The sequence below is a fragment of the Macaca mulatta genome, chromosome 10, assembly GCF_049350105.2.
Source record: "Macaca mulatta isolate MMU2019108-1 chromosome 10, T2T-MMU8v2.0, whole genome shotgun sequence".
NCBI classification, from domain to species: domain Eukaryota; kingdom Metazoa; phylum Chordata; class Mammalia; order Primates; family Cercopithecidae; genus Macaca; species Macaca mulatta.
Window position 1 is genome coordinate 78,091,926 of NC_133415.1, and position 278,234 is coordinate 78,370,159.

At 44.0% G+C, this 278,234-nt stretch overlaps 1 protein-coding gene, 1 long non-coding RNA gene and 1 other non-coding gene across 3 annotated transcripts; 1 reads left to right on the plus strand and 2 right to left on the minus strand.

Annotated features, from left to right (window-relative positions):
* Nucleotides 1-13,814: 13,814 nt before the first annotated feature.
* On the plus strand, nucleotides 13,815-126,022 carry LOC144332042 (uncharacterized). Its single transcript, XR_013399747.1, has 2 exons — nucleotides 13,815-14,133; nucleotides 124,749-126,022. It is a non-coding gene; the product is annotated as an uncharacterized LOC144332042 (long non-coding RNA).
* LOC114670698 (U1 spliceosomal RNA) lies at nucleotides 13,980-14,141 on the minus strand. The gene has a single exon (XR_003720393.2). It is a non-coding gene; the product is annotated as a U1 spliceosomal RNA (small nuclear RNA).
* Nucleotides 39,777-152,047, minus strand: SHLD1 (shieldin complex subunit 1; the record flags this gene model as incomplete). Its single annotated transcript, NM_001260687.1, is given in 3 exon segments — nucleotides 39,777-40,445; nucleotides 131,905-132,086; nucleotides 151,997-152,047. Coding segments are annotated over 2 exon segments (618 nt in total). The 3' UTR covers nucleotides 39,777-40,005.
* Between the last annotated feature and the right edge of the window lie 126,187 nt (nucleotides 152,048-278,234).

Here is a 278,234-nt window from a genome sequence, read left to right on the forward strand (position 1 = left end):
GCACCAAGCCAGACATGGTGGCCATGACCCTGAAATCACACCACTTTTAGGCCAGAAAGGCTGATATTGAGAACCCAGAAACAGTCCTGTGCTGTGTTTTGAGCTCTCCCTCCCCTTCTCTGCCTGCTGCATCTCCCTGGCCCTTCTCTCTGTGCTGATCCTCAGGAGTCATGAAATGTAAGTTGGTTCTGCTTCTGCGATTCTGAGAGATTTGGCTGACTTTGCTCTGAGAGGAGGCACTGTTCTGCAGATGCTGAATTTTTAATTATTTATGGTGAATATTAGAGTGTACCAACTCCCAGGCAGACCTCTCCTCAACAAAAATGTGTTCTATAGATGTAGCCTCCAGGAAAACTTTATGTAGGTTAATTTCAGTTTTACAACGATGAATATTTTATTTTTCAGCAATTCATAATGACCCTTGAGGAGCCATTATTTTTATATAAATATGCGTATTCTAAAACCTCCCAAGATGTCATTGCCCATATTTTTGGTCTGGGTAACAAAGATATAACTCTATAGTGAACTACTTCTCATAAGTCCTATTAAAGGATTGTTCTCCCTCTCTTTTTCTTTCTGGTTTAATTAAATTATTTTAGAGACAGGGTCTTACTCCATTGCCCAGGCCAGAGTGCAGTGGTGTGATCATGGCTCACTATAGCACTGACCTCCTGGGCTCAAGCCATCCTCCCACTCAGCCTCTTGAGTAGCTGGGACTACAAGTGTGTGCCCCCATGCCCAGCTAATTTTTAAAATTTTCTGTAGGGATGGAGTCTCACTGTGTTGCTCAGGCTGATCTCAAACTCCTAGCCTCAAGCAATCCTCTGGCCTCGGCCTCTCAAAGTGCTGGGATTATAGGTGTGAGCCACTGTGCCCGGCTCTGCTCTCCCTCTCTTTCTCCCGCTCCTCCAGCTGATTTTCCTTCCATTTATATTCACTCAATAACTCAGAAAGAGCACCAAATAATTTTATATTGCCATATAAACATGGTACTGTCTGAAACTGTAGACTACTAATGGATGAGCCAGTCTCACCTTAATCTTTTTGTCTTTTAGAAGGCATTTTATCCTACCAGGTATGAAAATAAATATTAGAAAACTTACTGGATTTGGTCTCACCCCTCGAAGTACAGTGGAGGCAGAATACACAGTTAATTTTGGAAAAGACAAAGAACCTTTGCAGAAATATGACCCAAGGGGCAACGGGGTATTCCAGGTCCTACAGACAAAAGTAGAAACCTCAGGTACTATTAGGCCCCAGTCTACTGGACCATGGACCAGTTTCCAGCCTCGAGGTAAAAGAGGAAGTAAAGAGGCATCCAGAAGATCTACCCAATTACAGCCCAATGAGAGAGTGAAGAATGGTCAGGTTGGCTGGGCACGTGGCTCATGCCTGTAATCCCAGCACTTTGGGAGGTGGGTAGATCACATGAGGCCAAGAGTTCAAGACTAGCCTGGCCAACATGGCGAAACCCCATCTCTACTAAAAATACAAAAATTAGCCGGGCATGGTGGTGCACATCTGTAATACCAGCTACTAGGGAGGCTGAGGCAGGAGAATCGCTTGAACCTGGGAGGCAGAGGTTGCAGTGAGCCGAGATCACCCCACTTCACTCCAGCCTGGGTGACAGAATGAGACTCTATCTTAGGAAAAAAAAAAAGAATGGTTAGGGCATCATGAAGGATGGGAGCTGCCTCCAGAGAAACAGCTTAGTCATTGCAAAGTGAAGCTGAACCCTTTGATTCTTGAATTTACCCAAGGACTTCATGAAATTGATAGACAGCATTCTTCAAAAGCTAGAGTGGTGGTTTGTTTACATAATAATGTAGTGTTTTTATTGAAATGCTTAAACACAGTTTTGGCAGTGGGGCTGTGGAAGGAGAAAGAAACAGGGAGAGTATGTAAGAGGCAGAGTGTAACATGCAAGTTCCTGCCCTCTGCTCAGGGTAAACCCACATAGTGGTATTCATGGATGCTGCTGCTTCTTGCTTTGAGGAAAAAGGGTACATAGATGGTCATGCAAAGCTCAAAGCAGGCATTGAAATACCAAGTCAGACAGTGGTCCCCAGTGCTTTCCTTTCCATAACCTCTTTTATACTTCTCCTGGTCCCTCTGGATGAAAGGAAGACACGAAAAAAACTTTGGGAGATAAGGAAGAAATAACTCAGAGACCATGTTCTGTCTCCTTGTCATCCTGCTGCAAGCATCCAAATGACCCAGATTACATAATCTGCCTGCCCCATGAGTACCTAATTAACATCCTACCATACCAGATCCAAAAGTGAAAAGGTAGTTTGCACAAAATGTGCTATTACAATGTGCTAATGATGCTAGGAGGCTCCAAACCAATATTATTCCTGGAACCATTTCATAACTACTTGTTCCTGAAGACATCCAAGGGAACAGAGTCCATGATTAGAATTTCAGACCGAGTGCAGAGGTTCACCCAGGGACACTGTTTAATTAAGAACCTTCTCAAGATTCCTCAGTTTATAACCTGTGGGTTGTGGCCCCTAGTGGGTCAGTTCTGCTCTGGCTCCATCTGGAAACAACACCTCTCATGATAATATTGAAGTGTGCATTTCTGTGAGCACTGCCAATTGGGGGTGGAGGGGGTGGAAGGCCTTCCAGAGGCCCTGGGAGGGGTCTTGTTTATCTCTGGACCCTGACAACATCTTGCCCAACCTCCATGATGATTCCCTGCATCAGGATGTCTGCATTTCAGCTGGTTAAGGATCTTGTGGCATCATTTGACTGCCTCTACAGTTCTCATCTGTCCAAAACTAACACGTTTTACCTCATTCCCATGGGCTCAGCCTTTGCCTGAGTCTCAGAACCTCCCTTTGGCTCTGTTAAGGGAGATACACAGAGTTCAGCATCAGGTCACATTTGTAGGTGGTCTGGCCGAGTCTGGAGTCTGAGTTCTTGTAACTAGTCTTGTTTCTGATTCATTTCTGACTTGCCCCCAGCCACCTCCACTGTAGTCCAAGATTATATAATGTATGGTGAAGAGTTTAGACCTCAGATCAAATCCCATTTAGGCCACTTACCAACCGTGTGATTGTGGAACAAGTGACTTAACTATGAAACTTGCCTTCCTCATCTATAAAAGAAGGATAACAACATCATCCTCAGAGGCCTGGCCTGTGCAGCAAATGAGCTAGTTTTTGTAACCCCCTACAACTGTGCCTGGCACGCAGTGGCATTCAAGACATGGCAGCTGCTATTGCAATTTCAAAAAATAGCAGCTTTATTTAGACATAATTTATACACAATGAAATTCTTCCCTTTAAAATGTAAAATTCAGTACTTTAGTATCTACATAGAGTTATACAACCATAGTCACTGTCTAATTTCAAAAAGTTTTTCATCACCCCAACAAGAAACTCCATATTTACTAGTAGTTACTCCCAATTCCTCCTCCCTCAGCCCCTGACAACTGCTGATGAATTTCTGTCTCTATTGATTTGCCAATTCTGGATATTTTATATAAATAGAATCATATAATATGTGACTGTTTGTGTCTGGCTTCTTTCACTTAAAACAGTGTTTTCAATGTTCATGCCAGTCGTAGCCTGTGTCAGTACTTTATCATTTCTTTTCATAGCTGAGTACTATTTCATTATGTGGATATACCACATTTTATTTACCCATTCATCTGTTGATGGACATTTGGGTTGTTTCTACTTTTGGGCTATTTTGAATGATGCTGCTAAAAATGTTTGTGTACAACTTTTGGGGCAACACATGTTTTCATTTCTCTTGAGTGTATACTTGGGAGTGGAATTGCCAGGTCATATGCTAACTTATATGTTTCTCTTGAGTGTATACTTGCGAGTGGAATTGCCAGGTCATATGCTAACTTGTATGTTTAACTTTTTAAGGGACTGCCAAGTGTTTATTACAGTGGTTACACCATTTTACAGTCCCATTGGCAACATATGAGGGTTCCAATTTCATTGTATCCTCACTAATTATTCTTGTCTGACTTTTTGATTATAGCCATTCTAATGGATATGAAATTATACCTCATGGTGATTTGTAATTCCCTAATAACTAATAAATTTGGCATCTTTTCACATGCTTATTGGCCATTAGTATATCTTCTCTAAAAAAAAAATTCAAATCCTTTCCTCATTTTTAAATTGAGTTATTTGTCTTTTTATTGCTAAGTTGTAAATTTTTTATATCTTTTGTATATGTCTCTAATCTGATATATGATTTGCAAATATTTTCTCCCATTTTCTGGTTGTCTTTTCAATTTTTTGATGGTGTACTTTGAAGCACAAAGGTTTTAAATTTTGATGCCATCCAATTTATCTGCTTTTTCTTTGGTTGCTTTTGCTTTAGGTATTATATCTAAGAAATCATTTCTTAGTCTAAGGCCCAAGATTTTCTCCTATGTTTCCTTCTAAGGTTTTATACTTTGAGGTCTTACACTTATGCCTATGATCCATTTTGAGTTCGTTTTTTATGTGATGTCAGGTAGGAATACAACTTCATTCTCTTGCATATGGATATCCAGGTGAGTCAGCATTATTGTTGAAAAGAATATTCTTTCCTCCTTGAATTGTCTTGGCACCTTTGTGCCAATTTTACATAAATATATGTTTTTATTTTTAGATTCCAATTCTATTCTATTGACCTACATGTCTATTCTTATGCCAGTACCACACAATCTTAATTACAGTAGCTTTGTAGTAAGTTTTGAAATCAAGAAGTGTGAGTCATTCAACTTTGTTCTTTTTTTTTTAAGACTGTTTTGGCTATTCTGGGCCCCTTGAATCTCCATAAAAATTTTAGAATCAGTTTGCATGTTACTGAAAAAAAAAGGCAGCTGGGATTTTAATACTGATTGCATCGGAACTGTAGATCAGTTTGGGGAAGACTGTCATCTAAACAATATTAAGTCCTATGATCCATGGACACAGGATGTCTTTCCATTTATTTAGGTGTCATCTAATTTAACAATGTTTTGTAGTTTCCAGCGTAGAAGTCTTGCACTTCTTTTGTTAAATTTATTTTTAAGATTTTTTTTGATGTTATTGTAAATGAAGTTGTTTTCTTAATTTCCTTTCATTGCTAGTATGTAGAAATGCAATTGACTTTTGTGTATTCTTCTTGTATCTTGCAACCTTTCTGAACTGGAACTTGTTTATCAGTTCTGATAGTTGCATGTGTGTGTCTGTGTGTGTGTTTGCATTTCTTAGGATTTTCTATATACACAATTGTGTCATATGCAAATAGGTATATTTTTACTTCTTTCTTTCCAACCTGGATGCCTTTCATTTATTTTTCTGGTCTAATTAGCCTACCTAGTACTGCCAGTAAAATGCTTAATAAAAATGGCGAGAGTGGATATTTTTCTCTTATTTTTGTTTTGTTCCTGATCTTAGGGGGAAAACTTTCAGTCTTTTACCATAAAGTATTATGTTAGCCATGGGCTTTTTATAGACGTCCTTTGTCAGGTCAAGAAAATATCCTTAGATTTCTTGTTTGTTGACTTTTTGCTTTAATCACAAAAGACTGTTAGATTTTGTCAAATGCTTTTTCAGTATCTATGAGATGACCATGTGGTAGTTTTTTTCCTTTTATTCTCTTAATAAGGTATATTATGCTGATAGATTTTTAAATAGTGAATGAGCCCTGCATACCTTGGATAAATTCCACTTGTTAGTGACATTTAATGCCTTTTATATATTGTTGGCTTCAGTTTGCTAGTACTTTGCTTAAGATTTTTGCGTGTGTCTCATAAGGTACACTGGCATTGTCTGGTTTGGTATTAGGTTATCACTGGCCTGCCAGGGTTGGGAAGCGTTCCTCTTCCTCTTCGCTGCTTCGTCTTCTTCTTCTTTTTTTTTTTGAAAGAGTTTGTAAAGGATTCATCTTAATTTTACTTTAAATGTTTGATAGAATTCACCAATGAAGCTATCTGAAACTAGGCTTTTCTTTGGGGAAAGTTTTAAAATTACTAATTGAGTATTCTTTAATTGGTATAGATCTGTTCAGATTTTCTATTTCTTCTTCTTTCTTTTTTCCCAAGACGGAGTCTCGCTCTGTTTGTTGCCCAGGCTATAGTGCAGTGGCGCAGTCTCAGCTCACTGCAAGCTCCGCCTCCCAGGTTCACGCCATTCTCCTGCCTCAGCCTCCTGAGTAGCTGGGACTACAGGTGCCTGCCACTACACCCGGCTAGCTTTTTGTTTTTTTTGGTAGAGACGGGGTTTCACTGTGTTAGCCAGGATGATCTCGATCTCCTGACCTCGTGATCTGCCGGCCTCGGCCTCCCAAAGTGCTGGGATTACAGGCTTGAGCCACCACGCCCTGCCCCTCTGCCCTTTTTTTTGTTTGTTTTTTGAGACAGGGTCTCACTCTGTCACCCAGGTTGGAGTACAGTGGTGTGATCATGGCTCACTGTGGTCTCAACCTCCTGGCCTCAAGTGATTCTCTCATCTCAACATCCCAAGTAGCTGGGACCACAGGCATGCACCACCATGCCCGGCTAATGTTTACTTTTTTTTTTTTTTTTTTTTTTTTTTATAGAGACATGGTTTTGCTTCTTGTCCAGGCTGATCTCGAACTATTCAGCTCAAGGGATCTGCCCGCCTCAGCCTCCCAAAGTGCTAATATTACAGGCATGAGCCATCATGCACGGCCTAGGTTTTCTATTTCTTCTTGAGTCCAGTTAAGTAGTTTGTGTTTTTCTTTGAATTTGTCCATTTCATCTATGTTTTCTTATTTGTTGGCATACATTTGCTCAAAATATTGCCCTGTAGTCATCTCGCTTGACCTATTAGTAGCCTATGATACAGCTGAACATTCTCTCCACCTTGAAATCCTTTTCTTACCTAGTTCCTGAAACACTGCACTCACCTGTGTCTCCGAGCTCTTCATCTCAGGTTCTTTTGTTGGCTCCTCATTCCCCCAATCTCTAAACATCAGAGTGTCCCAAGCCTCAGCACTGGACTTCTTCTCTTCTCTATCCATTCTTCCTTCTTGGTGCTCTCATCCAATCTCTTGATTTTAAGTGTCATCATTAATTGGGTGACATCTTCAAGATTTATAACTCCAATTCCAATTTATCTTCTGAATTCTGGCTCAACTATGCAATTGCCTATCTGACACCTATAATTAGATGTTGCATATCCATTTCAGACCTCACCTGTCCAACACTAAACTTTTGATATTTCCATGTGAATGTGCTGCTCCCTTAGGCTTCCTCATCCCAGTAAATGGTGTCTCCATAATTTCAGGCACTTAGCCACAAACCTTGGAGTCATTCTTAACTCCTCTGTCCTCTCATATCCAATAGCTAATCTTTTTAAGAATCTTGTAGACTCAGCCTTTAAAATATGCCCAGAATCTGACCACTAATTTCCACCTCCATTGACTACCACCACCACCACTGCCACAAGTCATCATCGACCCTCACCTACACAATGAATGGCCTCCTCATTGGTCTCCCTACTTCTGTCCTTGTCTCTTTACAACCCATCCTCCATATGATATCTAAACAGAGTACACTAACATCTTTAGTCATGTCATTCCTCTACTGAAAATGTCCTCAACAGCTCTCGTGTCACTCATGAGACAGAGTCCTTACAGTGGCTACCGACCCTTTACAATTTGGCTCTCAGTATGTCTCTCATGTCTCTTGCTTTCCCCCTCATGCACTCTTCTCCAGCAACACTGGCCTCTGTGCTGCTCCTCAGACATGCAAAGCATTCTTCTGCCTCAGGTCCTTTGCACTTACTGTGACCTCATACAGGGCCAGAGAGTCTCATGCTCCCTCCCTCCCTCTCTACTTCAGGAATTTGCTTCAATTCCACTTTTCAGTGTGGTCTTCTGGGATTTTCTCCCTCTCCCTTTGCCAGCATGCTCTATCCTTTCTTCTGTTCCATTGTTCTCCAAAGTACTTACCACAACCAGTAGAACACCACGTATGTTTTGCTTGTTTGTTTCCTATCTCTCCCACTAGAATCTAAGCTCCATGAGGGGAGGAGTCTTCACCTGCTTCATTGTGTACTCTATTCCAAGCACCTAGAACAGTACCTGGCTCATAGTGGCTGTTATGATGGTTCCCATATCTGGTTGTGCTTCTTTCATTCATTCAACAGTATGCATATTGCATGTGCATGAATGAATAATGCACAACCAGGTATGGAAACCACTATTAGGGAGGGCATTCAAACAGCATGAGAGTGGGAGATCTACTCTTGGGGCCAAAATTATGATATTGTGTGATTTGGGGAAAGGTGTACTGAATGTCTACTATGTGCATGACACTGTGGGAGACAAAACAAAACATTGACTGGACCCTGATCCTTTCGATCAATTCAATTTGACAAGTGAGCTCCTGCAGAGAGTCTGACATTGTGCAAGTTGTTGGGATTCAGGGACAATTAGGACACACAGTAACTGCCCTCAGTGAGCCTGTCAAGAATTCAAAGAAGTGAACACATTATTATAATACAGGATTATGAGTGCTTCTTTGGAGGAAAATAGAAAATACAAAATTGGGCCACTGAAGATTTCAAAGGTTGGCAGGGGCCCTCAAGGCTTCCACTGGAGATGATTTTGAGCTGGGTCTTAAGTAAATATATGTCAGAGAAACTTATTATTTCATAGGATGATGAGTAACATTAGAGACAAAACAGTAGTTACAAGGCAGTGTGCCACCCATCTTTGAGTTACCTCATACCAGCTTGAGAGAGCTGATTGCTAAATTTTCAGAAATTTCAAAAGTTGATTAACAGCATGTTGATAGCTTGAACTTGGCTGTGGTGGGAGAATACAGCACATAAACCAGCTGCATATATATCAGGATTTCCCTGCCTGCACCTACCCGATGGGGCTGTTTGCTAAACATTTACCAGCGCACCCCTGGGCACAGGACAGATGTGTTCCCATGGTTTATGCCATGGGATGGTCATAGGAGCTGTCAGTTAGGGACAATACACCTAGGCGATGGAATCTGAGCTGGGCCTTCCTGGTGGGCAAGACTTGAACATCCCAAAGTGAAGATACTGGGTGGAATAGCATCCCCCCCAAATTCATGTTAATCTGGACCCTCAGAATGTGATCTCATGTTAGAAATAGAGTCTTTGCAGAGATGACTAGTTAAGGTGAGGTTATATTGAATCAGGACCTTAAATTCAACAACTGGTGTTTTTATACGAAGAGGGAGATTTGGATACAGAGACACAGAGGAAACCCAGGAAAGAATGTCATGGGAAGAGGGACACATGGAGAGATGTAGCGATTAGCTTGGTACAAAACCAATTGCCACTACTTTTAATGGCAACAACCGCAATTGGTTTTGCACCAACCTAATACAAGCCAAGGAATGCAGAGGATTGCTGTCAACCATCCAAAACTGGGAAGAAGCGAGGAAGGATGCTTCCCTGTAGGATTCAGAGGGAACACAGTCCTGCTGAAACTTCGATTCTTGATTTCAGACTTCTAGCTTCAGAACTGTGAGAGAATAAGTTTTAAGCCACCAAGTTTGTGGTAGTTTGTTACTGCAGCCCAAGGAAACCGACACAGAATTGGATGAATAAGGAAAAAGAGGTGGGGATATAGAAGGGATGCCTAAAGCATGGGGAAGAATAAGAACCGATGCCTTGTATTGAGGGCTTCTATAAGCCTCCTCTGTTCTAAGATGTGCTTCCTGCATCTTAAACGTCATTTCTGTGAATCCTTAAAATACTCCTATGAGGCAGATAAAAACAGCAAAATTAAGAGAATTTAAGCAGACTGGGCATGGTGGCTCATACCTGTAATCCCAGCACTTTGGGAGCCGAGACGGGTAGATAACCTGAGGTCAGGAGTTTGAGACCAACCTGGCCAACATGGTGGAACCCTGTCTCTGCAAAAAAAAAAAAAAAAAAAAAAAAAAAAAAAAAAAAAAAGTAGCTGGGTATGGCAGTGGGTGCCTGTAATCCCAGCTACTTGGGAGGCTGAACTTGAACTTGGGAGGCAGAGGTTGCAGTGAGCTGAGATTGTGCCATTGCACTTCAGCCTGGGCAACAAGAGCAACACTCCATCTAAAAAAAAAAAAAAAACAGAGAGAGAAGTCCAGCAATTTGCTCAAGGTAACGCAGCTATTTATGACAGAACTCTGATTTGAAACAGCCTTGTTGGCTTTTAATGCTCACATTCCTTCCTCTATGAGCTGGCTGATGTTCTCTCCCAGGTGGGCAAGAACCTGGCTGATGTTCTCTGCCTGGCTGATGTTCTCTCCCAGGTGGGCAAGAACCATCTCAACAATCTCAAGTGATGGAGATGAAAATGAGATATTAAAATCTTCAATATCTACATCAAGGAAGAAGGACAATGAGATTTTAGGGCCCAAGTAGAGTTCAGTATCTTTCACATTGCAAAGATCACCTCAGCCTGGTAGAAAGATTCGGAAGTCATTAAAGAATAACACTTCAAGTAATCACAGACATGCTAAGAAAAATTCTACAGGGGAACTGAGACCCTTTGTATTGGAGGAAACCCACCATCCTGTTAAGAAGACATAGAGCAGCTGAAGCATATGTTGATTAAAATCTTTTTTCCCCCCAAATGGTGCCTTTTATGCGGCATCGCAGTCAAACATCAGTTAAGGGAATAAAGATCTGGCTACTAGAACAGCAGGCCACAGTGAGACAACATTGTGCACATTTGTACACGTAAGACAAACTTCGACTGTGAAAATGTTTCCAACAGAGTTAAAAGGGAAGAATCACATCAAGCAACTGTGGTGAGTGTTGCACTGCATTCAGGATATATTTAATGGATAAAAAGCCAATGGCTAGCCAGGCGAAGTGGTGCATGCCTATATATAGTACCAGCTACTCAGGAGGCTGAGGCAGAATGATGGCTTGGCCCAGGAGTTCAAGGTTGTAGCGCAGTAAGCTATGATCTCTTTTAACCGTTAGGATTGCATTTGAATTTGTATATGGATAAAGGTGATCAATCAATTATGTGATATAAGGGAACATTCCTAACATAGGTGCACTGGTTAAATGGAAGGAGCATGTAGTTATAAGTTTCCGAATTCCTCACCTTACCTTCTTTGCAAATACGTAGTCTACATATGGGATACGATTTTTCTCATCTGACTACTAAATTTATTGAAAGTCTAACATTAAAAATAATGACATTTTACCTATTTTTTTAACCATGGTGGTTAGAATGTTTTAATGTTTTAATGTTTTAATCTGTGATTCTAACTCTCTGGGGTGTGAAGTTGGCTTAGCAACAAGAATTGGCCCATATCTCACTGGAGTGTTCAACAGAGAGATCAAAAACACATAGCCTGAGTGGCCGTCACTGAAGTGAGTTACGTTTGGCTCTTACTGGTTGGTTGTTTTAAACATTTGAATTCAAATGCCTTTAGTTGAAGTTTGACCACACTCTGTCTCCACCACTCTTTATGGTCTCACGTCCAGCCCAGTACCCATAGTTTATCATCTAGGTGGCCCTCGAAAGCATTTTCTTCTGCTATCGTTGAAGGGAATGTTGTGTCGGACTATTTTTCCCACACTTGCAAAAATATTTCTGTTATTTTAATTCCTACAGAAGGCGAATTAGTTATTCATACTTCAGGGTGAAACAGTTTAGTCGGATTGCTGTTCTCTTCAAGTCTGAAGTCCAGCTGGGAGAACCCTGGAGTTTTTCTGGTAGGGAGTGTGTATCCTTGAAGCTTAAATGACCAAGGGAAAAGGGTAAGCTGAGAGGGACCAGGTAGAAGGAAACTTCGGGCAGTCAGAGCACCAGGCCAGGGAAGAGGGAGTCCCCACTGATGACCTGATGAGTATCATGGCCATGAGAAAATTCCTTCCCAGCATTTCATAGACAATTTATATACTTTTCCACATCCCCAATTCTGAGACAGATTAGTTGAGAAAATGGAAGAAAGGTATTGCAATTCTGTGAGAATTAAAGCTTAAAAATCAGCAGAGGCCTCAGTGGTATGAGGGATTCATTGAGGGATCCATTGAAGGCAAGATCAGCTGACGCAGCAGTTGAAGGTTGAGGTCAGCATTTCTGAGAGCAAGGAGGGGAGCACATGTAGAGCAGGTGCCATGGGCTGATCAGTCTGCCTTGCTTATAATTAATACCATGTTACTAGTGTGTGTTCCTGGCCCTATCTGCTGCTAATTGGGAGGCATTCTTGCAAATAAAATAAATATTAAGAACTTTACACTTTTTAGGTCAGGTGTGGTGGCTCACGCCCATATTCCAAGCACTTTGGGAGGCTGAGGCAGGTGGAGCACCTGAGGCCGGGAGTTTGAGACCAGCCTGGCCAATATGGTGAAACCCCGTCTCTACTAAAAGTATAAAAATTAGCTGGGCATGATGGCGGGTGCCTGTAGTCCCAGCCACTCAGGAGGCCAAGGCAGGAGAATCACTTGAATACGGGAGGCAGAGGTTGCAGTAGGCCAAGATTGTGCCACTGCACTCCAGCCTGGGTGACAGAAAAAGACTCCATCTCAAAAAACAAAAAAAGAGAGAAAGTTTTAAAAATAAAATTAAAAAAAGAACTTTGCACTTTTTATAGCACACTTTACACAGACCCGAAGAGTGATGTTCCAAGAAATAACAACTTTTGGAAGCAAAAAAATCTATAAATTGTTGATTTTGAATTGTGATTTCTATGTAATTCTGTTAACTTTGCTGGGCTAGATTTGAATGTTAGATTACTCAAAAACTATTTAGTAATGTTTGCTAGCCTTTGACAAGGTTTGGATATTTGCTTATAGTTCCTTCTAAATACTACTAGACAGAATATTTCTTATTTATTAAAATATGTTAAATCTAGCAGGCACGGTGGCTCATGCCTGTAATCTCAGCACTTTGGGAGGGCAAGGCAAGTGGATCACTGGAGGTCAGGAGTTCGAGACCAGCCTGGTCAACATGGTGAAACCCTGTCTCTACTAAAAATACAAAAATTAGCCGGGTGTGGTAGGGGGCATCTGTAATCCCAGCTACTTGGGAGGCTGAGGCATGAGAATCGCTTGAATCTGGGAGGTGGAGGTTGCAGTGAGCCGAGATCATGCCACTGCACTACAGCCTGGGCTATAGAGCCAGACTCAGTCTCAAAACAAACAAACAAACAAAAATGTTAAATCCATAATAATGAGTAAATAACTTCTGATTTCTCATTTCCAAGTTCTAAGTATTAATATTTATTGAGAATTTGAAAACACTACAAAGAATGAGAATATAAAAAGGTGAGAAAGAGTCTGTTTTGAAACTTTGCCTCAGGCCAATCTTGTTCCTGGAGGAAAAATATTGGTCTCCAGGAGGCAAGGGTTTCTACCAGGAAGCAAAGTTATTGAGTAAATGTCACAGGCTAAAGAAGCCACAGGGATTTGCTCTTGTTTGTCTATCCCCCGTGTTCTCAATTTCATCTAGAAACATCACTTGACTTTTGCCTTGGCTGACAAATCAGCTCATGTACCTAAGGAAGCTTAACTGAACGTGGCAACCCGAGCTGCTGTTTTGGTCATGGAATCAGATGTCTTTTGCTATTCTGAGACCCAAAGAGCCCAGCCTGAAATAACAGTATCTGCGGCTTCCCATGTGTCAACTGCATGTTTTCCAGCCCAGACCAGTTCCGGTGGAACAAGATGTGATCAACCATATCAGGTTCTCCAAGTGCAGTGATTGCTCTTTTGAGAAGAAACTATTCCTTATCACCATTGTGATGAATTGTGAGACAAGTGTCTCTGCATCTGATGCCCTCTCATCCTGAGAGGCTGGCAAGCAAAGACAGAGCAGGAATGAAATTTATCAGACACATGTTTCACTTCTCACTTCAACCCAGATCAAAATGGAAGCCTCCTTGGTTGCTTATCAAAGCCCATAAGCCAACAATATTGAGGTGTTTGCAAGCAATAACAGAGTCGGAAAAGAGCTCGTGCTTCTTATACTTCAGGGAGTATAGTAGACAATGATTGGCCTCTGTTCTACTCCCTTTTTAAAAAAAACAGGGAATAGTGAGAACATAGTTCCCACTGCCACAAATTATGCAATTGAGTTTCCCACATTTGGGGAAATCACAGGGTCAGCACGTCTGGAGTGCAATGGATAAACCTCACCCTGGGAAAACCGCCTTCATGATCATGGTATCTCCCCTGCCAGGTAAGGATCCGTTCCACTTACGTTTTATGTGTGAGGCCAGGGGAGGGAAAAATTAAAATTAAAATTTCCTTCTAGTCTAAAAGGACCACTCATTTTGATATAACAAACATGTGTTGATTGTCATATCATGTATATAATTAGATATAGATGTGCATGCAAAGTTTAGATCCTGTAGATGCGGATGATGTAGGTGGAGTGAATGATGTCAATGTAGTTGACATAGATATTGTAGATGCTGTCGAGGTAGCCGTCAATTACGTAGATGCCAATGTAGAGTGGATGGTGTAGATATATACACAGATATAGATAGAGTAGATGCAAATATAGATGCAGATGTGCATGGTATAACTGTAAATATAGATGCAGATGAGGAAGGTGATGTAGATTAGGGTTTCTCAACCTCAGCACTATTGATATTTTAGGCTGAATATATCTTTGTTGTCAAAGACTATCCTGTGCATTGCAGGATTTAGCAGCATCCCTGGGATTTAGCAGCATCCCTGGCCTAGATGCTGAGGGCATTTCTCCCCCCAACCCTGAGCTGTAACAATAAGAAGTCTTTCTGGAAGTTGCCAAATGTCCCTGGGCAAAGCTGCCCCAGTTGAGAACCACTGGTACAGATGGTGTGGATCAAAATGTTGGTGTAGATATTGATGTAATGTAAGCATAGGTATAGGTGATGCAGATAGTAAAGATGAAAATGGGGCTGGAGATGATAAAGTTGTGAACACAGATGTAGGTGGAGTATGTGTAAATATAGAGGCAAATGATGTTATAAGATATAGCCTATAGATAAATGATATAGCTGTAAACATAGACGTAGATGACATATTTGATATAAATAAGATAGATGCTGTAAACTTTATGATCTGGGCAGAAAAATACAGGTGCTAATAATGCAAATGGCATTTCTTTGACCGCTCTTTTGTTTTGTTTTGTTTTGAGATGAAGTCTCGCTCTGTCACCCAGGCTTGAGTGCAGTGGCGCGATCTCAGCTCACTGCAACCGCTGCCTCCCGGGTTCAAGCAATTCTCCTGCCTCAGCCTCCCGAGTAGCTGGGATTACAGGTGTGTGCCACCATGCCTGGCTAATTTTTGTATTTTTAGTAGAGATAGGGTTTCACCATGTTGGCCAGGCTGGTCTGGCGTGAGCCACTGCACCCAGCCTGACCCCACTTTTGGAAAAATGTCCAGACTGTGGATAAGCAGTGTCCTGTTAGAAATAGTTTAAGCATGGTGTACCCTGGAGACTGAGTGGCTACCCAGGTGACCTATTAAGGTCCTTTTTGATGAAACCACCTGATCCTGAGCTATCACAATTTCTATTAAAGACTGATACTCAGGGTGAAAAAGAAAAAAAAATGAATGATGAAAACCAGCAAGACATGAGACTCAAATATATCCCTTCATTAATATAAGATCACATGGCAAACCCCAGATGGTCTTTCAATTCCTTCAATAAATCTTAGTAGGATGTTCATACACCAGACAAAACTAAGTAAGTGTTTCTGCTTTCACCAACGACCCAGCCTCTCACAGACACCCCCAAGTTGCAACTCACAGCTAGCTGACCCACAGTTTAAGCAAATTCTATCCATAGTGCTGAAGGAACCCGACCTATGTCCCAGAGAAGAGAAACGTTCTATTCTCCCAAAGTCATGGTTCTCTACCAATCCCAGACTCGACACATTTAGCAAATTGTAAACCTCTCCAAATCATTTTTTAGGACCTGTTGAAAGTGCATTGGCTGTGAACTGTGGCATTTCCAAATATCCAGGACATTTACTGAATGGAAGGACATGAGAGTGAGTCAATCGGTCAGCATTTGTTCAGTTATGCCAGGGCTGTGGTCAGGGTCTGTGGGCTGCTGATGAGTTTTCTGGTAGGGCTGAAAGAAGATTAAACCCGAGTGACTCTGTAACACGGGTGGAGAGTTACTGAGCAGCAAATAGTGAGATAAGCAACCTGTACCAATTAGAAATCTGGTTTTGTGGATACTGGAGGATGTGCACCTCCCGATTGATTCTGGGAAGAGTTTTTTTTTTTTTTTTTTTTTGAGACAGAGTTTGTTGCCCAGGCTGAAGTGCGATGGTACGATATTGGCTTACTGTAACATCCGCCTCCCAAGTTCAAGCGATTCTCCTGCCTCAGCCTCCAGAGTAGCTGGGATCAGGCATGCACCACCAAGCCAGGCTAATTTTGTGTTTTTAGTAGAGACAGATTTTCTTCATGTTGATCAGGCTGGTCTCGAACTCCTGACCTCAGGTGATCCATCCACCTCAGCCTCCCAACGTGCTGGGATTACAGGTGTGAGCTACCATGCCTGGATGATTCTGGGAAGATTTATGCTGCACTTTGAATGAGTGATGAACAGGAAGTTTGTCCACAGTCTGGAGGATGAGAGTGGACACAGTACAGCAGATGCTTTGGGTGCCCTGCCCATGCCCCCTCGGGCCTTAGCATTTTGTGGCACAGCACCTGACTTATAACAGCCGGCATCTGCCTCTTTGCCCGAGGGCTTTGTCTGGTGACCAGAGCTTGCTTTGCCCATTCACACAGCAAGCTGGAAGCGCTGGGAAATTAGTGCCCTCCCAGTCTCAGCCTTCAACCAAAGACGGATGGGGACCGGTGTTTAAATACCCCAGCTGCCTTACTCCTTGTACAGGATAACCTTGAGGCTTCCAGTCTGCGCTGGCTCCAGTAGGATTAAGTTCCAGGTGCCCACAGTGGTAAGTTGCTTGATAACGTACCTTTTACTGCTTTTTTTTCCCCTCTCCTGTCTCAGTTCCTTGCTTTCCCACTCAAATAAACTCCTTGCACTTGAATTTGTGCCTGAGAGTCTATTTCTGGGGAGAACCTAAGACACACAGGCCGTGGATAGATTCTCTGAAGGTCCTTCTGGCTCCTTATTTTCTATCTTGTAATCCATTAAGGCAATCAGAAAGCAGAGAAGGCAGGATCTGCCAAACTTTCTTACCTCAGCCCAGAAAATTCAAGGGCATCTTTTCCTGGCAACAAAGAAAACTCTGTGCCTTTGGGAGCAGCTGCCACAGTGTCAGCTCTGGCTTCATGTTACTTAACCACACACATCAACACCTCCTCTTGTGGAATTTGAGAGGCATCAGAAGTACACTGAAAGAACAATGGCAGAATCCTGGCTGTCACCTCAACACATCTCTCATGTTCCAGTTCATCTCTGTCCCAGTCTGATACGTGGCAGCATGACATACTTTAAAGTGCGCGTCTAATCACTAATGGAACCCTTGGAGAAGAAGTTTCAATGCCCCTGGAAGCTAATGTGCTGCACACTAAGCATCTGAGCAAAAGTCAAGTGGACAGATGGATCTTTAGTTTTCCCCCAGATATTGGGCCAGAAGGAGGCAATCAGTGAACTAGTGAGACAGAAGAAATTCTTTCCCCTGGTCGGGCGCGGTGGCTCACGCCTGTAATCCCAGCACTTTGGGAGGCCGAGGCGGGCGGATCACAAGGTCAGGAGATCGAGACCACGGTGAAACCCCGTCTCTACTAAAAATACAAAAAATTAGCCGGGCGCGGTTGTGGGCGCCTGTAGTCCCAGCTACTCGGGAGGCTGAGGCAGGAGAATGGCGTGAACCCGGGAGGCGGAGCTTGCAGTGAGCCGAGATCGCGCCACTGCACTCCAGCCTGGGCGACAGAGCGAGACTCCGTCTCAAAAAAAAAAAAAAAAAAAAAAAAAGAAATTCTTTCCCCTTCAGTGAGGTGAAAGCCTTTGCAAACTCAGCACTTAGAACAGTGCTTTTTGTGGGGGGTGTAACTCATTTGAGGAGTGACAGGAAATGCCTCCATATTTTGTAGAAATAAAGTAACTGCCCTGCACAGTGGCTCATGCCTCTAATCCTAGAATTTTGGGAGGCCGAGGTAGGAGAATTGCTTGAGCCCAGGAGTCCAAGACCAGGCTGGGCAACATCACAAGAGCTCGTCTCTACGGGAAATTAAAAAAATAAAAAACTAGCCAAGCATAATGGCTCATGCCTGTAGTCCCAGGTACTCAGGAGGCTGAGGCTGGAGGATTGCTTGTTCCCAGGAGGCCAGAGGCTGCAGTGAGCCATGATAATGCCACTGCACTCCAGCCTGGGTGACAGAGTGAGACCCTGTCTCAAGAAAAACAAAGCAAAGACAAAACTGTTGGTGATGTCTATATGCTCACAGAAGTCCAAATGGGGAGGTGAAATAGTCATTTGCGGTTGTGGGGGTTACTTAGCATCCTAATGCCCTTCCCTCTGTGATGTGATCATGAAGGCCGGCAGGATCTACTTCTTACTATAGAAAGGAGCCAAGCCAGATGCCCTTTCCCTGGTCCCTGGTCACTAGAGGACAGTCATATTATCTAGCCTTGGCCAATCAAATGCTCCCACCCAGGATGAAGGGGTGGCCGGCCTGCCCCTCCTCACCTGTGGGTGTATCTCGTCAGGTGGGACAAGAGACGGAGAAAAGAAATAAGACACAGAGCCAAAGTATACAGAAAGGACAGTGGGCCCAGGGGACTGGTGCTCAGCATATGGAGGACCTGCACCGGCACTGGTCTCTGAGTTCCCTCAGGTTTTATTGATTACTCTTTCCACTATCTCAGCAAGAGGAATGTGATAGGAGAGCAGGGTGATAATAGGGAGAAGGTCAGCAAGAAAACATGTGAGCAAAGGAATCTGTCACAAATAAGTTCAAGGGGAGGTCCTATGCCTGGATGTGCATGTAAGCCAGATTTATGCTTTTCTCCCCGCAAACATCTCAGTGGAGTAAAGAATAACAGCAGCATTGCTGCCAACATGTCTCGCCTCCCGCCACAGGGCGGCTTTTCTCCTATCTCAGAACAGAACAAATGTACAATCGGGTTTTATACCGAGACATTCAGTTTCCAGGGGCAGGCAGGAGACTGTGGCCTTCCTCTATCTCAACTGCAAGAGGCTTTCCTCTTTCACTAATCCTTCTCAGCACAGACCCTTCACGGGTGTCAGGCTGGGGGACAGTCAGGTCTTTCCCATCCCACGAGGCCATATTTCAGACTATCACATGGGGGGAAACCTTGGACAATATCTGGCTTTCCAGGGCAGAGGTCCCTGCGGCTTTCCGCAGTGCATTGTACCCCTGGTTTACTGAGACTGGAGAATGGCAATGACTTTTACCAAGCATACTGCCTGTAAACATGTTGTTAACAAGGCACATCCTGCACAGCCCTAGATCCCTTAAACCTTGATTCCATACAACACATGTTCCTGTGAGCTCAAGGTTGGGGCAAAGTTACAGATTAACAGCATCTCAGGGCAAAACAATTATTCAGGGTACAGGTCAGAATGCAGTTTCTTATGTCTTCCCTTTCTACATAGACACAGTAACAGTCTGATCTCTCTTTCTTTTCCGTACACCAGGAGTTTTAATTTAGACTCAGGGACAGTTTAGAATTTCAAGCAGCAGTGGCATCTGACTCTGGTGTTCAGCTGTGTTGATGTCCAGCAGCCAGAGTGGCAGCAGAGCCACAGTTAGGGACACCCTACCCAGACTGCCCCTGAAACATGGCCTAGGCTGTGTCCTTGCTGCCCAGCCTCCCTCAGAGCCTGCCCAATTTCAAAACCTGGTTACCCATCCTGTCAATTCTGCTAGCCACCTACTATCCTCCTATTAAAGTCAGCCAGAATCGTTTTCTGTTATGTGCAACTGAGAACCCTGAGTGGCATAGAAATTGATATCCCATATACACAGAGCCTCCTCTGGAAGCCAGAGACCAGGGCTCTTGTCCAGGAGGCATCTAGATAGCTGTGGGGGCCTTTGTCTCCATCCCTTCAGGGGGCTTGACTGCATAGTTGCTCAGATTATTTTTCTGTTCTATGATTTTTCTATGATTCTTCCTGAAGTGTTGGCCAATGAAGACCCAAAGCTACCTGAGCTTCTGTAGCCTTAGTGGTGAGGGGTATGGAAAAAGATGTCATTGTGTGACAGCCACAGATGGATCTGGTCCAAATCAAATCACTTGAGTATCTCAAGTCATATTAAGCTCCTCACTTTCCCACTAGGCCCACTATATGTCTGCATAGGTCCCCAAAGAAATGAATGTACCTGGTAAACACTGCTTTGGCACATCAAGGGCAAGAATACCCATGGTTCATTTAATAACATTCACAGTATCTGCTGTATGAATGGACCCATTGGAGACAAAGAGAACCAGAGATGATAAGACAGCGAGAGTGACTGGCACTTTTTTAATATATGGTAATCTAAATCATTCTGGTGCCCTGGCGAAAAGTCTGGGGAATGTGAATGTGCCTCTAATAGGCATAGATAATGGGTATCTTTAGGGGGAGGAAGTAATTTGTTTTTAAGCCACAGCAAATGCATGGAAAACCACCGGAAGCATGATGGGTCAGGAAATTTTTATAGTTAATGGTAAACCAATCTATTTGGAGAATGGCTTAAAAACAGCTTTTAAAGGAGAGAGAGACTACTATAGTTTGGCTTAAAAGGTATGTCAACCAAATGCAAAGTCCTTGTTTGAATCCTGATTCCAACAAACCAACTGTAAGAAGGCATTTTTGAGATAATTGGGGAAAATTGAACATGGACTAAATATTAGGTGATGTTCAGGAATTATTGATTGTTTTCTTGGGAGTATTATATTCTGGTTGTTTTTAAAAAGTGCAAGGCCGGGCACCGTGGCTCATGCCTATAATCCCAGCACTTTGGGAGGCCGAGGCAGGCAGATCACTTGAGCTCATGAGTTCAAGACCAGCTTGGGTAACAAGGTGAAATGCTTTCTCCACCAAAAATACAAAAAATTAGCTGGGCATGGTGTTGCATAACCTATAGTCTCAGCTACTCGGGAGGCTGAGGTGGGAGGATCACTTGAGCCCGGGAGGCAGAGGTTACAGTGAGCCAAGATCGCACCACTGCACTCCAGCCTGGGTGACACAGCAACAACAACAAAAACGTACTTATCCATTAGAGATACATGCTGAATTTACAGATGCAATAAAATAATGCCTTAGATTTGATTTTAAAATACTCTAGTGCAGTACTACTCAAAGTCTGAGGATCGGGGCTAGTTTGCAAATTGTGTGCTCCTGGTCTAATAAATGCAGAAATTGACAACAAGTATTTAGAAATGGCTATAGTACATTGACATTGCCAGGGCATCCAAGTAGTGATCAGTGGACTCTAATGAGAATAGAACTTAGTTTGGGTGTTGTCGAACCTGCTTGGTGTGTTATGTGTGGCTTGGGTGTGAGCTGTGTGCTGGTATTGGTCCATGGTAGAATGGAGATCTAACAAAAAGTCCTTAGCTTGAGGAGCAGTGTCTTGGCACACACATACACACACACACACATACACACACACACACACATACACACACACACACACATACACACACGCACACACACACAGGGAGGTGATGCTGGGATCTGCTGAAAAAGAATGGCAGAAAGCTGGTGGCTGTTGAAGGTATGTGATCAGTACATGGAGTTCATAATACAATTCTCTCTTTTTGTGTATATTTGAAAATTTACATTATTTGATATATTGAAAAGTTTTAAAAATCAGCCTGTTGATGGAGATATTTAAAATATATACATTTGAAATGCATATATTTACATTGAAACATACCGTGTGTGTGTATTTCAAATAAAATAACATTGAAACGACACATAGAACACACAGCTCCCGGGGGATTATACGTATGATTCAAGTAAAACTTTCTTATTTTACAAAAGAAGCCTTAGGTAAACAAACAATGCCATTTGCTGGATCATGAGCTTGGTGAGCTTTTATTATATAATAAACTCTAATTACATAATAAACTTTTTGAAGCTATGGATCCGGTGAGATACAACTTCTGTGTCTCCATAGCACTCCACCCGTGATACTGCAGAATAAATAGTGCCTATTAAACATTGGTTGATAAACAAACTCAGGAAATGAACTGTTGTGGACAGCAGTTTAATTCTCCATGCAATAACTCCACACTGCTCAATTAATTTGAAAATTAGTTTCCCAAATCCACCCTCTTAGAGATTTGTCACAGAATGTTTAAGCCTGAGGAGGACTGGGAGCTTTGTTAATGTCCTCATTTGCAGACACGGAAATGAGATTCAGAGGAGGTAGATGAGCCTCACTGTACATCCTGCTTGTTAATGGAGGTGCTTTAGCCTCTCACACCTGCAACTGGACTCTTCCTTCCACCATGATGTCTTTCAGAAGGTACAATCTCATCTCCCACACTGGCCCCTTGCTCTTGGTTTTACAATTATAGTTTCAGTTGTAGGAAAGAGAAAGATGTTGTCAAGCTGGCTCCACCGGGAAGCTGAAAAGGAAGTGTGAATACAGGAAAACATTACGTCTTGGTTAGTATTTACCCAGCACTAGTCTGTGCCTGGTATGGGTGGTATAAGCTCTCCAGCCTTCAAGAACTTTCTGTCTATTCAAGGAAGACAGATGTATACATGTTAACAGTTAAAGGGCAGTCCTGCTGTGCAGCAGTTAAAGTGCAAATGAGCAGTTGGGTAAAGCTGTGGGAGCTAGAGAAGGAATGGAATGGTTTGGCGGGTCCAGTCTCAGAAATGTGGAGAGGGCAGAACATCTGGGTTTGATCAGTGTGGACCTGTGGTGGGGCTTCCTTTTGTTGGCATTAAGGAGCTTTCTGTGGGGGATGAGATAGGATCCCCGCAGTGATTTGGGGAAATCAACGTGGTAGCAACAATGTGTGGAAGAGGCTGAAAAGGGGAGAACCGGCAGCAGGGAGAACCTTGAGGAGGTCCTTAAGGAGATGAAAATGATACAGGTGATGGTGTTGGGAAGAAAAAGAAAAGCCAGGTGTAAGAGGTTGTGAATCATGACTCACTGCACCCTCTATCTCCCAGGTTCAGGTGATTCTCCTACCTCAGCCTCCCAAATAGCTTGAACTATAGGCACTCACCTCCATGCCCAGCTAATTTTTGTAGTAGGATTCAAACCGGCTGGGTGGGGTGGCTCACACCTGTAATCCCAGAACTTTGGGAGGCTGAGGTGGGCAGATCACCTGAGGTCAGGAGTTCAAGACCAGCCTGACCAACATGGAGAAACCCCGTTACTACTTAAAATACAAAATTAGATGGGCATGCTGGCGCATGCCTGTAATCCCAGCTACTCGGGAGGCTGAGACAGGAGAATCGCTTGAACCCGGGAGGCGGAGGTTGCAGTGAGCCGAGATTGTGCCATTGCACTCCAGCCTGGGCAATAAGAGCAAAACTTCATCTCAAAACAAACAAACCAATTTAAAAAAAAACACTATATGCTAGGTGCTGTTCTGAATACTATGTAGATGTTCCTTGATTTAACATGAGGTTATATCCTGATAAACCCATCATAAATTGAAAATGTCTTAAGTCATTTGATTTAGAATATTTTCAATTTATGATAGGTTTATGAAGTTGTAATCCCATCAACGTTAAGGAGTATACTGAATGATTTTATGCCATTGTTAAGATAAAAAACCTTAAGTTGAGCCATACGTCAGGAACTGTCTGTAGAAATCTGAACTCATTTATGCCTCCTGAACTAAGCATTATTGACACTCCTGTTTTACAGTTGAGGAAACTGAGACACAGTAAGGTTAAATAACAGGCCCAAGAACATCTCTAATAAATGTCCAAGTCAAAATTCACACCCAGGCAGGCTGCCTCCTGTGTCTCAGCTCTTAACCACCACTTCTTGCTGCATACAGTGAGACATTTCGAAGTAAAAGTCATAATGAATCCACACTTCGTCAAGCCTGAGTGACTTAGAAAATGTTAGTGCCGTGGATAGATTAGAGACATCAAATGAGAATGTTAACTTGTGGGAAAGAGGATACATTTGATTTTCTATACATTTTCTTTAAAGTGACAAGGACACATATGAGTAGAATGTTCCATGGGAAATTATATAGGATAGAGACTTGGTAAAGACTTGAAAATTGGCAGATGGATAAAGTTGAAGTTTTGAGAAAAGATGAATTCAAAAGAATGATGATATGGTTTGGCTGTGTCCCCACCCAAATCTCGTCTTGAATTGTAGCTCCCACAATTCCCATGTGTAGTGAGAGGGACCAGGTCGAGATAATTTATTAATAGGGGCAGTTTCCCCCTTACTGTTCTCATGGTAGTGAATAAATCTCTTGAGATCTGATGGTTTTACAAATGGGAGTTCCCATGCACAAGCTCTCTTGCCTATCACCATGTAAGATGTGACTTTGCTCCTCATTTGCCTTCTGCCATGATTGTGAGGTCTCACCAACCATGTGGAACTGTGAGTCAATTAAGCCTCTTTTCTTTATAAATTACCCAGTCTCAGGTATGTCTTCATTAGCAGATTGAGAACAGACTAATACAAATGGCAAGTGTGAAGTTGAAGACTATGGAATTGCTAGTTTTTGGCTATTTTGACCAACAAAAATAGTGGTTTCATATGGATCAAGCAGGGCTCAAGATTGCGCTTCAGGGAAAAATGAGAGGTTGAGGTCAGGAGAGAGAGGGACTGCTTGAGAGACAGACATTAAACAGGGATTGGGAAAGATTCAGATCACACCCTTTTACATTATTCGTTTTTAAATTACATTTTTGTTTATTTTGAATAGGCAAGACTGACATATAACTGATAATTCAAAAAGAGATTTTTATCCACCAGCATTACCACCTGCAGACAACAGAATCCACTGTAAGGGTGAAGGGAATTTTTCTTCCCCCTGCTTCTGAAGGTTCAATAATTTGGGTCTATAAAACAAATGGACAATAGACAGATTAATAGGAGAAAAAGCATATAAATTTATTTACATGCCAATGCACAGAAGCCATACAAAGTATGATACTCAAAGAAGAGCCAGATGACTGAAGTTCTTATACCATATGGAAAGAAATAGGAGTTTGGGGCTCCTGGGGGTAGGTGGTAACAGGCTATAGGAGGGTGAGGGGAAGAAAGGCAAGTCAAGCAAAGCCTGTCTTACTATGCAGATGAAATCTCTCAGGTAGCAGTCCTGAGAACAAAATAGATGGCAGCCTGTGGTAAAGGTTTCTCTGTCAGACCTTTAAAAGTATCAGGCTGGGCATGGGGGCTCACACCTGTAATCCCAGTGCTTTGAGAGACTGAGGTGGGAGGATTGCTTGGGGCCAGATGTTCAAGACCAGCCTGGGCAACATAGCAAGACTCCATCTCTAAAATATTTAAAAGAAAATTAGCTGGGTTTGGTGCTGTGTGCCTATGATCCAAGCTTCTCAGGAGGCTGAGGTGGAAGGATCACTTGAGCCTAGGAGTTCAAGGTTGCAGGGAGCCATGATCATGCCACCGCACCCTAGCCTGGATGAGAAAGTGAGACCCTAATTAAATAAATAAATAAACAAAAATAAAAGTGTCAGACCATCAGTCTCATTTTCCTGTGAGTTACTCTTTCCTACATATGGATAAGAGAACCTCAAAGAAAGCCTGTGCCTGCATCTCCTGTTTGCTTTACTAATGTAGATAGATGTAAATTTCTTTTATAAGAGAATAGCTTTTTCAGAGCTATTCCCATCTGCAGCTTTTCAGAAAAACCAACCTGAAGTATGCCAAAGAAGTATATTTTGGGATGGCATATTTTGGTTTCCCACACCACTCCAGATAATTTAAGGAAGAGGGATTTGCTAGAAATGCACCAAAATGTTGAAAGGGCTAGAAGAAAAAGCTGTAGGCTGGGATTATAGCAACAACTTTCCAGCTCACACCACAGAACTAGAATGGCAAGGGAGATATGGCTGCTTTTGACTTCTGTACGAGGCTTCCTTCACCCTGGTCAGGAAACCACCCTCGCCCTCACTGAGCCCTGAATCACACTGCCTCTGCCACAGTCAAGAAGCTGTTGTTGCCACCCGTCCAGAAATATGCTATTTCCAATGCTTCAGCTTCAACAAAATGGATGCCCAGATGCCCTGCCTGTTTCTTCACAGGTCATCTCTGAGCCTCACCCTTGTGTCTGGTTGGCAGAGCCAAGTCCTGTGTGTGCAGCACTTTGACAAGGGAAGCTGGGAAAGGTGTATTCCCAAGGTTGGGCAATATCTAAATGTGGAAAGGTGTTTAAAAATATATGAGCAGGCTGGGCGCAATGGCCTGTAATCCCAGCACTTTGGGAGGCCGAGGCCGGCAGATCACCTGTGGTCGGGAGTTCAAGACCAGTCTGGCCAACGTGGCGAAACCCTGTCTCTACTAAAAAATACAAAAATTAGCTGGGCGTGGTGGTGGGCACCTGCAATCCCAGCTATTCAGGAGGCTAAGGTAGGGAGAATTGCTTGAACCTGGGAGGTGGAGGTTGCAGTGAGCCGAGATTGCGCCACTGCACTCCAGCCTGGGTGACAGAACAAGACTTCGTCTCAAAAAAAAAAAAAAGAAAAGAAAAAGAAAAAAGAAAAATATGTGACAGATCCAAGTGATAGATATCCATGAAGAAATATGATTGAAAAATATTCTTGGCCAGGCATGGTGGCTCATGTCTGTAATCCCAGCACTTTGGGACGCCGAGATGGGCAGATCACCTGAGGTCAGAAGGGAGGCCGAGGTGGGCAGATCACCTGAGGTCAGAAGTTCAAGACCAGCCTGACCAACATGGAGAAACCCCGTCTCTACTAAACATACAAAATTAGCTGGGAGTGCTGGTGCATGGCTGTAATCCCAGCTACTCGGGAGGCTGAGGCAGGAGAATCGCTTGAACCGGGAGGTGGAGGTTGCAGTGAGCCGAGATTGAGCCATTGTGCTCCAGCCTGGGCAACAAGACCAAAACTCTGTTAAAAAAAAAAAAAAAAAAAAGAAAAGAAAAAAGAAAGAAAGAAAAACATTCTCACCCTTTGTGGGAGATCATGTTAGAAATGGCTGCCGATGAATCATGTCTCTTGTGTTACGTGCCTGTGTGTAGTGATTTCCCATAATGACTCTGAGTATGGCCATGTGACTTGCTTTGGCCAATGGGGCATGTGATGTAAGTAGAGTCTTGAAGAGTGCTTGTGTGGTGGGATGTGCCCTCTAGGAACTCTACCTCCATGTAATGCCCTAGTCAACACCAGCCCTAACTACCAGAAATGCAAACAAGGCCATCTTGGAGCATTCAGCACAAGGTGATATACCAGATGACTGAAGCTACATGAGTGACCCCAACTGCTCAGATGAAACTGGCCCAACTTGTTGACCCTCAACATTTTAAAATTAAACTTTTTATTTTGAGACAAATGTTGATAAATGTGCAGTTGTAAAAACTGGCAGAGATCCTCTTTATCCTTTACTCAGTTTCCTTCAATGATATCATTATGCCAAACTGTAGTATAATGTCTACAACCATGATATTGCCGTTGATACTGATAGATCTTATGCCAGTTTCTCCATTTTGACTTGTACTCATTTGTGCATATTTAGTTCTATGCAATTTTGTCACATTCATTCACTATCATACAGAATAGTGATATTGGTGATTTTTAGTTTCTCTGTTTTTGAAGAACCACCTTTTGGTTTCATTGACTTTCTTCTTCTTCCTCTTCCTCTTCCTCCTCCTCCTCCTCCTCCTCCTTCTTCTTCTTCCTCTTCCTCTTCCTCTTCCTCTTCTTCTTTTTGAGACAGAGTCTCACACTGTCAGCCAGGCTGGAGTATAGTGGTGCACATGTGGCTCACTGTAGCCTTGACCTCCTGAGTTCAAGCAATCCTCCCTCCTCCGCCTCTTACAGTGCGGAGATTACAGGTGTGAGCCATTTTGCCCTGCCTGATTTCCTGTATTGTTTTCTTTTCCTCACATTTGTTGATTTCTGCTCTTATTTTTATTATTTCCTACTTTCTGCTTACTTTGGATCTATTTTGCTCTGCTTTTTCTAATTTCTTGAACTAAGAACTTAAATTTGAATTTGTTTTCCTAATTTCTAATACAAGCATTTAGTGTTATGAATTTCCCACTCAGCACTACTTTAGCTGCGCCCTTCTTTAACATGATGCATTTTTTCATTTTAATTCATTTCTGTGTGTCTCCCCTACAACCCTTTCAGACTTCACCTTTGACTCTTGGGTTTAGAAGTTTGTGCATTTGTTTAGAAGTGTGTTATTTAATTTCCAAGTGTTTGAAGACATTCCTGTTATATTCTGTCATTGATTTCTATTTTGATTCCATTATGGTTGGAGAAAATCTCTGTATGATTTCAACTATTTTAAATTTATTGAGCTTTGTTTTATCATTCAGGTTATTGTCTGTCTTGCTGAATGCTTTTTGGAGACTTGTACAGAATGTATATTCTGCTACTGCTGGATAGAATATTCTATAAATATCAGTTAAATCTTGTTGATTGATGGTGTTGTTCATTTCTTCTATATATTTGCTAATTTTATGTCAAGGAGTTATATTAATTGCTGAGAGTGGGGTGCTAAAGTTCCCAAACTATAATTGTGGAGTGCTGTTGTTTGGCACATATACATTTAAGATTGCTTTGTCAGATTGATTGTTTCTTAATTGTATAATATGTTTTCTTTGCTTTGAAGTTCAATGTATATGATATCAATATAGCCACTCCTGCTTTTTAATTAATTATTTATTTATTTAGAAATAGGGTCTCACTCTGCCACTCAGGCTGGATTGCGGTGGTGCAATCATAGCTCACTGTAGCCTTGAACTCCTGGGCCCAAACAACCTTTCACCTCAGCCTCCCTAGTAGCTAGGACTAACAGGCATATGCCACTATGCCCAGCTGATTAAAAAAAAATATTTTTTAAGAGACAGAGTCTGGCTTTGTTGCCCAGGCTAGTGTCAAACTCTTGGCTTCAAGCGATTCTCTCATCTTGGCCCCCCAAAGCACTGGGGTTACAGGCACCACTCCCACTTTTTTACAGTGAACCATTACTCCCATTTTTTTTTTACAATTAATTAATGTTAGTATAATATATATTTTTCCATTCCCTTAATTTAAACCATCCTGTTGTTATATTTGAAGTTAGTTTCTTTGAGACAGTATATAGTAGGGTGGTGGTTTTTTGTTTTTTGCGGGAGGGGAGTATTCTGACAATATCTATACCGTAATTTACGTATTTGGACTGTATACATTTAATGTGATTATTGATATGTCAGGGCTTAAGTCTGCCATTTTAGTATTTCTTCAATCTGTTTTCTTTATTTGCCTTTCTAGGAGTCACTTGAACATTTTTAAGGGTGTCACCTTGGTGTTTTATTTATACGTGTTTGAATAAATCATTTTGTATAGTTTTTTTTTTTAAGTTGTTGCTCTAGGTGTTAAAATATACACACATATCTTACTGCAGCCTACTATTTGACATTTTATCACTCAGTGACATACTGAAACACTACTTCCATTTAGGTCCCTTTACCTGTGTGTTTGGGAGGAAAAAATAAACTGACTGCTTTCTCTTACTCTACTCTCATACTCAACACACTACACACTTCTGTGATCAGATACGAGAATGTTTTTCCTCATACCAAGCAATTCTCCAGCAGACACCGAGTATGCTACAATTTAACTCAATTCTGACACTATTTACCTAGAGATAGCATCAGATCCCATAGGTTAAGTGCCCAGTCACGCAACACTGACCCCCACTTCAGACACCGATCTCATGCCCCATGTTGTCACCTATACTTCTGGCTATGAATTGGGATTTCCAAAACCCCCTCTCTAGGTTTGATAATTTGGCAGCATGGCTCACAGAACTCAAGGAAACACTTTTATCTACTGGTTTATTATAAAGTATATGATAGACCAGGTGCAGTGGCTCATGCCTGTAAGTCCCAGCACTTTGGGAGGCCGAGGTGGGTGGATCACTTGAGGTCAGGAGTTTGAGACCAGCCTGGCCAACATGGTGAAACGCTGTCTTTACTAAAAATACAAAAATTGGCCAGGCGTGGTGGTGCGTGCCTGTAATCCCAGTGACTTGAGAGGCTGAGGCAGGACAAAATCGCTTGAATCCAGGAGGCAGAGGCTGCAGTGAGCTGGGATCATGCCACTGCACTCCAGCCTGAGCAACAGAGCGATACTCCATCTCAAAAAATAAAACAAAATAATATTAAAGTAAATGAAAATAAAGTATATGATAAAGAATATAGATCAGCAGCCAGATAAGAGAATAATAGGGCGAAGTCTGTGAAAAGGGGTGTAGAGCTTCCCTGCCCGCTCTGGGTACATCGTTTTCCTTGCACCACCATGTGTTCAGCAGCCCAGAAACTCTCTGAACCCTGTAGTTCAGGGATTTTTATGGAAGCTGCATCATGTCTACATGATCTATTATTAACCCAATCTCCAGTTCCCCTCTCCTTCCCTGAGAATGGGAGGTGGGACTGAAAGTTTCAAGCTTCTGCTTATAGCTTTGTCTTGCTGGTCACCAGCCTCCATCTAGGAATCCACCAAGAGTTGCCTCAATAGAACAAAGGACCCTCCCATCCCCCAGGAAACTCCAAGGTATTAGGAGATCTGTGTCAGGACCTGGGTTTAAAGACCAAATATTAGAACAAAAGACGCACTTAGCATCCCTTTTGCTCAGGACTTTACAATGGTTTTAGCAGCTCCGTGCAAGAAACTAGAGCCAGAGACAAAATACGTATTTTTTATTACATCTCCATATCATAACCTGCCTCTCATTTTAAGTATAATTGCCTCGAGTATTTCCTCTGCATCTATTAAGCACCACAATTGATGTTATAATTTTTGCCTCAACTGTTAAATATGAGTTAAGAAACTCATAAGGAAAAGAATAGTTTATTATATATTCTTTTGTGCCTTGTGTTGTTCTTTCTTTTCTGAACTTCCAACCTTCTTTTAGCATTTCTTTTCTGTTTGGAGAGCTTCCTTTAGGCATTCTTTAAGCGTAGGACTGCTGGCCACACATTCTCTTATTTCTCCTTCATTCTTAAAATACGGTTTCACTGTATGTAGAATTCATGGTTGACAGTTCTTCTCTTCCAGCACTTGAAAAATGTTGAACCACTTCATTCTGGCCTCCCTGGTTTCAGATGAAAAATCTGTTCTCATTCAAATTGGTGTTTGCCTATAGATAATGTATTCCTCCTTGGTTGCTCTTAAGATTTTTTTCTTTCAGCTTCAGAAGTTTAATTATAATGTGTTTTGGTGAGGATTTCTTTTGATCGGTCCTATTTTGGGTTCACTCAGCTTTGTGAATCTGTAGGTTTCTGTCTTTCACCAAATTTGGGAAGTTTTCAGGCCTTATATTTTGAATACCTGTTTAGCCCTCAAATCTTTCTGGAGTCTTTCTGGGGCTCTGAATGTTAGGTCTTCTGTTATTGTCTCCGTAGTTCCTTTCTTCTCCCCCTCCCCCTCATCTCTCTTCTCCCTGTTGATCAAATTGAATAAAATTCAATGAAATTGTCCTCAAGGTCAGTGACTTTATCTTTTATCATCTCCACGCTACCATTGAGCCCGCCCAGTGAGTTTTTAAATTTTGTTGCTGCACGTTTCAATTCTGTGATTCCCATTTGGTTTTTTTTTGTAACTTCTATTTCTTTGCTGAGGTTTTCTATTTTTTCATATGTTTCAAAGGATTTTATAATTACTTACTGAAACTATGTTATGGTAGTTGTTTTAAAATCTTTGCCAAATAGTTCCACCATCTGATTCATCTCACTGTCAATGTCAGCTGATTGCCTTTTCTCACTCCAGTTGTGATTTTCCTGGTTCTTGGTATGACAAGTCATTTTCAGTTGTATCCTGGACATTTTGCACGTTATGTTACAAGACTCTTGATTCTATATAAAGCTTCTATTTTAGCAGGTAGCCGCCCTGTTTAGGTTTATTGTGTCAGTTTTGCCTCGTTTTGTGGGCTATAGTTTTAATGTCAGTTGCGTTTTCTGAGCCTTCGCAATGCTATTCTGGTCTGCCTTGTTCTTGTGGCTCTGCTTAAGCTCCTACTGGGTTGCTACATATGGTGCCTACAGAGACAGGAGGCACGACTGGTGTCATCATGTGGGTGTGGGGGATGCCCTAGGTCACCTTCTGCCTCTGCATGAACGGCTGAAAGATACCAGACCTGCTGGCACCGCTTGTGCAAGTGAAGGAGCCTACTGCTGTCACCTGGTGTGGAGCAGTAGATCACCTGGCCTGCATGCGTTTCACTGTTACCACTGATACGCGCAGATTGAGCTCACTGCTGCTGGTGGGGATGGGATGTGAAGTGGGTTGGCCCGTTTGGATTCTTCTGTTGCCACTGCTGCAGGCATACTGGCCTGCTGCTGTCTGTGGCTGTGGAGTAGGGGAGTGGTTGGAAACTCATTTCTGCTGGTGCTAGTGCTGTGAGCAGATTGGGTCCACCATGCCACTGGGTGTGGATCTCCCCACTGAGTTCTCCCTTCCTGGTCCCTTAGCCAAAGAGAGGAGATCTCTCTCTCTCTCTCTCTCTCCCCTCTCTCTCTCCGTGTGTGTGTGCGCACGCGTGCGTGTCTGTCTCTCTCTCCCCCCTCTCTCTCTCCCTCTGTGTGTGTGTGCGCACGCGTGCGTGTCTCTCTCTCCCCCTCTCTCTCTCCCTCTGTGTGTGTGTGCGCACGCGTGCGTGTCTGTCTCTCTCTCTTGCCTGCCTGCCTTCCTCCCTTCCTTCCTTCTTTCTTTCCCCCTTCTTCCTCTCCTCTCCCCTCCCCTCCCCTCCCCTCCTCTCCTCTCCTCTCTTTCTCTCTCCTGTACCTGTCTGTGGTTTCAAGCTGGCTGGTGCCCAGGATATGTGGAAGATAAAGAAAATCCAGAAAACCAACTGTTGTGTTATTCTTCGAGTCCTGAGTCCCTAGTCCGTCCATCTTCTTTGTGCTGTTCAGAGTCGTTTTATGATTGCTGAATTCTTTCCATAGTACTTGGTTGTGTTTAAAGGGAAGAAGCCAGCAAAAATGAGTCTATATCATCTTCTCCTGAAACTGGAAGTTGCCTCACATTTTTACCAAATGCTTGTTGGTTTAAGCCAGAGATTCCCAACCTAGGTCTTCCCTGTCTCCAAATTCCAGCAGCTTCTTGTGTCTTAGCTGTGGGCCTAGAAGATGGGACCAAAGGGGACAGGAGAAGCTGAACAGAAGTAAACCATGATTAAATCAAGTTTTTGTAAGTGCATGGATGTGTGTGTGTGTGTGTGTGTGTACAATTTTTTTTTTTTTTTTTTAATAATAGGCCGGGCGCGGTGGCTCAAGCCTGTAATCCCAGCACTTTGGGAGGCCGAGACGGGCGGATCACGAGGTCAGGAGATCGAGACCATCCTGGCTAACACGGTGAAACCCCGTCTCTACTAAAAAGTACAAAAAACTAGCCGGGCGAGGTGGCGGGCGCCTGTAGTCACAGCTACTCGGGAGGCTGAGGCAGGAGAATGGTGTGAACCCGGGAGGTGGAGCTTGCAGTGAGCTGAGATCCGGCCACTGCACTCCAGCCTGGGTGACAGAGCGAGACTCCGTCTCAAAAAAATAAATAAATAAAATAAAATAAAATAAAATAATGAAGACCTTTAGATATATGGTGAAAAAGAGAGAGGAAAAAGGAGAGGGTTTGAGGATATAAGACAGTGGGAAAATAATGTGAAAATCAGGACAGGGTTAGGCATTTTTCCATCCAGGGATTCTAACCAGAGCAACTGACAGTTGCACACCTGACATCCTAATGGTCCTCACACCTTCTGGAGAAACAATGTGACAATAATTAATCAGGATCCCAGGAGGAGCTTGTAAGGGCAACCAGAAAAGTCCCACAGTTTGAATACACATGAATTACCTTCTCATGAAATAATAATGTGTGCTTAAGGCATCTGACATTCAGCTGCAAATGCTGAAGGAAGAAGAGGAGAAAATAACAGAGGGCAGGAATGCTAAACCGTGTGCCTTCGTCAATGCACTGCCTACTGAGACAGCAGATGGAAAGGATTCACTTGGGAGGATTTGGAGAACTCTTGGTTCAGTTGCTGGTAAAACTGCTATCTCTGATGCACAGCTTTCAGGGATTTAAGAAAAAGGCAATGAGAGAATAAGGCCTTTGGGTGTTAAACAAGCAAACGGGCCTGGTCTGGTCCACAAGCACATTTGCAGATAGAGTCATCTATCCCAAAGGGGCCATCATTCAGATGGCCTTAATATGTTCTTTCTCTGACTGTGACCTAGCTCATGAGGACTGAGTTCTCAGATACACAGGGAGGGCGATTTTCCACTAGAGAAAGAAAGCAAAGTGAGAGAGAGCCATGCACTGTGAATTGACCTGAGAGAATGGAAATGGAGAGGGGAAAAGGAATAAACAAGTATTTTGAGACAAAAGGCACATGCCTATAATCCCAGCACTGTGGGAGACCAAAGCAGGATGATCACTTGAGGCCAGGGGTTCAAGATGAGCCAAGGCAACAAAGCTAGACCCTGTCTCTATTTAAAAAAAAAAAAAAAAAATTAAAAAATTAGCAGGGTATGGTCGCATGCAGTTGTGGTCCCAGCTACTTGGGAGGCTGAGGCAGGAGGATTGCTTGGACCTGAGATCAAGGCTATAGTGAGCTGTGATCATGCCACTGCATTCCAGTCTGGGCAACAGAGTGAGACCTTGTCTCTAAATAAATAGTTTGAAAATTTCATACGTAGAAAAGTGGAAAGAATAGTGACCCTTCATATACTCGCCATCTGGATGTGATAACTTGTTAACATTTTGTCCTGTCTGCTTTGTCTTGTTTCTGTTGAAATATATTTAAAGTAATTTACAGATGTTAAGATATTTTGCTCTAAATATTTCAGTATACATTTCTAAGAAATAAGGATATCTTCTCACAAAACCACAATGCTATTATCACATATTTATGATATCTTTCACTCTAAATTTCAAATTTGGCCAGGTGCAGTGGCTCAGACCTATAATCCCAACACTTGGGAGGCTGAGGCAGGAGAATCACTTGAGCCCAGGAGTTCAAGACCAGCCTGAGCAACACAGTGAAACCCTGATCTATTTAAAAAAATAAGTCTAAAATTTTTATGTAGTTAAAACTGTTGGCCGGGCATAGTGGCTCACGCTTGTGCAACCCCAGCATGTTGGGAGGTCGAGGCGGGTGAATCACCTGAGGTCAGGAGTTCAAGACCAGCCTGACCAATATGAGGAAACCCTGTCTCTACTAAAAAAAAAAAAAAAAAAAAAAAGCAAAAATTAGCCAGATGTGATGGTATGCGCCTGTAATCCCGACTACTCAGGAGGCTGAGACAGGAGAATCAATTGAACCTGGGGAGGCAGAGGTTGCAGTGAGCTGAGATCTCACCACTGCACTCCAGCCGGGGCAGCAAGAGCGAAACTCCTTCTCAAAAAACAAAAAACTGTCAATCTTTTATTATTTTGAATTGCCATCTGTTTTAGGAAGGCCTTTCTCATGCAGGGCTATAAAAACACTTAGGTATATTGTCATCTGTAACTTTTATGGTGTTTTTTACTTTTACATATATATTCTTAACCACCTGTTCATGTCCTTTGTCAATGTTTCCATTAGTTGTTTTTCTAATAATTTGTACAACTTGTTTCTTGAAAAAGTTCTCTCTGTTAGATGTATTCTAAGTATTTTTCCTAGTTTTGATCTTGCATATGGCTAGGCAGTCATTTTCATCAAATTTGTCCTTTATGATTTTTAGGTTTTGTGTGAGTCTTAGAAAAATCTTCCCTGTTCCAATATATCTATACATAAATATCTCCATTTATATATCCATATCACCTGTGTTTTATTCTAGCATTTTTGTGATTTTTATCTTATTTTGAGTCTTTAATCCATCTAATATTCATTTTGATATGAAAAATAAGGTGGGGAATCCAGCCTTTTTCACTCTCCCTCCCCCAATGTGGGGAGCCAGTGTCTAACAGCAATTGCTAAAACCTCTACCTTTTCCTTATGGGTTTGCAATGTCACCTTCACCATATACTCAATTTCCATAGGCATTTATATCTATTTATGGACTATACGCTTTTCTTTTGATTTGTCTATGCCTTTTTTCCTGCTTTAATTACTATAGAAATAAAAATGTTTTCACATTTGAGAAGGCTACTTCCTTCTTTTAAATTTTTTGGCTATTCATGCATGTTTAGTTTTTTAAAAGAATTTGCTTTATGGTTCCAGGGTAAAGGGAGGCAAAAGTAGATATGGATTGACCAGAAGGAAGTTTCTTGCAGTATTCCAGGAGAGCAATGGTGGAGACTAATGGGGTATGATGGATCACCTATCCCACTTGATGTGGTTTGGCTGTGTATCCACTCACATCTCATCTTGAATTGTGGCTCTCATAATTCCCATGTGTCATGGGAGGATCCATGTGGGAGGTAATTGAATCACAGGGATGGGTCTTTCTCATGCTGTTCTCATGATAGTGAATAAGTCTCGCAAGATCTGATGGTTTTGTAAAGGTGAGTTCCTACACAAGCTCTCTTGCCTGCCACCATGTAAGACGTGACTTTGCTTCTCATTTGTTTTCAGTCATGATTATGAGGCCTCCCAGTCATGTGGAACTGTGAGTCAATTAAACATCTTTCCTTTATAAATTGCCCAGTCTCGGGTATGTCTTTATAAGCAACATGAGAACAGATTAATACACCACTTAATTCCAAACCTCAGTCATTTTCAGGTATACCACTTTTATACATTTGGACATATATGTTACCTGCACTATTATTAATTTTTAAATTAATTCAGTCCAGTTTTAAATTTCAAATACTTGTATTAGATTTGTTCTATGCAATACATCTGAAAGCATGGACCAGATGTAGTAGTTCTATTTTTCCAACATTTTAAACTGAATAGATCACCAATTAAAATAAACATTGTTTTTCCTTGTAGTATCTAAAACTATTTGTGCTACCAGCAGTTTGAGAAACACTGGTCAGAGCAAACTGTTCTCATCAGTTCTCTACTTAAAAGGGGTTCTGGGCTGGTTGGTAATGTCTGTTGCTTGATCAGGATGCTGGCTACACAGGTCGGTTGTTTGTGAAAATCATCAAGGTGTTCACTTGTATGATATATGCATGTTTCTGTGTAATTATTATTATCCAATAAAAAGTTTTAAAAGCTTTAAAAAGTTAAAAAAACTGGCCAGGCACAGTGGCTTACACCTGTAATCCTAGCACTTCGGGAGGCCGATGTGGGAGGACTGCTTGAGGTCAAGAACTCAAGATCAACCTGGCCACCATAGCAAGATCCCATCTCTATTTTTTAAAATAAATTATTTAAAAATAAAAAAAGTATAGCTCTATTGTTTTGTGCTAATTACTGGTAATAAGATTTGTTACATGGGCTCTTACATAGGTTATGCAAAGAAATAGGCTAATGAAATGAGAAATAGCACACTAATTTAAGACATTGGTAGCAGTTCTCTTCTTTAGGGTTCTGATGTTTCTGCACTCTTAGTTCTGATGTCTCACAAAGACCTGAAAAGGGCCCCAGGTCTGAAACAGACCACAGATGATATCACAGGCCAGTCATGACATTCATGAGATGTTATAATGTTGGTGAATTTATCTGTAGGGCGGAATTAGACAATAATGCCAAAGGCCAAAGCCTCAATATCCTTATCTGTTAGTCTTTATTAAAGGTTCACAGAAACAAATGGAAAATGCCATCCTAACCTCACAGAGATCAAATTAAGCAGTGAGTTTGCAGGGAATCAAATATCTTGTATTGACCTGTCACAAACACTTATTCAGATGCAAGTAAACACATACCACACTCTTTTTAAACCTAAGGTGATTCTGGCTTTGAGACTTCTAAATTCTCTACTTTTGGGGTTAACCTCTCACTGGGCACCCTTGGCACACATATTAATAAAGGTTACGAAATGTTTGACACTAAAATCTCATTGCCAAATAGAAGTTGCTGCTTCCCAACATGAAGATTCAAACGGCTTGTATTTTTTGTCCTTTTAAAAACAACATAAAATAATCCAGTTTCCTCCTGCAGGTAGCCATGGAGACTAAGTGCAAACATTGCAGTGACTGAGTCATACTAAAAGTGATAGCATTCATCAAGGACATCTATTAATATGCTTCTCATTAAAAAACAATAAAGCTAACTACCTTAAAATTTAATTGTCAGGTTTTCAAGTATAAGTCCCCTTGGCTTCATGATTATTTGAGGGCCAGTTCAATAGGAAATGCCCACGGAGAAAGAAGCAGATGATTGCTTGTCAGAGGAAAACCTGAAGTCTTGTTTCCTCCAGTGTTTCTCAAAGACCTATTCATTTCCTGTTTCTACCATTTGGGTCTCCTTCCGGGGGATGCCCCTACACTTCAATCTGGAGCACTGTTTCTTACACTGAATCTCCCCAGCACTGGAAGTCTGAGTGTGAGTGTGTCATTCCTAACCTTTAAAAGGCTTCTCTCTCCATTCAGGAGTCCCCGGGAGACCTTCCTGAGATGGCACACTCACTCTCAATTTTAGGCCAACCCATTCGCATAATCTGCTTTCTGGAAAGCTTTTGGAATCTTAGGCCAATTAAATTGCACCTCAAGTGTCTCAAAATCTAATTGCTCAGGGCTGCCAGCTTCTTTTGTTGTTTCCCCCCACCCAAAAGCAATATAACCCTTTCTACCAATGCAATTTGCTGAAAGCACTGCTGAGGTAGGGATTAGCATGAGGCTTCCAATTGCAGCTTCAGAGATCCCGGTGCCAGGTGATGTAATTCTACCAACTGAGTCTCAAATGGGGGTTCAGGACATGACCCGCAGAGTGGAGCATCTGCCAGTGCAAACCTGCACTGGCTATTTAAAGAGCTCCCTGGTGAGGAAGGGCTCAGGCCTGGAGGACAGGGACAAGGTGGCCAAGAAGTCCTGCTCTGGACAAGCCTTTGCAAATGGAGCTCAGGGTATTGGAGGCAAGGACAGGGCAAGGGTGAGGGGCCAATCGTTCACAAGGTGACAGAGGGTGCAGGCAGGCAGAATACAAGAGGAAGTAGGGCCCCACCTGGGCAAAGGATTATTTATTCTCTTCAACTACAACTTGACAAGGCCACATGGCATCAGCCTAGCGTATCATAATAGTGCTTACATATACTGTGGTGGGTGGTGCACGTTTGTTATCTTCTCACCTTTCACATTTGCAATCTAAAGACAATGAGATTTTTTTTTAAATTGTGAATTTTAGCTGTTATTTTAGATTGTCCAAATGTTCCCTCCACACTCAGTTAGTATGATAAAATACGGATTTCTAGTTTTGGAGAGGAGGCAAGGGTGTGATCAAGATGTGATATGCTTTTCTAAACTGTATTTCAATCTTTATATTATTTTAGGACATGTATTCTCACTTACATGGTCTCAGTTTTACAACTTGATATAATTCCTTATACCTGATTCAGTGTAGAGCTTTGTATCCTTCTAAAACCTCATCTCACAGAAGTATGTTCTCTCAGGTTGAATTCTCCCAGAAGTAGACTCTGAGTCAAGGATTCAGATATAAGAGGTTTATTCAGGAAAGGCTCCCAGAGACACCAGTAAATAAATGGGAGGAGGATAGGGAAAGGGATTAAGCCCAGCAAGGGCGTGATTTCATGTAACGTCCCAGCCTCAGGCTGATCTCAAGGAAAGGGAGCTCTAGAGCATAAATTACGCCTCAGAGAATGTCCTTCTCCTTGAGGCAAGGGAGCTGGGTTTTTGACTCATAGCCCAGTCAGTCAGTGGCCTTGGCCAAGGGGAGTGGTGGGTGGGGTGACCATGGGGACAGAGAACTCTCAGACCTTGCTGGCTCTCCATATGGGCTGACTGGCTCCAATACCAGGTCACAGGTGCCAGCCTTTAACCACAAAGCACTTAATTGGGATTGGGCACACAGAGCTGGCCAGAGACCCTAAGGGGATCTGGGTGGCCACCAACAGTGCTGGCCATGGCGCAGCACCTCCATTACTAGCCTGCACACCGCCCGGCACCAGTTACAGGTCTTTCATTACATTCTGCTGCAAGAGGAAACGAATAATATCTTTTGACAGTCCTGGGTTTGGCTTTTCATCATTCAAAGATGTACTTCCTTCCTCCAGTGGATAGAAGTGGGTGTCCTTGGAATGCCTCTGTAAGACTGAGCAGCCATCCCGGTTGAAGATGACCCGGGCCATTTGAAAACTGCGGAGAGCATACTTTTGGCTCTCCTGGCCTCTTAGTTGAGTGATTTTCTCAGACAGGCACTTGCAGACAGATGCAGAGAGTGGGTTCGCAGAGCCTGGCTGTGGATGGCCAAACATTTCATAGAATCTATCCAGGGATTTCCGAAGCTCATCATCCTCTTCCTTCTCTGACTGGCCTTTCACAGCCGGGTCAAGCCAGAAGTTCTCAGAAGCCCAGGAGTTACTGTGTTCTGTATTTAGGTTACTGGTATCTGCAAGACAAAACATATTCCAATATTCAAACACACAATCAAAAATATCAGAAAGCAAGCCAGGAGCAGATGATGTCTATTTTCAGTTCCACATGCTTACTGCTCCTGAGTAACTGGCAATGGGAAGAATCAGCTGATTTCAAAACCTGTTCTCACCATCCGGAGGTTATGCCATTTGCTTGCTCGTAACAAGAACATATTACTTGTGTGGACCAAGGATTCTTAGCCCGATGTCCCTGTATAGAAATTCAGGGTGCCTGTGAACTTGGATGGAAAAAATATACACATGTATGTAGTTACTTTCACTAACCACAACCTGAAATGAAGCATTTCCTCCCACGATGAATGTAGGCCGCAAATAACAGTATTAATAGTAGTACCTGTAACTTTGTCACCAATAGATCTCAGCTGTTACAGGAAAAACTTGGGACTGTAGTGCCCACCCCCAAACTGGGAAGGTGTTGAAAGACCAAAGAATAACATGGACAAGTCCAGCTTGATGAGTAGATGAGTTTATTAGGACTTATAAACAGGGCACTCCTGGATGGCAGCAGGATAGCTCCAGAGATCCGTGCGTGTGCACGATGGGACTGTTTTCCTTGGTAGGTTCTCAGATTCTCTCCGGGATATGAGTTTTCAAGGACACCTACTCCTCAGCTGGGCACCATGGCCTTGGCTCACTGCCCAGTCTTCAGGGTTCAAGCAGCAGACATAGACCCTTAAGTAACCTGGTGGGGGACCCGTCACACTACAAAAACTATTTTCATATTATATAGTATGTCGAAGGCGTTTAAAAATATTTACACTATCACTATGCTATGGACTGAATTGTGTCCCCACAAAATTCACATGTTGAAGCTGTAACCCCTACCATGACTATATTTGGAGAGAGGGCTTTTTAGGAGGTAATTAAGGTTAAATGAGGTCTATAGGTAGGATCCTAATCTGATAGGATTGGTAACCTTATAAAAGGAGAAAGAGAGAAGGAGATTTCTTTTTTATTTCTATTTGCAAGCACTAAGGAAGAGCCATGTGAGCACACAGGTGGCTGTCTGCAAGCCAGGAAAGGAGCCCTCACCAGAAGCTGACCATGACAGACCCTGATATAAGCTTTTGGACCTCCTGCTCTTGGACCTCCATGACAGACCCTGATATAAGCTTTTATGCATCACTAGCTTTGACATTTCCCTGCCCCTACGAACTCAATCAGTAGCTATAATACACATATCTGTACTTGCCAATGCTGAAGGAAGGTGCATGGTGCAGTGGGTGGAGCTTTAGGAAAGTAGGTAGGATTTTGGTTTGGGTGCTAATTTTGCTACTAGCTGGAAATGACACCTTGGACAAGTCATACAACCTTTCTGGGCTCCAACTTTCTGAACTTTAAAATGAGGATTTCACTAAACAATCTTTCTTCTAGAATGTCTATGGTAATATAAAGATCAGAGAAATGGATTATCCGAAAGTATCAGCACATTCTAAAAGAATATGGACAGCCGGGCGCGGTGGCTCACGCCTGTAATCCCAGCACTTTGGGAGGCCGAGGCGGGCGGATCACAAGGTCAGGAGATCGAGACCACGGTGAAACCCCGTCTCTACTAAAAATTACAAAAAATTAGCCGGGCGCGGTTGTGGGCGCCTGTAGCCCCAGCTACTCGGGAGGCTGAGGCAGGAGAATGGCGTGAACCCGGGAGGCGGAGCTTGCAGTGAGCCGAGATCGCGCCACTGCACTCCAGCCTGGGCTGGGCGACAGAGCGAGACTCCGTCTCAAAAAAAAAAAAAAAAAAAAAAAGAATATGGACATGTATTCTTTGAGTCACATGCAGGCCTACACATGGACAAGCACTCAGCCATTCAACACATATTTACAGAAAGCTGATATTAACGCAACTCATTACAAGTTGTTGAAGATATACAGATGGATGCCGAAGACCATGTCCCTCATCTAAGGTACTTGGAACCTAAGTAGGAAGAAGAGACATTGTTACAGACATTACACAACTGAAATATAGTCACAGCATGTACATAGATATGAAATGATGTAGTGACATTAACTGGGACACTGTGGACTCAGTGGAGACGTGCAGTGCAAGGGTACCAGAATGAGTGCATGCTCCCTGTTCGGAGGAGGTGTCCTGCAATCTTATTCTGAAAGGACCATGGCCATAGAGAAGCAGGGTTGATGAACAAAGGCCAAGTGGCAAGAAGAAATAGAAACTAAATTTCTCCATGGCTGGTTCCGGTTCTCCTCCTCTGCCAGCTGGCCTTTCTTCAGTAGCCTGAGACCCAGCCTAGAGGCTCAAGGAGAGAGAGAACTCAGAGTGGCCAGGGGGGACCCAAAACAGAGACCACACTTTGTAAAGAATTCGATAGCAGGGGCAGTATTTCCACTACACTAGTTTCCAGAAAGCTTAAGGCTATGTCCCAGGCCCCTCCTTTTTTTTTTTTTTTTTTTAAAGGAATAGTAAAGAAACTTTTCTTGACCTTGCTATGCCCAGAGCTTCTGCCCAAGTTCTTCCCAACAACCCTATCACTAGACTGAAGCCTCCAGGATGGGTGGAAGGGGAGGGAGGCAGATGCTGGTCTCTTTCTGGTCCTGATGGCATAGAAGCAGCAGGAGAGGAGTTCTTGGCCTGTTCTCTTTAGAACTGCCAAGTTTGTGAAAACCAAGGAAGGACTGAGCTACTGTCCCAGACTGAAGTAGGCTAAAAACAGCCATGACAGCCAAACACAAAAAAATTTTTTTTAAACTGCGTCTTTTCATTGTAAAGCACATTACTGGGGCAACTGGAGAGCTGTGAATGGGGTCCAAGGATTAGACAGTAGTAACGCATCACTGTTAATTTCTTGGTTTTGATGATTTTATTGTATTTTAGAAGAGAATGTCCTTGTTTGTAGAAAAATCAGGAGTGGTGGCCTTCAGGTGAGCAAATCTCAAAGAATTCATGAAAAGGGGCTCTTTGTTTTAAAAAATTGTTGTAAAAAAATTAAAACAAACCTCTGCGGGGACAGATGTTAAAACTTCCTTTGGTGGCCTACTTTAATATCAAGCAACCAAATAGGAAGCCTTAGCTCGGGTAGTTGCCTAACAAATCATGTTGCTGTTAGAAAGCTGAAGGGAGAAGGAGAGGGAATGGGGTCCCGTGATGGCAGGATGACGGGTCCCTTCCTCCCTTCTTCCCCGCAGATGACCTTGTCCTGGGTAGGGGTTGGGGGGTAGTGGCTGGAAGATAGAAACTGGGAAGGGCCAATGGGGTGGGTGGGAGAGAGCAGGGGATCCCCAGAAGCAACGCTGGGAAAGTTGAACCCCCGAAACTGTCCACGTATACAGAAAACGCCAAGCAACATGGCACGTACTTGTTAAGTAAATGGTCTTAAGTAAGTCCATTACTTACTTAATGACTTACTAAGTAAGCCATTACTTAAATGACCATTAAGTAAATGGTCAGTGTACTTTGATATGCAGGATTTTAAATTTTCATCTGTGTTTCATTTAATTTTAAAATTTTGAAATCCAGTGTCCACAAAAGAGCCTAAAAGCTACCTGTCTCCTATATTTTTCATGCATATGTCAGGCAGTCTGCCAGAGAAACAACCCTTCCCCTTCAGAAGACCAATGACATACAGGTTGAGTCATTTACTATGTCAGCTCTTTTGAACACTGACTGAAGTCCATTTCAGTCTTTGATTTCCTTTTAAAATTTGCTTTACTACCAACTATAAAGCCTCCTCTCTAATCATAAGGCTGTTGTAGCTTTTTGGATGTCACCTTTTCTTTGCCAGCAAATAGAGCTAATTGCTCTTCCTTTCCTGATGTGCCCATGTGTGGAAAGATGGGTACTAGTCAGTTCCTGCTCAGTGATGCATCCTCACAGCTACATTCAAACCCCACCTTCTTCTCTCTGTTGGTGCATTCCAACCTTGCAGAGCTGTCAAAGGGGGATAGCAATGTCTTCAGGGAGAGTCTAGGGATGCTTTTGTGTCAGGGATTGCAAAGTGCTACTTGCATTTAGTGAGTGGGGTCAAGGATGTAAACATTCCACAGTGCACAGGACAAAGAATGGTCCTTCTCCCAAATACCAATAATGTCCCCCCACCCCTCTTCCCTCCCCTGGCTCAAAGGATGGATCTTGAAAGGAGTGGGAACTCAATGTTGAATCCTGCTGCACTATAATATTTGATTTGCCTTGAGCTCCCTAAGAGATTTTGCTGTTCCCATTCCCTGCACAGCACCCTTCTTGCTGGTACCTATTCGAGTTACGCATTTACCCTTCTCAAACCTTGAGATGGCTTTTTTACCCCACAATGGTTGAGGGGAAAAACCACTGGCCCTGGTCCTAATGATTCCGGTATTATTTAAATTGAATGGAACTTCCCTTTTTATTTCAATATATTTTCCATCATGAGTAGGATTTCTTTAGAAATTAGAAGAAGAAAAAGAGGAGGGCAGGGCTTGATATTACAATGCTTTTGCATGCATCCAATTGTTAAATTTTCTCTTTGCCAACAAGAAAATAGATAACATATACACACTTCAGATTCCTTTTGAGGTGAAGTCTTATTCTGTTACCCAAGATGGAGTGCAGTGGCATGATCTCAACTCACTGCAGCCTCCACCTCCTGGGCTCAAATGATCCTGTCACCTCAGCCTCCTGAGTAGCTGGGACCACAGGTGCATGCCACTATGCCTGGCTAATTTTTTGTATTTTTGGTAGAGATGGGGTTTTGCCATGTTGGTCAGGCTGGTCTCGAACTCCTGGCCTCCAGTGATTTGCCCACCTTGGCCTCCCAAAGTGCTAGGATTATAGGCATGAGCCACCATGCTCAGCCTGATACTTGAGATTGTTATACACCTAAAAATATTTTTACATCTTTAAGAGTTGTAGGTGCTTATTTGAATTCAGAAGACAGTCAACTGGCATGGAGCACTTGAGATTAATGATTGTGTTCTGCGAGAGATGCCATTAGCCTTTGGAAACCCAGATATCTAATGAGGGATTCTTCCAGAGAACTTTCCATGGCTATTTCTGTGGTTCATAAATGCACAGCAGGGTTTCATCTCTGTGAAACATTTTTGCTTTCAACTGTAACAGGTTTCTACTAAATAGATTTGATACTTAGAATTCTGCCTTCTGCATGCATCTGAATCAATAGCCACCCACCCACGCTGCTTGATTTGTCCAGAGTTTCTTTTACTAGCAACTGCTCATTAAGAGGCCATATGTATGGTTTTAAGGATATTACAGAGCTGAAAGAAATCCAAGACTTTGTTTTGTTTTGTTTTGTTTTGAGACGGAATCTCACTCTGTCGCCTAGGCTGGAGTGCAATGGTGCGATCTTGGCTCACTGCAACCTCTGCCTCCGGGGTTCAAGCGATTCTCCTGCCTCAGCCTCCTGGCTAGCTGGGACTACAGGCGCCTGCCACCAAGCCTGGCTAATTTTTTGTATTTTCAGTAGAGACAGGGTTTCACTGTGTTAGCCAGGATGGTCTTGATCTCATGACCTTGTGATCCACCTGCCTTGGCCTCCCAAAATGTTAGAATTACAGGCGTGAGCCAGGGCACCTGGATTTTTTTTTTATTTTTTATTTTTTTTTAGATAGGGTTTTGCTCGTTGCCCCCAGGTTGGAGTGCCATGGCGCAACCAGAACTCATCGCCTGAGCCCGCTTCCTGGGCTCAGGCGGTCCTCCCACCTCAGTCTAGAGTAGCTGGGTCTACAGGCGCACGCCACCACATCCGGCTAACTTTTTTGTATTTTTTGTGGAGAGGGTTTCGCCACGTTGCCCAGGCTGGTCTGGTCTCAAACTCCTTAGCTCAAGTAATCTGCCGGCCTCAGCCTCCTGAAGTGCTGGGATTATAGGTGTGAGACACAGCACCTGGCCGAGACTTAAGTTTTTAAAAATGAAAAAGTATCAGGATTTAAGGAAAGAAGGAGTATGTGGCTTATTCGGTTTCCTTCTATGCTGCTTGGATGGGAAGCTGTCCCTTTTTCAGGGCCCTGCATGACACAATCCTAAATTCCCAGGCCCCGCTTCCTTGGTGGGTCTGTTGGAGGCTCCCTGGGCTTGTGTGGCTCTAAAAATAGTCATGAGTCCCCTTTAAACTAATGTTCATAATTGACTTATATGTTTAAAACATTTTAATTTGGCCGGGTGTGGTGGCTCAGCACTTTGGGAGGCCAAAGCAGGTGGATCACCTGAGGTCAGGAGTTAAGAGACCAGCCTGGCCAACATGGCGAAACCCTGTCTCTACTAAAAATACAAAAATCAGCTGGGTGTGGTGGTGGGCGCCTGTAGTCCCAGCTACTTGGTAGGCAGGAGAATCACTTGAACCCAGGAGGCAGAGGTTGCAGTGAGCCAAGATTGCACCACTGCACTCCAGCCTGGGTGACAGATGTCTCAAAAGAAACAAAACAAAAACAAAAAAACAAAACAAAACAAAACAAACAAAAACAAAAACAAAAAAAGCAAAAACAAACAAAACTTTAATTTACAAATTAAATTGCAAATGGGAACATAAGATTTGGTTTACACTTAGGTGAGTAGCAATACCAGTAAACTTAAATTACGTAACTTTTTGCAACCACAAATCCTGTAATACACTCTACTGGCATTATCAGTTGACTGTAAATATAAAATGCTTTTTCCAATTAAAAAATAAAATTAAAAGAAAAATTTTCTTTAAAGTCCCAGGCATTTGAAAAGAACAAGGTGAACAGGAAGTAGCAGGGGATGTCCTGGTCATCAATGATCACTTATCAGCAACTCTTGATGCACTATTCATCTTATGACAGAAGTCAGACTTCAGAAGCCTCACCATGCCCTGGATAAGGTGGCTTCATGGGGGACACTACCATTTTAAGTATACGAGGGGCCACGGGCCATGGATCTGGGCTAGGCTGCATCTTCCTGCTCCACACCTCACTTTTTTCTCCTTCATTCCTTCTTCTACCCCCTCACTACAGCCACCCATTTCACTCTCCATGGAGGAAAGGAGGAGGGAACAGAATCATTGGGTGAACAAAATTCAGTCCCACCTCCAGCCCAGCCCTAAGGGCTGCATGAAAGTCTGACTAGCACCTACCACTCTTGTCTGTTTCACTGCCTCCTTCATAAATCTGGCTTCTTTCCTGAGCCTTGAAACAAACTTCTCTTTAGAATCTTTGCACTTGCTGTTGCTCTGCCATCGAACATGCTTGCTCCACATATCACCTCCTCTAGGTCTCTGCTCAGATGTTACTTTCTCAGTGAGGGCTTCTCAGTCAGAATGGGCCAGGTTATGCTGCCTAACAAGTAAGCCCCAAATCTCAAGGGCATTAAACAGCAAAGGGTTACTTCTCAATACCCAGAGATCTGTGTCATACTACAAGTATACACATATATAAGTAGATCTGTTCATCCTCACCCTCACTCCAGAACCCAGACCAACAGAGCAGCTACTATCTCAACATTGCCTAGTGACTGTAGCAGAGGAAAGAGTATGGGGAAGCCAGCAGTGACTGGGAAAGCTCTATTACTTCTGTTCATATTTCACTGGCTAACGTGAAGTCATATGGCCAAGCCTGATTTCAAAAGGATGAGGATGAAAGATTATCCTGTAGGGAGAGGCAGAGAATATTGGGGAACAATAATTCAGTCTACCACACCTTTCCTGGGCACACTGTTTCAAATTGCATTTCTCATATTCACACTAGCCAAGAGTTAGAAGCAACCCAGCTATCAACAGATAAATGGATAAATAAAATGCGGTTGGCAGGCCAGGTGCGGCGGCTCATGTCTATAATCTCAGCACTTTGAGGGGCCAAGGAAAGTGGATCTCTTGAGCCCAGGAGTTCAAGACCAGCCTGGGCAACATGGTGAAACCCTGTATCTACTAAAAATATAAAAATTAGCCAGGTGTGGTGACATGCACCTGTAGTCCCAGTTACTCAGGTGGCTGAGGCACAAGAATCTCTTGAATGTGGGAGGTGGAGGTTGCTGTGAGCCAAGATCATCCCCCTGTACTCCAGCCTAGGTGACAGAGCGAGACTCTGTCTCAAAAATAAAATAAAATGTGTAGGTATGTGCACACAATGAAGTATTATTCAGCCTTAAAAAGAAAGGATACTCTGACACATGCTACAACATGAATGAACCCTGAGGACATTATGCTAAGTGAAATAAGTCAGTCACAATAGGAAAATACTGTATGATTCCACTTAGATGAGATACCTAAAGTGGTCAGATTCATAGAGACAGGGTTGGGTGCTATGGCTCACACCTGTAATCCCAGCACTTTAGGAGGCCAAGGCAGGAGGATCACTTGAAGCCAGGAGTTTGAGACCAACCTGGGCAACATAGCAAGATCCTGCCTCTATAAAAAAAATAAAAAATTTAGCTGCCATGGTGGTGAATGCCTGTAGTCCTAGCTACTTGGGAGGCTGAGCTGGGAGGATCACTTGAGTCCAGGAAATCAAGGCAGCAATGGACTGTGATCACGCCACTGCCACTGGACTCCAGCCTGGGTGGCTGCACAAGACCTGTCTCTTAAAAAGAAAAAAAAAAAGTCATAGAGACAGAAAGTAAAATGGTGGTTACCAGAAGCTGGGGAGAGGGGAAAAGGTGAAAATGCAGATTTAGTGTTTAATGGGTATAGAGTTTCAGTTTTACATGATGAGTTCTGGAGACTGGCTGACAACAATACAAATGAACTTAGTACTACAGAACTATGTGCTTCAAAATGATTAAGACTTCACGTTATGTGCATTTCATCACAATTTTTAAAAATTACCTTTCTCCCACTCCCCTGAGTCTTGGCTATCGCTCTCTCCCTTCCCTGCCCTATATTTCTCACAAAGCTAATATCTAGAGTCCCACTCATAGCTTGATTGCCTTTCTTGGGTTTCTGTATTATGCTAGTTTAAGGCCTTAGTAACTTAAGGAGGAATGCTTCTACCAAGGAACGCAATTTTATCATAGCAGAAGTGGAGGCTGGGCACTGTGGCTCACACCCGTAATCCCAGAACTTTGGGAGGCCAAGGTGGACAATCACTTGAGCTCAGGAGTTTGAGACCAGCTTGGGCAACATGGTAAAACCCTGTCTCTATCAAAAAAATACCAAAAAATATAAGGCCGGGCACGGTGACTTGTGCCTGTAATCCCCACACTTTGGGAGGCCGAGGTGGGCAGATCACTGGAAGTCAGCAGTTTGACACAAGCCTGACCAACATGGTGAAACCCCGTCTCTACTAAAAATACAAAAATTAGCCGGGTGTGTTGGAATATGCCTGTAATCTCAGTTTCTTGGGAGGCTGAGGCAGGAGAATCGCTTGAACCCGGGAGGCAGAGGTTGCAGTGAGCTGAGATCACGCCATTGCAATACAGACTGGGCGACAGAGCCAGACCTTATCTCAAAAAAAAAAAAAAAAAAAAAAAAAAAAAAGGAAGTAGAAGTGAAGACTTTGCTACTATGAACAGGCAAATAAAAGGAAATAAAAGGTGGTTGCAGTGCCGTGCCAGCTAGGGTGTTTATCAAAGATCACCCTGAGCAACAGAGGCAGGGGACATAGTCCAGGGAATCCCCAGGCAAACTTTCTGACGCTAAGGGGCAGGTTAGTAGATGACAGCAGCCCAACCCTGGCCACACTACTGAGGGTATACTTTACATGAGTAATAAAAGTTTGGATCACTCTGCCACCTAAACAACCCAATCAGTCAAAGCTTTAGATTAAGGAAAAAACAGATAACCGTGGCCTTGTGACTATTCTAATAAAAGGTCTTGAATGAAAAACAACAAACCTAATACCACCTAAATACACACACACACACACGATTTGTTTATTATTTATTTATTTAGTTTTGAGATGGAGTCTTGCTCTGTTGCTTAGGCTGGAGTGCAGTGGCTTGATCTCAGCTTGCTGCAAGCTCCGCCTCCCAGGTTCACGCCATTCTCCTGCCTCAGCCTCCTGAGTAGCTGGGATTACAGGCGCCCAGCACCACACCTGGCTAATTTTTTGTATTTTTAGTAAAGACAGGGTTTCGTCATGTTGGCCAGGCTGGTCTCGAACTCCTGACCTCAAGTGATCCACCTGCCTCGGCCTCCCAAAGTGCTGGGATTACAGGCATGAGCCACTGTGCCCGGCCAATTTGTTTATTTTCTAACTTCTCCTACTCAAGGATTTTTGTCTCTCTTGTTACCTGCTGTTTCCCCAGGGCCTAACATAGTGTCTGGTATATTTGGCCTAACACAGATACCCAGCATATTTAAAAATTTGGATGTTTTTATTTGATGAGTTTTATTTTCACAGGCATAATAAACCTTTAATACACAATAGACCTCTTTCCTGTATGTTTAATAATTCCGGAGCCCAGGAACTTGGTACATTTGCGGAATGAATAAACAAATGAATGAATGAAACAAAGGTTAACCACTTCCAAATGAGAAACATAAGCAACAAAAGTTAAAAGTATGAGTAGCCAAACTCCTCTCTAGTCCCAACACACATACTACTCGGGGATATTTCCTAAAGACTGACATAGTTCAAGGATTAAAAAAAAGAACTTTATAATAGCAATAAAAGTAAGGAAGTCTACACAGTCTAACGAAAGTGATTTGAGGCCAGATGCAATGGTTCACGCCTATAATCCCAGCACTTTGGGAGGCTGAGGCACACAGATCACTTGAGGTCAGGAGTTAGAGACAAGCCTGGCCAACGTGGAAAAACCCCATCTCTACTAAAAATACAAAAGTTAGCTGGGAGTGGTGGCATATACCTGTAATCCCAGCTACTCAGGAGGCTGAGGCAGGATACTCTCTTGAACCCAGGAGGTGGAGCTTGCAGATCACACCACTGCACTCCAGCCTGGGTGACAGGGCAATACTCTGTCTCAAAAACAAAAGAAAGAAAGAAAGAAGGAAGGAAGGAAGGAAGGAAGGAAGGAAGGAAGGAAGGAAGGAAGGAAGGGAGGGAGGGAGGGAGGGAGGGAGGGAGGAAGGAGAGAGAGAGAGAGAAAGAGAAAGAAGAAAGAAAAAAGAAAGAAAGAAAAAGAAAGAAAGAAAGAAAGAAAAGAAAGAAAGAAAGAGTGATTTGAGCAACATAATGCATCTAGTGCATCTAGATCTGTACTCTCCACTACAGCAGTCAGCCACTAGCCATGTGTAGCATTGGGCACTTGGAATGTAGCCAGTCTGAATGGATCCATAAGCAGAAAATCACACCAGATTTCAAAAACTTAGGATGAAAAAATAATATTGTATTAGTCTGTTCTTGTGTTGCTATAAATAAATACCCGAGATTGAGTAATTTATACAGAAAAGAGGTTTAATTGGCTCATAGTTTTGCAGGCTGTACAAGTATGGCGCTGGCATCTGCTAGGCTTCTAAGAAGGCCTCAGGGAGCTTTTATGAATGGTGGAAGGTGAAGCTGGAGCAGGCATGTCACACAGCCAAAGTAGGAGCAGGAGAGAGAGTTCTACACACTTAAACAGCCAGATCTCGTGAGAACTCACTCCCTATTTCGAGGACAGCACCAAACCATGAGGCATCCACCCTCATGGCCCAAGCACAATACTACTCAGGGATATTTCCTAAAGACTGACATAGTTTAAGGATTTTTAAAAAAACTTTACAATAGCAATAAAAGTAACAAAGTCTACACAGTCAAATGAAAGTGATTTGAGGCTGGATGCGGTCCCAAATTAATTAATTTAATTTTAATTAAATTTAAAACGCCCCCCCCCCCCCACCAGGCCCCACCTTCCAACACTGGGGATTACATTTCAACATGAGATTTAGGGGGGACAGACATCCAAATGATATCAAATATTTATCTCAATAATTTAAAAATATCAATTACATGCTAAAATGAAAATATGTTGGATATATTGAGTTAGATAAAACATATTATTAAAATTAATAGTTTAGGTTTTTATTTTTTCTTCTTTGTTTTATGTTTTAAACTGTAGCTTCTAGAACATTTAAAATGACCTGTGTAACTCACATAATATTTTTATTGGACAATGGCTGGTATAGACTTCTCTTTTCTTTCTTTTTTTTTTTTAAGAAGACAGGGGTCTCACTCTATTACCTAAGCTACAGTGCAGTGGCATGATCATAGCTCACTGTAGCCTCGAAGTCCTAGGTTCAAGGGATCCTCCCACCTGAGCCTCCTGAGTAGCTAGAACTATAGGCATGCACCACCATGGTGCCCGGCTAATATTTAAATTTTTTGTGTAGAGATGGGGTCTCACTGTGTTGGTCAGGCTGCCCTCAAATTCCTGGGCTTAAGTGATCCTCTGGCCTCAGGCTCCCAAGCAGCTGAGATTACAAGTGTGAGCCACCATGCCTGGCTAGACATTCTTTATAGTCGTGGTTTAAGAAAGCTTTGGTTTCAATAATCTTTCCTGAAGGTTTATGTTGAAGCTCTCAGAAATCAGGTGGCATTTGGATGGCAGCCATGTTGATTTATGCTGTGCTACGATGTCCCTCACTGTTAGAGAAGCACGAGATGTCCATACTGGTTGGTCTGTGTGCTGTATTGTCCTCCTTGGCCAGCTGCCCCTGGAGACCATGCCTGCGAAGAAGCAAGGACCAGTCTTCCAAAGTGGCCCAGTTGTCCCTCCCTTTCATACTCAATAATTACGGAGCATCCACCAGCCAAGGCACAGGTTCAGCTCAGTGAAGGATGCCAAGTTCCGGGAGGCAATGCAGAGTAAAGCCGAATGAGAGGTAAAGCTGGGACTGGGCTCCGGGCGCAGTGGCTCATGCCTGTAATCCCAGCACTTTGGGAGGCCCAGGCAAGCAGATCATGAGGTCAGCAGTTTGAGACCAGTCTGACCAACATGGTGAAACCCGTCTCTACTAAAAATACAAAAATTAGCTGGGTGTGGTGGTGCACGCCTGTAATCCCAGCTACTTGGGAGGCTGAGGCAGGAGAATTGCTTGAACCCAGGAGGTGGAGGTTGCAGTGAGCCGAGATCTCGCCACTGCATTCCAACTTGGGCAACAGAGCAAGACTCCAACTCAAAAAAAAAAAAAAAAAAAATTAAAATTAAAAAAAGCTGGGAGTGGGAAGGCAAGTCATCCTTAGACAGACCAGGCCGAGGAAGAAAGCTACTTCAGGGAGGGGAAGCCCAGTGCTAGATGCAGACATGAGAATGCCCAAGAGCCTAGTGAGAGGTGGTCTGGAAGGTGCAGAGAATCCTTACAAGAGAGGAAGAAATGGGGTAGGCTCTGGAGGGCTTGGGGGCTAGGCTAAGAAGCCAGGTAAACAATTCTGCTAACCTTTTAACTTCAGGCATTCCTTTCTATAAAAGTGTGCTCTTACTAGAGGGACTGGTACTCACTAGAGTGACTGGAAAGTTTGCCCAGGACAGTCCTGGTTTAGGCCTGTTGTCTCAGTTAATTATTATTATTATTACTATGATTATAGAGGCGGGGTCTCACTACGTTGCCCAGGCGGGTCTTGAATTCCTGGGCTCAAGTGATCCTTCTGCTCCGGCCTCCTAAAGTGCTGGGATTACAGGCATGAGCCATCACCCCACCCTCAATGAATTATTAATAGCACCACTTTTCACTTTCTAGAGGGCCCTTGATCACACAATTCATTACATGTATACATGCATGATGACACATTATGCAACCTGGTGCTGGAGGAGTGGGGCTGATATACCTGGGTTAACAGTGGAAAGTTCCTACCACACAGTTATGTCCTGGAGGGCTGAGATTTGATGCTGGAAATCATCCCAGTCCATGTTATAAACAATAAGGTGTCTACAGACTTTTGTTTTTGGCTAAACTTCCATGGATTTGTCCTATGACGCTCCAAGCCAATCCTCCTTTCCTTTTCCCTGTTTTCACTACTGGCATTTCTCCCACTTCCTAGCTGTACAAACCTTTTGGTTACTGTTCAGCAAGTGAGCTGGCCCTGATTCACTCCGACCCATCGGCACCTCGCTTGAGTTCTCTTTCTGGTCTAGTCTGGCTTTTCCCTACTGCGTAATAACACCAGAGTTGGAGTTCTAGGGCACCTTACATCCTACCTTATTAATCCCATAAAATTAGTGACAGAAAAACAATAAGCTTAAGCTTCCTTTTTCCTGATAGCAATCCTGCCATCCACGGTTCATATATTTTAGTATTTGTAACTGTTCCTCCAAAGGACAAAACCACATCCTCACAAAGTGAGAGTGTGTGGATATCACGATATTTAATCCAAATTAACATTTCAAAGGGATGGATGGTTTGGTCAGGTGCTTTTGAAACCACAGTTTCTGTGCTTGTTTATATCTGAAAGTTCAAACTGGATGAATCACCCAGAGGGCAAGTGGCATACGCTATCACCCTTCATCCTAATGACAAACAGATGCCATGAGCAGAGGACGGGGTCCTCTAAGAGGCCACCACGGAGGAATAAAATGAATGCCGGAAAAAAAAACAAAGACAGGTATGATTAGTAAATAGTTCTAAAAGTAGGTGCCAGGGCAATTTAATAAAACCAATGTTCTGATTTGTAAGCAATCTTCTACTTTGGCATTTTAAATTTTTCTTGAAAAATTCAAATGTTCTAAATACAGAGAACTATAACATCCAAGCTCACACCACCTCAAATTGGCAACTAACACATTGTCCTATTTGCTTCAAAACTTTCTTTTTATTAAACATTTAAATTAAAGTTGACTGCTTTTTCACAGATATTATAGGTTAGTGCAAAAGTAATTGTGGTTTTGACATTGACCCAAAACTACAATTACTTTTGCATCAACCTAATAATTTGATTGCTTCTAGCCCCTCCCCCGCTTTTAAAAAATTAATCTCAGCTCATTGCAATCTCCGCCTCCCAAGTTCAAGTGATTCTTGTGCTTCAGCCACCTGAGTAGCTGGCACCCAGCTAATTTTTGTATTCTTAGTAGAGAGGGGGTTTTGCCATGTTGGCCAGGCTGTTCTCAAGCTCCTGGCCTCAAGTGATCTGCCTGCCTCAGCCTCCCAAAGTGCTGGGGTTATAGGCTTGAACCACCGTGCCCAGCCCCCAGCCCATTTTTCGTCATATAAATATATACACACATACACGCACATATATATGTATCCATATGCAAGAGTGTTGCTTTGTGTGTGGTAGTCATTTTAACTTTCAATATGCAAAGTTTTGCATTTTGTTTTCAAAATACAAAGTTTTGCATGCTACTTTATGATTTTTTTACTTTTAGCCCTTGTTGATTATGTCAAACTATAGTATTCTAATATAGGAACATGCTACATTATTTTTCATCCATTCTCTTCCTGATAGATAGGTAGGCTGTATGTAATTTTTCACTATCACAAATAAGGCCTCAGTGAGCCTCCTGATACATACCGCCTTGTGCATATGTACCAGGAGGAGACTTTCTCCGGAAATACATCCAAAAGTAGAATTATGGAATCGAAGGGAATGGGCATTTTCAACATGACTAGATCCTGCCAAATTGCTCTCCAAAGTGGTTGTACAATAACAATTACACCCCCACCAGCAGTGTTCGGGTTTTCCTGTTTCTCCACATCTTTGCCAAATTCTGATATTGTCAGACATTAAAGTTGTATCTCCAATTTGGGTTTGCATTTCCCTGGCACCTCGTACGGCGGGGATGCTTTTCATACAGTTACGGGCCACTTGCGTTTCCTTTTCTGTGAACTGCTTATTCATATTCTTCACCACTTTTCTACTTTGTTTTCTCACTATCTCTTTTTATCTTATTTCTTTTTTAATGGCATACAAAACGAATTACAAAGAAAACATTTTTGTCTGATTTCTCTTTGATTAATCTCACAATGAGATTATTCCCGTCTTTTTAATGACATACAAAATGAATTACAAAGAAAACATTTCTGTCTGATTTCTCTTTGATTAATGTCACAATTGGATTATTCCCATCTCTTACATGGAAAACGATAAAAAGAAGGTGAGAGTGGAACAAGGACCTCCTGAGAAGCCACAGGGTTTGTTTTGTTTTCTCAAGCAAAACAACCCTCACAGCGTCGGCTTACCGTTACCAAAAGGTGATACTGTTTTTCTATTCTATTTAATAAAGAATTCACGTACCAAGCTGGATCCAAGAGCACGGAAAATATCCGGCTCTACTGTGTCTTATTTTCCAGATAAGAAAATTGAGACCAAGACTAAGTCTCCAGAATCACTGGGTGAGGGGGTTGGCAATTAGAACACAGAAAAGGTTTATCTGCTCATTAATTTTCTTCATTAATATGATCTTCATACCAAAATATGCAATAATTAACAAAAAAGAAAAAAACCCTCTAATATGATCTTCATACGGCTATCATTTGACATCACTAGAACCAGTGCTAGTGATGATGGGCCAAGCAGGGGAGCTCGAGGGCTTCCCTAAAGGATTCAGATAGTACAAATTTAGGAACTACTGGCTTACAGCATAAAAATGATTAATAATCCTCTGTCTTCTTTTCCATGAAATTGAGGCTTGCCCTGAGGCTTGTTTTAAAACAGTGTGGTTTTGTATTTTGCTTAGGAAAAACCAAGTTAAAGGATCACTTTATAGCTAGAATAAGCCAGGGAGGATTATCTGGGTCAACTTTCCCACTTCCTGGACCTTGCAGCTTGATTAGGAATAAAACTATGATTCCCCTGATCCCGTCCACGTGTGGGGAACAGCTCTCAGGAGGCAAAGCTGTCAGACAAGAGAACCGGGGAGACAATTTCCTTCAGGAGTCATTTGGAGCCAGGAGCGTCACTGAAACACTTAAAACAATCATTCAAGAATGTTTTTCCCCAGCGGTTTTTAACTTTCATTTCACACAGGAGGTTTCAGCAGATTTGTTTCATATCCTTGCCTAGATGGTAAGCAGCACTTGTGAGCAGAGAGGAAAAGAAATTGAGTTGGATCTTGGTTGCTACGGCAACATCGCTATTTTGATTATGACTGTTTACTGTGGCCCAGTTACATTAAATGTGAGCAGCTAATTAAGATGATGCTTCAAACGTCAACCTTACCTGTAAGAAAAATATAAGCACTTTAAAAATGACACCAGAGTGTTGCTTGATGCATATTCAGCAGAGAGATAATTTCCCGTTTCCTGGGGAAGCAGAAACCTGATCCTTTTTCCTTCAAGAGGAGGCTGTGGGGCCTCCCACAATCTGTCCAAATCAACAAGTCAGTATTTGGTAGTTTTACGATTTAAAGAGAAACAGAACAAGATTCCTATCAAAACAGAGCCAGTTTTAGTGTTGACATTTGCAATAAGCCTTTCCCAGAGAAGGCAACATCTGTAACAGATGAGGAAAGTCTGGCGCTTTTCTATATGCCATAGAATTTTTGTTAGATGTGGATTTTTGTAAACAGATTTCACTCCATATCAAGTCGACGTTTCAAGTCGACGTTAAGTATACCTATGAAGTCAGAGAATGGAGTGTATTTGTGTAAACAAATACACTAGAATATACTGATACAGCCGAGCGCTTCCCCTTTAAAGTGATCACTTCAAGGGCTGAGCTCTTATTTGTAAAATGACTTCGCTCAGAACCTGTTGGAGCCCCTCAGGAATCATCTTCACTCCCTCTGGAAGCTCCTTCTGAATGTCCTCATTGCTGACAAATCTCCATCCTCAGGGGACAGAATTTTCTTTTTAGAAACTGTCAAGAGGCATGAGGAGTGAAATCTGTAAATAAGGTAGGTGATCAAGCTGGATAACACAGCCTGGGGTGAAAAGCAAGGTTTGTCTACAAAATAAAATTGATTTCCTTATATTACACATGCTGGTTCTCAAAGCAGTTCTGGCAAAGGTATTCTAACATCAGTTCTGTGCAATGCAGGCAACATAGTTTTACTTTCAAATATGTTACCTTGTAAGGTAGGTTTAAGTTCTGGCCTTTGCAAAAATTCATTGCCATAGATCAGAAATCTGGTTTTATCCTAAGAGAAGAGATATCTGTGAGCATGGACTTGGGAAGAAGCCTTGAGTTTGAGTCCTAGCAAGCCCTTTACTGGCTATGTGATCCTGGGCAAGTTACTTTACATCTCTGAATCTCCATGTCCTCATCTATAAGATGGGGATAATAACAGCTCCTACCTCATAGGACTCTTGTAAGGATTAAATGATTTATTAGCATAAAGCCCAGCACATAGTAAGTGCTCCATAAATAAAAGATACTTTATAATTATTACCTTAGTAACAAGAATAGTACCCACAGCAGAGTTGTTACAGTATTCAAGTACTTGTTCTTTAACATCTGGGATTTTTCAAAGTGAATAGTGAATGCTTCTATTAATATGTCTGGCCGGGCGCGGCAGCTCACACCTGAAGCTCACCACTTTGGGAGGCCGAGGCAGGCAGATCTCCTGAGGTCAGGAGTTCGAGATCAGCCTGGCCAACATGGTGAAACCCCATCTCTACTAAAAATACAAAAAAAATTAGCCAGGCATGGTGGCGTGCATCTGTAGTCCCAGCTACTTGGGAGGCTGAGGCATGAGAATTGTTTGAACCCAGGAGGCGGAGGTTGCAGTGAGCTGAGATCGCACCACTACACTTCAGCTTAGGTGACAGAGTAAGACTCCATCTCAAATATATATATATATATATATGTATGTCTACTACACAGTGATAGACATTGTATTAAAAGGAAACTCCAGACAAACAAGCGTTTATTTGTAACTGGAAGGAACATCAGCCTTACCAACAGCTACTGCCCCATCCTGGCATTAGAGCTGAAGGGATGAATCATAGTGAACATTACCCATCTCAAAGCAGGAGGACTATGACTATACAGAGGTCCCTGGTGCACCCTCTGCAAAGTAAATATGATCCTAGTGTGGGCCGAAACAGCAGGTGCCTCAGTGTGTGGGAGTGTCAAACACAGAAGCCCAGGCTGGTGGAGCCCTCCAGCCATCCCCAAACACATCCCTCCAAGGGGGACCAGCACCAGGATGTGGGTGGGACTGAAATGACTCAACCTCCAGAGAGCCTGATGGTGGTGGTGGTTTTTGTAAGTTGATTACAGCTATAAATCAAGCAAAGAGCTTCAGGAAAAGTTTGAGTTAGTAAATACACCGAAGAAGGAGAAACAGGCAGCATTAAATATAAAACAAGACTGTGAAAATAGGTGGAGAAGATCTAGGGTTCACAGAATGACTGCTAGTTGAGTCAGAATCGCAGTGCTGAATCAAACAGGCAAGACGAGAAGGAAACACAATGAAATCAGTTATAGGAGATCATTCTCAACACCCATACCTCCCATTTACACTTGAGTTTAAGGAGAGCAAAGCTTTGAGCCTTCTCTCCTGAAGCACATAACATTGGAGAACACAGAAAACTCACAGAAACTGGAAAAAAGCCACAAAATTTAAAATTTTCATAATACAACTTATGCAGAAAAGGAATATAGACAGAAGAGAGTGAAAACTGAGGCTAAGTGACAGAGAAAGGCGGGTTTGGGATGCATTTGTGTTGGGAGATTTTCCAACATGAGTTATTAAGGGCTAGAAGTGAGGCACACAGGAATTGAATTTCCACCTTCGCGAGGATACCTCTAGTGTGGTCACGGAAATAGTTACTTATTTTTGACAAAATAATATGGTGGACAAGATATTCTGAAAATCTTTCCTGTTACCAAACATGTAAAAATGCTGGATAAAATATTTTTGAAAAATCTTTTAAAATGAATGACTGAGCTGGTAACAAAGCAAGGAAAGCCCATAGAGACCAAAAGCAAAATGAGAATAGAAGTTCTGAGAGGTCAGCAAACCCTGAGCTGGTGTCTAGACCCAGCATGTCAGCTTCAATGTCCACATAGGTTCAGGACACAGAGCCTAGGGCCATGGCATGGTGGGGGTGCTTAACAAGAAAACACCCCATAAAGCCGAGAGCCCTGAAGTTACGCCCCCAGAGAAAAAGTGAACTAGAAAAAAAAAAAAAAAAAAACACTTTGTAAAAGGTTATAGTAAAACAAAACAAAAAAAACTTGTCTTGGCCTTGGCTCTGGGTAGAGAGAGAGAAAAAAAGAAATATCTGCCCCAAGATTTAACCTGATAAAAGAAAATAAAAGGAAAAAAAGAAAAAGACAATTTATCATGAGCCAGAACTCACATGTGTTTGTGCTCAAATTGGAACTATTTTTGTGGTCTAAAAACCTCCAAGCCAGGTTATTTATTTTAATATGGTTCCAGACTGACACGCCCTCATATGTCTAGTAAAAGCAAGTGTAAACCTTAGAGGGATGTACTTTCAACCAAACAACAAAAGAAACCCTCCACACAGGGTTCCATTGAACATGAGCTCAAAATGCATAGGAGAAAAAAAAAACCTACCGTTACTGAATGGGAGTAAGCAAACAAGACCCATAGAGGCTTCAGATATCGGCGTTAACGCAATCAGGATATAAGGCAAATATGCTTAATATGTTAAGGAAATAAAATAGGAAGTTGAAAGTTTGAGTAAGGAACAAGAGACTACAAGAAATGAACAGGTAAATGAGAAAAACAAACAAAAAGCACAATGGAAAAATGTTAAATTACAGGAAAAGAAAAATTATAGTAATAGGCATTTATACCTCAGCAAACAGGTAAAACAAGACTAGAGTCCAGTGGAAAGATAATTAGAAAATGAAATCAGAGTTGAAGATATTACTTATAATTTAGCATAGAGAGAGAGATGGAGAAAAAAAATAAGAGATATGGAAGTCAAAGTGAGATGGTCCAACATGCATGCAATTGGAATTTCAGAAAGAGCTAACAGAGAGAACGAAGGAAAGACAATGCACAATGAGACAATGAGTTAATGGGTGGAATTTCTCCGAACTGATAAAGCACAAACCCTCAAATTTATTAATCACAATGTTCTGTAAGCAAGAAGGCAATGAAACAAGACCTTCAAATTTCCAAGAAAATAATTACCAACTTGGGGACATGCAGTGCAGGCAATGGTGAGGGAGTTAAGACATCAGTCTGGCCAGATCAACCAAAATAATAAATGTCATAGCCAGATTGCCCTTATATCTAAAGCTCATTTTCTAAAAGTGCTTTAAATAGACAATATTCATAGCACTTAGGCTGATGTACAGTAATTTTATCTGAAGGTAGAGGAAGGAGCTACATAAAATTTCAAGGTTTTCTATTCCTTTGGTGACACGTCTGTTTAATTCACCAAGGTAGTCCAGCTGTCCTTGAAATAGTATTCCAATGCTAGACTTTGATCTCAAATCACATGTGATCATCTTAATAGTACAGTTCACCTCGGTCGGGCGTGGTGGCTCACGCCTGTAATTCCAGAACTTTGGGAGGCCGAGGCGGGCGGATCACGAGGTCAGGAAATCGAGACCATCCTGGCTAACACGGTGAAACCCCGTCTCTACTAAAAATACAAAATATAAGCTGGGCGTAGTGGCAGGCACCTGTGGTCTCAGCACTCAGGAGGCTGAGGCAGGAGAATGGCATGAACCCAGGAGGTGGAGCTTGCAGTGAGCCGAGATGGTGCCACTGCACTCCAGCCTGGGCTACAGAGCGAGACTCCATCTCAAAAAACAAAAAAAGTACAGTTCATTTCCATTCTACATTTTGTTTCTGAAAGTTTCATTCCATAATAAGCTAATTATGCAAAGTCATTCAACTTCAAAGTTGTTCTAGGTTGGTTTTATAAAAATTGTAAAGGCTATTAATGTTTTGTAGACAATGTTCTCTTTCTCCAGTCAACTATTTATTTCCATTTGCTTTTTAAGTAACTTTATCTTCCTAACTCAGCTCATGCGTGCTGCTCTAATAGCCTCTGCACTGCAATACTGAGTGTTCTGCCACTGGCCCACAAATGAAGATGTCTATCTCTTTTGGAAAAAAGGGAAAATAATTATTTCTACTCTTTCATGATATTCACTCTTTGAAGAGATCATGAGGAAGAAGCTGTTTAAGCTTAAAGCAGTTAAATGTTCTTTTAGTCAATAAATTATGCCAATCATAAGATAAACAGAGGCAGAAATTATGAGTCATGGAGTTATTACTGATAACATTTACTGCCTTATTAACATTTTAGAATTTTCTGTTATCTAAGGTTCTCCTTAAATTTCATTTCACATATAAATGCATAAACCTAAAGAGGAATACAAATTTGAAGGATGCTATGAAGAAGAAAAAGAAACAGAAAAATAACCTAATTACACTGGTCTTTCTGGATGACTAAATTTTTTTGACGTCTAAGTGGCAAAACCTCAAATGTATTTGAAACTTTAGCTCCTAATGGGGCCCCCAAAACACCCATGCACACAATAAATCTTTCACGCAAATTTCTGTTTTTCTATATCTTGATCTAGGTAGCGGTTATGTGGGTATACACTCACATATGTGAAAATTCACCAAACTGTAACACATAAGATTTATGTACTTTACGTAAATTGTATTCCAATTAAAAATATGTGTATGCACATGCACGTGCACACACACACACACATTCCCTGTTTTCAATAAGTTATGGATGTGGCATAGAAATTAAGTTTTTTCAAAAAGATTTCTAGATGGTTCTCAAGTCCAGCTAGGTTGGTATCCACTATCCTAAGGCCACTGAAGCACGCCTTGAATAGACATTCAGTAAATATTTGTTTCAGTTAATGGATAAATGAATGAATGAATGAATGAACAAACTAATAAATATTTTTTATTTATGGTTGTACGTCTTCCATTGACTAAAGCCAGAACAATCCCTAAGAATATTAAAAAAAAAAAAAAAAAAGAATAGCAATCCCGATAATGTTCTAAGCACTTTAAATGCCTTACCTTAATACATCTCACAAAAACCCTATTAGGTAAGTTGATTCTTCTGGGTTTTTAGTTACAAACAACATAAATCACTTTGGCTGCTTCAAGCAAAAAGACATACTAGGAAACATACAGTTGACATCATTGTTAGGAGGCTAAGAAGCGGACTTTAGGCCTAGCTTTTAGGAATTACTCCTCAGGCTGGACGCGGTGGCTCACATCTGTAATCTCAGCACTTTGGGAGGCCTAGGCGGGCGGATTGCCTGAGGTTAGGAGTTTCAGACCACCCTGACCAATATGGTGAAACCGCCATCTCCACTAAAAATACAAAAATTAGCCAGGCATGGTGGCGTGCATCTGTAGTCCCAGCTACTTAAGAGGCTGAGGCAGGAGAATTACTTGAACCTGGGGGGCGGAGGTTGCTGTGAGCTGAGATTGTAGCCTGGGCAACAGAGTGACACTCCGACTCAGGGAAAAAAAAAAAAAAAAAAAAGAGGAATTACTCCTCAAACCACTCAGCAGAACTGAATGGCCAAAGGCGCTGTTGCCTTGATCACTATTAATAACCTAAAGAATTAGGAAGCTGCTGGTTCAGATATTGCTCCAAACTAACAATCTGGAAGCTTCCCAATAAAAAAGCTGACTGTTAAATCAGGACACTATCACTACAGTGACTAGTTCCAGAACCATGCTGCCTCTGCCACTATCCATACCAGCAAAAAATGAAGGTCCTATGTCCCATCTCTCATTCCACGCAATCTGGTCTGAATTCAAAGGTTTATGGAAATGCATTTGGTTAACAAACCCTGAACACTAGCTTCAACGGATTCTGGAAATGGAAAATTTCTACTCTCTGTAAGATTAAAAAAAAAAAAAAAAAAAAAAAAAGTCATGCTAAAAGGGAATTGGAATAGGTATTGAGTGGACTAATCGATAGATTCACAAATTATGAAACTGAGGCACACAGATTAAGAAACTTGTTCAAAGACATGCAGCTAGCTAGTTAAGTGGCAGAACCAGGATTCAAACTCAAGAAGTATGGCTCCAAAGACTAATAAAGCATGTAAGAAAATAACAATATGGTGAACGGGCAAGCTCATGGGGATGAAGTCTCTAGTCATGCATACTTTTGCTCATAAATAGCAACTTCTAATTTAATGTACTCAATTATCCTGCTATCACCTCTAGGAATTAAAAGTCTCACAGTTTCTCATTTCAAAATGCAAACAGATGTCATTAATTTACTTGAGCATTTTATTCTGGTCTAGAAAGTGTTCTCAAGTATTGTGGGGGTACAGGGGCAACCTGAAAAAGGTTCTTCCACCAAACAGTGACTGGAGACATCCATTCCCAGGCTTCGATAACCACCTCCAGCTCCCAGCTCCTCACATTAGTTCCATGGCACAAATGAAAAGAATACTTAAAAGTATCCTGAAGTTATTTTAGGACATCTTACTGGAACATCTTAATGGAACATCTTACTAATCCTACATCAACAAAGTTTGGGAAGCTATGTTGGATGCAATAGAATGACAGTTATGTAGCCTCTGCTTTCGAAAGCTGACCATTCTATAAGCTTTTATAGTCTAGGGGGCTTGAGACTAAAGCCTGTAGTGTATTCTGTGTTATCTGAACCTGTACTTCCACACATCTGTGGTATACTTTGGTCTGCTTTTCTATCTCTCTTTCTCTCTCTCTCTCTCATCTATCTAATTTATCCATTCATCCATTTCTCCATTTACCCATTCATCTCTCTATGACCCAGATATCAGAATAAAAACACTAAACTGTATCCAAAATAAATATATCAATATGTATAGGCTAAAGCTGGTGAGGAGTGAGAAGGGTCAGTTTCAATCACAGGATAGAAATGTTGAATGTTCCTCACAAAGGAGAATGTGACAGCTATTTTTTAAAAGATAATAATTTTCAGCAGAGATCCTTCTAGGGGCGAAGAAAAGAGAAGATGTTTCATCTGACATGACAAGTTATAAAATGCAAATCTGCCAGTTTTGGAAGGGTAAATATTTGCTGAAGATTAAGTACATGACAAAGGTACGTCATTAAATCTAAAGAAATTAAAAAGCTCAATTTAATATCACATGCATCTACTCCATTTTTAATAAGCATACAACCTCAACAAGCAGGAGCCACAGTCCAATCTATCTCCATGGTGTAGGAGGAAATGATAAATATCTTCAGCATGACTTCCAACAAGGTGAGTCTGAGTTAATTACTCCAGGAGCAAGTTAAAAGGGATTTAGTTAAACAAATGAGCCTGACAAGGACGTCAGCCACACGCTGGACAAAATTTAATATTAATCAAATGTACATCAAACTATCAGTGACATGTACACAGAAGCAGGGCTGCTTAAAATTTATCTTATTTATTTATTTAGATGGAGTCTCACTCTGTTGCCCAGGCTGGAGTGCGGTGGCACCATCTCGGCTCACTGTAAGCTCTGTCTCACTGCAACCTCCACCTCACAGGTTCAAGCAATTCTCCTGCCTCAGCCTCCCAAGTAGCTGGGATTATAGGCCTCTGCCACCACGCCCAGCTAATTTTTGTATTTTTAGTAGAGATGGGGTTTTGCCATGTTGGCCAGGCTGGTCTTGAACTCCTGACCTCAGGTGATCCGCCTGCCTCGGCCTCCCAAAGTGTTGGGATTATAGGCATGAGCCACTGCACCCTGCCAAAATTTATCTTTTAATTCATAACTAATTTTTACTTTTATCTACGTAATATATACTCACAGCTTTTAAAAGTCAGATGAGACTAAAAGTCTTACAGTGAAAAAAGAATAGTTTTCTATTCCTCCCATTCTCCTTTCCATTCCCCAGAATCTACCACTCCAACGTACTATTCCTTTTGGCTTTTAAAATCTTTATATGTCTAATTAATATGCTCATATATGATAATGTATCAGCTTTAGACATTATGTGTTGACATCCTATTACAACAGGTAAGAATTTAAGTCTCAGGCACACACATGCACACAAACTCATATACACACAGATACACAGGTGCTTCCCTTGTCCCATTCTCTAAATATGCTCATATCCAATTTTCATCAGAGCAATATTCAGTGTTTATACTATTATAACGATACAAAGATTGATCACTACTAAATGTACTATGTTTCATTTATTGTACGACGTTATTGTTTCTGTGGTAAATAGGTATTTCTGTTCAGCCTTTGCCTGCTTTGTTTTGTAACTACAGCTGATCCTTGAACAACGTGGGTTTGAACTGTGCAGGTCCACTTATATGAGAATTCTTTTCAATAAATATATTGAAAAATGTTTGGAGATTTGCAACAATTTGAAAAAACTTGCAGACAAACTGCCTAAAAATATCAAAAAAATTAAGAAAAATTAGGTATGTCATGAATGTGTAAAATATATGTAGATACTACTCTTTATGTTGTTAATCCACTGTCATATTAGCTGTAAGGCCTCTGGTAAACAGTAGGCTATTAGTAGTTAAGGTTTCGGGGAGTCTATACAGCCATAAAAAGGAACGAGGTCATGTCCTTTGCAGGGACATGGATAGAACTGGAAGCCATTATCCTCAGCGAACTAACGCAGGAACAGAAAACCAAACACCGCATGTTCTCACTTACAAGTGGGAGCTGAATGATGAGAACACATGGGCACATGGAGGGGAGCAACACACAGCGGGGCCTGTCGGAGGTAGCGGGTGGGTTGGGGGAGGGAGAACATCAGGAAGAATAGCTAATGGATGCTGGGCTTAATTCCTGGGTGATGGGATGACCTGTGCAGCAAATCACCATGACATACGTTTACCTATGTAACAAACTTGTACATCCTGCACATGTAACCCTGAGCTTACAATAAAAGTTAAAGACAAAAAAAGGTTTTGAGGAGTCAAAAATTATTGCAGGTGGTGGGTGGAGGGGAGGCCAATACTCCTAACCCCTGTGTTGTTCAAGAGTCAACTGTATCCTAATTTTACCCATATCCTTCAATAGCCTCTCAATACAAATTTCTGCATGTCAGCCTGTTGGGGTAGTTCCTCAGGACCCCAGCCCTCCTGGTAATGTCCCCCTGAGAATCTTGTCCTATTGCTTCAGTTGGCCTGGCTGCCCTCCAGGCCTGCTCCATAGCTGCTGACTTGGGCCCCACTCGGTTCCACTCCTACATTTCTTGTATGATTTCTAGGATGCCTTCCTCTGCCCCATTGCCCCATTTTCCATTTTTTTGTTTTTTTTATTTTTTATTTTTTTATTTTTGCAGATTTCTCCTGCTCCATCCTTGTCTCTGTTTCTTTCAAGTGCTTTACTTATTAGTCTTGGTCTTTATATTTTTTAATAGAGGATTTCCTCAAATAGCTGGTGATTTTTGGCTGTGAGTTCAGATCTAACGGTGAGGCATTAAAATGCTCATTGGAAGCTCTTGCTATGGGTAGGGCTTATGGTCTGGGGAGTTTCATATAGGATAACTGAAGTGTTTTTCCAGAGAGGGATCCTCTCACATCCTGACTGGCCAGTGACAAGTAAGGATGGTGTTTTAGACAGGAAGGTCCAGGAGGAGAAAGTACATTGAATCAGAGACATAAATGCAAGGAGGGAGCAGGCAATACGAATATCTGGGGCAGGCAGGTTCCAGGCAGAGGAAATGGCAAAGGCCATGAGATGGGAACAGCTTTGCAAGGATGAGAGACCACTGTGGCTAGAACCATGGGAGCAAGGGGAAGTGCAGGAGGGAGGACGTGCACTTCTGGTATATGGAAACAACTTTCACACAGACCTTGTCAGGGACATTAAAAAGCAAAATATTAAAATATTCCATGATATTTTGTAAAAATGAATTGGAATCATTTTTTACAGTATTTGACATCAGACATGGAAAATCACTGCTGATTTGCCTTGGTTTGGTTAATCAGGCAGGCTAACAGTTTTGTGCAATTATCTACTCTGCTCAACACTGAAGATGCTGAAAAATAAAAAATCGGTATCTCATAAACATTTATACTAGAGACTCTCTGAATAAGACGTAAATCCATACACACGTCTCGGTTCAACCAAAGGAAGCAGCTCATGTTGTTGAGAAAAATCAAAAGCTTAAAAAAAAAAAAAAAAAGTTGTCAAGGCAATGAGAAAAAAAAGACAGAAAATAGTTTCTATCTCAACTACTGTAACATAGAGAAGCTGAATAACTCCTGGCTCTGCTTTGGAAGTTTTATTTAACCTCTGATCATTTTAGTAGATGAGGCATGAATGGAGAATCCAGGGGCCACTTGGTAGCGTGAAGCCACTTAGGAAAATGTGAGCTCTATGGTTTACAGGTGAAGACAGGAGAATGATTTTCTTTCTCTAACAATTTTTCTGCAACTTTTCCTGTATGACACAATTTTGCAGAGAATTTCCATTTATCAGCTAGATACCAAATGGTTATTGAGAGACCAGAAGGTCAAATAACTTGTTGGAGGATTTCCAGATCCTTCTCTTTGAATTTCTGTAATTTCAGAGAGTGACTCAGAGTTGACTTTAAAGGCCATCTGTGCTCCTCCACCAGCCCCCCTGCTGAAAGCCCTGGCACTCACATGCTGCCAAACACATTCTCAACTCTCCGTTTCCCTGTTTTCTTCACCTGGAAGACTCCACTGCTCCCTGGGGACACTGTGCCCATCCCCTCCCCTAGGAAGCCTTCCCCAGTTCCCCAGGTAGAGCTGGCCAGCCCCCACCCCAGCTCCTGTAGTGCTCAGTAGATGGTACTTGGCAGGTCTTACCTCCCATTGAATATCTGTGTTTGTCTGGTTTCCTATGGCTGGGACTTCCCAGAGGCAGGGACCCTGTTCTAGCTATGGTCTCCTGGCACAGTGTGATGGTAGGTATTTTTTAGTGATTGAGAATGAATGAATTAGTGTATAGCCCTAGCTTTGAATGGGAAAGAACAAGCCCAAATCACCATCAACACAACTAGTGGGAAGAATCTGGAAAGCTAGATAGTACAAAGGGGAGGCAAATGTGTCTGTTCCCGCCTCAACCCCTAGCCAGCAGTGTAGAGCTAGACTTCTCTTATTTCCCAAACTGTGTCTGCAGAATACCACCTATGTCCTCAGAGACGGTTGTGGGGGTTCCATGAAAAAAAGGGATTCCATTTTCTAATAAGCTTGAGAAGAGTGGCCTGCTATCATCTGAATGTGTTCCCCCATTCATATGTTGAAATCCTAACCGCCAAGGTGATGGTATTAAGAGGTAGGGCCACTGGGAGATGATTAGGTCACGACGGAGGAGCCCTCATGAATGGAACTCATAAAGGAGACCCCAGAAAGCCACCCTGCCCCTTCCACCATGTAAAGGCACAACTAGAAGGTGCCCTCTGTGAACCAGGAAGTGGTCTTCACCAGATGCTGAATCTGTTAGCACCTTGATCTTGGGTTTTCCAGCCTCTAGAACTGTAAGAAATAATATTCTATTGCTTATAAGCCACGTCGTCTACAGTATTTTGTTATGGAAGCCCAAATAGACTAAGACACAGGGTGAAAAACATGGAACAGATCTTTATCAAAGACCTTTGCACAACAGTATCTAGCCCACAGAACTGTAAGAGGATGGGATGAAGCAATGCAGGCAAAGTGCTACTAAGCTTGAGTAATACTAACTACTGTTTTCATTACCATTACTCTTCTCCAACATCTATACTTTTGAAGACTGTTTTTTCACATTGAGGACAGAGTACTTTTAATTAAAAAAAAAACAAAAAAAGAATGTTACTTGACTCAGCTCATTCGTCAAATTAGAATGCAACCCAGCTGGATGAGTTTGTAACATTTTTTGCCTATATTATTACACGAATAATCTCTTTCCTAAGTTCCTCAGCATAAAAGTCACACATGCTAATTTCTCTATTGAAAAAATTAACTTGGAAAAGTTATACTGGAAGAGAAGGACTCACAGGATAGGAGAACCCACTCCCGGAGGCAGGAAGCCTCTCCCACAAACCTTTCTCCTGGAGGCAGGGAGCTCTGTTTCCGGCTGCGTCCTGACACCCTCCCGGCCTCCAGGAGAAGGCTCAGACAGGAAAGGTAGCTCCTAGTCTGCTTTCCCCAAAATTAAGCACTGTTCACTGACAATCAGCAGAACATAAATATCACATTTACAAACTAGGCAGGTATCTGGATCCTAAGGGTCACAAAGCTGAAGGGAATTAAATGTAAATACCACTTGAAGTTTCGTCTCCTCAGTGCCAATGACAGAAGTATTATCTGAGATGAATGGGGTTCCAGGAGAGAGGGTTATAGGACCACTTTAGGTAACTGAATGTAGGCCAAGCGTTAGACCAAACGGAAATGACAAAGATGTGAATGTAAATTATGTTTCTTTTCTCTTTTCTGGACAACTATTTCACCCCTCGCCTGCCCCCTCCCTCTTTCTCTCTCTTTTTCTCCCTATCTCTGTCTAGACGTGAATCCAAATTATGTTTCTTTTCTCTTTTCTAGACAACTATTCTCTCTGTCTCTCTCTACTTCTTCCTGTCTCTGTCTCTCTGTCTCTCCCTCTCTCTGATTCTCCCTGTCTCTGTCTCTCTCTATCTCCCTCTTCCTACAGGCAGCAGGACACTAAGTTAGATGGACTCTGTTCAGGACAGACAGTAATTTATAGCAACATAATTAAGCAGAGGCCTAGAGAGATAATGCAAATGTCACATTGCCCTCAACCAGAGCAGAGCAGAACAAACAAAACAATGTACCCATTAAGGTCTTTTAAAGGTCAGGAGAAACAGTCTGTCGGGGTTGCAGGAGTGATTTTTCTTCTTACCAATGAACAACCTCATCTAAATGAGTATTACTTCAATATTTCGGAAGTCCGAAATAATCTGTACACCAAACCCCTGAGTCATGAGTTTACCTATGTAACAAACCTGCACGTGTACCCCTCAACCTAAAATACAAGTTAAGATATTAAAAAACGAATAAATATTTCAGGAGTCTAAAGCAAAACTGGGGACAAGCTCAGAGGAGGCTAGAGGAAAAAAAAAGTCAAAAAGGAGAGAAGCCGAGGAGTCTATTTTAGGACTGTTTCAGGAGTCTATTTTTAGGAGGAAAGAACAAGAGTACTAGCACTGTATGGTGTCTGCACCAGGAGCAGAGGACATGTCAGCCATGCAACACTGGCCAGGCACCACATGGTTCCAGAAACGTAAGCAACAGCAGAGCCTTGCACAACTGCTCAGATACCCTCTACCTGGAAAAGCAAATCTGTTATAATCTCAGGAGAGGACTAGGATTAATGGGATTTTTAGGTCTAAAATATGTTGGATACCTGCTTTTCCCCCCATTGTTTATTTATTATTTTGATTTCCAACTTCTAAGTTCAGGGGTACACATGCAGGGTGAGCAGGTTTGTACGATCCCTGCTTTCATGATGAGACTGAGGATGATTATGTGAGTAAACTGCATGGTTTTACCCCAGAAGAATACTACTTTTCGTGATTTGGAGCATAATGTATATACCAGCCAAACTAATCTTAAAAATTTAAGCAGTAGCTGGGTGTGATGACACATGTCTACAGTCCCAGCTATTCAGGAGACTGAGGCAGGTGGATCACTTGAGCCCAGGAGTTTGAGACCAACCTGGGCGACAGAGCAAGATCCTGTCTCTAAAAAAGAAAATTAAATAAATAAAATTTAAGTGGTGAATAAGAGGAGCTGAGTTACAAATTATGGCATACTAGTTTTCAGCAAGACATGAAAGCCCCGATCTTAATCCAAGTTACACCTTTGTATTTGGAGTAAAGAAAACCAAGGGGGCAACACGTGCAGTTCCACTCTGCACGAAGAGCTTTTAACAATGTGGAGAAGTTTGTCTCCTGGATTCACTTCCATTGTTCTCAAGAAATGAAGAGAGGCCTGGCGCGGAGGCTCGTGCCTGTAATCCCAGCACTTTGGGAAGCCAAGGCGGGCAGATCACTTGAGGCCAGGAGTTTGAGACCAGCCTGGCCAATATGGTGAAACCCTGTCTCTATTGAAAATACAAAAATTTGCTGGGCGTGGTGGTACACGCTTGTAATCCCAACTACTTGGGAGGCTGAGGTGGGAGGATCACTTGAACCAGGTAGGCGGAGGTTGCCAAGATAGCTCCACTGCATTCCAGCCTGGGCAAAAGAGCAAGGCTCCGTCTCCAAGAAAGAAATGAAAAGAAAGGGTGGGGAACAGGGGGCAGAGAGCATGAAAGCACATGTATTATAGGAAAAGCCAAAGAAGAAGAAGAAAAAATAATACAACAAAATAGTAAGACCTTCCCTCTGTAGAAGGATTATGAGTGTTTATCTTTTTCTTCTTTGTGCTTTTTTCACATTTCCTAATCTTCTACAATGAACTTGTAAACAAGAAAATTGAGAGAGAGAGATCAAAGGGATTTGAAAAGTTGAATGGAGACAACTCCAGGGAAACAACACAACTACTGTCACTTAAAAGCAAATCTTTGCTGCTGCCTCAGGTAGGGCCTCTGTTCATTTTCCTATTTCTTCAAGGCCACAGTCCATCACTTGTCCAGTATTTATTAAATGTTTTCCGAATGCTGGACCCTGAATGGAGACGTGAAAGGTGGGCTGTTGGCTTCAACAAACTTGCGGTCAAGGAATATTCAAAAGAAATACAATACCTGGAGGGCTATTAACTGCTAAACTATGTACTTTTGATGATGGCTGTAAATCAGAGCTTACAGAGAACAGAAGCTAGAGGTGCTATGAAGACTTCACTGAGCCAGGAAACCAGGTGACCCCCAAAGGAGGTGGGGAGTTGGATAAATGCTTACGGTTCTTCACAAAAAGACCATGGCTAGGCTGAAGTATCTCAATAGTTTCTTTTGGTAGGTAGTAAAGTTCTGCTTAAAGACAATTAAATAGTGGTGTGACCTTTAACCTTGGATCACTGTCATTTTAAATGGTGTGCACTGCTATGGTGTTCTTTTTCTCATAAGTCAGCACAAAACACCCACCTAGGGGTGAAGCACAGAAGGATGGTGACCAACTCTTCCTTAAATTATCGCAATGCCTTATTTTCAAACTGATTTTTTTTTTACTTTTTATTAAATTATAACATGCATACATCAAAGTGCCTAATACATAAGGTAGTCTCTAAAAAATTCAATAAATAAAATTTAAGCAGTAATAAGAGGAGCTGAGTTACAAATCACGGTATATACTATTCATGGTATACTAAATCATAAGCTCTATCAATTTTCACAAACTGAGTATACCCAGTATAATCAGCACTGAGATCAAGAAACAGAATAGCACAGAACCCTAGAAGACCTCCTTGTGCCACCTTTCAACTATTACCTTCTAAGAGTTACCACCATTCTAACACCTACATTGCTTTGCCCTTTTTTTTTTTTTGAGACGGAGTTTTGCTCTTGTTACCCAGGCTGGAGTGCAGAGGCACGATCTCAGCTCACTGCAACCTCCGCCTCCCGGGTTCAAGCGATTCTCCTGCCTCAGTCTCCCGAGTAGCTGGGATTACAGGCATGCGCCACCATGCCCAGCTAATTTTTTTGTATTTTTACTAGAGACGGGGTTGGTCATATTGGTCCATGTTGGTCAGGCTGGTCTAGAACTCCCAACCTTAGGTGATCTGCCCGCCTTGGCCTCCCAAAGTGCTGGGATTACAGGCGTGAGCCACCGCGCCTGGCCACATTGCTTTGTCTTCTATATTTTATATAGATGGAATCATGCAGTATGTACTCTTTGCTATCTGGTTTCTTTCACTCAACCTTATATGCATACAGTGGCAGTCTGTTCATTTTCAGTGATGAATAATATTCCATGATGTGAACACACCACCATTTATTTATCTGATGTTGGGTATGTATATAGTTTCTAGTTAGGGCCGTTATAATGAGTGTTGCTGTGACTATTTCAGTGCATGTCTCTCCATGAACATACGGATGCATCTGAGGTACTTACCTGGGAGTAGAACTGCTGGGTTGCAGGGTATATATATGTTCGCCTTTGAAGATACTGCAAATAGGTATAACAGCTTATCCGAGAACTGAGGGCCCAGTTCTGCTTTTGCCTGCTTTTTGTCCTAATGATGGGGTTCTATACCATATCTGCACCAAATCTGATCTTCTATCACCCAGATGGAAAGACCCCCAAACCATTCTATTGCATCTACCTTAAAAATATTATCTTCACAGATATTGTCGATTTTTTTTTTTCCTAAAGAAGAGGCTGTTAACCAGGAAGGGTAGAATAAATTATACTGTAGTTCAAGGCAAATTCTATTATAAAGGACAAGCTCCCTAGCAAAACACAACTTATAATTACATTTAACTTCAAAATAAATCAAATTATTCATACAAACCCAAGCACTCACTGGTAAATTAATGAAAAACATGAGAGTACTGAGCTTTTAATTGCTTTTATACAAACCTCCAAACTTAAATTTAGGTTATTAAGGCCGAAAAGAGGCAATTAATTTGCAACAAATGCATCTGCAAAAACCTATTACGACATGGCTACAGAGTATATCTTTTCCAAGTTTATAAAGACCATCTGCCCAATTTTTTGCAGGTTTTCCTTTAGATAATCCTATTTAGACAGTCCCTCCAAACTAATTGCTTTTTTGCTTTTTGAGGGGAGAGGGAGATTAGTATCTTTTTCCAATATCTCCAGTATATAAGCTTCATAAGAGCTCTGTTATCTCAAATTCTGAGTTTAATTTCCTTTCCAGAACATATTTGTCAGAATATTAAACCTCAAATAAAAAGATTAGTGAGCAGTAGGTAGGGCTTAAATAAACTAAGGCTTGTAGGCTATGTTGCTACTTTCTGTTTCCAAAAGATAATCTTTTTCATGCTATTAAACATCATTTGTGACCTTTAAAAATAACTCCCTGAACTCATTAATTAATAATAAAATCTGGCCGGGCATGATGGCTCACACCTGTAATCCCAGCACTTTGGGAGGCCAAGGCGGGCAGACAGATTGAGCCCAGGAGTTGAGACCAGCCTGGGCAACATAGTGAGTCCCTGTCTCTACAAAAATAATTCAAAAAATGAGCCAGGCATGGTGGTGCATGCCTGTAGTCCCGGCAACTCGGGAGGCTGAGGTGGGAGAATCACCTGAGCCTGGGGATGTTGAGGCTGCAGTGAGCCAACATTGCACCGCTGCACTCCAGTCAGGGTAACAAAGCGAGACCCTGTCTCAAAATAATAATAATAATAATAATAGAATCTGGCTAGACTATCACATTAGTGAAATGATATAAAATGACATAAAATCATGCCAATTTTCAATTTTAAGACCTGATAATGCCTATTACACATTTTCAAAATTACTAAATCGATTTGAAATGGTACAAACTACAATCAAATATATTTTACTTGGCACCATCAATTTAAGAAACTGCAGATCAGCACAATAAGGACAGTGAAATGGGAAGCAAAATAATTGCAGAAAAAGAATAATTCCTCCAATATTACTATATTCCCTATGGTGACAGAAGGAAAAGGAAATTTGTTCTTCTTGGTGCAAGACCTACTTCCACACAAGTGGAAAGGCTGGCTGCTCTAATGATGGGGGAATGGGGTCCTCAAGAAATGACTCCTCCCAGCAGTAGGAAATGGTTTGAGAGGCATGGAAAGGAACGTCATAGGCCCTTCCATGGCACCTAGAGTCCCCACTCTACAGGCCTCTAAGGTTACAATATGTTGTAACATATTATGACCGACATATTTATTCATTCAACAAACAGCTATGAAAGACCTATTACGTACTATACACTGTTCTAAGTTCTGGAGACTCTGTGATGACTAACACAGATATGGCCCCTGCCCTTATGGAGTTAAAGATCTAGAAGAGGAGGTAGAACCCAGGATAAATAATTATAGAGATAAATTCTAGTAAGTGACACAAAGGGTGTCCCCAGAGGAGACAACAGTGACTAAATCCAGATGTATGTTGGGCGAGGCATGTCAGGGAGTGACTTGGTTACACCACCTTTAACCAAGTAAATTATATTCATCGTATCCTTGCATCAGTCATTTCAATGCAACTAATTTTTTCAGCACTTGTTTTTATTTCAGCTACTTGGAGGTACCACAAAGGAATGCAGAGATGACCATGGTGTAGTTTCTGCCCACAAAGAGTGAATGCTCTGGTCTATAGAGGAAGCAGTCCACAAATAACTGGCAAGACCACGGCATGAAGTGCACCCTAGTGAAGTATGCACTGTAATGAAGTATGTGTCGAATCAGCCGTAAGGGAAGCTAACTGGAGGCAAGGAAAATCTGCAGAGAGCAAGGGGATTGGGCTGGATCCTAGGACTCTGTAGCATTTCTCCAGGCCTAGGAGGGAAGGGCACTCCTGGGAAAGGGAAGAGGCGTGAAAAGTCGAAAAGAAGTGCAAAGGTCATTGTGTATTTGGTGAGCAGGCTGCAGACTGGCAGAATGGCAGGGGAGGAGGGTGTGGGGACAGAGATGGGGGGCCTGCGGGTGAAGGCAGGTGGGCCAGACTCCAGGCGGCCATGACTCCAGGCGGCTGCAGACCAGGGGTGCCATAGGGAACTGTGCAGCGCTCTTCCACTTGACCTCCGGTCTACATCCGCTCTCCCGGTTTCCACCCTGCTCTGCCCTTGGGAGGTGGACTACGTGGACTACGCTGATGGCTGCCCTTTCCCTCTGGCTTCAGGTTGGGAGCCAAGAGGAAGCCTGGCAGGAGGTGGAAGGAGGGAGGAAGGCAAGGTTGGACTATTTACGTCCCTGGCTCCCTTCCTGGGCTGGCGGCATCCCTCCAGCAGGCCCACAGTTCCCGTCAGGCAGCCCCTCCACACAGCTGCTGCCAGCACACACTCTCATGGTGGCGGGCTCCAGGCTCTGTGCTTTCCCTGTGGGTGCCCACACCCGCTCACACCTTCGTACAGAAGCTCTTCATTAAGCTCTCTTCGCTTTACCTGGTTGGACTGTTTTATCTCTTCTCTACCAGGACTTGAGCTGATACAGTCAGGCAGCAAGGAAATGGGGTGGGAGGGGGACTACTGAAGGCATTAGGGGCAAATGCAGAGAGGGAGGGTGTGGGAGAAGGAGGGGATTGGGGGATGGTAGGTGGTGATGTGGTGAAGCTGAGGATATGAGGGAGGGGCGATGACGGACTAGACACAGACCACAGCACTTATGTGAAACCTATGTGTGTCAGGCACTCTTCCCCAGGCTTTCACAGAACTCATTTAACCCATACAGATTCTGTATGAGACATCCTGTTTAACAGATGAGAAAACTGAGACACAGAGAGGCCAAGTGACTTGGTCAACATCCCAAACTAGTAAGTGATGAAGCTCAGATTGAAACCGAGGCGAGTCCGGTACCAGAGTCATATTCTCAACTACTGCACTGAACTGACTACTCTGCTTGAGGTCAAGGAGGAGGAGGACTTCAGAGCTGGGGATGTTGGGGGAGGCAAGGGACTGTGATGGCAACTCCCAGGAGAGCCATCTGTGTGGACCGTCAAAAGAAAGCCACCTGGAGAAGATCTTGCTATCCTATACAAACTGCCCCAATGACAAGGCATAATCTTTTTCTTTTTTTTGACAGTGCATAATTTTGTACAGGTATCAGAATGGCAGTAATCCTCAACAATTTGGATCCTTGTATTCAAATACATTACAATTAGCTCTGCTATAATAACTATGTTCCTAAGAACCTCACATTTATTTAACAAATCATATAAATAGCTATTTCAATATGGGAAAAGGAGGGCTGTGGCTACAGAGTTGATAAAACTAGATAATTTTTTCCTACAGGAGCTTGAACAACAAACAACTTAATTATATTTGTTACCATCGGCAAATAATAAACGGCTTGATCAGACCAACAAAAGAGAACTAAAAGCAAAACCTGAACAGCACAGAAAAACAACCTGCAGTCACATTCACACCCACTGATGGTAGAGAACAGTGCTTGACGCCAGCTGGCCTCCCACCACTCATACAGTACCTCAGTGTGGCCCTGCACCCATGCGCAGCCCTTCCTTCCCGTGTGCCCAGGGACTCTCTGATGGCACTCACATCCCCACCCTGAGTGGTCCAGAAAATCCAAGCCCCACTCCTCATGTAGTCAGTTGCATAATACTCAGTTCTGAGAATGAAAACTTACACTGTCAGGAAAACATTGATCCATATCGTTTAAGGTCTCTTGCAGCAGATAAGATCATAAAAACAACCATGCTCTGGAAAATAAGGAGTGGTTTATACATGTAACCATAGCACAGCACACTCTGTTACTCTTTTCTTTTAGAGACAGGGTCCTGTTCTGTCACCCAGGCAGGAGCACAATGGCACAGTCATAGCTCACTACAGTCTTGATCTCCTGGGCTTAAGCCCAGCCTCCCGCCTTGGCCTCCCAAAGCATTGGGTTTACAGGCATGAGCCACCGTGCCGGCCTTGTTATTTTAAGTAGGATATCACCATCTTAACTCAGGTTGTCTTACAGCCACATGCCAGCATGCCTATTAATGTCAGAAACTTCCACAGCAATCGCTTTCCTCTCTTTATGGAAAAAGACAGGAAGGGAAAATGCTCCCTAGTCAGACCTACGTATTTTTCATTTGCACTGCGGGCTGTTAAATGTGCTAGCTTAACCAAGACTGTAATGAGGACTCCATTAACCAGCTCTTAGAAACGTGGTCAGCTAGGAGCCTGCAGCTACCCAGTGGGCGTTCAATAACAGCTACCTACTGTATTGACTGGCCTCGACCTGATTCTGCTGTTTCTAAATAACCTCATGCTGGGTCCCACATATGTAAAGACAGGATGAGACAGAATGGTCCATTTCTGCAGCTGTTCACTCCACGGCAAAGGCAGGTTGCCGCGATTATATGTATGCTCATTTTTTACGTGCAAGAGGCAGTCGGCTGACGACACTTGTTAATCAATGATGTTCCATACCTTCAAAGTCATGGGAGCCAACAAAGGCTGACCCTATTTTGAATTATTGATTCTTTCAGGTTCCAACTGCTAATAAAGGAGTACACCTTCTCTTTGGGGTATAACAGGAGGGATTCAGTAAAGTAGTTTGGAAAGGACATGGTTTAGCTAAGCTATCCTGTGGTTTTGAAAAGGAAGCTTCTAGTGACCATAGCAGTCAAAGTACGTACAGAAGTCACAAGAATTCATCCACAACTTTAGATCTGAAAAACAATCTAAATGTTAGGATTTGGAAAAAGCAGTATGAATTTTAGGATCTTTGAATAAAACTGGGAAGACACAAACTTCAACCCACGTTGTAGAAAATTGGTTATTTTATCATAAAATTGTTCCTTGGGTACATTTTTTTTCCTTAAAAATGTAACCTTCATCACCTAAAGTTGAGGTTGGGAACCAGCTTTGTCTCAAAAAACAAACAAACAAACAAACAACAACCACAAAAAACATAGCTCTTCAATGATCATAGAAGAGAAATAATAGTTAATTATTCATCATTTTGCACAAATTTCCTGAGCAGCTACTGTGTGCCAGGTTTATTCTAGATGCTGGAGATACAGGAGTGAACAAGAGAGATAAGTTACTTGCTCTGTGGAGCTTATATTCCAGTGGTGAAACAGACAATAAACAAATAAATAAGGAATTTAACCACAGGCAGTGATAAATGCCATAATGAAAGATAAAATAGAGGAAGGGGATAGAGAGTGAGATGAATGGAGACCCAGGTTGGATGGGGAGGGCAAGAAGCTTTCTTGGAAGTCACATCTGAGCAGAGATCTGAAAGAAGTGAGGGAACAGGTCATGCTGTAGTGGAAGAACATTCCAGACTAAGGGACCAGCAAGTGCAAAATCCCGGAGGTGGGAGTAAGCTTGTATGTGAGGGCCAGAAGGAAGGCCAGTGTGGCTGGGAAGAGGTGGGAGGAGCGGTCATAGCTAGGCAGGGAGGAGCCAGATCCCGTGGGACCCAGAGAGCTGATGGAGCAGCTTTGATTATGTCCTAAGTGCACTGAAAGATTTTAAGCAGGTGGAAGTGACATTCTAGTGCTGCTGCTGGAAAGGAGACCAAGGAGGGCAAGCATGGGACTGGAGCCCAGGTACAAGGCTACTGCAGGAGTTGCGGAAGACGGTGGCTGGGGTTTGGGTGGAGTGGAGGAGGTGGTGAGACATTACTCTATTTGGAACACATTCTGGAGGTGGCCTATGGGGACAGATGCAGGCGGTGGAGCAAGCTTGCCCATGCAGCCCAGGATGGCTTTGAATGCAGCCCAACACAAATGTGTAAACTTTCTTAGAACATTATGAGATTTTTGGCTGGGCGCGGTGGCTCTTGCCCGTAATCCCAACAGTTTGGGAGGCTGAGTTGGGCAGATCACTTGAGGAGAGGAGTTCGAGACCAGCCTGGCCAACATGGTGAAACCCTGTCTCTACTAAAAATACAAAAATTAACTGGGTGTGGTGGTGGGCGCCTGTAATCCCAGCTACTAGGGAGGATGAGGCAGGAGAATCGCTTGAACCCGGGAAGCAGAGGTTGCAGTGAGTCAAGATCTGGCCACTGCACTCCAGCCTGAGTGGCAGAGTGAGACTCTGTCTCAAAAAAAAAAAAAAAAAAAAAAATCATTGAGATTTTTTTGTGATTTTTTTTTTTTTTTTTTTTTTTTTAGCTTACCAGCTGTCATCAGTGTTAGTGTATTCTATGTGTGGCCCAAGACAATTCTTCTTCCAATGTGGGCCATGGAAGCCAAAAGGACTGGACACCTCTGTGGTAGAGCGATGAGAAAGTTGTTTCGATTTCCACAGTAAAATAAGAAGCAGAAAGCCGGGTTATGAGCTCATAGGCTCAGGCTCTATGAGTTTAGAAAAGACAGAAACAACTGGCTCCTTCTAGACCCAGACAACAATGAACCCAGACTGGACGAGTGGGGGCGCTGGAGTCCACCGGCAGCCCAGCTCCCAGCGTGAGGCCTGCCACGCCCGTTTTTACAGAGAGTTGGGAGAAACTCTAGTTGGGAGAAACCTAGCACCAGAAGGACGCAAAACAAGGCAATCTCCCAAGAATCAGGACCAGGCAGAAAAATCTACTTACCTTTTCACAACACTTAAAAAACTAAAAATCCTAATCCCTTTGCTCTCAATTTACCGAGTAAATGCTTCCTACTCAATGAAAAAAATACTAATGTCCCAAAAGGAAAAATAGGCTAAGCATATTTACAGAGAACTCACAGGTAAAGAAATGTGAATAGCCAATACATATTTAAAAAAAAGTACTGCAGCTGGGCATGGTGGCTCATACGTGTAATCCCAGCACTTTGGGAGGTTGAGGCGGGAGGATCACTTGAGCCTAGAAGTTTGAGCCCAGCCCGGGCAACATAGCGAGGCCTCGTCTCTACAAAAAATACAAAAACTAGCCAGATGTGGTTGTGCGTGCCTGTAGTCCCAGCTACTTGGATGGCTGAGAATCACTTGAGCCTGAGAGACAGAGGTTGCAGTGAGCCAAGATCATGCCACTGCACTCCAGCCTGGGCAACACAGTGAGACTCTGTCTCAAAAAAAAAAAAAAAAGTGCAGCATTTCATCCAGAGAGACACAAGGTAGAATGGCTGTTGCCAGGGGCTGGGGGATGGGGAATGGAGAATTAGTATTTAATGGGTACAAACAGAGTTTTAATCTGAGAAGGTGCAAAAGTTCTGGAGATGGATTATGGTGATGGCTACACAGCAACATGAACGTACTTAACACCACTGAACTGTATAGGTAAAATGGTTAATATAGTCAATTTTATGCAATGTATATTTTACCACAAATTTTTTAAATATTGCATTTCATTGGCAAAGAAATGCAAATTAAAACAATGAGGCTGGTTCAAAGATAATGACTTATCTCAACTGATTGTTCATAGCTACAGATCGAACTCCTTGTTCGACGCTTTCCTCCTTTCTCACTACTGCACTTGATTAGTCTAAAAAAAGTATAAAAGAAAATTTTAAAAATAATAAAATGAGATGACACTTTATTCATACTGTATCCTCAATGAGGGCACACAGTGGACTTCCATATCTGTGGAATGAGTGCATGTTACTCAGGGTGTGGGGAGATGAGCCCCCGCCCAGCCCGCTGAGTGGAGGCTAAGCCGGTGTCATCTTCCCAGAACCATAAGACTCAAATACTTTGACTCTATAATTAACTGTCAAGAGTCTATGTTAGGCTGGGTACGGTGGCTCATTCCTGTAATCCCAGCACTTTGGGAGGCTGAGGCGGGTGGATCACCTAAGGTCAGGAGTTTGAGACCAGCCTGGTCAACATGGTGAAACCCTGTCTCTACCAAAAATACAAAAATTAGCCAGGTGTGGTGGCGGGCGCCTGTAATCCCAGCTACTAGGAAGGCTAAGGCAGGAGAATCGCTTAAACCTGGGAGGCAGAGGTTACAGTGAGCCGAGGTCGCGCCATTGTATTCCAGCCTGGGTGACAACAGCAAAACTCCATCTCAAAAAACAACAAAAAAAAAGTCTGTGCACAGACCAGGCACTATGACTCATGCCTTTGGGAAGCCAAGTCAGGTGGATCACTTGAGGTCAGGAGTTTGAGACCACCATGGCAATACACCAAAATCCTGTCTCTACAAAAAAATACAAAAGGGACTGAAGGCAGAGGGGTGGAGGGAAGAGGCCTGAGGCCTGAGGTCAGTAAGAAGTGCCTTGAAGAGCCAGCACAGGAGGATGAGAAAGAGCAGCCAGCGAGGGCAGGAGGAGAAGCTGAGGGAGGGGTCCCAGGAGCCAAGGGAAGAACAGGTGTCTGGGAAGGGAGGGATCAACGGTATAAAACGCTGCTGCTTGGTCAAATACAAAGGACTGGGAAGTGACCACTGGATTTGGAAAGACAAAAGACACCACAGTTCCATAACAATAGCAGTGGTGGAGTATATATGGGGGTGGGGGGGTGGGGGAGGAAAAGCAAAAGCGTGACTGGAGTGGGTTGGAGATAAATCGGGAAGGGAAGAGGTGGAGAGAGTGAGTATAGACAAATAAGACACATCTTTCACCGCCTTCTGCTATAAAAAGGAACAGAGAAACAGGGCAGGATCTAAAGAGGAATCTGGGGTCATGGATTTTTTTTTAAGATGGGAAATATTACATCATCTTTGTATGTGGCCAAGAATGAGCCAGTCAAGAGAGAAAGATCAATAATGCAGGAGTGAGGGGTTAATGGTGGGTGTGATGTCCATGACTAGGAGAGAGGAGATGAAGATTAAGTGGAGAGGCTGGCCTTAAGCAGGGCATAAACAATTCACCCATTCTAACAGTCCTCTTGGTGGCTGCTCCCTGCTTCTCAGGTACGATAAGGAACCACACAATTGTCTCACTGCTGGGACTTAGGGACACACACACACACACACACACTCACACACATGCACACACAAAGCAAGATAGCTCTGAGCACTCACTTTATTCGTTTATTTATTTTTAATTAATTATTATTTTTTTTCTTTTGAGATGGAGTCTCACTCTCTCACCCAGGCTGGAGTGTAATGGTGCGATCTTGGTTCACTGCAACCTTGCCTCCCAGGTTCAAGTGATTCTCCTGCCTCAGCCTCCCGAGTAGCTGGCACTACAGGCACCCGCCACCGCGCCCGGCTAATTTTTTGTATTTTTAGTAGAGATGGGGTTTCACCATGTTGGCTGGGCTGGTGTCAAACTCCTGACCTCAGGTGATCTGCCAGCCTTGGGCTCCCCAAGTGCTGAGATTACAGGCATGAGCCACCGTGCCTGGCCCTAAGCACTTACTTTAAATCTCTCAAGAAAATGACAACTGAACCAGTAAATGTTAGTTCACCTGAGTCAACACAAAGAACTTTTAGTTAACGAACTTTGCCTGACCAATTGCCCATGAGGTAGCCAGCATCCAGGATGGCTGCCCACCTCCTGGCACTCACACCCTTGGGTGGCCCCTTGCATGTGGTCCCAGGGTTGGTCGGTGTGACTGTCGAGTGCAGCAGAGGTGATGGCCCATCATGTCTGAGATCAGATCATGAAACACCCCAGGGCTTCTGTTTGGCTGTCTCCCTCTCCCACGACTCACTGTGGGGAAGTTGACTGCCACAGTTCAAGGACACTCAGCAGCCCTGGGAGACCCCCATGTGGAGAACAACTGAAGACTCCAGCCAAGCGTCCGGCGGCAGTCTTCTCCGAAGAAGAAGGCTTGGTGGCCACCTCGTAACAGACCCTGAGCCAGAACTACCCTATTAAGCCCCTCCTGGATTTCTGACCCTCAGAAACTCTGAGACGATCGATGTTTGTTGTTTCAAGCCATTGAGTTTTCCAGAAATTTGTTATTACTCCCAGCTGATAACTAAACTCCCTATCCCTCAATATTCAGTATACTATAATGAAGTTTTTTGTTTTGTTTTGAGACAGAGTCATGCTCTGTCACCCAGGCTGGAGTACAGTGGTGCGATCTCGGCTCACTGCAACCTCCGCCTCCTGGTTCAAGTGATTCTCCTGCCTCAACCTCACGAGTAGTTGGGATTATAGGCGCACACCACCCCGCCCGGCTGATTTTTGTTTTTAGTAGAGACAGGGTTTCACCATGTTGGCCAGGCTGGTCTCGAACTCCTGACCTCAGGTGATCTGCCCACCTCAGCCTCCCAAAGTGCTGGGATTATAGGCATGAGCCACCACACCCAGCCTTAATAAGTTTTAACAAACTATATTTTATAGGCTAAAAAAATGTTGGTCACAGACTTCCAGGCAATTTTTCAAGTCTGTGTTTAATATATTTATCACGGATGGATCTGTAAAGTTTTATTTTCTCAGTTGATTAAGTACAGATATTAAAAGATTTTCCATGGGACTAGAAGGTGCCGCCCTAACATGCAATACTTAAGTAAACCGTGGATATCAAAGAAGGACGGGGAAGCTCTTTATTTTATGGGACTTTAGGGGAACTGCCTTCCCAGCAGGCTCTTCCTGAGCAGTCTGCTGGAAATTCTTTGTGTAGCTCTAAGACAGTCCAGATCTAGGACAATATGTCAGGTTTTTAGGTAACAGCCTGATTGGCTTTGTCATTCCTGGTCTCTTTCTTCAGAACACTGTAAATCAAAGGCCCAAGCTAAAGCTTGTACATCAAACCTAGAGACGAAAAGGAGAAAAGATCAAAGGAGACATAAATAAAACTTTTCCCTGCGAGACAGTATGGCAGCGGGCTAAGCCATCATTTAATATCAGTCTGAAATAACATTTTCCCTTCTTTACTTTGTGAACTTTGCCTGGTCTTTCACAACTATCCTTTTTTAAACCTTCTCATGTCAAGTAACTCTGAGTTTGCCTGGTGAAAATGTCACTGTGGAAGAATTTCTTTTAACCTGAACCTCTTGGAGGCTGGTTTCTTGGGTGTTCTATCACTGGGTGGTGAACTTCAAGAGGGCAGACACTGCCTTTAATTCACACTTCATCCCCAGGGGCTAGCACAGTGCCTAGCACATAGCAGCTGCTCATTGAATTTTTGCTAAATAAATGCACTGCATTTGCTTTCCGTCTCTGAAGGTCTACCAGTCAGTCAATCAAAGAGTATCTGTTGAGTGTTGATTAGTGTAGCATGGTGCTAGGCGCCATCAGGAACATGAAGCTGAATGTGACATATATTTGAAGCACTTAAAAAGACTGGCTGGGCGTGGTGGCTCACACCTGTAATCCCAGCACTTTGGGAGGCCGAGGTGGGCAGATCACCTGAGGTCAGGAGACAAGCCTGGACGACCAACATGGTGAAACCTTGTCTCTACTAAGAACAGAAAAATCAGCCAGGCATGGTGGCTGTAATCCCAGCTCCTGGGGAGGCTGAGGTGGGAGAATCACTTGAACCCGGGAGGTGGAGGTTGCAGTGAGCTGAGATCGCACCACTGCACGCCAGCCTTCCTGGGCGACAGAGCAATACTCCTTCTCAAAAAAATAAAGAAAGAAAAGAAAAAAAGACTGTCAAGTCCTCATTATGTATCCACCAGAACTCAGTAACTTTTTAGGCATCAACACAAAGGTGTGGCTGCCTTAGCAAGTTATATGATGATTTCATTGTTGTTGTTTTTAAGAGACGGGGTCTCACTCTGTCACTCGGGCTAGAGTGCAGTTGCACCATCATGACCCACACTGCAGCCTTGGCTTCCTGGGCTCAAGCGCTCCTCCTGCCTCAACCTCCTGAGTAGCTAGGACTAAAGGTGTACTCCACCATGCCTGATTATTTTTTTTTAAATTTTTTGTAGAAACAGGGTCTTGCTGTGTTGTCCAGGCTGGTCTTGAACTCCTGGCCTCAAAGGATCCTCCTGCCTCAGCCTCCCAAAGTGTTGGGATTACAGATGTGAACCACCATGACTGGCCTACTTGACATTTTAATATGACAATAGCCAACATGACAATAGTAGATATTGTTCCTGCAGTGCATGAAACCAGTAAGCATTCACTGAGTACTTCCTATATGTGATGAAAGTGAAGCAATTACAAAGGCAAACATTACAGTTAATAAGCAAAGTTTGGAATCAGAAATAACAGATAAGGGTAAGAGTGTGGCCACAGCAGATCAATCTGGTTCAACTTTCATGTCACAAAGTTGTGAGTTGTTTTTCAGTTGCCACGGACTCACAGGTCTCATAACCTGAGCAAGCCCAGAAGAACCAAGCGTGCAACCATGCTTAGTTCCACTAGGGGGAACCTAAGTGCTCAGACTGAGGAGTGGGACTGAATTAAGAAGTGGACATTGGCCAGGTGTGGTGGCTCACACCTGTAATCCTAGCACTTTGGGAGGCCGAGGGGGCAGATCACTTGAGGTCAGGGGTTCAAGACCAGCCTGGCCAACATGGAGAAACCTGTTTCTACTAAAAACACAAAAGTTAGCTGGGTGTAATGGCACACACCTGTAGCCCCAGCTACTTGGGAGGCTGAGACCCGAGAATCGCTTGAACCCAGGAGGCAGACATTGCAGTGAGCTGAGATCACAACACTGCACTCCAGCCTAGACGATGGAGGAAGACTCCATCTCAAAAAAACAAAACAAAACAAAACAAAAAAGAAGTGGACACTGCATGGCAGGATCCAGGATCCAGTCAGATTGAGCCCTGGAGTCACCCCATGGCGGAATCCAGTCAGATCATGACCCCCAACATCATCACCTTATTACAAGATCCAATCAATCACCTCATTCCAAGATCAATCCAGTCACTTCATTCACACCTCATTACCCTATGCTTATAAACCCCAACCCAGGCCCCCATTTGGGGAGACAAATTTGAGCATTTCCTCCTATCTCCTTGCAAGGACCAAGAGTTCCTGGATCATACGACCTACCTACCAACCAACCCAGCATGTGATTCCAAGCCTCTTATTTCTTGGCAACTCTGCATTATCTAACCTATAAAATGGGGACAGGATCCCTGCCTTTACTTACTACAGAAAAATGTTAGAAGACAAATCTAAGTAAACAGACTCTGGCAATGGCAAAGTTAACTATACCAAATTTGCCCTTCTGCTATAAATGGCTAGAAAACTGGACAAAATGGCCAGGTGCAGTGGCTCATGCCTGTAATCCCAGCACTTTGGGAGGCTGTGATGGGCGGACCACTTGAGGTCAGGTGTTCTAGAGCAGCCTGGCCAACATGGTGAAACCCCATCTCTACTAAAAATACAAAAATGAGCCAGGCATGGTGGCGGGTGCCTGTAATCCCAGCTACTTGGGAGGCTGAGGCAGGAGAATCGCTTGAACCTGGGAGGCAGAGGTTGCAGTGAACTGAGATAGCTCTACTGCACTCCAACAGAGCAAGGTTGTGTCTCAAAAAAAAAAAAAAAAAAAAAAAAAAGAAAAGAAAACTGGATAAAAAACAACTGCTTTCAGATCCTGGTCACAGTTAGTATAGGACTTTGATCACTGAGAGAAGGGACTCAAGATGTGCCTACAATTGCCCCCAGTGTTCTGCTGGAGGCACTTTCTAGACCACAGTGCAGGGAAGGGGAATCCAAACAGAGCACAGCAATCTCACTGCCTCACAGCAGTTTCCTCAGCAAAGAGACAGAGATCAGAGTTTCAGGTGCCTGGAATTTGTGAAGCAGGGTCCTGGAGATGAGGGAGCTAAACAGAGAAGGAGCTCCAGAAATCAGCATAGGGATTCTTTTGAGTCTTTCACAGTGAACACTAAGTCATAATGCCAGGCACAGCCAGGGGAGCTGTGAGCTGAACAACTTCCAGAACTCACACAGGGCTGGGAGACATGCATGTTCTGACAGCCAGAGTGAGATGACTGTTGAATGCCTGGGATATTCAGTACAGACCCAGAAAAGTTAAACCTTGGTAGCAAGCTAAACTAGCTATAGAGTACAGGCTATTCAAAAAATCTCCCTAGTGAGTTTAGGCTGGATGCAGTGGCTCATGCCTGTAATCCCAACAATTTGGGAGGCCAAGGTGGGAGGATCACTTGAGCCCAGAAGTTTGAGACCAGCCTGGGCAACATAGTGAGACCTCGTCTCTAACATTTAAAAAAAAAAATTAGAGAGAGAGAGAGAGAGAGAGAGAGGAAAATATCCCCAGTGAGCTTAAAACAAGTCTTGAAAGGATCAAGTTGATCAGCGAGTAATTTAACTGCCTGCCACAACAAACTTTGATGCTTTTTATAAAAAGGCAGCAAAATACAGATACTGATACAAAATACAGATACAAAAACAAATACTCTACAATGTAATATCCCTAAGTCCAGCATCTCATAATTAGTAGACATGGGAAGAAGCAGGAAAATGTTGTCTATAATCAGGAGAAAAATAGTCAACAGAAACAGATCTTGAAATGATAAAGATGATGGAATTAACGAACAAGGACATGAAAGCAGCTAATGTTATAAATATCCTCAAGGTTTTATTTTTATTTTAATTATTTTTTGACATAGGGTCTCACTTTGTCACCCAGGCTGGAGTGCAGTGGCACAATCTTGGCTCACTGTAGCCTTGATCGCCTGGGCTCCAGTGATCCTCTTGCCTTAGCCCCCAAAATAGCTGGGGCTATAGGCATGCACCACCATGCCCAGCTATTTATTGGTATTTTTTGTAGAGACAGGGTTGCCATGTTGCCCAGGCTGGCCTCAAACTCCTGAGCTCAAGTGAACCACCCACCTTGGCCTCTGAAAGTGCTGAGATTACAGGTGTGAGCCACTGCACCCAGCCTGTCCTCAGGGTTTTAAAGGAAAACATAAATATAATGTATGACAAATAGGAATATCTGTGATAGTTTTTAAACTGGTCCTTTTATACTGTCAGGCATTTTAATAATAATATTAGTTCTTGAGTAGAATGCAGTATCACAGAAAAAATATGAACCAGAACCAAATCAGGAGAACAACTTCCAGTTCTCGTTCTGCCACTATTTTGCTATGGTCCTCAGATTTTCACTTGCATTTTCCAAAGTTCAGTTTCCTCATCTGTGAAATGTAGATATTGACCTCAACAATTTTCCTCTTTTAAGACTCACACTGCCCCTTGTTTACCCACAAACAGTGAATCTCTCATGCACCAGAATTTATTCATTCAGCCTTTCGGTAGAAAGCAACCTTTTATTTTTCAAATTATTGTTGGCAAACCCTGAATATGCACAGTAGAACTTTACTATTTCTGAAGGGCAGTCTTCAGTGACTCTTGATTCTCTCTGTCCTGGCAATCTTTACTTAAAATAAAAATTAAAAAAAAACTGTCATTCAAGGAAAATGGGTCTTTTTGGAACTACATTTATAATAAAACCACAAAATAATTAAAAAAAAATAGAGTTGAAATTCTAAAATATTTATATTTGCAGTTAATTTTATGACCAACAACTCATGGGCTGTGTATTCTACCAGTTTATGCCATTTCTTTTTCTTTCTTTCTTTCTTTTTTTTTTTCATTTTTTGAGGCAGAGTCTCATTCTATCACCCAGATTGGAGTGCAGTGGTACGATCTCAGCTCACTGCAACCTCGGCCTCCCACGTTCAAGTGATTCTCATGCCTCAGCCTCCAGAGTAGCTGGAATTACAGGCACACACCACCACACCTGGAAACTGTTTGTATTTTCTGTAGAGACAGGATTTGGCCACGTTGGCCAGGCTGCTTTCAAACTCCTGGCCTCAAGCAATCGGCTCATCATGGCTTCCCAAAGTGCTGGGATTATAGGCATGAGCCACTACACCCAAACCTCATTTCTTTTATATAAAAACAAATTCCTAAGTACGAGAATTCCTAAGACAAGGGGCTATAGGATCCAATAAAGTGGGATAATACTGAGAAGAGACTTTCAGTGGTTGTGGGGTACCTTATGAAGATAGATCATGGGTTAGCAAACTTTTTCTGTACAGGGCCACATAGTAAATACTTTAGACTTTGTGGACCTTCAATGTCCAGTTACATCTTCTTCTTTTTAAAAATAATCATTTTAAAATGTGAAAGCCATTATTAACTTGCAGGCTGTACAAAAACCGGCACAGGGTCAGAATTGGTCCACAAGCCAGAGGCTGCTGACTCCTGCTCTATGGTCTTACTTACACATCATTGGCCTCCACTTCACACTTCACTGAATTAGAATCTGTATTTGAATAGGATCCCTGGGTGGTTAATAGTCACATTACATTTTGAGAAGCACTGCTCTAAGGCAGTGGTTTTTCAGCATGGCTGCATATTAGAAGCACTTGAGCTTTTACAAAATCCTAATTCCCAGGCTGCCCTCTATACCAATTAAATCAGAGCTTCTGAAGATGAGTCCTGGGCATCAAGATCATTAAAGCTCGCAGGTGATGCTGATGTGCAGCCAAGGTTGAGCACAGTGGTTCAAGGGGCTCATTTAATGCAGTCCAACAAGCTCATCTGCTAAGGAGAGAAAGCAGCCCAATTCCCCACCAGGGCCGCTCTCTCTCAGGCATGAATGTCTCCTGGAACCACAGCAACCCCCAAGGAACATAAGTGATGAAAAAGAACACTGGATCAAATTCTGGATGTTTCCTTCCAATCCTCTGGTGGTGTGTGTCATTAGAAAAAGTAATTCTGGGGCCGGGCGGAGTGGTTCATGACTGTGATCCCAGCAATTTGGGAGGCTAAGGTGGGCAGATCTCTTGAGCCCAGGAGTTTAAGACCAGCCTGGGCAACATGATGAAACCCGTCTCTACAAAAATTACAAAAGATTAGTGGGCGTGGTGGCATGCGCCTGTGGTCCCAGCTACTCAGGAGGCTGAGATGAGAGGATCACTTGAGCCTGGGAGGCAGAGGTTGCAGTGAGCCGAGGAAATTGCACCACTGCACTGCAGCCTGGGTGACAGAGTGAGACCCTATCTCAAAAAAAAAAAAAAAAAAAAAAGAAGAAGAAGAAGAAGAAAAAGAAAAAAAGTAATTCTGGAACTAAAGCTGTAATCTCAGCACTTTGGGAGGCCAAGGTGGGTGGATCGCTTGAGCTCAGGAGTTCAAGACCAGCCCTGGCAACATGGAGAAACCCGTCTCTACAAAAAAGTACAAAATTAGCCGGGCATGGTGGCACACACCAGTAGTCCCAGCTACTCTAGAGGCTGAGGTAGGAGAATCGCTTGAATCAGGGAGGCGGAGGTTGCAGTAAACTGAGATTGTGCCACTACACTCCAGCCTGGGAGACAGTGAGACCCTGTCTCAAAAAAAAAAAAAAAAAAAAAAAAAAAAAAGGCCAGGCGCGGTGGCTCAAACCTGTAATCCCAGCACTTTGGGAGGCCGAGATGGGCGGATCACGAGGTCAGGAGATCGAGACCATCCTGGCTAACACGTTGAAATCCCGTCTCTACTAAAAAAAATACAAAAAACTAGCCAGGCGACGTGGCGGGCGCCTGTAGTCCCAGCTACTCGGGAGGCCGAGGCAGGAGAATGGTGTAAACCCGGGAGGTGGAGCTTGCAGTGAGCTGAGATCCAGCCACTGCACTCCAGCCTGGGCGACAGAGCCAGACTCCGTCTCAAAAAAAAAAAAATAATAAAATAAAATAATAGGAAAAAAAAGAAAAAGAAAAAGGTGTTTGAGAAAAGCAGGCTCATGTGTTGGTTTAAAAGCCCAAACAAGCACTTAATTCAGTTTTTTGTTTGTTTCATTTTTGCTCTGTAAATGGAGGAAATAGTGCCATAAGTATGTTACTATTTCTCTTGCTCTTTTCCAATATTTGCATTTTCTCCTCTTCCACAGAAAGGTAATAGAAGAGGCACTTCATCAGATAATTAACTTTACAAGCAAAAGAAAAATGTATTAATTTACTCCTTTAATACCAAAATTCTTCCAGACTCTACACACACATCGCCTTATCAGAGAGGCCTATTCAGGCCACCATATTTTAATTACACCCTTCATCTCTAACACTGCTTTCCCTTCTTCACAGCACCAGCTGATACAGATTTCTTTTAGTGCCTATCTACCCCTTCTGCCCCTTCCAACCATGATCCTAAGAACTAGAATTATTTATTTATTTAGAGACATAATCTCACTCTGTCACCCAAGCTGGAGTGCAGTGGCACAGTCTCGGCTCACCGCAACCTCCACCTCCCAGGTTCAAACAATTCTCCTGCCTCAGCCTCCTGAGTAGCTGGGACTACGGGTGCCTGCCACCATGCCTGGCTAATTATTTTGTATTTTTAGTAGAGACAGGGTTTCACCATGTTGGTCAGGCTGGTTTTGAACTCCTTAGCTCAGGTGATTCACCTCCCTCGGCCTCCCAAAATGCTGAGATTATAGACGTGAGCCACAGCACCCAGCCGAAGAACTAGAATTTAAAAAGCTCTTTAAAGACCAGGCATGGTGACTCACGCCTGTAATCCCAGCACTTTGGAAGGCCGAGGCGAGTGGATTACTTGAGCCCAGAAGTTTGAGACCAGCCAGGGCAACATGGTGAAACCCCATCTCTACTAAAAATAGAAAAAAATAGCCAGGCATGGTGGCACACATCTGTGGTCCCAGCTACTCAGGAGGCTGAGGTAGGAGTGTCACCTGAGCCTGGGAAGTTGAGGCTGCAGTAAGCCATGATTGTATCACTGCACTTCAGCCTGGGTGACAGAGTGAGACCCTGTCTCAACAAAAAAATAAAAACAAAAAGCCCCTTAAAGAAAGGTAGAGCCTATGTCTATTTTGTTCACTGTGTATCCCCAACCCTAGGAACAGGGCCTGCAGCATAGTACACACACAATAAGCATTTCGCTAATGACTGAATGGACAACATTCACAACCTTGCAAAGAAGCTAGTCATCAGGGGTTCAGGTAAACAATCCAACATAATACGGAGGAAACAGAAAAGAACTCTGCATTTGGTGAGGCATAATACCCGATGAAAGTAATACACATGGCAAAGCTACTTCTCATTCATGATGATTTATTTTATAAAGCAAAGACATAATTCTACTGAGGTCCTGAGGACTTGTGGCTCTGTCATCTTACAAGAGGCCACTCGTTCACTTGTTCAAAAATGGTTGGAATTTTTAGAAATGGAAAGAAGGACTCTAAAGTTTCATATATCAAAACCTCTAAGTGTCTGTTATTAATAATAGTTCTTACCATTTTCTGGTTGCCTGTTAAGCACTGAGCACAATAATCAGTGCATTGTATACTAGACACATAAAAGTTTTCCAAGCAGTGGCCTATGGATTCATGCTAGGCCGTGATGAAACTCTTACTAGTTCATGGATATGTGAGAAAAAAACACTAGGGACTACAGACAACTGATCTTTATTTTGGGATTAGGTCCTTCTTTCATTTTGGATGTTAAAATATCCTTTCGTTTATGAAATGATAATAATTTGTGGAGATAGTGGTAGAGGTTGTTTTTAAGATTTTTTCCTGGCAAAATAAAAGACTGGGTCCTCAAAAAAAAAAAAAAAAAAAAAAAAAAAAGAAGAAGAAGAAAAAGAAGTTCCTGGACTAGGACTCACAGATACATATTATCCCACTTACCCTTCATAGCAATCCCACGAACTAAGTATTAGTAATCCCCATTTTACGGATGAGAAAATTAAGGCTTAAGAGAAAGTAACTCACCTTAGGTCATACAGCAGGCAGTAGTGGAGATGAAATTTAGTGCAGGTCTTCAACTTCACTTTTTTTTTTTTTTTTTGAGACACGGTTTCACCTTTTGCCACACGGTGGCACAATCATGGCTCACCGCAGCCTTGACCTCCTGGGCTCAAGTGCTCCTCCCACCTTAGTCTCCCAAATAGCTAGGACCAAAGGTGTGCACCATTGCACTTGTCTAATTTTTAAAATTTTTTTGTAGAGACACAGTCTCACTATGTTCCCCAGGCTGGTCTTGAACTCCTGGGCTCAAGCCATCCTCCCTCCTCAGTCTCCCAAACTGCGGGTTTTACAGGCGTGAGCCACCACGCCCAGCCTCAGGTCTCCAGCTTCAAAACACATGTTCTTTTGTCTACCATTCTATTGCCAGAAGAGACCAGTCTGGTCCTAATGCACTTAATGCCAGAGATACATTATTTAGAGAACTGGAAGAGAAGGGAATTAAAAAGCTGCCCTTTTTAGTTAAAACTCCTGAGGTTTGTGTCTATTTTGTGAGATTTCACCTTTCTGGGGGCATGTGTTTTCTAATCTGATAAGTAAAGTTTCCACTCTCAGTTGCTGGCTGTGGCTCCCCTATCCTGACTTGGCAAGATCACAGAAGGAAGGTGCTCTCTCCAAGAATTAAGGGAGTCCTGGAAACATCTGCGCTGGGACTGTCACTTATGGAGTCATATGACCAGGGACACCTCTCTGAGCTGTGGTTTCTGGTATGTAATTTGGAGAGAATAAGCCTTTTCCTGCCTGGCTTCAGGATTACTATATGGATCAAATACTTGGCAGCGATCAGCCCTCACTAAATGTCTAATCAAAAGTAGATGTATGAATGAACTAATGCTGTATATTACTGCTGCTGGAAAAGGAAGTGTCACATGTGATATGTTATTATTAGGTCATCAGCACTTCTCAGCATTGGATGATCATACAGGATGATCTTAAAGCCAGGACATCTGCAGAGTTAACCAAGGATTATATAACAGAATTATGTCTTTTTTTTTTTGAGACAGAGTCTCGCTCTGGAGTGCAGTGGCATGATACCTGCTCATCGCAACCTCCACCTCCTGGGTTCAAGCCATTCTCCTGCCTCAGCTGCCCAAGTAGGTGGGATTACAGGCATGCACCACCATGCCTGGCTAATCTTGGCATTTTTTATGGAGACATGGTTTCACCACGTTGGCCAGTCTGGTCTCAAACTCTTAATCTCAAGTGATCTGACGACCTCAGCTTCCCAAAGTGCTGGGATTGTAGGTGTGAGCCACCGTGCCTGGCCTGCAGAAATACATCTATTGGTATGGGAAACAGAAAGAATCAATGGAACACCTGTATGTACCTGCTGTTCATCCTTATCCCACTTAAAAAATATATGTGCAATGGCAGAGTAACGGGATATTTTAAGACTTAGAGAGACTCTCGATAACTTAGGCAAATACTCTCATTTCACCAAAAGATAATTAAATGGCTCGGAAGGTCCCATAGCTGATTAGAGGCAATAATGAGATTAGAACACCTATCTCCTAATTGCCACCTAGCCTAATGCTAACATCACTCTACCACAGTATCAGTCCCCTTAGTTACTCGATGTCTAAGGTGGTCTATTCTTGAACAATATAATTTTTTTTTTTTTCTCCCTGAGACAGAGTCTTGCTTTGTCACCCAGGCTGAAGTGCAGTGGCACAATCTTGGCTCACTGCAACCTCCACCACCCAGGTTCAAGCAATTCTCCTCCCTCAGCCCCCTGAGTAGCTGGGATTACAGGCGCGCACCACCATGCCTGGCTAATTTTTGTATTTTTAGTAGAGATGGGGTCTCACCATGTTGGCCAGGCTGGTCTCGAACTCCTGAATTCATGATCTGCCCACCTCGGCCTCCCAAAGTGCTGGGATTACAGGCGTGAGCCACCGCTTCTGGCCGAACAATCCAATTTTTGACAAAGGTGCAGTATGTGATAAACTAGATATGCCAGAAAACTGAAATAACAATGAGACCTCAGTATGTGACATCACTGTGTACATTAGGGTTTCATACCCTCAGCACTAGATAATTCTTTGTTGGGTGGGGGAACTATTCTGTGCATTGCAGGATATTCAGAAGCATCCCTGGCCTCTCCCAACTAGATGCCAGTAGCATCCTATGGCTGTAACAACCAAAAATGTCTCCAAACTCCGCCAAATGTCCCCTGGTGGTGGCCGCACGGGGCAGTTGCCGCTGGTTGAGAACCAATGGTGTGGCCGGGCGCGGTGGCTCAAGCCTGTAATCCCAGCACTTTGGGAGGCCGAGACGGGTGGATCATGAGGTCAGGAGATTGAGACCATTCTGGCTAACATGGTGAAACCCCGTCTCTACTTTAAAAATACAAAAAACTAGCCGGGCGAGGTGGCGGGCGCCTATAGTCCCAGCTACTCGGGAGGCTGAGGCAGGAGCATGGCGTAAACCCGGGAGGCGGAGCTTGCAGTGAGCTGAGATTCAGCCACTGTACTCCAGCCTGGGCGACAGAGCGAGACTCCGTCTCAAAAAAAAAAAAAAAAAAAAAAAGAGAGAACCAATGGTGTAGAGGAAATATTTAAGTTGTCTATACAACTGAGGAAGGATGGATGCAGTTGTACAATGTGGGGTAACAGTGGTTAGAAGAAAATTCATCCAGCTGGAGCTGGAGCTGCTGAGCTTTGACTGTATTGGGTTGTTTTTGGTGGCAGAGTGACAGTAACCTCCAGAGCAAGCTGGACTGCGGAACTGGGGGCCCACTTCATGGGAGACAGCCGGCATTTCCTTTCAGGATGCTGCTAATCAGACACTTGGCAGTAGAGGTGTGACACAAGGGGAAATGAGGATTTAACTGTAAGCTCAGAGCAAATACATCTAATTCTAAGAGTCTATTTAGGGAGAGCCATATCTATGAATGCTATCAAAATTCACTCTAAACCACAGTTAGTATTTGTTTCATGGAATTAAAATGAGTTTCTTATTTTTGTGCAAACATGTGCGTTAAGATCCTTTCCACTATTTAGTCATACATTTAGTTCTTTGGTGATTTTTAAAAGCTGTCCTTTTCATCACTTAATGAGCATGGTTTTAGAAAGAAAATCCACCCCCAACATTTCTCACCTCCTCTTATGAGAAATTATTCTTTTTTAGTTCTACCTCTGGAAGTACATTCTCATGATGTATGTGCCACAACTCTGTATCTGCCACTATGGCAACTCATAAAAAATGCCACCCCCTTAAATTCCTTCATGGCATATTAATTTGATGTTCTAAAACAAACATTTTACTGTGAATTAACTCTTAACTGATAATACTAACCCAACTAAACTGGCTTCTATAACACTTTCACCATCCATAAATATGTCTCTTGTACAAATAAAGGTGATCTTTTGTTACTTAGCCATTCAATTTCATTAAAAATATTTTCTGCTAAAATCTACTAAATCACTAATATTCAAAATACAATATAGTTACCAAGTTTGACTGCATGAATGAGAATATTCATTCACCAAAGGCATTAGGTAAGCTATGTAAGAGGAGATTCCCCGCAAGATTGTTTATGAGTAAAAACATGGGTCAATCTAAACATCCATAAACAGACATCTCATTAAATAAATTATGATCCAACCGTACAATGGGATATTATGCAGACATTAAAAATATGAGAGCGCTACATGTACCAACACGGCAAACTGCCTTATTATAGCAGTGAGTGAAAAAACGGCAAGATACAAGATGATATTATGGTAAAATTCCATTGATATTTAGAAAAAAAGATATACGTGCTGTTTGTGTGTGTACAATACACACATGTATATGCATATGTGTGTCTATGTATATTTATGTATATAGGTATGTATATGGAAGGATATGCAAAGCATATCTACAATAATTACCTCTGGGGAGAAGCATGAAGACCTAGGACTTTTACTTTTTTCTTTTTGAGATAGAGTCTTGTTCTGTCACCCAGGCTGGAGTGCAGTGGCGTGTTGACTCACTGCAACCTCCGCGTCCCAGGTTCAAAGGATTCTCCTACCTCAGCCTCCCGAGTAGCTGGGATTACAGGTGTGCATCACCACATCCATCTAATTTTTGTATTTGTTGGGAAAACCTGAGTGCTGGGAGAAGCTGAGGCACGGCTTGCTTGTCTGATATAATGTAAGTCTTGGAACATGCCTGGGGTCCAGGGTCTAAAAACCCCTTGTGGCCTTTGGAACATGGTGCTAAGAGGTGGAAGGCTACCCTGATACACCATGATCTAAGCCCAGGGCATAAAATCCCTCGTGGCTTGGATAGAATTCAGGGCTCGTGGCTCTGGAATGTGTCTAGACTTGCTGGCTCCTTGCTCTCCCAGGATCGACTGTATCTTGAGTTAGAAGAACCTGCTCTGCATTATCTCAAGTAGTAGAACATGTTCCTTATAAATGCTAAACCATCACAGCTGTAGACCATGCACCTGCCCTTTCGACCTCCACATTCTTACCACCTGTTTCTTTGTTGGATTACCAATAAATAGCGTGGGCTCCCAGAGCTCAGGGCCTTCACAGCCTCCATATACTAGTGATGGCCTCCTGGTCCCAGCTTTTCTCTCTCAAACTGTCTTTTTCTCAATCCTTTGACTCCATCGGACTTTGTCACCCCCACAACCTGGTGTTAGGTCTGATCACCCCAACAGTATTTTTAGTAGAGACAGGGTTTCACCATGTTGGCCAGGCTGGTCTCGAACTCCTAGCCTCGCGATCCACCCACCCTGGCCTCCAAAGTTCTGGGATTACAGGTATGAGCCACCGAGCCTGGCCTTACATTTCATTTTATACTCATTTGTACTATTTATTTTTATAATTTTAAAAGAAAAGAATGACTAGTGCTTTATCATTAAAAATAGACTAACCTTATCAGAAGTGTCACAACTATGATACATATACCCAACTGGGGACCTTCATCCAAAGACTAGTAGCAGTAAGTCTACAAAAAGAAGAGAGATTTCCTCTTTCTAGCTCATTGCTTGAAATCACTTCTTGTTTCTAGGGAGCATACATTCTGAGGCTATATTCTCCAAAAGGAAGAAGGGTACCACTTTTCCAACAGTGTTAAAGGCATTCTAGCGTTAATGTCTTGCCAAATTGGGAGATTCCACGGAAATATGTCCCAGTGACTCAGGAGGCTGAGGTGGGAGATCACTTTAGCCTGGAAGTTTGCAACCAGCCTGGGAAACACGGCAAGACCTCATCTCTACAAAAACATTAAAAAACTTAGCCAAGCATGGTGGAACACACCTACAGTCCCAGCTACGCAGGAGGCTGAGGCAGGAGGATGGCCTGAGCCCAGGAGTTCAAGGCTGCAGTGAGCTATGATCACATTACCAAAAGAGAGCAACATCCCCAATTCAAAAAAAAAAAGGGAAAAAAGAGAAAAAGAAAGAAAGAAAGAAAAGAAGGAAAGAAGGAAGGAAAGGAAGGAAGGAAGAAGGAAGGAATGAGAAGAAAAGAAGGGAAAAATAAATATGGTTGGTAACTTACGAAACTGCTTTGAAAACTGGGATGGGTACTATGAGAAATTTTCAGAAGTTAGGAATTTATACTACATTTTCAGGTTTTTAAAAAATTAGGATATAATTGTGACAATTTTGAATCACAATTCGAGCATAATCATACATGGCCAAGAGCTGCCCTCAGCCCAGCACAAGAGAGGCGTACCAGGCAAAGGTCACCCAGGAGGGCACAGCCCTGCAAGGCTCCAGCTGAAAGCAGTGGGCAAGGGCCTGGCTCACAGCTACCAGCCAGCTGATTTCTAAGCCATTGCATTGAGGAATAAAATGAGAATTCAAGGCCAAGATTGCAGGTACAGGTTACAAGACCACTCACTCAGTCTTCAGTGCTAAAATCAAGTCCTTCAGTGGAAATACATAATACATGGCATTCTAATGGAGAGGGTGGTGACAGAGGGCTGGCAACCATCACTGCCACCACTCTGCACCATCCCCCACCCCAGATTACTCTGTTCACATCCCTTGGGTGCACAGAAACAACAACACAGGATGTAAATAAGAAATGTTGGTATCTTAACTGATCAGCACATCACAGGCAGCCAGGGTGATTAACAAAGCCAACTCTCCCTTTATTCTGCAATGACATGGTGATGCTGAATCTCTATGTCCATGGCCAGAAGCAGGCGCCACTGCCGTCAACAGGTCCTGGGACAACACTGTAGGCCTCTGCTCCACTTCTATCAAAATTCTATTGTTTGGTTTATTTTAGGTTAAGCCTAATTTATTCAGAACTTGGGAGGTAGTTTATCAAAACGGCATGCCTGACTGGTAGGAGAGGAAATGAACACAAAGCATTGATTGCAGATAATCCACTTCCCCACAGTAGTATAGGAAAATGATCAGTGCTTCAAACCATCACAAAGGATGGCGTAAGTGACAGAGGGAAAGGAGACAAGCAAATGTTCTAGTTTTCAAATGGAAGGAAGAAGACACAATCCACAAATCCATATACTGTGGACCATTAGCATGATGCTTAAGCAACAGTTTTAAAGTTTGGGGGTGGAGATTCTCACTTATGTCACCAACTATGTGTCCACTCGTCAGGTAGATATTATTGTCCCCATAAAACAGATAAAGAAACACCAAGTAAAAAATTATAAAGCAGCCAGGTGTGGTGGCTCACACCTATTATCCCAACATTCTGGGAGGCTGACGCAGGAGAATCACTTGAGCCTAGGAGTTCAAAACTAGCCTGGGTAACACAGCAAGGCCCCATTTCTAAAAAATATTTTAAAATTTAAATTAAACAAAATTTTTAAAGTGATAATGCCCTTCAAACCCCAAAGGCCGTGCTTTCTCCCCATTCAATAGAGAAATGGAGGTCACCAGATCCAGCCATCACTCCTGCCATATTAAACACAAATTTAGGCTGGGCACAGTGGCTCATAACTATGATTCCAGCACTTTGGGAGGCCAAGGAGAGCAGATCACCTGAGGCTGGGTGTTTGAGACTAGCCTGGCCAAAATGGTGAAACCCTGTCTCTACCAAAAATACAAAAATTAGCTGGGTGTGGTGGCGCATGCGTATAATCCCAGCTACTTAGGAGGCTGAGGCATGAGAATCACTTGAACCCAGGAGGCAGAGGTTGCAGTGAGCCGAGATCATGTCACTGCACTCCAGCCTGGGAGACAGGGTGAGACTCTGGCTCAAAAAGCAAAGCAAAGCAAAACAAAACAAAACAACACACAAATATAGTCAACAGTTGAAGCATTTACATTCCTATTTTGTTGTCTGCCCCAAATAATTTACCTTTCTCTTTTTTAAGAAATTGAAAAATGTACCACTTATAGAATGGCCTAATTTCATAATTTAAACAAACAAACAAAAAGGGTTAGGGGCCTTTTTAGGAGCACAGTGGCTCACACCTGTAATCCCAGCACTTTGGGAGGCCGAGGTGGGCGGATCACCTGAGATTGGGAGTTCAAGAGCAGCCTGACCAACATGGAGAAACCCCATCTCTACTAAAAATACAAAATTAGCCGGGCATGGTGGTACATGCCTGTAATCCCAGCTACTCAGGAGGCTGAGGCAGGAGAATCGCTTGAACCCAGAAGGCGGATGTTGCGGTGAGCCAAGATCACGCCATTGCCCTCCAGCCTGGACAACAAGAGCAAAACTCCATCTCAAAAAAACAAAACAAAACAAAACAAATGAACAAACAACAACACCCAAAGGATTAAGGCATTGATTGATAAAGAAGATTAAGGAGAGGAACACAGCATGTTACCGCAGCTTCATGACTGTTAGACCAAGAGTTGAGCATGAAGGTACAACCCTCCTAGGCCAAGATAGTATTATTCTTCTGGGAGACAAAAAGGGCATTTGGGGTTAGTATTGTAAATTCTTGTTTTTCCGTCAGCTGGTCACCGTGGAATGCTGCCAGGCCTCCTGTTGCCTGGACTCCAAGATTTCCTGTTCAGGGCAAAGGCTTTATTTTGCCACCAGCACACAGTTCTGTGTTCGGTAAACAAACTGCTGGAGTCTTTGAATATGTAGAATCTCTTGGGTTGATTTGCTTTCTCCCTTGCCTTCAAACACTTCAAGTTTTCCAAGTCAACAGGAAACATCTCATGCAAAATTGAACAAGAGGCTCCTTCTTCACGTAAATTTCTGTTTGATGCACAGGCATAACTTTCCATGCCAGTCCTGAAATGGAAAGTGGCACTGGCATTCATGATTAGGTGACAAAAATGAATGATGGCCACCTTTATCAAGTACGATTTCTGCAATGGAATTTCTGGAGTACATATTATGTACATATTATGTTAGGCCATAGCTGAAATGTTCTTGTACGGTCACATATCCAGTCAAAGATAATGAAAGATCACAGGATGTGGCAAACCCTGTACAAATAAAATTAGCCTTCAGGTGCCACAAGGTCATGTAAAAAACACATGGGAGCTAGATTTTCTTTTTTGTGTTTTTTCTAGATTTTTTTTACAGTATACTAATGTCTTATAGTAACTGTATATATATAGTTTTTTTGCAATATATAAATGTCTTACAGTAACTATATATACATATATAGATCTATAGTAAGTTACTATATATAGTAAGTTATTCTCTCTATATAGTAAGTCACCCTATATATAGTAACTTACTATATATAGTAAGTTATATATAGTATAGTGTATAGTTATATATCATATATAGAGTATATAGAGTATATATACTATGTAGTATATAGAGTATATATGTATATATAGTAACATATATAGTAACTATATATAGTAACTTATATAGTAACTTACTATATATACTATATACTATATATACACTATATATACTATATATACAGTATCTATACTATATATAGTATATATACTATATAACAGATTACTCTGTTCTATATACTGTATATACTATAGTGTATATATAGTATATATAGTATGTATAGTATATGTGTATATATAGTAACTATGTATACACTATATATGTACACTACATACAGTATATATAGTATATATACGATATACAGTATATATAGCATATATATAGCATAGTATATATAGTATATATGGTATACTATATAGTATATATAGTGTACATATATAGTGTATATAGTTACTATATACAGTATATATACTATGGTGTATATATAGTAGATATCGTGTATATATAGTAACTTACTATATAAGTAAGTTACTCTATATATAGAGAGAGAAAGTCCAGCTCATTGCAACCTCTGCCTCCTGGGTTCAAATGATTCTCATACCTCAGCCTCCCAAGTAGCTAGGATTACAGGCATATGCCACCATGCCCAGCTAATTTTTTTTTGTATTTTTAGTAGAGACGAGGTTTTGTTGTGTTGGCCAGGCTGGTCTCAAACTCCTGGCCTCAAGTGATCTGCCCGCCTCGGCATCTCAAAGTGCTAGGATTACAGGTGTGAGCCACCACGTCCAGCCATACAGTAATGATATTGATCTAGCCATAAGACTGAATAACTTCCTTAATGACCAAAGGGGCAGAAGACAGGCCCTCAACCTCCAAATAGCAAGCCCACACCACCTGCTCTTTCCTCATTCTTGGTTGTTTTTTTTTGTTTTTTGTTTTTTATCTTTTTTATTTTTTTGAAGCAGTCTCGCTCTGTGGCTGGGCTGGAGTGCAGTGACACGATCTCGGCTCACTGCAACCTCCACCTCCCGGGTTCAAGCAATTCTCCTGCCTCAGCCTCCTGAGTAGCTGGGACTACAGGTGTGTGCCACCACGCCCAGCTAATTTTTTTTTTTTTTTAATTTTAGTAGAGACGGGTTTTCACCATGTTGGCCAGGATGGTCTCGATCTCTTGACCTTGTGATCCGCCCCTTCAGCCTCCCGAAGTGCTGGGATTACAGGTGTGCGCCACCACAACTGGCCCTTGTTTTTTTTTAAATGTTAAATCTAATGCCTAGAATTCTGGAGACTCCCCTGAAGCCACAGGCTCCCACATTTGGGAAAGCTTTCATTCTTTCTATCAGATTTTCAAAAGGATCTACAAACTGGGCTTGGTGGCTCATGCCTATAATCCCAATGCTTCAGGAGGCTGAGACGGAAGGATCACTTGAGGCCAGGAGTTCAAGACCAGCCTGTGCAACATAGTGAGCCCTTGTCTCTACAAAAGAAATTTTCTAAAAAATTAGCCAGGCATGGTGGTATTCATCTGAAGTCCCGACTACTTGGGAGGCTAAGGTAGGTCAGATAGAGCCCAGGAGTTCAAAGCTGCAGTGAGTTATGATCACGCCACTACACTCTAACCTGGGTAACAGAGCAAAACTTTGTCTCAAAAAAAGAAAAGAAAAAGAAAAAAGATCTGCAATCAAATAAGGTGAAGAACAAATGTGTTCACAAGGCCCCCTGGTCTTCAGGAATGCTGGATTGAAATACGGCCCCTCTTGAGTTGCTTATTGACTGTATATTAAAGGCAAGCATAAGCCCAGGACAGCGAGAAGGTAAGGCCGGGACTGGTAATCAAGCCAGATGGAAGCCAGAGCAAGATGGAATCCATTTAACACTTTGTCTTGGTCCTGGCCCTGCAGTGAGTGACAGAGAATTCTTGGTATAATCATTAAAAGAAAGCTCAAGAGGCCGGGCACAGTAGCTCATGCCAGTAATCTCAGCACTTTAGGAGACCGAGGTGGACAAATTTCTTGAGACACTGGGCAATGTGGCAAAACCCTGTCTCTACAAAATATACAAAAATTAGCCAGGCAGGATGGTGCACGCCTGTAGTCCCAGCTACCCAGGAGGCTGAGGTGGGAGGATCACCTGAGCCCAGAGGTCTAGGCTGCAGTGAGCCATGATCATGCCACTGCACTCCGGCCTGGGCAACAGAGACCCTGTCCAAAAAAAAAAAGGAAAAGAAAAAGAAAAATAGAAAGGAAGAAAGGAAGAGAGGAAGGAAAGAAGAAAAGAAAGAAGGAAAGAAAAAAGAAAAGAAAACCTTAAGAACCTTAAGTTCTCTTTTTGCCTCTATAAGGCAGTAGCAACATTCAAGATTGGTGGCTGGGCCAGGCGCGGTGGCTCATGCCTCTAATCCCAGCACTTTGGGAGGCCGAGGTGGGTGGAGCACTTGAGGTAAGGGGTTTGAGACCAGTCTGACCAACATGGTGAAACTCCATCTCTACCAAAAATACAAAATTAGCTGGCCTGGTGGCACACACCTGTAATCCCAGCTATTTGGGAGGCTGAGGCAGGAAAATCGCTTGAACCTGGGAGGTGGAGGTTGCAGTGAGCCAAGATTGCACCACTGCACTCCAGCCTGGGTGACAAGAGTGAAACTCTGTCTCAAAAAAAAAAAAAAAAAAAGACGGTGGCTGTTAGGTCCCTAAACAACTAGCCCTCTGACAGCCCAAATAATGAATGAGAAATAGACTATAGTTTTTTTAAACAACTTCAATTTGGGAGTTGTTTGTTACCATAGCATAATTCAGCCTTCCCTGACGCACAGTCTTTCAACGATGCTCAAAATTTCTGATCCATAGTGATCACCTCTTCTTCTTTTTCAGGAGATATAGACACAGACACAGACACACACACAGACACAGACACACACACACACACACACACACAGGTATAGATACAGATAAAGATGGATTTATACACAGATGTAACTTTTTTCTTGTCATTTCTTAGAGTTTGAGGTAGGAGAAAAACGATGGAACTGGTGTGCCCTACAAGTCACCTTGATCCAATCTCTGTATATAAATTCTTTTTTTTTTTTTTTCAAGATGGAGTCTCAGTCTGTCGCCCAGGCTGGAGTGCAGTGGCGCAGTCTCGGCTCACTGCAACCTCCACCCCAGGTTCAAGCGATTCTCCTGTCTCAGCCTCCCGAATAGTTGGAATTACAGGTGTCTGCCACCATACCCAGCTAATTTTTGTATTTTTAGTAGAGGGTGGGTTTCACCATGTTGGCCAGGTTGGTCTCGAGCTCCTTACCTCAAGTGATCCACCCACCTCGGCCTCCCAAAGTGCTGGGATTGCAGGCGTGAGCCACTGTGCCCGGCCCTATAAATTATTTAAATACAAAAAATAAATAGAAGTTGTAAAGAGCCTTTAGAGAAATCTCACAATTTGAATTTGGAAATATACAGAGAGAAAAGGTTTTTGTAGGAAAAGAGGCACAAATGATGTATTGGAGTATAAAAAGCAATGTGCTTTGTATGAACTTCCAAGACAGCATGGGAAGAATCTTCGCAGTCGCTCAGGGTTTCTCAGCCTTGAAACGATTGACATGTTTGGGCTGGAATTCTGTGTTGTGGGAGAGGGCTGTGCCGTGCATTGTATCATGCTTAGCTTCATCTCTGGCCTTTATGCACTACATGCCAGTAACACTGCCCCCTACCCAGTTGCAACAACCAAAAATGTCTCCAGACATTGCCAAATACCCCCTGAAGGACAAAATCCCTTTCATTTGAGAACTACTGCTCTAGCAATAATCACGTATGGACTTAAACCCTCTCTTACAGAATTGGGTCACATTTTTCATTCATAAGAGATTAGCTGTTTCATGTTTATGTACTGACACAAGTTTTGTTCCAATGCCATACAACTGTGTCCAAGACAAATCAGTCCAGGTTCTAATGTTTAGGTCAATGATATCTTACCACCTTTTCCAGAATTACTTCTAGGGCATGAATCTTGAGTTTGTAAGTATCCTTTTAAAAGACTTACACTTCGTGAAGGCAAATTGAAAGGAATATGGTACTGACCCTATAGTAAGAAGGCCATTCTCTATATGAACATGTCAATCTCTCATCCAGACCTGAGTTAATTCCTTCCCTCTTTGAATTTGAGCTGGCCTATAACAGAAGGCTGGGCGCGGTGGCTCACACCTGTAATCCCAGCACTTTGGGAGGTCAAGGTGAGCAGATTGCTTGAGCTCAGGAGTTTTAAGACCCGCCTGGGCAACATGGCAAAACCTTGTCTCTACAAAAAAAAAAAAAAAAAAAAAAAAAAAAAAAAAAAGAGCCAGGCATGGTGGTGCATGTCTGTAGTCTCAGCTACTTGGGGGCCCAAGATAGGATTGCTTGAACCTGAAAGGTTGAGGCTGCAGTGAGCCAAGAGGTGCCAATGCACTACAGCCTGAGGGACAAAGTGAGACCTTGGCTCAAAAAGAAAGACAGAAAAAAAAAAAGAATACAACAGACGTGAGGCTAGCCTTTGATTTTTTATTTATTTATTTAATTAATTAATTTATTTTCTGAGACAGAGTCTCGCTCAGTCATCCAGGCTGGAGTGCAGTGGTGTGATCACGACTCACTGCAACCTCCGCCTCCCAGGCTCAGGTGATCCTCCCACCTCAGCCTTCTGAGTAGCTGGGACTACAGGTGCACACCACCATGCCTGGCTAATTTTTGTATTTGTATTTTTTTGTAGAGACGGGGTTTCCCCATGTTGCCCAGGCTGGTCTCAAACTCCTGGGCTCAAGCGATCCACCCACCTTGGCCTTCCAAAGTGTGGGGATTACAGGCAGGAGCCCCCACAACCGGCTGAGGCTAGCCTTTAAGAGAACTGAGAGTTTCTACTTTTCTTCTCTTGGAAGGCTCACCCTTGCGACTTTCCCTCTCAGAACTCAGCCACCATGTTGTCAGAAGCCTGAGCCACATGGGCATGGAGAGACCATAGGTGGCCACTTCAGCTGACAGCCCAGCTGGGCTCCCAGCTGATGACTAGCATCAACTATCAGCCACGTGAAGGAGCAGCCTTGAACATTCCAGACCATTCAAGCCCCCAAGTGACTGCAGCCCCAGTCAACATCACATGGACCATAAGAACCACTCAGCTGAAGCACATCAACCCACAAAATTGTGAGAGATAACATAATGGTTGTTGTTCCACACCACTAAATTTTGTAGTTAGGCAGTAAGAGATAACCAAAACAAGGCCTCTGATTCAACCTCTGTTGATGACAGAGAACAGAGGGTCATATCTATATGTGTAACAGGCATACAGCCTAAGCAGTAGCCCAGGAAATAGTGAACAAAGAAGCCTGGGACACTGGCAAGCCTAGGACTGCAGATATCAGTGACACCAAGTGACTGGATGTTCATGAGTAGCAAAGGCATTATAATGTGACTTGTTAAACAAGTTAGACATGTCTCCAGTCAAATATGATTCCCTAAAACATACAATTTTACATGCCCATCACTGTGGCAGATATTATAATACTGTGTCTAATAGGTAAGGGACAGTGTGCTGGGACTGGGACTGTATGGGACTTCACATGTATTCTTCTTCTTCTTTTTTGAGATGGCGTCTAGCTCTGTCACTCAGACTGGAGTACAGTGGTGTGTTGATAGCTTACTTGCAGCCTTGACCTCCAGGACTCAAGCAATCCTCCCACCTCAGCCTCCTGAGTAGCTGGGACCACAGGCATGTGTCACCACGCCCAGCTAATTTTGTTTATATTTTGCAGAGACGGGGTCTCACTATGTTGCCCAGGCTGATCTTGAACTCCAGAGCTCAAGCCATCCTCCTACCTCAGCCTCCCAAAGTGCTGGGATTACAGGCATGAGCCACTGTGCCCGGCCCACATACATTATTCTTAACCCTCACGAGAGTATAAAATGTAAGCATACTAGTCACTCCCTCGTTCCCCTCTCCCTCTTTCCTTTCCTAGCTCCTTTCCTTCCCCCTTCTTTCCTTTTTGATTTTCTTTATTTTATGAAGAAGGGTAGTTTTAAATTTTTTAAATCACAGCATACATTGTTAGATGAATAAAGCTTCCTATCATTACTTTGGAGCAAAAAATAGAATCCAGGGCTCTGTGTCTGTTTTTCTTCCAATTCTTCCTAATATGCTGAGAGATATTCAATAATACTTCTCATTTTCCTGGCTAGTTACAAACAACTTCAGCTTCTCGTGCCTGTTGAAGGTTGAGTTAATGTTTGAAAAGTGATATGCTGATTTACAGTCTAAAACTGTAGACTGTAAAACTGCAGCCAATTATCCTTTAACTCACCCTCTCCACCTTTTTTTTTTTGTTTTTTTTTTTTGAGACAGGGTCTTGTCCTGTTGTCCAGGCTGGAGTGCAGTGGCGCAATTATGGCTCACTGCAACCTCTGCCTCTTGGGCTCAAGCAATCCTTCTACCTCCCTCCAGAGTAGCTGGCACTACATGCACACGCCACTCTGCCTGGCTAATTTTTCGTATTTTTTTTGTAGAGACAGGGTTTCTCCATGTTTCCCAGGCTGGTCTCAAACTCCCAGACTCAAGTGATCCACCCGCCTTAGCCTCCCAAAGAGCTGGGATTACAGGTGTGAGCCACTGCGCCTGGCCTCGTCTCCCCCTTTCTAGCTCACCCTGAAAATGTTCCAAATTCAAAGTTAGGGAATTAGCTATGGGTTTTAAAGCAAAGAAAAGTCAATGGAAAATCATAGGGTGCCCTTCATATATACCACAAAAGAAAAAACTCTAGAGGGGCAACGCAAATCATACTTTGGCAATGATCTGTTTCTTATTATGATTTCTCTCTGCCTTTTTATAATAATATATTAATAATATTAATAACTATGACCAATAGTTCAATTAAAAATACTTTAATTTTGAGAGTGCTCACAGTAAGAAAACTCTGAGGTCTTGTAATAAACAGCTATAAAAATGTTTCCTCTAAGATCTGATTAAAATTTGGATTATTGCTTTTGCTTTGGTAAATATATAACAACATTCTAATTTCTCTTCCTTCAGTAATGATTTCTAGCACCACCCAGAATGTAATAGCTTCAACAGCTAATCTTTACATAGAGAATTCTGACATGGAGAAATAAGTAGATATCTGCTCTTCCCTGAATAGATGATATTTTCTTTCTTTCTTTTTTTTTTTTGTGACAAAATCTTGTTCTGTCACCCAGGCTGGAGTACAGTGGTGCAATCTCGGCTCACTGCAAGCTCTGCCTCCTGGGTTCATGCCATTCTCCTGCCTCAGCCTCCCGAGTAGCTGGGACTACAGGCGCCCGCCACCATGCCTGACTAATTATTTTGTATTTTTAGTGGAGACAGGGTTTCACCATATTGGCCAGACTGGTCTCGAACTCCTGACCTCAGGTGATCTGCCTGCCTTGGCTTCCCAAGGTGCTGGGATTACAGGTGTGAGACACCAAGCTCGGCCATCACTTTGTATTTTAAGTTTACATATCGTATTTTCCCAAATAGACCATCAACTCCATGAGCACAGGAATCCTGTGTTCTCACTGATTTATATCACCCTCAATCTGTAGCATGGTACAGAGAAGACAATTTTAAAAATAGTCTCATTCGTTTAACTGATTAGACGTCTAATAAACATGATATCTAATACAGTCTCACAAACATGGCTTTGCTTAAAGACATCCCAGATTAACAGGGATCCTTCATCATAACATTAATTGTAAAAGACAACATAGGAACACCTTTCAAATACAAATCAAAGCACTTTGCAAATAAGAAGGCATCTGTTGACAAATATACATGACATTCACAATGAAGAGATTATGTAAGAACAGGTTTCAATAATTTGCCTAAAATTATATCCAAAGTTAGCAGAAAACACATATTTTCATAGCAAATGCTAAGAAGTAATTCCATAGATACTTTTGGTCAGTGTTAATATGAATAACTTCTCTGTAAGAGGCCTGTCCCAGGAAAGGTCACTTTTTTGCCTCGTACTGAGCAACATAAAGAAGTGGAAGTCTTAGACTCCTGAAAAGAACTCAAGAAAGTGAATCCAGAAACCAACCCCAGTAGCAGCACTAGTTGTAACAGCAATGGTTATAATGACAGCTAGCCTTTGCTAAGTATACTCAGCTCCAGGTGTCTCACTCAATCCTCATGACAGCCTACGAAGCAGAGAGTGTTATTGTGCTCATCTTATAGATGAGGAAACTAAGTAAGAGTGCAGTGCAGTCACTTGCTCACGGTCAGAAAGCTAGCAGGTTTAGCTAGCTATAGAATCAACATCAAAACTCAGATCAGTCAGACTCCAAAACAAACAAACGAACAAACAGAAAATGCAGAATGTAATTTTTTTTTTTTTTTTAAGTGAGGGAACATCTAAAACCAGAGAGAGAGGGGCCTGGCATGGTGGCTCACCCCTGTAATTCCAGCACTTTGGGAGGCCAGTGTGGGCAGATCACCTGAAGTCAGGAGTTTAAGACCAGCCTGGCCAACATGGTGAAACCTTGTCTCTACTAAAAATACAAAAAAATTAGCCAGGCATGGTGGTGTGTACTTATAATCCCATCTACTCAGGAAGATGAAGCAGAGAATCACTTGAACCTGGGACGAAGGCTGCAGTGAGCCGAGATCGTGTCATTGAACTCCAGCCTGGGCAATAAGAGCAAAAGAGAAAAGAAAAACAAAATACCGGAGAGAAAGGAACACAATGATCAAATAAATAACACTGAGACAACTGGCTTCCATTTGGAAAACAATAAAGCGATCATCTTGTTTCATACTTTACCCTAAAATAAAGACTTCAAAGTTGAAAATTAAACTTTTAAAAATACTAAGAGGTAGAGGTGCCTATTTATATAATCTTGGCAAGCAAGAATGATTTTCCTAATATTATGCTAAAGCAGAAGCATTGATTGATAAACCTGACTATATAGGAATCTAAAATCTCTATACATCAAAAAAACCTACAATGTAAGCCACTGTGCCTGGCCTAATGTGGAATTTTAAAAGGCAAGTTGCAGAACAGCATGTTTTTATTACAGGTTTTTTGTTGTTAAAATCTATGCATAAACAAATGTACTGAAATACATAAATTTACATGCACATATTTATCCACACTAAAATATATTTATGGGTACATCAAAAAAGAATACACACAGACCTCCAAACAGCAAAAACAATTCCGAGGAAAAAAAAAGTTGGAGGACTAACACTTCCTGATTTCAAAACATAGCTACAGTAATCAAAACAGTGTGGCACTGTCATAAAGACAGACGTGTGGACCAGTGGAACAGGACAAAGACCCAGAAATAAACCCTCATGTGTATGCTCAAATGATCTTTGACAAGGACGCCAAGACTACTCAGTAGGGAAAAGAGGGTCTCTCCAACAAATGGTGAGGGGAAAACTGCATATCCACATGCAAAAGAACAAAGTCAAGGCCAGGCGTGGTGGCTCACGCCTGTAATCTCAGCACTTTGGGAGGCCGAGGCGGGCAGATCACTTGACATCGGGAGTTCGAGACCAGTCTGGCCAACATGGTGAAACCCCATCTCTACTAAAAATACAAAAAATCAGCCAGGTATGTTGGTGCACGCTAGTAGTCCCAGCTACTTGGGAGCCAGAGGCTACAGTGAACCGAGATCATGCCACTGCACTCTAGCCTGGGCAACAGACCGAGACTCTTTAATTAAAAAAAAAAAAAAAGATAAAAAGAACAAAGTCAAAACCTTATCTTACACAATATACAAAAATTAATTCAAAAATGGATTAAAGACCTAAACATAAGCCCTAAAACTATAAAACTCCTAGAAGAAAGCACAGAGGAAAATCTTCATGACATTGGACTTGGCAATGATTTCTTGGATATGACACCAAAAGTACAGGAAACAAAAGCAAAAATGGGCAAATAGTACAATAATCAAACTCAAAAACTTTTGCGCATCAAAGGACACAATCAACAGAGTGAAAAGGCAATCTACAAAAAGGGAGAAAATATTTGCAAATCACCTATCTGATAAGAAGTTAATATCTAGAATACATAAAGAACTCCTACAAGTCAGTAACAAAAAAAATCAACCCAATTTTAAAAATAGGCAAAAGATTTCAATAGACATTTCTTCAAAGATGGTATGCAAATGGCCAATGAACATGTGGAAAATATGTTCAATGTTACTAACCATCAGAAAAATGCAAGTCAAAACCACAGTGAGATATCACCTCACACCCATTAGGATGGTCACTATCAAAAAAGTAGAAAATAAGTGTTGGCAAGGACGTGGAGAAACTGAATTGTGTATTGACTTCTAAAAGTGAACTGTATCTTTTTTTTTGAGAGTCGAGTTTTGAGAGTTCTTTACATATTGTAGAAACTAGTTCTTTGTCAGGTATGGGATTTGCAAATATTTTCTCCCAGTCTGTGGCCTGTCTTTTCATTCTCTTCACATGGGCTTTTGCAAAGCAAAAGTTTTTAATTTTTATGAGGTCCAATTTATCAATGTTTGGCTATTTTTCGATTCTATCATTTATATTTCCTTTTGCTTTTTTTTTTTTTTTTGAGACAAGGTCTTGCTCTGTGGTCCAGGCTGGAGTGCAGTGGTGCAATTATGGCTCACTGCAGCCTCGACCTCCAGGACAATAGTGATTCCCCCAGCTCAGTCCCCCAAGTAGCTGGGACTACATTAGCACACCACCACATCCAGCTAATTTTTATATTTTTTGTAGAGACAAGGTTTTGCCATGTTACCCAGGCTTGTCTTGAATTCCTGGGCTCAAGTGATCTACCTGCCTCGGCCTCCCAGACCGCTAGGATTACCGGTGGGAGCCACTGCGCCCAGCGGACTTGCTTCTTTTTATAACTTTTATTTATTTGCTAAGATTTTCTGTTTTTTCATTGTTTCAAGAGAACTTATAATTGATTGTTAAGGCATCTTTATAATGGCTGCTTTAAAATTCTTGTCAAATAAGGTATTTCTCTGTTGCCCAAGATGGAGTATAGTGGCACAATCATAGCCCACTGCAACTTTGAACTCCTGGGCTCAGGCGATCCTCTTGCCTCAGCCTCCCAAGTAGCTAGGACTAAAAGTGCGTGCCACCCTGCCTGGCAAATTTTTTTTTATTTTTTGTAGAGACAGGGTCTTACTATATCTTCTAACGTGGTCTCAAACTCCTGGCCTCAAAGTGCTAGGAGTACAGGCGCGAGCCACTGCACCCAGCTGTGACTGTCTTTTTTTCATTCAAGTTGTAATATTTTGGTTCTTAGTATGACAAGTGATCTTTGGTTGTATCTAAACATTTTGTCTATTACATTTAGAGAATTTTGGTCCTATTGAAATCCTTTATTTTGGCCAGGTGTGGTGGCTCACGCCTGTAATCCCAGCACTTTGGGAGGCCGAGGTGGGTGAATCCCCTGAGGTCAGGAGTTCAAGACCAGCCTGGCCAACAGGGTGAAACCTCATCTCTACTAAAAATACAAAAAATAGCCAGGCATGGTGGCAGTGCCTGTAATCCCAGCTTCTTGGGAGGCTGAGGCAGGAGAATAGCTTGAACCCAGGAGGCGGAGTTTGCAGCGAGAGAGATCGCGCCATTGCACTCCAGCCTTGGCGACAGAGCGAGACTCCATCTCAAAAAAAAAAAAAAGAAAGAAATCATTTATTTTAGCATGCAGGTCCTGGCCTACTGTTTCAATTGTGGTTTCAATGAAAGTTTAATTTTCAGTGTTTTTGCTGCTTTTTTTGGTCTGTTTCATTTATCTGGAACTGCTGAGGTTTCCACAGGCCCCTGCTGGTGCTGCCTGAAGGAATGGAAGATGTTTCCCCAGGCCTCATCCTCAGGGTATGGGAATCTCTTGAGGAAGAAGGAAGTTTCAGGCTCCCTGGGAGGAGGAAGGTCCCTGGGTTGGGCTGTCTGATGTAGTGGGATCCCCTCTGCCAGTGCCCCCACAGCTCCCCAGTGAATATAGGCAGGCGAGGGGGGCTCTGGCCCAGGGGCACCAAGAGGCTTCCCGGGCCAGATCATTTGTTGAACTGGCAGAATCCTCCTACATGTGCGTGCTTGCCACAGAGCTATCACTCAGCAGGGGAAGGAAGTCCCAGGCCCTCTGAAGGTGAGCACTTCCTCTGGCTACTTAGTGGTCTCCTATTAATCTCCCCCTCCCGGGGGCTGGGCTTTCCTGGTCATGTTGGATAGATAACCTGTCAGTCCTGGGGAGAAGGTACTGGGCCACCTTCTTGTTGCTAGGTTGCAGGTTAGGATGCACCGGGTCTGGGTCACCTTCTTCAGTTGTGTAGGAGGACAGAAGACACTCAGACACCATATTGTTCCTCCAGTCCTAGGACCCCAAACCAATTCACCTTCTTACTAAATCTCCAAGTTCTCCTTTGGTTGCCTCTCGCATTTCCAGGGTTCATAGTTGCTTGGCATGGAAGAACAAGGAGAAATAGTTCCATGCCATCTTGTTAGATTACAAGTTTTTTTTTCAATTTTGTGATTACCCTTTATTTTTCTTCTTTTTTCTTTTCTTTTTTTTTTTTTGAGATCAAGTTTTGCTCTTGTTGCCCAGGCTGGAGTGCAATGGTACAATCTCAGCTCACTGCAACCTCCACCTCCTGGGTTCAAGCGATTCTCCTGCCTCAGCGTCCCTAGTAGCTGGGATTATAGGTGCCCACCACCACGCCCAGATAGTTTTTGTATTTTTAGTAGAGATGGGGTTTCACCATGTTGGACAGGCTGGTCTAGAACTCTTGACCTTCGGTGATCTGCCCAGCTTGGCCTCCCAAAGTCTTGAGATAACAGGTATGAGCCACTGCACCTGGTCAATTATCCTTAAATGGTACTATAATTTCATCAAAAAAAGTAAAATTTAAATCCTTTGGTCTTTGCCAAAAAAAAAAAAAGCACAACGTTTATTGGCAAATGTATAAAGAAAAATCAGACATCACTTTTGTTTTTCTTTTTCTTTTTTTTGGAAACAGTCTCACTCTGTCTCCCAGGCTGGAGGGCAGTGCCTCAATCTCAGCTCACTGCAACATTCGCCTCCCGAGTTCAAGTGAATCTCAAGCCTCAGCCTCCCAAGTAGCTGGGATTACAGGTGCGTGCCACTATGCCCCGCTCTTTTTTTTTTTTTGTATTTTTAGTAGAGACAGGGTTTTTACCATGTTGGCCAATCTGGTCTCAAACTCCTGATCTCAAGTGATCCACCTGCCTCAGCCTCCCAAAGTGCTGGGATTACAGGCGTGAGCCACTGAGCCTAGCCAAAAAATTAGACATCACTATTCACGTGTGTATTTTAGCCTGAAATCAACCCAGCTGGATAAATGAAAAAAGATCTCAAATTATATAATGCATGTGCAGTGAATACACCCAACAGTGGTGACCTTAAGAGAAATTACCTTCTTGGATTTCAGTTGAGTAAAATAATCTCTGAGAACTTTTAATTCTAGCTCAAGTAGGCACAGAACTCTGCAAAGAATAAATGAGAAAGGTTTAACACACATCTGGTACGTTTAAATTCTTTTTCTCAGTAAGGCGCAGGAAAGTATAAAAGGTAGCCACCAGAGGGCAGTAGACTCAAACACTGCCTGATTCAAGAAATTGCCAGGCACCACCTCCAGGCCTAGGCTCAGAGCAGCTCTCTGTGTGTTATTGGCTAAAAACATGCAATATTATTTTAACCAATTTTTCCTCAAACTCTACTTCTAAAATGGTGTTGGTCCGTGGGTCATTTCCTCATCTTATTTATACTGCACTTAACAATCCCTAATATTTTCCAAGAGTTCTTTGTAAAAGAAAATTCTGGACAAAACAACTACTGAATATATTACGAAGAAATAGGGGTATATCCATTTGCTTGTTTTTTATAATTTATTTATTTAAAGTATTTAATTTATTAAATATTATTTTTAATTTATTAAATGAATTATTTTATAATTATAAATAATAATTTATTAAGTAAATTATTATTATTATTAATTTAAATTTGCCCCTCAATTGTATTATTTTTAAGAAGGAAAAAATCTCACATGCTTAAAATACAGAATACAGTTTTCTTTTTTTTTTTTTTTTTTTTTTTTTTTGAGACGGAGTCTCGCTCTGTCGCCCAAGCTGGAGTGCAGTGGCCGGATCTCAGCTCACTGCAAGCTCCGCCGCCCAAGTTTACGCCATTCTCCTGCCTCAGCCTCCCGAGTAGCTGGGACTACAGGCGCCTGCCACCTCGCCCGGCTAGTTTTTTGTATTTTTTTAGTAGAGACGGGGTTTCACCGTGTTAGCCAGGATGGTCTTGATCTCCTGACCTCGTGATCCGCCCGTCTCGGCCTCCCAAAGTGCTGGGATTACAGGCTTGAGCCACCGCGCCCGGCCCAGAATACAGTTTTCTTAAGAAAATAGCTTTGAAACCAATTTAGGGGTATTCTTAAAGCCGTAATTCCATGCATGGTCATTACAGAAATATTTGCTAGAAAAAGAAACAACTTCACTAGGAACATGCTTTCTTCCTGATGGGGAAACGTAGGAATAGTATTCTATTCTCAGTACCATTATATCTCCTTACAGTTGTTCTTTTCTCTACTGTTTTCTTTTCAAGGAAAAAAAGCCAGGGGCTTTTAAGAGAGACTAGTTGACTTTCCAATCAAGAGTTACACAAATCTGCAGCGCTTATATAATAATACATGCTTTTAAACTTAGAAATGTTATCATATTATCCTACACAGATCACACACGGCTTTAAATTTTATGATAATGTTACAAATGGATGAGCAAGGCGCTGTGATAAATACTTGATCTCCATTTTTAAACCGTATCTAGTTTCACTTATATGTGTTTTTCATGTATTCATCCACCAGCCTTTACTGAGCACCTACCATATGCTAGGCACTGACTGATCCTTATTCTCTACTCACACCAGGGTCTATGTGTAGCAGGCAGCTGCTGCAGGCAGAGGGCAAAACATGAACCTGGCCAGTCAAACATGGGGGACCCAGGAATCCACATAAAAGCCTTTATCCTTAAAAGTTATGTTCTAATAAGCTGGGTGTTTGTAACTTCAAGCACGTTACCAAAAACCAACTATCAAAAACTCCAGGGAGCTAAAAGGTTGGCCAAGGGCAGCCACTCAGCTGACAAACAGCAACTTCAGGGCAAAGAGCCAAGAATAAGAAGAGTTCTGGCACCAGATGAGAAAACTTCTTCTGGGTAGAAAAGGTGATCAAGGGCTTCATTTATTCCAGCAAACAGAGTTAAAATTCCTGACTTGTTTTCTTCCCTGGGTTTTCACATAAGAAGTTGTATCCTACCTGGTGTGAGAAATTTAACTGAGAAGGCAATGCCTTTGTAGGGACCAAGGCCCTTGGCCCCTGGAGGTTTGTTGAAAATCACTGACATGAGGCAGATTGATTGATGGGAGAAAGGCATACAAATTTATTTAATGTGTATACACCGAAGGCTTCAGACTGAAAACTCAAAGACATAGGGGAAATTGTCCATTTTTATGCTTAGGTTCAATAAACGATGGACTTTGTTGTAGAAATATGATTTTCATATTTCTGCAACATATGTAGAAATATGACTTTCATATTTCTATAACAGCAGAAATAGCAGTGTGGCCAGCAGGCACACACGAGAGGATCCTGCCAATTCAACAAATGATCTGGCCTAAGAAGCCTCTTTGTCTTCCCGGGCCAGAGATTCCCTTCCCCTGCCCACATTCACTGGGGCAGCTGCGGGACGCTGGCAAAGGCAACCCCACTACATCAAAATGTAGAAATATGATTGAACACAAAAGGAAAGATCTGATGTTAATAGATTCAGTGGGGAGCCCAGCAAGGCCTGCTCTCTGAGCAGCACTCCTTCCTTCCGGGTGTGGGTCAGGACCTTCTCTGAAATGGGGGTCTTATGGCCTAGAGTCAAACAAGGCAGGTCAGATAATTTTTCTTTCATTTTTTTTTTTAATTTAAAAGAGATGAGGTCTCATTCTGTCACCCAGGTTAAAGTGCAGTGGCACGACTATAGCTTACTGTAGCCCCAACCTCCTGGGCTCAAGCAATCCTCCCACCTCAGCCTCCTAAGTACCTGGGATTGCAGGTGCCTACTACCATGCCCAGTTAATTTATTTTATTTGTAGAGATGGGGTCTTGCTATGTTGGCGAGGCTGGTTTCGAACTCCTGGCTTCAAGCAAACCTCCTGTCTCGGCTTCCCAAAGTGCTGGGATCACAAGGGTGAGCCACTGCACCCAGCCAGACAATTTCTTTATGGCCAAGTTTTACCCAGAAAGGCAGAGGAAAAATTAGAGTAATATTTTTAGGTTCTATGGCTAGCTTTGGAGAAAGGGGGTTCTGGTTTCTATGACCCGCCTTGGGGAAGAGGAATTCTAGCTTCTATGTCTGGCCCTGGGGGGAGAATGAGACTGAGATACAAGAGGGCAGATAAAGGTCAAAGGAAAACTTTTGCTTCTGAGGCTGCTGCAGAGACCTTTGTTTTGGGATATTGCTTTCTGAGCCCCAACACCTTCTCTCCAATTAGTGCACAGGTAGTTCGAGCTTCTTCCACAACAGGAAGATGGGAAAAATGGAAGGGACAGCTCAGTGGACAGTGGACACAACGGTGGTCCAGGGGACCAGGAGTCACAGTCATCCCGACAGGGTACTGACATCGGCTGGCTTGAAGATACTGAGTTAGTAGAAAGATGCTAGCGCAGACTTAAAGAAGTAACTGCAAATATTTAAAGCTTAATTCCTTTTTTTTTTGAGACGGAGTCTCGCTCTGTTGCCCAGGCTGGAGTGCAGTGGCACGATCTTGGCTCACTGCAACCTCTGTCTGCCAGGTCTAAGCAATTCTCCTCTCTTAGCCTCCCGAGTAGCTGAGACTATTGGTATGCACCACCACGTCCAGCTAATTTTTGTATTTTTAGTAGAGATGGTGTTTCACAGAGTTGGCCAGGCTGGTCTCAAACTCCTGACCTCAGGTGATCCGCCCACTTCAGCCTCCCAAAGTGCTGGGATTACAGGTGTGAGACACTGCGCCTGGCCTAAAGCTTAATTCTTAATGCATAGTATGGAATCATACCTAGATGTTAGCATTTCTTTAAAGTTCTGCCTTTGCAATCAACCTGACGCACGTTTGAGTCTCAGCTTTCCACCAATCTGTGGGTAACATTAATATGAAACAAGCCTCTCTGAAGCTCTGTTTCCTCATGGGTAACAAAGAGATCATAACAGGATTTACTTATTGGGTGTGGCTGTGAGAATCAAAAGAACAACATACGTAAAATGCACAGCACAGTGCCTGAAATGTAAGTCCACAACAAATGGAAAAACCATCCATCTTTTGGTCTTCCCTTGTGTATAGTCTTTATCTTATAAATATACAACAGTGAATGAAACTAGAGACGGTGTCTGTTTGAAATGGGGGTCTTATGACCTACAGTCTTTGGGATTGACTATTGTAATCGAGTTGTTTCCTTGTATTTTAAAAAGACACAGCTGAGTAAAAAGTCAGATGAACGCTTACATGAAAAAGCCCTTGAGGGGAGTTACCAGGCCAGAACATGAGGTCACACCTCTGTGCACCCGGACTTGGCAGATAAGTGCCCTGGAGGTGTGGCTTGACACAGTAACATGGCCAGTTTTTCAACTCAGTTGGGATTTCTGTTTAAAACTGTGACTGCAGGCAAAGTACACAGAAGTAAATAAGCCTTGTCCCCCATAGCACGTGCCCTTGAAACTTAAAAGTGAGGAACAACGAGAGATGTCACAGGTGGCAGATAACATTCTTGAGCTTTTAAAAATAATTCTATTATCATCCTCTCCAATGACTAATGTGATACATAATTTAGCAGTATGTATTGAAAGTTATAGAGAACTATACTTTTTTAGTTTTAAAGAAGGGATAGAGAAGTTACAGTTAGAAAAGTCTGCACAGAGGGTCACCCAGAAAATAGGAGTTGCCAGGTTACTACACGACCTTGGGTGATTTTCTTCATTATGCTGGGATTCGACTTCCCCATGTGGAAAATGAGAGTATTAGCTGAGCTCAGTGGTTTTCTTTCTTTCTTTTTTTTTTCTACTTTTTTTTTTTTTTTTTGGACAGTCTCGCTTTGTTGCCCGGGCTGGAGTGCCCCTGGCGCCATCTCGGCTCACTGCAACCTCCGCCTCCTGGGTTCAAGCGATTCTCCTGCCTCAGCCTCCTGAGTAGCTGGAATTACAGGCTCATAACACCACATCTGGCCATTTTTTTGTATTTTTAGTACAGATGGGGTTTTGCCATGTTAACCAGGCTGGTCTCGAACTCCTGGCCTCAAGTGATCCACATGCCTCAGCCTCCCAAAGTGCTGGGATTACAGGTTTGAGCTACCGCACCCGGCCACTCAGTGGTTTTCGAACTCCTCCTGGTCCTGGCACCCTTTCTTTGGATGAATGCTTGCCTGGATGCATAAGGTAGAGCATCCAGGGCCCCACAAGCTCATGACCCCACTCAATCTCAAACTTGTAGTTCCTAAAGAGCTGTGTGGAACCACCAGCTCAGAGACTGTAACCTTCTCTAACTCTATGAGCCTTTGTCATATATGCTTATGGTTTATCCTTCACACCCCAGGCCATACAATTAAAATTCACTGCTGCCTTCTAACAGCAGCATGCAAAGAGCTCAAAATCCGATTTTGGAGCTGAAAATTCAGTCTAGATAGCTGAATCTACATAACTCAATCTAGGAGGCTGGGCTTGGTGGCTCTCGCCTATAATCCCAGCACTTTGGGAGGCCAAGGCAGGTGGATCAACTGGGGTCAGGGGTTTGAGACCAGCCTGGCCAACATGGCAAAACTTTGCCTCTATTAAAAATACAAAAATTAGCCGGGTGTGGTGGCAGGCTCCTGTAGTCCCGGCTACTCAGGGGGCTGAGGCAGGAGAATCCCTTGAAACTGAGAGGTGGAGGTTGCAGTGAGCCGAGATCTCACCACTGCACTCCAGCCTGGGTGACGGAGAGAGACTCTGTCTCAAAAAAAAACAAAAACAACAACAAAAAAAAAACCCCACATCTAGGAAGAGGCAACAAAAGCAGAGAAGCACTGCCACACAGAACACCCAAACCTTCCAAAGAAAGCCCATCCAGTTAGTATCTGCTAAAATGTACCCCACTGTGTCCTCAGTTATTTCTCAGGGAATTGGCTCAATAACCATTGTTCCCTTCTTTCCTTTCCTCTCCGAATCTTAGGTCCAGTCTAGTGACTGGGTATTAGCCACTAGGTTGGATATCACTTAATGCACCTATAAAATGTCTTTCACATTATATATATATCTAAAATACACCCTGACTCCTATTTTAAAACTATAACCACAACACATCAGGAATTCAACAACCAGTATATAAATTTTATTTTGAGTTTTTTTAATCTAAGAGCTTATAATTCATTCCTTTTGGAAATAAAATTTTATAGAATTACAAAGGAATATGAATTATAGAGAGGAAGACAACAAACTTTTTTTTACTCTTAAAGATTAAATTCCTTGGATGAAATGCCTAAATACACAAGTTATAAAATGAGCTTTGAAGACTGGGATGTTGACAGATTCCCAGAATAAGACTAAAGGTGCATTAAATCACTATTTACTTTAAACTTATAGCTGCCTGCCAGCTATGGCCTTTAATCATCACAGACTTATTGTGTTTAACATTCAATTTGCTGTATACATGCAACCAATTTCCCCGACACTGCTCTTGGGCAGAAGTTCAAGTTTGAGGAAAGGGCTGATATTTCCTACATCTGTATTGTTAATGTCTAACAACGACTTCAGAGAAACTCCTTGTCCTATTTTAGAAAGTACCTTGGATGCTCTCCAGGACAAAGGTTCCAGAGGGCGCAGGTGAGATATGCCACATGAGCTACCCAGAGTTTATCAAGCTCCAGCAGTACACACTGGGCCTTCGAGTGACCTTTGTGATCTTGCTTTTGAGAGGTTTAACCAAGATCATGTTTCTCAACTCAGCTCTTCCATTCTGCATACCCTATGCTTCCCTTGAGCCAATCAGCAAAGGAGAAAGAAAACAAGTATCTAACAGGCGGCGTGTTCAAGTCCAGCAACAAGTCTGTACCTGGGACTAATTAATGGATTCAATTCAGCCATCTCTGGAGTGGACTGGAGTTGACCAGGGAGGAGGGGGCACATTCCAGAGAGGGGAACAATGCAGCTAAGACATTAACAGTTGGCTCAGCCTAAAAGCAAGCCCGACAGGACTGGCAGGCCTGTGTTAATGTGCAGTTGGACAGCAGCAGGGGCCTCTATTCAGCTCGTGTGCACCTGTACAGCCGTGCCAGTTGCTGAAATATTGCAATACTGCTGTATGGTTGTTAAATATTTTGAACAAATATCCCAGGCAGCAGATTACACAGAGTCCCGAAAACAAGGCAGAGGAGCTTTTTGATTGGAGCTGGCAGGAAAGAAGTAGTGTAAGATTGGCCAGGTGTGGTAGCTCACGCCTGTAGTCCCAACACTTCGGGAGGCCAAGGTGGATGGATGACTTGAGGTCAGGAGTTCAAGACCAGCCTGGCCAACATGGTGAAACCCTGTCTCTACTAAAAATACAAAACATAGCTGGGCGTGGTGGTGGGTGCCTGTAATCCCAGCTACTCTGGAGGCTGAGGCAGGAGAATCGCTTGAACCCAGGAGGCGGAGGTTACAGTGAGCCAAGATTGCACCACTGTACTCCAGCCTGGACAACAGAGCGAGACTCAGAGGCCGAGACGGGCGGATCACAAGGTCAGGAGATCAAGACCATGCTGGTTAACACGGTGAAACCCCGTCTCTACTAAAAAATACAAAAAATTAGCCGGGTGAGGTGGCGGGCGCCTGTAGTCCCAGCTACTCGGGAGGCGGAGGCAGGAGAATGGCGTGAACCCGGGAGGCGGAGCTTGCAGTGAGCTGAGATCCGGCCACTGCACTCCAGCCTGGGTGACAGCGCGAGACTCCGTCTCAAAAAAAAAAAAAACAGAAGTAGTATAATACGACATCTCAAAGGGGCCTAAACAGAAGAATGTTATGGAAAAGGTGTTCCAGGAACACTCTATATTTTTCTTTCTTTAGAAAGAGGGTCTCACTCTGTCCCCCAGGCTAGAGTGCAGTGGTACGATCATAGCTCACTGTAGTCTCGAACTCCTGGGCTCAAGTAATCCTTCCACCTTTACCTCCCAAAGTGCTGGGATTATAGGCATAAGCCTCTGCACCTGCCCTCCAGAAGACCTGTTTGGCAGCAGCAGGTCTTCTGCCATAGCTCACTAGGAAGGGCTGAGGGGAGGATTTCATAATCCCACACCTCTCTTAAGTGAAAAGTTGTTAATTTTACAGGCATTTCATGAGGAGTGGCTGGGTGGGAACTTCAGGCCAGATGGACTCTGTCTTTATTAGATATATATAGCCTCGTTTTACCCATTTTTGCATACTCAGACTGGAATGACTAAGGCTTTTGAGGTTTTTCTAACACTCTCAGATTCTTATCAACCCAACAGTTTTCTGGAAAGTGCTCTTAAGTCTCATGTCCTTGCTACTAATTCGCTCCTCCAGGGCATGAACAGTGATGCGGCAGTTGGGCACATAGCATAAGGACAGAGAAGCGTCCATCCAGTTTGGCTCCTCCTCGGGACGATCACTGGCATCTGAGTAAGGGCAGGCTTAGACCAGAGGGGAATGGAGGTAGAGGCCACGTGCCTGGGAATGAGGAACAATCCTGAAATGAAGAAGTGAGAAGGAGGAAGGCAGGCAGCCCCTTCGAAACGCCTGGCTGGGAAAAGTGGGGCAGGGATAGGCCCAGAGTCAGAGGCAGCTGCAAGGTGAAATGGGGAATCCTGTACCCAGGTTAAGCTTAAGCTGGGCCCATGTTCTTGTAACTGGGTTTTGCAGTGGTCCTTGTTGCATCCTAAATCTAAGGTCACCCTTCCTTGGCCTACTACTCTTCCAGGGCTTAGAATTGTGACGCTGACTCCAGCCTGGAAGCTGGGACCTTGCTACCCACCGAGAAGCCACCTGCACACTGCCTGCCAACTGCCTGGATTTCTGGGTATTCTCTCCAGCGTGCCTGTTGCTGGGCTGGGCTGTGCCACCAGAAGACTACACCACTCCTCCATTGTGAACCCCAATGCCTTGCCAACTGTGTGTCTGGATTTTGACTGAAGAGTTTGACAACAGATGATATGACTGAACTCTTACGGTCAAGCCAGGTGCAGTGGCTCGCACCTGTAATTCAGCACTTTGGGAGGCTGAGGTGGGCAGATCATTTGAGGCCAGGAGTTTGAGACCAGCCTGGCCAACATGGCAAAATCTTGTCTCCACTAAAAATACAAAAATTAGCTGGGCATAGTGGTGCACACCTGTAATCCCAGCTACTAGGGAGGCTGAGGCATGAGTATCGCTTGAGCCTGGGAAGCAGAGGTTGCAGTGAGCTGAGATTGCACCACTGTACTCCAGCCTGGGTGACAGAGCAAGACTCTGTCTCAAAAAAAAAAACAACAAACAAACAAAAAAAACCATAAATTGTAAAAACTATACCAAGTTAATGAATCCTAATGATCAAAGCTTGGCTCTATTTCACCCAGTAGCTGGGGAAGCCAGGTCCCAAGTTCACCCTTAGATCCCCATTCAGCTGTAAGCAACCTGCCATACTCTGCCAGTTCTTGAGATAGTCAACTCTATTTTGAGCCGAGCACAAGCTACATGAAGGTAGCCAACAGTGTGTGCCTCACTGAGTAAATACCAGGATGGGCAGAGACCAATGCTGAGTCACCCTGAATGACCCTCCAGCTGGAAACCTTGGCTATATTTACCTATCCGTGGAAGATCAACTTCCTTACGACACATAACAGCAAGTAAGCAAACCAAGAACATCAGACTGGCTTGGGAACTGGAGGTGTTAAGAATCCGAGTGAGAATGGTGGCCAGCAGTACCCCAGTAGAGATTAGTGTAAAGGTGGGCATGTCTCTGAGCAAGCAATAAATCCAGAGTTATCAGAATTAGATTAAAATGTCGGCAAGAGCCTGCTGAAGGGCCATGGGGAGAGAACCCGTAACTATAGCTACCTATGAACAAGAGGCATGGCTGGGAGGCCGAGGTGGGCGGATCACGAGGTCAGGAGATCGAGACCATCCTGGCTAATATGGTGAAACCCCGTCTCTACTAAAAATACAAAAAACTAGCCGGGCATGGTGGCGGGCACCTGTAGTCCCAGCTACTTGGGAGGCTGAGGCAGGAGAATGGCACGAACCCGGGAGGCGGAGCTTGCAGTGAGCTGAGATTGTACCACTGCACTCCAGCCTGGGGGACAGAGCAAGACTCTGCCTCAAAAAGAAAAAAAAAGGGGATCCTCCTGCCTCAGCCTCATAACATGCCAGACAACAGGTGTGAGTCACACCGCTCACAGCCCTGGTCCTTTTTAAAAACAAACCTAGTGGTTATTGTGACATAACATATAAAAGTACTATAGAATGACAGAGTACACAGCAAAACAAAAATTGTTTTAAAATGTTTAAGTTTCAATAAAATAGTATCAAAAAGTTAATATTTCTCTGTAAAACTCCCTCCAACTCTCCAAAATGTTTGTTCTAGCAAGCTAACAAAACTAACCTAAATTTATTTGCAGCAGTTCCTTTTCTCAGTGGTATCATCCTCTTGGTCACTTCCCAGGTTAGAAGAAGCTTTCTTTTTTTCCAATAAAATGTGATTTTAGCTAGGTATGGTGGCTCATGCCTGTAATACCAACACTGAGAGGTTGAGGCGGGAGGATCACTTGAGGCCCAGGAGTTCAAGACCAGCCTGGGCAACATAGTCAGACCCCATCTCTAAACAAAAAAACAAAAAAATTGTTTTTAAATTACTTAGGCAGGATCATGCACACCTATAGTCTTAACTACTTCAGACGCTGAGAAGGCAAGATTGCTTGAGCCCAGGGGTCCACAATACTGCACTTCAGCCTGGGCAACAAAGCAAGATCATACCTTGAAAAAGAAACAACAAAAAAAAATGAGATGAAACATTTCCTTTGGATTCAGCCAGCTCTGTCATTTGCTAAGTGACACTGGGAAAATTTCCTAACTTTTCCAAGTTTATTTCCTCACTTATAAAATGGGAATGATTTCCACTTCTCAGGTTTGTGATAAGAATTAAAAGTGATGTTTAGGCAAGGTGTGGTGGCTCACGGCTGTAATCCCAGCACTTCGGGAGGCTGAGGCAGGTGGATCACTTGAGGTCAGGAGTTCAAGATCAGCCTGGCCAACATGGTGAAACTCCATCTCTACTAAAAATATAAAAATTAGCCGGGCATGGTGGTGCATGCCTGTAATCCCAGCTACTCGGGAGGCTGAGGCAGGAGAATTGCTTGAACCAGGAGGTGGAGGTTGTAGTGAGCCGAGATCATGCCACTGCACTCCAGCCTGGGCGACAGAGTGAGACTCCGTGTCGAAATGAAAAAAAAAAAAAAAAAAAATGATAATGTTTGTGAAGTATTTAGCATGGAGCCTGACAATATAAAACCTGACAAGTAGTAAATGCTCAGTAAATGGGAGTGATCACTATTAATGTGCCCTAAAACACTGCAGTGTGGAGTATACAGAGAACAATAATCACATCCAGAGCCTTCCATGGGGTAGGATGAGTAAACCAATGTGTTTTTTTATGTTTATTTATTTATTATTATTGTTATTATTTTTGAGACGGCATTGTGCTCTGTTGCCCAGGCTGGAGTACAATGGCGCCATCTTGGCTCACTACAACCTCTGCCTCCTGGGTTCAAGTGATTCTCTTGCCTCAGCCCTCCGAGTAGCTGGGATTATAGGCACCCACCACCACACCCAGCTAATTTTTGTAATTTTATTAGAGGCAGGGTTTTACCATGCTGGCCAGGCTGGTCTCGAACTCCTGACCTCAGGTGATCCATCTGCCTTGGCCTCCCAAAGTGCTGGGATTACAGGCATGAGCCACTTCACCCAGCCAATTATTATTGTTTTTTGAGACAGGGTCTCACTCTGTCACCAGGCTTGAGTGCAGTGGTGCAATCTCAGCTCACTGCAACCTCCGCTTCCTGGGTTCAAGAAATTCTCATGTCTCAGCCTCCCTAGTAACTGGGATTACAGGCACATGCCACCACGCCCAGCTAATTTTTGTGGGGTTTGTTTGTTTGTTTGTTTATTGAGAGAAAGTCTCACTCTTGTCCCCCAGGCTGGAGTGCAATGGCGCGATCTTGGCTCACTGCAACCTCTGCCTCCTGGGTTCAAGCAATTCTCCTGCCTCATTCCCCTGAGTAGCTGGGATTATAAGCACCTGCTACCACGCCCAGCTAATTTTTGTATTTGTGTTACAGACGTGGTTTTACCATGTTGGCCAGGCTGGTCTAGAACTCCTGACCTCAGGTGATCCACCCACCTCGGCCTCCCAAAGTGCTGGGATTACAGGCGTGAGCCACTGTGCCCGGCCAGAGGTAATTAAGTTTTGAGGGTGGAAGCTTCATGATGGCATTAGTGCCCTTATAAGACACCTGAGAAAGAGGATCTCTCTCTAGGCCATGTGAGGAACACAGGAAGACGGTGGCTGTCTACAAATCACGAATGGGGGCAGCACCGGACACCAAATCTGCTGGCACCTTGACCTTAGACTTTCCAGCCTCTGGAGCTGTGAGAAGTCACCCAGTGTATGGTATTTGTGATAAAAGCCTGAGTTGGCTGGGCGCAGTGGCTCATGCCTGTAATCCCAGAGCAGTGGCTCATGCCTGTAATCCCAGCACTTTGGAAGGCCACGGCAGGTGGATCACTTTAGGTCAGGAGTTCGAGACCAGCCTGGCCAACATGGTGAAACCCCAGCTCTACTAAAACCACAAAAATTAGCCAGGTGTGGTTGTGCTCACCTATAATTCCAGCTACTTGGGAGGCTGAGGCAGGAGAATTGCCTGAACCTGGGAGGCAGAGGTTGCAGTGAGCCGAGATCATGCCAATGTGCTCTAGCCTGGGTGACAGAGAGAGACTCCATCTCAAAAAAAAAAAAAAAAAAAAAAGCCTGAGCTGACCAGACAGTACTGCAGTATGCTGAGCACCCCAGCTGATAAGGAATTGGATCTCATCCGTCCACTCCGTGCCACACACTATGCCTCGTGCACTGAATTGTACAGCCTTATGACCTTATGACCTCCCCAACAAGGAGGTGCTGTTATCATCTCCATTTTACAAATAAGGAGATAGGTACAGAGAGGCTAAGTGGCTCGTCCAAAGTCAAACCAGGGGAAGAAGCAGAACCAGAATTCCAACCAGACTGTATAACCCAGCACGACCGCCACTAATACCATGTAAAATGGCTGTCTTAGCGTTTGAGTACCCCTTCTCATGTTTAGAGGGTTCCCCAAACAACTATTTTGGCATAGAATATCCATATTTTTAACAAACACCCCTACATAAATATTTCAACATGCTCCTTATTTTCAGAGCTGTCAACCAATTCCAATTAATAACAGTTGCTTTTCTACAGATTAGTCAACTAACAGGAAATAAAAAAATAAAAACCGAGTCCACACTGAATTCCCTAAGGGAACAGAGCCATTGCCTCAAAGTATTTCAACGTGCTAATACTTCTAAAGTTCTGTTCAAACTGGGTATGGTGGCTCACTCCCATTATCCCAGCACTTTGGGAGGCCATGGTGGGAGGATCACTTGAGGCCAAGAGTTTGAGACTTGCGTGGGCAACAAAGTGAGACCCTGTCACTACAAAATATTTAAAAAAAAAAAAAAAAAAAAAAAAAAAGCCAGGTATGGTGATGTGAGCCTGTAATCCCAACTACTTGAGAGGCTGAGGCAGGAGGATAGCTTCAGCTCAGGAGTTCAAGGCTGCAGTGAGCTGTGATGGTGCCACGGTACTCCAGCCTAGGCACAGAGCAAGATCCTGTCTCTAAATAAATAAATAAATAAATAAATAAATACACAAACAAAGTTCTGTTCAACTGCCTCCATTCACTCATTCTAAGAAATGCTGTTGCTACCCAGGGATGATGAAAAAATCCATTTTAGGGACAGAAAATCATGTAGAGGCAGCAGGATGGCAGGGAAAAAAGGGAAGGTCAAAGGAACTAAGATGTTAAGTCTAGAAAGGAAAAGGATAAAGAATTATCTAATTCTTGGTCAGTGATATGGTTTGGATTTGTGTCCCTGCCCAAATGTCATGTGGAATTGTCATCCCCAGTGTTGGAGGTGGGGCCTGGTGGGAGGTGATTGGTTCATGGGGCAGTTCCTCCTAAATGATTTATAGCACCATCCCCTTGGTGCTGGGGTCTCATGAGATCTGGTTGTTTAAAAGTGTGTAGCACCTTCCCCCACTTTCTTCCTCCCGCTCCAGCCATGTGAAGTGCCAGCTTCCCCTTCACCTTCCACCCTGATTGATGCCCAGTAGGTGCTGCTATGCTTCCTGTACAGCCTGCAGAACTGTGAGTCAATTAAACCTCTTTTCTCTATAAATTACCCAGTCTCAGGCATCTCTTTATAGCAGTGTGAGAACAAACTAACACAGTCAGGTACTAAATTAAACAGGAGACTTACTGATCCTGATTACTCTATGTCCTGAAAATCAGAAGAGAATCCCAAAAGAGTTTAAACATATTTCTCCATAGAATTCTTGAAGGCAATGACAGTTACACATCCTACCTATAGTCATCACTGAACTCATCATCATTAAAGGCTACATTTCCTTAGTACCCACAATGAGTTCTTTCTAAAAATATATATTTGGATTTTGTTGTTGTTGTTGTTTGTTTTTTGTTTTGAGACAGGGTTTTGCTCTTTCACCCAGACTGGAGTGAAGTGGCGCGATCTCAGCTCACTGCAACCTCTGCCTCCCGGGTTCAAGTGATTCTCTTGCTTCAGCCTCCTGAGTAGCTGGGATTACAGGCGCCCACCACCACACCTGGCTAATTTTTGTATTTTCAGTAGAGACAGGGTTTCGCCATGTTGGCCAAGGTGGTCTTGAACTCCTGACCTTAGGTGATCCACCCGTCTAGCCTTCCAAAGTATTAGGATTACAGGCATGAGACACCATGCCTGGCCATATGGATTTCTTAATATTAACAACAACAGCATCGACTGAGCACCCATCGATGGCAGAAAAACCATGCTAAGTACCTTGCAGGTTTACCTTAAGTTAAACCTGACTAGGTGGAGCAAGCATTCTGATCGCCATTTTGTAGCTGACTCTGGAGCTCAGAGGGGTTAAGGAGCATGCCCCAAGTCACACAGCCAGTAAGTGGCAGAGCTGAACTTCAAATCCAGGTCTGTGTGATAAACCCAGGGGATTAACCAAAACTAACGAGAAATAAATGAATAAATAAATAAATCCAGGTCTGTGGACCTCCAGACTCAGATCAGGTAATTAATATGAAAGAGAGGGCTTTACAGTTACTAAAGACAGTCACTACCTACGTCAGGGAATTAGCATTAGCTTAAATAATAGGCGTTTCGGCAATCCAGTCAGGAAACCTTGTAGAAAGGTTGTTACTTAAATCCAGAGTATACTTCATTAAAGGAATGCTAAAGTCTCTATTTTTACTACTCATCACATATAACAGGCCCACATTGCTATTTTCTGAGTTTTTTTTTTTTTTTTTTTGAGACGGAGTCTTGCTCTGTCGCCTGTGCTGGAGTGCAGTGGCCAGATCTCAGCTCACTGCAAGCTCCGCCTCCCAGGTTCACGACATTCTCCTGCCTCAGCTTCCCGTGTAGCTGGGACTACAGGCGCCCGCCACCTTATTTTCTGAGTTTTAAAAGAACAAAACAAAAAAAACCAATTCTACTCTCTGTTGAACCAAATATTCCCCTGCTTCTGAACTCATTTTGAGGGAGATTAGAAAGAGACCTGAGATTAACAGCAACAATAACAAAAAGACTCCAGGAAACAGCTCCTTGTCATTGCTGTGCCAGGGAAGCTGTCCTTTGAAGTTCCTCCTGACAGCTTTGCTTAGGTAAGATGTTTTTCTGCCTAAGACAATGAAGCCTTCTCAGAAATCTGCTATTGGAAGAGAGCGAAACAAACTATCACACACCCGTATAGCTGCTGGTTGTTTTTAAGTTAGTTTGTTTTAAACTCTGCTTATTACCTGGATCCACATCAGAAGAACAAGGAAGAGAATGGAATTCCAAAGAACTGAAAGCCTCGCTGTTGGCTTCTTGGCTGGGTCTCTGCAGGACATAATCTCTTATGTCACACACTGATGGCAGGTCCAAAGCACTGCTCTCCTCTGACAAGCTGCCTGAAGTGGCGTCCCTGGCTGCCATAGTCCTGCCATGGAAAAAATAATTCAATACAAAAGGCACCACATAGCAGGATCCTTCATTGGAGACAGAGCTTGAAGAATTTTATTTGTTTTTCTTATTTTTATTTTTATTTTTGTAGAGATCAGGTCTCACTAAGTTGCCCAGGTTGGTCTTGAACTCCTGGGCTTAAGCAATCTTCCCACCTCACCTCCCAAAGTGATGGGATTATGGGTGTGAGCCACCATACCCACCCAAAAAATTTTAAAGGTCAAACAACAGTGACATCAGAATGATTTACAGTAGTCCCCCCTCGTGTGTGATTTTGCTCTCTGCAGTTTCAGTTAATCTCACTCAACCATGGTTCAAAAATATTACATGGAAAACTCCAGAAACAAACAATTGGTAAGTTTGCAATTGTGCAGCATTCTCAGTATTGTGATGAAATCGCGTGCTGTCCTACTCCGTCCCACCTGGGACGTTAATTACCCCTCCATCCAGTGTATCTGAACTATACATGCTACCTGCCCCTTAGTCATTCAGTAGCCTTCTCAGTTATGAGATTGACGGTTGTGGTATCACAGTGCTTGTGTTCAAGTAACTCTTATTTTACTTATTAATGGCCCCAAAACACAAGAGTAGTGATGCCGGCAAGTCAGATATGCCAAAGATAGGCTACAAAGTCCTTTCTTTAGGCAAAAAGGTAAAGTTGACTGGGCGCACTGGCTCACACCTGTAATCCCAGCACTTTGGGAGGCTGAGGCGGGTGGATCACCTGAGGTCAGGAGTTCAAGACTAGCCTAGCCAACATGGTGAAACCTGTCTCTACTAAAAATACAAAAATTAGCCAGGCGTGGTGGTGGGCACCTGTAATCCCAGCTACTTGGGAGTCAGAGGCAAGAGAATCCCTTGAACCCGTGAAGTGAAGGTTGCAGTGAGCCGAGACCGTGCCATTGCACTCCAGCCTGGGCAAACTCCATCTCAAAAAAAAAAAAAAAAAAAAAGTAAAAGTTCTCAACTCAATAAGGAAAGAAAAAAATCATATGCCTAGGTTACTAAGATCTACTGTAACAAGGAATCTTCTCTCCATGAAATTGTGAAGAAGGAAAAAAAAAATTCATGTCAGTCTTGATGACACACCTCAAACCGCAAAAGTTACAGCCACACGGAGGTTGCAGTGAGCCGAGATCGCACCACTGCACACCAGCCTGGGCTACAGAGCAAGACTCTGTCTCAAAAAAAAAAAAAAAAAAGTTATGGAGTTATGACCACAGTACATAAGTGCTTAGTTAAGATGGAAAAGGCATTACATTTGTGGGTAGAAGACATGAACAGAAAGGTGTTCTGACAGCAATGTGTTATACCAGAAAGCACGGAGCCTACACAAAGACATCAGCAAGGATCCCCTGAAACAAGTGACACCCAGCCATTTACCGCAAGTAAGGGACCGTTATACAGATTCAAGAATAGGTTTGGACTGAAAAGCATAAAAACTACTAAAGAGGTTGCATTTGCCAGTGAAGAAGCTGCTGCCACATTTTTGGCAGACTTGAAGAAGTAGATTAAGGAGAAAAGATACCATACACAGCAAGTCTTCAATTGCAATAAGACCGGCCTCTTCTGGAAGAAGATGACCAACAGAACCTAAATTCATAAAAGTGCAAAGGAAGCACCAGGGCATAAAGCACGGAAAGACAGATTAACTCTCGTACTGTGTGGCAACGCTGCAGGGCATATGATAAAGCCAAGCATGGTGTACAGAGCAAAGAACCCATGTGCCCTCAAAAGCAAAACCAAAACTTATTTATGCTTGTGTTCTGGCCATATAATCAGAAAGTATGAGTGACAGCTGTCTTGTTTATAGAATGGTTCCACCAATGCATCAATGGTTCCCAGAAGTGAAAAAATATTTGAAAGAGGAAGGGTTGGAATTTAAGGACCTATTAATAATAGATAATGTACCCAGCCATCCTGAATCTGTTTGCCATGAACATGAAAATGCTGAGGTTGTATTTTTATCTGCAAATACAACCTTTTTCTTCAGCCGCTTGACTAGGACATCATTCATTTTCCCAAGGCCACATACATCTGCCTGGTATTTGATCACATTCAATCAGCAATTGATGCAGATCGTAAACTGGAAATAATGTAGTGCTGGAAATCATTCACTATTGCTGATGCAATAGCACTCATCAAAGTTGCAATGGATGAATTAAATCACAAACTAAATGCCTGCTGGAAGGACTGATGGAGTGGCAGTTGTGAATGATTTTAAAGCCTTCCCTGAAATTGATAGAGAAGTTGGGAAAATCATCCATGCAACAAGACAAGTTGATGGAGAAGGATTTGCTGATATGCTTGATGAAGTAGAAGGACATACTGAAGGCCATTGAGAAGTGTGGAAGAACTTGTCATGTCCTCTATAGAGGAAGAGGAAGATGAAGAAGAAGAAACTAAAGCAGAACCAGCCATGTGGACATTACTAAAATTTGCTGAAATGTTTCAAACTGCACAGACATGAAAACATAAAATTATGGCATACGATCCTCAGATGGAACGCAGCATTAAAATCACCCGTATGATCACAGATAGTCTACAACTTCGCAGCAACACTTTTATGGAGTTACAAAGAAAGGCAACAACCTCTGATTACAATGTTCTTCCAAAAGTTTTCAGCAAAAAACACTATCAAGGATCCCCAAGCATCGAGATCTTCATGGCTCAATGATCCAGGATTGCTCGAAGCAGAGGATCCTCCTTCTGATGTAACCTCAGTAGCCGAACACTACATCGCAGTGCCTGCGCCATTCACCTCCCTTCATCTCATCACATAGGTATTTTCTTTCTTTCTTTCTTTTTTTTTTTGAGACGGAGTTTCACTTGTTGCCCAGGCTGGAGTGCAATGGCGCGATCTCGGCTCACTACAACCTCCACCTCCCAGGTTCAAGCGATTCTCCTGCCTCAGCCTCTCAAGTAGCTGGGATTACAGGCATGCGCCACCAGGCCTGGCTAATTTTTGTATTTTTAGTAGAGATGGACTTTTGCCATGTTGGCCAGGCTGGTCTCGAACTCCTGACCTCAGATGATCCACCCGTCTCAGCCTCCTAAAGTGCTGGGATTACAGGTATGAGCCACCGTGCCCGGCCACGTAGGCATTTCATCATCTCACATCACCACAGAAAGAAGGGTGAATATAGTACAATAAGATATTTTGAGAGAGAGACCACATTCACATAACTTATATTACAGTACACTCTAATAGCTGTTCTATTTTATTATTAGTTTTGCTGTTCATCTCCTATTGTGCCTAATTTATAAATTAACCTTTATCATAGGTATGTATGTATGCATAGGAAAAAACATAGTACATACTGGGTTCAGTACCATCTGCCATTTCAGGCATCCCTTGGGAGGGGTCCGTAGTCCACCTCAAGGGTAAGGCAGGACTGCTGTACTTTTCCTTGCTATTGATGGTCTTTAATTCAGTATTTGTTTACCATTTTCTTCATGATGAGAAAGAAATGCTCTCAGCAGAAAAGAAACATTAATAATTTCAGCTGGAAAATAAATTGCATGTCTGAAAAGGGAAGGGTTCAATCAGAGAGCACTCTCTCAGTGAAACATTACACAGCACCACAATTCAAGGCCTACAAGAATATTTGATAAGGCTGGGCGCAGTGGCTCAACGCCTGTAATTCCAGCACTTTGGGAGTCCAAGGCAGAAGCATCGCTTGAGCCCAGGAGTTGAAGACCAGCCTGGGCAACATAGCAAGACCCCATTTTTACAAAAAATTTTTAAAATTAGCCAAGTATGGTGGCATGTGCCTGTAGTCCCAGCTACTCAGGAGGCAGAGTTGGGAGAATCACTTGAGCCTGGGAGGTCAAGGCTGCAGTGAGCTGTGATTGTGCCAATGCACTCCAGCCCAAGAGTGAGTGAGACCCGTGTTTTACCAAAAAAAAAAAAAAAAAAAAAAAAAGAAGAAGAAGAAGATTAGATGAGAAGGGGAACTGTCCATGATACATTAAATGTGGTGAGCATAGCTGCCTTCCAAGCAGTTGACCTGGGTTTGATTTCCGGCCAATGTGCCCACATGCATACATACACACGATACATTAAATGTAAAAAGGTTCTAAACATTAAGGAGGGTTTGGTCCAGATTATATAAAATAAAATGCCATGTGTAGGATGTGTGTGTAAGAAATACTATTAGATAAAGCTAGGAGGAAAAATGTCTAGAAGGGCATATCCAGTGAATTAATTTCACTAGTTATCTGGGTAATATGATTACAGGTGATTTGCATTTTCCTCTCTGGGTCACTCAAACATGCAGTCAGTCAATTATTTAATATGATGGGCCTGGTGTCAGGCACTGGGAACACAAAGGTGAATGTCACAGACGCTTCCCTCCTAGTTTGGAGTGATCCAAACACAGACACGTATCTTGTTAACACAGTGAGTCAAGACAGAAGAGCCCAGGAGGGGCAGGAGGTTTTCTGGAAGAGGTTTTGCCCAAGCGTGGGGCAGGCCAGCCATGGCCAGAGGAAAGTGTGAACTCAGGAAGAACCAGCTCGGACAAGCACAGTGCCACAGGGTATCAGGGGGTTTAAAGTGAGTGTCAAGAATTGGCTGGGGGTTGTGGCTCAAATGCTGTAATCCCAGCACTTTGGGAGGCCAAGGCAGGCAGATCACCTGAGGTCAGGAGTTCGAGACCAGTCTGGCCAACATGGTGAAACTCCGTCTCTACTAAAAATATAAAATTAGCTGGGTATGGTGGCATGCACCTGTAATCCCAGCTACTCGGGAGGTGGAGGCCCGAGAATCGCTTGAACCCAGGAGGCAAAGGTTGCAGTCAGCCGAGATCACACCACTGCACTCTAGCCTGGGTGAGAGAGTGAGACGCTGTCTCAAAAAAAAAAAAAAAAAAAAAAAAAAAAAAAAAAAAGAATTGATCACTCAGTGAGTAAATGGGAAAGGACAAACTCTGTGGTCTCAGCTGGATGGCTACAGAGCCCTTCTCCTCCTGTACCCAGCTCTGGGAAGGCCTGGCTGCTATCAGCAACTTGGATACAAAGACTCTTTAGCTGAGCTCTGGAAGCCTCCAAGGTGGCTTAGTGGAGTCAGCATTTGGACATTTCACTAGGTGTTCCCTACCCCTCCATTACTCTCTGACTCAGAAGCTGCTGTCATCGATAACTCTTATGATAGCTGGCACCAGGTGTCATGAGTGCCATGGGCCACCGTGTATATGCAGAGCAGTTATCGGGTCAGATTTGCAGATTTGGTAGCTGGGTAGCAGGTGAACTTGTCACACTTAATCCTGGTGGCAGGCAATCTCATGAACAAGAATTCACTCACCTGCAGTGGTCCAGGTGGGAGAGGAGGAGCACATGAATGAGGTCAGGGCCCCATGGGTCAAGAATAGATTAAGAGAGATTAAGAATAGATTTACAAACTGAAATGAGAGCACAACTTAATAAGTGAACAAAGAGGCCGGGTGCGGTGGCTACCACTTTGGGAGGCGGAGGTAGGAGGATTGCTGCTCAAGAGTTTGAGACCAGCCTGGGCAACATAGCAAGACCTTGTATCTACTAAAAATTTTTTAAAAGTATGTAGCCAGGCAGAGTGGTGCATGCCTGTAGTCCCAGCTACTCAGGAGGCTGAGATGGGAAGATCGCTTGAGCCAGGCGGTCGGGGATACAGTAACGCGAGATTGTGCCACTGCACTCCAGCTTGGGCGATGGAGTGAGACCCTGTCTCAAAAAAAAAAAAAAAAAAAAAAGAAAAGAAAAGACAAAGTGAATGGAGAAATGTGTCAAAGAGGAGCTGACAGTCAACAAGGAGTGACAGTTTCAGTGATTCGGCTTTTTTATTAACTGGGTTAGAGGTGACAGGAAAAGACAGTTTTCAGAGGAGGCAATATCCAAATTATGGCATCCGATGCAGCTGTTAAAATGACAGTCAGAATTTCAAAGATCTCAAAAACCTATGTTTGAATGAAAGAAGTAATTTCAGGCTGGGCGTGGTGGCTCAAGCCTATAATCCTAGTACTTTGGGAGGCAGAAGTGGCAGGACTGTTTGAGGCCAAGAGTTCAAGACCAACCTGGCCAACATAGCCAGACCTCAACTCTATAAGAGAAAAAATATAATTAATTTAAAAAAGAAGTAATTTAAGAATAACATGAGCAGCGTAATCATAAGAGTAGTTCCCATTTACTGAATGCTTGTTAGAGGCCAGGCATTGTGCTAAGAGCTTCATCTGTCACTATGAGGCAGGTACTCCTATCAGTACCCTCATTAACAGTCAGACCCAGACACAGAGAGAAGTAAAGTCACTTGCCCAGGGAAACACATCTCAAAAGCAGCTAAGCTAGGATGAATGCAGCCAAAAGTCCTCCCAGCATCCTGTGTCTGCACAGCCCCAGTGCTGCAGCCTAAACTACCATGTGATTAGGCAAAGATAGGAGGTATATTAAAACAAATCAACAGTGAGACCTGGCAAGATCTTTTTGTTTGAGGACACCCAGTCACATGCTGTTGTGCACATTCACTCAGGCAGAGAGTGAGCCAAGCTATCAGCTGATTGCTCCTGAAAGGAATGGAGTGATCAAGGTTCCTAAAGAAGCAAGAACATCCTGTCTTTTCACAGGTTCTATATTAGCCAACCAAGCCTGAAGCTTCAGCAAACACCTCCGCACCAGGCAACTTTGTCTCCCCCTTCTCCCTTCATGTTACCTAACACTCTGCTCTGGAGGCTTCTGGAAGGGGAACAAACAGGTCAGTGAATGATGCTGGCATATCCTGCCTGCCTGCAAAGGTGCCTTGAAATCAACCATCAACTGAGAGTGGCAACAGTGATATGAAATGAATGGAATCCTTTTTGAAAACAAATAGCACATTGATGTGATACCTATATTTTCTTTGTTTTCAAAATCACTTAAATGCCAAATACATCACAAACTGGGAACTGGACCATAAAAAGAAGACATGTCGGCTGGGTACAGTAGCTGACGTCTGTATTCCCAGCACTTTGGGACCCCGAGATGGATCATGGGGTGGATCACGTGAGGTCAGGAGTTTGAGACCAGCCTGGCCAACATATTGAGAACCTGTCTCCACTAAAAATAAAAATAAAAATAAAAAATTAGCTGGGTGTGGTGGTGCACGCCTGTAGTCCCAGCTACTTGGGAGGCTGAGGCAGGAGAATCACTTGAATCTGGGAGGCAGAAGTTGCATTGAGCCAAGATTGCGCCACTGCACTCCAGCCTGTATGACAGAGCAAGACTCCATCTCAAAAAAAAAAAAATGACCAGGCACGGTGGCTGACACCTGTAATCCCAGCACTTTGGGAGGCCGAGGCAAGCAGATCACCTGAGGTCAGAAGTTTGAGACCAGCCTGGCCAACATGGTGAAACTCTGTCTCTACTTAAAAAAAAAAAAAAAAAAAAAGAAGGAAAAAAAAGGATTTGTGCATATAAAATACATTATTTGGGACTCAGTGAAGTTGCACAGAAGTGAAAAACAAGCAGTGGAGGCAGATTAAACCCTTCTTGTGGTGTGAACAACCTTGGGCTGGCAAGCAGAATGCAATGATTATCCTTTGTCCCAAACCTTTTGATAATGTGGTTCAACTTCCTTCTCTAGAAGTGCTTATTTTCGTCTCTTAAGGGTGATTTAATTACATGGCCTGGCACGGTGGCTCACACCTGTAATCCCAGCACTTTGGGATGCCAAGGTGGGTGGATCACAAAGTCAGGAGTTTGAGACCACCCTGGCCAACATGGTGAAACCCCATCTCTACTAAAATTACAAAAAAAATTAGCCAGGCGTGGTGAGGTGCGCATCTGTAGTCTCAGCTACTTTGGAGGCTCAGGCGAAAGGATCACTTGAACCCGGGAGGTGGAGGTTGCAGTGAGCCGAGATCGTGCCACTGCACTCCAGTTTGAGTAACAGAGTGAGACTCTGTCTCAAAAATTAAATAAATAAACAAATATGAAAAAAGTTATTGAACTATGCAATCTAAATATTCTTTTTTTTTTTTCTGGGCACAGTGGCTCACACCTGTAGTCCCAGCACTTTGGGAGGCCAAGTTGGGAGGATCGCTTGAGGCTAGGAGTTCAAGACCAGCCTGGGCAATATAGCAAGACCTTGTCTATAAAAAAAATTAAAATAATAAATAAATAAATAAATAAACATTCTTTTTCAATACTGGAGAGTCCAGGATGCCCTGGGTTGCAGGCACAAGAAATCTTTAAGTATAGTGCATAAAAACCTGTTTACCAGGAGGAAACAGCCATTCTTCTATTACTCTACAGATTCTCACAGACCTACAAATACAAGTCAATCAAGGTGCACACAGAAGAAGTGATTTAACTTCACTTATTTATCTTCCATTCAGCCACTTACCTCCAAATATTTTACACGAAAAGTTTCAGACATCCATAGAGCTACCCCCAGACTCTTACTATGATTTGCTTCATCACACAACTATCCATCTATCCAACTTTCTATCTACTCATCAATTCATCATATTTTTAAAACACATATTTCCATTTATATCTTAATTAAAGCTCTGATGCCCAGGCTGGAGTGCAGTGGCATGATCATAGCTGACTACAGCCTCAACCTCCTGGGCTCAAGTGATCCTCCCATCTCAGCTTCCTGAGTAGTTGGGACTGCAGGCATGAGACACCACATTTGGCTTTTTTTTTTTTTTTTTTTTTTTTGAGACAAGGTCTCACTATATTGCCCAGGCTGGTCTTGAATTCCTGGACTCAGGCCAGCCATCTTCCCACTCTGGCTTCCCAAGTGCTGGAATTACAGGCATGAGCCACCTTGCCTGGCCTTTACAATCTGCATTTTTGAACACCCACTCTGTTAGCTGAAGGAAGCATGAATTGGAGAACCATACTCATTTGTGGAGTTAAAGAGAATGGGTTTGAACCCCTGCTGTCACTTTTTAGCTGTGTCACCTTGGACAAGTCACTTAACCTGTTCTATAAATAGACAAGGAAATATATATACATATATATATTTTGAGACAGAGTCTTGTTCTGTCACCCAGGCTGGAGTGCAGTGGCACGATCTCGGCTCACTGCGACCTCCGCCTCCTGGGTTCAAGCAATTATCCTGCCTCACCCTCCTGAGTAGCTGGCATTACAGGTGCATGCCACCATGCCCAGTCAATTTTTCTATTTTTTTTAGTAAAGATGGGTTTCACCGTGTTGGCCAAGCTGATCTCGAACTCCTGACCTCAAGTGATCCGCCCACCTTGGCCTCTCAAAGTGCTGGGATTGTGGGTGTGAGCCATTGCACCCCGCCAGTTTCCTTGTCTATAAAATGGCTTGATGATGTAAACCAAAAAGTATCTGAGACAAGTCTCAATCAATTTAGAAGTTTATTTTGCTGAGGCTAAGGACATGCCCAGAAGAAATAAAGACAGAATCACAGAAACTGTCTGTGGTCTGTGCCCTTTCTCCAAAGATGAATTTGAGGGCTTCAATATTTAAAGGGGAAAAGTGGGCTAAGGGGAAAGAGGGAGGGTATGGTCATCCATGTGTCACAAGAGAAAAGTAGCAGGCAGGAGAATCGTCAATTACACACTGGTCTCATGCTCAGTAAATGGACACTTTACAGAAGATAAGATGAACATACAGTAGCTACCTGTGGAGATATTTAACCTTTTAACTGTAGTATTCTGCTTAGGAACAAAAGGAAAGACAGCTTCTTGTATGACTCGGCTTTGAGCTTAATTTTTTCCTCTGGCAGAGTGAACTGGAGTCCTGAGTTTTTATTTTCCTTTTACAATGATAATACTTATCTTACAGGCACACTTCTTTTTCTCTCTCTCTCTCTTTTTTTTTTTTTTTTTTTTTTTTTTTTTTTTTGAGATGGAGTGTCGCTCTTGTTGCCTAGGCTGGAGTGCAATGGTGCAACCTCCGCCTCCCGGGTTCAAGCGATTCTCCTGCGTCAACCTCCCGAGTAGCTGGGATTATAGGCACACGCCACCACGCCTGGCTAATTTTGTGTTTTTAGTAGAGATGGGGTTTCTGCATGTTGGTCAGGCTGGTCTCAAACTCCCGACCTCAGGTGATCCACCCACCTCGGCCTTCCAAAGTGCTGGGATTATAGGAGTGAGCCACTGTGCCCAGCCACAGATACACTTCTTCGTGGCATGAGGTGCTATTCTTTTTTATTTTTATTTTTATTTTGAGATGGGGTCTCGCTCTGTCTCCAGGCTTGAGTACAGTGGCACAATCTTGGCTCACTGCAACCTCTGCCTCCCGGGTTCAAGTGATTCCCTTGCCTCAGCCTCCCGAGTAGCTGGGACTACAAGTGCGCACTACCACGCCCAGCTAATTTTTTGTGTTTTAGTAGAGACGGGCTTTCACCATGTTAGCCAGGATGGTCTCAATCTCCTGACCTCGTGATCCACCCGCCTCGGCCTCCCAAAGTGCTGGGATTACAGATGTGAGCCACCGCACCCGGCCTGTGGTGCTATTTTTCTTTCTCTTTCACAGCCTGCTGCCTTCATATGGCAGGAAATGACAAGTGCCTCCCCCACAATAGCCAAGGGACTCAGCAAGTACCCAAAAAGTGTTGAGCAGGCACTGGTCCCCAAACCCTGCAGGCGAGAAAGCAAACATTTTTGTTATTAAATGTACCTGCTGGTTTGCTCACTTTATTTCTGCCATCGGCCAAATGTTCACCCCTCTACATCATTACCCACTCCGACAGTATGGCTGGACTCCTAGATCCAGTGGGCCTGTGGGGTTAATTTGGGCTAGGGTGAGTTTAGAAGTGACTTAGGAATCAGTTTGCTATTTATTTATTTCTAATTCCCTTCCTTTAAATGCATGTTGTGAAAAATCTAAAGAGAGAAGGTATTTCTAAACCAAAACTGGTGTCAATAAATAAAAGTTGGTTGTTTTTTTTTTTTCTGAGACAGAGTCTCACTCTGTCACTCAGGCTGTGGTGTGATCTTGGCTCACTGCAACCTCTGCCTCCCAGATTCAAGCAATTCTCTTGCCTCAGCCTCCCGAGTAGCTGGGATTACAGGTGCCCACCACCACACCCAGCTAAATTTTGTATTTTTAGTAGAGATGAGGTTTCACCATGTTGGTCAGTCTGGTCTTGAACTCCTGACCTCAGGTGATCCACCCACCTCAGCCTCCCAAAGTGCTAGGATTATAGGTGTGAGCCACCGTAATTTTTAGTGGAAAAAAAAAAAATACTTACCTTCTAGAGTTATCATAAGAAATATAAGAAATTAATACATGAGGCCAGGCACAGTGGCTCATGCCTATAATTTCAGCACTTTGGTAGGCGAAGGTGGGCAGATCACTTGAGGTCCGTAGTTCAAGACAAGCCTGGCCAACATGGTGAAACCCCATCTCTACTAAAAATACAAAAATTAGCCGGTAGCGGTGGCGTGCACCTGTAATCCCAGCTACTCGGGTGGCTGAGGCAGGAGAATCACTTGAACCTGGGAAGCGGAGGTTGCAGTGAGCCGATATCACACCACTGCACTCCAGCCTGGGTGACAAAGCGAGGCTCCATCTCACAACAAAACAAACAAAAAAAGAAATTAATACATGAAAAATATTTAGTACAGTATCTGTGGCTCACTAATGGCTAGCTCAGATAAGTAAAATAGTAATCATTAAGAAACAAAGTATAGGCTCCTATCTTCTCAGCCTGCCTCTAGTTCACTTGCTCCTCTGTTTCCCATCCCGTGGCCACTTTGCTTCTTTCATCCTTTTTTATTTTTATTTTTATTTTTAATTTTACTTTAAGTCCTGGGATACATGTGCAGAAGGTGCAGGTTTGTTACGTAGGTATACATGTGCCATGGTGGTTTACTACACCTACCAACCCGTCATCTAGGTTTTAAGCCCTGCATGCATTAGATATTTGTCTTAATGCTCTCTTTCCCCTTGACCCCAACCCCGAACAGGCCCCCATGTGTGTTGTTCCCCTCCCTGTGTCCATGTGTTCTCATTGTTCAACTCCCACTTATGAGTGAGAACATGTGGTGTTTGGTTTTCTGTTCTGTGTTAGTTTGTTGAGAATGATGGCTTCCAGCTTCATCCATGTCCCTGCAAAGGACATGAACTCATTCTTTTTTATGGCTGCAGCTTCTTTCATCCTTATCTAGTATGTTCTATGATCCAAAATCTTGTTAGTGTCCTAAACTTCCCTCCCCTTCCCCATTTTGTCTTTTCATCACACCCCTTTGGCAAAACCCCAGCCTAGACAAACTCAACCACCTCCCCACTCTCCATGTGAGTCACCAAACAGGGCAGATTGGCTGTGCTCTAGATGAATGAGTGTCAACCTGAAACAGGCTGTCTCACTAAATGAATACTAAAATCCTTATCTCATAACTGTCTCTTCTCTTCTCCTTGACCACTTCATGTTTTCTCCACTCTTCTTCAATGCAGACCCTCCTCCAACACTCACGTATCTTCCTCCTCTTTTTCATAATCACTTTGGTGGTTGTTTTTGTTTTTGCACCCAGCCTGGAGTGCAGTGGCACAATCTCAGCTCACTACAACCTCCTCCTCCCAGGCTCAAGCAATTCTCCTGCCTCAGTCTCCCAGGTAGCTGGGACTACAGGTGCACGCCACTATGCCCGGCTAATTTTTGTATTTTTAGTAGAGACGGGGTTTTGCCATGTTGGTCAGGCTGGTCTTGAACTCCTGACCTTAGGTGATCCACCTGTCTCGGCCTCTCAAAGTGTTGGGATTACAGGTGTGAGCCACCAAGCCCGGCCTCATCTTGGTTCTTAATCCACACACAAAAAAGCCAGCAGAGAGGAACTTCCTAACCTCCCCTACCAAACATAACAAAGGCTCCCACACCTGCACTCCACTTCACCTCTCCTTGCAACTGCAGAGCTGACCCTCCCCTAGCAAAGGCCCCCTCACACACACACCCCTGGGTTTTACATCCCACTCTCTGGACCTTTCCAGAAGCCTTCAGCAACAACAATCCTTTCTCTCTTTTCTGTTCGACTAGACCTTTCACTTAAAACCCTTCTACATACCCAAATCTCCCCCATTTTCAACAAAAAAGAGGACGTTCATTGGAAATGCCACTGAAATATTTAAAGATAAGGAGACATGATATCTGCAATATACTGTCAAATATAGATGTGCATGTATGTGTGTGTGTGTATAAAAATAAAGAGACAGAGAATGATAAAGTAAATGGTTAAATGGTGCAAGTGTAGATAACTGGCGAATCTGGAAAACATTATTTGGGAATTCGTTGTACTAGTCATGAATTTTTTTTAAGATATAAAATTATATTAAAATAAAAAGTTGGCTGGGCACAGTGGCTCATGCCTTCAATCCTAGCAATTTGGGAAACCAAGGCAAGTAGATTGCTTAAGCCCAAGAATTTGAGACCAGCCTAGGCAACATGGTGAAACCCCATCTCTACAAAAAAAAAAAAAAAAGGCATGCACCTGTACTCCCAGCTACTCAGATTCAGGAGGCTGAGGTGGGAGGATCACTCGAGCTCAGGAAGTCGAGGCTACAGTCAGCTGTGATTATGCCACTGTACTCCGGCCTGAGTAGCAGAGCTACACCCTATCTAAAAAATTTTTAGACCATGATCCCAGCACTTTGGGAGGCCAAGGTGGATGGATCACTTGGGGCCAGAAGTTCAAGACCAGCCTTGCCAACATGGCGAAATCCCATCTCTACTAAAAATACAAAAAATTATCTGGGCATGGTGGTGCACGCCCGTAATCCCAGCTACTGAAAAGGCTGAGGCACGAGAATCGCTTGAAGCCAGGAGGCAGAGGTTGCAGTGAGCTGAGATTGCACCATTGCATTCCAGCCTGGGCAATAGAACAAGACTCTTTCAAAAAAAAAAAAAATTAATTAAAAAAAGTTGTCAGCTGGCTGCGGTGGCTCATGCCTATAATCCCAGCACTTTGGGAGGCCGAGGAGGGCAGATCACGAGGTCAAGAGTTTGAGACCAGCCTGGCCAACATAGTGGAACCCCGACTCTACTAAAAATACCAAAAATTAGCTGGGTATGGTGGCAGGCACCTGCAATCCCAGCTACTTGGGAGGCTGAGGCAGGAGGATCACTTGAAGCCGGGAGGTGGAGGTTGCAGTGAGCTGAGATCACGCCACTGCACTCCAGCCCGGCGGACAGTGCAAGACTCCATCTCAAAAAAAAAAAAAAAAAAAAAAGTGTCAAGACAGATGAGAAAGAAAGAAAAAAAAAAATTTGACATCTGCTCTCCTCACAGCCAGTCTCCTCTCCCCTCCACAAACATCGCAAAAGACCCCACAATTGGCTCATTTCCTCAACTCATAACTTCTAGATACTTCTTTTCTTTTCAGGATGACCTTCCCCAAACCGTCCTCCCACCTCTTTGCCTGTTTCTATCCTCCATCTCAAAATGGACTTCCTTAAGACATGGCCTGAGGCTGGGCGCTGTGGGCACCTGTAATCCCAGCACTTTGGGAGGCCGAGGTTGGTGGATCACGAGGTCAGCAGTTCGAGACCAGCCTGACCAAGAGGGTGAAACCCCGTCTCTACTAAAAATACAAAAATTAGCCAGGCATGGTGGTGGGCACCTGTAATCCCAGCTACTTGGGAGGCTGAGGCAGGAGAATGGCTTGAACCCAGGGGGTGGAGGTTGCAGTGAGCCGAGATCGTGCCATTGCACTCCAATCTCGGCAACAGAGCAAGACTCCGTCTCACAATAAAAATTAAAATAAAATACTTGGCCCAAAGCTCACTCCTTTCCTTTCCTTTCCTTCTCTGAGACATTAATTACCACCAAGAAACATCTCTAGCCCAAATCCCTCCGCCTTAGCTTGTACCTCGGACCCCCTCACTGACCCTGCATCTGACATAATGGATTTCCTTCAGGTTCTCCAATATACCCTGGTTCCTCCCACCACTGCACTTGTCCTTTCTTCCAGCAGAAGTGCATCTCCCTCTCCTGGATAACGCTTCTAACATATGGAAGAGGAGGGAACGCTTCTCAATTCACTCTGTGCATCCTGTATTACCCTGACATCAAAACCAGAAAAAGATAGCGCAAGAAATCAAATCTATCAACATATAAGAGGATCATATTCTATGACTACATAGACCTAATCCCAGAAATTCAAAGTTGTTTTAACATTTGAAAATCCTCAGGGATTGAGGACCCCTGTCTTAGTAGGTCTCATCCAGAAGACTATTTTAAGGCCTCATAAGACATATTTAGCACCTATTCTCTCTAAAGCCTGCTACTTAGAGGCTTCATCTATACAACAGGAACCTTGGCTTCCACAACCCCCCTTATCTTAACTCAAGCATTTCTTTTCTTTTTCTTTTTTTTTTTTTTTTTTAGACAGGGTCTCGCTCTGTTACCCAGGCTGTAGTGCAGTGGTGTGATCTCAGCTCACTGCAACCTCTGCCTCCCAGGTTTAACCGATTCTCCTGCCTCAGCCTCCTGAGTAGCTGGAATTACAGGCATGTATCACCACGCCCAGCTAATTTTTGTATTTTTAGTAGAGATGGGGTTTCACCATGTTGGCCAGGCTGGTCTTGAACTTCTGACCTAAGGTGATCCGCCCACCTTGGCCTCCCAAAGTGCTGGGATTACAGGTGTGAGCCACCATGCCCCGCCCAGCTCAAACATTTCTTTATGCTGACTTCAACACTTCAGGCAAAGCAACCAATTTCCAATCAGTTTGAATTCACCTATGACCTGAAACCCTCTCCCCAAACATTTATACATTTTGAGGCCTAAAATGTATAAAACCAAGCTGTAATCTAACTACCTTGGGCACAAGTTCTCAGGACCTCCAGATGCTGTGTTACGGGCTATGGTCATTCATATTTGGCTCAGAATAAACCTCTTTAAATTTTTTACAGTTTGGCTTCTTTCATCAACAATGGGAAAGGAGGTTAGACATACCTCGTTATACCCACCTCTTTTTGGAGTTCAGGCAGAACAGCTGACCAACATGAATGTTAAAATAGAGATCATGGTCAGGTGCAGGGGCTGACACCTCTAGTCCCAGCACTTTGGGAGGCTGAGGCAGGAAGATCACTTAAGCCCAGGAGTTCAAGACCAGCTTGGGCAACATGGTGAAAACCTGACTCTACAAAAAATACAAAAACTAGCCAGGCATGGTGGTGCATGCCTGTAGTCCCAGCTACTCAGAAGGCTGAGATGGGAGGATTGCTTGAGCCCAGGAGGTTGGGGCTGCAGTGAGCTGAGGTCATACCACTGCATTCCAGCCTGGGTGACAGAGCGAGACCCTGTCTCAAGGAAAAAAAAAAAAAAAAAAAATCATATGACTGACCAAACGGACTCTCTGTGGCAATAAGATACCAAACTATGCCTAGGTGTGGTGGCTGACGCCTGTAATCCCAACACTTCTGAAGTGGCATTGCTTGTCTGGGGTAATACCCGAGGTTCATTGTCTCATGCCAAGGAAATCAAAGACATGAACACACAAGGAGTGTGTTTAAGAGAGGAAAGTTTAATAGGCAAAAGAGAAAAGCTCTCCCAGGCAGCGGGGCGGGGGGTTCCGAACGGATCTCCCCCGTTTGGGGCAAGATGAGGTTGGTTGTAGAGATGAGCTTGAGGAGCCAGTATCTGATTTACATGGGGCACAGAGGGTTGGTTGGACCAGGTGCGCCTTTTACAAAGCATGCGAAGAGGCTAGACATCCCACCCTAATCTTTTATTATACAAATAGTTTTAACCTGGCCAGTGCCATGTTGCTTGTACATGTGGCGACAAAGAAAAGGGAAGAGGAAACCTCCATGTTGAATATACCTGGCATCCAGCCCTTTTCTATTGGCACAGCTGCCGGCATTTACCCACGCAAGCTTCCAGCTTGTTCATCTATGCTTGCAGCTTGATTTTTCAGGCTGCTTTTTTTTAGAAATTATTTGGGGGCTGCTTTTTATTAAAAAGAAAACTTTACCAAGGATTTGCTAACCCTCGCTAACTGCCTAATTCGTTTCTTTTAGCTTCTGTATCACTTTGGGAGGCCGAGGTGAGAGGATCATTTGAGACCAAGAGTTCGACACCAGCCTGGGCCACATGGCAAGACCTTGTCTCTATGTTTTATATTTATATATATAGCTAACAAAGATACCAAATTATAAACAAGACCTAGGCCATGCAAGACATAGGTTAGGATACACCCTACAGACTATAACATTTTGTTAAACGGGTTTTTTTTTTTTTTTAATTAAACTGGTATAATGTTGCTTACCTTCCAACCTGACACTGGTATAGCATCACATGACAGATATCAAACCCTGAAGGAAATAAAAATATTTTATGTAGGCCGGGTGTGGTGGCTCAAGCCTGTAATCCCAGCACTTTGGGAGGCAGAGGTGGGTGAATCATTTGAGGTCAGGAGTTTGAGACCAGCCTGGCCAACATGGTGAAACACCGTCTCTATTGAAAATACAAAAAATTAGCTGGGCATGGCGATGCGTGCCTGTAATCCCAGCTACTCGGTAGGCTGAGGCAGGAGAATCGCTTGAACTCAGGAGGTGGAGGTTGCAGTGAGCTGAGATTGTGCCACTGCACTACAGCCTAGGTGACAGGGCAAGACTCCGTCTCAAAAACAAACAAACAAACAAAATACAAAAATTAGTCAGGCGTGGTGGCGCGCACCTGTAATCCCAGCTGCTCCAGAGGCTGAGATGGAGAACTGCTTGAACCCAGGAAGTAGAGGGTGCAGTGAGCTGAGATCGCGCTACTGAACTCCAGTATGGTTGACAGAGCAAGACTCTGTCTCAGAAAAAAAGCCCAAAATATATTTCTTTGACATATTTTGAAATGGCCCTACAAAGCTACAAAGCTGTCTTTTGTAACAGAAATTTGCATCTACAGAGACTCTCCATTAATGCAGCCAGGATTTCCCTTTCTAGGCCTTTCCCATATCCAGGAAAGATTAATTCTGACACTTAACTTTCCAAAAAGAGACATTTACTGTCTATTCTCTTTTCTTTTTTTTTTTTTTTTTGAGATGGAGTCTCACTCTGTCATCCAGGCTAGAGTGCAGTAGCATGATCTTGGCTCACTGCAACCTTTGTCTCCTCAAGAATTGTCCAAGCAATTCTTGTGCCTCAGCCTCCCAAGTAGCTGGATTACAGGCGCATGCCACCGTGCCTGGCTAATTTTTGTATTTTTAGTAGAGATGGTGTTTCACCATGTTGGCCAGGCTGGTCTTGAACTCCTGACCTCAAGTGATTGGCCTGCCTCAGCCTGACAAAGTGTTGAGATTAGAGGCGTGAGCCTTGGAGCCCAGCCCATCTATTCACCGCGCCTGGCCCATCTATTCTCTGAGGCTGCTACTCACGCTTCAACTGCGTAACAAGGACCTTGAACAACACAACTCCCTTATCTTAGTTCAAGCATTCTTTTCTACTGACTTCAAGTCTTTAGACAAAGCTTAACTCTCTCAAGCAACTGTCAGCTAAAGAATCCCTAAAATCCACCTATGACTTCTAAGACCACCCATTGAGATATCCGCCTTTTTGGGTCTAACCAATGTATACCTTCCATGTATTGATTTATGTCTTTGCCTGTAACTCCTGTCTCCCTAAAATGTAAAAAAAAAAACTATAACCCAACTGCCTCGGGATCACTTACTCAAGGCTTTTTGGGTTTGTGTTTTCTCTCTGGGCCAAGGTAACTCATACTGGCTCAGAATAAACTGCTTTAAAATAGTTTACAGAGTTTTATTTATCCGCTAACAGTCTGACAGATGCTGCAAAGACAAGCTTTGAAAATATTATACATAGGATAAGAAGATAGTCGGCCGGGCATAGTGGCTCTCACCTGTAATCTCAGCACTTTCGGAGGCTGAGGCAGGTTGATCAAGAGCTGAGAAGTTCAAGACCAGCCTGGCCAAGATGGTGAAACCCCGTCTCTACTAAAAATCCAAAAATTAGCCGAACGTGGTGGCAGGCGCCTGTAGTTCCAGCTACTCGGGAGACTGAGGCAGGAGACTAGCTTGAACCCGGGCGGCAGAGGATGCAGTGAGCCAAGATCCTGACACTGCACTCCAGCCTGGGAGTGAGTCCAGCCTGAGTGAGACTCATGAGACTGATTCAAAAAAAAAAAGTCATGAAATAAGCTAGTCACTAAAACGTTGACATTATACTTAATGAAAGAAGCCAGTCACACTGTATGATTTCATTTATATCAAACGTGCAAAGTGGCAAGGCCATACACACAGAAAGTATACTAGCAATTGTCTAGGACTTGGGGTGGAGTGGACGTGGTGAATGTAGAATGACTGCTACTGGAGGCAGAATTTTTCTTTGGGGTGATGATTCTAAAATGAGATCACAGTAATAAATGCACAATTCTCTCAACAACAACAAAAAAACTCTTAATGTTACACTTTATTATTTATTTTTAGGTACGTTGTCTTGCTCTGTCTCCCAGGCTGGAGTGCAGTGGCGCGATCTCGGCTCACTGCAGCCTGGAACTCTGGGGCACAAGCGATCCTCCCACCTCAGTCTCCTGAGCAGTTGGGACTACAGGCGAATGCCACTATGCTCGGCTTTGATTTTTTTTTACGCTTTAAATGGGCAAACTTTACATGGTATGTGAATATACATTTCCCAAGAAAGCTGGGGGTTTTTTGTTTGTTTGTTTGTTTTTTTAGCAGAACCTCCTGAAGTGGCAAGTCACTGAAAAAAAATTTTTGTTTTTTAAAAAAGAAGCTTATCCATACTTACTACCCACAAATTTCCACGATTCCCCAAAGCAGAGGCTGCAGAGACCGTGTGTTGGGGCGGAAGGGGCGGAGAGCTAACAGGAAATCCTGACATGCCAAGGAAAGCCTCCATAACTTCCTAATTGAGAGATAACGATCAGAGGCATTGCTGTGACCCCTACCCCCACCACTCCAACCCCCCCACCCCCACCTCCTGCTTGCCTCTCTCCAAAGCACTTCAGAAAACTGACGAGAAAAGCCGCCAAGCCCCCCAATACACTCACCATCCGCAACCGGAACGCGGAAGCAATGGCGCCATCTTTGTTATGGGAAATGTGAGGTTCGAAGGAAGTCACCGGAGCCATCCTTACTGAGGGCAGCGAAGGGCAATGGACGCCCTTCGCGGCCATGTTGACTGAGGCTTTTGTCCTGACAACGAGGCTTGCCACGTGTGGTTATATTGGGCAGTTTTCCTGAAGAGGCTTGTCGATAAATGTGCTTGGTAAACACTAAGGGAACAGAAAAAATATTCAAAAATTTAAATGTTGGCCGGGCGCGGTGGCTCATGCCTGTAGTTCCAGCACTTTGGGAGGCTGAGACTGATCACTTGAGGCCAGGAGTTCGAGACCAGCCTGGGCAACGTAGGGAGACCCTGTCTCTACAAGAAAAAAATTTTTTTTTAATTAGCCAGGCATGGTGGCACATGCCTGTAGGTCCAGGTAGTTGGGGGGCTGAGGTGGGAGAATTGCTTGAGCCTGAGAGGTCAAGGCTGCAGTTAGCCATGTTCTTGCCACTGCACTCTAACCTGGGCAACAGAGCTAGACCCTGTCTTTGAAAAAAAAAAAAAAAAATTCGGCTGGGCTCCGTGACTCACGCCTGTAATCCCAGCACTTTGGGAAGCCAAGGCAGGAGGATCACCCGAGGTTGAGCATGGTGGTGCAGCCTGTAATCGCAGCTACTCGGGAGACTGAGGCAGGAGAATCACTTGAACCCAGAAGGCGGAGGTTGTGGTGAGCCGAGATCGTGCCATTGCACTCCAGCCTGGGCAACGAGAGCAAAACTCCGTCTCAAAAAAAAAAAAAAAAAAAAAAATTCAATGTCTTGGAGAGGGTGGGGTTGCATGCCCTTGTAATCCCACTGCTTTGGGAGGCCAAGATGAGAGGATTACTTGAGGCAAGGAGTTCAAGACCCACCTAGGCAACACAGTGGAGACCTTGTCTCTACCAAACAGTTTTAATAAATAAATAAATAAACTTAAATGCCTACATTTTAAAAATATGAAAAGTAGAAATTAGAGATGAGGATGAAAATATTTTAATATTCTGATGCATGCAGATAACTACATAACTGCCACAACTGCAGGACCACAAAAAAGAGACTATAAAGACAAAATTACAAAATTAAGATTTAGCTTAAAGATCTAATTGGCTTTTGTTTATAATTCTAGAATCGGGCAACATCTCGTTCTATAAAATTGAATGTTCCAATGAGCTGAGCAGACAATGTTGGCTTCGTAGGCAGAAAAGGAGCTAAATAATGCAGAAAGAATAAAAAGCAAATTGATGGTTCCTTTTTTTTTTTTTTTTCTGAGACAGTCTTACTCTGTTGTCCAGGCTGGAGTGCCCTGGTGCAATCTCAACTTCCACCTCCCGAGTTAAAGCAATTCTTGTGTGTCAGCCTCCCTAGTACCTGGATCACAGGCGTGCACCACCATGCCCGGCTAATTTTTGTATTTCTAGTAGAGACAGGGTTTTGCCATGTTGGCCAGGCTAGTCTTGAACGCCTGACCTCAAGTGATTTTCCTGCCTGGGTCTCCCAAAGTGCTGTGATTACAGCCATGAGCCACCGCACCCGGCCCTGCAAATTGATCATTTCAAAGTTACTTTCTTTGTAGAGTTAAAACAGAGGAGACTTCCTTATTATATTTACTTAGATTGACAGGAATCTCCCGTTTTCTGGAAGATGGGCTTGTTTCAAAGTTCAGTCTGATTATGTGGCACTTAGCACAAGTAACTCAGTTCTGATTTGGCCTGGCCTGCTGGGGCCTACTGCAGAAGGTCAGACCAAATCAATGACCTCCTATAAAATTTAACAAAACTGAAGGCTATTTTCCCCTTTCACCATTTTCTTGAAAGAGTAGTGTATACTCATAGCCTCTTATCGATGCCTACACTGGAATAATAACCCATAAATTAGGAGTCCTGGACTTAAGATGATTATTTTACCTATACACTGTTTTCTTTTCTTTTCTTTGTGTTTTTTTTTTTTAGAGGGAGTCTCACTCTGTTACCCAGGTTAGAGTGCAGTGGCACGATCTCAGCTCACTGCAACCTCTGCCTCCCGGCTGCCTCAGCCTCCTGAGCAGCTGGGATTACAGGCATGCGCCACCATGCCCAGCTAATTTTTTTTATTTTTAGTAGAGATGGGTTTTCACCGTGTTGGTCAGGCTGGTTTCGAACTCCAGACCTCAGGTGATCCGCCCGCCTTGCCCTCCCAAAGTGCTGGGATTACAGGTGTGAACCACCATGCCCGGACTTTCTTCTCCTTAAATACTCCATGCTTACACTCTCTCAATTCTGAGCTTTTCCCCCGTGCAATTTCTTCCCTTATGAACACTCTTCCCTCACGAACACTCTTCCCTCTTCTTTGATGTTTGTCATCCTTACAATTTCAGCTTTAGCCAATTTTTCCTCCAGGAACCTTCTCTGACTTATCTGAAAGGAGTTAGTTGTCCCTTGCAGGCATGCTCACTTTCCTTTGTTTACCCAGATTACTCTAAATTCCTTTGTGCTTCCTACTTTTCCCACCAAAATGTAAGTATCTCAAAGGCAAAGACCGTGTTTATCTTTTTTTCTGCTTGTATTTCAGAGCCCAGCTCAGTGACTCATATGTAAGTACTCAGAAATCATTGTTATATGCACAAATAAATAAATCTCTTCCCAGGTCTCCCCTGTTCCCCACTCCTCATTCACACCCCACTCAACCTTATATCCTCCAAGAAATCTCAGAAACATGACTTCTTCATGGCTTGTTATCAGTGAAACAAACCTTAAAGGCTTTGCTAGTGTCAACCTTTGCTTGAAAAAAAGTCTGGGTATAAATTAACTCTTATTTATTCTGTTGTGGCTTTTCCATGATGAGACTTATCTTTCTATGGGCTTCTGTTGCAAATTTCTGAAGTCGATAGTGACTTTCTTTGCCATATAAGTGTAACCACCCGATGGATTCTTCTTGCCCGCTGCCTAGACAGAGCCGATTTATCAAGGCATGGGAATTGCAATAGATAAAGAGTTTAATAAATGCGGAGCCAGCTGCATAGGAAACCAGAGTTTATTATTACTCAAATCAGTCACCCTGAAACTCAGGTATGGAGTTTTTTAAGGATAATTTGGTGGGTAGGGGATCGGAAAGTGGGGAGTGCTGATTGATCAAGTCAGAGATGAAATCATAGGGAGTCGAAACTGTCCTCTTGCACTCAGTCAATTCCTGGGTGGGGGCCACAAGACCAGATGAGCCTGTTTATTGATCTGGGTGATGCCAGCTAATCCATCAAGTGCAAGGTCTGGAAAATATCTCAAGCACTGGTCTTAGTTTATTGTTGTTGCTGTTGTTGTTATGGAGTCTTGCTTTGTCACCCAGGCTGGAGTGCACTGGTGCTATCTTGGCTCACTGCAACCTCCGCCTCAGGGGTTCAAGTGATTCTCCTGCCTTAGTCTCCCAAGTAGCTGGGACTACAGGTGCATGCCACTACATCCGGCTAATTTTTGTATTTTTAGTAGAGATGGGGTTTCACCAAGTTTGCTAGGCTGGTCTTGAACTCCTGACCTCACATTTCCCCCCGCACCCCCTGCCAGCCAGCTGCATGAACCCTAAACCATGATTTCTAACCTTGAGGCTTATTTACTAGGCCTGCAAAGGCAGTCTAGTCCCCAGGAAAGGGATTTGTTTTGGGGAAGGGTTGTTATCTTCTTTGTTTCAAAGTTAAGCCATAAACTCCCAAAGTTAGCTCAGCCTACACCTAGGAATGAACAAGGACAGCTTGGAGGTTAGAAGCAAGATGGAGTCAGGTCAGATCTCTTTCACCATCATAATTTTCTCAGTTGTAATTTTTGCAAAGGCAGTTTCATAAGCATGCCTCTGACCATACTGTCTTGCCACTTTTAGTTAGTCCATGCATAAGAAATGAAAGCTACTTGAAATAAGCATCACAACAAAATCTTTCCAGCGACAACAAAGTAGTTTATTGCATTCCCAAAGTAAATTATAAATTGTTTTAGAGTCCCTTCTGTTTTGCCATTGATTATATAATGACTGCATAAATTGAGTGATGCCACAATTTTATGAAACTCTTCATATTTTGTTGATTTTCTGCCATCAGCTGAGCCAGCTACATCAGCCAAATTTCTTTCAACAGAAAAAAGTCATTTTAGTTGAAAGACCAAAATAGCTCTTTCAAAGTAGGATGATGTTATTTGCAATTATCTTATCTCTCTTTGCCATTCTGAACCTTGATCTAATTACTTTCTCATCTAGGGACTTGGCTTTAAGAAAGTGGTAAGGAAATGTCACAAAAGTTCAAGGGTTAAGTATAATAATTAATGAGCCTCAAGGCTTTCTTTTTTTTTTTTTTGAGTCAGAGTCTGGCTCTGTTGCCGATGTTGGAGTGCAGTGGCACAATCTTGACTTATTGAAACCTCCACCTCCTGTGCTTAAGCCATCCTTCTACTTCAGCCTTCCAAGTAGCTAGGACTACAGGTACACGCCACCACATTCAGCTAACTTTTGTATTTTATGTAGAGATGGGGTTATACCAGGCGCGGTGGCTCATGCCTGTACTCCCAGCACTTTGAGAGGCTGAGGAAGGTAGATCACTTGAGGTCAGGAGTTCGAGACCAGCCTGGCCAACATGGTGAAACCCCGTCTATACTAAAAATACAAAAATTAGCCAAGTGTGTTGGTACACGCCTGTAATCCCAGCTACTTGGGTGTGATTACACTGAGGCCTGAGAATTGCTTGAATCCGGGAGATGGAGTTTATAGTGAGCCAAGATCGCACCTCTGCACTCCAGCCTGGGCAACAGAGTGAGACTCCATCAAAAAAAAAAAAGAAGGAACGCAAGAAAGCAAGGAAGCAAGGAAAGAAGGAAGGGAGGGAGGGAGGGAGGGAGGAAGGGAGAAGGAAGGGAAAGAAATCAATCTAAGTGTCCATCAATGGATAAACTGATAAAGAAAATGTGGTATATACACACAATGGAATACTATTCAGCCATAAAAGAAAACTCCTGTCATTTGCAACAGCATGCAGTGAACCTAGAGGACATTATGCTAAGTGAAATAAGCCAATCACAGAAAGACAAATACTGTGTGATCTCACTCAAATGTAGAAACCAAAAAAGTTGATCTTGTAGAGGTAGAGAGTAAAATGGTGGGTTGGACGTGGGGGCTCATGCCTGTAATCCCAGTACTTTGGGAGGCTGAAGCAGATGGATCACCTGAAGTCTGGAGTTGGAGACCAGCCTGGCCAACATGGTGAAACCCTACCTCTGCTAAAAATACAAAAATTAGCGGGCATGGTGGCACACATCTGTAATCCCAGCTACTCGGGAGGCTGAGACAGGAGAATCACTTGAACCTGGGAGGCAGAGGTTGCAGTAAGCCAAGATTGTGCCACTGCACTCTAGCCTGAGTGACAAAGCTACACTCTGTCTCAAACAAAAAAAAAAAAAAAAAAAAAGAGAGAGAGTAAAATGGTGGTTACCATGGTTGTGAGGAGGACAGTCTGGAGAGATGATGGCCAAAATTCCAGTTAAATAGGAGGAATAACTTCAAGAGATCATTATATAATGTGGCGGCGATAGTCAGTAATACATTGTACTCTTGGAAAATGCTAAGAGGGCAGATGTGAAGCATTCTTACCACAAAAGTGAAAACTATGTGAGGCAATGCCTTAGTTAATGAGCTAGATTTAGTCATTCCATAATGTATATATATTTTAAAACATCATGTTATACATGGTAAATACATACAACTTTATCTTTCAACTTAAAAAGCATGTTAATAGAAACATCTCACTGTCAAAGATATACCAATCACTCAGTTTTTTTTTCTCTTTTTGAATATCCACTTGTTTTTTTGACAAAAACCTTTGAGTGGAATTTTTTTTTTTTTTTTTTTTCCAGATAGGGTCTCAGTCTGTTGCCCAGGCTGGAATGCAGTGACATGATTAGAGCTCACTGCAGCCTCAACCTCCTGTGCTCAAGTGATCTATCACCTAACACTCCTGAGCAGCTAGGATTACGGGAGCACATCACTATGCCCAGCTGATTTTTTTTTTTTTTTTCATTTTTTGTGGACACGAGGTCTCACTATGTTGCCTAGGCTAGTCTCAAACTCCTGGGCTCAAGCGATCCTCCTGCCTCTGCCTCCCAAAATGATGGGATTACAGGCCACCACACCAGGCCTCTTCATTTTCCAGTCCTGGCAAGTGTATTTCTCAATGCTCCTGACAGCAAAGGTCTTTAAAAGCATTAGACAAAACCCGGTAGGTCCAAGGAAAAGAAGGAGAGTTTGACTACATAGTAATGTGAAAGACGCTCTAAACATGTACCGGAGCCACATACAAATCAGGCAAGGTCAGGTCATACCCATATTATGTAAAGAGGTGCTTCCCGCAGAGCTGATGTGAAGAGATGTCATGGTCAATTTGTTAGATGGGACAGGCAAAGTTCCAAGACATTTGCATGAATATGCCTGGAAAGACTGTGGTCCAAATACCGTGGTTATCTCCAGAAAGCAAGATTGGGTGGGGCTGGGTCAAGAGAGGACGCTATCATTTCTTACTTTATAAACTTCTATGTTTTGATTTTTTTTTTTTTTTTTTGAGACAGGGTCTCATTCTGTCACCCAGGCTGGAGTGCCGTGGCTCGATCTTGGCTCATTGCAACCTCCGCCTCCTGGGTTCAACCTATTTTCATGCCTCAGCCTCCGAGTAGCTGGGATTACAGGTGCACACCACCACGCCTGGCTCATTTTTTTGTATTTCTTAGTAAAGATAGGGTTTCACCACATCGGCCAGGCTGGTCTCGAACTCCTAACATCAAATGATCCTCCTGCCTCAGTCTCCCAAAGTGCTAGGATTACAAGCATGAGCCACCCAGGTCGGAGTGTGGTGGCACGATCTTGGCTCACTGCAACCTCTGCCTCCCAGGCTCAAGTGATCCTCTCACCTCAGCCTCCCGAGAAGCTGGGACTACAGGCACACACCACCATGCACAGCTAATTTTTGTATTTTTTGTTGAGATCAGGTTTCACCATGTTGTCCAGGCTGGTCTCGAACTCCTGAGTTCAGCGATCCAACTGAGCATCCAAAAGTGCTGGGATTATAGGCATGAGCCACTACAGTCAGCATGAACTTTCTTTCTTTCTTTTTTTTTTTTAATAACAAGCACATACTAATTTTGTAATTCAAAACAATTATAATAATGTTAATAATAGCTTAGCTAAACTTGGTAGAGTGTTCCAGAACTGTAATAAGAGAATGATTTACATGAATTTATTTATTTACTCTTCACACAATGCTGTGATTAAGATATTGTTATTCCCTGAGTTCATTCCTAGCACCTCTTAAAAAAAAAAGATACTATTATTATATCCCTTTTACAGATGAAGAAACTAAGGCACAGAATGTATTAATAGATAAGCAGTGACAGAGCTCATATGTGGCAGAGCTGGCTAAAAAGATATTAAAATACTAAAACTGCAAAGAGCTGGGAGCGGTGACTGACACCTGTATTCCCAGCACTTTGGGAGGCTGAGGTGGGCGGATCACGAGGTCAGGAGATCCAGACCATCCTGGCTAACACGGTGAAACCCCATCTCTACTAAAAATACAAAAAATTAGCCTGGCATGGTGGCACGCACCTATAGTCCCAGCTACTCAGGAGGCTGAGGCAGGAGAATCGCTTGAACCTGGGAGGTGGAGGTTGCAGTGAGCCAAGATCATGCCACTGCACTCCAGCCTGGGTGACAGAGCAAGACTCTGTCTCAAAAAACAAAACCACACACACACACACAAAACGGCAAAGAAGGCTATTATCTCAAAAGGAATAACAATTACTATTCCCAACCTCAGAAAATAATTTAAAAGTTAGTATTAATTGAGGAAAAAATTTGAACCAGAGCATGTTGAACTCATGAAGTATTAAATCATTAAAATAGATGCAGCAGACAACCCTGTACTAGATAGCTGTGACCCAAATCCTCTGTGTGTTTTAGAAACATCCCTCATGTGTGTTATAACAACCCCAGTGTCAGAGTGCCTCGTTGCTAAAGTGGCTTGCTTAAAGGCCAAGCCATGGAAAATCACTAATAAAAGCATAAATGAAAGAAAAATGTGTAATTAAGAAACTCAGATGCCCCAACTCAATTGAAGTAGAAAATAAAAATGTGAAGACATCGCTTTCCTTAGGCTTATTATCTTTAATTGGCTTCCTTCTTTGTTGTGGATGGCCACATAGACTCAGGAGAGAGGCCAAGTGCTAACTCCATGTCTCCTGCAGGCCGCAGCATCAGCTCCTGGTGCTCCTGTTGTTCCTTTTCTTTAAAGAGGAGGTAGCCGGGCATGGTGACTCACGCCTGTAATCCCAGCACTTTGGGAGGCTGAGGCAGGCAGATCACCTGAGTTCAGGAGTTCTAGGCCAGCCTGGCCAGCATGGTGAAACCTCATCTCTACTAAAAATACAAAAATCAGCCGGGTGTGATGGCGGTGCCTGTAATCCCAACTACTCAGGAGGCTGAGGCAGGAAAATCTCTTGAACCTGAGAGGTGGAGGTTGCAGTAAGCCGAGATCGTGCCACAACACTCCAGCCTGGGTGACAGAGTGAGACCCTATCTCAACCAAAAAAAAAAAAAGGAGGTAATAAGACCTTTTCTCTGAAAGAGAAAAGCACTTAACCTGTTGTGCACTAATAGTGTCTAGTTGTAAATGCTCATTATCCTTGCAACTGACTGAAGTCAGCATACTTTTCAGAAAAACAGTGAGCCAGATGTTTCTAAAATTCCAAAGGGCAAAGCCAGCCTCTCAAAAGGATGAAGTGGGTGGCTACCCACTAATACCCACAAATTACCTGATTCCTATTTAACAGGTAATTTGAACAACACAGGGAGAACATCCTGTCGAAAGCATCTTTTTCACTCTACGTACTTGAGGTTCCACCATTAGAAATGCCTTCCTGGTGGCCAGGAAGCCTAGATTGTGCCACTGCACTCCAGCCTGGATAACAGAGCAAGACTATCTCAAAACAAAACAAACAAAATGCATTTTTTTTTTTTTTTGAGACGGAGTCTCGCTCTGCCGCCCAGGCTGGAGTGCAGTGGCCGGATCTCAGCTCACTGCAAGCTCCGCCTCCCGGGTTCACGCCATTCTCCTGCCTCAGCCTCCCGAGTAGCTGGGACTACAGGCGCCGCCACCTCGCCCGGCTAGTTTTTTGTATTTTTAAAGTGGAGACGGGGTTTCACCGTGTCAGCCAGGATGGTCTCGATCTCCTGACCTCGTGATCCGCCCGTCTCGGCCTCCCAAAGTGCTGGGATTACAGGCTTGAGCCACCGCGCCCGGCCAACAAAATGCATTTTTTTGAGTCCTGTGGAGTCCCCCTTCAAATGCAAATACTTTCACATCAGCTCTCTGCATGGGCAGTAAATTTGAAGCCGGGTTATTGGAATGATGCCTAGAAGTCCCTCCCAGAGTCAGGAGGTATCGGAGGCTTCTTAGGAGGGAGACACAGACCATCTTGCCTAGAACTGGCCCTACAGATCTAAGGGTCAACATAACTCACAGAAACAAGCCCAGGCTGACAATCTACTTTCCAACAGCAAGGAAACCTCAACTCTGGCTGGGTTCCCCCTGACATCACCTCCTTCCCTCACTGAAAACAGCAGTTTCCCAGCAGACAGCAGCTACCCATCAAAGGAGACCAGTGACTCAATGGCAGCAGTTTGCTCTTCTGGTGCACAACAGAGCTGGGGCTCAGGCAATACTTAGATGCAGACATAGCTTTCCAGGCAGGACACCTGAGACTTTTCCTTCCTCTGAACCCCAGAGGACTGGCTTTTTTTTTTTTTTTTAAGTTTTTTCTTTTTAATAGTATTGTCATTACAGATTTGCTAATCTTTTCCGTGAAGCATGAGTCAATATTCTGCTCTCATTAAGGATGCCAAGGTCCTAATGCCTTCTCCCCTTTACAAAATAACTTAGCCATGTTCACATTCTCTTAGCATGTAATCTACCATCCCCTAAGGCCCCAGGCCATCCATTCTCATGAGCCCTGGGCATGAGAAGATTTTCTTTTTTTTTTTTTTTTTGAGATGGAGTCTCGCCCTGTCACCCAGGCTGAAGTGCAATGGCGTGATCTCAGTCACTGCAACCTTTGCCCCCTGGGTTCAAGCGATTCTCCTGCCTCAACCTGCTGATTAGCTGGGATTACAAGCACACACCACCATGCCCGGCTAATTTTTTGTATCTTTAGTAGAGACGGGGGTTTCACCATGTTGGCCAGGCTGGTCTCGAACTCCTGACCTCGTGATCCGCCTGCCTCAGCCTCCCAAAGTGCTGGGATTACAAGCGTGAGCCACTGCACTCGGCCCAGGAGATTTTCATAACAGGAAACGATTCGTGTGTATTTAATCTGCAGATTGCATGCAGTGGGGGTGGGGTTGTGGCAAAGATGGAACAAACAAATTGCAAATGTTTAGATATCTTCTGCACCCACGCTACTTCAGACATAGACAATCTGCGTCCCACCCTCTTCAGAGAATCATCTCAGAGATTAATAGCGTTAGGACTTTGAGCAAGGGCTTAGTCACCCAACCATATTACAAAAAGTAGTGAGAGTGTCCTCTGAATTAAGGTGAATTAAGGTGAATTAAGCCTTCCCCTAACACTTGTCCCTAATGTCCCTTTCAGAAACTTGAGTTTTTCTGCCTCTCTCTGTGTCTGATGTTGCTTACTTGTTTTACTTGACAAACTTAATGAATTGAACATACTTTTACAATTTTTATTTATTTATTTTGAGACAGGATTTCACTCTGTGACCGAGGTTGGAGTGCAGTGGCACGATCATGGCTCACTGCAGCCTTGACTTCCCAGGCTCAAATGATCTTCCTGCCTTAGCAGTCCACCCTACTCTTCCTCCCCGCTCCCCACCAAGTAGCTGGGACTACAAGGCATGTACCAGCATGCCTAGCTAGAGCTAGTTGTGTTTCACTGTGTTGTCCAGACTGGTCTTGAACGCCTGGGCTCAAGCAGTCCTCCCACCTCAGGCTCCCAAAGTGCTGGGATTACAGGTGTAAACCACCGTGCCTTGTCCATGCTTTTTTTTTTTTTTTAAGATGGAGTCTCACTTTGTTGCCCAGGCTGCAGTGCAGTGGCATGATCTCGGCTCACTGCAACCTCTGCCTCCCAGATTCAAGCTATTCTCCTGCCTTAGCCTCTCAAATAGCTGGGATTACAGGTGCACACCACTGAGCCCACCTAACTTTTATATTTTTAGTAGAGAGAGGGTTTCGCCATGTTGGCTAGGATGGTCACGAACTCCTGACCTCAAGTGATCCGCCCACCTCAGCCTCCCAAAGTGCTAAGATTACAGTCGTGAGCCACTGCGCTCGGGCTATGCTATTTTTAATAGTAATTAAACTGCTTTTTGCTGATCATCCCTTCATTTCTTTCCTCCTTATGGATCTGTAGGGGAAAAGTTCCCATAATGACAAAGTCAAATTAGAAGGGACTCCTTTGCGTAAGAAGACAATAAAAAGTCAACTAGATTCTCAAGAACTGCCAGGGAAAAGTCACTCATGGGGACAACAACTCCTTTGTAAATTCATCCTCACCAGCTGCACTCACTCAACAGAATCTGGTCTTTTAGCCAAATACAGGCTCCTCCCCTCCACCAGGATTATTTTAAATTTCCCTCTACTCTTTCGCAGCTGCTGACTTGCTTCCTCATGCAATTAAACATCCAAACCCATCCAGATCCGGGCCACCTGCTCCTCCTTCCCTTCATTTAGCACTGAAGTTGATGACAGTCTCTTTTTGTCTTCTTATGCCCTGTCCTCTGTCCCAGCATGTTCACAGGATACTCATGCTGTTCATTTTCTTCCCTTCCTTCTCCTCTCCTCTCCTCCCCTCCTCTCCCCTTCCTTCTCTTCCCTTTTCTTCCCTTCCCGTCCCTTCTCTTCCTTTCTGTTCTCCAGCCAATTTCTCCCTCTCCATTTGTTCAATAGACAGATAAAAGGATTAATCCCTTTATCCATAACACATGTAATACATGTTGCAAATATTTCCTCCAAGTCATTTACCTGTCTTTTGACTTTGTTATGGTGGGGTTATTTTTCAGTTTGCTTCTTATTGTACTTTTTGTCATGCAAAAGTTTCTTCATTTTATTTTGTTTGTGTGTGTGTGTGTGATTTTTATTTTTTTTTAAGACGAAGTCTTGCTTTGTCACCCAGGCTGGAGTACAGTAGCACGATCTCAGCTGACTACAATCTTGGCCTCCCAGGTTGAAGCAATTCTCCTGCCTCAGCCTCCTGAGTAGCTAGGATTACAGGTGCCCGCCACCATGCCTAGCTAACTTTTGTGTTTTTGTTTTTTTTTTTTTTTGAGACGGAGTCTCGCTCTGTCGCCCAGGCTGGAGTGCAGTGGTGCGATCTCGGCTCATTGCAAGCTCTGCCTCCCAGGTTCACACCATTCTCCTGCCTCAGTCTTCCGAGTAGCTGGAACTACAAGTGCCTGCCACCACGTCCGGCTAATTTTTTTGTATTAAGTAGAGACGGGGTTTCACCGTGTTAGCCAGGACGGTCTCTATCTCCTGACCTCGTGATCCACCTGCCTCGGCCTCCCAAAGTGCTGGGATTACAGGCGTGAGCCATCACGCCTGGCCTCTTCTTTTTAAATAATCGCATTTATTAATCTTTTATTACATCTGAATTTTGAGTTAGAAATACCTTTTTCCACCCACAAGATATAAAGGAATTCACACGTTTTCTTCCATAAAACATGATGGCATAGTTACTGATGGCACTATGAAAATGATGCAGTACCAAAAATAAGTGAGAAATAATTTGTGGGATTTCCACTGCAATTTAATCAGAAGTAAAATATAAACAGAGATGCCCCAGAGGCAAATTTGCTATGCCTTTGGTCAGAGATTTGAACAGGCAGAGCTGATGCCAGGTCAAACCGTGAGGTAGGTATTCAAAAAAACTCAGAGGAAGCTGAAACAGGGAGTCGAGGAAGACATAGGCATCTGGAATTGACAGAAGATAAATGCAGGTGAGGCTGTCCATGAGAGCAGGGAGAATGGACAATTTCGGATTAGCTTCAGTTACATATAACAGAAAACTGATGTGTGTAGAAGATTTTTGCTTCATATAAAAAAATCAGCACTGGACCAGGGGCAGCTGGTCCAGTACTGATACAGGCTTCATGATTATACCAGACTAAGACTTTTTCTGTCTTGTTGCTTTGCCATTTAAACACGTGGTTTCTCCTTCATGACCCAAAGCAGTTGCTTGAATTCAAGCCATTGTGTCTGTATTCCAGCCAGGGGGGAAACAGGAAGAAAGAATGATGGTCATGCCTGTCCCTTTAAGGGCTAGCAATCAAATCATTTTCAAAACTTCCAGTATATCCTCTTAGTCAGAACTTAGACACGTGACCACATCAATCTTCGAAGACAGGCTTGGAAATGTAATCTTTACTCAAGGAAGCCGTGTGCCCAGATAAGTTAGAATGAATAATAGGGTTCAAGTAACAGTCTTTGCCCCAGCATATAATCAGAAGAATTAAAAGAGGAGCTGTGTGGCAGGGAATGAAATTTGGAGAAAATTCATAGATTGAGCCAATCTTCATATTTCTATTCCCCACGTCCAGACTGCTGAGTACTACACAGCTGCATGGTTAGTGGCCAAGTACATGACCACTAACCCTCAAGTAGACCCTGGCACCTCGGTTAATTGTGCACTGGTACCTGGTCAGCTCCCTCTTCCAGTCCCATGGAGGCTGCTTTAAACCTTCACCATCTTCTAAAGCCATTGTCTTCCTCCTTCTCTGACCTCTGCCAACCCAGAGAAATGGATGCTTTTGGGCATGAGGTACCTCAGCTTCCCATCTTCCCATCTATAACCTTATCACTATCATTCTCCCCTACAACACCTATCTTCTAGTGTTTTGTTTTTGTTTTTTGTTTTTTGTTTTTTGAGACAGTCTTGCTCTGTCGACCAGACTGGAGTGCAGTGGTGCAATCTCAGCCTACTGCAACCTCCACCTCCTGGGTTCAAGCAATTCTCCTGCCTCAACCTTCAGAGTAGCTGGGATTACAGGAGCCCACCACCATGCCTGACTAATTTTTGTATTTATAGTATAGACGGGGTTTTACCATGCTGGCCAGGTTGGTCTCGAACATCTGACCTCAGAAGATCCTCCCACCTCGGCCTCCCAAAATGCTGGGATTACAGGTGTGAGCCACTGCGCCCAGCCTGTAAAGTCTTAATTCCTTAGAATGACACCCCCTCTGTGATTTTCTTGATCTGGTCCCTAGCCACCTCCCCCTGATTGAGTAGGTCTAGGATGGGGCACAAGAATTTGTGTTTCTAATGAGCTCTCTGACGATGCTGATGCTGCTGATCCACTTTGTGTAGCATCGGTACAGTCGTTTTCCTTCAGAACACTTGTCTCTGTTTGTAATGATAGATCCCTTCCATTCCTTAATTGAGTGGTTCTCAAACATTAGTGTGCACCAGAATCCCCTGGAGGGCTCATTAAAACACAGATCACTGGATTCCACCTCCAGAATTTCTGATTCAGTAGGTTTAGAGTAGGACCTAAGAATCTGCATTTCCAACAAGTTCCCAGACGATGCCAATGCTGCCTGTCTGTGGAGCACACTTTGATAACCACTGCCTTAGTGCAGGGTTTCTCAGCCTTGGCACTATTGACATTTTGGGCCGGATCATTCTTTATTATACAGGGGTTGTTCTGTGCATTATAGGCTGTTCAGCAGCATCCTTGGCCTCTACCTATTAGATGTCAGTAGCAGCCCCTGCAGTTGTGACACAAATGCCTCCAGATACTCCCAAATGTCCCCTGGAAGGCAAAATTGCCCCCTGGGTTGAAAACCGCTGTCTTGGAGTGACTATCTGATTTCTAACCGTCTCCTTATTCAGTCTCTAAGTTTCACAAGAGCAGGATCCTGTTTTTATATTCCCAGTACTTGGTATAGGCACTCAACAGATATTTGTTCAACAAATGAATGAATCTAAGTCCAGCAAAGTTTAAGGCCCTTGAACTGTTTCTGCTCTAATCCCCTGCTTCTATCCTTTCTCTCATCACCAAAAAGCAAGAAAAGAAATCTCCCTGCTGCCACTCTATTCTGGAACCAAAGGATAAACTTCCGGGCTTCTTTGGCCAGGAACATAGGGGCTGAACACATTCCCCAGTCTCAGGCCTTTGTTTAAGAGAGCTGGTCTGTCTAGAGGAATTTTATCAATTGTCCCAGAGAAGGAAGAGAAAGCAGTTTTCTTTTTCTGGATAAGATCAGGGGTGCGATGATGGATTCCCCACCCTGGACACACTCACCCCTAACCACTAGGAGAAGAAGAGATGGATCCAGCCCCTGCCTCTGCAAGAGCTCCTGGGGGGCGGCAGGACTTCAGTGGGAGAGGTCTGTGTGGATTGATGTCTGTGGAGGATAAAGTAGCGGTGAGGGTCCTGGCAACCAAACCTGGGGTCATTGAGCAGCTCCATTTCCCAGAGCAGCAGAACGTATAGGTAGTGACTATGCTTCCAGTCTTCTTTCTGTTCTTTTGTAATACACTGTGCTTCTGGAAGTGACATTCTGTCAATCATACTTTAAGCAAAAGAACAACGCAATAATGAGGATCTCATGAACTGTGGCAGGCTGGGAGAAAGAACAGATTTTGTGTCAAGGTACTGCTGCTCCCCAATGTCAGCATGACATTGGGAGCTGCCTGTTATAGCCACAGCTTCGAGCAGCCCAATTGCAAAGACAGAGAGGCTGAGGATCTGGCAACCCTGGTAGACAACAAGCAGGAGTCAGGAAGCTTGCAGAATTGGCATCACAGTCTGTTCCTGCCCGTGCATATCCTGCCTTCCCTCCTACTGCCACATATCTCTAAATTTGGGGCCGCTTCATGAGCTTGTGCAGTTCTAGCTAAGGCAATTAGGAAATATATTGTTCCACCCTGGATTGTCTTGAACCACAGAGGCCTTACTCTATGTGCCAGCCAGGTCTTCAAGTCAGGGTTTATGGATGCCGGAGGGTAGTGGAAGACTTGTTCATTCACCTGCGGGGAGATTAACCATCATTGCCCTGATTTCAGGGCTGTGAGAAGGAAATTCTTACAAAGGGCATAGTGAGTGCAGAACTTTATGGCTCACTGAGAATCTGAGTGTGATTTTATGATGCTTTTCTGGACTAATGGACTCTTTGGTGATGTGTAATAGAAGTTATTTGAGCTAGCTTGTGAGATAATGGGGAATTTATTACATGTATGTTGGCAGCATTCACACACCAGGAGTTGGATGTAGGAGGGTTTCAGAAAGGGAGGGACCCTAGAACAGAAAGCAGCCTCTCATCTCTTATTCTCTTGCCCGTTCTCCTGTCTCTCTCCTAGTCTCTCTCTCTCTCTCTCTCTCTCTCTCTCTCTTTCTCTTTCTCCCTTTCTGCAGAAAGCCTTTCTTTGCTTTCCCTACCCACATGGTAAACTATGTCCCTGCAAAGTTTCCAAGTTCACATGTGAAAGCTCCAGCCTTCTGCAGACACTAATCAATGTGCTCTCTGTTCCCATACAAAAACTCAGGGAAAGAGAATCTGGTGGGGCCAGGCATGGTGTCTCATGCCTGTAATTCCAGCACTTTGAGAGGCCAAAGCAGGTGGATCACTTGAGGTCAGGAGTTTGAGACCAGCCTGGCCAACATGGCGGACTGTTTTAGTAGAAACCCTATCTCTACTAAAAATACAAAAATTAGCCAGGCATAGTGGCATCCTTGTAATCTCAGCTACTCAGGAAGCTGAGGCACAAGAATAGGTTGAACCTGGGAGGCAGAGGTTGCTGTGAGCCAAGATCTTACCACTGCACTGCAGCCTGAGTGACAGCATGAGACTGTCTCAAAAAAAAAAAAAAAAAAAAACCATCCTGGCTAACACGGTGAAACCCGTCTCTACTAAAAATACAAAAAAAAAAAAAAAAAAAAATTAGCCGAGCGTGGTGGCGGGCGCCTGTAGTCCCAGCTACACGGGAGGCTGAGGCAGGAGAATGGTGTGAACCTGGGGGGGCGGAGCTTGCAGTGAGCCAACATCGCGCCACTGCACTACAGCCTGGGCCACAGAGCGAGACTCCGTCTCAAAAAAAAAAAAAAAGAGAGAGAGAGAATCTGATGGGTACAGCATGGGCCAGGTGCCCAGCTTGGGTCCAACCAACTACGGGTGGTACCAGCAAGGCTGCAAGGACCCATCCTGGAGAGGGGGCAGCTCCTAGATACATGCTGTCTTAGACTGGGTTATCCCAGAAGACCTTGAATCAGGATTTGAGTAGCAGGTTATTTGTGAGGAAACTCACCCTCTTCATTGCCTTTGATTGCCTACTAGGGTTCTCCATTTGCCAAATTCTTAAGCTAGAAGGCAGTGAAGCCCAGGCACACAGCAGGATGGAGAAGGGCACAAGTGAGTCTAAACAGGCACATGGAAAACATGAGTTGGGCCTTTCTCTAGAGAGATACCCTAACAAAGATGTGAAAAATACCCTAACAAAGATGTGAAAAAATAAAGTATTCCATTTGTCTAGTTGTAGCTAACAGTAGCATTTAGGCATGCCTAACTTCCCACTTCACAGTTATCATATTTGAGTTTTGAATGGTCTGTCGGCATGGCTTGTATCATTGTTTCATACAGCCTGGGGTCAGAAGTGTCAACAAGCCTGGTGTGGCTGTTCATGCCTGTAATCCCAGCACTTTGGGAGGCCGAGGTGGGAGGATTGCTTGAGTCCAGAAATTCAAGGCCAGCCTGGGCAACTCAGTGAAACCTATCTCTACAAAAAAGTTTTTAAATTAGCTAGGAATGGTGGTGCACATCTGCGGTCTCAGCTACTTAGGAGGCTGGGGTGGAAGGATCACTTGAGCCTGGAAGGTCGAGGATGAGACTGATCGAGTGAGCTGCCTCAAATGAATGAGCTGAGATGGCACCACTGCACTCCAGCCTGGACAATAGACCAACACTGTCTCAAAAAGAAAAGGAGGTGCGGTGCTGGGCATGGTGGCTGATATCTGTAATCCCAGAACTTTGGGAGGCCGAAGCAGGAGGATTGCTTGAGCCCAGGAGTTCAAGACCAGCCTGGGCAACATGGTGAAAACCTGTCTCTACAAAAAAATACAAAAAATTAGCCAGGTATGGTGGTGCACACCTGTAGTTCCAGGTACTTGGGAGGCAGTGGTGAGAGGATCACTTGAACCCAGGAGGCGGAGCCTGCAGCAAACTGAGATGGTGCTACTGCACTCCAGCCGGGGTAACAGAGCAAGACCCCATCTCAAAAAAAAAAAAAAAAAAAAAAGCGTTAACAAATTCCTGGCCAAATTATAAGCATATTCAGATTTATATAAATATGTTCCAGGCCTGCAATAACAAACTTAAGCAGTTCCAGTGTCAGATGCGATGTTTATGTTATACCCCCTGTGAGTCATTATGCCCTGAGCAGAAGGAAAGTTTATTTTACACCAGTGATTTTGGATTTTGTTCTTCATCTCTTCATGTATTGCTTCCAGAAGCCACTGCCCAGGACTTCATTTAAACCCCCATCACATTGATACAGTCTCAGTTCATAAAGACTTGTAGAAATTAATTCTTCCCAGCTTTCACAATAAGCCTCTTGCAATATCTAAAACCAACCACCAAAAAAAAGTTATTTGCATTAGTTTCCTATTACTGCTGTAACAAATTACCAGAAACTTAGTGGCTTAATACAACACAGTTTGGAGATCAGAAGGGTCACAGGGCTGAATTCCTTCTGGAGGCTCTAGAGAAGAATGTTTCCTTGCCTATTCCAGCTTCAAGAGGCTGCCTGCAGCTGGGTGCAGTGGTTCACTCCTGTAATCCCAGCACTTTGGGAGGCTGAGGTGGGAGGAGTTTTTAAGCCCAGGAGTTCGAGACCAGCCTGGGCAGCATAGTGAGACCTCATCCTTACAAATAAAAAAAATTAGCTGTGTGTGGTGGACTGCACCAGGTCCTAGCTACTCAAGAGGCTGAGGCAGGAGGATCCCTTGAGTCCAGGAGGTAGAGGCTGCAGTGAGCTGAGATTGCGTCATTGAGCTTCAGTATGGGTGACAGAGTGAGACTCTGCCTTTTTTTTTTTTTTTTTTTTTTTTTGAGACGGAGTCTTGCTCTGTTGCCCAGCCTGGAGTGCAGTGGCGTGGTCTTGGCTCACTGCAAGCTCTGCCTCCCGGGTTCACGCAGTTCTCCTGCCTCAGCCTCCTGAGTAGCTGGAACTACAGGTGTCTGCCACCACACCCGGCTAATTTTTTTTTTTTTTTGTATTTTTAGTAGAGAAGGGGTTTCACCATGTTAGCCAGGATGGTCTCAATCTCCTGACCCTGTGATCCACCCACTTCGGCCACCCAAAGCTAGGATTACAGGCATGAGCCACCGTGCCCAGCCAAGACCCTATCTTAAAAAAAAAAAAAAAAAAAAAAAGGCTGGGAGGAGAATCACTTGAACCTGGGAGGCAGAGGTTGCGGTGAGCCAAGATCACGCCATTGCACTCCAACCTGGGCAACAAGAGCGAAACTCCTTCTCAAAAAAATAATTAATTAATTAATTAATTTCACCTTTGTGATTACATTGATCCCACTCAGCAAATCTAGGAGAATCTCACCATCTCTCACTAACTTAACACCTCTGCAAAGTCTCTCTTGCCATGTAAAGTAACATATCCACAGGTCCCAGGGATTAGGATGCGGATATCTTTGGAAGACCATAATTCTACCTATCACATTGTAATGAGGAGCATTCCTTTGATACCGTAATTTATGAACACCCAAAACTAATTGAGAAGGAAGAGCTGTATCATACTACACATTTTCAGGTGATGGTAGGAACCTCTTCTAGCAGAAATTTCTAGGAAATGCAGTGGAGTGGAAGAGCACTCTGTTTTAGCCATTCATCAGAGGTACTTACCCTTTTGGAGTTGAGACTGAACTTGGGTCTGGATAGAGTTGTGTGCTGGAGAAAGCAGGGGAAGAGAGAGGAGGAAGAGAAACTGGGGCAGAGATACCTGTTTGGGCTAGTTACAAAATGTGGTTGTACTAAGACTTCCAAACAGAAAATTTGGTTCTGGGAGAGAAAAAAGGATGTTAGGCATTAGTGCTACATTAAACCCAATATTCTCTTATTCGTTTGGGGCTGATTCTGCAGGAGACTTCCTGCTTCATTGACACTTGGCTTTGCCAAATTTGCTTTTCTTAAGCTTCTTCCCTAGGCTGTGGTTTTATATGATCGAGCTTCCTCTTCCACCTACCGTAGCTGCTTTGCTTAGATTGAATATATTATTGAATTTCAAGGAGAATCCATTATTATCAAAGTATGTATGTTTACCAATACTTCTCACTTTCTCTATCTTGGCTCTATGTTAACAAACAAAGGATTATCTTTCCCCTTTACTTGTCTAAAGAGAAAACGATAGTAATTACTTTTCTTCAAACTATGCAAACAGATTCAAAGGCTAGGGTCATTTTTATCCTCTCTACTACCTGAAAAACATTAAAAAGTTTTTTAGGCCGGGCGTGGTGGCTCACGTCTGTAATCCCAGCACTTTGGGAGGCTGAGGTGGGCGAATCACGAGGTCAGGAGATTGAGACCATCCTGCCTAATGCAGTGAAACGCCTTCTCTACTAAAAATACAAAAAAAAAAATGGCCAGGCGTGGTGGTGGGCACCTGTAGACCCAGTTACTCAGGAGCTGAGGTAGGAGAATGGCGTTAACCCAGCAGGTGGAGCTTGCAGTGAGCCAAGTTTGTGCCACTGCACTCCAGGCTGGGCAACAGAGCGAGACTCTGTCTCAAAAAAAAGTATTTTATGCCCAATGTGGCACCTTGTGTTTTCCAGAGATGGCCACAATAATATCTGCCTTTTCCCCCTTCTTACAATGCAACTGACACTCCTCCCACGGAGGTGTGACTTATGTTCCCTCCCCTTGAATCTGGGTGGGTTGGTGATTGTGGTGGAAATGATATCATGTGACTTCCATGGCTAGATGATAAGAGTACAGTTTCCCCCAGGTTCTCATGGGATACTCACTGTTCGAACATGGCCGCCTTGCTGTGAGGAAGCCCAAACAGCACTATGGAGGCCATGTGTTGGTGTCCCAGCCAACAGCTCAGCTGAGTTCTCAGCCATGCCCTGCCAGACCTGTGAGTGAGCAAACTTTCAGATGATTTTAGCCAGAACCTGCAAAGTCACTCCCTGCTGACTGAGTCTTTCCAATGAGGTCCCAGTCATTGTGGAGTCAAGACGAGTTATCCTGGCTTTGCTCTTTCTGAATTCCTGACCTGACCCATAAGATACATACTCATGATAAAATGGTTGCTGTTTTATACTATCAAGCTTGGAGTCATTTGTGCTGCAGGGATAGTAATGAGAATACTCAGGTACACACAAATGTTGAAAGATAATGGGCATTTCTCTCTCTCTTTTTTTTTTTCCGGAAATGGAATCTTGCTCTGTCGCCAGGTTGGAGTGTGGAGTGCAGTGGCGTGATCTCGGCTCACTGCAACCTCCGCCTCCCAGGTTCAAACGATTCTCCTGCCTCAGCCTCCCTAGTAGCTGGGACTACAGACATGCACCACCATGCCCAGCTAATTTTTGTATTTTTAGTAGAGATGGGGTTTCACCATGTTGGCCAGGATGGTCTTAATCTCTTGACCTCGTGATCTGCCCACCTCGGCCTCCCAAAGTGCTGAGATTACAGGTGTGAGACACCGTGCCCAGCTGATAGTGGGCATTCTTACTGCAAACACAATAACCGTAGCAAGATGTCTGCAACTTACCACATTTTTCCCCCAGCTTGTTTCTTTTCTTTCCTTTTTTAAAAAAGGAAAAAATCAGCCAGGTATGGTGGCTTATGCCTCTAATCCCAGCACTTTGGAAGACTGAGGTGGGTGGATCTCACCTGAGGTTAGGAGTTCAAGTCCAGCCTGGCCAACATGGCAAAACCCTGTCTCTACTAAAAATACAAAAAGTAGCCGGGCGTGGTGGCACACACCTGTAATCCCAGCTACTTGGGAGGCTGAGGCAGGAGAATAACTTGAACCTGGGAGGTGGAGGTTGCAGCAGGCCAAAATCATGCCATTGCACTTCAGCCTGGGCAACAAGAGCAAAGCTCTGTTTAAAAATTTAAAAAAAAAGGAAAAAATCTTTATGTTTTTTAGAGACAGGATCTCATATTGCCCAGGCAGGCTAAGAACCCCTAATGTTAAACGATCCTCCCTGCTCAGCCTCCCAAGTAGCTAGGACTGTAGGTGCATACCACCATGCCTAGCTTCCAACTTGTTTCTTATCTTTATTTTATTAAAAAAATTTTTTTTGAATTGAGACAAAGTCTCACTCTGTCACCCAGACAGTGGTATGTAGTGGCATTATCTCGGCTCACTGCAGCCTTGACCTCCTGGGCTCAAGTGATCCTCTCACTTCAGCCTCCGAGTAGCTGGGACTACAGGTGCACACCACCAGGCCCAGCTAATTTTTGTACTTTTTGTAGAGATGGGCTTTCACCATGTTGCCTAGGCTGGTCTTGAACTCCTGGACTTAAGCGATCTCCTGCCTTGGCCTCCTAAAGTGCTGGGATTACAGGCCACCATAACTGGCCCAAGCTTGTTTGTTAAAATAAAAAAAAAAAAAAAAAAAAAAAAGTCTCAACCCTGTTAATCTAATTCAGAAATTCAGGGCTGGCTTTTCCTTCTTCCTCCAAGACAATTCATCCTTTTTTTGTTTGTTTGTTTGTTTTTGAGACAGAATCTTGCTTTTTTACCCAGGCTAGAGTAAAGTGGTGCGATCTCAGCTCATGCAGTCTCCACCTCCCGGGTTCAAGTGATTCTCCAGCCCCAGCCTCTGGAGTAGCTGAGATTACAGGTGTCCACCACCACATCCAGCTAATTTTTGTAATTTTAGTAGAAAGGGGGTTTCACCATGTTGGCCAGGCTGGTCTCGCATTCTTGACCTCAGGTGATCTACCTGCCTCAGCCTCCCGAAGTGCTGGGATTACAGGTGTGAGCCATTGCACCCGGCCCACTTCATCTTTTCCCAGCGATTGATGTGGCCAGAGTTCAGTGCTCTAGAGATTTAATGAAACCAAATAGAACCTGGAAACAAATCGCATTTAAAATAATAAACTTAGTATTTTTCTTAAATTTTTCTAAAATGTGGTCAGTGAGGCAACAAATCAAGAAGGAACCCCTTTTGGAGGAGAAAGGAGGTAAGAGTAGGATGGGACAGAATCAGATGCCAAAGCTTGATAATGAGGTTGCCAATGATGCTCAATTGGTAGAAAAATAGTCCTTTACTTTTCTGAGGTTTCTCCATCCTTAGAATATTAATGATTATACATTTGTTAGAATGGAATTATTTTCTGAGATAATTTTCTGATCTATTTTGCCAGTTTAAATTCTTCTACAACTCTCTGTCCAGTCTTCCAAATTATCTGTTCACTCAGACTTCAGGAAGTAATTGTTTCCTGATAGAGTGCTTTGTGAAATCTGTTACATGGAGGAAACCACTCTTTCATTCAACAAATATTTGTATTGGCTCTGTGGACAGGAGGGACAATAAGAAGAGATGATGGATAAGATGAGAATTTTGGGTGGGGTAGACAATTGATTTAATCAATCTAAACAAAGTGTTGTGTGATTTAATTAAGTGGCCTGATACTGACACTAAGAAATTTCCTCATTTTTGTCCGGGCACAGTGGCTCACGCCTGTAATCCCAGCACTCTGGGAGTCCAAGGCGGGTGGATCACGAGGTCAGGAGTTTGAGACCAGCCTGATCAACATGGTGAAACCTTGTCTCTCCTGAAAATACAAAAATTAGCTGGGCATGGTGGCACACACATGTAATCCCAGCTACTTAGGCTGAGGCAGGAGAATTGCTTGAACCTGGGAGGCAGAGATTGCAGTGAGCCGAGATTGCACCAGCCTGGGCAACAGAGCAAGACTCTGTCTCAAAAAAAAAAAAAAAAAAAAAAAAGCAAGAAATTTGCTCATTTTTCTGCCTAGGCATTTAATGTTACCCTGTGTTCTTTGAAATTCTTTTAAAGAATGCAAAATAGAGAATAGAGAATTAGCTTTTTTTTTTTTTTTTTTTTTTTTGAGACAAAGTCTTACTCTCTTGCCTAGGCTGGAGTGCAGTGGTGTGATAATGGCTCACTGCAGCCTTGACCTCCCAAGCTCAAGGGATTCTCCTGCCTCAGCCTCCCGAGTAGCTGGTACTACAGGGGCACACCCCTACATCTGGCTAATTATTTTGATTTTAGTAGAAGCAAGGTCTCACTATGTTGCCAGTCTGGTCTCAAACTCTGAGGCTTAAGCAATCCTCCTGCCTTGGCCTCCCAAAGTGCTAGGATTACAGGCATGAGCCAATGTATCTGCCTTTATTCACCTATTTAATAATGTCCCTTGAATATTTGTTATATTCAGTACCTTATTTTTTTAAAAAATTTAATTTAATTAAAAAAAAATTTTTTTTTTTTTTAGACGGAGTCTCGTTCTGTCACCCAGGCTGGAGTGCAGTGGCGTGATCTCAGCTCACTGCAATCTCTGCCTCCTGGGTTCAAGCAATTCTCTGCCTCACCCTCCCAAGTAGCTGGAATTACGGGCGCCCACCACCATGCCCAGCTAATTGTTGTATTTTTAGTAGAAATGGGGTTTCACCATCTTGGCCAGGCTGGTCTTGAACTCCTGACCTCATGATCCACCTGCCTCGGCCTCCCATAGTGCTGGTATCCAACTTTTTTTTTTTTTTTTTTTTTGAGATGGAGTCTTCCTCTGTTGCCCAGGCTGGAGTGCAGTGGCGCGATCTCGGCTCACTGCAAGCTCCGCCTCCTGGGTTCACGCCATTCTCCTGCCTCAGCCTCCTAAGTAGCTGGGACTACAGGAGCCCACCACCACGCCCGGCTAATTTTTTTGTATTATTAGTAGAGAAGCGGTTTCACCGTGTTAGGCAGGATGGTCTCGATCTCCCGACCCCATGATCCGCCCGCCTCGGCCTCCCAAAGTGCTGGGATTACAGGCATGAACCACCTCACCTGGCCTGTTTTTTAAGTTTTAAAACTATTATCTTTATTTTTTTCCATAAAGCCTTTTGCACTCCTAACAAGTACTTATTATTTGTAATCCTACTTATTCTCTTGCTACTTATTCTTTTGAATGTTACTGCTTTTTCTGATAGGTAGTTCAAGAAAGCCAAGACTATCTAACAAGTGGGCTGATGGCTATACACTGTGATTTTCACATATTGTTAACACTTGACTTCACTTAAAAAACCAACCTGTGGAAATAGCAGATTGAGAAAGCATGGATAATTGAAATTCTCTGACATTCTCTAAGCTGCGGTATTACACTGCCCACCTCCTCCCCACCAGCCTTCTACAGGATGCAGGGGTTTGCCGCGAACAGGCTGAGTACAGTTTCGCAACCGCCTCTCCCTGAGGTGCTGCTGTTAATCAAGAAAAGGTGATGGCCTTTGAAGACTAGGGGCATACATAATCATCCTCCTGACACACTGATACCACTGAATGCTTCAAGGCCGGGTGCGGTGGCTCATGCCTGTAATCCCAGCATTTTGGGAGACCGAGGCAGGCCGATTGCCTGAGGTCAGAAGTTTGAGACCAGCCTGGCCAACTGGTGAAACCCTGTCTCTACTAAAAATGGAAAAATTAGCTCGGCGTGGTGGCGGGTGGGTGTAATCCCAGCTACTCGGGAGGCTGAGGTAGGAGAATTGCTTGAACCCAGGAGACAGAGGTTGCAGTGAGCTGAGATCACACCACGGCACTCCAGCCTGGGTGACAAAGCGAGACTCTGTCGAGACTCTGTCTCAAAAAAAAAAAAAAAAAAAAGAATGCTTCAAATTTTGTCTAATTGATTCTATCCTAAGTAGAGATCAGAACATTAGAAATATTTACGTAGTTTTTCGAAAAAGAGTCTCACTCTGTCACCCAGGTTAGAGTGCAATAGTGCCAGCTCAGCTCACTGTAACCTCTGCCTCTCAGCCTCAAGCCATCCTCCCACCTCAGCCTCCCGAGCAGCTGGGTCTACAGGTGCGCACCGTCACCATAACCAGATAATTTTTTTGTATATTTGGTAAAGACAGGGTTTCGTCATGTTTCCCAGGCTGGTCTTGAACTCCTGAGCTCAAGCAATCCTCCTGCTTTGACCTCCCAAAGTGTTGGGATTACAGGCATGAGTCGCTGCGCCTGGTCAGAACTTTAGAAATATTCATTCATTTAGTCCTTGTAACAATCATTGGGAGTAGATACTATTATTACATCCTGATTTTAAAGACAAGGAAACTTAGGCACAGATAGATTAGGTGACTTGTCCAAGGTCACAGTGAGTGGGAAAATTGGGGTTTGAACTCTGGCTTCAGAGTCCATGCTCTTAGCAATTAACACCATGTCACTATTGAGAATTAGCTGGCGCAGTGGCTCACACCTTGGGAATGTGCAGCACCTTGGGAAAGCCAAGGAGAAAGGATCCCTTGACCCTATGAGTTGTTTTGTCTTTTTGTTTTTTGGGTTGTTTTTTGTTTTTTGTTTTTGTTTTTGACAGTCTCGCTCTGTCTCCCAGGCTGGAGTGCAGTGGCGCATTCTCAGCTCACTGTAACCTCCTCCTCCTGGGTTCAAGTGATTCTCCTGCCTCCGTCTCCCAAGTTGGGAGTTGGGATTACATGCGTGCACTACCACACCTGACTAATTTTTTATATTTTTAGTAGAGATGGGTTTTTACCATGTTGGCCAGGCCGGTCTCGAACTCCTGACCACAAGTGGTCCACCCGCCTTGGCCTCCCAAAGAGCTGGGATTACAGGCGTGAGCCACCCTGTCTGGCCAACCCTATAAGTTTGAAAGTAGCCTGGACAACATAGTGAGCTCCCCACTGTTGAACCCCCAACTCTGTCTCTACAAAAAAAAAAAAGTTGTTTTAATTAGCCAGCACCTCTAGTCCCAGCTACTTGGGAGGCTGAGGTGGGAGGATCACCTGGGTCCAGAAGGTTGAGGCTACAGTGAGCAGTGATTGTGCCACTGTACTACAGCCTGGGTGACAGAGCAAGACCCTGTCTCAAAAAAAGTTGGGTTTTTTTTTTGTTTGTTTGTTTTAGATGGAATCTTGCTCTGTCACCAGGCTAGAGTGCAGTGGCATGATCTTTGCTCACTGCAACCTCTGGCTCCCGGGTTCAAGCAATTCTCCTGCCTAAGCCTCCCAAGTAGCTGGGACTACAGGTGTGTACCCCCACGCCCAGCTAATTTTTGTATTTTTAGTACAGACAGGGTTTCACCATGTTGGCCAGGATGGTCTCCATCTCTTGACCTCATGATCCGTCTGCCTCAGCCTACCAATGTGCTGGGATTACAGGCGTAAGCCACCACGCCCAACCTAAAAAGTATTTTTGTAAGTTTATATTTCTCTTTCTTAAAAATATTACTTCAAAACAAAAATTCTAACAGGACAAATTGATGGTGCATTTGGTCCTTGTCCTAGGCTCACCTACCCACTAATTGCTAGTTAGAAGCAATGATTGATAGCCTTTTGTACTTAATTTTGACCTACAGAACATTAGGACATATTGTTTTGGAGAACCCCTTCTTGGAAAGGATATGTTCACAGTTGGCATGCAGACCCTGCTGGATCTAGTTTGTACAACATTTTCCAGTGAAACAGTCGGTTTTCAGAAGCTGCCAAGTTTCTGAGACAAAACCTGGGATAATACTCATACCAGAAATATGTAAAGGGTGAGTAAACTTCTCATGAACTGCAAACTGGCAAACTGGATGGGCTTCACTGGTCACTTAAATGCATTCTACCACTCCATGATATCTCTATTTATAACTTCATATACCATCGTCTTTGGTGGTTATGCATTTATTGCTAACGTCAAGTGGGAAGTCTAAGATAATTATAGGGTAAATTCAGTTCATTTGTATTGTCAACATTAGGTGGCTTGTCTGCGGCACTTCTCTTGAACATCTCCACCATTGCTTTACCACCACCCTCACCACACAATGTGTTAGTTTGAGAGGAAGGCCACAATATATTGCAGCTTCTTCCATCCAGAAATAGAGTCAAAATTATTTTGGTGCTTTGAATCTAGGCTTGGCTAAGTAACTTGCTTTGTCCAACAGGACATTAGCAAATGAGATGCAAACAGAGGCTTGAAAAACACTTGTGCATTGAGGCTTAGCCTCTTGAGGCTGGAAGCTCTTCTGCCATCATGTGAACAAGCCCAGGCTAGCCTGCTGGATGATGAATGGCATGTGTCTAAGTCACTCTGTCATCCCAGCTGATATCAAACCAAGTGCCAGACAAAACAAAGAATTACCTGGCTCAAAATGTCAATAGTGCTGAGTTTGAGAAGCCTGGAATGAATGACTAAATGAATGAATGAATCCGATGTGAAATTGACTGTGTTGTCCACTGAGTCATAACTTGTCCTAGCCTTGCTGCTTTTTCTATTCATTGCTTCTGGTTTATAGCAGATGCTGTTAGTTCTACAGTGGGATGGCAGTCAGAACTGGATGCCCATGCTTCATCTTTGCCAGCCGCTTCCCTCAGGGGTCCTCATGTCCTCCTCCCACACCAGCCTCAGCCTGCTGTCCTGAATTGGATGTGCAGATGATATGGTGTATTGGGTATCTTGCAATTGCCCCTTCAGATCCAATCTCAACCTTTCTCCATTCTGTTCTGCGTCCTGGAAGGCTGACCTTTGTGAATGGCTTCAGTGAGCTCCTTCCCTCTGCCTTCCCTTTGGATTCAGTCAAGGAGGGTACTGATGGGAGAAAAATAAGGCTGGAGAATTGATGTTCCTGGATTCCTCCCTGTAGATTGCTGTGTAGGTTGACTTCATCCTCCTGCTGATGGCCTGACCTTCTAGCAGAAGGTTGCTGGTCTCTTTAACTGTAACTACTACTGCCCCTTGTCCCTTCAGGCCTAGGGATATAAAGGGCTTCCCCCTCCTGGTAGCCCCCTTTCACTGAACCTTTCATTTTGTTTTCCCTTGCCTGGCCCTCACCTTCATAAACAGTCTGTGAAATTCTCCTAATTACCCTATTTACACGTGACATAGTTTCCTGCTGGGAAAAACACTGCAAATCACAAGACTGCCATCTGCTTTACTTCAAGGAAGACCTGCTGCCGAGACCAGCTCGGCTGGGGAGACCCTAACCCAGCGGCGCTAGAGGAATTAAAGACACACACACAGAAATATAGAGGTGTGAAGTGGGGAATCAGGGGTCTCATAGCCTTCAGAGCTGAAAGCCCCCAACAGAGATTTACCCACATATTTATTAACAGCAAACCAGTCATTAGCATTGTTTCTATAGATATTAAATTAACTAAAAGTATCCCTTATGGGAAACGAGGGGATGGGCATGGGCCAAATTAAAGGAATAGGTTGAGCTAGTTAACTGCAGCAGGAACATGCTCTTAAGGCATAAATCACTCATGCTATTGTTTGTGGTTTAAGAATGCCTTTAAGCGGTTTTACGTCCTGGGAGCGCCAGGTGTTCCTTGCCGGTAAACCCACAACCTTCCAGCTTGGGCGTTAGGACCATTATGGACATATCACAGTGCTGCAGATATTTTGTTTATGGCCAGTTCTGGGGCCAGTTTATGGCTGGATTTTGGGGGGCTTGCTCCCAAGAACCTGCAGTCTGTAAAGACCTGCTGCCTTGTCTCATCCATTGTATTTGCTCATCTTAGATACCAACAGCAAGTTGGAGCAAGCTGAGTGTCCCATGATCTTTTGGATGATGGATAGTCTATGGTGTTAGTCCATTTTGAGGTGGACCATACAGTCCATGTCCCTTCCCTCCCATACCACCCACTACCATATCTCACCAGTCTGAGCCCCGGGATTAAACAAGCACGCTTCCCAAGTGCTTCATGTTACCTAGGCAGTAAGCCCCAGGATCCATTGCCTGCTGAGTTGTGACATGTTGGACTTGAATGACCCATCCTTTCCTGACCTTCTGCCCAGCTCTGAACTCTGGGCACCTGCCCACTGGCACAAAATCTACTGCAGCTTTGCCAAGGGTGGCCATGTGCCTGGCTCCTGCTCTCTTAGCCTCTCTTTGCAGTGTATATTTCATGTAATGTTATTACAGTCACTTTCAAACGTGTGCTCATAGGTTCCAGACATTAACAGATGCTTTCTCTGGCCTTTTGGTAAGATGTTCAGAGCATTCAAAGAAAAAACAAAACGAGAACTAAATTCAATATCTTTGTGGCAATTTTTTTTTTTTTTTTGAGATCAACTTTCACTCTTGTTGCCCAGGCTGGAGTGCAATGGCAAGATCTCAGCTCACTACAGCCTTCACCTCCCGGGTTCAAGTGATTCTCTTGCCTCAGCCTCCCGAGTAGCTGGGATTACATGCACTTGCCACCACACCCAGCTAATTTTTGTATTTGTAGTAGAGATGGGGTTTCACCATGTTGGCTAGGCTGGTCTTGAACTCCTGACCTCAGGTGATCCGCCCACCTCAGCCCCCCAAAGTATAGGCGTGAGCCACTGTGCCCGGCCCTATGTGTCAAATCTTGCTTTGAGAGTGTTCCAGGCAAGGCGCAGTGGCTCATGCCTATAATCCCAGTGCTTTGGGAGACTGAGATGAGAAGATCATTGAGCTCAGAAGTTTGAGGCTGTAGTGAACTATGATCGCACCACTGCACTCCAGGTTGGGGGACAGGGCAAGATCCTGTCTCAAAAAACAAACAAACAAACAAAAAACACGTGTTCTAATTACTTTATTTCTTTATTTTTTTAGAGATGAAGTCTTGCTCTATCACCCAGGTTGGAGTGCAGTGGTGCCATCATAGCTCACTGTAGCCTCAAACTCCTGGTTTCAAGCGTTCTTTCCACCTCGGCCTCCCAAAGTGTTGGGGTTATAGGCATGAGCCACTGCACCTGACCTATTCCAATTACTATTGCTGCATTAAAAACTACCCCCCAATGGCCGGGCATGGTGCCTCACGCCTGTAATCACAGCATTTTGGGAGGCCAAGGCAGGCAGATCACCTGAGGTCAGGAGTTTGAGACCAGCCTGGCCAACATGGTGAAACCCCGTTTCCACTAAAAATACAAAAATTAGCCAGCCGTGATGGTGTGCGCCTATAATCCCAGTTACTTGGAAGCTGAGGCAGGAGAATTGCTTGAACACTGGAGCTGGATGTTGCAGTGAGCCGAGATTGTGCCATTGCACTCCAGCCTGGGGGACAAGAGCGAGACTTTGTCTCAAAACGAAACAAAACATAACAACAACAACAACAACAAAAAACTACCCCCAAATGTAGCAGCTTAAAACAACCATTTTATTCTGCTTAGATATACCACGAGTTAAGATTTCAGACAGGGTAGACTAGGGGTGATTTGTCTCTCCTCCATGATGTCTAGAGCCTTTGCTGAGAAGACAATGGCTAGTGGTGGCTTAACAGCTGGAACTGGAATGGTCCAACGTTCCATTCACTCACCTCTCTGACTCCTGGACTGGGATGGCTCAAAACTGGGATTGCCACTGACAACCTAGCAGCCTCGGCATTGTCAGACCTCTTACATGGCAGCCCAGGGCTCCAAGAGTGAGTGTTCCAGTGAACAAGGCAGTAGCTGCATGGCCTTTTATGAGCCAACCTCAGAGGCCACACATCATCACTTCTGTTGTATGCTTTTGACTAGAACTGTCACAAGCCCGCCCAAACTCATGTCCCCACTTAGACTCCACCTCTTGATGGGGCAGTGGTCAGTTCATGTTGTAGAGAAATAGGTGGGACAGGAGATGTCATTCAGCCATCTTTGGAAAACGCAATCTGCCCAAAGAGCTTGAAAAGTGATTGTCTCTTTTAATCTCAACAACCCTAGGAGGTAAGTGGTGGTTCTCCTAACTTACAAATGAGGAAGCAAGGTGAGGGTAAGCAACTTGCCCAAAGAGAAAGTGGCAAAGACTGGAGTTGGTGCTGTTCATTGAATTCTAAAGCCCCGTTATATATCAGAATTATATAGATTACGTATGAAAATATGTGTTAAATTAGGATTTTTCTACAAAGCAAAAATATTTATATAATCTTGAAATCAAGTGTAACTCTTTCTCCCCTTCAATTATTATATTAAAAGATTTTCATGCAGGATATTTCATGGGGCAGTTTGTGTTTTCCAAAAATAGCTGAAATGATAATGCCAGTCCCGCCTGCTCTTCGAGAACTCCCACCTCCTTCAACACGATGTAGATTCCATTTTCCCTTCCTTTAAACCTGATTGGGCTATGGCTGCTCTGACCAATAGGATACAGTGAAAGTGATCCTATGTGACATCCAAGGTGAGGTGGTAAAAGCCCACTGCCTGGCTGTCCCTCTTTGGGATGCTTATTTTGGGGAAACCAGCCACCATGCTGTGAGCGAGTCCAAATTAGCCCACCCAGAGGGACTGCATGGAGAAGCCTAGGTGGAAGAAACTGAGATCCCTCAGCCAACAGCCACATTGAACCTTTAGAGATGTGAGTGAATGAACCCTCAGATGATTCCAACTTCAGTCTTTGACCCTTCCAGCTGAGGCTGCAGACACTGTGGAACAGAGAGAGATTCACCATCAGGATTTCTGTCTGGGTTCTCAAGCATAATTATCTGTGAGCTTAATAAATGGTTGTTTTGACTCTTGAGCCGCTTGCTTGAGCCTGCTCCCACTCTATGGAGTATATTTTCGTTTCAATTCATCTGTGCTTTAAAAAAATAAGTAAGTTGGGCGCGGTGGCTCACGCCTGTAATCCCAGCACTTTGGGAGGCCGAAGCGGGCAGATCACGAGGTCAGGAGATCGAGACCATCCTGGCAAACACGGTGAAACCCCGTCTCTACTAAAAATACAAAAAAATTAGCCGGGCGTGGTGGCGGGCGCCTGTAGTCCCAGCTGCTCGGGAGACTGAGGCAGGAGAATGCCGTGAGCCCGGGAGGTGGAGCTTGCAGTGAGCTGAGATCGCTCCACTGCATTTCAGCCTGGGCGACAGAGCAAGACTCCATCTCAAAAAAAAAAAAAAAAAAAAAAAAAAGTTAAGTATGCCGGGTGCAGTAGCTCACGCCTGTAATCCCAACACTTTGGGAGGCTAAGGAGGGCAGATCATGAGGTCAGGAGATCGAGATCATCCTGGCTAAAACGGTGAAACCCCGTCTCTACTAAAAATACAAAGAATTAGCCAGGCGTGGTGGCGGGCCTGTAATCCCAGCTACTTGGGAGGCGAAGGCAGGAGAATCGCTTGAACCCGGGAGGTTGCAGTGAGCCAAGATCGTGCCACTGCTCTCCAGCCTGGTGACAGAGCAAGACTCTGTCTCAAAAAAAAAAAAAAAAAAAGTAAATAAAATACAAATAAATGGTCGTTTTACACCATTAAGTTTTGGAGTAATCTACTACATAGCCCGAATAACTAGAACACTATATATTAATAGCTTTCCTGTGACTAGTAGTTTACTGGCTTGAGCTGAAACTTGGCTTTGCCTCTTTATAATCAAGTCAGTCCCCCAAAATTATTCATGAGATGATTCTTAACTCCGAGCACTGATATAGGATTACAAGCTATGGGAAACATATATGATGGAGAATCAAGGTTTTTGGCTAATATCTGGAAACACCTGAAGCTTCTTTATGACTGAAGTACAGAAATACCTAAATGGCAAGGCCCATTGACAGGGTGGAAGCCAGTACCAGATTCAACCAACAAGAAATACTGAGCTGCTTTTTTTTTTTTTTTTTTTGAGACGGAGTCTCCCTTTGTCACCCAGGCTGGAGTGCAGTGGCATGATCTCTGCTCACTGCAACCTCCACCTCCCGGGTTCAAGTGATTCTCCTGCCTCAGCCTCCTGAGTAGCTAAGATTACAAGTGCGTGTGTGGCGCCCGGCTACTTTTTTTTTTTTTTTTTTTTTTTTTAGTAGAGACGGGGTTTCAGCATGTTGGTCAGGCTGGTCTGGAACTCCTGACCTCGTGATCTGCCAGCCTCAGTCTCCCAAAGTACTGGGATTATAGGCATGAGCCACCATGCCCAAACTTGAGATGCTTCTTATAGGATGTTATGGCAGAGGGTCAGATACATACAAGCTATGACAATTTTTCAAAGGTTGTGCTGTAAATATAGACAGTTACCCATGATCGCAGGGGGTTAAAAGAATCTGAGAAACTGAAACCCATAGGTAACATACAAATAAATAAAATTTGGCCAGGCACAGTGGCTACGCCTATAATCCCAAATATTCAGGGAGCTAAGGCAGAGGATCACTCAGATCCTCTAGTTTGAGACAAGACTGGGCAATCTGGGAAGACCCTGTGTCTACAAAAAAGAAAGGTACCTGGTGTGCTGGCCTGCAGTAGTCCTAACTACTCGGGAGGCTGAGACAGGAGGATTCCTTAAGCTCAGGAGTTTGAGATTACAGTGAGCTATGATTGCATCACTGCACCCCAGCCTGGACAAAAGAACAAGACCCTGTCTCCAAAACAACAAAAAACACAGGCCAGGTGCGATGGCTCATGCCTGTAATCCCAGCACTTTGGGAGGCCAACGTGGGGGATCACTTGAGCCCAGGAGTTCCAGACCAGCCTGGCAACATGGCAAAACCCTGTCTCTACAAAAATTAGCTGGGCATGGTGGTGTGTGCGTATAGTCACAGCTTCTCTGGGGAGGGGGGCGCTGAGGTGGGAGGATAGCTTGAGTCCAGGAGGTTGAGGCTGCAGTGAGCTGAGATTGTGCCACTGCACTCCAGTCTGGGAGACAGAGCGAGATATATCCTATTTGGATTACTTATATCTTTTTTCTTTCATATGTGAGAAGATGAAAAACACAATTTTCAATGTTTACCTTTATTACCAACTTTGTATCGTCTGTAAGTAGGCTACTTAATATATGGTCAGTATACACATGACAACACAGATGACAACACTCACTAGCATGGTGAGTGAAAAAAGATAGGCACAAAATGATACACTGGCAGGGCACGGTGGCTCCTGCCTGCAATCCTAGCATTTTGGGAGGCCAAGGCAGGCAGATTGCCTGAGCTCAGAAGTTCGAGACCAGTCTGGGCAACGTTGTGAAACCCCATTCCTACTAAAAATACAAAAAATTATCCAAACATGGTGGTGCATGCCTGTAGTCTCAGCTACGCAGGAGGCTGAGGCATGAGAATCATTTGAACCCGGGAGGCGGAGGTTGCAGTGACCAGAGATCATGCCGCTGAACTCCAGCCTGGACAAAAGAACAAGACTCTGTCTCAAAAAAAAAGAAAAAAAAAGTATACTGAGTGATTTCATTTATAGAAAACTTAAGGACAGGCAATGGTGATAAAAATCAGAACAGATATGGTTGTAATTCTCTAAATCTAACTTTTCAATCACAATTTGTTAGAATGTGTTTCAAAATTTCAAATTCTGCCTTGTTTCTTCAAGAGTAGATGCATGTTCCACTCATCTATGAGGACTTTCCAGGTTTGATGGGAGACGGGAGCCCTGTTTTTGCCTCTGGTGTGCCCGGAGGATATGGTCTTCTCTCCTCTAGACTGGGGTCTTGGTACTTGCCTATTTCCAGAGTCTCTTCAACTCCAGTCTCTCCCACACTGCAGCATGAGCTGGCACTTGCCAGGAACCAATATATAACAATTTCAACCATAGTACTAGGAATACAGGACTACCTGCAGGACTGAAAACCTGTCTTAGTCTGCTTAGGCTGCTATAACAACATATTATAATCTGGGTAGCTTATAAACTACAGACATTTATTTTTCAAAGCTCCAGAGGCTATAACGTCCAAGATCAAGGTGCTGGCAGATTCATTGTCTTGTGAGGGCCTGCTCCCTGATTCATAGATGGCACCTTATAGCTGCATCCTCACATGGTGGAACAGGTTCACTAACTCTCTGGGATTTCTTTTGTAAGAGATCTAGGCTGGGTGTAGTGGCTCACGCCTGTAATCTCAGCACTTTGGGAAGCTGAGGCGGGCAGATTTGCTTGAGCTCAGGAGTTTGAGAACAGCCTGGGCAACATGGCGAAACCCTGTCTCAACAAAAAATACAAAAATTAGCTGGGTGTGGTGTGTGTACCTGTAGTCCCAGCTACTCAGGAGGCTGAAGCAGGAGGATTGCTTGAGCCCGGGAGGTGGAAGTTGCAATGAGCTGAGATCGCGCTCCAGCTTGCTGAGTGACAGAGTGAGACCCTGTCTGAAAAAAATAAATAAAAATAAAAATAAAAGATCTAATCCCATTCATGATCTACTCACCTCCCAAAGGCTCTGCTTCCTAATAGTCACATTGGTGATTCAATTTCAACATGGGAACTGGGAGAGCAGGGAACAACACAAACATTCAGACCATAGCACCTCTTGTAGGAATAACTTTAGATTCAAATCACTGGTGATTTGAAACATTGTCCCATTCTCCCAAAAAAAGACCCTAAGACAAGAACTGGGTTAGAGGTCATTTATTTGGAAGGAGATGCCAGGAAGCCCAGAGAGAAAGAAGGGAGGAGAGCCACAAAAGAGGAGATTAATACATAAGCCCTTACTTAGGACAGCCTTGGCTCAATGGGACCCCTCTGAGAGGCTGTGTAGAACAGGCCTCAGAAACATCATACTAAAAGACTGGAAAGCCGTGGTATTTACATGCTGTTATAAGCTGAATGTCTATGTATCCCCTGACTAAATGTATATATTAGGACCCTAAACCCCAGTGAGAATGTATTAATATTTAGAGATTGGACCTTTTGCAATTACAGTTGGCCCTTGAACAACACTGGTTTGAATTACTTGGGTCCAGTTATATGTGGATTTTTTTGAATAAAAATTAACACCATGTGTGCCTCTCCTGCTTCCCCTTCCACCTCCTTCACCTCCACAACCCCTGAGACAGCAAGACCAACCCCTCCTTTTCCTCCTCCACCTCCTCAGCCTACTCAACATCCAGACAACAAGAATGAAGACCTTTATGATGATCCACTTCCACTTAATGAATAGTAAATATACTTTGTCTTCTTTATGGTTTTCTTTATCACATTTTCTTTTATCTAGCTTACTTTATTGTAAGAATACAGTACATAATACATATAACACACGTCAACTGTTTATGTTATCTGTAAGGCCATCTGTAAGGCTTCTGGTCACCAGACAATGGTCTATTAGTAGTTAGTTTTATTTTTCCATGTCCTAATTCCTTGAAATAGTTAAGTTTTTGAGGAATCAAAAGTTATATGTGAATTTTCAACTGTGTGAGGGGTTGATGTCCCTAGCCCCTGTGTTGTTCAAGGGTCATGCATAAGGTTATATGAGATCATAAAGGTGGGGCCCTGATCTGATAGGATTAGTGTCCTTATGAGAAGAGACACTGGACAGCTTGCTCTGTCTTCCCATGTGCATGCACTAAGGCCTTCTCACTAAGACCTCACATGGCCTTTCCTACAAGCCAGAAGGAAAGCCTTCATCAGAAACCATATCAGCCAGAATCTTGATCTTGGACTTCTAGAATCAAGAACTGTGAGCAAATAAAATTCTGTCATTTAAGCCACATAGTCTTTGGTACTTTGTTATGGCAACCTGAGTAAACTAAGACATGCATCATCTTTCATTATCACTGGTTGAAGATTTCCCTTGAGGGTGTTGCAGGTGGCTTGAGGTGGGAAGCCTTGTCAGCACATACAAAACTTTCCTCCTGGCTGCAGGTGAACTGGGAGTGGAGCCAATGGCATGTGGAAAGGTCACACTGAGTCTTCTGTCCCGTTGTTTCCAATCTTTGACTTACAGATGCTGCTGCATTGACTATTCTGTCCATGTGCTTGTTTTGCACACGTTGCTGTATAAATTACGGATAAAGTTGCTCCATCAAATGGTATGGATACCCAAATTGTTCTCCTAAAGAGATTATGTCCATTTACATTCCACCAACAATATCTGTTTTTCCATACCCTTTCTGACACAGTTTATCTGTCATTTTGATCTTGCCAGCCTCGTAGGTAGAACACAGTGTGTCATTGTGGTTTTCACATGTAAGTGTCTTCTAACTCAGTGTAACAGAGTGTGAGGCAAAGGTGAGGGAAAGAAAGCTTCCCTGCTTCTTTGGCAACCTCAGCTCATACATGAATTCTTCACCGAGGACACGGATACACCAGCAACCTCAAAGGTTATAGTGTCTTTGTCTTGGTTAGGGCAGGAAGCAACTCCCCTCCAGTACATTGTCTGACTTCAGTGGTAACTATGGTAACAATGTCGGTGTCAACAAACTCAGCAGAAGTAGCTTCACAAGCATCAAAGAACTTAAAACAGATTAAAGCCCAGGAAACTACAGTGGGAGTGGGGGCAGGGGTGGTGTAAGGGTACATACCGCATGGTAGCTATGTTTGTGAGCTCACCTAAGTTACTCCTGCTCATTTCCAGAAGAGGTAGAATCAGAGACAGAGAAAAGCCACATGTGCTCTTATAGAGTTCCTGTAATTTTATCTCCGAATTGGTTCTACAGCTATTTTACTATGCTTCATCATAGACATGTATTGCTCTACAAGGGAGAAGGACTCTAATATTCAAGCAGTTGAAAAACATTATTTGCTGTCAACTCCATTATTCCTATAGATGAACTAGAAATGGGATGACTGTGTAGAGTGCTCAAGGTCAAAAGGAAGGTTGCAGGGAATTTATGGGAAAATTTGGGAAACAGAGATCTAGGGATATTTAGAGAAAGGGTTTAAATGGACAGGACTGTATAGTGAGAGTTCTGGCCAGGCACAGTGGCTCACACCTATAATCTCAGCACCTTGGGAGGCTGAGGTGGGAGAATCTCTTGAGGCCAAAGAACTTGAGACCAGCCTGGGCAATACAGTAAGACCTGTCTATACAAAAAATTAAAAAGTTAGCTGGACATGTGGTATGTGCCTGTAGTTCCAGCTACACTGCAGCTGAGGTAGGAAGATGACTTGAGGCTGGGAAATTGAGGCTGCAGCAGCGGGCCGGGCGCGGTGGCTCAAGCCTGTAATCCCAGCACTTTGGGAGGCCGAGACGGGCGGATCACGAGGTCAGGAGATCGAGACCATCCTGGCTAACATGGTGAAACCCCGTCTCTACTAAAAAATACAAAAAACCTAGCCGGGCGAGGTGGCGGGCGCCTGAGGTCCCAGCTACTCGGGAGGCTGAGGCAGGAGAATGGCGTGAACCCGGGAGGCGGAGCTTGCAGTGAGCTGAGATCCGGCCACTGCACTCCAGCCTGGGTGACAGAGCGAGACTCTGTCTCAAAAAAAAAAAATAAATGAATAAATAAAAGGAAAGAAAGAAAGAAAGAGAGAGAGAGAGACAGAGAAAGAAAGAAAGAAGGGAGGGAGGGAAGGAAGGAAGGAAGGAAGGAAGGAAGGAAGGAAGGAAGGAAAGAAAAGAAAGAGAGAGAGAAGAAAGTTCCCTGGTAAAATTTTAAATGCCTATTCTTTCATTTTTAAAAACCTTTTTTCTTTTTCTTTTGAGTCGCACTCTGTCACCCAGGCTGGAGTACAGTGGCCTGATCATGGCTTACTGCAACCTCTGCCTCCTGGGTTCAAATGATTCTTGTGCCTCAGCCTCCCAAGTGGCTGGTATTACAGGTGTGTGCCACCACTCCCAGCTAATTTTGTCGTTGTTGTTGTTATTTCTTGTAGAGATGAGATTTCGCCATATTGTCCAGGCTGGTCTCAAATTCCTGAACTCAAGTGATCCATCCACCTTGGCCTCCCAAAGTGCTGGTATTACAGGCATGAGCCACTGCACCCAGCTGATTGTGTGGTTTAAAAACATAAATTATTTTCTCAGACATTAATTCTGAGGCAGCCTCCATGATAGAGGCTGGAAAGTTCAAGATCAAGGTTCTAGCAGGGCTTCTAATGAGGCTGCAGTCACCTTCTCTCTGTATGGCAGAGAGAGAGAGAGAGCTTTCTGGTGTCTCTGTTTAAAGCACATGAATCCTATCAGAAGAGGTACCCACCCTTATAACCTAATTCAATCTTAATTACCTCCTTATGTAGGCACTATCTCCAAATACAGTCATATTGTGGGTTAGGGCTTCAACATACAAATATGGGGGTGCACAATTCAGTCCATAGCAGATGGAATAAACATATTTGACACAACTGAAAGGATAATTCAGAAAGTAGAAGATAGGTCAGGAGAAACTATCCAGGATATAGCGTGGAAAGACAAAAAGACATAAAGCACACAAGACTTGAGAGGAGAACTAGAGGATAATGGGAGAGGGTCTAGCATATTTTAACCCGAGTCTTAGAAGAAGAAAAGACAGAATGAGGCAGAGGCAACATTTGGAAAAAAAAAAAAAAAAAAACCTAAGAATTATTGGAACTAATGAAGGACATCAACCCACAGATTCATGAAGCCTAACAAATCCCAAGCAGTATAAATTTTTTAAAATTCATTCCTAGATATGTTATGAAGACACTTCAGAAACCAAAGAGAACAATTTTAAAGCATTCAAAGGAAAAATAGATTCCTTTCAAAAGACTTATTTACAGGAGCTAGAAGAGAATGGAATGATATCTTCAGTAGGCTGAAGGAAAATAACCGCCATTGTAGAACCCTACTTATCACAAAACTATCCTTCCGGAACAAAGGCAATTACAATTAGGAGTTGGGGGTAAAAGGCAACATAAAGACATTTTAGACAAACTGAGCAAGAAGACTTGAACCACCAGCAAACATGCATTAAAGGAAAATCTAACAGGCATTATTTCAGGAGAATGAAAATGATTCCAAATGAAAATCAGAGGTGCACGATGGAATAAAGAGCAAGTAATTGCTATATATGTGAGTAATTTTAAATAAGTATTCAGTATACAAAACAAAAATAGGCGGGGTGCAGTGGCTCATGCCTGTAATCCCAGCACTTTGGGATGTCATGGCAGAAGGATTACTTGAGGTCAGGAGTTCAAGACCAGACTGGCCAACATGGTGAAACTCCGTCTCTACTAAAAATACAAAAGTTAGCTGGGCATGGTGGCGTGCGCCTATAATTCCAGCTATCTGGGAAGCTGAGGCACAAGAATTGCTGGAACCCAGGCGGTGGAGGTTGCAATGAGCCCAGAATGCACTACTGCATTCCAGCCTGGGTAACAGAGTGAAGCTCCATCTCAAAAAAACAGAAACAAAATAATAATGTCACATGGAATCTTAAAAATACAGAATTAAAATATAAAGGGAGACAATTATTTCAATGTCATAATGAAGATTAGAGGTTAGAGGATTTCAGACTTACAACAACAAAGTTATTTTATGCATGTATGTATGTATGCATGTATGTTACTTATTTATTTGAGATGGAGCCTCACTCTGTTGCCCAGGCTGGAGTGCAGTGGCACAATCTTGGCTCACTGCAACCTCTGCCTCCCAGGTTCAAGCAATTCTCCTGCCTCAGCCTGCTGAGTAGCTGGGATTATAGGTGCGTGCCATCACAGCAGGCTAATTTTTAAATTTTGGGTAGAGATGGGGTTTCACCATTTTGGCCAGGCTGGTCTCAAACTCCCAACCTCAAGTGATATGCCTGCCTCAGCCTCCCAAAGTGCTGGGATTACAGGCATGAGTCACCGTGCCCAACCAAAGTGGAGTTATTTAAAATGCAGTTTTTTTGTTTTGTTTTGTTTCGCTTTTGTGAAACAGGATCTCTCTCTTCTGCCCAGGCTGGTCTCCAACTCCCGACCTCAAATGATCTGCCTGCCTCAGCCTCCCAAAGTGCTGGGATTACAGGCATGAGCCACCGTGCCCAGCCAAAGTTGAGTTATTTAAAATGTAATTGTTTTGTTTTGTTTTGTTTTGCTTTTGTGAAACAGGCTCTCTCTGTGCTGCCCAGGCTGGAGTGCAATGGCGTGTTCGATCATGGTTCACTGCAGCCTAGATTTCCCAGGCTCAAATGATCTTCCCACCTCAGCCTCTGGAGTAGCTGGGACTACAAACTCACGCCACAACACCCAGCTAATTTTTGTGTAATTTTCTTTTTTTTTCTTTCTTTTCTTTTCTTTTTTTTTTTTTTTTTGAGACCGAGTTTCTCTCCTGTCACCCAGGCTGGAATACAGTGGCACAATCTTAGCTCACTGCAACCTCCGCCTCGCGGGTTCAAGCAATTCTCCTGCCTCAGCCTCCCAAGTAGCTGGGATTACAGGTGTGTGCCACCACGCCCAGCTAATTTTTGTATTTTTAGTAGAGGCAGGGTTTCACCATGTTGGCCAGGATGGTCTCGATCTTCTGACCTCGTGATCCACCCACCTCGGCCTCCCAAAGTGCTGGGATTACAGGTGTGAGCCACCACGCCCGACCACGTCATTTTTTAGAGATAAGGTCTTGGTAGGTATGTTGCCCAGGCTGGTCTTGAATTCCTGGGCTCAAGCCATCCTCCTGCCTTGGCCTCCCAAATTGCTGGGATTACAGGTGTAAGCCACCATGCCCAGCATTCTTCTTCTTTTCTTTTTTAAGAGTAGAAGTGTTTTTGTAGCTGTAAGGGTAGAATAGCTAAAAATCAAGGAGAAAATTCAATGTTTGATTACATTAAGCATATTTCCAGAAGTATGGGACATGTCTTTAGCTTGTCCTAGACTTGCTATATACACTTTTTTCAACTTTAATATCTATTATTAGGAAAATAGGGGATAAAAGACACATAAGACTAAAAAAAGAAATTCAGATCAGAATGAGAGAAGACCTGGAAGATAATGTGAGAAGGTCTAGTATATATTTAACACAAGTCTTGGAAGAAGAAAAGATAATGAGACCCTGTTCACAACCACTAATAATAAACAAAAGAATAAAATACCAATTAAGCAGCCCACCCCAACAGACAAAGTGATTTGACTGTGGGTACCCTTGGTGAGCTCACACTCCCTTCTTTTGTCTAGATACTAATTCTTCACCCAGTTTGCATTGCAACTCATCTCCTCTATCTAATTAATGAGATTATATTAATTTCTGTTCAGAAACTTGTGTTATGTAAGAGTCAGTGTTTAGTGACACAAAAAAGTAGTAGAGAATCAAGGAACATCCAGGGTCTTTGGAAACTGCGGACACATCAGATATCAGTGGCATTTCTGAGGCTGCTACCTGCTTATTCCTGGAAGTCTCTGCGGGGTTGCCGGCCAGAGGTATCATTTTCTCTCTGACCTCCTGTCTGTCCCGGAGCTTTTGTTCCATGTTGATCACATTACTGGGGTGTTCTATTTTAAGGCTAACCTTAAATGACTTGAATTCTTTTGCAAAAGAATTCAAGAGTTGAACAATTGGTTTCCTTCCAGCAGGACTTCTGATTTATCTGTTCCATCAATGGAGTGGACTGTCAAAAGGATGGCCACAGCGTATGGTGGGAAAGTGGACACGACACCTCTGTTTTCAGGACAGGCAGCTATGTCCCAGCTTGTGCATGGCAAATCCTTGTGCCCCCAAAATCTGCACCTAGAGTAGTTTAACTTTTTATTATTATCATTATTATGATTACTTTTAGCTATGGGGGTCTCACTATGCTGCCCAGGCAGGTCTCGAACTCCTGGTGTAAAGCAATCCTCCTGCCTTGACCTCTCAAAGTGCTAAGATTACAGGTGTGAGACACCATGCCTGGCCCATGGTGTAGTTTTGTTTTGGTTTTTTTGTTTTGTTTTGTTTTGTTTTTTTGAGACAGATTCTCACATTGTAGCCCAGGCTGGAGTACAGTGGAGCAATCTCAGCTCACCGTAGCCTCAGTCTCCTGGGCTCAGATGATCCTCCCACCTCAGCCTTCCAAGTAGCTGGAAGTATAGGTATGAGCCACCACATCCAGATAACTTTTGTATTTTTTTTTTGTGGAGATGGGTTTTCACCATGTAACCCAGTCTGGTCTCAAACTCCTGGGCTCAAGCCTTCTGCCCACCTCAGTCTCCCAAAGTGGTAGGATTATAGGCATGAGCCACTGTCATGGTGTAGTTTCAAATGGCTGCACATTTTCAATTTACTGAGTGGAGGCCAGGCAAAATACTATCTGACTTGGAGTAACTGTCATCAAGAAAGGAGTGAGCTATTCTTGCAGCTCAGCCACGTGAGGGACGCAGTCTCCAACTCCCAATCCCCCTTGAGCTTCCCTCAGCAGCCTTAGGATATCTGGCTTCACAATCTCTTTATCGCTTCATCTTTTCTCCACTGTTCTCTAAGCACTCTATGGATTGGATGCCATCCACTTGCACACAGCCTTCTAACATCCATGCCACCTCTGTTTTTCTAGGCACACATGTTAGCACCTAGGCTTAGGAATCCCCGTGAAACTGCAGTCTGAAAAGAGGGGGTAAAGAGATTTGCTCAGCAACATTTCCTGCATTGTTCCCTTTTCCCACATAAGTACTTCAAAATTTTTCTAGTGGGGAAAATATTTAGTCCCAAACTCTTTGGTCAAGGTAAAATCTATTATTTTTTTTTTTTAAGAACAATAGTTCGAAGGCTGGGCGCAGTGGCTCACGCCTGTAATCCCAGCACTTCGGGAGGCTGAGGCAGGCGGATCACCTGAGGTCAGGAGTTCAAGACCAGCCTGGCCAACATGGTGAAATCCTATCTCTACTAAAAATACAAAAATTAGCTGGGCTTGGTGACTTACACCTGTAGTCCCAGCTACTCAGGAGGCTGAGGCACGAGAATAGCTAGAACCTAGGGGACAGAGGCTGCAGTGAGCTGAGATCACGCCAATGCACCCCAGTCTGGAAACAGAGACTCGGTCTCAAAAACAAAACAAAACAAAATCGGTAAATTGATTCAGCTGGGCACAGCGGCTCATGTCTATAATCCCAGCACTTTGGGAGGCTGAGGCAGGAGAATCACTTGAGCCCAGGAGCTGGAGACCAGCCTGGGCAACATAGTGAGACCCCATCTTTACAAAGCATAATGATAATAAATTAGCCAGGTGTGGTGGTGCATACTTGTCGTCCTAACTACTTGGGAGGCTGAGGTAGGATAATCATTTGAGCCCAAGAGTTCAAGGATGCAGTGAGCTATGATCATGCCACTATACTCCAGCCTGGGTGACAGAGAGAGAACCTGTCTTTAAAAATAGATTGAAAAAAATTAATTGATTCAAACGTATTTTGACTAAAATGTGCCCAAATCATGATTTTGCAATAAATGCTATGCAACCAACCATACATGATATTGGTAATATAATCTAGTATTTGCTATTGTATAATACGATATGTAATAGATCATATAAAGTTATTGTGGGAGATTCAGAGTCCATGGATTATAAACCAACAATAAAAGAGCCAGGACTGAGGGATGACAAGATGCCAAGGAGTAAAAAGTCAATAATGTTTCAATTTCTTAAACCTTCACATGTTTTAGGCTTCTTGGGATGGTTCAACTGCAGAGATAGATTAACCCATGAATAATGTACTAGCATGGACCATTCTTCCGGCTTTCCAGTAGGGATGCAGCCAACAACTGTAACATCACCTGTGTCACTGATAAGGTAACTGATAGAGATTGGGCAGAACACCTACGGTTTTATCCCGTAAGTAAAGGATTCAGACCAAGTGGCATCCAATACTCAGAGGGATGTGCCAGGTATGCCTTCTGTGAATTGGTAGCCTTGCAGTATTCTGAATGTGACCCTTCTTTTTCTCATATTCTAATGCTAATGTAACTCTTGGTTTCTCAGGGTTCTGTTCTCCAAAGACTTAAGTGTCTGAACATAAACCTCACAAGGTAAAGAATTTTACTGGGTATGGTGGCTCATGCCTGTCATCGCAGCACTTTTGGAGGCTGAGGCAGGAGGACTGTTTGACACTAGGAGTTCAAGACCAGTCTGGTGGCAACATAAAGAGAATCCCATCTCTACAAAAAGAAAACAAAAATAACTGGGTCCAGGAATTCAAGGCTGAAGTGAGCTATGATCAGGTCACTACACTCCAGCCTGGGCGACAGAGTGAGACTGTCTCCTAAAAAACAAACCAACGTGGTGGCTCACACCTGTAATCCCAGCACTGTGGGAGGCCAAGGCAGGAAAATCACTTGAACCCAGGAGTTCAAGACCAGACTGGCCAACATGGTGAAACCTGGTCTCTCCAAAAAATACAGAAAAACAAACAAAACAACAAACAAAAAAACCCAGCTTAGCCATGTGTTGTGCCACACACCTGTGGTCCCAGGGAGGCTGAGATGGGAGGAGTACTTGAGCCTGGGAGGAAGTTGAGGCTGCAGCAAACCATGTTCACACCACTGCACTCCAGGCTTGGTGGAAAGAGTTAGACTCTGTCTCAAAAAAAAAAAAAAAAAAAATGCTTCACAAAACTCTTAGGGGTAGAAAGACTAGCAAAATCAGCCTTGCCTCTCCTGTGAGTTTTTGTCCTAGTGAAATCAGAAATCATATTTAAAATTATGACAATATCGGTCAGGTGCGGTGGCTCACGCCTGTAATTCCAGCACTTTGGGAGGCCAAGGCTGGCGGATCACCTGAGGTCAGGAGTTCGAGATCATCCTGGCCAAATGGAGAAACCCCATCTCTACTAAAAATACAAAAAATTAGCCCGGAGTGATGGTGGGAACTTGTAATCCTAACAACTTGGGAGGCTGAGGCAGGAGAATCACTTGAACCTGGGAGGCGGAGGTTGCAGTGAGCTGAGATCATGCCATTGCACTCCAGCCTGGGCAACAAGAGCAAAATTCCGTCTCAAAAAAATAAATAAATAAAACAAAATAAAATTATGACAATATCAACCCTGAAGTGTGAAAAACAGTAACAAACAAAGAAACAAACAAAATGGGAACACAGACAGACCACCTATTTCTTTTCCTTCTTCGGTAGCGCAGGCAGTTTGTGGGCTAAAAGCCATATTCTAGGAAAGCTACATCTAGTAGAGCCACATTCTAGGAAAATTGCCTGGGTCCTGGATCTGGTCCTGATGTACTACCCTAAGCACATTATGTATTGATAAAGGACGTGCATGTACATACTTTTTAAGCCAGTTTTTTGTTACTATATCCTGCCGCTGAATTTGAACTTAGAAAAATAATGGAAATCCAGCCTCTCCCATCTGACCCATGAGTCTGTGTGTGCTGCCCAAGGATACCCAGGGCGCTCCCACAAGCGCCCGCAGCCTGAGTCACCGCATCCCCATCCCCACCAGATCAGGGTCTACACTCTTCCTTCAAATCAGGACTTGAAAATAGGCACCTTTTGGCCAGGCGCGGTGGCTCAAGCCTGTAATCCCAGCACTTTGGGAGGCCGAGACGGGCGGATCACAAGGTCAGGAGATCGAGACCATCCTGGCTAACACGGTGAAACCCCGTCTCTATTAAGAAATACAAAAAACTAGCCGGGCGAGGTGGCGGGCGCCTGTAGTCCCAGCTACTTGGGAGGCTGAGGCAAGAGAATGGCGTGAACCCGGGAGGTGGAGCTTGCAGTGAGCTGAGATCCGGCCACTGCACTCCAGCCTGGGTGACAGAGCGAGACTCCGTCTCAAAAAAAAAAAAAAAAAAAAAAAAAAGAAAATAGGCACCTTTTAGCTTTATTACATGCTGTGTCAACAGTCTCCCTTAGGTACAATGAGCCACAAAGCCAGCTAAAAGAAGTGACTGGGTTTGATAGCAGGTGAAAAAGAAAAGGGAATTTTTTTTTTTTTTAAAAAGACAAGAAGTGACTGGGAGTGGTTACAGAACATGAGCTCTGCAGCAGACCTGGGTTCAAAACCTTCCTCTATCACTTAGTAGCCATGGGACACTGGACAACTTACTTGATTGCTCAAATATGCTAATTTGAATTTCCCTAGAAGCAGATCCTGAGGCAAGGATTCATCTGTGAGTAGTTTATTTAGCCGATGATCCAGAAAACATTACTAGGGGAGTAGAGAAAATGAGATCAGAACGGGAAGGAAGACAACAGAGGAGAGGGCATATTGCCAAGCGAGTCACCACCGTAGACCACTGGAGCACTCTATTATTTTGTGTTTTTGTTTGTTTGTTTGTTTAATAGAGATGGGAGCCTCACCATGTTGCCCAGGCTGGTCCCGAACTCCTGGGCTTAAGCGATCCTCCCGCTTCAGCCTCCCAAAGTGTTGGGGTTACAGGCATGAGCCACTGCTCCCAGCCTCCACTGGGGAACTCTAGAAGACTATGTATAACACACACCTAGGAGTTTTCTCAGCAAATAGTGGGGGGAGTTGGGTCCTTATCAGCCATCAATTAACAGCTGCTTGGGGCAGAGAGGAGGACTAATTCCTTGGCACTTCTGATCTGCCTCCCAGGAGCAAGTGAAGCTCTGGTAGCCAGAGAAGGCCCTCAGGCAAATAGTTTTACATGTGGGCAGTTGAAAATATGGCCAGGGAGCCCAGAAATACTAAGGGCAAGGATAACAGCGCGGTCTGCATCTGCTACACCCAGTGCATTTTCTGTCATTTCTAAACCCCCTCAGTCAATGGAAGCTGCTATCATTTCAGCCAAAATAGAGCAGAAATGTTCTTCTTCCTCCTCCTCCTCCTCCTCCTCCTCCTTTCTTCTTTTTCTTCTTCTTGTTTTGTTTTTGAGACAGGGTCTGTGTCACCCAGGCTGGAGTGCAGTGGCACAATCTCAGTTCACTGCAGCCGCGACTTCCTGGGCTCAAGTGATTCTCCCACTCCAGCCGCCGGAGTAGCTGGGACCACAGGTGCGCGCCACCATGTCCAGCTAATGTTTATATATTTTGTGAGACGAGATCTCGCCATGTTGCCCAGGCTAGTCTTGAACTCCTGGACTCAAGCAATCTGCCCGCCTCAGCCTCCCAAAGTGTTGGGATTACAGACGTGAGCCACTGTGCCCAGCCCAGAGCAGGGAAATTGAAAGAAGATGTGGTAAACTGAGTTATGTCCTCATTCCCAAACAAGACCACATCCTAATCCTTAGAATCTGTGGGCATGGCCGGGCGCGGTGGCTCAAGCCTGTAATCCCAGCACTTTGGGAGGCCGAGGCGGGCGGATCACAAGGTCAGGAGATCGAGACCACAGTGAAACCCCGTCTCTACTAAAAATACAAAAAATTAGCCGGGCGCGGTGGCGGGCGCCTGTAGTCCCAGCTACTCAGGAGGCTGAGGCAGGAGAATGGCGGGAACCTGGGAGGCGGAGCTTGCAGTGAGCCGAGATCGCGCCACTGCACTCCAGCCTGGGCAACAGCGTGAGACTCCGTCTCAAAAAAAAAAAAAAAAAAAAAAAAAAAAAAAGAATCTATGGGCATTACATTACCAGGACAAAAATGACTTCCGATGTGATCAAATTAAAGATTTGAGATGGGAAGATTATTCTGAATTATCCAGGTGGGTACAATGTCATCACATAGGTCCTTATGAAAGCCAAAAGTTGGGTGTGGTGGCTCATGCCTGTAATCCCAGCACTTTGGGAAGCCGAGGCAGGCGGATCACGAGGTCAGGAGATCGAGACCATCCTGGCTAACACGGTGAAACCCCATCTCTACTAAAAATACAAAAAATTAGCCGGACGTGGTGACGGGCGCCTGTAGTCCCAGCTACTCATGAGGCTGAGGCAGGAGAATGGCGTGAACCCAGGAGGCGGAGCTTGCAGTGAGCCAAGATTGATGCCACTGCACTCCAGCCTGGGTGACAGAGTGATATTCCATCTCAAAAAAAAAAAAAAGAGCCAAGCAGGAAAGTCAGAGTCAGAACAGGTGGCCTCTAAATACTGCAAAAGGCAAGGAAACAGATTTTCCACTACATCCTCCAGTATGTAGTCCTGCTGACTCATTTGAAACATCTGACCTCCAGAACATAAGATAAATTTGTGGGTTTTTTTCTGTGTGTGTGTGTGTGTTTGTGTGTGTGTGTGTGTGTGAGAAAGAGATGGAGTCTCACTCTGTCGCCCCGCCTGGAGTGCAGTGGCACGATCTCGACTCACTGCAACTTCCACCTCCCGGGTTCAAGCAATTCTCCTGCCTCAGCCTCCCAAGTAGCTGGAATTACAGGCAGGCATCACTATGCCCAGTTAATCTTTGTATTTTTAGTAGAGACAAGGTTTCACCATGTTGGCCAGGATGGTCTTGATCTCTTGACCTTGTGATCTGCCTGCCTCGGCCTCCCAAAGTGCTGGGATTACAGGCATTAGCCACCGCACCTAGCCAAATTTGTGTTAAGTCACTAATCTTGTGGTAATTTGTCACAGCAGCAATAGGAAACTAATACAGAAGAGTGGTCAGGAATAAGAATTGCTGCCACATAATAGTATTTCCTATGAGCCAGCACTAAGCACTTTAAGACTCTTAGGTCAGGCATGGTCTCACATGTGTAATCCCAGCACTTTGGGAGGTTGAGGTGGGAAGATCACTTGAGCCAAGGAGTTTGGGACCAGCCTGGAGAACATAGTGAGACCCCATTGCATTAAAAAAAAAATACAAAAATTAGCAGGGCATGGTGGTGTGCACCTGTAATCCCAGCTACTTGGGAGGTTGAGGTGGGAGGATCCCTCGATAACAGGAGTTTGAATCTGCAATAAGTCGTGATTGCACCACTACACTCCAGCCTGAGCAACAGAGCAAGACCCTATCTTAAAAAAAAAAAAAAAGTAAAAGAAAAAGAAAGCATCTTAATTGCTTTAATTCTTACACCGACTATAGTTACATTTGCTACGTGGCCTTGAACTCATCTTGCCATTTTGAATGTCCATTTATATTCCTCTGTCTATAGCTAAAAGCTTTTAATTAATTTTATTATTGCAGTTTCACTAAGCAAACAAACAGTTCTCCTGTGGAAAAACATCTGATGCCAAAAGCTTCCCTTCATGCCAATACAAGAGTGAAGGCTGATGCAGTTTCACTTGAAGCAGGTTGAATAAAAACTGGACTCGGCCCCTTTAAGTCCGGCTGATGACAAACGGCTACTTTTTATCTTTTGCTGTTGCTCTGGCTCAGTACAGCCATTTAATTATTCATAGGAAGGTTCTTTGGTATTTTCACTGTAGAAGTCACATCTAAGACTTAAATCTTACTTCCACCAACTCCAGTGATGAAGTTTCCAGACTAATGAAAACGTCAGTGCTGTGACATTTCTGGAACCCATTCTCAGCTTCGCAGGGAAAGCTAGACTTGGGTTTTCCATTATTGGAGCATAAAGTTCTTCACTCACCAAAACTGCATCAGCAGGAAAATCCACCAGACACTTTAAGCTAGTGATTACACTGATGTGAATATAAACTTACCACAAATATAACAATGAAAGTTTTTGTATGCTGGGGAAAATCTTGGAGTGTGGAGAAAGCATCTCAATTACCTTGCAGGTCAGTGTGCAATTATATTAGGCTTTCTCCCCTTTCTCTCCCTCTTCATTTCCCGTTTCTTTCTAAATAGCACTAGATACAAAGGGGAAAGGCAAATGGGGTTATTACTTTGTTTAAAAGGGAAAGGATGGTTACTTCTTTTCTTTTTTTAAAATCGTTGTTAGGATTTTTTTTTTTTTTTTTTGGTAGAGACAGGAGTCTTGTTATGTTACCCAGGCTGATCTCAAACTCCTGACCTCAAGTGATCCTCCCACCTGGGCCTCCCAAAGTACTGGGATTACAGGTGTGTGCCACTGCATCCAGCCTTTTTTAAAAAAATAATTTTAATCACGGCTGTAATCCTAGGACTTTAGGAGGTCCAGGTGGGTGGATCACCTGAGGTCAAGAGTTCGAGACCAGCCTGATCAACATGGAGAAATCCTGTCTCTACTGAAAATACAAAATTAGCCAGGTGTGATGGCACATGCCTGTAATCCCAGCTACTCTGGAGGCTGAGGCAGGAGAGTCACTTGAATCTGGGAGGCGGAAGTTGTGGTGAGCCAAGATCGCACCATTGCACTCCAGCTTGGGCAACAAGAGCAAAACTCCATCTCAAAAAAAAAAAAAATTAAAATTAAAACAGAGACAGGGTCTTGCTATGTTGCCCAGGTTGGTCTCAAACTCCTACCTCGATCTCCCAGAGTGATGGGATTGCAGGTGTAAGCCCCTGCCCTCAGCCAATGGTGACTAATTAACCAGAAAGGCATTTACTCAAGACTTTTAGATAGAGATCATCAACACTGTAAAGAGGGAATTAAAAGTTTATTTGATTTTTATCCTCCTTGGGTCTTGTAGAAGATTCAGGCTCTTGATGTTTCTGAACTGTTGCATCAGCTACCTGTTTGTTTATGTCTTCCTTTTTAGTCTATAAATTCCTCAGGGCAGGTCCTCAGCCTTATTTATCTTTGTTTTTCCAAATTCCAGAACATTCTGAACACATAGAAGATATTTGTGCTTATTGAACGGCATGACAAGTTGACTGTATACATTATTAATACATGAATAAATAAAGTTCATAGCTTTTCACTGTTGAATGATTCCAGGTATAACCGCAGGTTCAGTGCAGAGCCTGAGCAAGCTCAGTGATCACTTGCTGAATATAAATAAAGGTAGTCGGGTGCATCGAGACCAGCCTGGCCAACATGGTGAAACCCCGTCTCTACTAAAATACAAAAAATTAGCCAGGCATGGTGAGGCACGCTTGTAGTCCCAGGTACTGGGAGGCTGAGGCACGAGAATTGCTTGAACCTGGGAGGCAGAGATTGCAGTGAGCCGAGATTGTGCCATTGTACTCCAGCCTGGGCAACAGAGTGAGATTCTGCCAAAAAAAAAAAAAATATATATATATATATATAAAGGTAAAACTGTAAACTGGCGCCAGCCCACCTGAGCCTTCTTTAGGACTCTCGCATAGCCAGCCCTGTTTTTGGTGACTTCGTCCATCACATGCCTAGTCATTATCATGCAATTTGACAGTATGCTTGCACTCCAACAGAGATGCCGAAGAAACATAACGATCCTCACACCTTTGTGCAGCTCACAACCTGCACAAAATAGCTGCACTCTAACAACCAAACGGCATTGCATTTGTGTCCACTTCATGGCATTCCTGCCTCCACAGTAAAATAACACTCAGTACAGGTAAAATACTCTCTAAAATACTCTTTCTTTTCTTTTCTCAAGACAGAGGCTTGCTTTGTCACCCAGGCTGGAGTGCAGTGGCACGATTTCGGCTCACTGCAACCTCTGTCTCCTGGGTTCAAGCAATTCTCCTGCCTCAACCTCCTGAGTAGCTGGGATTACAGGCACACACCACCACACCTGGCTAATTTTTGTATTTTTAGTAGAGACAAGGTTTTACCATGTCGGCCAGGCTGGTCTCGAACACCTGACTTCGTGATCCGCCCACCTTGGCCTCCCAAAGTACTGAGATTACAGGTGTGAGCCAGCCTAAAATACTCTTACAGGCAGGGCACAGTGGCTCATGCCTATAATCCCAGCATGTTGAGAGGCTGAGGCAGGAGGATCGCTTGAGCCCAGGAGTTCAAGACCAGCCTGAGCAGCATAGTGAGACCTGTTCTCTACGAAAAATACAAAATTAGCCAGGCATGGTTGCAAGCACCCTGTATACCCAGCTACTCAAGAGACTGAGATGGGAGGATCGCTTGAGCCTGGGAGGTTGAGGCTGCAGTGAGCCGTGATTGTGCCACTGCACTGCAGCCTGGGTGACAGAAATGAGATCCTGTCTCAAAAATAATACTTTTATAAATAAATAAAATACTCTAAGAATAAGGGACACAGGCATAACAAATCAGCAAAATAAAATTCCGGTTAATTGTTGAACATTGTTTCACACATACATCAAACAAGTGAAAACATTTATAAACAAACAGCAACTTTATAGACAAAAAAAGAGGAAAAAAAAAGAGAAACCCAGCCAGATATGGCAGTTCACACCTGTAATCCCACCACTTAGGGAGGCCAAGGCAGGAGAATCACTTGAGCTTAGGTGTTTGAGATCACCTTGAACAACATAGTGAGACCCCCTGTCTCTACAAAAATTTTAAAAATTAGTTGGGCATAATGGTGTGCACCTGTGGTCCCAGGTACTGGGGAGGCTAAGAAGGGAGAATTGCTTGAGCCAGGAAGGTCAAGGTTACAATGAGCAGTGATTGCACCACTGCACCACTCCAGCGAGGCCCTGTCTCCAAAAACAGAGAGAGAGAGAGAGAGAGAAATCTTTTGTATTTGACCTATTTAACCACTTCATACAAACCAACTACTCATAGTACAGCTTAATACATACACAAAAAAAAACTTAATAGATGCTCAGAATAAGAGTCGTCCTCTTGCTTTTCTTCTCTTTTCTTTTTCTTTTTTTTTTTTTTTTTTGAGATGGAGTCCTGCTCTGTTGCCCAGGCTGGAGCGCAGTGACACAATTTCAGCTCACTGCAACCTCCGCCTCCCAGGTTCAAGCGATTCTCCTGCCTCAGCCTCCCGAGTAGCTGGGATTACAGGCACGCGCCACTACACCCGGTTAATTTTTGTATTTTTAGTAGAGGCAGGGTTTCACCATGTTGGCCAGGATGGTCTCGATCTCCTGACCTCGTGATCCGCCTGCCTTGGCCTCCCAAAGTGCTGGGATTACAGGCGTGAGCCACCGCGTCCGGCCTGCTTTTCTTTTTATAAGATTCTTTTTCCTTTGAGATTTTAATGAAAATGGTCATGCCACAAGTAAAGTTGGAAGTAGGACAGAGAGTGCTCTGAAGGCTGATTTGCTCTTCCAAGATCATTAAGTGTGACTGACGCCTAACAATATGTACAAAAATATAAAAGGTAAATTTAAAATGAAAAAAAAAACAACAACTCCCTTTTTTCTTTTTTTTTTTTGAGACGGAATTTTGCTCTTGTTGCCCAGGCTGGAGCGCAATGGCACGATCTCGGCTCACTGCAACCTGCATCTCCTGGGTTCAAGCAATTATCTTGCCTCAGCCTCCCTAGTAGCTGGGATTACAGGCACATGCCACCACGCCCAGCTAATTTTTTGTATTTTTAGTAGAGACAGGGTTTCACCACGTTGGCTAGGCTGTTCTTGAACTCCTGACCTCAGGTGATCCACCTGCCTTAGCCTCCCAAAGTGCTGAGATTAGAAAGGCATGAGCCACCATGCCCGGCCAAAAATCTCCTTTAAAAGTACTTTTAAGAAAAAAAACAGGGCCTTGGGATTTTCATTCTTTTTTCTTGTCCTGTTTTAAAGTCAGGCGGCAGTTTTGGTGGGTGGTGGAAAATCTATGCCATCTGCTGGTGGTGCTCCCCCCGGAGAATGGACAGTCTCTCTGCTCCAAGGTGACCAACTGAGATTCTGAGGGAGGTGAAGAGAATGGCCCCATGCTGCACGGGGTCAGGCAGTGGGGCAGGGGATTGCTGTATGACCTAGAGAGGGGATAAAAGTCTTCTTGAGACTTCGTGCCTGCTACCTGATCCTCATCTACTACATAGATTAAATGATGTCCCCATCAGCTGACAGAGAACACTTGACACCCATCAAAAGTCATCAGGCATTTGCGGGGTTTTTTGTTGTTGTTGTTTATTTTTTGAGGCCAAGTCTCATTCTGTCGCCCAGGCTAGAGTGCAGTGGTGCGATCTCAGCTCACTGCAACCTCTGCCTCCTGGGTTCAGGTGATTCTCAGGCCTCAGCCTCCTGAGTAGCTGGAATTACAGGTGTGCACCACCATACCCATCTAATTTTTGTATTTTTAGTAGAGACAGGGTTTCACTGTCTTGGTCAGGCTGGTCTCAAACTTCCAACCTCAGATGATCTACTCGCCTCGGCCTCCCGAAGTGCCAGGATGACAGGCGTGAGCCACTGCGCTCGGCCACCAGGTATTCATTGAGTCTTCTGCAAGGTCTTGGTGTCTCTCTGGGCCCAAGCCTGCTGTCTTTTGCAGCTTGGGGCACAAGGTTTCTAGAGTCCACTGTCCTCGCATTTCCCTTGGCATATAAATAAATTCACAGGGTGATTGCCAGAATTCAAATAAACAACGCTGCTTTCAGCCTGAACTATTTGTTTTAAAGTGACCTCAGACAACCTTTCCTCCCCATTTTAGGTACACAGACCTTTTAGCACATGACCCCAAGGATTGCATCTTATGATATTTATACTCCTTATCCATAGGTCTTGAACTAGAACCTCATAAGCAGCCAAGAAGGGTGCGTCAGTAACAGTGATTCATGTTATTGTGCTGATGGACCTCAGTAGTGCCAGATGACTTTTATGGCGTGAGCATCAGCCAATGGAATGGACACTAGCCCATCAGGGCAAGTGCCTGTAAACAAACTGCACTGGTTTGCACTGGCAGGGCGCCACCGTGCAGACAGCCACATCACTACCTCTCCAGCAAACATCAGGAATATGTGCTGTCTAATAGGGTTTCCCCTAAGAGCAAAATCTGAGAGAAGGGTGTGGGTCCAGGTAGTTTATTTGGGAGGTGATGCCAGGAAGCAGGAGTAGGGAATAGGGAGAATGAAACCAAAAAGGGGGAAAAGCCAAAACGAGGTGTTTGAATGAGGTGTGTGAATCCTGCTGGGACCTTCGAAGGAACCATGAAGAAAGCACACCAAGAAGTGCTCCACTTGGGCTGGGCACAGTGGCTCACACCTGTAATCCCAGTACTTTGGGAGGCCGAGGCGGGCAGATCATTTGAGGTCAGGAGTTCAAGACCAGTGTGGCCAATATGGTGAAATCCCATCTCTACTAAAAATACACAAAGTAACTGGTATGGTGACATATTCTTGTAGTCCCAGCTATTCGGGAGGCTGAGGCAGGAGAACCGCTAGAACCTGGGAGGTGGAGGTTGCAGTGAGCTGAGATCATGCCACTGCACTCCAGCCTGGGCAACAGAGGGAGAGAAGGAGAAGGAGAAGGACAAGGAGAAGGAGAAGAAGAAGAGGAGGAGGAGGAGGAAGAGGAGAAAGAGGAGGAAGAGGAGGAAGAACTCCACCAGCAGATGGAGGCTGCAGTATCTAAGCACTGACCCCCTTCCACATGGGGTGAGGGTAGCTTCCAGGTTATTAATTCCCTGATACTTTCAGGGTGCACCTGAATTTGGCTTCTACTGTCTTAGAGAAAGCAGAGAGGTGTTTCCATATATGCTTGAGAAATAATACTGGCAAAGTACACAGAACTGTCTATCAAAGGTGCACTGAAATCAGGTGAGTTGCAGAGATGTGACACAGGACCTCACAAACGCCTGCTACAAATGCTTAATAAAAGTATAAATGAAGTGCAGCAAGAGGGGTGCACAGGCCCCCTTAAATCTTTGTGGTAGAAGACAGACGCTTATTGCCTGTGCAACATCCCTTCCTTTGGGGAACCACTTTTTTCTCCACTTCAATGTGATTGTGTTGATTCTATATAGTATGCAGATTAACAGCCTCCAAAGATATTCACATCACAACCCCTGGAACTTGTAACTGTGTTAGATTACATGAAAAAGGGGAATTAAGGTTGCAGAAGGAATTAAGATTGCTAATCAGCTGACTTGGAGTGGGGAGATTATCCTGGATTATCCAGTACACCCAATATAAACACAAAAGTCCTTATAAATAGAACAGGGAGACAGAAAAATGAGAACCAAAAAAATAAGAGCATGAGGAGGTTGCTGCTGTTGAGGATGGAGGAATAGGGCACAAGCCAGGAGACATAGGTGGCCCCTAGAAGGTGGAAAAGGCAAGGACACTGATTCTCTCCTAGAGCCTCCAGAAAGGAAGGCAGCCAAGCCATTACTTTGATTTTAGCCCAGTGGTTCCCATTTTAGACTTGTGACCTCTAGAACTGGGAGATAATCAACGTGTGCAACTTCAAGCCCCTAAATTTGTGGTAAATTGTTACATCAGCAATAGAAACTGATACACTCCACATGATTTGATGAGGCTGATGGGGCCATATCCTCACTCCCAGAGCTGGGAACATGATCCAGCCATCCATCAGCATCCGTCATGATTCATCCAAGAACAAATGCACAACCTAAGCAGGGCCTGGCCCTTTCCAATCCTAATGGGATATGGCCTCTATGGTCCTTCCACCCTTGTAATTACATTGGTCACAACAAGATCACAGCAAGAAGGGGTAAAAGCACAGAATATCTCTGTCTGTGGGAGGTTTTAAAGAGCCTGGTCCAGACTGGGCACAGTGGCTCATGCCTATAATCCCAGCACTTTGGGAGGCTGAGATGGGTGGATCACCAGAGGCCAGGAGTTCGAGACTAGGACGGCAAACGTGGTGAAACCCCGTTTCTACCAAAAAAAAAAAAAAAAAAAATCAGCCAGGAGTGGTGGCACACGGCTGTAGTTCCAGCTACTTGGCTGAGGTGGGAAAATCACTTGAGCCCAGGAGGCGGAGGTTGCAGTCAGCTGAGATCACACCACTGCACTCCAGCTTGGGTAACAGAGTGAGACTCTGTCTCAAAACAAACAAGCAAAAATCTGAATCTAAAAACAGGTCTAAAAAACATTATTTTGAAGTAGTAATGGGTATAAATGATACTTTAAGATGTCTGCAATCTGGAAATACCTGGGGACTTTTTTGTTTGTTTTTTTTCACTCGTGACAAAATCACAATCCTGCTAATAGTGTTGTGGTTTGTTGCCCACATTCTTCATGGGAGGGGAAGGTCAGGTTCAGTTGGAAGTTAGTGAAAATAGGAATGATTCTTTTCCTAGCCAAGTTTATGGACCTCCTAAATTTTTTTCAGACTCGTTGGGATCCACGGATTCAGGCTCATTTCAGGTTATTTCACATTCCCTAAAAATAATCCTCCCCCTCCTGCCCACCTTTTATGTGTGCAAAGAAAGGCTGGAGTGCAGTGGTACAATCTCGGCTCACTGCAACCTCCGTCTCCCGGATTCAAGCTATTTCTCGTGCCTCAGCCTCTCAAGTATCTGAGATTACAGGCGTGCACCACCTCGCCCAGCTAATTTTTTGTAATTTTAGTAGACAGGGTTTCACATGTTGGTCAGGCTGGTCTCAAACTCCTGACTTCAAATGATCCACCTGCCTCAGCCTCCCAAAGTGCTGGGATTACAGGATGAGTCACCATGCCCAGCTCGATTTTTTTTGTTTGTTTTGAGACAGAGTTTTGCTCTTGTTGCCCAGGCTGGAGCGCAATGGTGCGATCTTGGCTCACTGCAACCTCCACCTCCCAGGTTCAAGCGATTATCCTGTCTCAGCCTCCCGAGTAGCTGGGATTACAGGCATGCGTCACCATGCCCGGCTAATTTTGTATTTTTAGTAGAGATGGGGTTTCTCCATGTTGGTCAGGCTGGTCTCGAACTCCCGACCTCAGGTAATCCACCCACCTTGGCCTCCCAAAGTGCTGGAATTACAGGCGTGAGCCACCGCCCCTGGCCTCTCACTTTTTTTTTTTTTAATGGGGTCTCGCTCTGTCACCCAGGCTGGAGTACAGTGGTACAATCATAGCTCCCTACAGCCTCGAACTCCTGGGCTCAAGCAATCCTCCTGCCTCAGCCTCTTGAGTAGCTAGGCCTACAGACACTCACCACTGTGCCTATTATTATTATTATTATTTTGTAGAAATGGGGTCTTTCCCTGTTGCCCAAGCTGGTCGTGAACCCCTGGCCTCTCAAGTGTTCTTCCCTCGGCCTCCCAAAGCACTGAGATTACAAGTGTGATCTGTGCTTGGTTCAGCCCGGGTAAGCCTACAGTTGAAAATACCTCACAGGGTACCTCGAAGCTGCTACCCACCTTTCTGGCCTACTACCCCGCTGGATCCCTTGTCTCCATGCACTCTTCATGTGGGCATTGCCAACTAGCCAACATTCACCCATTGGTGGGACAACAACAAAACTATTGCTTATCATTATCGAGGGCTGGCCAGGTGCCATACTCTTTTAAAGCATTACCTAATTTAGTCCTGTGGCCGGGCACGGTGGCTCATGCCTGTAATCCCAGCACTTTGGGAGGCTGAAGTGGGTGGATCACCTGAGGTCAGGAGTTCAAGTGCAGCCTGGCCAACATGTTGAAACCCCATCTCTACCAAAAATACAAAAATTTGCCAGGCAAGGTGGTGACAGGTGCCTGTAATCCCCCAGCTACCTGGGAGGCTGAGGCAGGAAAATCGCTTGAAGCCAGGAGGCAGAGGTTGCAGTGAGCCAAGATCACACCACTGCATTCCAGCCTGGGCCACAGAGCGAGACTCCATCTCAAAAAATTAAATAAATAAAAATAAAATAATTTAATCCTTGTGACAACACAATGAGGCAGGTCCTACCATAATTCCCATCATATAGCTAATGCTCAGAGCAGTGGAGTGACTTGCTGAAGGAGAACAAGCAGTGAGGAGGCAGAGTCAGGATTCAAACCTGTTTGTCCGACTCCAGACTCAAATCCTCTGGCCACTTCACAAAACTCTTTTGCATGTTTTTGGGCCTCTGTGTGCATAACCATTTTCATCTGCCTGAAACACAGGCAAAGACCTGGTAAACCCTCACTCCTTGCTTCAAATGCTGCAGGTACTCCCCCTTCCCTTGGCCCCTTGGCCTCACTGGTTCAGTACACGCCAATCAGACTTCCAAGTGCTAGCCCCTGCACCTGCAACCTTTTGCCTGAGCGCTTTCTGAAACCATTGGTACCTGCTCTGCATACATACATTGAAGGGCTGAGTGCTAGGGAATTAATATCCCCAGAAGAGGCTCCCAACCAATGTTGATGGAAGCGGATGCATAAATCCCCGTTCCTCCATCCCTCCCAGACACAATCCACAGTTTCCCAGCATCCCCAAGAAGGATAAAGCTCCAGCTGCCTTGGTAAGTCTTTTTTTGTTTGTTTGTTTGAGACAAGGTATGGCCCTGTCACCCAGGCTGGAGTGCGGTGGCGTGATCCCAGCGCACCGCAGTCTTGACTTCCCAGGCTCAAGCAATCCTCCTACTTCAGCCTCCTGAGTAGCTGGATCTATAGACATGCACCACTGTTCCCAGCTAATTTTTGTGTTTTTTGTAGAGACGGGGTTTCGTCATGTTGCCCAGGCTGGTCTCTAACTCATGAGCTCAAGTTATCAGTCTGTCTCGGCCTCCCAAAGTTCTGGGATGACAGGTGTGAGCCACCATGTCCAGCCTGATTCATTTTTTTTTTTTTTTTGAGATGGAGTCTTGCTCTTGTCACCCAGGCTGGTGTGCAATGGTACAGTCTTGGCTCACTGCAACCTCTGCCTTCCGGGTTCAAGCAATTCTCCTGCCTCAGCCTCCGGAGTAGCTGGGATTACAGGCGCCTGCCACCATGCCCGGCTAATTTTTGTATTTTTAGTAGAGACGAGGTTTCACCATCTTGGTCAGGCTGGTCTCAAACTCCTGACCTCGTGACCTGCCCACCTCAGCCTCCCAAAGTGCTGGGATTACAGGTATGAGCCACCGCGCTCAACCCTGACTCACTTTCATTGACTTCTTTCCTTTTTCTGTCTCACTCTCTTACTCCCTTACTGGTGTTTCCTGGGAGCATCACCTAAAACCATTGCTTGCACTGGAATCTCATCTCAGGGTCCACCTCTAGAGGACCCAAAGCATGCCTCCTCTGAGAAGCCTTCTTCACTTTCCTTAGCAGAGCTGGCTATGTCCCTCTTCTGCCCACGGCCTGGGACATACTCCATGAAGGTCATATTCACACTGGTTTGCAGTGGTTAGTTGACATGTCAGGGTGTAGGTTTCCTATTGCTGCTATAACATTACCATAAATTTAGTGGCTTAAAGCAAAGTTCATTTGTTGTCTCACAGTTTTGTAGGTCAGAGCCCCACTCTCACAAACTCTGGCTCAACTGAACCATCTGCTTGGGGTCCCAGAAAGCCTCACTCAAGGTGGTGACAGGGCTGTGTTCCCTACTGCAAGCTCTGGGGATGGATCCCCTTCAGGTGTGGGCTAAATTCAGTTCCTTGTGGTCGTAGGGCTGGGGTCCCCCCTTCCTTGCTGGTTGTAAGCTGAGGGCCAGTCTTTGCTCCAAGAAGCTTCCTGCATTATTTCTCATGCTTTCCACGTGGCCCCTTCGCAGGTCAAGTCTTTCTCACGCTTAAAATTTCCCTGGCTTTTCCTTCTGCCACATCTGTCTGACTCTAGCTGGAGAAAATTCTCTGTTTTAGGGGATCATGTGATTAAATTGGAACCACCCAGATAATACAGTATAATCTCCCTATTTAAGTTTTTGGGTTTTTTTGAGACAGGGTCTTGCTCTGTCACCCAGGCTGGAGTTGGAGTGCGGTGGCACGATCACGGCGTGCAGCCTCTACATCCTGGGCTCAAGTGATCCTCCCAGCTCAGCCTCCCAGGTAGCTGGGACTATAGGCCAGTACCACATGCCTTGATAATTTTTGTATTTTTTTTTTTTCTTTTTGTAGAGACATGGTTTCACCATGTTGTCCAGGCTGGTCTTGAACTTCTGGGCTCAATCCCAAAGTACTGGGATTACAGGCATGAGCCACTGCACCCGGCCCATTTTCCCTGTTATTCCTATTACTTCCTGTTGTTGCCTTCATATGGTATTTCTACCTGGTCTCTAGCTCCCCGTATGGATACAGCCTTTGCAGAACTTTTTCTGTTATTGTTAAACATATAACCAGGCCTCACTTGTGCCTGACCTGGTGGTCCATACCGCAGGTCTTCCTAGGATCAGAAATCAATCTTTCTTCCCAGATTAGTCCAGCACAGTTTGAGAAGAACAGTCCAATTACCTCATAAACTTCATGCTGAGGCTATAGATTTTCATTTCCTAATTTCCTCTGTTCCATTCTATGACTTCCTATTTCTTTTCCTAGCTCCTGGTATGCTCATGAAAGCCCTGGTTGGTAACCAATTTCCGTTCCTTGACAAAGAAAACCCTGTTTACACTCAGGGTTTCCTACTCTGTTACATAAGGGTCCGACAGTCACATTTCCTCCTCAGGCTGTACAAGCGGTTTATTTCAAGCTGTGTCTACACACAGCAACTGGACATTTGCAGAAATCTTAGGGCTATAGTCCTGCAGCATAGCCAGAGCCAAAGCAGAGTACATTAGGGTTCAAGGCTGGCTACCCTGTGCCCTCTGCTTTCAAAGAAAATATCCTTGAGTGATGGAATTTGGGTAATTTTAACTTTTTTAATTAATTTTTCTTTTTTCTTGAGACAGAGTTTCTCTGTCTCCCAGGTTGGAGTGCAGTGGTGCAATCTCAGCTCACTGCAACCTCTGCCTCTGAGGTTCAAGTGATTTTTGTGCCTCAGCCCCTTGAGTAGCTGGGATTACAGGCGTGCCCCACAACGCTTGGCTAAGTTTTTGTATGTTTAGTAGAGAGGGGGGTTTCTCCATGTTGGCCAGGCTGGTCTTGAACTCCTGGCCTCAAGTGATCTGCCCACCTCGGCCTCCCAAAGTGCTGAGATTACAGGACTGAGCCACCGTGCCAGGCCTAAATTTATTTTTCTGTTTTTCAAAATTATATAATAGTCATGTTTTACTTTTATACTCAGAGGAAAAAAATAAGCTTTCTTAAAAAAAAAAAAAATCAATGATCGAATCAGCCTCTCTAACAGCCTATCCAAAAAGAACTCCCTCTTTGGCGTGACTGGCTACCTCTTTCCAGACAGAAACTGAGGACCAGAGTAGGTAACCCGTGGCCCAGAGTAGGTAACCCGTGGCCGTCCGGCTAGTCAGCGACCGACTGGGGTCTTCATGTGATGACCCTGGGTATAGGTCTTATTTTAAGGTGGAAACCTCTAGAAGCTGACTCTGAAACAAGGACTCTTGTGCAAGTAGCTTATGGGGGAGGTGACTCCAGGAAACACCAGTGGGGAGGAGGGGAAAGGGGAGCGGGGGCAGAGAGGGGGAGGGCGGAGACTGAGACAGAGAGTAGCTAATTAAGGCACTGGGGAGAAAGGGAGCTGAGCTGCATTTGTCCTCAGGGGACCTCTGGGAGCCAGTGTGGAACATACCTCTGCACCCTGCCCCTGCCGGGAAAGGCAGCTGGAGTGTTGAACATACCACCTCCCATCAGCCAGGCGGTAAGGGCTGCTTCCAGTGTGGGGCCAAGTCCTGGACACTCTGGCCTGCCACGTGGGTGGTAAGGTGGGCTCTGGCAGCAAGAGGAAACCCTTGAGCACCTGGCTTCCTCTTGTGAGGAAGTAGGGGCCCCTGCTTCCAGACGACCATGAGAAGGGCCCCGCTTGATGGAGAGGTCAGAGTGAGGGGACATGGTGGGCAACAAGAGCACCCGCTGCAGGTGTAACAGGGAGCAGCCTACACTGGACCTAGAGGGGCATGGAGGTCCCTAACAGCCAAAGCCATAAAGTTGCACTGCTGGTGACAGTGTGCCAGTCTTCATTCAAGTGAATGGATTACCTCCGGGAAATTAGTTACGAGAGGCCACACATTAATTCATGGCACCCAGTACCATCGATGTCAGTCGGGATTCTTTGGTTGCAGGTGACGAAACCCAATTCCGATCAGACCCAATTTCAAGCAGACACAAAGGGAAGGAGAAAGGGTGCAACACTTCCTTGCATAAGCAGGAAAGGGAGGTGCAAACTGTCTGTAATTCATCACATGGAGTGAGCACGAATTTTGCAATTTGTCTACCCAAAGGGAGTGCCTTTTTAAAATTTTTGCCCTAAACCATCTTCATGTTGGCAGCAGCTCAGTTATTCTCAGGAGAAGGATACCAGACACACAGAAGGACAAGTGTCGTCCTCAAAACTGTGACAGATAAAGTAGCTGCCACCCAGCAGAAAATAGGCCCATGACGGAATGGTGACTGTTGTGGGCTAAACTGTGTCCCTCCAGCAGATATGTTAAGGTCCCAACCCCTGGTACCTGTGAATGTGACCTTATTTGGAAATAAGGTCCCTGCAGATGCAATCAGGTTAAGATGAGGTCATACTGGATTAAATGGGCCCTAATCCAATATGACTGGTGCCTTGGTAAGAAGGGAAGAGGCCAGGTGTGGTGGCTCATGCCTGTAATTCCAGCACTTTGGGAGGCTGAGGTGGGTGGATCACTTGAGCTCAGGAGTTCAAGAACAGCCTGGGCAACATGGTGAAACCCCATCTCTACCAAAAATACAAAAATTAGCCAGGTGTGGTGGCATGCGCCCTTAGTCCCAGCTATTCAGGAGGCTGAGGTGGGAGGATCGCTTGAGCCCAGGAGGCAGAGGTTGCAGTGAGCCAAGTTCATGCCACTGTACTCCAGCCTGGGTGGGTGACAGAGTAAGACCCTATCTCAAAAAAAAAAAAAAAAAAAAAAGAGAGAGAGAGAAGAAACACAAGACACAGGCACAAAAGGAAACTCAGATACTCAAGGAGAGTGCCCTGTTGTGATGACAGGGATAGAGATTGGAGCAACGCAAGTAAGAACCCAGGAATGCCCAGAAGCTAAGAAAAAGGCTTGGAATAGATTCTCCCCCTAGAACATTCAGAGCACACGGTCCTGCCTACACCTTGACTTCTGGTCTCCAGAAATGTCAGAGAAGCCACTCAGGTTGTGATACTTTGTTGTGGCAGCCCTGGGAAACTGATGCAGTTACTGATTGGACACTGGAGATCTAGAGGCAAGGAGGATGAAGTCCTGGGCAGGACAAGGATCTGCAGTGGGCTCAGCATGAGGACACAGGGCAGCTAGGGTGTAAAGGAAGCCGGTGCTGAACTGGAAGGTGAGGTGAGTGTGCACCCGTGTGCCTCCCACCTGGGCTGCTGCCCATGGCCAAGTCTTTCTATGTGAGGAGTGACTTCTTGCACAAGCAAAGGTGACTAACAGGAACATAGCATCCCCAACATTTCCTTTAGATGGTTGCAGATCTTCTCTTTGAAGCTGTTACCTGAAGGTAAAGTGAAGGGGGGCAATGCTCTCGTGGGAGGTCATTCCTTCAAATCTAGACATTGTCTCATTTTCTTCGACTTCTGGGTTGAGTCTCCTTCTCCCACTCTGGCAGTAGCAATTTGACACTTAGCTAACCCTTGTTGAATGCTCACTATGTGTTAAACAATGTTTATTTTGTTTTGTTGAGAGACAGGTTCTCACTCTGTCGCCCAGGCTGGAGTGCAGTGGTGAGATCACGAATCACTGCAGCCTTGACCTCCTGGGCTCAAGTGATCCTCTCACCTTGGCCTTCTGAATAGCCGGTTCTACTGATGTGCACCACCATGCCCAACCAATTATTTCAATTTCTTGTAGAGACAGTATCTCACTAGGTTGCCTAGGCTGATCTTGAACTCCCAGGCTCAAGTGATCCTCCTGCCTTTGCCTGTTGAAGTGCTGGAATTACAGGTGTGAGCCACGGTGCCAGGCCAAAGTGTTAAGTCTGCACTGTCTCATGCAATAGCAATAGCCATAGCCACATGTGGTGATGTACATTTAAATTTAAATTAATTAAAATTAGATAAAATTAATAATTCAGCCTGGGCGTGGTGGCTCACACCTGTAATCCCAGCACTTTGGGAGGCCGAGGTGGGCGGATCACTTGCGGTCGGGAATTCGAGACCAGCCTGGACAACATGGTGAAAATCCTGTCTCTACTAAAAATACAAAAAGTAGCCGGGCCTGGTGGCGGGCACCTGTAATCCCAGCTACTCTGGAGGCTGAGGCAGGAGAATTCCATGAACCTGGGAGGCAGAAGTTGCAGTGAGCCAAGATCATGTCGCTGCACTCCAGCCTGGGTGACAGAATTAATAATTCATTTTCTTAGTTGCACTAGCTACATTCCAAGCACTCAGTAGCCAGTGGCTACTGTATTGGACAGCATAGAACATTTCCATCATTGCAGAAAGTTTTACAGTGCTGTTCCAAGTCACTCGCATGTATTACATTATGTAATCATCACACCCCCTCCAAGGTAGGTTCTACTATCATCTTCATTTTAAAGTTGAAGAAATTGAGGCTTAGGACACAGAACGAGTAAGTCAGAGGAACCAGGTTCGGCAGAGCATTCAGACTAGGCAGAGTTGAGGCGTCACAGATTTCACACATTTTCAGCAAGCTTGGCTCAGGTGAAGGCTCCAAGTAACCTGTCCTTTCCCACTTTTTCCTGCACTTCCTCACTGTCTATTCAGAATACCCAGTTCCCTTAAGGATCAGGAAACTAACAAGGTAAATAGGGGTGTAGTAGCCAAATATTCTGGTACTTCTCTTTCTTCCAGTTCTCCTCTTTCCAGGTAAATGAGAGGATTATACTTTCTGACCCCTCATGAGCCTCCCAGGCTCATTGTTAAGTGAATAATGTGACTAATATTATTAGTCAATGAATTTAAGGCAAAGAGCCACTTCTGGGTTGAAAGTTTATTTATTTATTTATTTATTTTTGAGACAGAGTCTTGCTCTGTCACCCAGCTGGAGTGCAGTGGTGCAATCTTGGCTCACTGCAACTTCCACCTCCCGGGTTCAAGCAATTCTCTTGCCTCAGCCTCCCAAGTATCTCGGACTACAAACATGGGCCACCATACCTGGCTAATTTTTTTTTTTTGGTTTGTATTTTTAGTAGAGATGAGGTTTCTCCATGTTGCTCACACTGGTCTCGAACTCCTGGTCTCAAGTAATCTGCCCACCTCAGCCTTCCCAAAGTGCTGGGATTACAGGTGTGAGCCACTGCGCCCAGCCTGGGTTGAAGGTTTAATTGCTGGTGTAAGACCCTCCAGAGCTCTTTTCCTTCTGCAATGATGGCCAGCAATGCTCAAGATGGTGGTGCTCCATTGGTCTGTGATCTAGAGGGAGGCTGATGGTGACCAGGCACAGAGCCCTAGCTAACCCCGAATGAACGTGATGTTTCAAGCAATGATTCTGAGGCTTTAAACACAGCATAACTCAACCCACACTAACCAATACATACATACACACATGCAAAAGATGGTTGCTCTGAGACAACCTCACAGATGTGACCAATACAGAGACTTAGAAACTGAAACTGACAATTTCTACTCTTCTTTCTGGAAGTAAAAAATGTATGGCCGGTAAGGTGGCTTACATCTGCAATCCCAGCACATTGGAAGGCTGAGGTGGGAGGATCACTTAAGCCTAGGAGTTCAAGACCAGCCTGGACAACATAGGGAGACCTTGACTTTATTTTAAAAAATTTAAAAATTAAGAAATGTATTTTTATTGCCAGCAAAGCCAGGCAGTTTGGTAGGATGCACACACACCTGAGAATATCATCACTCTTCAGAAAAATTGAATTTCATCCTATAACTACGGTCTTTTGACAATTTGTTTAGTTTAAGGTGGAGTCCGATACTTTGATGAGGCAGACGTAGACACTGAGTTATTTCTTCTAAAGAGATAAAGAAGGCAAATCACATCATTTTGCAATCCAAGAGATACCATTAAATGAGAAATAGTGAAATAAGGGATAAAAATTCCAACACAGTAGAAATCCAGGCGTTTCAGAAGTTTTATCTCAGGTAGGTTCATTGAATTCAACTAGTAGTTTTGACCACTATGATTACAAAAGGCAACAGACATTTCTGAAAGGAATGGTGTCGTGTCTTTCATTATTATTATTATTCTGAGATGGAGTCTTGCTCTGTTGCCCAGGCTCGAGTGCAGTGGGATGATCTTGGCTCACTGCAACCTCCACTTCCCAGGTTTAAGTGATTCTCGTGCCTCAGCCTCCTGAGTAGCTGGGACCACAGGGACTCGCCACCACACCTGGCTAATTTTTGTATTTTTAGTAGAGATGAGGGTTTCATCATGTTGGCCAGGCTGGTCTCGAACTCCCGACCTCAGGTGATCCACCCACCTTGGTCTCCCAATGTGCTGGGATTTCAGGTGTGAGCCACTGCACCCAACCAGGCATGGTATCTTCTTTGTAGTTTCTATTCCTTGAGTCCATTATTAATAGTCAATCCATTAATAAACCAGTATAAGCCAAAGTGTGGAGAGGAACACAAACACATGCAATTTATAGTTCTGCTCACAAGGAATTTACAATCTATGTGAAGAGAACAAAGTAAAATGAATGAAATAATAGTGAACCATGGCCAGGCATGGTGGCTCACACCTGTAATCCCAGCACTTTGGGAGGCCGACACAGAAGGACTGCTTGAGCCCAGGAGCTTAAGATCAGCCTGGGCAACCAGGAGTGAGACCTCCTCCCTCTACAAAAAAATCAATTTATGTGTGTATGTATTTATATTTATTTTTTGAGACAGGGTCTCGTTCTGTCACCCAGGTTGTAGTGCAGTGGTGTGATCTCAGCTCATGGCAATGTCTGCCTTCCAGGCTTCAGTGATCTACCCACCTCAGCTTCCAAAGTAGCTGGGACTACAGGTGTATGCCACCATGCCCAGCTAATTTTTAAATTTTTTGTATCTCACCATGTTGCCCAAGTTGGTCTCGAACACCTGGGCTCAAGTGATCCACCTGCCTGGGCCTCCCAAAATGCTGGGATTACAGGCATGAGTCACTGTGCCCAGACTCTACAAAAAAATTTTAAAAATTAGCCAGACATGGTGGCACATGCCTGTAGTCCCAGCTTCTTGGGAGACTGAGGTGGGAGGATTGCCTGTGCCCCAGGAGGCTGCAGTGAACTATGATTGCACCACTGTACTCCAGCCTGGGCTACAGAGAGAGACTCTGTTCCAAAAAAAAGAAGAAAGGAAGGAGAGGAGGGGAGGGGAGGTGAGGGGAGGGGAGGGGAGGGGAAGTGAACGACTTATAAGAGTAAAAAATATAGATGCTCACCACTCTCCTCAGCATCTTTTGCTTGAACCTCAGCCAATTATTTCTCATTCTGTATCCATCTCTGAAAGGTTATATTATTAATTGAAATACTTCACTCACTCCCCACTTATTCTTGCCATTTTCTCAGTAAATGTGTGATCCATCCCTCTAGATGGATGGAATATATTTATTGACTCTTTGGTTTTGGGCCACATAACTTACTTTAACCAGTGAAAAATGGGAAGTGACAATGTGCCAGTTCTGTGCCTAGGCCTTAAGAAGCCACATGTGTTCCTGCCTGCCCCTCTGCTATATGAATGAAAAGAACATGTGTAGGAAGATTAGAGATACATGGAGGCAAGTCAAGTCATCCTAGCTGAGCCTGCCTAGATCAGCTGACACCCAGACAACTCCTAGATGCATGAGCAAAATGGCACCGTATGCTATAAAGAATTTATGGGCTGTTTGTTACGTGGTAATAGCTAACTGACACACATGCTCTAGGTTGGATTTAGCTGACTCTCACAGCCCTCGTAATGCTTTATTGCACTTAGCTATCCATATATCCTGTCTCTTCTACTATACTGTGACATCTTACTGGGATTTTTCATCTTTCTATCCCCAGCACCTAACCCGTCTCTAGCTCACAATGTACACTCAATATATGCTTGTTGAGTAAAAATCCGGGAGAAAGAATGAGTACATGAATAGAATTAGCCATATGGATTTTGATTTCTAAATTGTCCTTGAATGGCTGGGCACGGTGACTCATGCCTGTAATCTTAGCACTTTGGGAGGCCAAGACGGGTAGATTTCCTTGAGCTCATGAATTCAAGATCAGTCTGGACAACATGGTGAAACCCTGTCTCTACCAAAACTGTAAAAAATTAGCCAGGTGTGGTGGCGTGCACCGGTGGTCCCAGTACTCGAGAGACTAAGGTGGAAGGAACCCTTAAGCCTGGGTCTGAGCCGTGATCACAACACTGCATGCCAGCCTGAGTGACAGCGTGAGACCTTGTCTCAAAAAAAATAAGAAAAATAAATAAATAAATTGTTCTGGTAGGTTCAAAAGAACTTGTTATGCAGGAAGGAGGGGAGGAAGTTTATAAAACTACTTTCAAAATTTTAAATACTATATAAATTATTACATGATTTTGTCTATATGTATGTTGAAACGGTACATAAAATAACGATCATATCTAGTATATCTATTATTATAATAGTGCCTTTAACATCACCTCCCAAAAAACAACCAGCCAAGATACACCTTACCTTAAAATGAAACATTTTTTCAGGTGTTGATCAATGAAAAAAAAAAATATTTAAAAAAATGCTTGGTAGAAGCCAGGCATGGTGGCTCACGCCTATAATCCCAGCACTTTGGGAGGCTGAGGTGGGCAAATCGCTTGAGGTCAAGAGTTTGAGACCAGCCTGGCCAACATGGTGAAACCCTATCTCTGCTAAAAATACAAAAATTAGCCCGGTGTGGTCTCACATGCTTGTAATCCCAGCTACTTGGAATGCTGAGGTATAAAAATCACTGGAACCTGGGAGATAGAAGTTGCAGTGAACTGAGATCGAGATCCTGCCATTGCACTCCAGCCTGAGTGACAGAGTGACAATCTGTCTCAGAAAAAAAAAAAAAAGAAGAAGAAGAAGAAGCCCGGGCTCAGTGGCTCATGCCTGTAATCCTAGCACTTTGGGAGGCTGAAGCCGATGGATCACCTGAGGTCAGGAGTTTGAGACCAGCCACTACTAGGGAGGCTAAGGCAGGAGAATCACTTGAATCTGGGATGTGGAGGTTGCAGTGAGCCATGATCATGCCACTTCACTCCATTCAGCCTGGGTGACAGAGTGAGACTCCGTCTCAAAACAAACAAACAAACAACAACAAAAAAAAACTTGTTAGGTAGGAAATGTGTATTTGAGTCCATGGGGAAAAGAATTTGGTTGATTTGGATAGTTGCTTTGCTCCCAGGAAAATGTTTTCACTCATCCAAAAAACGTGTGTCCCTTCCCAGGGACCAGGGCAAAGCACTAACGGCACCGTGGAGGGAGTTATCACAGGAGCGGCAGAGGACAAAGTGATCATGCCTGCGGATCCTAGGGTTACAAAATCATCTGCTATCTTCCTAGGTAAATGTGTTGCTCATATGGGAGGAATGCACAATGGAACATTTTTTTCTAAATAAAAAATAGATTTCAACAAAGCACAATCACACTGCTATCTGTTTTATAGATGGAAAAGTAAATTTCACAACTTCCTTGAAATAAAAACATGAGACTGGCCTAAAGTTTTCTAAGCAATTTTGCAGTAGTTTGACAACTGTTTGTCCTTCTTTTCCAGGGCGTTAAACTGGCCTCCATTTATGATGACTTTTAAACAGAAAGAAGAGTGTGTATTGTTTATAGTAAAAGGAAATCTCTGATTTTAGAAATTTCCTTTTCACATGCTCTGTATTTGCTATGGACTGAATGTTCATGTCCCTCCAAAATTCACACATTAAAACCTAATCCCCAGTGCAATGGGCTAGGAACTGGGGCCTTTGGGAGGTGATTAGGTCATGAGGGTGGAGTCCTCATGAATGGGATTAGTGTCCTCATAAAAGAAACCCCAGGCCAGGCGCAGTAGCTCAAGCCTATAATCCCAGCACTTTGGAAGGCTGAGGCAGGTGGATCACCTGAGGTCGGGAGTTCAAGACCAGCCTGACCAACACGGAGAAACCCCATCTCTACTAAAAATACAAAAATTACCCGGGCATGGTGGCGCATGCCTGTAATCCCAGCTACTCTGGAGGCTGAGGCAGGAGAATCACTTGAACCTGGGAGGCGGAGGTTGCAGTGAGCCAAGATCGCACCATTGCACTCCAGCCTGGGCAACAAGAGCAAAATTCCGTCTCAAAAAAAAAGAGAGAGAGACTCCAGAGAGTTCCCCTGTCCCCTTCTGCTATGCAAGATTAGAGCAAGAGACAGCCATTTATGAACCAGGAAGTGGGCCCTCACCAGAGGCTGAATCTGCTATTGCCTTGTTCTTGAAATTCACAGCTACCAGAACTGTGAGAAATAGATTTCTGTTGTTTATAAGCCACCCAGGCTATGATATTCTGTTATAACAGCCACAGTGGACCAAAACAGTATTTAATCATTCATTTAATGGCAAGTTAAAACAAAAGAATTTGGGATTTTAAGAAAGTCACAAATTGTGTTTTAATCATATCATGTTCTTTGGTTTGTTAGCCTATTTGGAGGTGGTAAAACAAACAAAAGCGAAAAATTTTCAAAAGTTCTATATGAAAACTAAATCTCTTTCCCACTGTAAGTCTGAAATTATGTTTCCTCCCCAGAGGCACACTCTCATAAGCATTTTATACGTTTTTAAATTTTAAACAAACACAAACCTTCTAACACCTGCTGTTTCATATGTTGTCTTTTTCATGTGGGAAAAAAAAGATCTTGGAGCTCATTCCATAAGCGACTTGCATTTCAACAGGATTCTTCAAAAGTGACAAGAAAACACAGGAAACCAACACCATTTTGAACCGTTTCTCATGAAGCTGATTGGCAAGCATTCCTTCATGAAATCACTCAGCACGTAATCTGGCATTCATGAGCTGTATGTATGGAAAACTCAAGGAGTCTGAGGTATGAGCAATCAACTGAAGGCATGTCTTGTAATGGCCATTGATTCTGTGAACATTAGCAGCATTAATATGTGCTTTGTGATAATAGAAGTTTTGTCATTATTTCAATGTCACCGTTGGAGATTATGAGGCATAGAAAAGTATAGAGCAGGGAAATGCAAATTAAAATAACAATGAGACACAATTTCAGAGCCATTAGATGGGCAACTTTTTCAATCCTGATAACACTAACTGTGGTGAGGGTGGAGAACCAGAAACAGGCTTTTATACTCAGTCTGTGGGAGGGAAAAATTGGAATAATTACAATAGAGAACAATTTTGCAGTGCTTAGTAAAGTTGATATGTACAAAATTTCAATTCACCAAATATACGTATTTTTTTTAAGCAGGTTTTTTTTGTTGTTCTTTTTGAGACAGAGTCTTGCTCTGTTGCCCAGGCTGGGGTGCAGTGGTGCGATCTCGGCTCACTGCAACCTCTGCCTCCTGGGTTCAAGTGATTCTCATACATCAGCCTCCTGAGTAGCTGGAATTACAGGTGTGTACCACCACGCCCAGATAATTTTTTGTATTTTTAGGAGAGATGGGGTTTCTCTATGTTGGCCAGGCTGGTCTCAAACTCCTGACCTCAAGTGATCTGCCCACCTTGACCTTTGAAAGTGTTGGGATTACAGGCATGAGCTACCACGTCCAGGCAAATTTACTTCTGTATAAATACCCAAGCAAGTTCTTGAGCTTATGGGTCAGTGCGTGTGTACCTAAGCCTGTTCATTGCAACATTTCTTGGGATAGTAAAACAATGCAGTACTACAGAGTACTTCAAATAAATGCATGAATTAGGCTGGGCACGGTCGCTCACCCCTGTAATCCCAGCACTTTGAGAGGCGAAGACAGGCGGATCACTTGAGGTCAGGAGTTAGAGACCATCCTGGCCAACATGGTGAAACCCCGTCTCTACCAAACATACAAAAATTAGCTGGGTATGGTGGTGCATGCCTGTAATCCTGGCTACTCGGGAGGCTGAAGCAGGAGAGTCACTTGAACCCAGGAGGCGGAGGTTGCAGTGAGCCGAGATGGCGCCACTGCACTCCAGTCTGGGCAATAAGAGTGAGACTCTGTCTCAAGAAAAGCAAACAAAAACAATGTAAAAGCATGATACCATTTAAGAGAATTTGTAAAACACACAAATAATGCTTTGTGTTGTTTGTGGACATGTATTCTCCAGCTGTCACATCTTCCTCCTGGCCTTCTCTACCTCCCTCTAGCCCTGGGAAGTTTTATGGACTTTACCAGGGAACTCTTTTCTTTGTCTTTGGTTGGGTTCATCCAATGGGAAGCACCAGTAAGAGTCTGAGGGGAGCATAAGAGAGAGGCAGGGGGAATTAACTCTGCTCCTCTCCTTGCCTACTCCCTCTTTGCCAGGGGTTTGCAGAGGCTGCATTTGTTCACTGAAGACCACAAGTACTGTCGGTAACCCTCTGCTACAGTGGCAAGTCTTTCTGAGTTCTGTAGCAGGGGACCTTCAGTTGCTACCCCCAAGATGCTTCACCATCCCTTTCTGGGGTCCCTTATTGCAGCCTCCACATTTGCAAAGGGAACTTTTATGAAATTGTCTTCCATGACCCCGTTTGCACATGCCTGTCAAGTCCCTGAATGATGCACATATTTATGTGGGGAGATTTAAAACTATGCTCACTAGTTGACCGGGCGTGGTGGCTCACATCTATAATCCCAGCACTTTGGGAGGCTGAGATGGGAGGATTGCTTGAGGCCAGGAGTTCAAGACCAGCTTGTTCAACATAGCAAGATCCTGTCCCTATTATTTAAATAAAAAGGAAAAGAAAAAATGAAGTAAATAAAACTATGCTCACTAATGATATCCCTCAGTTCAGGAAGCTGGTTACCTCTGCAAAAGGAAGTTCAAGAAAGGATTGGGGCAGGGTGGAAGGAGTTAGCTGTAGTTGCATAGTTTTTCTTTTTTAAAATTTAATTTAATTAATTTATTTCTTTGACATGGAGTCTAGCTCTGTTGCCTGGGTTGGAGTGCAGCGTCAAGATCTCAGCTCACTGCAACCTCCACCTCCCGGGTTCCAGCAATTCTCCTGCCTCAGCCTCCTGAGTAGCTGGGATTACAGGCATGTGCCACCACACCCGGCTAATTTTTGTATTTTCAGTAGAGTTGGGGTTTCACCATGTTGGCCAGACTGGTCTCAAATTCCTAATCTCAGGCTATCCACCCACCTTAGCCTCCCAAAGTGCTGGGATTACAGGCGTGAGCCACTGCGCCCAGCCAGTTTTATTTAAGTACATATTTTTTTATTTTTTTAATTTATTTTTTTAAAAATAAATTATTATTTATTTTTTTAAATCACATTGGAATCTATTGTGTAAGAATGTTTAAATTCTTTACATCTGAGTGGCTAATACATGGGTATCATATCATAATGATTATTATTTTTGTTTTGATTGAAACTTTTTTTTGTTTTTGAGAGAGTCTCATTCTGTCGCCCAGGCTGGAGTGCAGTGTCTCAATCTCAGCTCACTCCAACCTCTGCCTCCCAGATTCAAGCGATTCTCCTGCCACAGCCTCCCAAGTAGCTGAGATTACAGGCAGGCATCACCATGCCCAGGGTACTTTTTGTGTTTTTAGTAGAGATAGAGTTTCACCATGTTGGCCAGGCTGGTCTCAAACTTCCAACCTCAGGTGATTCACCTTCCTCGGCCTCCAAAAGTGCTAGGATTACAGGCATAAGCCACTGTGCCTGGCCTTCAAATATTTTAAAAAATATTCTCCTTGCATAAAGAGGTTTAAAAAAATGAAGCGTGGCCGGGTGCGGTGGCTCACACCTGTAATCCCAGCACTTTGGGAGGCCGAGACGGGCGGATCACGAGGTCAGGAGATCGAGACCATCCTGGCTACCATGGTGAAACCCCATCTCTACTAAAAATACAAAAATTAGCCAGGCGCAGTGGCGGGCGCCTGTAGTTCCAGCTACACAGGAGGCTGAGGCAGGAGAATGGCGTGAACCCAGAAGGCAGAGCTTGCAGTGATTGGAGATCGCGCCACTGCACTCCAGCCTGGGCGACAGAGAGAGACTCCGTCTCCAAAAAAAAAAAAAAAAAAAAAAAAATGAAGCATTTCCTAATTCAGAATGATACAAGGCCGTCACCTGAGGCCCAAGACAGATTGCATGCATTGGAAAGTTCTCCCTCACCTGGGATGCCCCAGATCCTCTCTTCACCAGCACCTTCTTCAGAGACACAAGAGAGGCTGAGCATGGTGGCTCACACCTGTAATCCCAACACATTGGAATGCTGAGGTGGGAGAATCACTTGAAACCAGGAGTTTGAGAACAGCCTGGGCAATATAGCAAGACCCCATCTCTACAAAAGTTTTTAAAAAATTAGCCCAGTATGGTGGCATGCATGTAGTCCTAGCAAATCAGGAGGCCGAGGCAAGAGGATTGCTTAAGCCCAGGAGGTCAAGGCTGCAGTGAGGCAAGACAGTATACTGCACACTCCAGCCTGGGCAACAAGATAAATTCTGTACAAGTAGATGAGGCAGTTCTGCCTCTTTGCCTAAAGATTGTGGGAAGTGTGCAACTGCAATGATAAAAAGGACACTCTATGTGACAGCAAGATAAAATTGGCTCTCAGTCAACTGTGAAAGGCATTGCATGGGTGACAGATGAGTGTTATTAACAGAACAGATTATTTGCATCTTTCTATTTCTGCAAATTATTCTTGTTAACTACAACCTAAACTCGTCTGTTTCCATGTTGTTGAGGAAGTTCTCTGTGTAGCCAAAATAGACACAAAACACTGTTGAAAATTGCACAATTGCTCAAATTCCTTGAGTAAAACATTTGGTACTCTTGAAATCTTCGAACTAGAGTCAAAACCTATATTGCCTTACCCAAGGTAACTGGTGTATGCGTGTGTGTGTGCGTGCGCATGCGTGCACACGCAAGTGCCTGCACGCAGCAAACAAGTTACATTTATTTCTGTAAAAAAGTAAATAATACTGAAGTGTAGAGTTGATATGACAGCTTTGCTACCCCAGCCTTATCCAAGTCCCTTCCTTCATCAGAAATAAACTCTGCTATTAATGAGACATGTTTTCTACTGGGTCATTTTCTATACATATATAGGTGTATGCATATATATATTACCTTTAGTGTTAACGCTTTGATATCATGTTTGGTGTTCTACAACTTGCTTTTCTCTAATATGCAAAAGTTTGTATTTATTGATAAATTACTGTAAGACACACACAGTTCAAAATGTTGTGTATGGCCAGGCAAAGTGGCTCACAGCTGTAATCCCAGTACTTTGGGATGCTGAGGCGGGTGGATTGCTTGAGCCCAGGAGTTTGAGACCACTCTGGGCAACATAGCAAGATTCCATCTCTAAAAAAAAATAAAAATTAGCCAAGCATAGTGGTGCACTCCTGTAGTCCCAGCTACAGTCCCAGGAGGCTGACGTAGGAGGATCCCTTCAGCCCGGGAGGTCGAGGCTGCAATGAGCCATGATAACGTCACTGCACTCTACTCTAGAAGATAGAGCAAGTCCCTGTCTCAAACAACAACAACAACAACAACAACAACAACTGTGCATGCATTGGCCTATTTAATTCTCATTAACAGCCCTAGAAGGCATATAATACTATCTTTCCCATTTTACAAACGGGGAAGTGGAAACCTAGAGCGCTTTAGGCGGCTTCTCCAAGGTCTGATAGATAGGAAGTTTCAGAAACATGATTTGAATCCAGACAGGCCCTCAGTGGTTCCCCCTGAGCTATGGTGCTCTATCTTGTCACGTCAAGCTCTTTTTAATTGTTTTAGGTGCTGTGTGATTTTACAACAGAACAGATGAATCATAGTTTACATAATCATTCTTCCATGCTAGACATTTGTGTTGTTTCCAGTGTTTTGTGACTCATGCCTCTTGTACACACCTCTTCATGCACATGGGCAAATATTTATCTGGACTAGATACCTGAAATTGGAACCACTGTGTCATAGGGCATGCATACCTAAAGTATTGACATATACCACTAAGTTCTTTTCAGAAAGGGCTCCACCAATTTTCAGTTCTACCAACAGTAGGTATACACATAGATTCTTGGTATTGTTAGCTAGAATAACTATCCCCACAAACTCTGATTGCTATTGATTTTTAAGATATTTGCTAAAGTGATTGGCAAAAAAATTTTATTAATGGTTGTGACCTCTACTTCCTTCATTTTTAATGAGATTAAAATCTTTTCATATATTTATTGGACTTTTTTCTTCAACTTCTGTAAATTGCTGTTATCTTTTGTTCTATTTTCTATTGATTTTTTCTTATTGACTTGTTATATATATACCTATATATATACACACACACATATGTATATGTATATAATGATTAAAATTCTTTTTCTGGCCAAGCATGGTGGCTCATGCCTGTAATCCTAGCACTTTGGGAGGTCGAGGTGGGCAGATTGCTGGATCCCAGAAGTTTGAGCCTGGGCAACATAGCGAAAATCTGTCTCTACAAAAAATACAAATAATTAGTTGGGTATGGTGGTGCACGCACCTGTAGTCCCTGCTACTTGGAGGGGTTGAGGTTAGAGGACCACTTGAGCCCAGAAGGTCGAGGCTGCAGTGAGCCGAGATCATACCATTGCACTCCAGCCTGGGTGACAAAGTGAGACCCTGTCTCAAAATAAATAAATAAATAAAATTTTTTAGAAAAATAAAACTATTTTTCTGCTCTGCACATTGTAAATACTTTTTCTCAGTTCATCTCCTACTGTTAAGTTCATTTTTGGTGTCTTTTGACTCAAGAAATGTTTAATTCTCATGAAAACAAATTCAATGGTCTTTTTTGGGGGAGTTCTGGGGCTGAGTCTCACTCCCCGCTTTTAGAAAAACCTTTGTTTCTTACAGAAAATATAAATATATAATACATGTTTATTGTAGACAATATAGGCACTACAGATAAATAAAAAGTAAAAGCAAAAATCAAGTATAAACCTATTCCTCAGTTACAAAGATTATTAATATTTTGGTATTTCCTACTAGTACTTTAAACATAAGAACAGATATAATTCAATATTATATATATTTAAAAACAGATCTGATATGATTAGGCTTTGTGTTCCCACCCAAATCTCATCTTGAGTTGTAATCCCCGGGTGTTAACAGAGAGACATGGTAGGAGGTGATTGGATCATGGGGGCAGCTCCCCCATGCTGTTTTCATGATAGTGAGTTCTCACGAGATCTGATGGTTTTATAAAGAGTAGTTTTTCCTGTGCTTGCACATGCTCTCTCCCTCTCCCTACACCCCTGGCCTCATCTGCTACCATGTAAGACGTGCTTGCTTCCCCTTCTGCCATGATTGTAAGTTTCCTGAGGCCTCCCCAGTCATGCAGAACTGTGGGTCAGTTAAACCTCTTTCCTTTATAAATTACCCAGTCTAGGGAAGTTCTTTATAGCAGCATAGCAGCATGAGAACAGACTAATACAAGATCACTTTTTTATTTTTAATTTTTATTTTATTTATTTATTTTTTTGAGACAGAGTTTTGCTCTTGTTGCCCAGGCTGGGGTACAATGGCACAATCTTGGCTCACTGCAACCTCCACCTCCTGGGTTCAAGCAATTCTTCTGCCCTAGCCTCCTGAGTAGCTGGGATTATAGGTGTACACCACCATGCCCGGCTAATTTTGTATTTTTAGTAGAGACAGAGTTTCACCATGTTGGTCAGGCTGGTCTCGAACTCTTGACCTCAGGTAATCCACCCACCTTGGCCTCCCAAAAGTGCTGGGATTACAGGAGTGAGTCACTGTGCCTGGCCCAAGGTCACTTTTTTTAAAAAAGGATTCTGGTCTCCAGCTCTCCTTCCCTCCTTCACAGGCCCCACCTCAGCATTTAAATGTCATCTGGAACTTTGCCTGAGCTCCAGATTCTCATGGGTCTTATTTGCTGTCTTGCTTCAGACACTGAAGGAACTGAGCACAAACTTTCCATTATTTTCAAAGTGGACAACATATTGAGTTTCTGAGGTTGTTAGAAAAATATGTGATTTGTGCCACTAAAGTTAAAGATAGAGGGCATTTTTTTAGTGGACAAAAAAGTAATAAATTTTAGGAGCATTGTTTCACTCTCAAATATCATTATAATCATGAAGAAGGAAGGAAAAATAATCACTCATGATACCATTACCACCTATTTTCACATCTTTAATGACCGTCAGCAAAAGTGGTAGGTTTAAAAGAACAATTATCGTGCTCGCTTCGGCAGCACATATACTAAAAGAACAATAATCAATTTCTTCTCACCTCGATTTTCTGCTAGTGAATTTCACTGTTGCGTGTTGAGCGCTTCTGTTGCAGCATGTGTGTGTTCATTTCTGCCTATACACATGGCATCTCTCCAGCTATTAAGCCACCCACAGTTAATTCATGTATATCGTCAGTTCATTAGGGAGTGCAAGGCAGAGGGGTTTTGAAAACTCTGTTTTCACTCAATCTAGTGCGTGTGGAAAAAAAGAAAATTCTATTTTCTCTAATTACATTTTCTACTGTGCTCTTTGAATCCCCCTTCCCATCCCTCAGTGGTATCTACAGTAGATGCTGTGGGTGCCTTAACAATACAGCTCTCAAATTCACACCAACTTCTTGTTGGTTTTTTGTTTTTTGAGACCGAGTCTCACTCTGTCACCCAGGCTAGAGGGTGGTGGCATGATCTTGGCTAACTGCAATCCCTGTACTCCAGCCTGGGTGACAGGGCGAGACTCTGTCTCAAAAAAAAAAAAAAAAAGAAAAAGTTAAACTCTTCCTCTCCGAGAGCTGGAAATCTATGTTCCAGGATTTTCCCTGCTCCCCACCTCGCCCAGGTGCCCTTTCCAGCTTAGTTCTCCACTGTTGGCATTCATGAGGAGAAGAGGCTCTGACCTCCTCCTTGACTGCCCTCCTGGGAGGATTCTCTCAGGCCGTGCTCTGCAGCTGGAGGCCCCCGTACAGGCAGTGGACTCCGCTGAGATGGCGAGTGCCATTCTTTCGGAATGCCACATGAGTTCATGTGGACCCTTTCTACTCCTGAGGTCACCCCTCAGGCAAAGGCAGTCAGGTCTGCCCTCAGCCTCTACCAGCCTCTGTACTCCAGCCTCTCTCTGGGGGAAGCTTCTCTTTGCTGGACACCACCTGGGCAGCCCTAGGTATCCACCCATCACTCCATTTTATGCTCCCTTGTAAGGAGGTGTGGCACCCTTGAGGCACTCTTCCTGCCCTCAGGCGAAGGGAAAGCCCTCAGCCTCTCCTCATGGGGCACGTTTATCCACAACAGCCTGCTTCATCAGGCCTCCCCTTTCCACAGTTTCTTACTCAAGAAGCACTGCCAGCCTCTGGCTTTAAGAGCACTCCCAAAGTCCAGGGGATACGTGTCAACTCTCCCCAAATCCCTGAATGTGTGAATATCCAAAACGGAGTCCCTAACAGCCTCCCCAAACCTGCTCCTCCTGCGGTCATCCTACCACAACTAGTGGCAATTTCTTCCTTCCAGACGCTCAAGCCAAAACCCATGGAGTGAGCCTCAACTGGTCTCTCTTCCCCATACCCTAGTTTCAATGTGAGAGCAAATCCATCAGCACCACCTTCAAGACACATCCAGAATCCAACCACTTGTCATCACCTTCACAGCTATCATCTCTCACCTGAATTATTGTAATGTCCTCCCAACACATCTCTCTGCTTCCAGTCTGCTCCCTGTATCAGTTATCTAATGCCATATCATCCTTACTGAATATCCTTATTGGATATTATGGAGTACATTTCATAAGAAACAGCCAGAAAACCTCAGTGGCATGCAATACTAATGCCTCTGGGGTTGACTGGGGACCAGCTGATGGCTCACGCCCATGTCTGGGGATCAGCTGGTTGAGTTGACTGAGGCTATTCAGCTCTGCTCTGTGTGTTTCTCATCCTCCAGTGGGCTCGCCTGGGCTGGTTCTTGGGATGATGGCAGAGGCACAAGACAGCAAGTGGAAACCTGCAAGGCTCCTTGAAGTCTAGGTTTGGAACTGCTGTGCCATCACTTCTGTCTGCCTCGTTATATGGGCCAAAGCAAGTCATACGGTCAAGCCCAGAGTCAGAGTAGAAGGTCCTTACCAAGTACATGGCTGAAATAAAATCAAGTGGTAGGAAAGTGCATGTTGCCTCTTGTTAGGTGGAGCTGTAGTGTGACAGCAAAGGGTGTAGATGAGGGGAGGGATGAAGACTGGGGCTTTTAACACTATCAACCTCCCACATTCCTGTCCTGAGAACCTTCCGTTGATATAGCACTTCACTGCTTAAAACTCTCCCGACTATAAAACTCTTGGAAGAAAATTTAGGAAGAAAGCTTTATGACATTGGATTTGGCAATAATTTCTTAGATATGATGCCAAAAGCACACGCAACAAAAGTAAAAATAGATAAATTGGGTTACACCAAAATTTGAAACTTCTGTGCATCAAAGACACTATCAAAAGACTGAAGAGGTAGCCTACAGAATGGGAGAAAATATTTGAAATTACATATGTAATAAAGGGTTACTATGCAAGCCATATGAAGGATTCCCACAACAACAAAACGACAACCCAAATAAAAATGGGCAAAGGACTTAAGTAGACATTTATCCAGAGAAGACATACAAATGGCCAACAAGTGCATGAAAAGATGCTCAACATCACTAATCACCAAGGAAATGCAAATTGAAACTACAGTAAGATACCATCTGATACCAATAAGATAATTACTATCGAAACAAACAAAAAATAAAGAAAACCGAAGCAATCAAAAGAAACAAAAAACAAACAAAACCAAAAGAAACAAAAACAAAATGAAAACAAAAAGAAAAAAACAAAAAGCAGCAACAAGTATTGGCAAAGATGTCAAGAAACTGAAGCCCCTGGCCGGGCGCAGTGGCTCACACCTGGAATCCTAGCACTTTGGGAGGCCGAGGCAGGCGGATCAAGAGATCAAGACCATCCTGGCCAATATGGTGAAACCCCGTCTCTACTAAAATAACAAAAATTAGCTGGACATGGTGGTGGGCGCCCATAGTCCCAGCTACTCGGGAGGCTGAGGCAGGAGAATCACTTCAACCCAGGAAGTGGAGGTTGCAGTGTGCCGAGATCGCGGCACTGCACTCCAGCCTGGTGAGAGAGCAAGACTCCATCTCAAAAAAAAAAACAAAAAACCTGGAGCCCCTGTGCATGGTTGATGGGAATGTAAAATGGTACAATCTCTGTGGAAAACAGTATGGTGATCCCTCAAAAAATTAAACGTAGAATGACCCTATGATCCAGCAATTCCACTTCTGTGTATATGATATGGTTTGACTGCGTCCCACCCAAATCTCATCTTGAATTGTAGCTCCCATAATTCCCACATGTTGTGAAAGGAACCAGATGGGAAATAATTGAATCTTGGGGGGCGGTTTCCCCCATACTGTTCTTGTGATAGTGATTAAGTCTCACAAGATCTGATGGTTATACAAAGCGAAATTCCTTCCACTTGATTCTCACTCTTTCTTGCCTGCCACCATATAAGACATGCTTTTTGCCTTTTGCCATCATCGTGAGGTCTCCCCAGTCACATGGAACTGAGTCCATTAAACTTCTTTTTCTTTATAAATTACCCAGTCTCGGGTATGTCTTTAGCAGGAGCATGGAAACAGACTAGTACAGTATATTACCGAGAGAATTTAATTAGCTGGCCACGGTGGCATGTGCCTGTAATCCCAGCTACTCAGGAGGCTAAGGCAGGAGAATCACTTGAACCCAGGAGGTGGAGGTTGCAGTGAGCTGAGATTGTGCCACTGCACTCCAACCTGGGCGACACAGCGAGACCCTGCCAAACAAAACAAAACAAAACTAAACTAAACTAAACAAAACAAAAAAATGTGAGAGACTTGCATTTGGTGTTTTCCACTGATCTAAGCATCCATGGCCCAAGAGTTGTCATGTATGATATTGTAAAAACCGGTCACAAATCCCTCCTCTCCACACCCCTGCTCAATGTGGCTTTGCGTCTCCTCCCACCAAGAAGTGGAGGTAACCTCTCTTTGCATCTGGACAGGACTTGTGACTTGCTTTGACCAATAGAATGTGACAAGAGTGACACTGGGGGAGTTCTGAGCAGGGCCTCAAGAACCCTAGCAGCTGCTGCTCTCACCTTCTTGGTACCGTGAGGTCACCAGGTAACGCAGCCAGGGCTAGCCTCCCTGAGTAAGAGAGAGTGTGTGGATAGTGTCTAGGTAACAGCTGGCACTGATTACACCAACTGTAATGAGGATCAGCCAGCCCCAGTCATGCCTGATTGCAGCAACCCAAGTGACTGTATTAGCTTCCTACTGCTGCTCTTACAAACTTTGCAACTTAAAATAACACAAATTGGCCAGGCGCGGTGGCTCACGTCTGTAATCCCAGCACTTTGGGAGACTGAGGCTGGTGGATCACCTGAGGTCAGGAGTTCGAGACCAGCATGGCCAACATGATGAAACCCGTCTTTACTAATAATTCAAAAATAATCGGGCATGGTGGCTCACACCCGTAATCCTAATGCTTTGGGAGGCCGAAGTGGGAGGATTGCTTGAGGCCAAGAGTTCAAGACCAATCTGGCCAGTATAGTGAGACCCTGCTTCTATTTAAAAAATAACAAAAATTAGCCAGGCATGGTGGCTTACACCTGTAATCCCAGCACTTTGGGAGGCTGAGGCAGGTGGATCACCTGAGGTTGGGAGTTCGAGACCAGCCTGACCAACATGGAGAAACCCTGTCTCTACTAAAAATACAAAATTAGCTGGGCGTGGTGGCGCACGCCTGTAACCCCAGCTACTCGGGAGGCTGAGGCAGGAGAATCACTTGAACCCAGGAGGCAGAGGTTGCAGTGAGTCAAGATCATGCCATTGCACTCTAGCCTGGGTGACAAGAGTGATACTCCTCAAAAAAAAATTTTTTTAATAAAATAACACAAATTTATTATCTCACAGTTCTGTACATCCAACACAGGTGTCACTGGGCTAAAATCAAGGTTTCAGCATGGTCGTGCTCCTTTCTGGAGGCTCTATGAGGAGAAGCTGTTTCTTTCCTCATTCAGGCTATTGGCAGAATTCAGTCCATTCCGCTGTAGAACTGAGGGCCCCTTGCTGGCTGTGAGTGAGGGCTGTTCCCTGCTTCTAGAGGCTGTCCCTTGGCTCATGGCCCCGTTCCTCTAATTCAAAGCCAACAATGGTGGGCAAGTCTCTTTCATGCTTTGAATCTCCCCTAGAGCCAGGATTTTGCCATGGTGCCCAGGCTGGTCTTGAACTCCTAGGCTCAAGCGATCTGCCCATCTTAGCCTCCCAAAGTTTCTTTTCCACTTTTAAGGGCCCATGTGACTACATTAGACCTACCCAGACAGTCCAGGATAATTTCCTTACCCAAAGATCCATAAATTTAATTGCATTTGCAAAGTCCCCTTTACTGTGTAATGTAGCATGCACAGGTCTAACACCAGGGATTAGGGAATTTACATCTTTAGGAGGATTGTTACTGTTCCTACCACTATGACCCCAGGTGAGAGCATCAGAAGAACTGCTCAGCTGAGTCCAACCCAAAGACTGACCCACGGAGACACGTAGACTCACACGTAGTGTGAGTCACTACACCCAGCCCTCATTCTATACCAGCAAATAAGATGAGTGGTTTGCTAATGCAGCAGTAATGTACAGGTACATCATGACCACAATAATCTCTGATCACAAAGGGCCAAAGGAAAATGCCCTTGGAATATGTACTCAAAATGCAAAGGAGTCGCTCAAACCTTGAAAACTCTTAGAGCCAAAGTTCTTGGGGCTCACTCAGAACCCTCATTCAATCTTCTTGCTGTTAAATGTTCCTCAAAATGAGAAACGGGTATTAAATCTTGAGAGGACAATGGATCCTCCAAATGAATTATCAGTAAAATGTAGAGGTTGGACCCAAAAGACCATCAAATGTCTACCTATGCTCCATGCTTTTCTGATTATCTCACACCCAGCAGCATGTTGAAAACTGGCTGTGGTGCCAGATGGGTCTCTTCAGGTCTGCCATTTGTCCTGCAAGAGGGTAGACATATTTTACATTATACAACATCGGCTGAGAAAAAGTCTTTATTGTGAAAAGGTGAGTTCTATAAGACCAGCATAGCGAGACAAAGTCACACATGGTCTTCAGCTGCTCATCAAATCAAGGACCAATCTGCCATAGCCAAGGCAGCTGCTGGACACACAGTAGGCCCATTCCAGTGAAAGGACAGCATCCAAGCTCCAGTGCCCATTGGCCTGGGATACTTGGCCAGTAGGGAAATGCAATAGCCCAGGGACTAGAAGGTCCCCAGCTGCCCCAGCTGTAAGGCTCCTGATATTCCTAGACAACTCCATTTTACAGCTGACTTCCCAGATCCAAACCACTTGATACCAGTCCATGCAATTGTGCAATCCTTCATTGACAAGGCCACTTTCTCATTCTTGCTTTTTTTTTTTTTTTTTTTTTTTTTGAGATGGAGTCTCGCTCTGTTGCCAGGCTGGAATGCAGTGGTGCAATCTCGGCTCACTGCAACCTCTGCCTCCTGAGTTCAAGTGATTTTCCTGCCTCAGCGTCCCGAGTAGCTGGGACTACAGGCACCCACCACCACGCCCAGCTAATTTTTGTATTTTTGGTAGAGATGGAGTTTCACCATGTTGGCCATGATGGTCTTGATCTCTTGACCTTGTGATCCGCCCACCTCAGCCTCCCAGAGTGCTGGGATCACAGGTGTGAGTCACTACGCCCAGCCCTCATTCTTGCTGTATCAGAAGAAAGACCACAGGAGGGAAAGGAGTTTCTCCGCTGGAATATCACTCACACCATATCCATAGATGCCCTGGCTCTAATATATCTTCCTTGGGATTATGAGAGAAGGTGGGACTGCGTGGGATTATGAGAGGAGGTGGTGACAGTCAAACTCTTTGTTGAAGGGCAGAGCTACACTGCACAAGGATAGGGGTGGAGTGAGGATGGAGGGTGTTAGTTGCCCTGCACACTGGTAGGAAGGGTTTACAGCTCCGTAGAGATAGAGCCTCTGAATGGGATGGCTGCATGTATACAAATAGTTTGGGGCCCTAGGCATTATGCAGAGGGCTTGACAAAGAGGCTCTACCTAAACTTGAGGGGAGGAGACACTGGAACTGGGCTAGGAAAACTCTACCTCTTCCAGTGGATCAGATGGTAAGATATCTGGACTGAGTAAGCCCTGGGTGCTGGCATAATCCTAAAGGATTGCAGACGACTCTCTTCACCAGAAAAATAGGATTGAATTTCTCTACCACTAAAGTCAATAGAGGTTGAACCAAATTTAATTTTATTTAGGAATATACAGAAAAGTGACAGGGGCGGGCATGGTGCTCACACCTATAATCTCAGTTCTTTGAGAGGCAGAGGCAGGAGGATTGCTTGAGCCCAGGAGTTCAAGACCAGCCTAGGCAACATAGTGAGACCTTGTCTCTTAAAAAAATGAAAAAATTAGTCCAGTGTGATGGTGCACACCTGTAGTCTCAGCTACTCAGGAGGCTGAGATGGGAGGATCAGTTGGCCCTGGGAAATTGAGGCTGTAGTGAGGTGTTGTCACATCATACCACTGCACTCCAGCCTGGGTAACAGAGCAAGACTCCATCTCAAAAGAAAAAGAAAAGAAAAGGGCCCAGGCACGGTGGCTCAAGCTTGTAATATCAGCACTTTGTCAGGCCAAGGCAGGCAAATTACCCGAGGTCAGGAGTTCAAGACCAGCCTGGTCAACATGGTGAAACTCATCTCTACTAAAAATATATTTTAAAACTCATCCAGGTGTGGTAGCAGGCGCCTGAAATCCCAGCTATCGGGAGGCTGAGGCAGGAGAATCGCTTGAACCTGGTAGGCAGAGGTTGCAGTTAGCTGAGATCCCACCGCTGCACTCCAGCTTGGGTGATAGATCGAGACTTTGTCTCCAAAAAAAAAAAAAAGCAAAGAGAAAAGTGACGGTTCTTGAGTTTGATTCTCACAGAAAAAATTCATACAGATTCATATATATGAGCATAAAATCATATTAATAAAGGGCTACTATATATAAGATATAATATCCAGAAGAAAGAACAAGTAAAGGTAGTTTAGGTACTGAAACAGTGAGAGAAATCATTGGCAACGACAGGATTCCTATATCTCCTCAGATCTTACCAGAAAGCCTGATGCTTCTTACTTTGCTTTGTTTTTGGTTTTTGTGGGTTTGTTTTTGAAACAGGGTCTTGCTCTGTCAGCCAGGCTAGAGTAATCATGATTAGACAGCATAATCATAGCTCACTGTGACCTCAACTTCCTGGTCTCAAGTAACCCTCCCACCTCAGCCTCCCAAAATCCTGGGATTACAGGTATAAGCCACTATACCCAGCCTGCTTTATTTTTTTATTTTTTATTATTGAGATGAATTTTGTTCTTTTTGCCCAGGCTGGAGTGCAATGGCGTGATCTCGGCTCACTGCAACCTCTGCCTCCCGGGTTCAAGCAATTCTCCTCCTGCTTTATTTTTATTATATTTTTTATTTTAAAAATATTAACTTACAAAAAAGAGAGAGAGAGAGAGATGAGGTCTCATTATGTTGCCCAGGCTGGTCTCAAACTCCTGGCCTCAAGTGATCCTCCTGCCCTGGCCTCCCGAAGTGCTGAGATTATAGGTGTGAGCCACTGTGCCCAACCTAGGCTGCTTCTTAAAAGCCTCACTTAGCTCTACTAAGTGGGACTTAGAGACTTTGCAAAGAAACATACTTCAGTAGTCCATCATGTCGGAAATTGGAAGTCAACTTAAGCATCGTGTCCAAAATTGCAAAAACCATCATCTGCCAAGCAATTTGTTGTTTTTGTTTTTTTGAGACAGAGCTTCACTCTTGTTGCTCAGGCTGGAGTGCAGTGGCACAATCTGGGCTCACTACAACCTCCACCTCCCAGGTGCAAGTGATTCTCATACCTTAGCCTCCGGAGTAGCTAGGATTACAGGCTGCCAAGCAATTTGTTTTGAACAGTTGCCTTGCCTATGAAAGGCAGCCTGTAGAAGATAACATTGTATTGCAGCAATATAAACATAGACTATCTTCTTATAAACACATGCCCTAAAGACCATGTGCCGCTCATTCAACCTTGGGAGTCAGCAATTGCTGTTGATGTAATGATTGGAAGTTTTCAGATAGGAAAAAACCACAAGGTGTGTCTTTTCAGGGTGAACTAGGGAGATGAATGGTTACATATTTACTGCTGCAGGAGAACCATCTCCTTACACCATAGCTTGGCCTCATGAGAGTGGAGAAAATCACCTGCATCTATAAATATGAAATGTGACTGACTATAATGGGGCTATAATGTTGAAGATTTTTAATGATCAGTCAAGGTCAATGGATTACAAGCTTTTGAAGTGTCTACAGTTTGCCCCAGCCGATGATTATCTGGATAGAGAGGGACTTAAAAGAGTGTCTTAGTCTGCTTTGGCTGTCATAGTAAAATATCACAGACTGGGTGGCTGAACCAACAGAAATATATTTTCTCACAGTTCTGGAGGCTTAAAACCTAAGATCAGGATAACAGCAAGGTCGGGGTGTGGTGAGGGCTCTCTTCCTGGCTTGCAGATGGCTGCTTTCTCGCTGTGTGCCCACATGGCCTTTCCTCAGTGCACGCATGCGGAGAGACAGCGATCTCTCTCTCTCTTCCTCTTCCTATAAGGCCACCAGTCCTACGCCTCCACCCTTATGGCCTCATTTAACCTTAGCATGAAACAATAGCAACTGGTAAGAGAGGTGTGGAATCTGCAGCTCAGAGCAAGGAGGGCTGGAATACTCAAAGGAGGCTTGATTATTTATTTATTTATTTACTTTAGAGGCAGAATCTCGTTCTGTCACCCAGACTGGAGTGCAGTGGCACGATCATAGCTCACTGTAGCCTCAAACTCCTGGGCTCAAGCCATTCTCCCGCCTTAGCCTCCTGAGTGACTGGGAGCACAGGCACACGTGACCATGCCAGGATAATTTTTTTTTTTTTTTTTTTTTGAGACAGAGTCTCACTCTGTTCCCCAGGCTGGAGTGCAGTGGTGTGACCTTGGCTCTGCAACCTCTGCCTCCTGGGTTCAAGCAATTCTCCTGCTTCAGTATCCCGAGTATCTGGGATTACAGGCGCCTGCTACCATGCCCAGCTAATTTTTGTATTTTCAGTAGAGACAGGGTTTCACCATGTTGGCCAGGCCGGTCTTGAACTCCTGACCTTGTGATCCACCCTCCTCAGCCTCCCAAGGTGCTGGGATTACAGGCATGAGCCACTGTACATGGCCATTTTTTTTATTTGTATGGATTTAGGAGGCACAAGTGCAGATTTCTTACATGCACATACTGCGTAGTGGTAAACCTGAGCTTTTAGTGTACCCATCACCCGAATAGTGAACATTGTACCCACTAGGAATTTTTTTTTTTTCATTACAGGCTTGAGCCACCATGCCTGGCCAGTAATTTTTTTTTTTTTTTTTAAGAGACAGGGCCAGGCGCAATAGCTCTCGCCTGTAATCCCAACACTTTGGGAGGCTGAGGCAGGCAGATTACAAGGTCAGGAGATCGAGACCATCCTAACTAACACGGTGAAACCCCATCTCTACTAAAAAAATTAGCCGGACGTGGTGGCAGGCGCCTGTAGTCCCAGCTACTTGGAAGGCTGAGGCAGGAGAATAGCGTAAACCCAGGAGGCAGAGCTTGCAGTGAGCTGAGATCACGCCACTGCACTCGAGCCTGGGTGACAAAGCAAAACTCCATCTCAAAAAAAAAGAAGGGAGACAGAGTCTCACTCTGTCTTCCAGGCTGAAGTGCAGTGGTGCAATCATAGCTCACTGCATCCTGGAGCTCCTGGGCTCAAGTAATTCTCCTGCCTTAGCCTCTCAAGTAGCTGGGAATACAGGTGTGTGCCACCACGCTCAGTTAATTTTTACTTTTATTTTTGTAGAGATGAGGTCCCATTGTGTTGCCCTGGCTAGTCTGAAAATTTCTGGGCTCAAGTTAATCCTCCCACCTTGGCCTCTCAAAGTGCTGGAATTATAGGTGTGAGCCACTGCACTCAGCCTACATACAATAAGTACTTTTTCAAACCTCATTCCCCTCCCACTCTCCCGTCTTTTAGAGTCTCCAATGTCTATTATTTCACTCTGAATGTCCATGTGTACTCATTGTTTAGTTCCCACTTATAAGTGAGAACATGCAGTATTTGACTTTCTGTTTCTGAGTAATTTCCCTTAGGATAGTAATCTCCATTCCATCCATTTTGCTGCAGATGATATGATTTTATTCTTTTTTATGGCTGAGTCATATTTCATGGTGTGTGTGTGCATGTATATGCTACATTTTCTTTATTCAATCATCCATTGATGGACAGTTAGGTTGATTCCATATCTTTGCTGTCGTGAATAAATAGTGCTGCAATAAACATATGACTGCAAGTATCTTTATTATATAATGATGTCTTTCCTTTGGGTATATATGCAGTAGTGGGATTGCTGGGTCGAATGGTAGTTCTTTGAGAAATCTTCAAATCTTCAAAGAAGTTTTTTTTTTTTTTTTTTTTTTTTTTTTTTTGACATGAAGTCTTGCTCTGTTGCCCAGGCTGGAGTACAGTGGCACAATCTCGGCTCACTGCAACCTCTGCCTCCAGACTCAAGCAACTCTCATGTGTCAGCCTCCTGAGTTGCTGGATTACAGGTACGCGCCACCACGTCAGCTAATTTCTGTATTTTTAGTAGAGATGGGGTTTCACCATGTTGGCCAGACTGGTCTTGAAGTCCTGACCTCAAGTGATCCGCCCACCTCAGCCTCTGAAATTGCTGGGATTATAGGCGTGAGCCACCACTCCTTGCCCAAAGAAGACTTCCTAAAGTTAGGACTATCTTGGGACGATAAAGCTTAACTGTGATTTTCCTAAAGCATGAATATAGTCAAGTAAATCCTTTGCTCATTGGCTTCCCATTGTTCTTCAGAGAAATGCCCAGACTTTTTACCACTGCCTCCTGACCTTCCATTCCAGTGCTCTGCCTCATCTATTGCCAGGCTCTAATGCAATCCTACTGAGCTTCTTCCAGTCCCAAGGAGCTTGCTTTCACCTTCAGGCATGTGCCTACGTTGTTTTCTCTGCCTGGAACACTTATCCAACCAACACCTCGCACCTTATCCCTCCACCCTCAGTTTGGGCCTGCTAGCTGCTCTCATCCTTGAGGTCTCAATGGAAAGAACGCCTCCTCCAGGAACACATAATTTTCAACCAGGGCTGGTTATGTGTCCTTTTTTTTTGAGACAAAGTCTCACTCTGCCACCCGTGCTGGAGTGCAGGGGCGCCATCTCAGCTCACTGCAACCTCTGCCTCCCAGGTTGAAGCGATCCTCCTGCCTCAGCCTCCCTGAATAGCTGGGATAACAGGCACGTGCTAGCATGCCGGGCTAATTTTGTATCTTTAGTAGAGATGGGGTTTCCCCATGTTGGTCAGGCTGGTCTTAAACTTCTGACCTCAGGTGATCCGCCTGCCTCAGCCTTCCAAAGTGCTGGGATTACAGGTGTGAGCCATTGCGCCCGGCGACGTGTACTTTTATGCTCACTATTCACCATGGTAAAGAGAATAGTATCATAACCCCCCACACACCCATCCCCTGGCTTCATTTGGTGATGGAAATCATCAAATATTCCATTAGGGTTCAAATTCCCCTAATTGTATCATAAATAGCTTTTAATAGTTTATTTGTTTGAGTCAAGATCCAAAGTCCACAATTTGCAAAATGATTTAAATGTTTCCACTGAATCATTATATATAATATATACGTAGCCCATCCTTTACCGCAATGTTTGTTTTTGTTTTTTGTCTTGCTCTGTTGCCAAGGCTGGAGTGCAATGGTATGATCTCGGCTCACTGCAACCTCCACTTTCCAGGCTCAAACAATTCTTCTGCCTCAGCCTCCTGAGTAGCTGGGATTACAGGCATGTGCCACCACACCCGGCTAATTTTTTGTATTTTTGGTAGAGACAGGGTTTCACCTTGTTGGCCAGGCTGTGTCCCGAACTCCTGAGCTCAAGTGATCCATCCACCTCGGCCTCCCAAAGTGCTGGGATTACAGGCATGAGCCACCGCACCCAGACCCTCACCACAATGTTTAAACCACAAAGTATTGTCTGGCCCCTTCCTGCATCCCAGACCACAAACCTGGGGTGCAAATTCATAGTCCACACTCATATCTACAGGCGAATCTCTAACCACAAACTCCCTACAGCTGACATTGTTTGCCTCGAAGTGAACTCACCCAAACGCATTGACAGACAGCCCAGATGTACCACTGATACGGTCTGACCTCATTGTGGGGCTCTTCAAGAACTGGAGAACTGACAGTGTGCTGTTCTTAAAGGGAAAGAAGGGCAAGGATCTATGGCAGCTCCAGGGGAAGCTCTGGGCCCCACCCCAGCACAGGCTTTGAGGGCATCTCAGGAAGTTTATAACAGGCTGCAAGAAATGTTTGCGCACACGCAGTCTATGTCCCTGTAAGGCACACTGTACCAAAGGCTGGATCTAAGTTTAGGTCATTTCTGAGATCTTCCCCCCTTTCAAGATCCTCTAAGAATAGCTTCTCTCTTACTTAGGAAATCTGTCTTGCTGTGGAACACAAATATGCTGATTTGAGTCCAACAGAAAGAAGCGTTACTGCCTGAGAGAAAAACCATGGCTCTTAGTGAGGGACATGGGTCGGTAAGCAACTATCCGAAATTACTTTCCTTGCCCTTTAGAAGGTATGCAACGGCCCCCACCTCCCCCGCCCCCAACCCCGCCAAGGTTCTACACTAAAAATGCAGTGGAGAGGGAGTTTCACCGTGGAAATTTGGCGAATCTAGGAGGGAGATACGGGCAGCGTTCCAAGGCCTGCTTTGCAACACAGAATGTGTCAGTGAGAGAAATGCTGAAAAACAGAGAAGAGGAAGGGCTGATATTTCCATGTTGGCAGTTGATCACATTCAGTCTTGTTCAGTGAAGCCGCTTCAGGGCTGTTGCCATGGGAACCAGACGTGATTCAGTAGTTTGTTGAATGCAGCTTCCATGGGCTGAAGTTCTGAAGCTGTATCGGGTTTCCCCCTCCTGTCAGGTGTTCTGAAGCTGCCAGAGTATTTTCTTCTTCCAATACATGGGGTTTTTTTCTGAATTTTTAATTTTTTTTTTTAACAATACAGATGGAGTTTCTCTATGTAGCCTAGGCTGGTCTTGACCTCCTGGGTCCAAGCATCCTCCTGCCTCAGTCTCCTAATTTTTTTGTTGTTGTTGTTGTTTTGTTTTGTTATTTTGTTGAGATGGAGTCTCGCTCTGTCACCCAGGCTGGAGTCCAGTGACATAATCTCAGCTCACTGCAAGCTCTGTCTCCTGGGTTCACGCCATTCTCCTGCCTCAGCCTCCCGAGTAGCTGGGACTTCAGGCACCCGCCACCGCACGCCCGGCTAATTTTTTGTATTTTTAGTAGAGATGGGGTTTCACTGTGTTAGCCAGGATGGTCTCGACCTCCTGACCTTGTGATCCGCCAGCCTTGGCCTCCCAAAGTGCTGGGATTACAGGCATAAGCCACCGTGCCCGGCCCTAATTTTTAATAAATATTTTGTGTAGAGTTGGGATCTCACTACGTTGCCCAGGCTGGCCCCAAACTCCTCTGCTCAAGTGATGCTCCCACTTTGTATTCCCAAAGTGTTGAGATTACAGGCATGAGTCCCTGTGCTTGACCCCAAAGCATGTGTTTTTATTTGTATTTTGTAATGTTGTCATGTTTTAAACTATTTATTTGCACATATTTGAGACAGGGTCTCACTTTGTCTCCCAGGCTGGAGTGCAGTAGCATGATCATAGCTCACTGTGGCCTCCACCTCCTGGGCTCAGGTGATCCTCCCACCTCAGTCTCCCAAGTAACTGGGACCACAAGTGTGCACCACCAGCCCTGGATACTTTTTCTAAATAATTTTTTTGAGACAGAGTCTTGCTTTGTTGCCCAGGCTAGAGTGCAGTGGTGCCTCTCTGCTCACTGCAACCTCCATCTCCCGGGTTCAAATGATTCTTGTGCCTCAGCCTCCTGAGTAGCTGGGACTACAGGTGTGTGCCACCACACCTGGCTAATTTTTTTGTAGCTTTAGTAGAGATGGGATTTCGCCATGTTGGCTCGGCTGGTCTTGAACTCCTGGCCTCAAGTGATCCACCCACCTTGGCTTCCCAAAGTGCTGGGATTATAGGTGTGAGCCACTGCCCCTGGCTTAAAATAATATTTGCAGAGACAAGGTCTCACCATGTTGCCTAGGCTGGTCTCAAACTCCTGAGCTCAAGCAGACCTCCTGCCTCAGCCTCCCAAAGTGCTGGGTTTACAGGTGTCACCCACCATGCCAGGCCACAAGTGTTTTTAATTTCACTATCTATGAACACACAAAACAGCTGAAATAAAATGGCTAAATGCAGGAGCGTAATATTTGTAGGATTTTGATTATTTTGTCAAGAATGAAATAATTTGGCACATTTCCCAGAAGGAGCCTGTGCTTGTAAATTGCACGTGGGTGCATGATGAATTCTGCATCCCAATGTAAAAGACAGAGATCACCAAGGTCAGCCCTGATTTGTAGCCTTGCTCTTTCCTGACCGTGCTGGTTCAGAAAAACATTCATCATCGCGGTGACTTCCTTGTAACCTTTCCAAGTTCTTCACGTTCCTCATTTGTTCAGACTGGACAGTTCTCTGGTGAGAATCTGGCCAGACATCTTGTCTCTTTAACCACCCAATGAGGTGTATCACCACTGGTTTCCTCCTTGCCTTCAGCCCTCTTAGTTGCTCACACAACACATGTGGATAGGCAGCTGATACTTAGAAAATCTGATCTGGGATTCTTTCCAGAAATGCCCACAGCTGTCAGTGTGTAGAAATCAGCACACATTGAACAGGAAGCGATGAGGTGGAGGCTGGAGAAGTGGCCTCTGAAAGGACTGAGTTGCGATCCAGGTTTGGCCTCTCAGTGACTTGTTTCCTTTTCCACCACTGCTTCCAGATTCCTGGGATGTGCTGCCCAGATTCCTCCTCGGGCTGGAAGGATTTCTTCTCTCAGCTGCTGAAAGTGTTGTCAGCTGATGGCTGAGTGCCTCTCCAGGAACTGCCCTCTTCTAAAAAGAGCCACTCCACTCCAGGCCACTTCCTTCCTGGGCATCCCACAGACAATACCTGGTTTGTGGAGCGGAGACAAGAAAGGCCCGGCACCCTCACTCCCGCACACCTTGATCCAGTGCAGGCATATCTGAAGGGTCACCTGGCTGGCTGCAGCCCTTACTCTGCCTCACAGCCCAGCTTCTCCCTGCGCCCCCTCTTACTACCTGGCCTTCCCTTCCACGGGTGCAGGTCTCAAGGACACCCCTGCACACGAATGCTCTTCTCAGAATCAGCTCCTGGGATACAAATCTGCAACAATTCTGATCTTTCCAAAGGAAGTTCCTCCCCTATTTATGCAGTGCAATTTTGGAGTGATTTATTCCATATTCAGCCTCAGGCTTAAGGCATTAGGAAAAGCCAGCCTTCTCCTCCTTCCCTGGGCCACCGTTATTTTTGAATCAGGCCGGTGAGATAATGAGAAGTTGGCTGAAGCTTTTCAAAAAAGTAGCTTTCCTAATTTTCCAAAAGATCCACCAGAAGAGAAGTTTCTACGTCATTGGATGTGAATGAGGAACATGCACGGGGCCTTTGACTTCCTGACAGACATCTCGAGATGATGAGGAAAGATGCTTGCTGAGATCACAGCTGACCTGGGAAAGAGGAGGTGAGAAATAATCACAAGATTTAGGCCGGGCGCGGTGGCTCAAGCCTGTAATCCCAGCACTTTGGGAGGCCGAGACGGGCGGATCACGAGGTCAGGAGATCAAGACTATCCTGGCTAATATGGTGAGACCCCGTCTCTACTAAAAAAAAACAAATACAAAAAAAACTAGCCGGGCGAGGTGGCGGGCGCCTGTAGTTCCAGCTACTCGGGAGGCTGAGGCAGGAGAATGGCATAAACCCGGGAGGCGGAGCTTGCAGCGAGCTGAGATCCGGCCACTGCACTCCAGCCTGGGTGACAGAGCGAGACTCTGTCTCAAAAAAAAAAAAAAAAAAAAGATTTGACCTACGGGCTCATACTACACCTGCCCAGCCTCATCGGAAGACAGGCTTCCTCTGAATTTCCCAATTTGGGAGCCAATATGTTTACTCTTAGGCTAGTTGACTTCGAGTTCCCCATCTGTAAAATGGCATTAGTGATACTACAGCCTACCTTATGGGGATGTTTTAGAGAATAAACCATCCATGCATTCGGCACATAGAAAGAACTCCACAAATGTTACTGATTTTTTTTTTTTTCTTTTTTTGAGACGGAGTCTTGCTCTGTCGCTATCTCGGCTCACTGCAAGCTCCGCCTCCCGGGTTCACGCCATTCTCCTGCCTCAGCCTCCCAAGTAGCTGGGACTACAGATGCCCGCCACCTCGCCCAGCTAGTTTTTTGTATTTTTTAGTAGAGACAGGGTTTCACCGTGTTAGCCAGGATGGTCTCGATCTCCTGACCTCGTGATCCGCCCGTCTCGGCCTCCCAAAGTGCTGGGATTACAGGCTTGAGCCACCACGCCCGGCCGATTTTTTTTTTTTTTTAAGACAAGGTCTTGCTCTGTTGTCCAGAATGGAGTGCAGAGTGTTGTCCAGGCTGGAGTGCAGTGGCGAGATCACAGCTCACTGCAGCCTCAACCTCCCATGCTCAAGTGATCCCCCTGCCTCAGCCTCCTGAATGAGTAGCTAGGACTATAGGTGTGCGCCACTAAGTCTGACTAATTTTTTTGTAGAAATGGGGTTTCACTATTTTGCCCAGGCTGGTCTTGAACTCCTGGGCTCAAGCAAACCTCTGGCCTCAGCCTCCCAAAGCGTTGGGATTATAGGCATGAGCCACTTCACCTGGCCTGTAACTGATGCTTATGGTTTTCAAAACCCATGGCTGATTTACATGATGAAAGACAGTGTGTTTTCTTTAAGCATGGGTTCCTTGAAGGTACAAAGGTCTCTCTTTGACAATTGATACTTTCCTTCAGCCTGTACCTTGAAGTTTGATCCAGAGCTGAGATTTTCAAACAATTTTAAAGCAATTACATTTTATTATTTATTACTATTGTTATTATTATTTTGAGACGGGTCTTGCTGTCACCCAGGCTGGAGTGCAGTGGTACAATTATGTCTTACTGCAGCCTCAGACTCCTGGGCTCAAGTAATTCTCCCACCTTGCCTCCTGAGTCGTTGGGACTCCCAGCACGTGCCCCCATGCCCATGCCTGGCTAATTTTTAAAATTTTTGTAGACACAGCATCTTGCTATGTTGCCCAGTCTGACCTCAAACTCCTAGCCTCAAGCAATCCTCCTGCCTCGGCCTCCCAAGGTGAGCAGTGCCATTTTTAAAAATTGAAATCCCAGCCGGGCGCAGTGGCTCATGCCTGTAATCCCAGCACTTTGGGAGGCCGAGGTGGGTGGATCACAAGGTCAAGAGATCAAGACCATCCTGGCCAACATGGTGAAATCCCATCTCTACCAAAAATACAAAAATTAGCCGGGCATGGTGGTGCAAACCTGTAGTCCCAGCTACTCGGGAGGTTGAGGCAGGAGAATCACGTGAACCCGGGAGGTGGAGGTTGCAGTGAGCCAAGATGGCACCACTGCACTCCAACTTGGCAACAGAGCGAGATTTTGTCTCAAAAAAAAAAAAAATTGAAATCCATGTAGAAAACATAGCTATGATATACATAATAATAATTTTTAAAATGTATAAAGCACTTACCAGGTACCATGCTTAGCATTTTACTTATAGATTCTGTGTGTACACTTGCATTATATATGAGTCACTGAAACCTCCCAACAACCCCGTGAGGTAAGCACTATTATTATCTCTATTGTAGTTCTTCGGGAACCTCTCGCTCTGCATTCACAAGAGTGCAGAGGATCCCATGTGGAATTTGATGACTATGACTCTCTATTTACTCAGAATAATGGATGCTTTGAATCAGCTTTGGGTCACAAGACTTTTTTTAAAAAGCAGGAAATAGAATATATGTAGGACAAATAGCCCAAAGTAATAACTACACACACACACACACACACACACACACACACACAATATTCATTTCAGAGCTTTAGCTGCGTCTTTGTGTAGCTGAGAGCAGTTGTTGAGAGGCACAGCAGCTCAGTTACAGACCTCCTTCATATTCCAAACAGGCTTGAGAAGACACAATTGGAAAGGGGAAAGGGGAAAGTAAATTAAGAAAAGGAATGAATACTGCCTTATATAGAAATGTGAAATTGTATATTCATTGGGGAGCGGAAACTGTGCAAATTATAGGGGGCGTTTGGAAAACATTTTACTTCCTCCATTTGCGCTTAGACTGCACTGAGAATTTATGTTTGTCTTTAGGAGACTATGTGTGTGTGTTTGTGTGTATATGATCCTTGTGTTCCCTGGTGGGCAACTAAGAAATTAAGAGTTGTGCCCGGGCACAATGGCTCACACCTGTAATCCCAGCACTTTGGGAGACTGAAGCAAGTGGATCACCTCAGGTCAGGAGTTCGAGACCAGCCTGGCCAACATGGCAAAACCAAAAATATAAAAAATTATCCAGGCTTGGTGGCACATGCCTGTAATCCCAGCTACTACCAGAGGCTGAGGCAGGAGAATTGTTTGAACCGGGGAGGCAGAGGTTGCAGTGAGCCGAAATTGTGCCTCTGCACTCCAGCCTGGGCAACAGAGCTAGACTCTGTCTCAAGAAAAGAAATTAAGAGTTGTATCTGCAACTACACTGGTAGGAAGATTTGGAGTCAGAGCATCCATGTCCACACTGGACTTTTTGGTGAGATTTGGAATGCCAAGGCTTCGAGAACTGTCCTGACCCCCTTGCCCCAAGGCGTTGCTCCAGACATAATAAATCAGTTTCAGGATGATGAACTGCTCAGGGAGGGACGTAGACAAGGACCCAAAACTAAGTCCTGTGGGCAAAGGCTGGGGTTTTGAATGGGGTTTTGAATGGGCTATGTATGGCAGTCAAAGAGGATGTTCGACAGGAAGTAGGAAGTGAGTTGGTGGGGGCAGATTTAGAAACTGAAGTGTGCCAACAAGAAAACCCAGTGAAGAATTGAACTTTTCAGATTTTCCTTTTTTTTTTTTTTTTTTGAGACATAGTCTCCATCTGTCACTCAGGCTGGAGTGCAGTGGTACAACCTCGTTTCACTGCAACCTCCGCTCCCAGGGTCAAGAGATTCTCCAGGCTCAGCCTCCTGAGTAGCTGGAATTACAGGCATGCACCACCATGCCCAGCTAATTTTTGTATTTTTAGTAGAGATGGGATTTCACTATGTTGGCCAGGCTGGTCTCGAACTCCTGACCTCAAGTGATCTGCCCACCCTGGCCTCTCAAAGTGTTGGGTTTATAGGTGTGAGCCACCATGCCCAGCCAGATTTTCCCTTTAACAAGAGGAAACTTCTTACATAGCCTAATTTTTATATGCTTTACTCACATATTTCATACATAGTTTGAGATTACCGCAACCATTTAATGAAATCAGATACACTCACATACCTTGTGAATCATGGCGATTTGGGGGAATGGGACATGGGGGACAGGCTGAAAAATGATGTGGTGGTCCAAGGCAAAAAAGTGAGAGACAGGTCTCTCAGGCCTAGGGAACTAGTGGGATCCAGGATATGGATGTCAAACAATCCTTGAGTGCCCCACATATAACACAAAGTGCTGCACTTCAGGAATCCAGAAAACTGACTATTGAGTTATAAGCATAATTGGGCCAGACATGGTGACTCTCCCCTGTAATCCCAGCACTTTGGGACGCCGAGGCAGGGGGATCACCCGAGGTCAGGGGTTTGAGACCAAACTGGCCAACACAGTGAAACCCTGTCTCTACTAAAAATACAAAAGTTAGCTGGGCATGGTGGTGCATGCCTGTAGTCCCAGGTTCTTAGGAGACTGAGGCAGGAGAATTGCTTGAACCTGGGATTGTGCCACTGCACTCCAGCCTGGGTGACAAAGTGAGTCTCTATCTCAAAAAAAAAAAAAAAAGTTTATTTTGCGAAGGTTAACGACCCACCAGTAACACAGCCTCAGGAGGTCCTGATGACATATGCCCAAGGTGGTCAAGGTACAGCTTGGTTTTATATATTTTAGGGAGACATGAGACAACAATCAATACATTTAAGATGTACATTTGTTCGGTCTGGAAAGGTAGAACCACTCAAAGCAGGGGCTTCCAGGTCTTAGGTAGATAAGATGCAAACGGTTTCATTATTTTGCGTCCTGATCAGCCTTACACTGAATACACAATTTACATATGAGAGCGGGTTACAGGAATAGTCACTTATGCCTTAGTCTGGCTCAGTGCATCTGCATTTTTCCAAAAACAGTAGGGCAGAAGAAGCGATTAGATACACATTTGTCTCAGGTGAGCAGAGAGATGGTTGATTTCTGGCCTTTGTCCCACACCTGTGAAGAGAGCTTTCAATTTACATTGCCAGGGTGAAATCCAACAGAACCGTTTGAGAGTAAAGATCTTGAGGCTCACAGGGAATTTCTTTGTAGGCAAACCGCAAGGAAGGTATGTAGCTTTTTTTTTTTTTTTTTTTAATCTTTGTAGCTATCTTATTTAGGAATAAAATGGGAGGCAGGTTGCCTGACGTAGTTCCCAGGTTGACTTTTCCCTTTGGCTTAGTGATTCTGGCGTCACGAGATTTAGTTTCCTTTCACATCCCCAGGTCCATGACATCCAAGTGCATTTTGGTAGGTGTTGCTGCATGACAGGATGTCAAGGTGGCAAGAGAGAAGTGTGGTGTGGGACGGGAAAGAAGGGGCTCCAGCTCAAGACGCCCGCAGCCAGTAGTGTCTCTTCAGCCTCTTGGTGCCTCAGATTTCTCTTCTTTACCATAAAAGGGTTGCAAATTTCACCAGTAGAGATTCATTTTTGTATCCTAACATCTTTCCTCCAGCTAAAATACACATACCGGCCAGGCGTGGTGACTCACGCCTGTAATCCCAACACTTTGGGAGGCTGAGGCAGGTGGATCACTTGAGGTCAGGAGTTCAAGACCAGCCAGGCCAACATGGTGAAACCCTGTCTCTACTAAAAATACAACAATTAGCTGGGCATGGTGGTGGGCACCTGTAATCCCAGCTACTTGGGAGGCTGAGGCAGGAGAGTCGCTTGAACCTGAGAGGCGGAGGTTGCAGTGAGCTGAGATTGTGCCGTTGCACTCCAGCCTGGGTGATAGAGCAAGACTCCATCTCGAAAAAAAAAAAAAAAGAATCTTTGAATCCACCTATGACTTGTAAGCCTTTCCTCCCCTGCTTCAAAATATTTTGCCTCTTTAGGCTGAGCCAATGTACATCTTCCATATATTGATTTATGATTTTACCTACAATTCCTCTCCCTAGAACGTTCAAAACTAAACTGTAACCTGACTGCCCGGAGCACACTTTCTCAGGCCCCCTTGAGACTGTTCCCTAGGCCATGGTTACTTATACTGACTGACTCACAATAAAGCTTTTTAAAATATTTTATAGAGTTTGGTTTTTCTATTAACAACATATATCAAAATATCACACTGTGTGCCATAAATATGTGCCATTAGTATGTGTCAATTAAAAATAATATTAGGTCAGGCACGGTGGCTCACGCCTGTAATCCCAGCCCTTTGGGAGGCCGAGGCAGGCAGATCACGAGGTCAGGAAATCAAGACCATCCTCACTAACATGGTGAAACCCTGTCTCTACTAAAAATACAAAAATCAGCTGGGCATGGTGGCACGCGCCTGTAATCCTAGCTACTTGGGAGGCTGAGGCAGGAGAATTGCTTGAACTTGGGAGGCAGAGGTTGCAGTGAGCTGAGATCACACCACTGTACTCCAGCCTGGGTGACAGAGGGAGACTCCATCTCAATAATAATAATAAGGCAAAAGAAAGGTCTAGCCATTAGGTATTTGTGCTAAAGTGAACTTATTCAAGAACAGGCTTAGATGGAGGAGAAGAGAGAATTGGAAGGGATGTGGTGTAGACCTCTGAGGTAGAGGATGAGCACAGAAAGGGGAGGTCTCACAGACCAACATCAATGTTTGATGAGAACTAATCAGTTGAGTGAAGGAAAAGTAAAGAGACTTGACAGTGTCACCTTTTCAAGGGAATAAGGAAATAAAATCTATGTACATGTCACAGCAGTAAGAGCTGAGATTTACTGAATGTTTGTTCTATTGATAAATAGTCACTAGTTGTACTGGTTAAAAGCCCAACAGAACCCTTGGGTTTCTTCCTGGGTTGTGCTGGGTTGTAGTGTGAGTCAGATATACTTCAGAGTGGAAAAACTAATTTCTTTATTCCTTTTTTCCTTTCCTCTCTCTCTTTCTTTCTTTCTTTCTTTTTTTTTTTTTTTTTTTTTTTGAGACAGGGTCTCACTCTGTTGCCCAGGCTGGAGGGCAGTGGCGTGCTCTCGGTTCACTGCAACCTCCCAGGCTGAAGCAATCCTCCCACCTCTGCCTCCTAAGTAGCCACCATGCCAGGCTAATTTTGTTTATCTTATATTTTTCTTGCAGAGACAAGGTCTCACTATGTTGCACAGGCTGGTCTCCAACTCCTGGATTTAAGCAATCTGCCTTACTCTCCCAAAGTGCGGGGATTACAGACATGAGCCTCCATGCCTGGCCTAATTTCTTTCTTTCAGATTTTCTCCCTAAAATATATAGTTGATGTTCATTTTCTTTTCTTTCCTTTTTGAGATGGAGTCTCGCCCTATCGCCCAGGCTGGAGTGCAGTGGCATGATCTCAGCTCAGTGCAACCTCTGCCTCCCGGGTTCACACCATTCTCCTGCGTCAGCCTCCCAAGTAGTTGGGATTACAGGTGCGCACCATCAAGCCAGGCTAATTTTTGTATTTTCAGTAGAGACGGGGTTTCACCATGTTGGTCAGGCTGGTCTTGAACTCCTGACCTCGTGATCTGCCTGCCTCGGCCTCCCAAAGTGCTGGGATTACAGGCGTGAGCCACCACGCCCAGCCTCATTTTCTAATATAGTCATTCATTAAGAATGTAGGAAAGTTCTCTGTTTTATCAAAACTCCAAAACAAAAAATTGGTCAATTTTTTTTTTTTTTTTTTTTTTTTAATTTCAGGCCCAGTACAGTGGCTCAGGCCTGTTCGAGACTAGCCTGAGAAACATGGTGAAATACTGTCTCTGCAAAAAATTTAAAAGTAGCCAGACGTGGTGTTGCAGGCCTATAATCCCAGCTATTTGGGAGGCTGAAGCAGGAGAATCACTTGAACCTGGGCTGTCAAGTCTTCAGTGAACCTAGACAGCACCACTGTATTCCAGCCTGGGCAACAGAGCGAGACCCTGACTCAAAAAGAACAACAAAAAATTGAATTAGAAGTCATAGGTTTTTGGCTGGGTGCAGTGGGTCATGCCTGTAATCCCAGCATTTTGGGAGGCTGAGGCGGGTGGATCACAAGGTCAGGAGTTCCAGACCAGTCTGGCCAATATGGTGAAACACCGTCTCTACTAAAAATACAAAAATTAGCTGGGCGTGGTGGTGCGTGCCTGTAGTCTCAGCTGCTTGGGAAGCTGAGGGAGGAAAATTGCTTGAACCTGGGAGGCAGAGGTTGCAGTGAGCTGAGATCACACCACTGCACTCCAGCTTGGGCGACAGAACAAGACTCCATCTCAATAATAATAATAATAATAATAATAGAAGTCACAGGTTTTTGTTTGTTTGTTTTTGTTTTTAGACAAGAACTTACTTTGTCGCCCAGGTTGGAGTGCAGAGGTGCCACCTCAGCTCACTGCAACTTCTGCCTCCTGGGTTCAAGCAATTCTCGTGCCTCAGCCTCCCAAGTACCTGGAATTACAGGCGCACACCACCATACCTGGCGACTTTTTATATTTTTGGTTGAGATGGGGTTTCACCATGTTGGCCAGCCTGGCCTCAAACTCCTGGCCTCAAGTCATCTGTCCACCTTGGCCTCCCAAAGTGCTGGGATTAAAGACATGAGCCACTGCATCCAGCCTTGATTTTTGTTTTTTTTTTTTTTTCAGTGAGAATGTTGGAGAAGGTGATCCCTCAGGTCTCTTCCAGCGCTGAAATATTTTGGTTTTGTGTCTTGCTTTACTTTCTGAAAAGTAGTGTTTGAAAGAGGCCCATGCCTGCAGGACCAAATTAAATAGAGCTCAGAGCTAGCCAATCTGTCTGACTCATTGAGAACAGAAGCACACACCCTGTTAGCATTTGTTGAGCAATGAAGACAGAGTTGCGTCTTGTGTCTCCTGTCTCATAGCATTTCATAAGTTCTTTCAGAATTTCACCAGACACTGAATTCAGATAGAGCTGATGCCATTTTTTATTTTTTTTTGAGACGGAGTTTCACTCTTGTTGCCCAGGCTGGAGTGCAGTGACGCCATTCGGTTCACTGCAACCTCCTCATCCTGGGTTCAAGCGATTCTCCTGCCTCAGCCTCCCAAGTAGCTGGGATTACAGGCGCCTGCCACCACGCCCATCTAATTTTTTGTATTTTTAGTAGAGACAGGGTTTCACCATGTTGGCCAGGATGGTCTCAAACTCCTGACCTCAGGTGATCCACCCGCGTTGGCCTCCCAAAGTGCTGGGGTTACAGGCATGAGCCACTGCACCTGGGCAGAGCTGGTATAATTTTCTACATAGAAGTTAAACTTCTACATAGAAGTAAACTTTTCTACATAGAAGTAACTCAGTGCAGAGCCCAGTACAAACAACCCCTTTAGAAGCAGCCAATCTGGAGACAATATAGGTCATAAGAAAAAAAAAAAAGAAAAATAGAAACAGCCAAGAAAATGGCCTGAGCAGTTACAACATGCTTGGACAGTTTAGAGAAATCTCTTAGCCCAATCATATGATTCTTATGGTTAAAACAACGACAGCAACAAAAAGTTTTCTCCTGATATTCTTTTAAATTTTTCACTGAGTCCTGAATAGAGACTGTATTAAAGTGGCGTGAGAAAATGCAAACAGCATTTCAGCTCTACCTCAAGCTTTCTTCCTTATAGAAGCAAATATAAACAAACAGCTAGCCACATTTCCTCCTCAATGTTTTGTCAGAGACAGATGAGCCTGGGAATTTTGCCCTTTTTGGTATCTAGTGACTCTCTTTCTCTTCTTTTTTTTTTTTTTTTTTTTTTAAGACGGAGTCTCGCTGTGTCGCTCAGGCTGGAGTGCAGTGGCATGATCTCAGCTCACTTACAAGCTCCACCTGCTAGGTTCACGCCATTCTCCCGCCTCAGCCTCCTGACTAGCTGGGACCACAGGCGCCTGCCACCATGCCCAGCTAATTTTTCATATATATATATATATATATTTTTTTTTTTCTTAGTAGAGACGGGGTTTCACCTTGTTAGCTAGGAGGGTCTCGATCTCCTGACCTCGTGATCCGCCCGCCTCAGATCCAAAGTGCTGGAATTACAGACATGAGCCACCATGCCCAGCCTCTAGTGACTCACTTTCTATATGTAAAAATAATTTTAGTTGTCTGGAGATTTGCCAATACAGGCTTAATCACTGCAAAATAAATTTCTTCCCAGAGAATTTTATCTGTTCCCTATTTTATGACTTATTTTGAAGCACTTGAAACATTTTTGTTTCTTTGGAAGATGATTTGAATTCACTTAGAAGAATATAGGCTCCTTTGTGAGCTAAAATTTCAAGATCTATAACTCGACAAAGGTAATTTATGGCTTTTATAAATGTTGGAGGCCGGGCACAGTGCCTGATACTTGTAATCCTAGCACTTCGGGAAGGCAAGATGGGCAGATTGCTTGAGTCCAGAAGTTTAAGATCAGCCTGGGTAACATGATGAAACCCCATCTCTACAAAAATAGAAAAATCAGCCAGGTGTGGTGGCATGCACTTGTAGTCCCAGCTACTTGAGAGGCAGAGGTTGGGGGATCACCTAAGCCCAGGAAGTCGAGTGAACCGTGATTATGCAACTGCACTCCAGACTGGGTGACAGACTGAGACCCTGTCTCAAAAAAATAATAAATTACAGAATAAATGCAGCCGGGTGCGGTGGCTCATGCCTGTAATCCTAGCACGTTGGGAGGCTGAGGCGGTTGGATCGATCACAGGGTCAGGAGTTCAAGACCAGCCTGGCCAAGATGGTGAAACTCCATCTCTACTAAAAATACAAAAATTAGCCAGGCGTGGTGGTGGGCACCTGTAATCCCAGCTACTCGAGAAGCTGAGGCAGGAGAATCACTTGAACCCAGGAGGCGGCTGTTGTGGTGAGCTGAGATCGTAGCACTGTACTCTAGCCTGGGCAACAGAGCAACAGAGCAAGACTCCGTCTCAAAAAAATAAAAAATAAAATAAATAAATAAATAAATGCTGGCTGAGCATGGTGGCTTGTGCCTATAATCCTAGCACTTTGGGAGGCCGAGGTGGGTGGATCACTTGAGGCCAGGAGTTCGAGACCAGCTTGGCCAACATGGTGAAACTCTGTCTCTACTAAAAATACAAAAATTAGCCAGGGCTGAGTGTGGTGGCTCGCACTTGTAATCCCAGCACTTTGAGAGGCTGAGGCAGGCCAATTGCTTGAGGTCAGGAGTTCAAGACCAGCCTGGTCAACATGGTGAAACCATATCACTACTAAAAATATAACAATTAGCCGGGCATGGTAGCACACGCCTATAATCCCAGCTACTCTGGAAGCTAAGCAGGAGAATCGCCTGAACCCAAGAAGTGGAGGTTGCAGTGAGCCGAGATCATGCCATTGCACTCCAGCCTGGGCAACAAGAGTGAAACTCTGTTTAAAAAAATAAAAACAAAAACTGGCCAGGCATAGTGGCACTGTACCTACAATCCCAGCTACTAGGGAGGCTGAGTCAGGAGACTCGCTTGAACCTGGGAGGCAGAGGTTGCAGTGAGTCGAGATTGTGCCACTGAACTCCAGCCTGAGCGACAGAGCGAGACTTCATCTCAAAAAATAAAATAAATGCTGGAAAGCAGGAGCTTCAGTCAGTTTAATTCTCTAAAAACTTGCTGATGATATTTATGCCACACTTAGTGACTTATTAACAAAACAGAAGAGAAGCTGTTCAAGGTGTTAGAAGAGAATTAAAATTCCTGAGTAGGTTTTAGCCAAATAAGTGACAACTTCAGGCATGTAATTATTAGGAGATCTGTTGTCAGCTCCGTGTATGTGACCTAAATTTTCACCTTCGAAACAAAAGGGAGAAGTTATAGGGAGAACATATAGGGTATGTTTTCTACATGTTGATAGTGTCAATGAAAAAAAATTGAAAGTGCTGGAGGCCATTCTGGAGTTTCATTCATGCACTTATATAGCATTTGAGTTGAGTTCAAACCCTTTTTCACTCTACCAATGTCCATCTCATGGGACTTTGATCTGAGAGGAGGAATAAAAAGAGAACAACAATGAGCTCTAATATAAAACACAGGAAATGAGACTCGTGAGAAAGTTATTCTCGTCTTTATGTGTTCGGTTGAATGCCGCTGTGTCATGTAGGGCCAAGATTGCAGCAAAACAGGAACTGGGTCACTACATACTTTCCACTGAAGGGGGTCTCAAGAGTGTCCTTAGTTGGGGTTTGAGATGCCGATTCACCTTATTGATGTTTACTTTTTTAAAAAATAGTTGGGTTTTTTTGAGACAGAGTCTCGTTCTGTCACCCAGGCTGGAGTGCAGTGGTGCAATCTTGGCTCACTGCAGCCTCAACTTCCCAGGCTCAAGTGATCCTCCCACCTCAGCCTCCCAAGTACAGATGTGTACCCCCACACCCAGTTAGCCTTTCAATTTTTACATATGGGTGGAATTGGGTATGACTGGTCATACCCAGCAGGATGCCCAATTAGGAAAGAAGCAGTTTGTTGTTTGTGTGGTGTTTGATTTGTCTAAGATCTAATAAGTTCCTCAAAAGTCTTTCTATTTCCTCATTTGTGGAAAAATTGGGTTGGCAGTATGACTGTGGGAATAACTGTGAGGACTGAGGGGAAGAAGGAGCTAAAAGAGAATAAAGGAAACAAAGACTCTTACTTCAGATAGGATGGTCAGAAAGTCTGCTTTAGTGGACAATAATTAAGCTAAGGCCCAGAGGAAGGGACAAAGCTAGCATGGGAAGAGTAGAGGAAGAGCTTCTAGGATGAAGGAACAGTATAGCAAAGACCCCTACGCTGGACAGGACTGGCATTATATGCCAAAGACAGAGTGGCATGAAATGAGCTTGAGTTTGGGAGGATGGGTAGAAGCCAGGTCCTGTAGCAGTTTAGAGGGCACTACAAGTTTATTTTATTTATTTATTTATTTAGAGATGAAGTCTTGCTCTTTCACCCAGGCTGGAGTTCAGTGGCGTGAGCTCAACTCACTGCAACCTCTGCCTCCTGGGTTCAAGCGATTCTCCTGCCTCAGCCTCCCAAGTAGCTGGGATTACAGGTGCCTGCGACCAAGTCTGGCTAATTTTTGTATTTTTATCACAGACAGGGTTTCACCATTTTGGCCAGGCTGGTCTCCAACTGCTGACCTCAGATGATCTGCCTGCCTTGGCCTCCCAGAGTGCTGGAATTACCAGTGTGAGCCACTGTGCCAGGCCCCAGTTTATATTTAATTCTAAGTGTAGTGTGAATCCAATGAAGGAGGTTGCATAGACTGTGAGTGATCTGATTTTCATTTTTTAAGATAGACCTATTTTCTGGGTAGAGAATGGGTTGGATAGGGCAAGGAGATGGGGTGGTAATGGAGAGGGTAAGGAGATGGAGTGGTAATGGAGGTGGATAAGTTTGAAATGGTTTGGATACAGAATGAACAAGACTTGTGATGAATTGGATGTAGAGAGTGAGGAGAAAAAATGAATCCAGAAATAAGGAAATTTCCTACTAGTGTGGTTAAAAAGGAGGTGGTGCTACCTACAAGACAAGTAAGGCCTACTGTGGGAGAACGGGTTTGGGAAGGGAGGAACCAAGAGCACCAGGAGATACACTGTGCTGTCTGTGAATTTCCTGGTTGGAATATTAAGAAGGCAGGTGAATGATAACAGTCTGAAATTCCAGGAAGAGATCAGGGCTGGAGATATAAATGTTGATAATGCTGGTATTGAGATGGCATTAGAGCCATGGGATTGGATAAAGTCATTCAGAAAGAGAACAGAGGAGCTCCAGTAGTGCAATCGCTGAATGTGCGGTACTTATATGACAGAAAGCACAGAAAGAGCAGAGACATGGCTGGGTGCGGCAGCTCAAGTCTGTAATCCCAGTATTTTGGGAGACCAAGGAGGATGGATCACCTGAAGTCAGGATTCCGAGACCAGCCTGGCCAATGTGGTGAAACCCCATCTCTACTAAAAATACAAAAACCAGCCGGGAGTGGTGGTGCATGCCTGTAATCTCAGCTACTTGGGAGGCAGGATAGTGGTTTGAACCTAACAGGCAGAGAGGGTACAGTGAGCCGAGACCCTGCCGTTGCACTCCAGCCTGACTCCACCTCAAAAAAAAAAAGGCGGGGCGGGGGAGGGGGGAAGAGATGTAATGATTAAGATTCTCAGCTTTATTATTATTATTCTCTTTTTATTAACAAGTAGAGATGTGGGCCAGGCGTGGTAGCTCACACCTGTAATCCCAGCACTTTGGGAGGCTGAGGCGGATGGATCACTTGAGGTCAGGGGTTTGAGATCAGCCTGGTCAACATGGTGAAACCTCATCTTTATTAAAATACAAAAATTAGCCAGGCATGGCGGCAGGCACCTGTAATCCCAGCTGCTTGGCACTCTGAGGCAGGAGAATCTCTTGAACCCGGGAGGTGGAGGTTACAGTGAGCTGAGATCATGCCACTGCACTCTAGCCTGGGTGACAGAGCGAAACTCCCTTTAAAAAAAAAAAAGTTGAGATGGGGGTCTCACTATGCTGCCCAGTCTGGTCTTGAACTCCTGGCTTCAAGCGATTTTCCCACCTTGACCTCCCAAAGTTCTGAGATTACATGCATGAGCCACTGTGCCTGACCAGGATCCTTAACATTTAGAGGTTGGATAATGGAGAAAGACCTTAAATAGATGGCCAGGGAGATGACAAACAAGGAGAAAATGGCATCCCTGAAACCAGAAGGAAAGTATTTTCAGAAACAGTGAGTGGTCAATTGAGTCAATGTTGCTTAGAGATGAGAAAACACAAAGCAGAAAAATGTCCAGTGGGTCGGGCAACATGGAGTCCTTGTTGGCTATAATGAAAGCAGGTTCAGTGAAGTGGTGGTGGGGGCAAAAGCCAAGCCAGAGGGAAGTAGATAGCAGACAGGGCATTCTTCCAAGAAATTTGGCCCAGATGAAAGTAGTTTAGAAAGCCCTTTGCTTCTTCCCTGTGTCTTGTGAAAGAACAAAGCTCTAAGGTTATTGTCTTATTGCAGTCTGGTTTTCCCTTCCTGTTTTGATTGCAAAGTTCACTTTGCTTCAATTTTCAATTAACAGTAACTGGAAAATCATCTCCTTTCATCACAGCATGAAACCTGCACACCATTGTCCTGTAAAGCAACTACTAATTACATTGGCACAAGTAAACTTCCTGAAAGACTGTGTCCTTGTTGAATAAAGATATCATTCAAGCGACCCTGATTTCTTCTTAGAAGCTAAAAATATCTTTCCATCTTCTTAAAACCAATTAATTATTCAGGAGAAATATTCTCCTTATAGTTTGGCCAAGAGATTGAAAATGACCTTTAAAGGGTAGGGGCAGCTTGTCTCCTTCTGTTAGTGCAAAAATAACATTGAAAGAGGAAAAATGGGTCTGTCATTCTCACTTCTGTTTTCCTTCCTCTTATCGTCTGCAAGACGTGTCAAGGACAACCAGGTCTCAAGATCCTCAGCTCCATTCCCAGCTCCGGGACTCAAATTAGTGCTTGAGTTTTCCTTAAAATGATCCTGGCTCCAATATTACATATCTCCTTTGTCTCCTTTTTTTTTTTTTTTTTTTTTTTTTTTTGAGATAGAGTCTTGCTCAGTTGCTCAGGCTGGAGTGCAGTCAGCTCACTGCAACCTCTGCCTCCCGGGTTCAAGCAATTATTCTGCCTCAGCCTCCCAAGTAGCTGGGATTACAGGCGCACACTACCACTCCTGGCTAATTTTTATATTTTTAGTAGAGACTGGGTTTCACTATGTTGGCCAGGCTGGTCTTGAATTCCTGAGCTCAGGTGATCTGCCTGCCTTGGCCTCCCAAAGTGCTAAGATTACAAGGCGTGAGCCACCGCACCCGGCCTCCTCACATTTTTAAAATTTATTTTAAAAATTTTTCATAGAGATGGATTGTTACCATGTTGCCCAGGCTGGTGTCAAACTCCTAGACTGAAGTGATTCTTTTGCCTCAGCCTCCCAAAGTGCTGGGATTATAGGCACGAGCCACCACGCTTAGCCTGTCTCTTCTTTTCTCCCCTCAATATTAGCTTTCCCTTGGCCCAGTCTCCCACCACCTCCTGGTGTTTATACCCTTTCTAATTGAATAGGACTGACCTATGTGACCAATAGGATATTACAGAAATGACAGAGGATGGCTTCTGAGGCTGGCTGACACGAAAACATTGCAGCCTGTTCCTTGTTCTCTCTTGGATTGCTTACGCTGAGGAAGGCTGCCACCATGTCATGAGAACAGTAAAGCAGTCCCTCATAGGGAGGCTCTGAAGGTTCCAGTTAATAACTAGCACTATGTGAGCAAGCCCTCTTGGAAGTAAATCTGCCAGCCCCAGGCAAGCCTTCAGATAACTACAGCCCCAGCTGACATCTTGTCTGCAGCCTCCCAAGAGACCCCAAGCCAGAGAACCACTCAGCTAAACTTCTAGTCTTCTGACCCACAGAAACTGCAGTATAAAATGTTTATTGTTTCAAGCCACTAAGTTTGGGGTGAATTGTTATATGGCAATAGATAACTAATACATCGCTGGGATTAAATTACTGAGAACAGCTTCATGACCTCCCGGAAGGAAAGGTTCACATATTCTTTTTTTTTTTTTTTTTTTTTTTTTGAGACGGAGTCTCGCTCTGTCACCCAGGCTGGAGTGCAGTGGCCGGATCTCAGCTCACTGCAAGCTCCGCCTCCCGGGTTCACGCCATTCTCCTGCCTAAGGTTCACATATTCTAAAGAGGACTGTTTTAAATTTAGATATGTAATTGAGGAATTTTAGAAAACAGAAAACATGGTGTGAAAGATCCAAGGCAGGGGGTAAGGAGAGGAGACAGTTTTTCTGTGCATATGCGTGTTTTGAGATGTAGGAAAGAGCAGAAGGGGCCAGATGCAATGGCTCATGCCTGTAATCCCAGCACTTTGGGAGGCTGAGGCAGGTGGATCACCTGAGATCAGGAGTTCAAGACCAGCCTGGCCAAAATGGCAAAACCCCATCTCTACTAAAAATACAAAAATTAGCAGGGTGTGGTGGTGGGCACCTGTAGTTCCAGCTACGCAGGAGGCTGAGGCAGGAGAATTGCTTGAACCTGGAGGTGGAGGTTGCACTGAGCCAAATTGCATCACTGCACTGCAGCCTGGGCAACAGAGTGATACTCCATCTGAAAAAAAAAAAAAGAAAAGAAAAAGAAAAAGGCCAGCCACAGTGGCTCACACCTGTAATCCCAGCACTTTGGGAGGCTAATGCAGATGGATCACTTGAGGTCGGGGGTTCGAGACCAGCCTGGCCAACATGGTGAAACCCCGTCTCTACTAAAAATATAAAAATTAGCCAGGCTTGGTTAGTGGGCACCTGTAACCCTAGCTACTTGGGAGGCTGACGCAGGAGAATCACTTGAACCCAGAAGGCGGAGGTTGCAAAAGGAGCTAACATACAGCTGAGTAGGTCCTAGAACTTGCCTTCAGATCAAACACCTCCTAGCCTGTATTTGTCAGGGCTTCTTACCTCCCTACACTTAAAACATCTTTTACTGATTACATTATCATGGTAGATTAAAAATAACCCCCTAGGGAAGTCAGTCACCGTGCCGCCATGTGAGATGTCTGATTCTCTTTAACCTACCATGCTGTAAGGAAGCCCAATTTAGCCATGTGGAAAAGTACTTGAAAAGAGAAAACCAGCCTCAGTTGTTTCAGCCACTCCAATTTAGCTACCAGGCATGTAAGTAAAGAGGCCATCTTTCGTCGGACATAGTGGTTCATACCTGTAAACCTAGCACTTTGGGAGGCCAAGGCAGGATTGACTGAGGCCAAGAGTTCAAGACCAGCCTGAGCAACATAGTGAGACCCCCATCTCTATGAAAAATTTAAAAATTAGCTGGCCGTGGTAGCACATGACTATAGTCCCAACTACTCAGGAGGCTGAGGTAGGAGGAACATTTGAGCCCAGGAATTTGAGGCTACAATGAGCTATGATTGAGCCACTGAACTCCAGCCTTGGTGACAGTGAGACCCTGTCTCAATAATAATAATAATAGAAGAAGGAGGAGGAGGAGAGCCATTCTGGAAATCTGGTTCAGCTTTTATGCCCACTCCAGCCCCAGCTGCCAACTTACTCCAACTGCATAGAAATCCTGAGCAAGAACCTTCCTGCTGAGCCCAGTCAGCCAACAGAACTGAAAAATGTAATAAAATGGTGGTTTTAAGCTGCTAAGTTTTGGAGTGATTTGTTCTGTAGCAAAAATAATCAGAACAATGAAAGAAGGAATGAATCAGGAAAACACTAGGAATCCTTGTTTTGTAATGGAGCCATTTGTCTGGCTGTGTGACCTTCTCCAGCTCAGCTTCTCAGGTTCAGGAGGAGAGGTAATAAACAATAGTGCTTATGCAAGATTTTCATTTTACCATGGCACATAAAGAGATATCAAACACCCTATGTGTGATAAATGAGCATTTAATGAAACTGGGGCCAAGTGTGGTGGGTCATGCCTGTAATCTCACTTTGGGAGGCAGAGGTGGGAGGATTGCTTAAAGCCAAGAGTTTGAGACCAGCCTGGGCAACATAGTGAAAAATCATCTCTGCAAAAAAATTTTAAAAGTTGGCCAGGCACAGTGGCTCAAGCCTGTAATCCCAGCACTTTGGGAGGCCAAGGCAAGCAGATCACTTGAAGTCAGGAGTTCAAGACTAGCCTGGCCAACATGGCAAAACTCTGTCTTCACTAAAAATATAAAAATTATCCAGGCATGGTGATGTACACCTGCAGTCCTAGCTACTCACGAGGCTGAAGCAAGAAAATTGCTTGAACCCAGAAGATGTAAGTTGCAGTGGACAATTTAAAAAGTTACCAGACATGCTGGCTGGGCGCGGTGGCTCACGCCTGTAATCCCAGCACTTTGGGAGGCCGAGGCAGGCGGATCACAAGGTCAGGAGATCGAGACCATCCTGGCCAACATGATGAAACCCCGTCTCTACTAAAAATACAAAAATTAGCTGGGCATGGTGGTGGACACCTGTAATCCCAGCTACTTGGGAGGCTGAGGCAGGAGAATGGCTTGAACCCAGGAGGTGAAGGTTGCAGTGAGCCAAGATCGCGCCACTGCACTCCAGCCTGGTGACAGAGCAAGACTCTGTCTGGAAAAAAAAAAAGAAGAAGAAGAAAAGAAAAGAAAAGAAAAAATTCTAATTATCTGGCCTACCTTGTTTGTAGGCCATAAGACCCCTATTCCAGGGAGAGTCTTGCCCCACACCCGGAAGGAAGTAGTGCAACTCAGAGAGGCCGAGAATCTAGACAGACAGGCCCTGCTGGGCTCCTCACTCAGTCTATCAACATTAGATCTTGCCCTTTTTGTCCAGTTACCTGGCTGTTCATACTTTGTTGAACCCAAGCATAAAAGTTGACAATTTTTCCTGTATCTTTGAGTTTTCATTCTGAAGGCTCCCGTGTATACATGTTAAATAAATTTGTATGTGCCTTTCTCCAATTAATCTGCCTGTCAGTGGTTTTCAAACCTCCAGGGCGCCAAGGGCCTTGGCCCCTACGGGAGCATCCACATATTTTTTGTTTGTTTGTTTGAGACAGAGTCTTGCTCTGTCACCCAGGCTGGAGCACAGTGGCACTATCACAGCTCAGTGCAGTCTGTATCTCCCAGGCCCCAGCAATTCTCCTGCCTCAGGCTCCCGAGTAGCTGGGATTACAGGTATGCGCCACCATGCCCAGCTAATTCTGTATTTTTAGTAGAGACAGGGTTTCTCCATGTTGATCAGGTTGGTCTCGTACTCCTGACCTTGTGATCCGCCTGCCTCGGCCTCCCAAAGTGCTGGGATTACAGGCGTGAACTACCACGCCCAGCTGGTTGCCCTTTTTTTTTTTTTTTTTGAGACAGAGTCTCGCTCTGTCACCCAGGCTGGAGTGCAGTGGCACCATCTCAGCTCACTGCAAGCTCTGCCTCCTGGGTTCATGCCATTCTCCTGCCTCAGCCTCCCGAGTAGCTGGGACTCCAGGCGCCCACCACCACGACCAGCTAATTTTTTGTATTTTTAGTAGAGACAGGGTTTCACCGTGTTAGCCAGGTTGGTCTCAATCTGCTGACCTCGTGATCCGCCCACCTCAGCCTCTCAAAGTGCTGGGATTACAGGCGTGAGCCACAGCGCCCCGCCCTGGTTGCCCATTTTTATGGTTATTTCTTGAATATATGCTAAACAAAAGCATATATGCTAAAAATGTATATGAATATATGCTAAACAAAAGCATGAATGTGGTTATTCATGCCTCCCCTTCTTAGACCATAAAGGGTAACTTCCTGATGTCATGGCATTTGTAAACTGTCATGGCACTGGTGGGAGTGTAGCAGTGAGGATGACCAGAGGTCACTCTCATTGCCGTCTTGGTTTTGGTGAGTTTAAGCCGGCTTTTTTACTACAAACTGTTTTATCAGAAAGGTCTTTGTGACCTGTATCTCGTGCTGACCTCCTACCTCATCCTGTGACTTAGAATGCCTAACCATCTGGGAATGCAGCCCAGTAGGTGTCAGCCTTTTTAACCCAGCTCGTATTCAAGATGGAGTTGCTCTGGTTCAAATGCCTCTGACAGAAGGAATGCTGAGGCCATGAAGCTTCCATAAAAACACAGAGGATTGGTTTGGAGAGCTTCTGGATGGCTGAACGTGTGGAGATTTCTAGAGGGCGGTGCACCCAGGGAGGGCATGGAAGCTCCGCACCCCTTCATATCTATGCATCTCTTCACCTGTATCCTCTATAATAAACTGGTAAACATCACTATTTCCCTGGGTCCGGTGAGCCTCTAGCAAATTTAAGGAACCCAAATTGGGGGTCGTGGAAACTTCAACTTGTCGTTGGTAGGTCCGAAGTTCCAGTGGCACAGACTTACCACTGATGTCTTCTGCAAGGGACGCAGTGTTGGGGACTGAACCCTCAACCCATGGGATCTGATGCTATCTCCAAGTAGATAATGTCAGAATTAAATTGCAGGGCCCCCACCTGGTGTCGGCTGCTTGGTGTATAGGGAAAAACTCCCACATATTTGGCCACAGAAGTCGTCTTCTGTGTTGGCGATCATTGTGGTGGTGTGAGAACAGTGGAAAAGCACAGTTTGGGAGAGTTTTTCCTGAAACACACCCTTACAGAGGAGTAGTCATTTCCAAGCAACAAAAAAATCGCTGTGAGCTCCATAGTCAATGCAAGGGAAGCCTTTAGGAACGCTCAGGCTGGTAAAAATGTATATGAAAGGAGACATCTGGGGGAAAAGAAGCAGAGGTGGGATCCAGGAGAGATCCCCTACTCAGCAAAGCTTGCGGGTGTTCTGCAGGCAGAACACTGGCTTCAGTTTGCTTTATATCAGTCGTTTGTGGTCCAAGAAAGTAAATTTTAAAAAATTCTAAGTCCAGACATAGGATTGCCAGTTTTAATTTTGCCACAGGGAACACTGTAAAACAAAACACTCCTGTCACTTCTGGGTTTTTTTTTTTTTTGCTTGTTTTTGGGATGGAGTTTCACTCTTGTTGCCCAGGCTAGAGTGCAATGGCGCAATCTTGGCTCACTACAACCTCCGCCTTCCAGGTTCAAGTGATTCTCCTGCCTCAGCCTCCTGAGTAGCTGGGATTACATGCATGCACCACCACGCCTGGCTAATTTTTGTATTATTAGTAGAGATGGGGTTTCTCCATGTTGGTCAGGCTGGTCTCAAACTCCCGACCTCAGGCAATCCGCTCACCTCGGCCTCCCAAAGTGCTAGGATTACAGGCGTGAGCCACCGTGCCCTGCTGTCACTTCCATTTTAATGAATATTTTGATCCATAAAAAGTAGAAACTGTCTGGGTGCAGTGGCTCACACCTGTAATCCCTGCATTTTGGGAGGCCAAGTTGGGAGGATTGCTTGAGTCTAGGAGTTTGAGACCAGCGTGGGCAACATGGCAAAACCCTGTCTCTACTAAAAATACAACAACAACAACAACAACAACAACAAAACCTAGCTGTGTGTGGTAGCTTTCACTTGTGGTCCCAACTACTTAGGAGGCTGAAGTGGGAGGATCACACCATTGCACTCCAACCTGGGCAACGAGAGTGAGACCCTGTCTCAAAAAAAAAAAGAAAAAACAAGTAGAAACAAAATACATTTATGGAAGGATACCTTTTTTATGGGATACATTTTGCTTTTTTTTTTTTTTTTTGAGATGGAGTCTTGCTCTGTCGCCCACGCTGTAGGGCAGTGGCACAATCTCAGCTCACTGCAACCTCCGCCTCCTGGGTTTAAGGAATTCTCTGCTTCAGCCTCCCAAATAGCTGGGATTACAGGTGCGTGCCACCATGTCTAGCTAATTTTTTTTGTATTTTTAGTAGAGACGAAGTTTCAGCATCTTGGCCAGGCAAGTCTTGAACTCCTGACCTTGTGATCCACCCGCCTCGGGCTCCCAAAATGTTGGGATTACAGGCGTGAGCCACTGCGCCTGGCCAAATTTTGCTTTATGAAGAACCTATCACATTTCCTTTGTATTTATCAGTTTCTTCTGGCTGGTGAACTTGTTTTCAGAAATAATGACCCGTTCCACACTGACTTTGGGAAAATTAATCTTCTGCTCAGGATTCTAATGATTTTAGAGTATAGAAAGAGAAAGCCAGGCTGGGCTCACACCTGTAATCCCAGCACATTGGGAGGTAGAGGTGGGAGGATTGCTTGAGCTCAGGAGTTCCAGACCAGCCTGAGTAACGAGGCAAAACTCCGTCTCTGACAAAAGCCTGTAGTCTCTGCTACTTGGGGGACTGACACTGGAAGACTGCTGAGCCCAGAAGGTCAAGGCTGCAGCGAGCCATGAAAAAAAAAAAAAAAGAAAGAAAGAGAAAGTTACTCAGGTGAATAAAAATAAAGAATGGAACGGTGAATTGACACAAGGGATGTCATGGAGACCAGTCTTCAACTTTCTGTGATGTTTTCTCTCTGCTTCCCTCTATACATCTGTTCCGCCTGTCTGTCCCTTGATTGATCCTCTTGAACTTGGCCTGATAAGTTACAACCTCCTGCACCAAATATCTACCATTTTCTGAGAACAACCTTCTCAGTATCTGTTATGGGTTGACTCATGTTCCTCAAAAACACATGTTCAAGTCCCAACTCCCATACCTGTGAATGTAACCTTATTGGGAAAGACAGTCTTTGCAGAAGTAATCAAATTAAGATAAAATCATTAGGCCAAGTGTGGTGGCTCATGCCCATAATCCCAGCACTTTGGGAAGCTGAAGCAGGTAGATCACTTGAGGTCAGGAGTTTGAGACCAGCCCGACCTAAATGGTGAAACTCCGTCTCTATTGAAAATACAAAAATTAGGCCAGATGCAGTGGCTCACGCCTGTAATCCCAGAACTTTGGGAGCCGAGGCGGGCAGATCACCTGACATGGGGAATTCGAGACCAGCCTGACCAACATGGAGAAACTCCATCTCTACTGAAAATACAAAACTAGCCGGGTGTATGCCCGTAATCCCAGCTATTCAGGAGGCTAAGGCAGGAGAATTGCTTGAACCTGGGAGGCAGAGGTTGTGGTGAGCCAAGATCACGCCATTGCACTCCAGCCTGGTCAACAAGAGCAAAATTCCATCTCCCCCACCCCCCCCCAAAAAAAATACAAAAATCAGTTGGGCATGGTGGCAGGCACCTGTAATCCCATGGACTCAGGAGGCTGAGGTGGGAGACTTGCTTGAACCCAGGAGGCAGAGGTTGCAGAAAGCCGAGATGGTGCCACTGCACTCCAGCATGGGTGTCAGAGCAAGACTCTGTCTCAAAAATAAATGAGTAAATAAAAAGATAAAGTCATTAGGGTGAGCCCTAATCACATTGGTCTCCTTTTCTAAGAAAAGGAGAAGAAACACAGAGACAGACACACAAAGGGAAGACAACAGGAAGAGAGATACACAGGAGAACACTGTACAACAACACAGGCAGCGATTCAAGTGATGCATCTACAAGCCAATAAGTGCCAAGCATTGCTGGGAGCACCAGGAGCTCAGAGAAAGGCATGGAATAGATTCGCCCCTACAGCCTTCAGAGGGATCATGGTTCTGCTGTCACCTTGATTTTGGACCTCTGACCTTCAGAACTGTGATAGTATAAATTTATTTCACTTTAAATAAGTGAGTTGGCCGGGTGCAGTGGCTAGCTGGGACTATAGGTGTGCTCCACCATGCCCAGCTAATTTTTTGTATTTTATAGAGATGGGTTTTCACCATGTTGTTGAAATGTAGAGATGGGGTTTCACCATGTTGTCCATTCTGGTCTCGAGCTCCTGACCTCAAGGAATCTGCCCACCTCAGCCTCCCAAAGTGCTGGAATTACAGGTGTACGCCACCACACCTGGACCAAGTTATGTTTAAAAACTGACCTCCAGATGCTCGGAGAGACTGATTTGAATAATACAACTGTGGCCAGCTCTGTGTGAATTACTCTTTCTCTATTGCAATTCTCCTGTCTTGATAAATTGACTCTGTCTAGGCAGCTAGCAAGGTGAACCCATTGGGTTGTTATATCCTGGGCTCCAGTGATCCTCCCACCTCAGTCTCTCAAGTAGCTGGGATCACAGGCCCACACCAGCACACCTGGTTAATTTTTGTGTTTTTAAATTGCTGGTAGAGACAGGGTTTCACCATGTTGCACAGGTTGGTCTCACACTCCTGGGCTCCAATGATCTGCCCTCCTTGGCCACCCAAAGTGCTGGGATTATAGGCATGAGCCACCTCACCTGGCCTTAATAAAATATCGTAATTTCTCTAGACCAAGCGTTTGTACAAGATATAGTCCCTTAGGAGAAGAAATATTGTCTGGTTGGTAAAATAGTTACTCCAAGGTACAAGTATGCCAAACAAATTAGGCTATTTGTGGCTGAGAGCAGTGGCTTACACCGGTAATCTCAGCACTTTGGGAGGTCAAAGTGGGCGGATCACTTGAGGTCAGGAGTTTGAGACCAGCCTGTCCAACATGATGAATCCCCGTCTCTACTAAAATTAGCCAGGCATGGCAATCGCCTGTAATCCCGCCTGTAATCCCAGGCTGAGGCAGGAGAATTGCTTGAACCCAGGAGGCAAAGGTTGAAGTCAGCTCAGATCGCGCCACTGCACTCCAGTCTGGGTGACAGAGCGAGACTGTCTCAAAAAAAAAAAAAAAAAAAAATTGGGCTATTCATAAATATCATTAATTGGGGCCTTTTATGGAAGCAACAGGCGGCAGAGATTCAAAAAAAGAAAAAAAAGCTCACATCAACACTCAAAGATGTTATGTATAGTATGTAGTGTTTCCCTAATCAGACTGAAACAGCTGAAATGGGAAAAATCTTTAGGAGAGTTTTTTGTTTTTTGTTTTTCTTTTTGCCATTCTTGGGATTCCTTCATGTTACAGCTGGGAAGATAGCCCTCATGACATGCAGAGCCCAGTTGTGAAGCATTCTACCTAAATAAATAAATGAAGCCTGAATTTGAGCCAGATTGGTAAGTTCATCAATCATCTTTCAATTTAGGAACTGTACATGCTGGTAAATATCGAACTGGCTCTCCAAGGAGAATAGCCCTGATTTATGGTGTTTTCTGCTGGCTTCTAATTCCCATGATGGCCAGTTTCAAGTCCCCAAGCTGAGGATAGTGAACTTGAGGTTGAGAGGAGATACATGTACCAAGCATTTGAGCTATCTTCTGAACAGTATTGCTAAGGAGTTTTTATTTTTATTTTTTAATTTTTAATTTTTTTTTTTTTTGAGACAGAGTCTCGCTCTGTTGCCCAGGCTGGAGTGCAGTGGCCGAATCTCAGCTCGCTGCAAGCTCCGCCTTCCGGGTTTACGTCATCTCCTGGCTCAGCCTCCGAGTAGCTGGGACTACAGGCGCCCACCACCACGTCCGGCTAGGTTTTTTTGTGTGTGTTTTTTAGTAGAGATGGGGTTTCACCGTGTTAGCCAGGATGGTCTCGATCTCTTGACCTCGTGATCCGCCTGTCTCAGCCTCCCAAAGTGCTGGGATTACAGGCTTGAGCCACCGTGCCCCGCCAGGAGTCTGTTTTAATAGTAGTACTCGACATCTGCAGAGAACATAAAGACATAAAGGAAGAGTATTGTTTTCTGTGGACCAGGTATCTCACATACGAACTCCTTCACAGTTGGCATTCTTTTTTAATCCTTACATTTGATGAGGGAGATACTCTCAGTTTTATAGGCCATAAAACTAAGGGCCTAAGAGAATTAGTGGTTTGTATAAAGTCGCACAGCGAAGCTGAACTAGGTACATTATTTAACCTTAATGGCCTTTGTTTCCTTTGCTGTAAAATGAACTAACAATAGTATTTCAAAGATGGGCCAGGCGTGGTGGCTCATACCTGTAATCCCAGCACTTTGGGAGGCCAAGGTGGGTGGATCACTTGAGGTCAGGAGTTTGAGACCAACATGACCAACATAGTGAAACTCCTTGGCTCACACCATCCTCTTGCCTAAGCCTCCTGAGTAGCTGGGACTATAGTCGTGTACCATAATGCCTGGCTTTTTTTTTTTTTTTTTTTTTTTTTGAGACGGAGGGAGCCTTGCTCTGTTGCCCAGGCTGGAGTACAGTGGTGTGATCTTGGCTCACTGCAACCTCCCCCTCCCAGGTTCAAGTGATTCTCCTGCCTCAGCCTCCCCAGTAGCTGGAACTACAGGCATGCACCACCACACCCAGCTAATTTTTGTAATTTTATTAGTTATGGGATTTCGCCATGTTGGCCAGGCTGATCTCGAACTCCTGACCTCCGGTGATCCACCCACCTTGGCCTCCCAAAGTGCTGGGATTACAGGCATGAGCCACCGCGCCTGGTCTATTTTTTTTTTTGGAGGGGGACACATGGAGTCTTTCTATGTTGCCCAGGCTAGTCTTGAACTCCTGGCCTCAGGCAATCCTTCCACCTCAGCCTCCCAGAGTGTTGGAATTACAGATGTGACCCACCACACCCGGCCTTGGCAATTGTTGAATACAATTCTGTTTGGATTATAATGAAAGTTTAGGGGCAGGGCAGGGTAGCTCAGGCCTATAATCCTAGCACTTTGGGAGGCCAAGCCGGGCAGCTCACTTCAGATCAGGAGTTCGAGACCAGCCTGACCAACGTGGCAAAACCACATGTCCACTAGAAAAAATACAAAAATTAGTCGGGAGTTGTGGTGCATATGTGTAGTCCCAGCTACTTGGGTGGCCAAGGCACGAGAATTGCTTGAACCCGGGAAGAGGAGGCTGCAGTGAGCCAGATGGCACCACTGTACTCTAGCCTGGACGAAAGAGCAAGACTGACTCAAAAAAAAAAAAAAAGAAGAAAGAAAAGAAAAAGAAAAAGAAAAGAAAAACAAACAAGCAGGCAAGCAAGATTGGGTTGTATACTGATGCATGCAAATTATTTTAAAAAATAAATTAGACCAGGAATAATAATGTCATTGCCACTCATGGATGTTATGATGCTCTGTCTGGGGTGGGAGTACTAAGAAAGGAGATGCAGCCAAGGCCCCAGGGCATTTAATAACTGTTGGACAAGACACCAATGGGGACACAGTGAGAAATGATATTTCTCATGAGTGTTATAAGAGAGACAGGAAGACAGAACTGAGTTGAATACATTCACAGCTAGACAGGGAGAGCAAATGTGTTTCTTTCCAGCCTACTGTGCTGGTGAGTTCTCCTAGAAGCCTTGTGTTGAAAATGACTGCAGGGCCTCTTCTGTGGAGGTGCAATAGGGCTTTGTGTTCATCGCATCTGCCTCCTCCTCTTCCTCATATTGCATTGAGGCCAAAAGGTAGAGAATTACTTGAAGCAAGCAAAGGGAGGCCTTCTGAAACTATAGGTTCATAATATAGTTTATGATATGACTTCGGTATATAGAACACAGAAACATGCACCAATCGTATTTAAAAAGAGAGATGAAAAGAGACATTATTAAAAAAGGAGAAAGAGATGAAAAGAAAACTGCATACTATATAAAGAGATGTGGGCATCTTGGTTTGGCTGAACCTGGTGAAACAGGAAATTTTCCTTGACCCCTTCATGGGCCTCATGACAAGGATGCTACACTTACTCAGTCCACAGCTCTCAACCCCTCACAGGAGGAGGAGCACGCAGGTGAGCAGGTGCAGGTGCCAGAGTGAGCGCTTTTGGGCACAAACAGGAGCAAAATTCCATGTGGGCCCCTGGCAGTGTCTAGCGGGGAGTACCCACGACTCCCAAGGCCCCAGAGGGTGTGTGCTATAGTGCTCTTTTTTTTTTTTTTTTTTTTTTTTTTTTGAGACGGAGTCTCGCTCTGTAGCCCAGGCTGGAGTGCAGTGGCCGGATCTCAGCTCACTGCAAGCTCCGCCTCCCGGGTTCACGCCATTCTCCTGCCTCAGCCTCCCGAGTAGCTGGGACTACAGGCGCTGCCACCTCGCCCGGCTATTTTTTGTATTTCTTAGTAGAGACGGGGTTTCACCGTGTTAGCCAGGGTGGTCTCGATCTCCTGACCTCGTGATCCGCCCATCTCGGCCTCCCAAAGTGCTGGGATTACAGGCTTGAGCCACCGCGCCCGGCCTATAGTGCTCTTTTAGCTCTGCCATCTACAGATGGCTTAAATGTTAAACAGCTCAGTGGGCCCTCTCTTTTTTTGTGAGGTGGTTGCTCTCTGCCAGCGAGGGCAGAGGGTCAGTGTGACAACCTTTAGTGTCTGCACCCATGGCACCTGAGTTCTTGTTTAGCATCCAGGAAAAATCAGGTCACACAAATGAACTGAAGGGTGGTGAATACAGAGGATTTTATTGCTGATGAAAGTTGCTCTCAGCAGGAAGGGGAGCCAGAAGCGGGATGGAGTGGGAAGGTGATCTTCCCCTGGAGTCTAGCTAGGGATGGAAGCAAGGTTGTCAAGCCGTCCCTCTGTAATCAAGCTGCTTCTCTCCGACATCCAACTGCAGTCTCTGATGTCCAGCTGCTTCTCCTCTTCTCCCCTTCTCTGCTCTCTGCCAGTTGGGTCAGGGGTTTTTATGGGTACAGGATGAGTGGCATGGTAGGTCATGAGTGGTTTTGGAAAAGGCAGCTTTCAAGTGGGAAAACAGGAATGCATGTTCTCACTTTGGGCCAAGGTTCCAGGCTTGAGGGTAGGGCTTTATCAGGGACCCTGCCCTTTTCTGCCTACAATTTATCTGACTCCTGTCCCTGGCATACTACAGATCATCATTATTTTGAAAACAAAGAGAGATTTCTGGGTAACACAGGATTCTTAGGGCCCTGAGTTCCTTAACATTTTCTAAATGAGTTTTGATCTTCTAGGGAAAGAATTTTGGCTGTTCGTCTTATATAAGGGGTCCTCACTTTGATTATAATTCTATAATCTGAATCATGAATTGGTGACTTGAAAATGGCGTCTCTGGAGTTTGATCTGGGACCTAAGGATGTAATCACTGACTTTAATGATGTTTTGACACTTTATTAGACAATGATACCATTTTATTTTATTTTCCTTTTTTTTTTTTTTTTTTGAGACAGGGTCTGTCTCAAAGTGTCTTGGAGCACAGTGACGTGATCGTGGCTCACTATAACCTTGGC